This window comes from Maylandia zebra, linkage group LG16 (genome assembly GCF_041146795.1).
Source record: "Maylandia zebra isolate NMK-2024a linkage group LG16, Mzebra_GT3a, whole genome shotgun sequence".
NCBI lineage: Eukaryota > Metazoa > Chordata > Actinopteri > Cichliformes > Cichlidae > Maylandia > Maylandia zebra.
In genome coordinates this window covers 28,746,509-29,034,866 of record NC_135182.1, presented here as the reverse complement: position 1 = coordinate 29,034,866, position 288,358 = coordinate 28,746,509, and the positions used below count along the sequence as shown (strand labels likewise).

General features: G+C 41.3%; 1 protein-coding gene and 2 long non-coding RNA genes across 4 annotated transcripts; 2 read left to right on the top strand and 1 right to left on the bottom strand.

Annotated features, from left to right (window-relative positions):
- The first annotated feature begins 22,907 nt into the window (after positions 1–22,907).
- LOC143412934 (uncharacterized) lies at positions 22,908–23,859 on the top strand. The gene is made up of 2 exons (XR_013093445.1): positions 22,908–23,045; positions 23,120–23,859. It is a non-coding gene; the product is annotated as an uncharacterized LOC143412934 (long non-coding RNA).
- Positions 23,860–91,204: 67,345 nt separating this feature from the next.
- Positions 91,205–98,933, bottom strand: LOC112431144 (uncharacterized). 2 transcript variants are annotated; one of them, XM_076875211.1, is made up of 12 exons: positions 98,092–98,933; positions 97,562–97,650; positions 97,087–97,205; positions 96,568–96,984; positions 96,373–96,484; positions 96,061–96,179; positions 93,942–94,091; positions 93,024–93,241; positions 92,782–92,935; positions 92,591–92,700; positions 91,460–91,684; positions 91,205–91,218 (listed from the first exon to the last, which is right to left on the bottom strand). In XM_076875211.1, exons 8-12 carry the CDS (start codon positions 93,219–93,221, stop codon positions 91,216–91,218), a joined length of 690 nt encoding a protein of 229 aa, XP_076731326.1. In that variant the 5' UTR covers positions 93,222–93,241; positions 93,942–94,091; positions 96,061–96,179; positions 96,373–96,484; positions 96,568–96,984; positions 97,087–97,205; positions 97,562–97,650; positions 98,092–98,933; the 3' UTR covers positions 91,205–91,215. The 2 variants fall into 2 exon arrangements, with proteins under 2 accessions (XP_076731326.1, XP_076731325.1); XM_076875210.1 differs by lacking the exon at positions 91,205–91,218 and having other exon boundaries at positions 91,225–91,684.
- Positions 98,934–161,165: 62,232 nt separating this feature from the next.
- On the top strand, positions 161,166–256,147 carry LOC143413077 (uncharacterized). The gene is made up of 3 exons (XR_013093644.1): positions 161,166–161,477; positions 162,701–162,851; positions 255,993–256,147. It is a non-coding gene; the product is annotated as an uncharacterized LOC143413077 (long non-coding RNA).
- The last annotated feature ends 32,211 nt before the right edge of the window (positions 256,148–288,358 follow it).

Below are 288,358 nucleotides of genomic sequence, written 5' to 3'. Positions count from 1 at the left end.
ATTTTAACAAGATTAACGCTGACAGCACTAATAAAAATACAACATTTTATTGCACAGCTATGCTGATGACACACAACTCTATATCACAGTAAAATCAGCACATCCACATACAAAATCAACAATACAAGCACTTTTGTCTGTGCTTAAGTGCTTTCTGTCTAACCTTCATACACATTCATACTCTAGTGGATGAGCAACTTGGGGTTAGTATCTTGCCCAATGATATTTAGCATGCAGACTGAAACAGATGAATAGAGTAGAGGACCTTTAATGTTTAACTGAGCATATGGACCATATGACTGTTCAGTCTAAAGTCTAGATTGTGGGCAGCTGGAGAACTGCCTGAGTAGTCATTCCTGTTATACTTCTTTGACATCCACTTGAAGTCTGTGCCTTAGCACATACGCAATTGGTGTATTGTAATAATAATTCTGGTCATCAAAAACAGGCAGACACTCGGACACTATCTGTCTGATGATGAAATTTATGTCACTGCTACCTTAAAAGACACCTTAAAGGACTCCCTATTGACATAGCTGAGCTCTGTGGACTGCAGAGATTTGTAGCATCCATGAGGCACCAGTATTCCAAAAGAAAATGAACTTTTATTTTGCAAAGCAAGCCCAAAATAAAAAAATCCAAATGAGAGAAGAAGCAGTGTCTAATACCATGACACAGGAATAACACCGGACTGCATGTAAGAACCACACACTAGAACCAGAAATACCAACAACAAAAAAGGAGTAGACTACACACAGACTCAGGATAACTGGAACAACAAACAGGTGAAACCAATGAAGCCAATCAGTCAAACAGGAAGTCTAAAGAAAATAAACTATCAGAATAAAAGAGGAGGGCAACCAAAGGAGACAAACCCAAACAACAACACTGATAAGGACGAGAACATGAAGCACAAACTGATGAAAAGGATAAACACACAAACAGGGAAGAGAGCGCTATTTCCATTACTCATACCATTACACCATATGAGCCAAAACAAAAGCTGCAGATTACTAAACACAAACTAAAGACTCCATTCCACAAGAACTAAAACTCATGCTATGACACGATAAGTTTTCAGAATCCAGAACAAGAGTCAAAGACCAAAACCAGGAAGCATGATACCAGGTCCTTCTGACTGACTTCAGGGCGAAGAAATGCCATCTCCGTGGGAACAAAGTTCATCAAAGCTGCTCTTTCATCTTCTTCTTTTTTGCCTCTGACTCCATCCTTAGAGTCTCATCTTCTAAAAAAAACTCCTCGTCTCTGTACTCCAGAGTCTGAAGAAGACGTGCAGCCATCAAACTTGTTCCCATGATGGTCCAAGCAGCAGTGGTGCACTGCATTTGGCTGCCAGATTTTCAAATGGAAGAGAATCTCAGTGATTGGGTCTAATTTTAGATGGTGTGAGTGTCAGTGACAAAAATAAGAGATATTTCTTTGAAACAGACGAATGATACATAAGTTTACAATATAGGTGCTGCTTACAGAGGTATGAACTAAAATTAATTAAGCAAGGTAAAAATACTGAAAACAAAACTGTTTTTCCTTTATAATATAAAAGTATAAAAAACAATGATGAATATCATGAAGTCCCAGCTCTCAGCTCAGTAGACATTTTTAGCATCTTTCAGCACCTTGTTTTAGTTTTCAGGCTCATTTTGTGCCAAAGCAGCTCCAAAAAACCACAACACACCACCAACCCTGCACCGAACAGCTGACTCTCAGCTGGTGATCATATGTAAACAAGATATTATCAGGAACTGGTGAGGATTTCCATATGTTTTCTCTTAACCAGGAAGTCTTACTAAGATCAAATATTTTTTACAAGGGAAACCCGGCTGAGGTAGCAACCAAAACAACTCAATACAGATGTACATGCAACATATATAACACAAAAGTCAACAGACACAATATACAAACTCCCACAACAATAAACACATGCATTTCTCCTTCACCACGGTCCTTATGATGCTTCTGAATTCAGAAATAGAGATAAGCATGTTTAACTTTTTCTGTAAATTATTTCATGTTTAAGGTTCCTAGTAAGAAAAGGCTGTTTTCCGCGAATCTGTGAGAACACAGGGACATGAAAAAAGAGACTGCATGTTGAGATTCAGCGCCAAGCAAAACAAAAGTGGTGTTTTATTTATTTTAAAGCTGGTGGTTAAAGAGCAGAAAATCAAACTAAAGGTGAACAAACTCCAAAGCTGCACAAATCAACAACACACGGGCAGCAGGAATACAAAAAAGTCCAGAGAGTAAAACAACGTAAACATAGACAAGCTGACCAAGAGGAAAACAGGAAGTAAAACCCAAAATGAGACACTGAAAAAACTTCCAAAGTAAAACTCAAAAGCACAGTGATAAAGATAGAGGCAGAGAGAAGGGAAGACAAGCAAAGAAATGAGACAAGAATGCAGTGATTGAAATGGGACCTGAAGCTGATTAAAAACCTAAGATAAAAGATTAAAGAGAAGCTCAAACACAACAAGAACCAATGCAAAATTAGCCGAGTGATAATACAGCCAAAACAGGAATCACCTTAAAAATTCACCCTCCAAAATAAGAGCAAAAGCAGAGCAGTGAACGCAGATCAAGACTCGGTAATAACGACACACATGACTGGAAAAACACGCCTCTCCGAGGCAGAGAAAGGTCGATGTTACAACTTTATAGCTAAAAATATATTCATGCTGTTTCCTGTGAGTGGTCAGTGAAGAGACTTTGTGTTTGCAGACATGGATGGCGTGCACATACAGGGCATAATCACAAGCAATCATAGCAGGAAACATAGCTTCCTGAAGCCGTTTCTTGGAGTTTCTGTGCAGTTTAAGCAAACCGATTGATGTGTGTGCATTAATACTACCGTGTGGAAAATTACTACAAAAATGTCCTCAGATGGACTCTTTAATGCAGGTAAAGACGTGAAGGTGCAAACAGCACTTTTCCCCACCCTCAGGTTAAAGCTAATAACCTCCGGGAGACACTCCCACCTGTGCTAACTTTAGCAGAATGTCAGAGACCCCTAAAGAAGACCCAAAGAGACAAAGAGAAACAAACAAGCTGAGGAGAGGCTGACAAGAGTGATAATTACAGCAAAAAAAAAAAATGAGGTGGGGGGGGCAGACAGGGTTGGAATCAGATGGATTGAAACAGGGTTACGAGAGGGTGGAGATAGACGGAGACAGGGTGGAGGGGTGAGGGTGGGGGAGAGTGGGGCACGGAGGGATGGATGGGAAGATGAAAGATTAAGTAGCATGGAAGAATTTTAAGTGTAGCTTAAGCGTGTGTACAGAAGTGGGGATTTATGGGTAGCGCACGCTCACGGCAAAATAGCTCCAGAATTATTAAACGACTTCAATTAAAGTAATATAAGGGCAGAGAGGGAGCGCGGGAGGGTGAGGGCGAGGGGGGACTCCTCATAGACCCCCATCAAGTTAGATTTATGAATACCCTCCTTTCTTCTTCTCTTCCTCCTGCAGTGCGTTCGTCACGCTCACCCTCCTCCTCCTCCTCCTCCTCCTGCCTGCAGTTTACATCCTCACTCTATTTTTTTTGTTTTTCTTCCTCTCTCAGATTTTATTTTAATTCAGTGTGACGGGAACTAATTTTCCTGTGTTATATTGTTGCTTTACAGGAGTGAAATATGGATGCACTTAAACAGCGTCTTCACGGAGGCTGATAAGTGTCATGGGAGGAGAAAGTGTGCGCGCATAGTTCATTAGTTACTGCTTTTTCACTTAATCGTTTCTGCATTCAAATTACCAGAGAGCGTGATGTCGGGACGGCTTTCATATTTCAACACAACACTTTCACTCAACAGAAAATAAAGAAAAGTTATATCAATCTTTACTGCTTCAGCTGCTTGTTTGCAGGGGTGGAGTGTTTTTAATGCAGTTATATGGACACTAATACGTGTGGAGTCAGTGTCTGTGTGTGGGTGATGCACCAATACACTTATGTCCAACCACTTTTTTCTGTGGTTTGGTTTCCTTTCAAACAAATTAATGAGTTCAGAGTTTTGTTTTTGTTTTGCATTCAGTTTAGCTTCACAGACTTTCCAGGGTTGATTTTCTTGTTTCAGTTTAGTTGTTTTACCCCCTCAGAGGTAAAAAAGCTGATGACCAGGCAGCGACATGGACACCTAAGCTTGTAAATGAGGTCAAGGTCAACTCGAGAATGGGCCTGTGTAGGATTTTCATTTTTTATTGTGTGAAAATGTTTAGTTTTAGATTAGTTTTTATTAGTTTAAGTGTTAGTTTTAGTCATTTTTAAAGATTATTGTAGAGAGGGTGCATGTCAGAGACCAGATTTGGGCTGTTACAATAAAAACACAAAACCTTTTGACAGCAACTGACTCGCAGTCTTGTAGACAGAGTCTCAATAGGCATTAAAAAAAACCCTAAAACTGAGGATCTTTCCTCTATTTTTATTTTATTTCACGAAAGTTCAGAAAATAACTTCTATTGGTTTTAATTGTTCCAAAAATCTAGCCTTTAATTTATTTTACTAAAATGTTTTTTCACATCTGGTTTTAGTTTTCAGTTTAGTTTTGGTAACTAAAATAACCTCGGACAGCTTATTGGTCAAATGCGTCTGTGGCGGGAGCAACAAAAGTAAACACAGGAGGAAGGTGTTGTGTTCCAGCCTGGTGGACACTTGCTGACCATCTGTGCAGATCAGTGGTGAATGTAAAGCACACCTGGCTACAGGAGGGTGTTTAGGTCAGACTTGCAGCTCACACATGGCAGTTGGATCAGGTCATGTTCACACTATTAACAAGGGTTTTGAATATTGGAATATGATTGGTGGTCTTGTCACCACTGAAGACCAACACTATGGAGAAAAGGTGTGTCCAGTCCAATTGTATTGCTTCAGTAATTCAAATCCACTTAAATAAATAAATAAAACTAAAAACCTGGCACTCTTTGCTGACTCCACTTTGGCAGTTCCTGTCCTCAACATTGTTCTCTAATCGCCCGACTGCCAAAATCCACCGTCGGTTATTACACCGCACTCAGAGCAACGAGTTCAGCAAGCAGCGACAAGCGATGTGGCGAGTGATGTGCAGACTTTGTGCCCTGGGTTATGTCTCTCAGGCTGGATACACCCCTTCTTAAAGATGTTCAAAATTCCCTCTAGGCATCTTCATACAATTCAAAAGCACTCTGATCTTTTCTGATCTTTTTGACACAAATGATCTCTCAGATTCATTATCTGGTGAGTAATTCTTTAGGAAAACAAAACTGCAGCTCCTTCCTGAGAGAGAAAAAAAACTCGGCTGTATGAAGAAGCACTTACGTTTTAGCCAAATGGAAGATTTATCAGTGATAGTGACAGGTTTGTACAATGCGGGAGTTAAAAAAAATACCTGCAGAATAAGGGCACGACTGCTTCATTTTAGGCTAATTAGTCAACATAATTTGCTTTGACTGCTTGCTCTGTAATAAAACATTAAATGCTGCTTTTCTGGGACACTTTTGGAGCCAGCGGCTCATGATTGGAGGTCATTAAAAGACATTCATCCCAATTTGTGTGCAGGATTTATTCACTCCGGAGCACAAATTTGGTCATTTGTTAATTGGTCAGGAGTACAAAGTGAGTCTAATTAAGTAACTAGATTTTGCAAAGATGAAAGAAGCCTGAAATCTCTGAATCTTATAAAAAACACTAACCCCAACACTTTCAATAAAACTGGCTGGATTCCTTGCAACAAGTCAAGGGTGAAGAGTCTGGTTCGAACACTGCTCCCCGCAGACCGCCCTTCCCTTGTTCTTCTTTTTTCCAGCCAGACATCTGTATCCTTAACGCTGTAAAAGTGTCATGAAAGGCGATATGATCATGAATACTCCCAGCGGGACTCTAAAGAGCCGCGTTTTTAGACCATGGGATTTGTACCGTGTCACCGGCTCTCCGAGTGCCTGACACAGGCCATCCTGGTCGAGTCCGTGTAATTGCAAGTTAGATCTGGATAAAGCTTTCATTTATGCACTTTCCCCCCAAGCCTCAACAACCACTGAGCAGTTTTCTTTTTATGTATGCATATGTAATTTGTTTGCCTTTGCCAGGGTTATACCAACAGGCGACACTGCTGTGTTTATGGGCCGGTTTAAGGGCCGTCATTTGGAGGTTATGGGCAAAGGTTACGAGCGCGGGCCTCCAGCCAGCTGGGCCGAGCGTGTTTGACTGTAATCGCTGTGGACTCCTCGTAAATCCAAATGCATTTGGGAAGAATTGAGGCAGGCCCGGAGTGGACAGGAGGTAGTGACAGACAGCAGGCCAGAAATATGTAGCTGAAGGCAAAAAATAGATTGATTTTGCTCTTAGTTGGCATATTTTTTGCATGTTCGCTGGAATGTTGACAGCTATGAAAAATATGGACATTGCAGTTTCTGTGTGTTCAGCTTAATGTATTTGCATGATTAATTAATTGTTCTAATCCCCGATTCGGGCCTGTCTATATGTGAGCACGTCGCGCTCTCACTTTGTACCAACTGGCATGTGATGGACTCAGATCCTCCCAGACTTCCTGTCAGACTGTTACTAGCCAATCGAGGCATCTGCCAATTGCTTGTCCAATCCGACCGACAGTAGCGCGGGCCAGCATAGGAACAATGCTGGCCAGCGGATCAAAGTCCCCTTGGGGAAATGCCACCGAGGCTAATTGGTATCGTCAGAGTCGAGGTCCCAGCTGGGATCAAACGGGGCAGACGGCAGAGGCCCGATAACCGAGATAAAGCAGCTGAGTGTGGGGCAGGCGTGTGAAACACAATGATATGGCATTTAGAGATTCAATTTCTCTATATTGGCATGAATAACAGCCGTGAAAAAGTGGTATGGGCTAATCTATTGCTGATAATTTCCGATTTATATCTGCCGGGATATTACTGTCACGGCTGATTACCGCTGAATGAAGTGACTGACAAGAACACGCAGAGCAAAGGATTCGTTCGACTGGTGCACAGGCTTGAGGTTCAACCCCAACCCCAAGATCTATGATCTCATTTTGTGGAATTTATTATGTACTCATTTCTTTTCTTTTTTTATTGAACATTTAAGTGGATTTTTGTTTTTCACTCCTGATATCCGGATGACCCGTTTAACTGTGAAGCTAAAGAGTTCCTGTTGATGGTTCCTGATGGGCAGAGACAAACGGCATTATATGACAAGAAGAAGACGCTAAACATGGATCAAACTTCATCCAAGAGAAAGTCCACACTGAAATCAGCACAGAGTGATTCTTCCCCGAAATGCTCAGGGCTCACGCACTATGAATCTGGCCGTGTTACAAGACATTCAGAAAAGCTCGAGGTAAAAAGCACTGAAGACCATTTAGAAGATAAGAGTCAGGACCCAGAAACAGGTTTAAGGCTTCACTTTTCTGACCCTAAAGATAAATCCATCTTTTCTACTGTCTACACCCAGAACATGCAGGTCTTTTTTTCTGTGCCACTGAAATGGATGAACTCCTGTAACTTCAATGTCTAAAATAAAAGAAAAGCTAAAAAAATCAACCCTAAATTTCCCTAAAAAGTAACACCAAAATCACATGACCAGATGGGAAAAAGTAAATTAAAGAAATGGATTTCACACATTCAGGTCATCTTTGAACGTCGCTTTCTTATAACATTTTTTCACACATGTGACATCGCTGCTGCACAAACACAGAGCGACAGGCCGACGTTGAAGTCCTCCATGGTTCTCACCACACACAGTCTGCTGGATTTCTCGAGGCCTCTGGATTACCACACAAACTGACGGCACTTTTAAGATTTCCTAGTCCTCCTGAGGACACTTATGTGAAAACTACATTGTGATTATTTGGTTTCAAATAAACTGTGGTGGTGTCCCAGAATGTAACCCCGGATCTAACTGTAAATGTGAGTGTGAGCCGAGTCCGTCTGCCCAGCCTCGCTCACACTGAAGCTGCATGTTTGACTTTGTCAGCCTGCAGTTTTGTGCTGTGATTAATGTTTGTTTTCTGGCTCCTAAAAAAAAAAATCACAGTACTTCTTTTGTCTTTTGACTAAACCCTTATTTGTGCTTCTTTATGTGATGTTATAAATTATAATTCAGCCGCTGTCAGTTCAGGTTGACTTAAGATTTAAAGGTCACATGTGCAAGTTACAAATAGATTTATTAGATCCTACTAGCCCAGGGTTTTAATGCTCAGCATGTTTTATGAATGGAACATAAGCACCACAGACTGAAATATGAATGAATGTTCTGCAGGTTAAAGGCACTGATCGTGTAAGTCAGTTAACATGTTTGCACTCCCGGATCCAAACAGATTTTTGGTTAAAATCCTGAAATAAAGTTTTGAGCTTTCGACATGTTTAATCCGTCAGTGCATTTATTCTTATCTTCTTATTTAACCAGGAAGTTCCTTAAGATTAAAACCTCTTTTTCATGGGAGGTTTGGCCAAGAAGGTGCACCCTTTGTGAAATTACAAAAATGAAGTCAAAAAGTGAGACAACACAAATGAATGTAAATAACCTTCTGTTAGCAAGCTTCACGTGGGCTTGCTAACAGAAGGTTGGGGCCTAGAGACCAGTCAGCGATCCCCGGCTGAAGGTCACCGTGTGAAACTGGTAGTTGAGAAGCTGCTGCACTAAAAACGTCCAACTTGGCATCTTTTGTGCAAACTGCAGGTGACTGGTGCAATCTGATAGCAACCAAAACAATCATGAGGAGATACCCTACAGCTCTTTATCACCAATTTTACTTTGCATCGGCCAGCAGCCACTCACCAACCAGTTGGAAAACACACATTTTTCCTGGAAGTTGCTGAACAGTCTCTAGGTCTGTGTGAATGACATATCACTCGTTCCTGTTCCTGTCACCTGTTTCTTTCTGACTGTTTGCTTCAAGAATATGAGAACGTGTGAGTGTGTTTTGCTGATGCCACACCCCACGCTGCTTTCTTTCTTTGCCTTTGGCCCACATACTAATTCCCCAGGATTCCTCTTCTGCCGACTGTACACACAAAGGTCTTTCCATAAATCCATCATTTGGAGAGGAGACTTTTCTTTTGTGCCACGTCTCCCCTGAGGATGTGACATCACTAGATCCCTTTGTTTCCCTGACCTGTGGCGTAAAGAGCCAAGTGAGAATTTATACGTTTACATAAAAAAGCTCATTTTTTTAAGCTGGCCTCACCCTCCCACTGTCACGGGGCAATATATAATCATCACCTCCACATTTGAACTTCTACTTCAGAGGGAAGAACCGGCGCCAGCGAGGCCTGCTTTGTTTTATTAGTGTGTCAAAACTTGTATTGATTGAGAGTATGATTGAAAGCGCTGCACATAGCCTGAGAAAGTAAAAGACATATCTAAGCAGAATGAGTGTGTGAGTTTAAACCCATGTGTGCGTGCGGGTGTGTGTAGAAGTTAAAGTGCATGAGGAAGTTCTTTCCGATGCAAATAAGGAGCTCATGAACGACCGCAGAGCTCAAAAATGTGTACATCAGCGGGGAAAAAAAAGAAGCTAAAAATGCAGCAAAACAAACCCAAGTGAAAAATGGCCCAGCGAGTGTAAGCCATACTTCTTTATTTATAGCCCACAGAGTGACATTTTCACAACGCCGCCACCAACCATGAAATTTTCCCTCTATATTTTGCCAAGAGACGCTCGCAGCTGTGGGGACCGGAGGGAGGCAGGAGCAGAGGGGAGAGGCTGATGGATTACTGAAAGTACAGGACAACAGAGATCTTTGTGTTTTTTAAAAAAAAAGAGGGGCTTCTCTGGATGATTGTCGGTGGTAAGGAGGACACGTAAAGATGTAGACAAAGGACACGCTACAGGTACAAGGAGACTGCGTAGAGAAGATGCCTCGGGCTGGAATAATTGAACATACTGGCGTCCGGTGCACAAAGCAGGAAGGAAAACCAGCAGATTGTGTCAGAACTTTCAGTCAGAGTTATCTAGGAATAAAACAGTAATAGTACAGCAGAGAGCAGAGTGTGATGACTCTGCTTTGATCCAAATATTGATAGTATCGATGTTGGTATTGGTTGTATATCGATACCAGCGTGACAGGATAAATACTTTCTGTTCTCTAAGTTCAGTATGAAACCCACTGAATAAATTAAATAAATAATTTCCTTTTGGGAAACAAAAACAACAAACATGCACTACAAAAAATGTCTGAACCGTTCTGTGTTGACTGTCACGTCTATTTTAATTTACAGTAAGTAAAAATCACAGCCATTTAATGTCATTAAGATGTGTTCAGAATTTGCAAACTGATGATGATTCATTTCATAAATCATGACACACTGCTCTCCCTGCAGAAGCTGCCTTAATAGATTAAAAGCATTACCATTCCCTCATATGGTTTGTTTAGGTTTGGTTGTGGGTTTACTTTTCTTTCTTTGAAAGATTTAGTCTGTATGTTTCTCTTCAGTTTTATTTAATTAAATCCTTTTTGCTTGTGGTAAACACCATTATCTGTGTGGTCTACTAGGTCGGTCTTAACTTTGAGCCGGTTCGTGAGAAGAGGATGCACGAGTCTACATTAAGACGCACGATGAAAATAAACACATTTGAAAATGCAGAAAATTAAAAGTGTAAATTATATGTTACAACAATATTTCTCTGCCTTTGAAGCTTCTGTGTTTATTAAAAGAGAAACATGAAATGTAAATGTAACCAGTTTTGCTCTGTTATTGTTTCATCTTACTATCTTTTACTTTTTAAAAAAAATAATTACTTTTTTATTATCTGTGTAATTTTTTTTTTAATTTCTGTTTTTAGGCTGAATAAATAAAAGTTGGGAGAAAAAGTTAAAGCATGCATGTATGTAAAACAGCAAAATCTTTTCTCTAAACAAACGCACATTCGTCAGATGGGAATTTTCCATTTATGAGACTGCAGCAGTGCTAGTTTAGCTCAGCGGTCATTTGTGGTTTTACCCAAAGCTCCAGAAACAGTTTCATCTCAGACCATCATCATAAAACAGACTTCATTAATGGCCTGAAGGACACTTCCTGTTGTAAGCATTTCAGATTTTTAACTATTCATACTCGTAGAGAGCTCTTTGGTGACTAGAAAAGCCTGATTTATGTTCAACACATTATTACAGCAAATAATTTAACATCACAGGGAACTCTTTCACAACTGGATACAAGTGCCAAAGTTGGCAACAAACTCTTTAATCATTACGCCTGATAAAGACCATTTGTCATTTGTAAATAAATTCAAATGACTAATCACAGTTTCTAGATGTGAGCTGACTCTCGCAAGAGTCACTCATACATGCTCTTTAGAAAATATGTTTCTGAAAATCATACATGTTTGATCACGCAGAAATGGGCTTCAAACGGCTGAAATTCCTCAGAAGTGTCTTCATATAAACTGTTTTTCCCCAAACTGATTTGACAGCAGGGGCGGCGGCTGCTTTTGTTAAGCCACACCTCTTCTGTGAAGCTGACCAACTGTCTGTTTCTGTAAGTGACAAAATTAATAATGTAGATAAAATAAAGTATTATTATTATTTTTTACCGATTTTATGTGTGAAATAATTTGGAAATAACTTTATTTTGTTCATTATTATATTATAGGTTTAACTGTATTTAACTCATTCATATTTATACTTAATCTTAATGTGAAAAAAATGTAAATGTACTTTCTTATAGTCAAACACATCAAAATGAAGAGTAAAACCTGCGAAACTGATCCACTCGTTGAAAGTCTGAGGTAGTAATTTTGAAAATTGTCCACTTGAAAATTCAAGAGACTGCTGTGATTTTTCAAAGAATGTCTCCAGAGGGATAAACACACAAAAGTTTCTATAAGACCAGGTGTGTCAAACATAAGGCCCGGGGGCCAGAATTGGCCCAACAAAGTCTTCTCTGGCAGTTGTAAAGGAGGGCAGAAATTCTCAGCATTTAATTATATATATTTTTTAATTACTGGCTAATGTTTTAACAGTAAATCTGTAGTTAATAAAAGTAATAAAGTCTGGACCTGAGCTTCCAGCACTTTTTTCTGTAATTTGAGATATTTATATGTTACAAAGGAGGATTTCAGTGACCCAGCATAACCTCAAAGTAGGCTGCAGGTAAGGAAAAAAGTAAAAATAACTCTAGTTGAAGACAAAGAAGACGCAGACCAGACCGATGGAGCAGATGCATTCATTCAGAAATCCCGGCCTCTTGTTCTTTTTTCATTGTAATCTCAGCTTTAAGCCAAACTTGGAGCAGAAGACGTTGCTCCACAGAGAGCCACCACCTCCTGAAAAAGATTTTCCCTCACTGACCTCATGACAGACAACAATAATTAGAGCCAATTAAACGCTGTGAGTGGCATTTTAATCGCACCCCACACATTTGTTACACTCCTCCAGCCGCTTGAGGTGGAAAATATTGCTCTTGTCTCCCATCCCCACTGCAACTAATGCAGTTTTAATTTAAGTTTTTCTTTCCACAGAAGCTCTCTCTGCTTTGTCCTTGGAAGGTAACAAGTCCAGACGTGTTCTGTAGGTATCGCATGAAGCTGCCAACAGCGTAACAAATAACTCTGTGGTGATTGTGACTCAATGTGCAGTTATTTCTGGTATCCACTTAACTGCAACGGCAAACAAGTAGCAAACCACAAACTATGTAGCTCACTTATGAAAGTCTGCGTTTAGATTGCACGACACACCCAGAGCTGCTTTTAATGTAACAGGGGAGGGGAGGGGGTCTAGTGCCATCGCACCGTCTATAGAAAGTTAATTTAGTGGAAGGTTGCATGTGAAATGAGTCAGGAATGTGTTTCTATAAGCTCATAGCTGCTTCGACACGCTGATCGCATCCCCGAATGAACACAGGATGGGCTTATCTCAGCCCGTCTAAGGTGTCAGGGAACAGATGTCATTCACTGTGCTTACAGTAAATCTCAGTGATTCACTTCACATGTGTCACAGCAGACAGCACTGCGGGGGGACGGCTGAATAACCCTGACACAAAGCACATTTTTAACCTGTTTGGTCTTTATATTAAAGCTTCGGCCTGCAGTCCCCTCCTGATCCGTCGAGCTGTTACTTATACGAGGGCCAGATGTTGGTGTTTGGCACCAAAAGTTTAAAAGGCATCTTAAAGAAGTGTTTCTTTAGAATGCAAGGCCTATATTAAAACACGATGATTTTGTATTGCTCTATAATAACATTAGCCTGTCATGGTGCCAATGTGATGTAGTTGGGCGTTGTACTGAAAAAAGAAAGACTCCGTTGCACACCTCTCATGATACCCTCATTACTCAATACTGTTTGTTTACATTTTTTTCAAGGTGAACTTTGAACTTGGGTACTAGCGATGAAGTTCAAGGTTAAATGGTTAGCCAACCTAACTACTTATGTCCTCTAGTGCCTAGTATATTGTTGTTAAGCTTAAAGATGATAACATTGTGGGTAATATGAATTTTTTTTTTAACATTTGTGACCTTGACCTCATTTCCCCCTAAATTAAATAAGCTCAAGCTCTTATTTGTATCTCCGATCACACATATATCTTGAAAACTGTTATTCTCCCTCCCTTCAGAGGGAGTAGTTCATGTCTTCTTAGCCTCACCTGCATAGACCCTCCCACCTGCTTAAGTGAGGAAAGGGGTAAGCAAAACATAAAGTTTAGCCTGGTTTTTGCCAACATGCAGCTGAACCATGTGCACATACTGTGCATCCTTATAACAAACTGAATGCCTGCAGAAAACCCCTCTCCTATTCCTTCACAGCTGAAGACGCACCAATGCAAACCTGTTTTCACTGTCCCTGATTAGCAGCCGATTAGCTTCTAAACCAAGAGGAGCATCACTGTGGGAATGTTTTTCTGGGTTCAAACCGTAGAGCAGATGCTAAAAATACAAAGACAAGGCTGTTGGCCAAGTTTCTAAAAGCAGTGGTCTTAACTACTTTTTCCATTGATTCCAAACTGACAGGAAGCACTCGATATGAGCCCTGAATTCTGGCTGCACATTCTCAAAATGCCAGTACAGCTTTGCTTGAGAGCAGCTTGTGTTTAGCTGCAAATGAAGCACGAAGGGTTACATCCACTGAAAAGAAAACGTCTGCTCATTTGTTTTGATTTGCTCACATATTTTTATAACTTTTTTTCAAGAAAATTACATAAATACCATAAATAAGGATATTTTTCATAAAACAATAGTTACACCCAGGTCCTACCGAACAACTCTTCAGCTAGCAGACAGCTAATTTGAGCTCTTTATGGCTCAGGTATGACAAATATATTGTGGGGCAGGTGAGGCTGAAAAGCCCCGAGCTGGACTTGACGATGAGGATTATGTTTGCTGGATGTGTTCGAGGTGTCACAATGCACTAGATGTCTGGCCCCTCTGAGGTTGAGATGACTCCCAGTTAAGGCCAAACTGCAGATGTGGGTCAAACACTTCAAATAGTTCTGCTTCCAGAGCATATACAGCAAAATGTTACCCTCATCCACAAAGATGCTCACTGTCTGCTGTCATGCTCTCTGGATGCCTCGAGTAACCAACTTTAGGTGTCCTTCTAAGAAACAAATTAATTTTGCAAATTCCTTTAGTCCTCTGTCCCCTGTAGTGGACATCAGGTCATATCAGATCACTGAATGACATTATATAGTTATTGATTTTGGCATGATGTCCACGAAAGCATTGTTGCTTTCTGTTTAGACTTCAAAACAAAGTTTTTGATTAACTATAAATAAATAAATAAATAAATTTAAGACCAATTGACAGAGTCGGGGTTGACCTCATGTTTGTATGGTGTGCTGCAGTGTTGTGCTTGCATTCTTTAAGTGTTATTTAGACTTCATCTAACAATGCCAGGCCTCGCACAGTTTATTCCTGCTTCAACAGAAAGGTCAGTGAATAACGAGATGGAAGTTTCTGCAGGATCTGTACAAACTCAAACACCAAGGTGCCCTTCAGCATAACTGCTCAAGCGTCGCTGTGCTGAGAGGAGAGGTAAAAAAAGAAACGGTTATTGGCCGTGGAAGTCCTGTTAGTTTGAGTAATGTCATATTAATAATGTATCTGCACAGTCTCTGTAGCAGAGCTGGTACTCATAAAATGCTTTGCTCTTTAAGAACTGATCAAGGATCAGTTACATAACCACACAGGACGAACTTCACGGTGAGATGAATTGTCTCAGAGGAGCAGGAAATAATAGCTCGGGTTATATTAAGTAATTCAACCTTTATTTGTGCGGGGAAGTGTTTGCGGAGCGAGCGTGCTCTTTTGGAACGAGGCAGTGCTTCACATTCACACCTGGGAGCTACCAGGTACAGATACAGGAGTCTGGGCTTTGACCGAGGTAGGTGCTTTTTGAAGGTTGTTACTTCTACTGTAACAAATGTTCTGGAACATCCTCCTGGTGGTTTTACCACCACTTAAAATCACAATGTCTTTGTGAGATATGAATACATTCTGGCTACAAGTAGTTTGGTAGCTTCAGGTGCTAATCTACATAACCTCTTTGTTTGTTCTCACTTCTCTTTTATATTTTTATACTTCAATGATGGTCAAGGGCTGTTATAAAAGATTTCAAATAAGCAAATGTATAAATATTTGCTGCTTTACACGGTATGCACTTGGACCACTTATAGCTGGTATTTGAATAGAACAAATGGGAAAAGTTCTCTTTACCACCAGCTTGATATATCTAGTTGGATTATAAGCCAAAGGCATGATAAGTTTTCAGTTTATTTGAGAATCCACAAACATTAAAGCTTTCTCGAGACTAGCAGGCTTTATCCTGTAGGTCCATATGACTAGCCAAATTAATGGTTGAATCATTTTGGGTTATTGTGTTCTTAACAGTCAAATCCATGTCTTAGTTTTTTATTATGCTGTTAGTTCCTGAAAACATATAACCCACAGTTATATTAGAAGTCTCTTAGCCTTGCAATGATAAACTCAAGGGTATCTTTAAGATGGCACTAGTCGTTCTCAGTAACAAAACATGGATGTAGCTTCAGGGTCTGAAAAGCCTGTGGTTTCAAGAAGACTTAGAGTGCTAAAGCAGGGGGAAAACAATACTCTACCCTGAGCTCTGTAAACTAAAGTTTATGGGCTAAGTCACTCATTAATCAGGCTTTAAAAGAGGATTTCACAAATCAGTGGTTGATGCAACAGTGGCTACATCAATCTTTCAAACTGCCTATGGCCTAAGACCTCCCTATATCTTGTTAGTGTATATTGCTGGAGGGGTCAGTCAACTTGACAACAGTGACAGCCTTTCAGGTGTTATACAACTGTCTCCAAGAAAGGGCCAGAATTCGACTTCTGTATTTGCCAACTAAACTTGACGGATTGTATAACTGGAAGGTGCGTCCCTATAGGTGAGAAGGCACACAACAAGCTACTGCCAGACTAAATCAACTCGCACACGATTGATCTTCCTGTAGAAGGTCTTTTCGTCAAGTCATTATGGTTCACAAACGAACCGATGGTCCTAACTAACTAACTATGGCCTATGTGAAATCCTTTTGTTGAAGGTTCTGACCAGTTTTCACTAAATTCAAGGATGAACATCTTCTTAGCATTGAAACGGCACACAACTATCCACTAACAAAGATCTGTTGGATTAAGAAAGGAGCTGTCATGAACCAGAGCATTATTTTCAATATCTTAGGCGCTTCTGAAAAGTTGGCAGAGGAAGCTTTGGTAAGATGTTAGCTCTCTGGTGGAGGAATTTCCTTTGACTCAGGCTTTCTGTAAAGTGGTGAAAATCATCTTGAGATACTGAGTACGTAAAAGATTAGGGATGAAAGTATAGAAATCATTTGTTGGGTCAAGAGAAGCAAGGTTTTTACATGGTTAAATAAGTAAGGATAAAAAATGAAACAACATAAATCCATAAATGCTTGTCAAATGAAAGTTTACATTAACTAAAAATGGATAAAAAAAGATAAAGATCAATGAATACTCCTCCCTCCACCCAAAAAAAAATCAACAAAAAAAAATCAACAGTCCAAATAAAAAAAAAATGAAGCCATCAGCTTATAAAACCATAAGACAAGAAACAATCTTTATAGTGTAGCAGCAGGAATATGCTTTACCCAGCGGTGGACCAGGAAGCCGTGTAAGGGGTACAACTACTGATTCTAAATGTTTGTGGGCACATCGGCCTCTTCTCTGATCTCCACGACACCAGCATCCTGCACAGGTGAGAGACAGCCAGTAGTAACTCAAGTTACAGTCGATCCCCGCCTATTCAAACTCCAAATTACTGTGGGAAATTTGTGGATTTTTTTGTAGAGCATATCTAAAATATTTGCTAAATATTTTCATTAGGATGATAGATTAAGGTATATTTGGTGTTTGAATAGGCCGTTGTGGTTCCTGACCCCGTGAATACTGGGGGTCGACTTTACTCATACTCCCAAAGATTAAAGAAAACCACAACCAGGGCTCCTGTGTCTTTCTGACCTTTGTTCCAACCTTATGCCTCCCACCAGGCCTCCTATTGGTCTTTGCCTGTTAGAAGGCTGTTGTTAATTGGCTGGAACAAGCATCCTTCCAGGAAAGTGTGATGTACATAAACAGAAGGCATAAAACAAAATACTTCCACCAGATGACAAGCTAATCACATGACTGTACTGTGGTGCCAGGGTAATGGCACATGGCTAATTAGCCTGAGCTATGACTCATCTGATATTCATAGTGCTCTTTGAAAGCCTGGCCTATAAACTCATGCTTACATCCACCTTCTGTGTTTTTATAAAGTATTTCTCCTCAGCATCCATCTGTAGGCTTGTGGTTTCTGTTCTGAGTTTTCACTGTGGGGAGTGATGAGATCAGAGCCTGAAAACCAGGCATTCTCTACACATTTCTACCTTCACATAATCTATTCCACATGAGCTGAGAGCCTGAACCACCTATCCACAGTGAGATAAGATGGATTATGGCTTTCCTGCTGTATTAAAGGACACACAACCGTACAATTAAAACTGAACACAGGCTCATACACGCACACCCGCTGAGCTCCTAATGGTAGTAGGCTGGAGCTGCATCGTGCACGATCAGGCATCTGATTTCTGATAAGAAGTTTCAAAGAGGAAGACGAGAGCTGAGAAAGGCTGTCTACGCGCAGGAAATCAAAGGCAGGTAATCTGACTTGCAGAGGAACAGCTGAGGTGAAACGAGCTACAGTGACGTTCTCTGATCTTATAAAGTGACGAATATCTGGCCACCCACAGAGTCCACGGATTTAACGTGACAGTCCGATTGCAAAAAGGATATCCCTCCTGGTGAAATGCACCACTTAAGGATTCCATACCAGGTCTTTCCTATGTGGATTTTAATAACACACATTTGTGCTCATTTGAAGATCATAACACACACTTTGCACAAGCCACCTAAGACTGTTTCAGTAGCAAAGTCTGTTACCAAAGCCAGCTGACCTAATAGAGATGGACTGGTATTTATGTTGCACTCTTCTAATCTCACTGACCACTCAAACAATTTAAGACCATAACCTACATTTAACCTTTCATACAGTGTTTATTTTCTGCACACTTATAGGACTTTATATGCCACACAAACATGGCTAATTTAGACTCACTAGCAGTGTGGGGGTCATTACTCAATATATTTACTCATTACTTTTGTACATTACTTAATTACTCCTCAGAGAAAGTAATTTGTTACACCACTCGGTATATTTCTTTCTCATTAATCAGTAAAAGGAACTGAAACACACGGTCACATAATTACAAGGTAACAATATAAACTTCTTGGCTATAGCTCCACACAACACAAATCCCTATCCTGATGAGCACACGCATACAATCTTTCTTACTGTTTGAACACAAAGCCGAGAACACAAAGCAAAGATGAAAACCAGCCCAAAGAGATATCAAAGCGATCGCCACGGCGATTCTACTTCAGACACATGATCAGAAAGCCTGACTGCTCATCACTTGGCTAGCTTTGTGTTAGCATGCTAGCTGTGCAGAAGCTTGCAAAGAGCTGAAGTTCTGTTAGCCACATAATGTAGTCGTTTCTGTGCTGAACACAGTGGAACCAGCAAACGCACAGAGGCCTCAGCTGGCTAGTGGATTCAAACCAGGAACCAGCTAATTTGAGTCCCTGAGCTTGACCTCTGGACTGTGTTTGTGCTAAATTTACATGTTGCTTAGTGCTGTTCAGCAGGAATCTGTTTGCATGTTGTTTGCATGGATGCAGCTTGCTAATTAAGCTAGCTAGCATTAGCTGGTAACTCAGCACTCTGTCTGCAGCCAAAAGATTAAGGCTAAAGCTTGAAAAAGCAGATTCCAAACACTAACCTATTCGTAGGTCTTTTGAACCACATCAACTAAAAATGTAGGACTAAAAAAAAGAGTTTTTTTTCTCAAAGTTAGCGTACAACTACCTCATCTATTAAATTACCTCTGTGCACTATTGCTTAGCTTAAGTTATTAACAGGAAACCTGCGTCATCATGCTACTAATTTCCATGATTTTTAGATCCAAAACTACAGATTTTTCTTCATTGGTCTTGTAGCGTCTGAAAAACTTTACCTTAAATTAAAGCTTTTCCCAGATTTGGAACTTATAACTTGTATAATATATTTTTTTATGGATGGAGAATCTTGCTGGACTGGCTCAGCTCCCAAACTTCACTTTGCTATGCATGAGAGCATCCTGAGTACTCTGTAGGGGCTCTACTTCAATCTGCGATAATTGGTTATATTTGTCCACTTGGTGGCAGGAGAAACACGGCAGGACAGCTTCAGACTTATGTTTTTATTTACACATCTAGCAGTTATGGACTAAATTAGCATTCATTTGGAGTCGTGTCTCTTTCTCTCTTTCAGGCTGTTTGGTGGATCTAAGTTCAATATTCACTCTCTTTTATCTCTGCTTTTAGTTTCCACCTACTCCTAAGGGAAATATCTGACTCTAGCTGCTCCAATATTTTCACCAGCTAATCGCTAACTATCTCTGTCTGCTGTGTAGTGCTGGGTAGGTAATGTGCAGTGGTGTTTTAGACTTTCAGAGATCTGTAATGGCACAAAACTAAGTAGTGCAGGTGTGTTTAAACTGCAGATCTGAATGTTTGACAGGTAAACAATGAGCTGAAAACCACCATAAACATGGCTAATAGCTATATGTATATATAGCTGTTGTGATCTTTTGAAAGTCTCTTTTTACAAATATATTTACATCTTCTTTGAGATTGGACTCAGCTACAGCTTTATTAATTAGACAAACACTATCATTGTGAGAAAGCCTCCGCATGTTGCTTTAGTCCTTGATCATGGGTATGGCTGATGTTTTTTTGGATCAGTCTCCAAAGAACAACCACAACCAAAAACTGAGCATATAGCATGCAGTTACATGAACTTTGTTCATGTACAGCAGGGTGATTATTCACCACAATGAATAACTTCTTCATTTGTTTGCCCAACACAGGCTGGCTACAAAAGTAACCGCCTAGCCTTGTTTTTGGCCCCCTCTTACTGTAAGACAATGTCTAACTGCCAGGTTAGATGAATAACCATGTTTAGATTGGCTGGTGGCTAAAGTTTAAGTCTCTCTGATAACTAAGTGCGAGCAAAGCAAAGAAACAGAATGACAGTTTAGTCCAGCAACATGACGCCATGAAACCTGAAACACATACATGCACAAGTAGCCTTTAGCTTACATTATACTCGGCTGTCGACATGGACACAGACAGCTGTAGTCTGAAAAGCTTGAAAATAAGAGGCGACTTCTTCTTTAAGTTTGTGAAGATTTTTCATTTCTTATCCAAGAGACTTCTTTAGTTCTAAAAACAAAAGGTAGGAAGACCTTGTTTTAGAACTGAAGCCTCTTGGATGAAAGAGGAAACCATTGAAACCATGAAGGGTGAATAAAATTCAGTAACTTGATTGAAGCAACTACCAGTTGGATCAAAGGATAGTGCTGACTATTGATGGAGGGGTAACTGCAACTACAGAGCAAAATAAAATTGGATTTTAGTTACAGCATCATAAGAAAATTACACTTTTTAAAGGAAGCTTCTGCAAAAGGTCTTCTGAACATCTAGAGAACAAAAACTACACCTACGTGGTTTACACCTGAGTAACCTTCATCCATACCTCTGTCATCTGCTCTCGACGTAACAGGATCAGTGCCTGCTTACAGGACACTTTGGTATCAGATCGTCTCTGCAGAGGTGAGCGTTACATGTTTTCTTTCTCTAACCGAGATGTTTCCCAGCTCCCCTCAGGATTTAAAACCCCCTAACCCTCTGGTCATAACTCATTTTCCCCGAGGCTGAAGTTACCCTTTGCAAACTAAAGCTAAAGCCATTCCCCTTCAGTCTATCATCTTCTTTAAGTTTGTCCCAAACATTTAGCTGAAGTCATCGTCTGCAGGCTGCCTTGGCAGTCTGCCCGGCACTCTCCTTTTATATTTTACAGTGGAGACACGTATACACACCCCAGTGGCAATGTGAATAATGAGAACATGTACTTGGGATGAGAAGAACAAATGGAGAACCAGCAGAGATAGAAAACAGGATAAAATAAAGATGACCTCCTGATGGTTTAAAGCTATCCTCTTAGAAATAAAAAATTCAGTTTCTGTCCCTGCATGTGCAGTCTACACAGATGAACCTGCTAATACTAATTACTGGACCTCATGTAGCTTTTTGAGGGCCAAGCAGTAAAAGGTTCATATTTGCAAAGTTTCTTCTAGATTTTATGCTGTAATATCTGGAGACACATCTGTGTTTGGTGAATTATAAAACGAAAGTAGGTGAAACATAATTTCTGCTCTTAGATATTAAGTTGGTAAAGTTTCTGTCTTGCTTGTCCTTCCAATTTTCTTTTTTTTATACCACCATCAGGTTAGGGGTAAAATGTGGGTATGGTTAGTGTTGAATGCTTCTTATAGATTTTTCGAAAAAGCTTTTCAGGGCAAAGCTTTAATGCCAAATAAATGTTGCCATTCATCCTGGTAATTGACTTCTTCCACTTCGCCTCTACGGGGGTCTGAAGCCAATCCCAGCCATCATAGGGTGAGAGGTGGGCAGCCCCGGGACAGGTCTCCAGTCTGAACTCAATCAGAAAACATATATTACACTTAATTTGAAATGAACATCCTCTATGTCCTGTTTATTTGCCTGTGGCTAATAGAATGTGGCTAAAACAAAGTTTTGACCTACAAAATAACCAACAAAAAACAAAATAGAAAGTCCAGTTTAGAAATAACAGTTGTGAGCTTTCCAGAAATTAAATTCAGTTTTAATCATATAGCATCAAATCACAACAACAGTTGCCTCAAGGTGCTTTATATTTTAAGGTAAAGACCCTACAACAATGCAGAGAGAACCCCAGCAGTCGACCTCGAATGAGCAAGCACTCGGTGAAAGTGGGAAGAAAAAACATGGTTTTTTTTTTAAACAGAGAGCCAATAAATAGAAGTCAGTATGGGAGGAATATGCTCTCTCTTTGTGTTTCCTGTCAGTACTAAAGGCCTTCTCAGGGAATTTGTAGAGGTAATTATAGTAAAAATAATAGTTGTCTGTCTCTCTCTGTTATTCCTGCGTCAGATTGATGACCTGTCCAGAGTGTACCCCGCCTCTTGCCCTATGGTACCTAGGATAGGCTACAGCCCCCTGGCATACCTGATAAAGATACGCAGATGGATGGATAATAATAGTGCAGACTCCAGTAACTGTATTTGCCTCAAAGGCTAAAAGTCACCATCCCTGTAACTAGGATGTTGGCGACCTGGTGCATGTTAGGAATTTAGAAATTCACCTTTTGTACCTTTACGTTAGTATACAAAACTACTACAACAGATTCAAGACTGGTCTCTATGTGGCAGGATGAATGTTATCCCTCGGTCCAACCCACTTTCAGCCTGGCCCATTAGGGGGCGCTGGTATAAATAGTGGCCATTTCAGTATCTCTGCATCGCTTGCCTGTGATCTCCTTTTTGGTCACCTGACTTCCTCGGTGTGGTAGAGATCGTTTGTGGGTTACTCCTCTAAAGTCTCCATCGCGGCTGGTCGTAGTTATAGAAGCCTCCTCTGAGCTATTCTGCTTACATTCTATGACACGGCTTACTTGGTACGTAATCAACTTTTGTTACGCTCTCTGCCTTCTATTGTTCTTTTATAGTAATTATTTATTATGTTTCGCAGGAAGTGTGGGCCTTAGTTTTGCGCCAAGCTACGTGAACTGAAGTGCTGCTGTTTTGCCTTGCTGTGCTTTTATCGTCTGTTCCCGTTGTGAGATTTCTTTCCCTGCTGCTGTCAGCTTTTACAGTGGACGTCGGCGTGGACAACGGCCATATGCATGCCGGTTATCGGAGTCAGCTGGCGTGCATATTGATTGACTATTAACTTGTCGTTGTGTGACGGCAAGCTGGAGCAGTACGGCGATTCCGTTTGCTCCAGATTTTAGAGTTTTACCCAGATTGTATGTTGTTTTATTGCTTTTGATTTGTAGTTTGGATTTTTGTTACACCACTGGTGGGAGGCCCTTTTTCTAGCTGTAGATCACCAGTGTGGTCCTGCAGTTGGGTTATCCCCCGGTGCTACACATTAGTTTGTTGTAATATATTAAAATTTTCTTTGTTTCTTTTATTCAGATGCGGAGTGCCGACGTGGAGGAGACTAGGGTGCCTTGGTGGTGGGATCCCTTGAGTGTACACACCTGCCTTGTTTAGTTTATTAGTGTGAGTGTGTGTGATAGTGTGCTGCACTTGTGTTTTGGGTGTGTTTTCTTTCTTTAGTTTGTGTGTGGCATCCCTGCCCCTCCACTGGTAAGCCTCAGCTCTGAATACCTTTTTAAGCATATTTGTACTTGAATATTTATGATTGTGCTTTTATATGGTGTTTTAAATAATTATTAATAAATTGTGAATTTGTTGATCATTGAACCTCGTCTCTGGACTGAGTATAGCGAACCTAAGTGCCTTTCTGGTGATTTAGTGTTACTTTCAGTATTCTCTGGGTGAAATTCCCAGGGTGGCGTTGTCTTTTTAAAACTGCAAAGAGTATTTACTTTATATCCCATCCTCGTCTCGCCACATCTATAAGGTAAAAACCACAAAGGTACTAATAAATACCCCCTGTGAAGGGTACAGCGGCAGTACCTCAGATGGTATCACCCTGCTGACAAACCGCTGACGTCTGACAGCGTAGATACTGTGTGCTCTCACAGACGACGGAGGGTTTATATTTAGATGTTCGGTTGAACCACTTCATCCACTCTCTGAGCCATTCATCTGAGGCTCTGATGGCCCGCTGACCATGAGGGGAAATTACAATCACTGTTAGAATTGGTGTAATGAGTGTTTGTGTAGGTGGGCGGGTATTGTATCTGCTTCCATTTGTGTTCTTTTCACCATCACTAGCTGAGTAAGCACAAGGTCCTTCCAGAACCTTCAACAGAGGGATTCCTCGGGCTGAATGACAGGACCGCACTGCCTCATTAACATCGAACGCAGAGATAAGAACCGATTACAAACAACATGAAAAAGGCTGCTTCAAGAGTAATTAATCAGACCGCACTAGCCCACTCTCAAACGCAGAGTAATCCTAACAGAAAGACAAACCCTGTCCAAACTCATTTCAAACAAGCCTTTTATGTGTACTCTTAATTGGTCAGCACTATTGGTAATATAAGCCACCCTTTGGCCACATGCTTTGTTATTGTGCCAGCATGGACGCAGGGCTCGCAGTGACCATAATCAGCAGGCCGCTCTTTGAGGCTCCACATAATAGAGGACCTTCTCTCACTGAGCTGCAATCAGCGGTTCGGTATATGTTTATTTTTTGCAAAGACGGGACAGAACATAATACTTTGTCCCGTTTGGCGTCTCTGCTTCGAGGCCTGATTGGGAGACCCCCCCCTCGAAGGAACTGAGCTATGAAATTGATATCCTTTGTTTAATTGGCTGGGTCGCTCGAGGTTTACAGAATGCCCCCCAGGACTCATCCTCAAACACCGGAATTCACTGATTCCTCAGTTTTTCCTGGAGCACCACAGCCGCCGCATGCTTTGTGCTGAGTAAACAGTAGCGGTTCCACCGTGGCCACAGGAGCGAGGCAATCCGCCATTTTTTGTCCTCTAGGTTTGTGCTATTATGAGGAAGCGGGGTGACAAACAGCACAGCTCAGCAGCTCTACTAACACCAAAGGATTTACCAGTGAGGGTTTTCTTTGTCCTACAACATGCCTCGGTATAATTCTTTTGGTTGATTTTGTGTGTTTTGAATTATCGTGCAGCCCTTGTGGACATTGCCATCTGCCCAACCCCGGCCCTTTTAAACAAACCCTTGGCTGTTGTTGGCTGCAGGGGTGGAAGCTTGCAATATTCTGCCCAGTTGTTGTGTTTACACGGGGGCGGCATGGGAATTGTGTCTCTCTTTTGTGTACTTAAGGCAATGCCACCCAAACCCAGCGAAAATCATAATATCCATGGTCAGAGAAGGGCAAATACACAGAGGGAAATCTGTTTGGAGTGATCGGGGTAAAGATAACAATGAAGGAGAAAACATGATCGGGCTGACTGCTGCATTCATAAACAGTCTGATAATGATTTAAATGGTTTGTTTGATACATGTGGAGCGTGCTGTAAAAATAAAATGGAGGGAAATGTTAGGAATAGATGAAATTGTCCATGACTGTCACTCAACATGCTGCTGGAGCTGCGACGTCTTTCTTTTCTCCTCTAATCCATTACATTAACAGGCTTTTTCCATCCTTGTTTCCTTTGTGTACCTTTAATCTTCACTCCAACACCTCCACTCTCCCAACTTGTGTTTTTGCACACACACTATCCCAGCGTTCTCCCTCTCTGATAGCAAAAGTGTTTTCGCAGTTCATGTTTTCTCGCCTTTGCCCACTCTTACTCCTTTTTTTATGCATCCACCTCCATCTAGCTTCTCTTTCATTATACACTTTTCATAAGGTTTTATTTCCCTCCAGCTGAGAATAGGCTCATTTGCATATTTGTGATCTTTAAATACAGGTTTTTGTTGTGTTGATTGATGTGGCTTCTGTCTAAATGTGAATACTTCCCTAGAGTCAAAGCTCAGACAGTGCATACATTTCTGTGATGATAGCAGGTCCAATGGCAATCGGATATAAGCTTTAAACTTTATGTCTAGCTTTAAGACATCATCTATATCTGCATAACTCATCTGGATAAAAGCAGTTGCTCTTTAATGTGGGGTGTAAATGGGATCAGGGTGTTATAGGATCAAGCAGAACGTTCAATGTTCCTTCAGACTCAAGCCTAGCAGACTCAAAATCTAGTGTTTTTGTCATGTATCTCCTGTTCCAGTCATCGATGTTCAACGTGGCCAGAGTTTCAAATAATGAGATCACTGTATGAAAAGTAATCCCTGTGAGCTCAAAGCTCAGGCACTCAGTTTTAGGGAGTTTATTTTTTTTTCTACTCTTGGATCTGTATGATGTCATGCAGAGTGGATAAGCCTACAAGCGGCCAATCAGAAGACAGCTGGCCTGAGGCGAGGTGAGTTTGTTTCAGACAGGATAATCTGAAAGTGTCAAGTTTGGGTGTGTTGGTAATTTTGCCATCCCAAATACAGGACGCGAGAATCAGTGAGGGTGAACATAGAGCGAGACTTTAATGTCAAAAAACAAAAAATTACAGTCCAGAAAGCCCGAGAATAAACCAAAGCAAGGATGAATCTTTAAACATAGAAGTCCAGTACCAAGAGACACCACACCTTTAGGCAGGACTCAACAAAGGAAAAGGAGAGACTGAGACAGTATATACAAAAAAATACTGAGGGAAGAAGAATATGGGGAGCATGGCCTCAGACATGTAACCGAATGACACATGGAAGTAAAACTCAACACAAGACACAGAACAACACTTACCCAAATAAAACACAAGGAAACATGGAGGACAAAAAGACTAACGCAGAGACGAGACTGAAGGACTAGAAAGGGGACAAAAAAAGGAACTAATGAACCTAAATTCATCTAAAACTAAACTGAAAACAAATAACACAAAAAACAAAACAATAAGGAACTAATACCAGGCATCAGAAGATAATAAAACGCATGTGTCCAAAGAAATACAAAGCAACTTTTCAACATAAATCACCTCTCAAAACCCAGAAGAAAAATAAATTAATAGCAAGCTCAAACCGAAGGGTCCCAGACCAAGGGACCATGCCAGAAGGCCTGAGGTTTCAGATAAAGAAGGATTATTTTGAACTTTGAGTAATACAAAGCTACTTCACTGGATTCCAAGAATGAATGAGCAAGATCTGTTCACTTTAAATGAAAGGCAACAAAATGAAGAAAACCATTACAACTTTAAATTCGTAGGAAAAAATGTCCTTTAACACCTACAATCAACCTGAAGTGCCGAATGCTAAAACATCTAATGCCATGAGCCCTAATAAATAAATAAAGGATGTAATAACTGAGTATAAACTAAGCCTAAGGTGAAACAGTGTTTTGGCATTTATTATTTCAAACTGCATAAACGCAGGCACACTTACTAAATGTGCAGCGAATCATTGCTGCTTTTTAAAAGTTAACATTTAAAAGTGTGATCTATTAAAAAAATTATCTATATTCAGCCTGACATGCCTCGTCTCTTTCTGAAGTCCCCCTTTTCTAACCTTCTGCCCTTTTTCTCTCCGTATTACCCTTCTCTTCAGACCATTTTTAGCCACACTGACAGCGTAGCTCGAGGCAGTGTCGGCCCTCCACTTTGGCCCACACTGAAATATCTCAGCGACTAATAAACTGCCATCGAGTTTCATTCAGACTTCCACTGTTCCCAGAACACGAATTCTGCTGGCAGTTTTGTGATCTCCTGACTTTTCATTTAGCACCAACCAAAATTCAAACCACACTTATAGCCTTAAACCTTTGCACACATTTCCACTTCTACTCGACAGAATAACACCAGATGTAACAAACTGACTTTAGGGATGTCTTTATTTTATCTACTGCAGCAGCTTGAGGGTGAAACTTGTACTTTCAGGTCAAATGTCTCGACAGCTCAAGATAGACTGTGGGATGGAGTGAGAAGTTGTCAGCTAATACTAGTGAGCTTATTTAGTAAACTACATCAATAGTACTTATTAGGAAATATCTGGTTGGGGTGGATGGGAGAAAGACAGGACAAAGACACGCTGTGGAAGAGCGCGAGAGATTAATAACCTGATCCAGTCACCTGATACAGCCCTTACTAGATACATATATGTTTATCAAAAAGGTGAAAGCTTAATCTTAAAAGTACAGAGGGTGGTCTACCTCCAGAATCCAAACTGGATGCTGGGGGCCTGAAAGCTGATGGCTTACAAGTGAGACCTCACTCAGGCCATTAACCAGTTCACCACGACGCTCGGGATGGCAACTTGTCTGTAAGTCTATAAGAAGGCAGGTGCTTTGACAAAACGTTAGGCTCTCCTATTCAAGGAATTCAAGTTCTTACTTTTGATTCATTCCATCAGATTAAAATTAAATTCCTAATATGATGTATAAAGTCAAAACATTCAGTGAATTCAAACGACAGCCGGGGACGTGACATGATCAGGATGGAGTTGGATGTGAGTGACTGAATCAACTACCAATGAGAATGGATATTGTTGACTGACATATGACAGGATGCTTAATAGAATAGAGGGTTACCTAGGCAACCAGAGCATCGAATATCTTCTAACGACCAATCTAAGCTTCAAAGCAACATGTGAACAGACTTTAGGTGCTAAAGTCTGCACATTCAAACCGTGCATGTTAGCATTAGGCTGGTGAATATGCTGTGATGGTGGCTTTAGGATTCATCTAAAGTAATTACTGTGCTTCAGTATGTGCTCGCAGAGTCGCTCTCATGGCCGCGGCCTTGTTCTCTTTCTGCCCGCTTGCTTTTCTGAAGCTGGAACTTCACACAGATCATCTTTCATTTCTGTCCGGCACTCTTTCACATCTCAAACTTCTGTCCCTTTTTCATCCCTTTCAGCCTCCTCTCCTATGCAGTTTCTAGTGAAAGATTCCCTCCTGGACACACTCTCTGTACAGTTGGAGATACCGAGGCCCGTCCTCTGCAGAATACTAATGTCCATTGATCTGCTGCAGACATAACATTTCAATCACAGGGATAGCATCCTCCAAGCCTCCAAATTTATGACGATCAATGTGCAATAACCATAAAAGCTATCGAGCTGAGGGTTGGGCGGGGGGCGGGATTAACAATCATGTACATTTAAATCAAAGGTTACCACTCAGCAGCGCCATCCGTTCACAGAGCCGTCTGGCCGAACTCACCGCGCTTAGTTCAGAGAGTCTTAGAGGAAACATATTGTGTTCATCAGTGGGAGACAAAGGCAGCAAAACTTATTTCTCGCCGTCTCTGAGAGGAGAGCGGGAGTTAATTAAAGCGTGAGACACCTCTCTGAATATCTTTAGCACTGTTTCCAAGCAGGCTTTCCAACACCCAAGAGTAAAAGAAGGGATGGAGAGACCGAAACATAGAGAGAAATGAGTTGGGGGGCGGCAAACGCAGCACTATTTCAGCACACAGATCTGACTAGACAGGCTGAAGCTGCAAATTGCTTTTAGCACTCAATTTCTCACCTTAATTAAAAGAGGAGAGAGCTCCAGTTACAGGCTACCTCACTTTAAGCATCTGCTTTTCATGACAAAAGTGGGACAATGGTGGGTGTTTTTTTTCCTCCCTTGCTTTCTTCCTGCCTGCAGTCTTCTGCTGATAAACCCCTGAGTGGTGTTGAGTCGGGTCAAACTGTGATGCTTAACCTGCGGTGTCAGAGGCTCGAATGCCAATTAATTGTGCTTTTACCGGCTCGTCCTGTGAATAACACCATGCTGCACTTCTCTCTCCCCTTTCTTTGTTTATTCAGACATACAGCGGTCCTAAAGCTGCAGCAGCCATTTGTGGCCCGGTTAATTAAACTGGCAAATCATCCATGCGTTTTTTTCCTTTGATGTACGACTGAGTCCTTTTGTCCACACTGATTGCAGCTGGATAATGATGGCTTATAATGAATACAGCGGGAGGTACTCCTACAGTAGCGATTAAATAAATATATCATGTCACTCCACGGCTTTTATCTACTGCTCGATGTGACTTTAACGATGTTACACAAATGACTGTGCGCATATTTCAGGCTGTCGCTGAATCTGTCATTTGTTATCTTACAAGGTTTAAAAGTAATGCATTCACAGCAGAGGTAGAAGACGGCGTGACACAGTCTCACAAATTTTGATGAGGCCTCAAAAATGTACTAAAGCAGCAGAAGTTGAGCAGGTAGTCAGTGCAAACTCACATTCCTGGTATATTTGATAAGTTCAAACCGATTTCTGCTATCTGCTTGGTTACTATTAGACCCCAGACCATTTAATAGTTCAAAAGTCCAGCCTGTTTCCATTCCTAAGGAGTCAAATACTGTTGCATACACTGCTCAAAAATAGTTAAAAGAATAGTTTTTAATCAGAGTATAGCAGCAAGTCAGTTGAACTTCTGGTATATTGATCTTGTCAGTTAAGTAGCAGAGGAGGTCGATAACTCGTTTCAGCTCTTTTAGTGTTAATTAAACTAACAACAGGTACCCAGGAATGGTTTTACAGGTGGAGGGCACTGACATTTTTTCCCTCCTCATCTTGTCTGACTGTTTTTTTCCCCTAGTTTTGCATTTGGCTAGGGTCAGTGTCGCTGCTGATAGCATGAGGTGATACCTGGACCCCACAGAGGTTGCAAAGGTATTCCCCACTCCTCCAGGATGGGACATCAATACGTGCCATTGCCAGAAAAAGGATGATCACTGCCAGAGCCCTACAGAATGACCTCCAGCAGGCTATGGTTGTGAATGTGTCTGACCAAACTATCAAACTGAGTTCATGAGGGTGGCCTGAGGGCCTGATGTCCTCTAGTGGGGCCTGTGCTCATTCCCCGGCAGCATTTCCCATATATACCAGAATTGGCAGGTCCACTGGCACTCTCTGCTTTTTACACATGACAGCAGATTCACCCTGAATATGCTGTGGCACATGTAAAGTGGTCTGGATAAGCAGGAAGAAGCATATCCATGGAGGGCCACACAGACCTCTACAGACCTCTGGCTAGGCATCGGCACCCTGACTACCATTATGTATCAGGATGAAGTCCTTGGACCCACTGTCAGATTGTACACTGTTGCAGTCGGTCCTAAGTTCATCTAGGTGCACGACAATGCCTGCCTCATGTAGAGAGAGTATGCAAGCAGTTCCTGGAGGATAGAGGAATTGATACCCTTGACTGGACCCCACTCTCAACCTCTCTGCTCTCGTCACTGCTCCTCATTTCAGACTTAAAGTGTCCTTCCATATCATCTCCTCAAACACTGGAAAGTCTTTCAGTGATGAGAAGTAACACCAACATTTTCTGTTAAATTCAGCTACAGTTAGATTGCAGATGTGGGGCTTAAAGCCTCAGTTTCAGATGGACATGCAGTTGCTTATTTTATGCTTTTTTCAAGTCCACCTGAAGAGGATACACTGCAGCGGAGTGTCTCTCAGATGAGACAACAAATTGCTCAGTGCTCAGACCCTAAAACACTCACAGATGTGGAAACTATAAAGAGATGTAAAGAATTCCTTGGCATCACATTTACGCACAGTGGGTCAGCACATTTTGTTCCACATGCACAGTTCATGCAGTGACTGGGCGTAGCATAACTTTAGTTAATGAAGCCATCCAAAGTACACTATGAATATTTCATTGACTATATGAGTTACAGGCCCTTGAAGTACAAAGGGGTGGGTCCAGATTCCACCACATCTTTTCCAGCATTTTTGAGCCTTCATAACTTCATAAATCCAGAAGAATTTCACAAATTTTTAATGCTGAAAAACATATTTAAGCTGTGCAACTTCTACTCCAAGTGTTATAGTCGATATTCAACGTAGAGCATAATTATCATATTTTGAAAACTCATATAACTGTGTGGAATAGGTGGTATATGAAAAATCTCCTTTTTACCCAAGTTTTGGACTCATCCCTCTGAAATTTAAGGGCCTACAAAGGAAAATATTTAGAGCAGGAAGGTAAAATTTAGCATTTATTGCACCGCAAAGTCTGATGTTTCCTGTATAGCGGTGAGCTGTGCACCTCTGCACTCGTTGGGATCTCTGCTTTCAGGCGTCGCTTCCAGTTAAAAGCCCCAGAGGAAATGTCAGAATCACCATTATTGATAGAATCATTAAGACAATCTCATAATTCCCACACAGATCAGGAGGTAATTTGACCGTACCCATAATCAGCTCTCTTAATCAATTCGTGTCTGTGCCTGACAGCCGAGTATGATGGTAGAAAGGGAAGTTTCCTTGTTGGCAGTTGAGAAACGACATGGATGAATGTCAAAGAAAAGCCGTCAATTATCCTAAGCGGGTTTACATAAGTGATTGGTCCGATGATGGGGCGGGAGCAGGGGCAGAGGGAAGCGTTGGTCTGGAGGTCCGCTTGATTTTTGATTCGTTTTGATGGGCCCAGTTGACTTTTTCCTCTTTGTGGTGATGGTTAAGGAGGGCGCAACAAATTACTCCTTGTTGGCCGAGGCCAACATGGAAATCTGATGAGGGGAAATTACACATCACATCTGCCCTCGTTTGGGGCAAAACGTGCCTAAAACGGTAATTGTCCGGCTTAACGGCCACCCCAAAAAAAGCTGAATAAGTGCCTTTGTGAAGAAGTTAGCGTACATACTGTACGGTCTCCAGCCAGCTGTCCTGCGGCCATCACTGATCAGCCCCACTGGATTATGGGAAGAAGGGAAGCATTCCAGTCGTGCTCTCGGCTAATTAGGCTGTTTGTTCTTGCCCCATTTTCAGGATCCAAGTAAATTGGGCGATCAAACTGTTTAAACCCCTGACCTTGGGCTGATTATTTCTGGGCAGGGGGGAGACATGGGTTTAGAGGCTGACATTTGAAGGCTGTGGTTCAGCAGAAGGAGGTGAAGGAGAAAGAGGAGGCCAGAAGGCAGTTGAGCTTTTGGCAGAAAGTCACTGACATCTCAGTTTTATAGTGAGGGTCCGTGTCTTCAGGCTCACTCCAGAGCTTAAACTTAACCAAAAAAAAAAGGCTTGCTGAGCCTTACCTCTTAAGATTTGCAGCTTGATCTTGTTCCACCTCTAGAAACATGTGAAACACTGAGGTGCTCCTTTGACAGCTGCACACTGCATGCTGTACATGCTGTAAAGTGTAAAGTGCTGGCTCCAAGAGCCACCGACCTTTAGCTCGATTACCATTTGAAAAGAAGGTTACACAGCTGCTTGGCACCGGTGGATATGCATCCTATTCTGCAGGCAAACTGTGTTTGACCTCATGGACGACACTCTGGGTCTTGAGACATAGCTCAGCATCAATAATTTACAATCAAATACTGCATACATTTCATGTGTTTCCCTTCATAGATGTGCCACAGATCTTAAAACCACACCAAGCACTGACAGTACTCGATAGGAAGACGTGACGGCCAGAACGTCCCCATAAAAATGTGCCTGTGGGTTACCTTTAAAAATCTTTATAAATGTTTATTGTCAGTTGCTGTCAACTTGTTTTTTTTTATTACACCCAGAAAGCCTAAAGCAGTGAGTTGGTAACCTTTACAACAAAAGAGCTTTATAAAGAAGCTGAAGGTAGTATAATAGAGTAATAATAGATAATTACTCTTACCACATGTGAGAACTGTGATGTGGGCTCTTCAGTACATTGAAACATCATTGCGATAATCCCATGTTTTTGTTGCATTTATAATAAAAATTGTCCTACTAATATTTATTCACTGGCAACAAAAGAGCACAATTATGAAGTGGAAGAAAAAAAGTATCTTTTAGGATCTGTTGTTCATTTCCATATTCATGAGGAAAAGACAAAGACCAAGTGAAGGAAGACACACAGAGGGTTGATGTAATGAGAAGGTGAGACGAGGACAGATGATTCGCTTTAAATGAGCAGCGAAAACAAGGAGGAGAAAGAAGACATTCGTGTAATTTTCTGTGAAAGCCATTGCAAATGAGCCATGTATGGATCCAGAGCCACAGGTTTGCGACTCATGGGGTGAACCACTAATATCAATGATTTGAACTCTAGCTAGCTAGTTAGCAATCTTGCTAGCTATCTAGCTAGTCAACTATCTATCTATCTAATTATTGTAGGCTGAATCCTGAATCAGTAAAATAGTTTTACTTGTTCACAGAAAATAAACGCCTTTCTTGGATTATTCCTTCAGTTGTTAGAGCATCCACAATTTTGCTTAGAGGCATGAAATGAGCGGCCACACATACTCTGTAGCAGCAGCCTCATTATTGCTTGACCTTCAGCCACCACAGCCAGCTGCTTGTTCTTCAGACAAGTTTCAAACCTAATGTCATTTGGAGTTATTGTTTGGAAATGGGAAAGTCCTAAACCGCCCAATCAGCACACATTAGCATAATGCTAGCATTTTGTAAACAGAATCCGGCTTCCTGTAAGAAAAACGAAAGAACAAATGTTTTTCATTTCAGATATATTGTTTATGTTATATTTGTGAATACTAGAATAAAACGTGATTTAATTTTGACCAAAATGTTAGTTGAGGACTATGTCAGTAGTGCCCTCCGGTGAACTGAAGCCTGTTTCTGTACAGTGGGATTAAAAGGAAGTGGAATGCCTCGTCTTGATTATACAATGCAGAAACCACTTTTTTTTTCATAGTGGGTGCATTTGAGTTATTGACTGTTTCTTTTCCAGCTGTCAGTCTTTATTTTCCTCACTTGCCCTCATTTGACATCTTCATGTTAATTCTGCAGAAAAGTCAAAATGCAGGAACGGAGATGAAAACAAGGCAAAGCCACAACAAGAGAATCACAAATGAAGCCAGCAGGAGGACAGATAGATGACTGAATAGGCAGAGACACATGCAGCTGAAAGCAGGGCTTCAAAAGAATGTGGTGAAAATTGTGATGTAGAGGAAAAAGAGGCTGGCGGACAGATCAAACAGGCAGAATAAGCCCACAGAGAAGGGAAAGGAAGTAAAACAGAGATAAGCTGAAGGAGAACACACAGTGAGAGATAAAGAGATGTGAAAATAAACTGGTCCTGTAGGTCATTGGAGAGATATCACAGTGAAAAGGAAGGTTGTGGAGAAGATAGAAGTCGGGAAACAGGCAAATAAAAGGAAAAAGAAAGACTTTGTGTAACAGAGGTAGTTCCGAAAGATGTGCAAGTACTTTCTGAGAGATTAAAAAAGCAAAACACTTTATTTAGACTGAACAGATTTAAAATAGTACGAGTAGTACTAGAGCTGCTCTATGTGAGTCACAGTTCAAAATAATCTTTATTTAACTCATACTGGGCCACAGCAGCCGGTCAATCAGAAACAAGCCGCTTTAGTTCCTCCTCCTTTCTGCTGATTAAAGAAAACTTTGTTCAAGAGTGGCTGTTTTTAAATGTGACTAAGAGAAAAGAATGCACTGGAAATAAAATTTTAAAGGGAAAACAACCAAAGACAAGACGGATGATGGGACTGAATACATACAGAGACACTGATTACATTTTAAGACTCAGGTGGGAACAGGTGGAACAATAACAACAGGTGAAAACAATGAAGGCAGGGATGACACATCATGAAGGCTGGAAGTAAAAACTGAAAAGACACATGAAAAAAAAACAGCTATCAAAGTAAAACAGGACAAAAGAGACGAACGGTACCTCAAACAGAGAGGAACACAGAAAAGACAGAAAGGGAAATACCATCAAAATCAAAACAAGAAATAAACTAAAAATGTTTGTTTAATACAACAGTGTTTGTCATACTTACATGGTTCAGATTATCAAAGAACTTTGGTTGTAATTTAGTCACAGGTTTTTGAGCATGAATGGTTTTGTTGAGCTTGAGCTTCAGGAGATGAACTGATGGCCCGAGATTCTCCTTTAGGATTGTTCAGTAGAGAACTGAATTCATTGAATTGTTAACTACGACAAACCATTCAGGTCGTGAAGCAGCAAAGCAGCTGGTAAGATATTCTTTTTATGAAATGCTGTTTTAGTTTTTCATCAGATATAATGGGTCTCTTCCAAAATGTTCAACTTTTGTCTCATCAGTGCAGAGAAGTCATCAAGATCAGCGGCCCCCAGCTGTACTGGGTCGCGAGAGTTGAGGCTTGGGTGTGAAATTTATGATTTTCAGGGTTTTTATCGTTTTTTATTGTTATTTTTCATCATTTTTATCGTTAACTCAGTTTCCCTGGGTCTTTTCCGGTGTGTTATGAACACGTTTTCTTTTTTTTTTAGCACGAGTACTGGTTTTATTTATCCAATTATATTTCACACAGGTCCAGCTAGGTTTGGATAGCTTTTTCCCATTGATATTCATTAAATAAACTGGACCTGGAAGCCATCATTTCAAAACTACATTGTGTATTTACTCATTATTTACTACTTGACCAATATTATTTGTTTGATGGCTGGAAACATTTGACATATATATGTCAAATACTTTAGGGCAAATACTTTCTGACAACACTGTATATGGCAGGAAGTAAGACAAAGCAGAGTAGAGTCAATTCATGATATGAAACTAAATTTCCATAAACTCAGAGGGCATCATGGGAAAATTCCTCTGATTCTTCAACCAACTCAGGACTTTGTTGTGTAAAGCAGTCTGAAAGCACGCTCCAGTGAGAAGTTACTTATCCTTATTAATTGGTTTCATTTTGGCCTCGTGGCTCTCGTCTTACACAGTCTGATTCCTTTTCTAATTTCCTCCAGTTTTCCTCTCTCTTTGTGTCAAACTCTTATTCTTCCCTGTAATGCAAGCATGTGAAACCTGTGTGGGTCTGCTGGGAGCTAATAGATTCTGCCAGGTCTTTAGCCAAAAGCCTCACTCTGGTTTTGTCACTCTGCCCAGCCTGCAGCAGGGCTGGAGGGGTTGGACGGGCACACAGGGTCCTCGGAGAGGATGGAGGTCTGGCTGGAGTGCACGAGGCAGAAAGAAGAGGGAAGGTGAGGGCGGAGGTGTAGGGTGGGGGGATTGGAACTGGAACATGAGTTGGGTCGAGCAGCATGGAGCGAAGCCAGAGCGGCAACCTGCATCAGAGGTCACCCCGCCTCCACCCTCTGCCACGGCCAACCACAACCCCAAATCATCCACCGGAGGGACCGGAGTGACCCTGCGTGGCATCAGAGGGTTCGGCTGGCAGGGAAAACGGTGGCATGCAGGCAGCTGAAATCCTGTTTTCGGTTTTATTTCCTCCAGACTTTGGAGTCTGTGTTTATCAAGCAGCTCAGAGTCACTCAAAGGAATCACTCTGAAAGTTAACCTAAGGCTAGAAACACTTGAGCAGAATTTGAGGCTTTTATGAAGTTTCCAACCGTGGCAAACAACTCGTGGCAGAGAAAGTGTTTGAACACATTCAAAACCACAGATGGCACGTTTTTTTAGCAGCTCGGTCGGTGCCACATTTTTCTGTCCAAACTCAAATACCTCCACAACTTGTTTTAAACATCACCCCTGCGGACTCTGCAGACCCTACGGTCGATGTGTATTTGTAAAATAAACATTATTTCCATCTGCAGTCATTTAGGCTTGGTGGCATGGCTCTGTTCTGGGACCTACTCATAAATATACTGTTTGTTTGTTTTTAAAGAAAAATAAACTAAATATTTCTGGCATGCCCAACTTCAAAAAACTTCAGAAAAGTTCATAGCCAACAGAAAAAGGCTCCAGTTGAACTTAAAAGTAAAAATAAAAGTTAAGATTATAGCATCATCAGTTTCTTGTTTGAGAACGGCTGCTGTCTTGACAGATTGCACCTTTCATGTATATGTCAAGTGTAAATATGCTGAGTGTGCAAAAAAGAACAGCTTTGAATATCACGGCTTAAACAGAAAACGTGTTTAAGGTGGAAAATGTTACTCAGCTGTGACCCTGCGGCTTTCCAATCAGCCCGATCCAATCACCTCATTGTATAATGGCCATGATAGAGCTGCACGGTGAATTACTGCGCTGCAGCACTCAACATTGTTTCCACTGCCTCATGTTGGGAAATATAGCATAATTATATGTAAATAGTATATCCTGTGCATATCTCTTATTACTCTCCATCATTTACATTTTTAAAATGAGCGCTTTGCATGATTGCAGCTTGTTTTCCCAGAACTACACTCAAAGTGAATTAGTCTGAATTACCTCAAAAGCTGTAGGGGTGCTTAAATTATTGCTGTTTAGCCGTCTCTTTTGCCAACAATGGTATCATTTAAAAGGCTTACTGCCATTACTGCATCTCTCGCCTGTCGATTATATATACAGAACAACACTCAGTCGCTTCAGGAAGTATCCAGACCCCTTCAGACAGCACACTTAAAGGATTTATTATAAATTTTTCCCCAACAGGAACCGATGATGTTTTGGGTTGGAGTTTTTTATGTATGTCATTTGAATGGAAAAGCTTTTAACAGAAAAACTGTAACGCCAAAATGAATGTAGGGTAACATCTTGCAGCGTCCAAACATTTGTCTGTTTTGCCTGGGGCTCAAACAAACCCCAGTCCTACCCCTAATCCTAGATGGGCTGGTGGTGACCAGGTGGATGTTAAGGGATTAAAAACTCAAAAACCGAAATCTCAGCTCTTCACAAGTTTTCCGACAGTTTTCTGTGGCTACAGACTGTGGTCAGGTGCGTCTTGTTTGCTTTTATTCTCTTCGAGATGCGCAAAGAGCTTGTTTGAATCCCACCTGTAGCAAATTAAATGGGATAGATGGAAAGAGGAACCCATCTGTGCAGCTGAGGTCCTCCAATTCACCGTGCATTAAGTCCAAAGATCCCTTGGTGTATCCCTCGGTGATAAAACCGCTGTGATCCAGACAGGTCAGGGCAAGAGTATAAAACAAGCAGTAAAACATCTCCGAAGCTCCAAGTTCTGAGTAGCAGATATAACGTCTTAGCATCACCCATACTGCTGGACTTAGGCTGCATTTTGCCAAAAAAGCAAACTTTGACAAACTAGAAGATGTTACTTTTCAAGAAATCTTTCTTACATACATTCTCTTACGTCCAAAATCTCATATAGAGCAGTTCATGGGAACCCAACTCTGATTCCTGCATTGCTCACCAGCAACCAGGTGGACCTGGGAAGGTTGCTTTGTGTCTCCCTGGGATTTGGGAAAGTTGGATCTTTTTCACAGTGTGTTTCCCCTAAATAGGCTAAACAGTGATGTATATTTGCAAAACTTTATCAATGGAAAAAGAGATGGCTGTTCCATTTTCTGCATCAAAAAGGGGGCCTAAGGGTTTGCCTTTCACAGACTGCAGCTATTCCCCAACTCTCCGAAAATGGCACTCATAGCTATTAATCAGTGGTCATGTTTTGCATATTAATAATCATGAAATTGACCTCAAAGCCGATTGTTAGTCAGTGGTGCTTGTGTTGGTCTTGATGCAAATGCACTGTTTCTAAGGTTTGGGAAACCTGCATACAGAGACCGGATGAGTGACGAAATGTTCTCCCAGTGAAAACACAACGTCAGAACAGAAAAAGAATCAACTTCCTGTGAACAGAGTTTAAGAAGCTGTATAATTTGTTCTCTGCAGGTTTCACGGTGTCATTCCAACTACAATCCAGTGGCTGCTCCAGCTCTCACAAGTGTTTATAATCTCACCTCAGGAAAAATGCCCCTACCATTTTCTATCAGAGCACCATAACTGGTGGCGCCTAACAAGTCGGGACACCTCAAGAGTTTTTGTGCATGTCAGAAAAGATAAGAGTAGCTTTTTATTCTTGACTTAAAAGCAGACCTGAAGTGCTTCACTGAGAAAATTGGACTGGGTAAGGCTGATATCTGACTCTGATATACTTGTTTCCCAAGTCTGTTGTTTGTCTGTTAGAAATTAAAATATGACAAAATCTTTTCAGGTGATAATTCCTGTGTTTTTTTTAAGCTGTCCGTCACTCTCTGCTGTGCCCTTTAACCTTCACCTGCCCTCCATCTAGACCAAACAGGCCAACACAGCATTTAAAAGGCTGCATCGCCCCGGGTTGCTAGTACTTAATGTGATAAAAACCATCCACCTCAGAATCCCTGCGACCTCTGACCTGTCAAATAAGGTCAGAAGTGGCGTGTCGGTTTGCGTCTCTGTGAACTTTCCGTGCGGCTGCACTTCCTTATAACAAACAATCCTGACTTCACATTCTCTCCGAGCCGATAGCATCTCCGGGCTTTCATGTTGCTCTCGATGCTGAGACGTGCTGCAGATAGCAGAGTGTCTGACAGTAAGTGTGCTCCTCATCTGTCAGCAGACCGTGATGTGCTCTGATGTACCTGATAGCGCCTTTATTTAGGAAGGCGCTGATTGTTAAACACCACAGGCGTGCCACACTCAAAGATAACAGAATTTAAGGACCGGTCTTACTGCTTCTGTATGCATCGAACACGAGAACATGGACATCGGCCGGCTGCTCTTATGGTTTCAGTTGATTCAACACATTTCTTAACAGACAATCGAAATTCCACAAGTTCACCCCGCCGACAGATACGCTTATTGTTTACTTAATCTTTGTTTCTATGTTTGGGTTTCTAAACTTAGCTTTCATCTGAACTGATACTTTATCTTTAATGTCAGACAACCACTGCATACAGTCTGATCAGATCAGATCCATTCATAGTTTTCTTTCTTTTGTTCGCAGTAGTCTATGCATACTGTTTTTGCAGTTTGTACACACACAAAAAAAACTTCAACATATTAACTGGGAATTCTTTTGGTATTTATTTTTGATGCAAACTGAACTGCACAAATCCACACTGACATACTTTTTCTTTGTTAAACGTTTCTAACGTTTCCTCTGTTTCCTCTGTAGATTGGAGAAGACACTCCAATCATAAAACATTTCGGGAAAAGGTCGGAGTGACATGCCAGGAGACGATTTCAGGAAAAATTTCTCGAATGCTAAAACTATTTCGACGTGGTTTCTATCCAGAAGGATGCAATAATAAAAATGAATCTTTTGTTTAAGGTCAAACGCTAACAGCACCTGTTTGGAAAAAATAAGTTATACAATAAATGTTCCACGCTGTAATGGAAGTGTTTCATGTATTTTGCATCAGATTTCCAGTTGAGTAACATCATGCTCTCACCCACAGAGCTCAAATTAGATCATTTTGACCTTTTGCATTTTTTACTGAATACGTTTCAGGACTTTTGTTTCCACATCTGTGGAGATTTCAAACAGCAGCCTGGGGTTTGGGGGTTAAAAGACAAACAAAATCTGTTTTTAAAGGTTTGGTGACACTTATTGAGCTTTAACTCAGTTAGGTTAGAGACCTGAAAATCATGGAGCGCTCAGCTTGTTGAGTCTCTGAAAGAGTAAAAATATTTTCTGATATGAATTTTATTTTATTTTTTGTTTGTTTGCTATATTAGCATTTATTTTTCTCTGAAGAAGAATGGAACAGTTTGCCCACTGAGATCAGCATTATCTTTGAAATCTCTGCTTAAAACATCCTTTCATTAATGTTTGATTTTAATGTTTGTGACTATGTTTATAATCCTTCTCCTTATTATTCCTTTTGTTCTCTTTTATTTAGGATTTTTAAATAACATATTTTTCACTTCTGTGAATCCCTTTGTAATTTTGTTAAAAAACGTTGTGTATACCTAAAGTTTATTTCTTTGTAAAGAATGTGAGTCACCTTGTTTGCGTGTATTTATTTATTTTTTTTGTCGGTATTTAAGATATATAGACTGGGACAAACGCCATGGTGTTGCATGAAATTTGACCTTACTTTAAAGCGAGGGTGGACTAGAGGTTCCACAATTTACATATAAGTAACAGTTAATGTCTAAACATGAAATATGGCAACCAGCATGCATCTATGGGCTGTGAGACACCAACATGGTGTAAGTAGACTCGTTCGTTTGCATTAGGATCCAGTGTGCAGACAAAGACTACGTCTGTAAATCTGATCAGCCTTCGTGATGCTCTTTATCTTCTATTGATGTCACCATAACAGCATCAGTGGGAGGGAGAAGCAATCAGCTCTTATTGTCTACTTAATTAAGCTTCATTTGACGGAGATGATGGTTTGTAATCAGCGCCTCAACCTGCGACAACGTGGCCTCTCCAGAGCTGCAGTTACAAACTAAACTCCAAGCTCTGGAGAGGAGACATCCAGTGCTCCTCAGTTAAAAAAAAAAAAAATCTGATATTGATCAATTATTGCAATACATTTTAGAAATAAATATCCCGCTTTTATCAAACCTTAATTATTCAGAGTGTAGCTGGTCACCTGGCAGATGTTAATATGTTCAAAAGCATATTCCGGTCATAGACCCCTGATATCCCTGTTCAGCCCTCTTTCTAAGTTATCTTCAAAATTTCAAGTGCTTTCTTTTCATTTATAATGTTAGTGGCCACCTGGAAGTTCTTCAGCTCTATTTTTTGAGATTTTTGCTCAGAGGAGGAAGGGATATGTTGTTCAATATCACTATTATTGGTAAGTCTGAAATTTTGCTGTACGGTATCTATACAATTAAAATAGAGTGATACATCTGAAAGTGCATTACAAACAAGTTAAAATACAAAGAAATACAGACGAGATAAAAGTAGGGTGCATCCATCCATCCATGCTTTGACCTTACCATACTAACTCTAAGCACCTGTAGCACATAATCACACCAATCAGCCACATGTGAAATCCAATAAGAAGTCATTCAGGTAAGATTAATCATTACAGTAAAAATCTTTGTGGGTTCTGACTGTCAGGTGAGTGATACACATCCACCTAAACACTGTTTGTGACAGAACGCCAGTACTCCCCAATGGCGGCAGCCTTTTGCAGGAGAGCAACACATCGCACCAGATGACAAAAACTGCTAAGAAACAGCCCAAGGCTTTCAGCCTGAGAAATCCCCATGAAGCCTTCCAACCAAGCATCCACAGGACAGGTCACAGCTGCAAAGACCCACACAGGACTGCTGTGTTATGGCTGACTGTCGTGATAGCTCACAAGAAACAGTGCTCATCAGAATAACTAACTTTAGATACTTTAAGTTTGCTGAACGTACTTTTCCATCAGCAGGACTTTGAACTCAGCTCTTTGTTGTGTCGTGTTGTGGAAACAATCCGAATACACTTCTTCCGGCGCTGTAGAAAGCTTATTCTTTGACTTTTCTTTTCCTCTTCTGGCTGTTGGCTGCTTTGTTCTCACTGCCTCAGCACAACGGCGAGTCAGCGTGCAAAAGCCATCTCTGGGTGAGGTATGTTAGCCAACTGGTTTAACAAAGTCTCTGTTGCTTGTTCTGTCTTCTGGGAAATGACAGCAAAGGTCCACACAAGCCAGTCAGGGGTTCATTTTCGATGCTCTGTGGTCTGCACATCTGCGTCTGCTCCTCCACAGAATGGCCTACTTGACTGTGCATGGCGCCATATGGGAGCCATGTTTGAAGCTACTAGCATAAAACCACACAATTAATTCTGAATTACGCCAGACGATCTGCTGCAGGACGGCCCTAATGATAATGATGTGGATGGGTTTCTGGGTGCACAGGCTTTTGGACACGGGGGATAGTTCTCAGTCCACCATGCACAGACAATCATGCATACAGTCCAGCAGCCATTCAGCCTGTGCATTCAGGAAGCGTCTGCATGACTGCCCTAAATTTGCCTGACGCGGGATTGAAATTGAATCTAATGTAGTGCACCCTGGAGACAGCGAGCAGCACACATGTAAATTATTTAAAAAAGGAGCTTTGGACTGCATAATTTAACCCAAATAAAGGAGGAAGATGAGAACAGAATAGTAACTGAAGACAAGTGTCTGTTGACTTGTAGTGTAGCTCGTTTATCACGATCACAGTGTGAAGAGAGTGTGCTGGGAGTGAGTGTGTGTGTGTGTGTGTGTGTGTGTGAATATTTAACTGACTGAAGCTGCAGGAAATGTAGCAGCTCCTTAGAGAACAGGGAGGTGTTATGTTCATTTATATTTTGAAGGTTATTTTTGACAACATGCTGCTATAGAAACACTAGGATATATTTCAGAAGTGTTTGATCTAGATTCTTTACATATATTAAAAGGACTTAGAATTTGAGGCTTTCCCTGATCAGCTTTCGAGTTATTGTAATTGACTGTAAAAAGTCAGCACAACGAAAATACCCATATGGAAAAGATATATATAAATCTTATAAAGTTTGTATCTGTCTTGTGTGAAACTTGTATGAAAAGCATATAAGTGTGAAAACAGATATAAGATCCCTTGAAAAATTATATAATGAAACTTGTATGTTTTGGATACTTACTAAAACAATGTATGAAAGTAATGCGAAAGTGGCCACTTTCATGAGTAATCACATATAAGTTTTTACTATTTCTTTTCCGTATGGGTAAACTCCACCTAAATTTGGTTTATATCTGACCCAGATAGACTGCAGGTCATAACTTCTTACCTGAAGTTCAGTTCACCTGACGCTCGGACTGGTGGCCGCTTCGGGTCTCTCCTCGTCCTGCCTCCGATCTCCCTCATCCACCTGCTGTCCTCCACCACTTGTTAATTTTACTGAATCTGTGGAAGCTCCGCAATGCCACCACCAAACTGAGTTATTTTTACACACCGGCCAGCATCTGGCCAATCCACCACCTTTCATTGTTTATACTGTTACAAAACAACAACAAAAAATCATCGGGCCACCGAGCAAATGCCCGGTATGCCCAATGGCCAGTCCAGCTATGGCCGTGCCATCAGTTAACCCTTTGTGTGCCAACTGTGGCATGCGTGCCTAGGGTTGCCGACCCCTGATTTAGTGAGTTGTTCACTTAGTGAAATAAACAGCGGTGGCAGTACAAGTGTTACAGTTTTACTAATGTTTATGTTCACAGCTGCCATTAAGCTGGGCTTGGTGGGGCTGCGTCAAGTCCTACCTGAGGGTACATTCCAGTTCCAACTTCAAATGGAGAGTACTATAATTTGTGTACAGTGTCAGATAATATTGATTTTATTCATTTGTTGGCACAAAGGAAAGCAGCCAACTGGTGGGAGTTAGCTAGTTACTTAGCTACAAAGCCTATACCCATAAATGGTGAAAAATATGGCTGCCATAGGTTGGAAAAATTAAGGCAGTGTATTCTATCTGATGGACACCAGAAAGCGATAGCTGTGGTTGCAAAAAAGTTGAAGGTACCCTCTATGCAACCTCTGCAAACAACCTCTTCTCAACCAGTCTGGGAATAAACATTTTTCCCTCGAGTTTGCTTTCACATCCAATATGGCGGACAACTCTCAAACAATGTGCACATGACAATATGTGAAAAACCTAAACAGAGTAACCGTGTTAAACACTTTCCTGCTGCTTTTGGCCATATTGAATTAAAAAAAAAGCCTATCTAGTAAAAACTGAGCATACTATGTTTCAAAATGGTCTACAGGCTATGGTCATTTGCCAGTGATTTATGATGTACAAGTCATTAGCCAATGAGCTAGTGGTTTCATAGCCAAAACTTTGTCACATCCGGTCTTTTGAAACCATGGTGGTGATGGTGAAAACACTAAATGCAAAGCTTCAAATTGGGATTTAATGGTGACGTAAACCAGTGGTTGACATCATCATCATCATCTACATCCATCCTTTATACAGTATATGTTTCGGTCACTGATAACTTTATCACATCCAAGATACCTCAGTTGTCATCATACTAATACTCAGGTACTATACCAATACTATGCTGTTCTCTCAGTCTTTGTGCAATATGCAATATGCATGACACACAGTGCATGCAACAGAGAAACATAGTGCAGGGTAGTCTTGTACTTCTTTCATCATGGCTTTGCCTGATTTGCAGCTCACACACTCAGTCTATACACGATGACTGAGTTCACTTAGTGGCCAATGGTGTCAGTAACACTAGTAGTAAGGCAGCACTCCTTTAAATGCAGTGTTTATGCTGCCTGCACATAAACATCAGCTGACATTAACATTAAGATTAAAAGCCCTTGACAAACACTGGCATCGCAGCTAACACATAGATGCCTCCTAGTTCCTCCATCTCTCTTCGTGCTACATGTCTGTGCAGCAGCACTTTGCAGTTTGATGGATCTGACAGGAATACACAGGAGCAGCGTTGTGCAAGGTGGCAGCTACTGTAGCAAGCTTTAATTCCTCGTCTTATTTCCCATGCACAAATCAGATGGGCTCCAGTGCACTCACAGCTCCTCTTCATCTGAAGCCTGTGACTTTGGTTATTGCAGCCTCCCCTTAGAACTCGGCCCGAGCGGACCTTCAATTATTTATTAAGCTTTTTTACTTTTTTGAAAATCTGAACACAGTGGCACGGGAGGTGCAAAGGACGCTGCCTCTGCTCTCCCGTGGACATTCCCTGCCCTATTAATGGAGCTCTGCTTCAGAACAACAGCAAATGACATTGAGAGGAAATAACTTTGAAGCATTAAAGGAGGTATGTTTCCATTTTGAGCGAGATTAAATTAATCTACTGTTATTGAGTGCCTTAATACATTCAGTGAGTCCCTCAACGCAACCTAATTATATCAATTGTGGGGCAAGAAAAAGAAAAGAAGATGAATGTTAATCTGCCAAACGTAGGTCTGATGTCCTCTCATTTATTTCATCTGGATGGGATGAGGTTACCCGATAAGAAGGTCACAGTGGTGTGTTATCTTTATTAAAAGGTGGTTCAAAGGACGCTTGTAATGATGATCCATTCAATTCAGTGGATTACAGCCTCTTTGATGGGTTAAATGTCTGACATATGTGCAGGCCCCTTACATGTGTTCCCACCAGCTGTGCTGCTATCACTTGCCTTGGTAGTTCACTGCTATGACCCTCTGCGTGTTTTCCTGTGGGGCACATGGAGCCGAGCTTCCTAGGACACTCATCATAAACCCCTATAGAAGGTCTGATGTTCTGTATGGGAACCCGAGGCGTGGCCACTTCCAGCTCGCTGCAGTCAAACTGAATGATATCTCTGTTTTTGAGTTTAGCATGAACATCTGGCAGACACCGTGAAATTACATCTTTCAGAACCCGCCGGGGTTGAGTTATGTCCGCCAGCCAGCAGCGGGGTCAGAGTTGAGGCCAGGTAACAGCTGGCCACAGCGAAGGCTTCGAGGATGGATCAAGGTTGCGAGTGGAGATGATACATATGCAGTGACAGCAACAGTTTAAATAACTTTACTGAAAGTAGTGAGTGCAAAAAGACAGTCCTGTTAGGGATATAAACAGTGCTTTTTGACCTCTTAAATTACCTGTGATCAGCCTAAAGTAGGGTTATGGCTGGGTTTTAATTTTGAAATGAAGTCTCATTACAGTTTCAAGGTTTTCTACTCGGGCAAACAGGCTGAAATTTTCTTAATAAGAGTGTACTTTAACTGAACCCAAACACTAACTCTAACTATAGACAGGTTCAGAGTTATTATAGTTTGCTTGTTTGAGTTTAGCTCTTATTTTTAGAAAACCCAAGTTTTCAGTGTTAATTTTATTGGGGGATGTTTGTCAGGAGCAAGATTTAAGGTTCATATTCAGGACATGTACTGCAACAGAAACAAACACACATCCCAGTTGAGGCCTTTTTTACTAAAGCTTCCTGACACTTGCTGGGTTCACAAATTTGACCATAAAGACTAAAGTTAATAATGATCCCTGTATATATATATATATATGTTTAAATTTTGCTGTAGGTGGATTTGCAAGCACAGCATATCATTTATTGTAGTTTCTTTGTCCAAAAGGATTTGTATTTTTATTTCAGTTAAAGCTAAAATGTCTTTTAAACATATCCATCCACCAAATTCAATTCAACAGTCGCTCCGAGGTGCTTGAAAATGCCTTTGCAGCAATGTTGGATCGTACTTGCCAAAAGCGCCATTGCAAACCACAACCACTTTGATGGCCACTTCCATTTCCACCTTCATCAAGGTCTACAATGATATTAGGCAGACATTCTCAGTTCCACTGTAAGTCATCTAATAATATTAGGTGAGCCAAACAGTCAGCTAACCACATCCATATCTAAAGCCTCTCTCCGCGGAAAGAGGAGATGCTAGTGTCTCAAGTACTAAGGCTGCCTAGCTAAGATTAGCCACCTCTTACAAAGACAACCTTCTGAGCTGTCCATCAACAGTGTCTTCCTTCGAGTGCAAAGACATTCACTTTAAAACGAAAGATACAGTTTATATACTGTCAGCAGTAAAGGTCAATTTCATGATATTTTTATCCCTCACATCCTTCTGGGGAAACTCATTTCCACTGCTCTATATTTTAACACCTAGGTTTAGTTGAGTTAACTTTAATAAGATTAGATTCATAAGGTTAGATGAGTCACCAAGGATGCAGCAGTTGTTAGCTGAAAAAAATTAAATAAAAACAACATAAAAAAGCTAGTTTGTGTGAACTCTAGCGATAAGCTGGTATTAAGGACGGTTTGAGGTTGCAGTGCATTTACATTCTCATATATTCACTCATGAATTCACCAAGACAAATCATTACAGTGAGAACACGGCAGCACCTGTGCCTGTGGTATCCAGGTCATGGGGTCAGGTCTGAAACTGTCTGAAACTGGATACAGTGTCTCATTTAGCGTTTCGCTCACGTGTCATTGAAGAAAAATGTTTATTGTGGACGTGTTCGTATGAATTCAGAGATACACTAAATTTTTTGTGATTTAGGTCTGCGTTTTTAACTCAGTATTTAAATTTCAGTCCTTCATGTCCTGTTGCTTTTCCAACAGGGCTAAATTAACCACAGTTTCTCCACTTTCTCATGAACACTATAGTAAGACCTCATGGGAAAACTATCAGTGATGCATGAATTAAACTGCATTAAAACAGTTTGCATAATAAATACTTTTTATATGAATTAAAGTGGACACATTCTACTCATTTCTGCAGCTCTGCATGATTCACACTTCAGAATAATCCGAGGAGCTTGGAAATTAAAGCAAATCGACTTTTTTAATAAGAACTTACCGAAGTCCAGTCACTTCTTTTCCAAGCTCCCTACACTACCATGACCTGGATGTTTACAGGCATTCAGAAAAACACTTCTAATTCATCGTCTAATTCTTCTAATTAATTTTTTTCTCAAGGAACCGAGGTAATATGGGCCAAGGTGGTAGATTTTCCAGAAGTCAGAAGTATAACTGCTAAGTCCAGTGTTCATGAAACTATTTGAGACATGATATAAAGCAGCTGAAGAAGCCTCCACATGTGTAATTTAAATAACTTTGATTTAACTATGCGTCTGAATGCAGGCAACTGAATGCAGATTCAGTTTTATACAATGTCTTTGCACTCCAAGAAGAAAAATGTTAACGTGAATCCATATTACCACGTCTGCATTCATTCCCAGCGCTCCATGCGTCAGATGATGGGCAGATAGAGTGTGAATTTGATGGGCACCAGTGCAAAACACGAGAGTTTAGGAAAACAAGGCTAAGCAGAACTATTGAGGGGCCGGAAATAGTGGGAGAGTGATGTCACCCCGGTGCCACGGCATTTACCCGACACAATTAAGAGCTCTTCCAGTCACTGTTGCACTTTCTAACATAATCCATCTGTGTCACCATCCAGGTCCCAATGCACGACCTAATCTAGGCTAAATGCAACTCTAATCCAATTAATCTGTCATTGCACAGGCCCGCTGATGATATTTTTACTTTCTGCTGACACGTCCCATTTCCCTCTTGGCAAAATAATGAGGAGGGATAACTTAATTTGGATAACGGAGAGCAATAATGAAAGACAGTTAACACAGCAAAGAGGGAGCAAGACCAAGGGATGGAAAGAGCAAAGGAGGAAAGTCATCATCGTTATAATGGGCTGCATTCACTGGATCCAAACTTCTGTTTACTCGCCGTCTTCTAAATGATGAGCGTGGTCGGCTCACACGTCCAACACGGCCATGCATCACTGTACAGATGTGTCTCATGCTGTTAATTTCATTTACACCTCAGCTGCCATAAGGACAGGTAATTGGGAAAGTGTTTTAACATCAACTCCTGACAGTCTACAGTGTGGCTCATAATGGGAAAGTGTTGATAAACTGCTGATGATTGCCACTGATTATCTTTGTTCATTCTGTGATGTACAAACATTAGATGTATCATCAGCCCAGATGGGGAGTCTCATAACCACTGAGGCAATGAAACATCATGTGGTCTGATTGAACACTCTTCTTTCTCTGTTTCTGAATTGATTTATTACAAGATGATACCTTGAACCTGCTCACTGCCCATTACAGAGCGGATAGACAGAATCTGATCGCATATGAATGGATGTTAAACCAGCCGCAGCGTAGCACCGATGGGCAGAGAAAACTCATGCTCTGGGAGCTAAAGCTTGATATTTTGCAGGTAGATTCTAACAGCAACCAGTGGACTCCTGAACAGTAGTGTTAGGATCATATCTACCTCTTTATGTATTATTTTGACCTTTTTAACAACGATTGGCGATTGTCCCGGCCTCGTCGAGATTTATCGTGCGATCTCTGATGTCATCTTTGACCTGTTTTAGCCATGTTTTCTTCGGTGCTGTTCGCTTGGCGGGTCGTTTACACCAGAGGAGTTGGTGTGGTAGTCGGCTCATGTCCATTCGACACACATGGCCAAACCATAGCAATCGGTGTTTTTGAATGTGCTCCCCGATTGGTGGTTGGTTGTCGCATCTCCATCAGATGTCCTCATTTTGAAGGCGGTCTCGTAGAGATACTCGTAATATCTGCCGAAGGCAATGCATCTGGAAAACTTCGAGTTTGTTGAGGTCCGCTTTGAGCACCGTCCACGTTTCGGATCCATAGAGTAGAATCGGCGGGATCAGCGTCCGGAAAAGGCAGATTTTGGTCGAGATGGAAATATTGGTTCGCCTCCACAAGCACCACTTTAGAAAAGCGAATGCTGCGGTTGTTTGACTATTCGACTGTGGATCTCCGCCGTGGAAGCGACTTTCTTCTGCTCTATCAGTGAGCCCAGGTATTTGAACTGCTGAACTTGCTCTAACTGGATGCCGTCAAGTTTGACATTGGCAGGCAATCCATCTGTTGTCAACACCTAATTCAGAGCTGTCCATTGGTTTCGTGCCTATTTTCCCCGGTCTAACGGTTCTGGTCACTTCGGCAGGGCAACCACCTTCCTCCTTTTGCAGTCGTGCTTAGGACCGTCCTTGGCTGAGTTAACACAACACAAAACAGAAAAACACTTTACATGCTTAGATCTGTGGAATATTTTTAGACTTTTGAAGGAAAGTGTTTACCTTTATGTGTAAAAAACAGAGCCCTGTCATTTATTTGTGTGACAGCAGTGCAGTCTTATAGCAGACATATAGCAGACATATAGTGTACCAGTCCAACTAGCAGGCATGTTTGAGTCTAATCTAAGCTACTTTGGCGTTAATGATCATTTTTCTCTTAGGACACCTGACATCTGGGCCATATCAGGTGGACCGGCGGCAGCTAGGCTTGTGCTGAATCAACACAGATACATATGCCAAATGTTTATTGCTATATGAGATTGGAGGGCTTCACCAAGAACAAATGATTTCTAGGTAAAAATTTATATTCAGTGCAATACAATGTTGTTGGCCAAGGCCTGGCACTGACTAGTAAAAAGTCCACATACAACCTTGAACAATAGTTCAGTCATATTGCAGTGTTTGCCTCATGTGATAACTTTGGATTTATCTGAGACCAGCTTTCCCATCTATGTAAACTCTTGTGCTCTTGTACTGTTGGTTGGCATTTAAAGCTCAAGGTTTCCCTAAGAACTGAATGCCAGCTTTCTTTCCAACTCTTTGCATAAGATCACGATATTTCCTGGCACTAAACTCCGGCTCTGGATGTAAATCAGAGGGTACGAAAATCTTCCTGTATGGAAAAAACTCCAATAACACTGAGCACGCTGAAAACTCTCAGTCACCTGTTGTAATGTAATTTTCTTCACCAATTTGAGATGGAGCTCGCAGTGCACATTCTTGGGATTTTAAAAATAGTTGTGTGAAATTGGGATTGCAGAGAGTGAATGTAATAAGGAAGCGGGAACATATCGCCCAAATGTCTGAGGAACAGCTCTTTATCACACCTGTTTATCAGCACACTGTGCAAGAACAGTGGAAGTGAACCAACACACAGTCTCCTCGCAGCTGCTTTGTGTTTAAACTGAAATGTCAGTGCTTCAGATAATCAGGTGCTGCGCTTTGAAAAGTCAAATGGCAGAGTGGAGCTGGCAAAGATGGGTATAATCTACCTGCATCTGCACGTTTTTTGAAAATTCATACAGAAATGAGGGCTTTTATTGAACAATTGGTGACTTTTTGAATAAGTAGTGATCATTTTAAATGCCTGTATTTCAGTGATGATGGTATTTACTGGAATCCACCAGCATTAGCAGCCGCATAGTTATGGTGCATATCCTGCTCCCCACAGTCAGAAAAATGAACATTATAAGGAGATGGATAATTAACTCCCTGGTTGCCACAATCATTTTTCAGAGTTTGTTAAATGGCCTGAAGATGAAAAAGATAAATTCTTCTCCTGCTGTAAATTCAAACCATTTTAATGGGCTAGAAAAGTGGAACTTGTAGCTGCAATAATGTAAACAGACACGTGTTAAAATGCAATAAATACTCAAAAAGATGAGCACCTTTTGCTTCCTTAGGCACAAAAAACTCTGGACATGATTTCTAGCCCTGTAATGGATAATTTGGTGAGGAAGCCTCATAAAAAGTTTAGCTGTTTTTTCTTATGTCCATGCAGCTTGGCTGAAGGACCACAAAGACCGGTGGAGGGAGAGGGTTGGCGCGACAGATGAGGATGATGGGGATAGGAAGTAGAAAAGACAAAAAGAAAAACTTCATCTTTCAGCTGCTCCCTGAAAGATTGTTCAACTTCACCCCGTCTTTAACTTCCTCAGGCCCCATCAGTGTCCTGGACCCCAATCAATCCTCTGTGTGTGTGTATAGTCCCATCTCCCTGCTGTTTAATCCATGGATGTTTTCATGTATCAGCCTCCTGACTATGTTGACTTTGCATTTTCTGCCTTTTGCTCCCTTCTTTGGATTTTTGTATATTTTGACGGACAATCATTAGTTTAGATTGCAACCTGTTTCTGCCTCCTTTCTTTTTACACTTCATGATTTTGAGCCCAGTGCTACAAGAGGTTAAAATTTTTCCCGGAGTAGCTGTTCTGAAAAAACAAGTATTTATAATCCTGCTTAAATTAATATTAGTTACATTCAAACATTAGCGTTAGCATATAAATAAAAAAAGTACCTAAAGTAAAAGTACTTACCGTAATTGTCGGGCTATAAGCCGCTACTTTTTGCACAAGCTTTGAACCCTGCGGCTTTTAGTCAGGTGCGGCTTTTCTATGGATTGTCCTTGATTTTTGTCATATCGTAAGACGATTTGTTTTGTTTGTTCCGCTGTTGTACGGCACTACGTTGCCTGGCGGAAGGGCATGTGATCAGACACACAGCATCGGGGTTCAAGAGTGGTATGTTGGTCACGTGTCCATCCGCCAGGCAACGTAGCGCTGTACAAGTAGCGCGAAAAACAAACTTCAAAGTAGCGCTATGCGTTCAGCGAGAGGCGTGGATGACGAGCGGCGATAAACTTGCGAAAATTCAGGTGCGCTTTGTAGTCCGGGAAATACGGTAGTTCTCTTTGATGCTGCAGATAGAGATGGGTGTTATAACCTTAATAAGACAGATGCAGTGATTGGCAGAAAAACAACTGTGTTCCTTTTAGTTTCTTTCCTTTGCTTTTGATGAGTTGTTTACGTTTCTTGTAATTCCAGTTTAGCGATGATCGGTCGGGATGTTTTTTGATCGAAGATGGTGAACTGGGAGAAAAGTACACGTTACCATGTCCACTTCTGGTTCAAATGTCCAGTATCGCTTCCTTCATGACCCAGTCCATTTTTGCCCCAATGGTTTTAACGGTGCTGTGAAGGGAACTGTTTGACTGTTCTCAGTGTTATCTGTTGGTGAATTCAAGGCGCAAGGCGTCTTGTTTGGGGTGTTTCTTCTGAGTTTTCATAGTTTGATTGATTTTGATTTTATTGATTAGCATTCAAATTCAAATCTCAGTGAAAACAGTGAAAAACAAAACAGTTGTGTCTATTGAGTAGGTACTGTTGGGGAAATGATTGACTATAGGAGGTATTTTAAGTTCTCCAGTATGGAAAGTGAATGTTCTGGTGGATACCATGAAAAAGCTAGTATTTAGATGTCGAGCCTCAGTGATGTACCATTACTATTGTGGAGTATAAAGTAGATTTCGTTTTTGTAAAAAGATAAGATAACCTTTATGGGTCCAAATGCTCCTTCAGTTGATGGAGGATTGTGGGGATTAATGAGGATGAAGAATGATGTTAAAGTTGTTCTTAGTAACAGTTCTTGTTGAGGGTTCCAGATAGGCAGAGATAAACGTCACCATATAAAAGAAAAACAGATCAAAGTTGAGCCAAGAGAACGTCGGAGATGATCCACCCGCACCACAAAGTCAACGATCGTCCCAAGCAGAAGGAGAGCAGGGATTCTGGACCTACAGGCTTCCTATGTGCCTGCAGAGCTGCATTTAATATGTATTTTCATAAGAGTGTAAACAAGCCGTCCTTTGAGCTCACATCTTGTTGTGCTGGAGTGCAAACTATTAATAAAACATGCAGCAGCCGGCATCTGCATTCGCACAATATAATCAGATTATCGTGTTCACCTCAGGCTGTGTTAGAATTTGAAACCTCACCTGCTTCCTCGCTCCAGCTCCTTTAAAATGTTTGGCCTCATGTTTCATCATCTCTTCATTTTTAAGCATGCAGCTCATCCAATTAACAGATTTTTTTTAAGTGAGCTGAAATGAATATTCCTCAGCCCAGAGGTCTGAAGATGATAGTTTTCCCGAGGAGTTTTGATTTAACATTCATTCTCAATTATGACTTAATTGCTTTTAATTGTTCATCAGCTATGGCCACTCTAATCCTGAGATGTTTACTCATCAAACATTTTGTAATGCCAGTTGTTAATAAAACAAACGACGGAAGAGAATCAATTCGGCCTCCTTGACGGCACATTAAGTTTTAAAAGTTAAAGCCAACAAATGCAATAAAATATGAGTGTGCAAACAGTTTGAGATGCATTTATTTTTTGCTGGTGAAATGAGACAAACTTGAGCATCAAACATAATTTCCCATATTCTGTTTGTGCATTCTCCATCGATTTTTACGGTGCAAATATCCTCTTTGTGTAAAGAAACAGGCACAAGGTGACGGTTCAATACAGGATGAGAATGCACTGAGTCTCTGGCATTCTGTGTTTCTTTCAGATAAATATTCTCAGCTTTTCTAATTTAAAATGATCCCTGCTGGGAGAACACAAATGATTTACTCATCTGTCTTCTTTTATGTTTGCCTGGTTCCAGACTGTGCGTAAAAAACTGAAGACCTGTCAGGCCTGCTTATAAATGAGCCTGTTATTTGAAGAAATAACTCGCTTAAGTGTGTCGTGTGAGGCAAATGAATGACAAAAAGTGAGCTTTTGTAATGGTCTGCAAAAAAATGAAGCCCAGAAAGATAAAGAGGAGGAAGAGAAACACAAAGAGGGCACAGGCGGAAAGAATCACAATCACAATGGGAGGAAACAAAAACAGGAAGTAAAAGTAAAACAAAAATATGATGGGTAACATGACAACTGAGACAGAAATGCAGGCGGCATGGCATGAAGATGAGATAAAGAATGAGTAAGAAAGGAGAGGCTGATAACTGAGGATGTATGTAAAGGAAAGCACGACTACAGAGGATACATTGATATGAATTTATAATTCATATTTTGGGAGTAAAACAGACCACTTTGTCCCCCCTTGCGAATCTACACCTACGCTTGACTGTGTAGGAAAGAAATAACAAACCAAACCAGCCCAAGGAACTAACAGCTTTTTCTTTTATAGTTTTTGATCTCCCTTTAAGGTTTTACAACAGGGTTTTCCAAAAGATCCGAAACAGTCCCTCGTCAACGCTCGAGATTGTACTGTGGTTGTGTTATGTGAATATTTTCCTTCACTGACAGAAACTGAAAAATCAGAAAGCTGTCCGTCATTTTGACAGATTAGAACACAGATAGTGGGATTAACACTAAATAATTCACTCGCAGCGACCGTGAAGAACAGAGCTGTCAACAGCTGTGGGCGGTCTCTATCAACACGAGATTAAACACAAGAATAAACTCGTCTGTGACCTCTGCACGGTCAGAGGTGCAGAGGCAGTTCATATGTTATGGCTTCCTCGCAGGTGAAGTGAGCACCTCAAAAATGAGAAAGTCCCACGCTTGGTAACTTTACTGACTGTAAATGTAACTTCAGTGTCCCGCAGAGCGAGGGGACCAACCTTCAGAAGAATATATAAACAGACGTAAACAGGTTGGAAAAGAAGTAAAAGGGAATAAAGTAATCAGCTCTACAGCAGCGGCAACACCACCCGATGCATCTGATCATGTTCAAAAATCAAGTAAATTAAGTCTGCTTAGCTCGTGTTTCTCCATTTAGGCACAAAGACTCGGGTGTACCTGCAGAAAAAAACAATTTTGTGATATGAAAAGTGTTTGTTTTCTCTCTGTGACCTCATAAACACTGACTCTTCTGTGCGTGTGTGCTAGTTTCTGTGATTGAGCTGTTTTTGAAAGTGTAACACTGTTAAATGTCCTAAATTTATCTGTTTGTACCATTAATTTTTTTCAAATTCTGGGCAAACACCAGTGAGGAACCAGCAAATGGTGAAATTTACTCCGAGTTGTGTTTCAATCAATTCCTGGAAAAGCAGCATTTATACTGTGACCGCAGCAAGTCACAGGCTAGCTCAGTGTAAGAAGAAGTGGGTTATGAATGCAAATCAGCACCATTAGATTTACTCAATACACTGAATGAAGTCTGATGCCGGCGGTCGTGTGAGGCCGTCCAACCCTTTGCTTGAAGATTGATACACTGCAGCACTCACATAATGGAAACAATAAATCGAGCTGGCCTGTTTAGTTTTGTCAAACCGCCTGTTGCCCTGTCTAATTACTGAGATCACACATGGACCCCACGCTCACGTCTGGGGGCCAGCCTGAAATTTAAGCACACTCAGAAAATCTTGTGTAAATATTTTATAAATAAAGATTATTATCATCCTTCAGCCTAACTCTGAGGGAGGATGTGTCGTCTTTTAAGGATTTATAAGGAAGCTGGGAGTGATCTTTGACACTAACTCTTAATAAACTCATAAATTCTGTTATTCACTTTGGCTAGTTGCAAAGGTGAAGCTGCTTCTCCAAATCTGAGGCCAGGAAAAGGTGGCCAGGATGGGAATGAGCTGCTGCCTCACGTGGAGGAGTTCAAGTATCTCTGAGTCTTGTTTCAAGGATTCTCATTTATATCCTATCCTTATGCGCATTTGATAGCACAAAACTTATCTGTGGCTGAGAGAGCACCACCAGAGTTCAACAGTCTCCAGGAAGAAGCTGTTCCTCCGTCTGGTGGTTCTGCTCTTGATGCTGTGCAGACTCCTGCTCGAGGGGGAGAAACAGTGTACATCCTGGCTGAGTAGGGCCCGGCTCCTGCATCTGCTGGTGTAGATGTCCCATGGTGGTGGTGGAGAAGGTGCTCTCTACATTCCTCTGTGCAGCTTTCACCACCATCAGCAGAGCCTTCTTCTCTTCCAGAGAGCAGCTGCCATGACACACAGAGATGCAGGAGCACAGGATGCTCTCCACCACACTTCTCTAGTATAACCCCAACCCTGAGAAAAAACAGAGGTGGTGGTGTGCCTTCTTAACCAGGAAGGAAGTTGTGTGGCTCCAGGTAAGCTCCTCAGAGAGATGAGTCAATTTGCCTGGATAAATAAAGGATAATGAATGAGACGGAATTAACAAGAACGCCTCCTGGACCCTCCTACATGAGGTTTTTCTGGCATGCCCAACTGGGAAGAAGACCTGGGGTGAACCCAGGAAACACTAGAAAGACTTTGCTGACATGGCTGGGGAGATGAAGTCTCTTTGCTCCAGAACCCAAACCCAATAAGTGGGAGAATGGGTGGATGCTTCAAAAAGCTGAAAAATCTATATGAAGAGGTGGATTTATAAACCTCTGATCAGTTGATATAAAGAGGTAAACCTCACCATCAGACGATAAATCTCTAACAGTTTTTATTTGAAAGCCACCAAAACACCGAACGCTGCTCAGAAATAGCTTTCAAATCTGTGCAATAACTTTTATCCATGCGCAATATATTCTGGAATCTGGAATGCTGACCTGATGGATGCCTGGACAAAGTCTTGCAGCCATAAACATCACAATATTTAGCCACTGACTGCCAGTAACAAGAATGCAAGTATCAGCCAATAAATCTACGTATCCTTAAAAATCCTGTTAGGACGGGCTGTGGCTGTACTGGACAACAAAATGCTCCTCTTGCATCCCCATGAGCGCGTGCGTGACAGAAAAAAGTTCTGCATGAATGCGTGTGAATGGGTGCACGCGGCTCGTATGCGAGCACACTGAGTGCTCAGTAAGCACCATTTAGGGGCCATTTTAAAGCATATTACAGTTAAGTGGTTGGAACCTAGCATTGGGCATTTGGATACAAACTCTGGGAACTTTATTGGAAGGAACAAATAACCTGCATGTCTGTAATGGCCTAATAAGCCCACTAAAAGTTGCCATATAACTCTCTGTAATCATCACTGAAGATTCTCTGTAGGTTCTCTTCACCACGGGCCGAAACGCCTTTCCACACTGAACATCAGGAATATAAAAAACAAAACAAACGGAGCCGCCTTAAGTGTATGCACATGCAACGATTACCAGATAACAGGATGTACGCGCCCACACCGCCACCTTCCCCCAAAAACAAACTAACTAAAAACACAGATTTACTCCTCCACCCAGAAAATTGCTCCAGCATGCTCAGAGACCACCTCTTTCAGCAACACTTATTTCATTATGCATTGTTGTCTTAAAAATAGCAATATCACTTTCAGCTGCCTGAGACTGAGATGTGCCTGTTAGCTGAAACCACTTCTTTATATTTATTGCCTCAGCCTACCCGCCCTCAAAAAGTGCTAATGATTTTCAGACCTTTCTCCCTAATTCATCCAACAGCTGAACTAGCAGCTGTATGCCCACAGAGACAGCCCATCAAAATCTCTGAGCTGCATTCTTCTTCTCTCTTTTCACTTCTTTCACTCTATTTTTCCTCTTTGTTTTTATGCGTGCTGGCTCGAGTCGACATTCCTTTGTCTCTCTTTACGGCCTTCGCTTCATCTAACTTCTTTTATTTTTGGTCTTTTGAGCAGAAATGAAGCAGCTGTGTCTGTTATCTATACGTGGACTCAAAAGTGCCCAAGCGGCGTAGATGGTGCACATCCAAACCACAAAGGCCGACTGCAGTTCCTCTAATGTCCACTGGAGGATGGCTTATTAGTTATTTATTTATTTTTTTAAGAAAAACGTGCTTTCAGTTCTACAGTCACATTTGGGAAAAGAATGGTTGGCATGCCCAGATCATCGAGTATTTGATGGGCCCTAGGCAGCTTGTTTTTAGGATCAGACTTTCTTTTCTTTTTTTAAAATAATTAGACATATCATACAGGAGCGTGTCCATACATGAGCACAGAATATTTCAAAATGGAGAGGGTGTACCTTACTGAAAAAAAACACACCTATCTGTCTGATTTCCTGGTGATCTCCTCCTCTTTTTCCTCTTTTCAGCATCTCCTGGCAGTACCAGGGTCCTGTGTTGAAACAATAGTGAAGTAGAGCCCAGCGAGCTTTTACAAGGAAAAGCACTTTTTGTATAGAAAAGGAATAAATATTATTATTATTTTTGTCAAAAACAGAACAGTTTCCTGGATACTCGCTTCTTTGGTTTGACGTGTAGCAGGTCTCCTATCCACCGTGATTGTGAGCTGCTAGCTTGCGTTCCCATTTTTATCTTTCCCCCCCGTCGTGCTGTTTTCATTCAGTTTGGAAGTACCGTATCCACTACTTGTTGCCTCCCACCAGGTGACCTGTGCAATCACATTGCAATAGAAAGTGGTGATGTTGATGTTGAGGATGTCGCTCTTGTGAAAAATAAAGTGTGAATTTTGTAAGGAGGCTGCCATCGTGTTTTACTCCAGCCTGACTGAGTCATTAACTTTTTAAGCAGATGGTAAAATCTGGTACAAAAATGGAGGCTTGATCACAACATCAAAGTGGAGAGCAGCACTCGACAGGTGAAGACTGAACTAATGTAACGAGTGAGTGTCAAAACAAGAAACTTCCAGCTAGACTACAACAGATTGTCCTTCTACTACAACAGGATGTGCTGAAAAACATCAAACAGCTCTGTGGTTGGATTGTTTTTCATTCTCACCTCAAAGACGTTAGCAGTTTTGCAGCAAAGGGTGTTGTTCTACCAAAAATATTACCATATAATTATCCTACAAAGAAAAGAAAAAATATTATGAAGTGAGAATAAACACACATTATCTGCATTATCCTTTTTTTTTCCAAAAATCAGGCTGCTATCATGTGAGAAACGCAGAGTTTCCCAGGAAAAGAGTGAAACATATTCCTGGGAGGTAGTCATTTTAAAACCACAGGAAGCCCTTCAGCCACGGGTGCACGTGCGAGCGGCCGCAGGTCCATTCCCAGAGAGTTTTCAGATCGTTTGGACGTGGTCTGAAGTGGATGTCTGGAATGTAAATCTCACCCCTGGCTGATTTCTGGATGAGGGGCAGCATGTGTCTGAATGTGCAGCTGAGGACAATTTCCTCACAATCACTCTGAGTGGATTTTTCTTGCTCGTTAATTAATCCGAACTGTGAGAATACACACTCCTTCGCTTTGCAGGTGGACACTTACAAACCCACACAGCCACACAGTACACAGTGGAGAAAATCAAACCCACTCTGAAGTGTGTGCATGCAATCAGCCTCTCCACCCTAACCGCTGCTGTGGCTCCTCCACCTCTCTCTCTCGCTCTTTCTGGGAGAAAATAATTTGGCCGGTCGCTCTGGACCAAGAATCTCTGTAAAGTGGTAGTGGGCAGCAGATTCTCAGGAGGTAAAGATTTTGGGTGGTGGAAGAGCAATTACTCCACGGGGATCTCTGGAAGCAATTATTCCACCATCCAAATGCCCCTGAAACAATTCACCGACCGCCATCAAACACACACAAACTGCTCTGCCAAGCTATTGTACTGAGTCACCACATCATTGCTTGCAGAATTGTATTAACCCCATTTACCGTGCATACGCCCACACAAAGAAACTGAGCTAGAAAATAAACAGTTGGCCGGCTCAGATAATAACTGGTGAGACAGTTATGTAGAAAATGTAGTGTATGAAAATACTTGGAGAGTGAAGCAGGGATGGTACGAGGTAACGCCGTCTACCTCCTGTATACACACCCCGAGGATCCGTTTGATTACACTTTGAAACATATGGACCTCTGGGAAGGTTTTCATAGATGTCGCTTTGGAGATTAAATGTTCTTGATATCTACCCATCGAGGGACCTTCACCTAGCATAGTAGAATAGATTGAATTGGTCCTTCTCAGTGTTTTGATGTTATTTTGTTGAGAGTAGCATGAACCTCTGGATGATCACTGGCGATTGGAAGTCAGTTAAACAGGTCACCTATTTTTGAACAGACTGACAGCAGTCACCTTCAGGCAGACTGGCAAAGGTTTGCAAATAATCACAGTCTCAAACTCATTTGGGATGTGTCTCTTTTCAGGAGGAGAATCAACTCAACTGGTTGCCAAATGGCTGTATTCTGGTTATATTCTGGTTGCTGAGTGCCTTTGAGTAATGGCGTTGCTACTTTTGGAGGAATTTCTGTTCAAATCTAGAAGTTTCTGCCTGGAGTCTGAATCCAAGTCATTAATTTTAATTTATGTGCATGTAGACGGCAACAGATTAGCAATTTTTGCTGATTAATCACAGGTAATTACCATTAATCGCAAACAGAATGCATATAACCATGGCAACCTCACCCAAACTGACTGACTCAGTGTGTGGCGCTCTCCAACCGCTGAACATACAAGGTTGTTTCTTCTGGTGTTGTCGATGGCACAAAATTTGTGGAAATAGCGACACACTCATCCTCTCGTGACACAATGAAAGCTAAACTTTCTCAAAACACAATTTAATGTTATTTTTTATCATAATAGAACGATCAGAATAAAACGATTGGAAATGTGTCGCAGATTTTTGGTACGACACAAAGAAAACCAAAGAATTACAGAAACGTTGCCTCTCATAAACCCATAACTAATCAGCAAGTTAGAGAAAACTAAACACACTACTGAGATGGTTTAGACATGATAAAAAGTTTAAGCCAGGACAATTGGACCATACATTCAAAAGGTGGGAGTTAAAAGGGATTTGTACTCTAATGAAAAATGGAACACTAATGAGTTTCCAACAACTAAAAAATAAATACAAATTGGAAAATAGTGATTTTTTTTTAGATATCTGCAAGTAAGGCATTATTACATAAAGCAAATAAAATCTGACTGGTTCGAAAAACCATTGGGTGTTATCGGAATAATAAAAAATTGCTATGAACATAAACAATTCAAAGCAATTTCTACTTTCATTAGAAGAGGAGAGACAGGACACAACTTTTTACCTCAAAAAGAAATGGGAAGCTGAACTGGCCATAACTATAACAGAGAAGGAATGGGTCAGTATGTGTGAAATACAACACAGCACAACAAATTCGCCGTTGTGGAGGGAATTTTGCTGGAAAAATTTGACACGTTTTTTCATTACACCCAAGATTAAAAGTAAACAGATCTCAAGTCCACAGGAATGTTGGAGACTGTGTGGAGAAACAGAAGCAGACCATTCACATGTATTCTGGAAGTGCATAAAAATTTAAAAGTATTGGGAAGACCTTAAAATGACCATGGATAATATTCTGGGATATGCACTCCCAAACACCTGCCAAGTGATGTATCTTGGAAACATAAAGGAACAGATACAAAAGGAGGATTTATATTTAGTAAAAATTATTCTAGCCGCAACTAAAAAAGCAATTACAAAGAAGTGGTTACATCCAGACCCTCCCACTCAACGAGATTGGATTAGTATTGTAGAGGGTATCTCAGAGATGGAAAAAATAACATTCAGTATCAGACTGATAGGATGTAAATATGATGGACAATGGAGGAAGTGGAAAGCATTCCGAAGTGGCACCAAGAAAACAACACAACAAGAAATGTGCATGGAATAGATGGAAAAGAAATGTAAACTCCAGCGTGTTTGTATGTTTGTTGGTTTGTAATTTTCTTTACTGTGTTTTTTTGTTGGTCAAATATGGCACAAGTGTAAAGCATTGTACCCAAAATAAACAGTTACAAATCTGGCAAAAAAAACCCCAAAAACTAAACACAGGTGTGAAAACGAAAATATAACGTGGGATTTCTTTTGTGTAGATGTAATGTGTAAATCATTTTAGCAGGTGAGATTCATTTGCTTACTATTCATTGAGGAACACCCGTGGAGCGCCCACTACTGTGCACCCTGCTGATCTGCAGCCAATTCATGCACAACAGGACCAACAGACCGGCTCTGACATGACTGCTAAAGCTCTGTTTTCAAACTACTGCCAGTATGATTGCCTACAGGTGAGGCATCACAACACTGTTACTACAAACCAACATACTCTAATGCTAATAAAGTAAATCAGTGGAATGAAAGGACTATTACTATTACTAGAGTTACTGCCTCAATTTATTTTATTTTTCGGAGCTTTTGAACTACTAAATTAGTTTTTTTCTTTTGCTCATCTTCAGCCTACTCTTTCTCACTCTGTTGGATAAAAAGAATCACCAGCTCACTGATGAACTAATCTAGGTTTAAGGTTAATATCTAATCTTTTTTTACAAAAAAAAAACTTTCACTTTTTGGTAAATCCAAAATGAAAAAATCTGTAACACCAAAACGAATGACTGAGTCTTTATTTGAGAGGTCACAACCTCTAGTTTCTGAGAATTTGCCTGTTTGGCATGAAGCTCAAACAGGAGCTCAATGTTTAACCCTGACCCTGAATTTCATCCTCAACTGTAGGATCTTAGTGCTTAATCGTCACATTAAGGTCCCATTTAACACCTGTGCCTGACCCTGTATTTTACCATATTTTTTACTGTAACGTTGAGAAAAGGTCAACGCTCGCCTGATGGAGGCTCAAGAAATAAAACTCTTCTTGGAGCTTCTATCTTTTCACAACCCTGAATCCAGCCATCAATGGATGCGAGACAGCTGAAAATTCCCGTCCCCACATGTGTCGCCGGTGATCTGGTGGATGTGAAGAAGTTAAACCAGAGCTGAACCTCCATTTACCCTTTTTGGGGTAACTAAGCCTTCTTGGCTGTGTTGTATAATGTTAATTATTTTTAATTTATGTAATAACTATGGTGAAGTATTTAAGTTATCCCACTCTGTTATTATTTGTCCGTCAGCATATCTTTCTCCCCTCGTCTGCTCTCTTTCTACAAATAAATGGACCCACCTGTAATAAAGATAATTACGCCTTTGTATTTTCTTAGGAACGCATTCCGAGACATTTCGCAGCACTGGCGTGTCCAGCGCTCGGCCCCCTTAAAAAATATACATCGGCTGCACTGAAACCGAATCCGTCCGTCTGAAAGCACTTAACCCTCAAAGGCTCGCTTCACTGTTTGATTCTCAGCCTATACGTCCACGCCGCGTGTGGTGGGAGCGCCGCATGTGTTTGTGTGCAGAAATCAGAATCCAACAGGCGCTTCTGTGTGAGTCATCCCTGCGTTTTTAAACTCTCCAATTATCCTGACAGGCTGCATGTCATGTCATCGTGACCACCCCCCCCCGAAGAAGAAGCTGATGCTGCACAGGATGCAACCCCCCAACGTTTCACAGAGTGGAGCAATTCCACCCCTCGGATGGGACACATGGGAGCGGTTTGGGCTGGGGACGGTGTCAAGGCGGGTGCACGGCGCTGCTGGATGATCTGGGATGCACCTCCCCGTACTCCCCCCCTCCTCTCAGCTCCCGCTCTCTGCTAAGTCTGAGCCAGGAGACGGCTGGTGGGGTTTTTAAAGTGGGGAAGAGAGACGTTAGATCAGATTAAGTCACTGAACGAGCCTAATGAGCTGTTACGCAGGTCTGACACACACCATTACCCGCCATTTACACCTCACAGGCGCAGAAAAGTCCAGATTGTTTGTATTTGTGTGTGTGTGTGTGTGTGTGTGTGTGTGTGTGTGTGTGTGTGTGTGTGTGTTCATGTGTAAGTGAGAAACAGAGGTGGCAACAGAGACAAAAAGATGCAGGAATAAGGCGTGTGTAAGTGCTCTTGAACTGGATGGGTGGGCGCGCTGAGGCAAAAAGCAGACTTTATTGGATAATTAAGAGGAAGCAAGTTGCTCTCATCACTCCACCGCTGCTGCTCCCTCCCTCGTTGGCCTCGGATACCGACAGAGCCGACTCAAACAAATGAAACACCATTCTGCTACAGTTTACGTCCAGCCGGCCTGTTCGCTTCCTGACCCTCTTCCTCTTTGGACCGTAAACATTGTCCCACTCAGTATCACCGTTGATCAGAGCTGTCCACAGCAGACCTCGGGCTTCACCCCCCGTGGCTTGCATTTCGCTTTGCAGTTTTAGCGCTCCTGCTCACCACGGATGGATGAAGTGCACTGCGTGGCTGAGTTAAGCGTGCAGCTGTGCGGCCACAGAGGATCCCATGTGAACAATAAATCTAAAGACAAACCACAGAACAGAATTTACCTCCCAGGCTATGAACAACAAATCCTGTATTTTAGGAAAGAGGGCATAACGTGAAAGGTAGGAATAGGAAAAAGTGAAAGAGAGCAGCAGAGACAGTGTCTGTGTTCCCTTGCAGGGGTGGCAGCTGGATTGTGTTAGGGCGTCAGAGTGCGTTATCTCGGGGACACAACACAAAGCAGGCTCAACAAGCATTCTCCCTGCTAACCACCGCCTTTACGTTAAAGACAAGCTTTGGCGTCTTAGCCATGAACCGTGGGCCCTCGGAGACCAAACACAGGCTGACAGAGCAGCTACAGACAAACCAGAGTTTGTCGTGTCCCGCTGACTCTTACTGGCCCGCTGGAACAGGCACGCCTGGGATTTGTCAGTTCATAAGGCCGCCGTATGGAGATGAAATCAATACTGTTGAATAAGCGAGGCACTCGAGCTAAAAGGCTTCTTAAATACATGTAAAGGGACAGAATAAAAGACTTACTGATGAGCTGAGGAAATGAATGGAGTTAGGACAATAAGCAATGTGGATCACAGGCTTTAAATCGTGATAAAAAGGACAGATTGCAGAAAGCCATCAGCAGCACAACTGGACCGTTATGTTTGGAGTGTGTTTCCCAGTTGATCTGGAAACTATACTATATATACAAATCCCAGGATTTAAAACAGTCACAGGCACACTATGCACTTGGAAAAACTTTCAAATGGGACAAAGTTGAACCCGGAATGACTTATTCATGCTCAACTCTATACACTTTCAAGGGTTTCTCGCCTTTCTGCTTTTACGCCATGATTTTCATAATTCATTCACTATAACTTTCCTTCGCACAAAAGTTCAGATTGCACCTGTGAGTCGAGAAGTTTCTGATGACCTGCATGTGGCAGGGAAACTCAAATGGACTAAAGTTCCCGAGGCTGTGTCAAAAGAAGAAAAATTAAAGCGAATCGCTGGAACCGGGACCCCATTAGCATTTTCATTATGCATTCACATTGTGATCAAACGCTACGTAACGATGGCGCTTCACTCCTTCCACCTGAGCTTTTCTTCTGTGACACTTAATGACAGATTTCCTCCCTGGTTTGATGGTCATTTACCTCCCTGGCAGAAACGGCTCGGACAATAGAGAGCAGCACAATGACGGCTGATTAAACGCTCCGGCTGATTATTCCTGCAGCACGGTGATTGTGCAGCTGAATGGAATCGTGCCACTTCGCACAATCACGGGTGAATATTTCGATTACAGGTTGCAGAGCCCAGCGTATTGTCCCGATCAGAGGTTACACAATGAACAGAGTGCTGTCGAAGGTGCAAGGTGGATAAATGCAGCTTTTTATATACAATAGGTAGTGTTCTTATTTTTGGGGGGGTTGACTTTATCAGGACTGGAAAGTCCTCGCAGGTGAGTTTGGATTATGCTTGCAAAATAAATGCTGTCATGTAAAGGTCCATATGTCAGTTTATAAAAATGTTAATGTTCTGCCAACAACTTCCATTTAAATATTTTAACAAGATCATTTTGGATACATTTTTTTCCCATTAAACTGGAACCATGAATGCAAATGTCCAGACTATTTTTGTGACTATTTGATGAACTGCAGCGAGATGATGTTGCGGGACAGTCATTTGAATTTCTCAAAACAGCAGATGAACATGAAGCTCCTGTTGTGTTTAAACCGACAGCAAATCCCCTCCGAATTTACACAAAACAAAGAGATCATATAATAATAATAATAATAATAATAATAATAATAATAATAATAATAATAATAATAATAATAATGGATTGCATTTATATAGCGCTTTTTGGGACCCCTCAAAGTGCTTTACAATACCACTATTCATTCACTCTCACATTCATACACTGGTGAAGGCAAGCTACAGTTGTAGCCACAGGTGCCCTGGAGCTGACAGAGGCAAGGCTGCCATATCATGCCATCGGCCCCTCTGGCCATCACCAGTAGGCGGTAGGTGAAGTGTCTTGCCCAAGGACACAACAACCGAGACTATCCAAGCTGGGGCTCGAACCGGCAACCTTCCGATTACAATACGAACACCAAACTCTTGAGCCACGATCGCCCATATCTTCAGAAGTTTTCTGATGACTCTGCGGTGGTTGGATGCATCAGCAGGGATGATGAGACAGAGTACCGGGCTGTGGTCGACTCCTTTGTCACGTGGTGTGAGCAGAATCATCTGCAGCTCAACGTGGCAAAGACCAAGGAACTGATCGTGGACTTCAGGAAGACCAGGAAACACTTGACCCCTGTTTCAATCCAGGGGGTCAGTGTTGACATTGTGGAGGACTATAAATACCTTGGAGTACACATTGACAATAAACTGGACTGGGCTAAAAACACCACAGCACTTTACAGGAAGGGCCAGAGTCGTCTCTATTTTTTGAGGCGACTGAGGTCCTTCAACATCTGCCAGAAAATGCTGAGGATTTTCTATGAGTCTGTGGTGGCCAGTGCGATCCTCTATGCTGTTGCATGCTGGGGGAGCAGGCTGAGGGTCGCAGATGCCAACAGACTTAATAAACTGATCCGTAAGGCCAGCAATGTTGTGGGGATGGAGCTGGACTCCCTCAAGGTGGTGTCGGAGAGGCGGATGCTGTCCAAGATAAAGACAATGTTGGATAACACCTCCCACCCACTCCATGACATGTTGGTCAGTCACAGGAGCTCGTTCAGTGAGAGACTGAGATTACCGAAAAGCACCACTGAACGACACAGGAAATCATTCCTGCCTGTGGCCATCTCCCTGTACAACGCATCCACTTAACACACTGTTTGCTGCTACAACTACACATGTTTCTTTTCCAAATATTTATTTATAAGTGACTTATGTATGTATGTATGTATATATATGTATATATTGTACTATTCTTAGTTAGCGTATTGTCTGTCTTGTCTTAATGTTGGTTTAAAATGGAGCACTGTAACAAAAAATAATTTCCCCCAGGGATCAATAAAGTATTCTGATTCTGATTCTGATTCTGATTCTGATTCTGATCTGCTGAGGTACATAAAATATTAGATAATTACACCGAGTGACTTGGTTACACTTTCTTTTTCTTTCAACCACATCTGTTCGGAGTTAGTAGGAGGAGGAAAAGGCTGCCTTTATCTTTGCAGAGGGAAAGACTCACTGTAGAGAGACGAGTATTACTTGCATGCAAAAGAAAGACAGAAGCACAAATGATCTATTTGTTCTTTTATCCAACAGTGACACACACTGAGGATCCTGCATGGTTCCCAGGCAGTACTGTAGTTGATGAAGATGTGTGGAGGACGATGATAGATGGATGGTTGCTCCGGAGACAGCTGTCCACTTCACTGCCTATTAATGAAGGGAAACTTGGATAAAAACGAGGGGGGCGGGATAGTATTTCTAAGTTTCTGAGGAAAATGCCCAACTCAGTTTCCATCCATCCATTTTTTCCACTTATCCATTTCAGAGTTGCAGAGTGAGAACACGCAAACACCACAGGACCTTCGAAGGACGTTCCAGCCCATAATGTTCTCGCTGTTAGGTGACAGAGCTAACCCCTGTGTCACCGTGCTGTCCCCACCTCAGTGTCTGAACAACAATGCACTGGAGAATCAGTTTCCCAAAAAGTACAATTTAAATAAATAAAAATAGAAATATACTTGTGCCATTGCTGTATATAAGAAATTGAGGTACATTATCGCTTTAATGTAGCAGGAAATGTTTGGACAGAGACAGCAGGTGGAGCTTCTCTGGAAGTCTGAACGGAGACTCCTTCACGGTGACAAACTGTGACTCTTAAAAGTTGTTTTGACTGCACCAACACAATCGCCACCTGACATACATTTCACTCTCTGAGGTTTAAGGCATCATAGGTGCTAAAGTCTAACACTATAATTTGGGAACAAATGAATAGTTGTGTATAGTTTTATACAATTACTTTGTTCTGTCTTTGTTCACTGGTTCTAAAGATTTGGGATTTAGGGTTAGGGTTGGGGTCATTACTGACAATGACAAACCTCAGAGGGTTACTGTCATGGTCCCTGTGCCTCACCAGCTGATTCTGTATTAGGCAACATGTGCTCTCTCTCTCTCTCTCTCTCCCCCCTGCCGGGGCAATGCTCATTATGGGCTCCCGCCCCTGGCCCACGCACCTGCTGCCTATCGGGATGATCACAAGGCCGATTTAAGACAGCAGCACTGTGTCACTCGTCGCTGGATTGTTGAGTTATCAGCGTCAGTCGCTCAGTAGATTGTAAATAAGGATCTGTGAGTTCGTTCCGTCTGTTCGCCTCTAACTATAATCTCTGTGTACAGATCTATCCCGGACCTTTCCCTGCCTGCCTGTCATCCCGTGGACGAGTGAGTGGATGGTGTTTCCCCAGTGTGGGGAGTGAAGAGAGAGAGCCTTTGGAGGACGTCAGATTCCCGTCTTTTCCCTCACATACCCCGGAACCCTGGACCCCCTCCCCTCCCTCCAGCACTTTGTAAATAGCATCACCTGGTGTCGTTGTGTAAATAAAATCTGTAAATCCTGTAAGGAGTCCCGGTCTGCGCCTGGGTCTGTTAACTGAAACCTGACAGTTACAATGGGATGCAAGCTCATCATTTTCAGTGTACATTCTCCTTGAGAAACATCTCGGTGTTACAACAGAAGTCTGTGTTAGCAGTTCTGAAGAATTCATGGTGCACGGTCCTGTAAGTGCACTGTCTTTAGGCTGGGACGGTGTTTGGTCTGAGTCACAGCTGCGAGCTTGCTCTCCTCACCAGTGATGATGGTTGACATGAAGTTTTTATCCATTTTAAAAAATGCAAATCCAAAGATTCAACTTGTTTTAACTTTCAGGTGTCCATTTTGGTTCAAATGAGCCAATCACTTCACGATCAGCAGGCCAAAACAACGAGTCACGCTAATGACACACAACGACTCTCCGTGTTTTCATTTCCTCCAATAGAAGCTGACAGCTGATCAAATTATCTTAAAAAATAAATTAAAGAGTTTGAAGTCATTAATTAATTCCAGCACTTCTGCTTTTTCCATCTTTATCGCTGTTTAGAAGCTGTCAGTAAAACACTTTCTGCAGCTCCTTCGCATCAAAAGCCTCCCAGGATTGGGATGGGTACCGGTATCCGGTGCCATGATGGTTCTGACATAAACGGTAGTAACCAGACCGAAAAGCAGCGCACATTTTGGTGCTTTATTTCGGTGCTTTATTTCGGTGCTTTTTTTTCCTGAGATGTGATACGTATCACATCTCAGCTAGATTCTAGCCAATCATTTTACGTTTCCGAGGATAGTAGGCGGGCCCAGGTACGTACGTTCTTTTAGAGCAGAGCTACAGATTAAAAATGCCCAAGGCGAAGCGGTCAAAAGTCTGCATATTTTGCTGTGAAGTACAGCCAAACTCAGCAGCCTGCAACAAGTGCTTTAAGCTGATACTGTGCAAAGGAGGTACCACCTCGAATCTGATGAAACACCTGGTGACGCATAGTGTTTTTTTAAAAGCCGGGAAATGCACCGTATTTGATAGCTTGCTGCGAGACCTCACACCGAGCACATCTACTGCGGGTGTGCTGCCTGTTATCGGACTCGGAGTTAGCAACATCTCCCAAAAACCCGAAGAGGAGAGTCCTGGCCCCTAGCCCTGCCAGTGTTGCAGAAATGATGATGGATGATGACGGCAGCAGCAGCCGTTCTTCTCTGCGTGAGTAGCTTAATGTTGTTCGTGTGTGATTTACGTTGAGTAGGCTAACCACGTTATTACATTAATGCATGTAAGGTGAACTAGCAAACACCGTCGTAGTTACTTGGGGCTGTCTTCTTGTTTGATGGCAGATACTCCCTTCACCCTGGCCAAAAAGGCTAAAATGACCAAAGAAAAAGTGGAAAACAGTTAAACATGAGAGGTTTTTGGACAAAGTTTGTGTTTTTTCCATTGTTTAAGCACTGCTTCCATCCAAGAGTGATACCATATATGCCCTATAGCTGCAGAAAAGGCTAACATTGATATATTTTTACAAAAAAACAGCTGAACATGAGAGGTATTTGGACCAATTTTGTGTTCTCCATTCTTTAAGCACTGGTTCGAGCACCGTTTAAGCACCGGCACCATTTCAAAACTACCCGTTTGGTACTGGTGTCGGATAAAACCTAAACGATACCCATCCCTACCCAGGAAATGAAGGAATTAAAAGCATTTGAGAGTGTGAGAGACTGCACTGCCTCGGTGGTAAATAATAAAGCTGGATTTCTGTTAGAGCGGCGGTAAGCTCAAAGATGCTCTTTTATATACACTCTTAGAGCAGGAGAATTTACCTGTGTTGCTCTGTGCTGCCTGGGATTATTATAAAAACTGTTTCTGTTATGACTGCACTTTTTCAGTATGTGTCACATGTCTGGTGTGGTTTAAGTAATCATGCCGTATATGACGGGTCGTTTTTAACCTAATGATGTGATTATTCCCTGATCTGTTTGCCTCCTTCGCAGTCATGAGTTAATGGGAGGAAATTTCTTGCTGATTCTGCATGAAGTGTTTCCCATAAACGATCAGGGTGTATACATACAGGAAGTTTTGTGGAGGCCTGCGGTCAGAAGGACACTCTCATGATTCACTTCACCGAGAGACAGATGATCTATCTGCGCTGACACTGACAGGGTTTGTGGTTAAATGGGAACAAAATCCCCATCTCATGAGGAGAAATGACGATAAGGAAGCTAAAAAAGAAACTTTTTTAAGCAACACTCTCTGCCACAGCTGTTTGTCTGTCTGACAAACTTAAATCACGAGTAACCAACACCTCAATCTGATCTTAAGTGGGCCCGACCACAGAAGGTTTTTCTCATGATCATTTGTGTATATATTATAAAAAAAACACCTCTGAATCAGTCCTGTTATTGGAGTGGAAGTTTGTCAAGATTTTAATCGTAATTGTGACGATGAACATCCTGAGACGTATTCAGAGAAAACAATGTAAAGTCAGCACCTCTGCCAGTCCAGGTACAAACAAATGCTGCTGTAGTCAATTTTAAAAAAGACTCTTTCTGGCTTTTAATAATTGAACTTTGAAGAAAACAATTTTACATTTATTTATTTTCAATAGAATACTACAAGACAGAGCTGCAAACATCATCATTGTTACAATCATTATTAATATTATTACAGTTATTATGACAGTAAAAATCACTGCCACATTTCATGATGTTGTATTATAAATATTTGTAACCGTTAGTTGTTCCAGTGCATTGCTCTAATGCTTATGAAAAAAAGTGCTGTCAGTAATGTCATGTCTGTGTGGTTCAAATTTCTGTTTGTCTCTAAAAGTCACTTACAGTCCTTCATCATGTTATGTCAGCTGTATTTGAGTTAAATATATCTGACTGGAAAATGACTGCATTCATTTCATTAAGTGCTTTTAAATCTAAACTAAGAATCCTTGAGGCCAAGTCCATAACATGCAACTGTTTCAATTAGATTCATTGTCATTTAAACTACTTTTTTTTTTTTTTTTGAATATGTAACTCATTACTGTACTAAATTCATTAATTACATTAAAGTTACTTACTACTGCATGACAAAAGGTCTTCAGTTATCTGCGTGCCAGGTGGATAGAAAAACATGTTTTTTTCTTTTGCACTAAAATCAGCTGATTTCAGTTTATTTTTGTTCGTGTATTTAACAAACTCCCAAATCAAAGACTTTCCTCACTTTGCATCTGTTTGCTGTGAGGTGCAAGTCCTCATCAAAGATAAGTACTCCCACCCACCAACACTAAACATTTACTTCTATGGTGTCAAAATACATATAGATTTTTGCGTTCTGAAAATGTTCTTCGGCTGTGGCAATGCTTTAAAGTTCACTTATTATTTTGTAAAACAGCCATTAGCTGTCAGAGTTACTGCTGATTATCCACGAGGACTTACACTTCAGAGTGTAGAAATAGATTTATGTGCTATCATGTAGCATTCCTTACTTTTCTTTCATAAGGATAAGTGGAGCCCGAGATGCAGCTCTATCTGTGAATCAAACCGACGGCTCTTCACTAGCGAGATGTTTTCATTGGCTATGTTAAACTGTTGTGCAGGAAGCCGGTTTTGGCTCGCGCGAGCGCTGGTGCTGGCTCTGAGCTCGTCACCCAGTCATTTTCAGCCCAGCTTCCAATCAGCCCCATCATCTGCCCATCTGTCACTGTTGATGTTCCTCCATATTGTGGCCTGTACGCAGCAGATTTTAATCTCATACTTCTGAATAGGCACGCTCAGTGCTGCTGATGCTCGGATCTCACGTCCCATCGAAAATGGCCGACTGGTGATGAATTACCAACCAATTAGCCCCGAGACACCAGATGGAGGCCGCTGACTCAACTTCTGCCTCACATTAAACTTGTAAAAACTTTGGGCTGTTTAAAGGGATAACCGCTGTGACTGGCGCAGAGAGTAAGAAAGGAAATGTTTCAATGACTTTCTGATTAAAGAGCTAGCTAAGGAGTGAGTGCCAGTTCTTCTGCTTCAAGACAAGACTGCCTGTGGTATGACGATGTGCGGATGATGCTGAATTGTCTGACCAAATTCTTAAACAAAGGCAGGTAATCCATGCTAAATGGCCAAGGAAGCACAGAATGACCCCCGAATTGCGAATTCCAAGCTCCAGTTGAAGCTCAGCCTTCCATACGAAGAAGTTGATAAATAATTATATTATAAATTCATTAACGAACAGTGGAAGTTGTCCACTAGACCGATTCTGGCAGACGCAGGTGGGCAACCACACGTTCTATTGTATGAGCAAACTGTGCCTTTTTTAAATACATTTCCTATTTTTGTGATGAATTTCTTGTCTTGCAATATTTTTACTGGGTATTTTTACGCCCTAATGCCGTCTTTTGATTAGCCGCCGCTGTCCACCAGGTCAGCACCAAACTGCTCAGTGTTCGACTGCCTTTTAGCCACATGCTAACAAAAACTATTTCAGAAATTAAAGGTGGTTCCTTTAAATGCATTTGGCCTCTTGTCACAAAATGATGCTCCATGTGCGTCCAAAACTGCAAAAATCATCCAACATAAGAAACGCTCCTTTGATTATTGTACTTGGCTGAACAACATGCGCAAAAGTCCAAAGAAAAGTATGTGAGACTGAAAGAAGCGCAGGAAGAATGAGTTCAGTTTCTTCCTCTTGTACTGCAGTCAAACATTAATCTGTTGTTAGGTATGATGGTTGGTTCTTGGGTAGTTTGAGACTAAAATACCTCAAAATATCCTGCAGGGATTTCTGTCAAAGTCATTCTGCGTTGTGCACTGACACACATGGCAGAAAATGAATCCTATTTAGTTTTCCTAGATCAGATCAAAACTTGTCCGATGCTTTTATGTGCAAAATACCTGCAAATTTCAGCCTCTGTGTGTAAACCCTGGAGATCACCGGCGTATCCAGGCTGCTGTCTGCTACGAAAACAACACAAGCTCACGTTATTCAAGCTTTCAATGGAGAGGCCACCCAGTACTGCTGTGATTAAAAAGGGCATAGGAGGCTTCTCTTACATCAACTTTGCTTCAGCTGAAATTGAACATTTTTAACAGGTTTGATAACGCTGGTGCTGACCCTTATTATATTTCCTCTGTTTTTCTCTAAGTCACAGCTTGGATCCGGCTGAACTCTCACTCAGGCATGGTGATTTATCTGACTATAAACAACAGTCTCATAAAAGTAAAGCCTAATGCTGCTCGGTTTGGCCTCGCGGCTGTTCTTGACTTGAATTATGTGTTGCTTTTTCAGGTGAAAATGGGAAATATAATGATGTGCTAAGGGGGTTTAGCATTATATTAAAGAGCTGTATTGATGCAGTGTCCCGGTGCTGTTGATCAAAATACAAACTACAAGTAGCAACAAGTGGGTATTTTAAACGAAATGACAAAAATGTGGTCAAAGAGAGTCCTTAGAGTCATTCTTCTTCATCTGTCCAAGCGGCAGAGACTATATCCCCACAATTCAAGAGATAAATGAAATTAACGTCAGTTTATGACCTTCATAAGTCAAACGAGAGGCAAGAAACAGAATTTCTCACTTGGATTTGCTTTGATGACTCAACACGTCTCGGCTGATTTTGATGGATTTGGATAAATTGAAGTGCTTTTGCTGTTACTGATGATTGAGTCTCTTGGTGCTTTTTGCAGACGTCGTCCCCTGCTGAGCTAGCTTTTAGACTTGAACGCACTCACACAAACTCACACGCACCTTGATATTCCACAGCGCTCAGAATACTGCTTCCAATCTAATTTCTGCAGATGTAGTGACCCATGAAATGATGCCAAGTCGCTCTCTTCTCCTCAGCGGTATGTAAAAGCTGCAGATTGCCTCATTCAGCCTCCAATATTAACCCTTCGGCCACCTCTTAATACCTGCCACAATACCCATGGCTGAGCTGAAAACAGGCCTTTTCCACAGACGGTGCAAGCGTATGAAGGCCGGTGTTTGAAGTTTGTGAAAGAAATTTGGTGCCAGGTGTGTGTGTGTGTGTGTGTGTGTGAGAGAGAGAAAAACAGGTGGCCCACTGGGGTGTGTGCGTGCATGTGTGCATGCACAGGTTTAGTTCAAAGATAAGTGCTGCATTGAGACAGAGATAATCCTCTGTAGAGGGTTCGCTGGAACTCTCGCTCCACCAACTAAGGGAAAAGTTTGTTAATGTTGTCACCTCCAGAGAAAGGAAAAACAAAATTTTCTTTAGTGAAACTGGAGACTATCTCACCTGTGACTGGAGTAAGCACAGTCTGTGCGATAAAGGGATTAGAGGATACTTGAAGAGATGAGAGTTGTATAAATCCAGATCTCAACAATCAACAAAGTTTATTTTTTATTCACAGCTGTTCTAGGCGGGGTTTTCTAAGGTAAAGTTAATACTGAAAACAACCTGCATCCTTAACCAATAATGTGTAACTTCACATAAATAATACCATGAAGGCATATAACAGAAGGTAATACAGCATATAGAGACACAAAGGTACATCGCAAATAGTCATACAATTTTTCTAGTAACTTGGCAACTGCCTAAGCTGCATCTGAGAGCAATTTAGTTATAAACATGGTATCTATTAAAAGGATATCTGTATGTGAATATGTAGTGGGACAGATTTTCAGGGGTTAACCACATCTATTTGGTCTCACTAAATACATGGTTTGAACAAAGTCTGGTACCAATGAAGCTTATAGGAGCCCAATGTCTGCTGATGGTTCTGAGTATTTTGGGTCTATGAAGGGCCACAAAGAAAGTGCACCTGCTCATAGTTCACAGTGTCTCTCTTTATCTGCAGCATCTCGGTCAGTAGAAATTGTAAATATCCAGTGCTTACAGTTGCTCTTAAACTTTCACGATGTAGGTGGGATGCACGTACTAAAGAGTCGACTTGGAGATCTAATGAGGAATTACGCTTGTTGCCTACAGTTTGACAACAGTAACCAGTGTAAAAGTTTAGATAACAACACCAAAAGCACATAAAAATTTGTTGTTGTCTTAAAGAGGGTAAGTCATGATACTTGCTGATGAATTTGTACTGCTAACTCAAGTGTTATCAAAGGAGTGCACCATCAAAACAAAGTAGTGAAATCATCTGCACAGAAAACTGAGCCATTGTAACTACTGAGCCCTCAATAGCGAGTTCAGCTTCAATATGTGCACTAATGGGCACAGACTGATGAAGACTGCTGTGGAAACCACAAGCGGTGAACCACATGCCGTGTAGCTGCCTCTCAGGAAGCTGGAACTCCTCAGCTTCACCAGAGATATCTTAAGAAAAATTACTCTAGAAAAGTTGTTCCTGTTCTTCATCATCAGATCAGCCTTCTTATCTTCTGAATGTGAGGTGTTACATGGTACTTTGTTAGTGCAAACTATCCTTTTTGACTTTAACTTCTTCAGTAAAGATCCCTGTAAAGATCTACAGACCTGTTCCTGCTGCCTCTGATCCCTTGCTTTCTGGTTCGTTGGTTTTACATTTTAGATTTGTTTTTAAATCTACATTATTTTTTGTGGAATCAATAATGAGAGGATACCCTTGCAGTGCACACTCCCAACCAGTAGGTCCTCATCTGAGAACGTTTAAACAATCTGGCAAAATTAATAAATGTGAAAGTGAGGCTCAAAGGAAGGCTTGAAACATTCACTGGGAAACTTTAGTTTTCTGGCATTCAAATAGATGTTGCTTTGACATGTAACTATTCCTGAAGACTAAACACACCCCACAATGGTACTTCATAATGGAAGCTGTCTCTCCCACATCGATGATGCATCCTGTTACACTGCAAACTGCTCAGGAATACCACAAAAAAACAACAAAGAGATTGAATTGTTGACCCAGCCTCAAACTATGTGGAACACACTGGAACAAGCCCGGTCCAAGAAGGGCCTACTCTGCCAGCCATCTCAACACACCCCCAGAGATCCTGTGTCCACAGTATCAGGTAGGTGGTTTAAACCATAGCAATCAACCAACACATTAAGATATTAAAACAGCAACATAACACAAATTAAGTATTGCATGCATGCTAAAATTGGGTCTTCATGACCATTGGGCATGCTTCTCTTTCCAGCATACAGGATGTTGGCAGATTAATGAGGAGAAAATTGCGACACAGAAATGCCAAACCTGTGCTTGAGCTTCGAGTTTTGTATACTTTGAAGGCAAATCATTCTTTGTGCTTATAACTGGACCACCGTGCCACCAAAGCATGTGGGAATGATAAACTTAGAGTGTTCCAATGAAAGAGAAACCAGCGGTTCTGTGTATATAATAGACATACTCTTGCAATTTTCCATTTAAAATGCATCTTTAAGTGTCTAGCTCTCTGATCACAACCAAGTCAAATCAAATGTATTAAAAGAAAACAAAGAGAGGTACATTTGTAAAACAGCTACATGTGCTTTATATGTGAACTAAACCTTTGAACCAAACCCAATTTTTGCCTTGATGGCTGTGCAGCATTTAGAGAATTGTTAGAGCTCTAATCAACAGAAAATTGCTCAGTGAATTAATGTGAAATGAGGTTGAATTCAAGTCTTTGTAACTGCCTGACCTTTCACTTTTCAATCAAATTTAGACATAAAGGGGATTTCTTTTTAACAGCTACAACCAGATTTCCCTCAGAAAACATCATCCATGGATGATTGGTGTTTGGGGAGAGTTTAGCTTGCAATAATTATGCAGCAGTGATCACTTTCCAGACTTATAAAATCCTGAGTCAGAGTACTATAAACCGTTACGCTTGAGAAACCTTCAAATTCACCAGCCTGTTACTCAGACTGGACTCCCAGGTTTCATTTCATTTCTCAGTTTGCCTGAAGCATCATACCCCCCACTTACACAACCCCCCACACTGTTTAATGCACAGCGGATTTCAGTCAGAGGTAGAAAATCTTGATTTCCTATACCTTGCCGAAAGCAATAGATCAGGGTTCACTGTGATCCTTCCTGTGTGCCGTCAGTTCTGTGCCTCTGCTGTGTCTCGGATCTTTTGAGCAGCGCTGCATGCCTTTAAAGAGCAAAGTGTTGTGACTTCTATCTGTCCAATCTGCCTTTCAAAAGGACCAAAATCAGCTTCATCATGTCAGAATTATGGATGAAGCTGCTGATACTCAAGACGGTTGGTATCTAACTGGTGGGGATGTTAAACAAGGTTTTGAATTTTTGATTTTTTAGAAACAAAAGCACAGATGGCACATATGTTTGTAGCAACAAAGGACTCCTTCAAGTGAACAGGAAGTGGATGGAGGCTTGTTCTGTTTAGTGGAAAGCTTTGATGTCTGAGGAGATAAGAGCTTCAAACGGGGAACATGTCGTGAACATTGCTGAAAAACAATAAGAAACATAAACCCAAATCAGCACGCTTCATCTGCTGCCTGTACTGTATGTGTTCCTGAAGTGTTTTCATGGCCTCCAGCTTTCATTTTAACTGCGTTTCTTTTTCACTGAAGTCCCTGCACATGAGGTTCGCCCCACAAAAAAGCTGGACAACCAGAGCTTAAATGATAAATCAGCAGCACCCTCGTTCTAATGTGATGATTGCTTTGGGGAATTATTTCTTGGCTCGCCCCCTTTGAGGAAGGTCATTACTTCACAGTCAGCCTGCAAAACAGGCAATAAAGTGATGGGATAATAGTCAAGAAAATTGTTAATTAATAGGAGTTAAACATTAATGGCAGCATGAACAAATGCTTCTAGTGAAGAGAGGTACTAATGGAAGAGGGAACATGGTAGAGGAAGGAGAAGCAGAGGGAGAACGAAGCCCCTCCCCCCAAAAAACCAAAAACTAAATGCAGCAAACAAAAGCAGATGGAGGCAGAAGACAGAATGATGGAGAAGTGGGGAGAACAGATGCTGATCAATGCCTGAGCTCCTGCAGCTTCTGGAGTCTTGGCTTACTGCTTCCTGCCTCGAGTCGCAACACCGCCAGAGCAGCGCTTTCCCTCAAAACACCATCACAGCGACAGCAACAACATGTGGCCGTCCAGACGCTGTTTCTGAGATGTACCGCAGATTCACTGTAATCTAAGGATGGATGTGTGACGTTTATCAAAAACAGTAAAGTCTACTCTGTCCAGTCCGGCAGACGAAGGAAACTTTTTCCTCCACCATGAGCAGCAATCGGGCCAACAAGTTACTGAGATAGACCCTAAACAACACCACGCCCAAATTTCTAAAAAGCAACAATATCTGTGGCACAGTCTTCTAATTTATAACTAAATAAGTGAATATTCAAAACATACAACAAACCATTGCGTAATAAATGAATGCAAAATGAATAAAAGATCCAAAATAGAATAAAAAAAAGACAAATATGTGGAAAAATATAAATGCTAATCCACCAAAATGTCACTATAAGTATTACCTCAGTAATTCATAATCACTGGTCTTGAAAGCTGCCTGTTTCAGAGATTAAATGTGCTTCCTCTTATGGGTTTTTAAGTTGAATCCAAATATCACAATTAAAATAGTTTATTAGCTTCCAACATATTACATCTTTACCTTTCACACCACCGTACTTTGTTTAGATTAAAATTTATCATAAATTATAAACTTATGTCTTCTGATCTGTTTATGGTTGCTTCACATTTTGAAATTCAGAAAAAGGGCTACACAGAGATGGATTAATATGAAACATTATGTTAGAAACCATAACAATGTTATTCCACCTTAATTTCCCCCCAAAACTGAACTTAATCTGTTTAGATCCCAGCCTGTCAGACCAGGTCAACATCAGAACTCTGTGACATGAGGATATGCTAGCTTCTGTCCCTGGAAATATCCACAGCCAAACATATTTCATTATTATTTCAATGATGCTACCCACCAATAGAGGAAAAGGAAAGGTTATGTGCATTTCAGAGACTTACACTGCAGCGAACAGTAAAGGAAAATTAAAAATATCCCTTGGATATTTTAATATTCTTAAAAAAAACAACAACTTGCCAACTTTAAAATCTCAGCATTACAAAAGGTCAAATCCAAGGTAAAAGAAGTGGTCAAAAGGTCAAATACAAGTCACATGAGTCCTATTTTAACAAAGTTCACTGAATAATTTGAGAAGAATGGGCATAGGAAAACTATACACCCACTTCATTAGGGACACTGGTTCAACTGCTCAAAATGCAAGTATCCACCCAGCCAATTGCATGGCAGCAGGTCAATTTAGACATGATCAAGATGACCTGCTGAAATTCAAACTGAGCCTCACAACAAGGGAGAAAGTAAGGTAACCACTCATTACAACCAAGGTATGCAGAAGAGCATCTCTTAATACACTGCACATCAACCGTTGCACATTGTGACGTGGGTGTGGTCTCTGGCCCGCTGCAGAGGAGGGGTGGCACAGTGAGCTCCCAGGGCGGCGCGGAGGCGGAGTGAACAAGTGATTGATTGTGACTCTTTATGTGGCAATGACAGTCGAGGAGGGTGGTGAGCGGATGTGACAGCGGAGCGGGAGTGTTTGTGCTGAAACCACAGTGAACATTGTTAATGAAATAAAAGTGCTGTCACCACACCCGTGGACTTGTGTATGTACTACAGCACTAGAAGACCACACCTGGTGTCACTCCTGTGAGCTGGGAACAAGAAATTAAAGCTACACATCATACGGGCTCACAAAAACTGGATAATAGAAGATCTGGAAAAGTTGTTGTTCTTGTTTTAGTCTCAATTTCTGCTGCAACACTTGGATGTAATTGTGCGGCAGACATTTTTTTGCTACAATTTGGGACTGTTTGGACACAACTGAGCACTGTTTAAATGCCACAGCCCATCTGAGTATTGTTGCTGACTATGCCTTCCCCTTTATCTTCGTCTACTGATCCTCAAAAGGCCTCCACACTCATTAGATCTTAATCCAACAGAGCACCTTTGGGATGTGGTGGAATGGGAGAGTCTCATCATGGACGTGTAGCTGACAAACCTGGAACAACTGTGTGATGGTATCATGAGAGATGTTTCCAGCACCTTGCTCACTGAGCCATGAAGAACTAAAGCAGCTCTGAAGTAAAAACCTAATGAAGTAGTTAAGAAGTAACTATTTATAGATAGATTACCGTAGTTGATTTTTATTTTAAATGCCTTTTTAAAGATTATATGATGTATACTGAGAATGAATTGGTCATAATTGACAGACAAAATGAATGAATTTCGATAAATGTTTAAAGCACTTACTCATTACTCAACCATATATCAGCTCTGATGACATGTTTTCCTTCATTTTCTTATTAATTACTCTCTATTTGCACTAAACGTCATCATTGTTTGACTCCAATCCAACCAACAGGCCCAGATATATATTTACAAACATGACACATCACTGATCTGATAATAAAGACAAATGTCAGTTTTCCTGCATGCTTCAGCCAATTTTTTTTTTTTTTAAAAAGGGCACATTTTATTCGAGCTCCGAGGCAGCAGCCAAACACACTCCAGTAAGTGCTGAATACATCACTGCGAGCCTCTTTGTGCACATGTCTCCTGATTAGAGAATCCAGCCTGGGGTTGAAAATCCTTTTTGTAGAAACCAGACTGTTTAATTGGTCACAGCGTGATTTTTTTGGGGTGGGTAGGGAGGGATGAGGAAACTGTGAAAATTCATGCTACGAACAGTAAGTAGGTGTTAATTAAGCATAGGCTGCCATGCTTTAATTAAATTGTTGTTATATCGGGGGAAAAATCAGTTGACAGCAACCCTGCGATGGGCTGCAGACGGGTCCAGCATGATTCCTCCTCATGTGTGCTGGGATGGCATCCAGCACCCCCACATGACCCTGAAGATGAGGTAGCAGGCAGAAAGAAATCCAACCCACTAAAGAAAAAAAATCCTTGTATCTTTAAAGCTTTATTTTCTGTTTGATCGCCTCTTCTCCACTTCTGGAAGTTTTTTTTCCCTTCTTCTTCATAGTAACATGTAATTTCCAGCGCCCACAGAGAGAAATGAAGCCCTGAGTGGAAAAAAAAAAATCAGATATAGGTGGGAAAAAAATTGGAGTTATTTGATTTTCACGTCTCACACGGTGAAGAAAATGTGCGGGCTTTCTGACGTGGCATTTTCACTTGAAAGGTCACTTTGTACACTCGACTTTTTAACTGCTGCAGCGCAGTTCGCTCCTCTCCTCTTCCACTTCCATATTTCCGCTCTGCTCTTTCATTTGACCCGGCAGAGGGATAGAAACATCACAATTACAGCTGTACGACTTCCTGACAGATAAAGGGTTATTAAGGGCAAATTGTTTTAGCTGTGTAACAATCTTCGTCTCGCAACTTCAAAGGAGGAAATACAATTACAGGCTTTAGGAGGATTGGATGCAGCTGCACATCTCAGATCTGATCCGTGCTTTGCTTTACATGGTCATTAGACTGCGGGGATGTAAACAAATGCAAATACGATTTCCTGATATGAGCGGTTAATACGCGCTGAACACAAAGAAACGACAAGTATGCGCGCACCCAGCGTACATAACTACAATCGCTGATACTCAGTCTGTGAAGGCTGAGGCAGCCATGAGCTTCTTTTCTTTCTGCAGGTGGGTGGATACAGACACATGTGCTCCAAGGCTACTTTAATAATGGGCACACCTGTTGAATCTAAAGCACTGCAGTAAATACAGGGCATGAACTTGACATTTAATAGATGATGCTAATCATTTATGAGCTGTTCATTTAATCATGTGTTAACTGGTGAGGTTTAGTTTACAAGATGGATATCATCCCCTGGTTTCAGGACTAGAAAAGTGGAAAGTCATCAGCTAATGACAGCTAGTTTGGCTAGCAAGCTGCATCCACAGCTTACACAGCCTCAGAAATACTACTTTCACTCACCAAAAGTGGAGTACATATGTTCTGGATGATCTCTGTTACATAGCAGGGCAAAAAACTACTTCATAAAAAGGCTCCAACAGCATAAACACAGTCCGGATGTCCAGTTCAGGGATATCGATTATCCCTGGTGAATTCTAGCATGCAGCTAGCAGCTAGCAGCTACCATACAGTTTTTATGAAGGTGGAAAATATCCCAAAAGACCAAAACAGGTTTTTTTGTATCAGACTGTAAATGTATTTATATATTCTAACTTGGGAACTGACTCACTTTAGGAGCCTGTCTCAAGTAGACATTGGAGGAACTGTAGCTATTGTGATTTTTCATCTTTGTAGGCATGACAGGATAACCCACTCAAGTACTCAGAATACAACAGTGTAGTATTGAAATTCGAGCTTTTGACACATTTGATTGCTTTTTCAGTATATTACCAATGAAACGTTTCCTTGTGACAACAGAATAAATAAACGAGGAGATTCCTGATGTATTTGCAATGTTTCTGTCTTGCACCAACTTCTTGGCACGCAGCTGCATGCTAATGGAAGCTATCCAATCCTCACCTGTCAGTCAGATCAGTCAGCGCAATTGCAGAGAGGAAGGTCTTTAAAGTGTAGAAGTCTTTACATCAGGCTGTCAGCTGCTAAAGAGCTTTCCTTCACATTCCTTCTGGACTCAGTGAAGGAGGCATGCATTCACTTGTTTTATTGAATGGTATTAATTTGAATTGAGCTGATAAGCCCAGCTGACTAACCATTAGCAGACCAAATATCTTTGTAATATGAAACTATCGTCAACTGAAGGACTGATAACATTTAATAACTTGTCATGTAGTTTTTAGACAGTAGTTATAGTATTTAGTCCTATTGCCATCTGAATGTAGACTGCAGCATTTAGAATATGAAATAGGCTGCTGAACATTGACACAAGGCTGCTTTTTAACTGGATTTGAGTTTTTAATTTAATATTCAGGCATTCAGAAAGTTTCAGCAGTGCAGGTTAAAGCCGGAGTGATGATCAGTATTAGAGCCTGGTGCCTGGCTCAGTGCCACAGTGGCAAGAACTTACTGAGCTGAAGTTTGTGACCATCCTCAGACTATTTTTTTTTTCAAATGACTTTAAATTATCTGTAATTTTATCTAGACTTTCATGCAGTAAGGCCTTGGAAACTTGAAACCAGTAATTTCTAATCAGTAACTAATTTACATTCATACAGAATTAAAAATGTCAGTAAGAGGAAAATGCATTTTCGACTTTTGGCCTCGTGTTTGTCTGGGTTGGATTGCGGTGGGCGCAGGATCAGGGTATGTCCTTTCCACAGTAATGTTTTCCAGTTCCTCTGGCCAGGTGAGATATACAGTTATAGATATCTTGGTCTATACCAGGGTCTCCTCCGAGTTGAGCATGCCTAGAAAATGTCCATGGAAGCATTTTGTTAAAATACCCGATTCACATTAACCGGCTAACTTCAGTTTCTAGTTTCTAGCTTCTCTTAACACCCACCAGGTCACCAAAATCCCATCTAGGGTTAGGAATAAGGTGTGGGTTTGATAATCATCCACTCCCTTTTATAGAATTTGTGTCTATTTGGGAGAGTCAAGACTTCATCAGAAAAGCAAAACAAAAACCTAACCCGGGATGGGTCGCTGGTGGCCTGATGGAGGTGAAGAGGTTAGAGTCATTTGGCCGATATTTCTATCAGCTTCCTGTGAAATGAGGCTTGTGTTGTCATCAGAATGAAAGGTGTGAGAAAAACACACAGGCAAACAGCTTCCTCTTCACTTCATTTGACTCTCTAAAGCTTTATTGACACGCATGGGTTGTGCCGCGGGTCGACATTGGTGGGGTGAGTGACTGGCTGCCAGCGCAGAGATGAGGATTTTGGCCTTGGCAAGCCAGGGCATGCTGCCTCCAAGTGTCTCCAGGGTTCATTAGCCCCCTCCTCTCCCCTCTCAATTAAGAGTCCTTCCCCTCGTTAGGGCCATCTGCACTGGAGATAATTAAAAAGAGGCACGCTTTAATGCAAGAGTGCCCTCTTGAATCGCTCCATTGATCTTATGTCCTGGATATTTCCACAGGCAAAAATTCTCCCTCCACACAGATTCCCAACTGTATGCATAATGTGTAATGGCTTGATGTTGATTAGGAAGCTATTGGCATTTTTAATGGCCGCTGCTGGAGGGGATCGCTCGGACCAGCTCGGGCCCAGTCACACAGAGTAACGATCAGCAGCCCCGAGAGGCTCCGACTCGGGCTAAAAGTGTGTATTTGTGAGCAGTGCATTAGTCTCACAGGAAATGGGCTTCTCCTGCGTGGGAGTCCTGATGTGTATCGGCAGAACCGAACCTGACCTCTTTGTGTCCACAGGATTTGGCCATGACTGCTGGAGAACCCGTGTTCACTGTTGCTCTCCATTGATCTGCAGTCAGACTGTGATGCTCTCAATCGATGTCTTACTCTTAGCCACATCAAACTGCCATGAGGTTGTGGAGGAAGGGCGGTCAATACCACACAAAGCTCCTCAACAAAGTTTGTTTACACCGGAGGACTTTTTCCCCTTAATCACTGGTCCTTTACAAGGTGTGCTGCCGTCATTAAGTGAATTAACAGTGGGAGGCTGAGGAGGAGCGAGTAAGGACATGGTGGGGTAAACATTAGCGCTTGCCTGTACGGATATGACGGGCTTCTTATGAGGCGGCATTAGAGCTGATGGCAGGAGACGCAGATGGCGGTGGACATTAGGGGAAGGAGGGATGGTGTGTGCGGCTCGTGCTTTTTTCTCCCGTGATGAGGTGAGGACAGGGCAGATGGGATACAGGTGATGGAAATGGGCCGAATCCATGGTCCTAAGCACCACACGGTGCAGGTGGAGGAAAGAAAAATAAAGGCTGAGGTCAACACATTGGGCGTCTCTGTGGAGAAGGCAGGAGTGACAGGTGTATTATGGCCTGCTTCAGCAGCGAGGATTCGCCGTATGGTAGGCACTTATGTGGCAGAGATTATCCACGAGTCAGCGTGATTCTCCTGTGGTGTTATGCACACTTGAGACTGGTGGGAGGAGGAGGAGGAGGGGTTACTTCTGTGCCTTCGTAGCAGCTGCTGAAAAAGTTTCTCCTCCCCAAAGTTGCTGAAGGAGAAAAAAAAGGAGTCACAACAAGCTGAAAGTACCCACATGTAGCTGTGAGGGACAAAACTTTATTAATGATGCCCGGCGTCTGTGGGCTGAATAATATCAGTCTCTTAAGAACAGCTGACTTAATCTTTGACTTTCATTAACTGTGTGAAGGCTAATGATTTTCTCTCACCGTTGACATTGTGATACTGTCTTTGGAAAAGAAAGAGACATCATTAAGTTCTGTCGTAATGCTCCTTGTTCACACACACATCCAGTAGCACTCCAAAGGGGACCTTATTATGGATCATGAGGGCCTGCTCGACCCCGCATAACCAGCCATTCATTTTTCCTGCCAGGACCCAGGTGACAGGATAAAGGTGTGCAGAGGGGCGCCAGAGACCTTGGGCTGTGCAGACTAATTACCCTCAGTGGTAATTATGAGAGTGAAGCTCAGGTCTAACCTTGGAGAGGAGATTTAGTGGCATGCAGGAGGGTCCATTGCATGTAGCCCTGAACAATAAGCACGAGCGGGATGCTGCTGGTAAAAGACACTGTGAACATGTTTGTGAATACATCTGCACATCAGATTAAGACGTTAGATTAAGCAGAAAGCACACATAGGGGAAAAGTGCATGGAGATAAATCATGAAAATGACACATGTGGGACTTTGGCTACATTTGCATTGTAGCAGAAACTGTCCTAATTAGGATATTTAACCAAATGTGAAGCAAAACTCAGTACTCAGAAACATCTCTGTGGTTCAGGCCAGCCCACGAGGACACAAAAGTGGCGCCTTAGGCTTTCGAGTACATTAGTGAAATTTGTATTTTAATGTTTAAATGAGCAGTTAGAAAAAGCTTAAATATTTTCTCTCCATTGATGTGTGACTAACTTGGTCTGATACATCCAAAAGTCATTGCACCAAGTCATTGTCCCAGCATACAAATCGGGCTTTTGGAGCAGTCTTCTTTACACAAACGCTCATAAAAGAAGCAGGGAAAACTCAACATCTCTATTTATTGGAGATTATGTATCGGAATTTCAGGAGCAGGACCACGCCTCCAAACACACTCCTTCCGGTTGTCATCCATATAGGTTTCCCCAGTTCTGCAAGCTGTTCATTCTCGTTTACGTGTCTCACCCTGTTTAGTACACGGGGATCTGCCAGGCCCAGGAGCTGCCGCCAGTCCCCTTTGAGGCCTTCACCAAACTGCAGCTCAATTCTGGTCTAAACATTCACCTTTACCTACTAAAACGCTGTTAAACCTAAAATGAGGATGTGGGCCCAGGATGTGGAAAAACGGACCCGATGCACAATTAAGACCACTACACATCCAGACTGCTGAAACATAAATAAATGCAAAACTATTCATAAGGTTGTTTATGCTGAAGAGGTTCCTGGTTTGAATCCCAGAACTTTCTTTGTGGAGTTTGGACTGTGGAATGAAGCTGGAGTACCCAAAGAGAAGCCATGCAGACACAAAGACGTGCCTGTTAATTGGTGGGTCTAAATTGGGCGTAGGTGTGAACAGAAGGTAGATAAAGTGTTTTAGGTTACAGAATAAAGTGCTGGGTGAATATGTGTGATAAAGTAAATGGGACTAAAGCTCTTTGAGTGGTCAGTAAGACCAGGCAAGTGCTCCGTAAATGTCAGAACACGGCATTAGGGATCTGCTGCACAAGACTATTAAAGACGGGCTTTATGATGTATAATACAGGAAACTAAACTAATTGATAGACTCCCAGGATACTCATGTATAAGCAATGGGTATATCCTTCCTTATCTGTTCTAAAGTCCGCTTCATTTACTTACTGACATTTTTTTTGAGTGCCAAAATTCTGCACATTTATCTATTATATTTTACACTTTGTCGTGCTCACATGTTCTGCAGGCTAGAACAGGTTTCCAGTTCAGAAGCGTGTGAACCATTTTAGAACCTTCTCATCCCATCCACAGAGACCTTCTTTCAGGACTGTTTCATCTGGTCTGGGATGGCAACTTTCATCAGATGATTATCAGTTTCCACAAAACCAAACACAAAGCATCGTCCTTTGGATTAAACCTTAAACAAACCTGATAGTCATGATGCTTTTGGTTGCAAGGGAACGTTTTTATGCCCAAAGGCCTCCACAGGTGGTTTTCACGCTCTCTTGTCTCTGGTTGTACTTTAACAAGACTAAAGCTAAAAGTGATTAAAGTGCAGCTGTGCTGAGCTGGTTCTGGTGGCCATGTTTAACAAAAATGTGCAAGTTGTTTGTTGTAATGGAGCAAATTAACAATTTCTGGAAAAACAGAAGACTGAAATGAATGATTTGACCTTTCTGTTCAGAAAATACAGGAAGCAACCTTTTTAAGCTGATTTTCGAAACATTTTGCAAAATTAAGACGGCATTTTGCGGTGAATGAACTCATTTATCATGATTATCTAAAAATACCAGGCAGCTTTGATCTGTTATAAAATCTAAATACAGAACTTTTGGCTGGTCCAAAAATAACAGAAAGGGATTTATTAATTAAGTGTTTGCTGCTGTGACCCAGCATGTTCATCTGTTTCCTCTTAGGTCTTATCTGTAAATCTCAAACAAACAGGATCAGGATACAGCAGAGCAACATATCAGAAGAACACACTCAGTGGCCAAATTAGGGATCATTTATCAGTAGATAAAATAAAGATGGCATACAAGCACTGTAGAGACATTCACATCTGCAGGAGGCTATTCTGCATGGTGAAAATGGTGTGTTAATTATGACGTACACTGAGGTATGAATTCTTTTACACTGAATGAATATCCTGTATTATGCAGGCTCTTTCTGCTTAATATTCTCTGAGCACCGGGTTTGCTATAAGAGGTCACAGGTGGAGACAAGCTGTGACATCTGGCAGATGAGGAAAACAGAAAGTGGATCGCTCTTTTTGAAGCTTTATGGCTTCAGTTCAGCAGCGTGACAACACAGGAAGGAGGCTCGATATTATAAACGATTTACTGCAGAGATGCTTGCGTCAGCAGAGAGAACGGGCTCATCATCTGACGGATAAGATGATATTTTGCGTTGTTTTACACAAACGGAGTAGTAGTAAGTGAGACACTTACTACTTACCCAGGAGTACCTTTGTTACCTGTTGACTTCCTGTCCAGGTGTCTCCTGCCTTAAGTGAAGCTCTCATCGCTTGTTCCCTAACATAAACGAAAAACCACTGAATCTTCAATTATCTTCAATCTTCATCCATGTGTAGCAAAAAAGTCCTGGATGCAGGGGTTAAAGTTTGTTTCTCTCTGATCTCTGATATTTATGGAAATAGCCAATCAAATTTAAGAAGATATGAGCAGATGCTTCACACTGCAAAAATGGCTAGTCTATATTTAGGAAAAAAATACTACATTTGATACAAAAAGCACTGAAAACAAGTGAAATTATCTGTCCATGCAGCAAGTTTATTTTACTTAATAAGAAATCTTGAAATAAGATTTTTTAATCCAGAAATAAAAGAACACATTTGAGAATTGAAGAGGGTTAAAATAAGCTTTAAAAAGCTCAATTTAAGATAAAATTACTTGATATCAAGTCCCAAAAGTAAGTTAAATATGCTAAATTACAGTCTTTTTTTATGTTTTGAGTTCTTACTTGCAGCAAATGAATGCACTGCAACGAGAAAAATAGTTCTAATACTATGAAAAACTACTCAATATTAGTGAAGTATGATTAATTTGTTTCTTGATTCAGGTTGGCTTATCTTAAAATAGAGCCGAATCAATATTAAATCCAGGCAAAAAAACCTTAAAACAGACCTTTTTCCTAGAATACTCCTTGGCTTCTACTGAAATCACAACCAGGACAAGAGTGATATATGTCAACATTTATTTCTCTCATGAGAACAAAATCCTTTTTTAAACAATATAGGGCTGCTGCACAATCCCTAAAAGTCTAAATCAACCCTTTAAAAGGCCTAAACAGAGAAAAGAAATTACATTTTTGGCCTTAAACTTTTGTGACAGTCACATAGTCTCACAATGTTGTAAATAATGGCATTACTGACTTAAAACTTTAAATGCCTCAGGTAAAGTGTCACTAAGAAAAAAAATAACAACTTTCATTTGTAAAGCATTATAAGTAAAGCCGTTTCTCAGGACATTGCTAGGCAAATTAGGAACAAAGTTGTACAAACGTACTACAAAACTAAACAAACTGCAAATGACCTGATAAAATCCTGCTTGGTATTCACCTATTTTTCAAAGAACGACTTCCACTCAGCTATTGCTTTCTTATATGCACTAGTGGCATCTTGATCATGGATGGCATCAGTGATTACCTCAGTTTGTATGACAGAGAGGACCGTTGCAACACATTTTGGGTATGTTAAGTGCAAGGTGTAGTAATATGCCATCAACACCAACATTCCTTCCCAGAAATCCTCCAAGGGGAGAGTGGTCACTGGTATGTTTCCTACAGCAACAATGCTGGTTGTTCCATCAAAAAGCAGCACTGGGGAGGAGAGAGGCCGCTTCTCCAGGTATAGCATTGCATCTTCACCCGGCTAGAAAAGCACAAAAAAAGGACAAATTCTTCAAGATTTTAAATGAAAGGGTTGCTGTGCATCCAAACAGCTTAAGACACAAAAAGCAATATCAAGAGTTTAGAATGCTCCAACTGATTTACTGTTGGAATAGAAGAAATAAATATAAAATATCTGACTTACATAAATATGAAATTTTGGAAATGTACACAGCAAAATCTCCAGTGTTAAATTAACACTGGAGAGTGTCTATATGGGTCCACACCTCTGAGTGTTGAATACAACACTGTTGAGTGTTAAATTAACACTTTTGACAGTGTTATATGTTTAAAAGTAACCTAGTCAGTTTTGAAGATTAACAATGGCTAACACTGAGCAGTGCTGGTTTTCTAACACTAGAATATTTCTAACATTTTGAGTTATTTTCCAGTGTTAGAAAATCAGCACTGCTCAGTGTTAGCCATTGTTAATCTTCAAAACTGACTAGGTTACTTTTAAACATATAACACTGTCAAAAGTGTTAATTTAACACTGGAGATTTTGCTGTGTATTAATTCTGAGCATGAATTTTCTCTAGTTTGCAGCATTTTTATCATGTCTATTTGTGCTTTTTTTCTCATTTGTTTTTTTTAAAACTATTTCTTTTAACTTTGTTACATATTCTAGTTTTTGAAGGCCTTTTTAAATATATCATTTTACTGCTTCTACTTGTATCCTAACTGCAATGTGCTTTTGCTCTGTGCTGCCTCTCTGGAGTAGGTTTTGAATAACAATTAAGAAATCCTGAATAAGGAGTAATTTAATCCCTGCTGAATTGAACTTCAACCCACTCTTATTAAGCAGGAAAAGCAAAATAATAATATTAATAATAACAATACAAGTAAATGGAGTACAAGTTACAGTGGCTGGTATTGCAGCTGTTCACACCTTGAGGATATGAAGGAGAGCCTCACTGGCACCTCCCAGCCGCTTTGGTGGTGTAGTTTTTGAAGGAAAAAGAGATGGAAGTGCATTGAAGAGAGTGACAGTAAAATCCACTGTGAACGGAGAAAAGTATCTCAACAAAGCAATCCGAACATATCTGATATATGGATTTAATGTATGCAAAGGCCACTTACCTCCACGTACATCCAAGGGGAGAGGAGGTTTCAGGACCTTCTTCCAAATGCCATAGAACTGCACCTTCGAACAAAACTCTGCCCATCGACCCTTCATTTGATCTATGTATTTGCAGTTGGAGCCACCAATGATGCGACGCAGTTCATCCATCACCTATGACAAAGTTGTGCTCAGTTAGTCAAGAACTAACTAAACCTATCCAGAGAAAGCAAGGAATTTAACTGACGGTAGTTGAACTTACATTTCCTATGTCTTTGAAGCACGGGTATGCTTCAAATATTTTTCTAGGCCTGTCTTCTTCCCTTGTAACATCTGCGTCAACAAAAGCTCGTCTGGCCTCAAACTCCAGGTCCAAAATTTCAGCGACGTCACTTTGGTTGGGTTTTGCATTGGGTTTCCTGTACATGTTGCTCAAAGTTTTGTAATGTCTTGCCTGCATCTTCAGGCTGTCATGGTCTGCTAGGGAAAGCAAAGAGCAATTGTAAGACATGGTGTAACTAGACTTCACAAAATTCAGATTTTTATAATCAGTCATTTCTAGTAAGGTTGCATGGTTGTTTTTAAGTATAATATTTATGAGAATTAATGTTTAGGTTAAATTTGTTTGAGTAATGAACTGACCCTATATGTCCTGATCATTTCCCTTTGTGTCCTTTTCTTATAATGATCATGGATTTATGTTAATTGTTAGATTGAACAGAATCAAATATTAAAACGAAAGTTTAAGATGCCCGTGAATAAAACTGTGGTGAAAATAAGGTAAAGGTTGTTTACTGTGTATATCGTTCACATCAGTGTGAACAGTGATTATGAGCTGATGGATAAAAATATTTTAGGTAATTTGATCTATGACAGAAACACTGTGATAAGGCATGATAGATGTGACCAGCATGAGGATTTACATGTGTAAATAATCAGCACTGAGTAACACCCATTACAACACAAAGTATTAAAATACTTACTATGGCTAACTGGCAAACTGGAATGACGGATCTATCATTTGTTGATTTTACACACCAACTCGAGTTAATGCCAAACCACTATGATTTATGGAATAAACACTTAGAACGGGGTTCATTGCTTCAACCATATTTTGGAAAGAGCTGTAAGAGGAACCACAGTCAGACTGAGAGGTAGATAAGGGTGATGGTGGACTTACTAACAACATCATCTGGAGGTGCAGTTGAAGGACCTATATCAGGCCTGGGTGCAGAGCATGAGGCTGACTTGGATAATAGTGGTAAAGCCAGCGTAGTATTGTTTGACGTAGTTGGTACAGTGGAGGGTAGCGGCAATTGGGATTCTTTCTCTGAGGAAAAAACAGAAGATGAGCAGAATGTAATAACAGGGAATAGCTAGAAAGTTAAGGAAAATACTCAACACTGTATAAATCTTGTGATGCACTCTGAACAGAAAACTGAGGGCAGGTGGTATCCCGTATAGTCAAGGATTGTTTTAATGCAATTGGACCTTGTTTATTGTCCATATTGAACTTTTCCTTGCTTTCTGGCTATGTACCTTCAGCTCTTAAACATGCTATAATTCAACCTGTTCTAAAAAAAAGGAACCTTGATCATAGTGATTTTGCCAACTATAGACCGATTTCTAAGCTTCCCTTCCTGGCTAAAATTCTTGAGAAGGTGGTTCTGCTTCAATTGCAGACCTTCCTGGATGAGAATAATATAAATGATAAATTTCAATCGGCCTTCAAACAACCTCACAGCACTGAATCAGCGCTGCTTCGTGTTTTCAATGATCTTTTACTAATGGCTGACAATGGACGCCCCTCTGTCCTAGTGCTATTGGATCTTTCATCGGCATTTGACATGGTTGACCACAACATCCTATTGGCGAGACTAGAGCACACTGTAGGCATTAAGGGCGCTGCCTTGGATTGGTTTAAATCTTACCTCTCCAATCGGCTCTCTTCGGTACATTTGGCCACATCCTCTTCTTCGGCTGTACCTGTTTGCTGTGGTGTCCCCCAGGGATCTGTGTTAGGCCCTACCCTTTTCTCATTGTACATGCTTCCCTTAAGTGCTATCTTTGAGAAATACCACATTGCTTTTCACTATTATGCGGATGATATCCAGATCTATTTTGAGTTAAACGATGATCTTGCTCTGTCTTTGAATAGCTTTCGAGAATGCATGTGTGAGGTCAAGAAATGGCTTTTGGCAAATACTCTTATCCTCAATGATAAGAAAACTGAAATTATGATTTTTGGTAGTAATGCCCTTCGTGCCAAACTTCGGGATGCCTTTGGTTTTCTCACTAGTTCTTTCTCTGACACTGTTAGGAATCTGGGTGTCTTATTTGACAGCTCATTTAAACTTGATAAACAAGTGTCTGCTGTTGTCAGATCCAGTTTTTACCAGCTTCGCCTTATTTCTAAGACCAGGCACTATATCCCGTATAAAGACCTAGAAAAGCTCATCCACGCCTTTATAACGTCAAGGCTTGATTACTGCAATTCACTTTATTGTGGTCTCCACTCTTCCCTTTTACATAGATTACAGACAGTTCAGAATGCTGCAGCACGCATTCTAACTAAAACCAAGAAGTTTGCCCACATTACTCCTGTCCTCGCTGATCTGCACTGGCTGCCTGTCAAATATCGTATTCAATTTAAAATTTTGTTGTTTACTTTTAAAATTACCAATAACACTGCACCAAGCTATCTTAAGGAACTTTTAAACCCATATGCTCCTGCTAGGGCTTTAAGGTCATTCTCACAGTTACTGTTGGTTCAGCCCAGATCTTGACTGAAATCTAGAGGTGATCGATCGTTTGCTCTAGTTGCACCGGAGCTGTGGAACAATCTCCCGATTGGCATTCGGGCGTCTGATTCTATTCATTCTTTTAAATCACGGCTAAAAACATATCTTTTTAAACTTGCCTTTTCTACCAGTTAAATGCTGGCTTGCTTGCAGTGACCTATTGACCTATTGTATTGTATTGTATTAAATTCTCTGCTATCTTTCCATTATTGGTGTCTTTTATCATGGTGGTACAGTCTTACCTCGCTATAACCTATGTGCTGCAGTTTACTCTTATTGGTGGCTTTTATCTGTGAACATAATCCGTTACTTTTATGTATTTGATGTTAATGTTTGAACTGTTTTATTTTTTATTGTTTTATGTAAAGCACTTTGGTATGCCCAAGGCTTTTAAATGTGCTCTATAAATAAAGATTGTTGTTGTTGTTGTTGTTGTTGTGGTCTCTTTGAAGTTTTAGATGTCCAAAAGTCATTAGTACAGCAGACCAAAGTACACACCTGCATTTGAGTTATCCTCGCTGAGGTCATCATTGCTCTCAAGAACTTTGGTATAGTCACTTGAACCACTTGCTTCACCACTTAGGTCACCTTCAGTCCCATTGTCTGTGTCATCTGAGCTGAAAAAAAAAGTCAAAGTCAAAGTCAACTTTATTTGTCGATTCTGCCACATGTACAGGACATACAGAGAATAGAAATTGCGTTACTCTCAATCCCTAGATAAATAGCAAATGAACATTTAAATATATTTAAATATAAAAGTGATTAAAAATGCAAGTAAAATAATTAAAAAGTAAAAATTTAAATAAATACAATTTTACAAAAGAGTCTTCCTGGGCCTGCCTCGTTGTGGCATGGAGCCCTGCCTCTTCCTTGGAGACTTCATATTTTGGAGTCGTTTGTACAGTTTGGTGTAGATGGTCAGCTGTGGTAAAATAATATATATTTGTACATCCTTTTATTATCTCACTCAATTTTAGATATTGTAGTGGGTAAAGAATGACTTACGTATGGCATGTGTGTGTCAGCATCACGTAACATGGGGTAATAGTCGACAATCTTCTGTGACATTGCTCTCATTTCGAGTTTGGAGGGGTATGTTACTTCTTTCCCCATGGGACTAGCACGGAGGATTGCAACCATGCTGGTGACTGTGTTCCTTACAAGTCTGCAACAGAGCTCCTTCGACATCCTACAGTCCTTTTCCTTTCCACTGTGGAGCAATGCACAGTACTGACTGCGCACCATGTCCAACTCTGAATCTGTATACACCACATACTCTGGTGGGTCTGGCATTTTCATTTTTTTGTCAGCAGTGTAGGAAATGGGAGTGGAAGTTTGAGGCTGACATTGTGACACATCAAAGCCTAAGGGGTTACTCTCGCTTCGATGGAAAGTGTTGGCATCTTGGTCAGTACTCTTAAACTATAACAGTTGTGGGATATAAACAAAAATACACAATTAGGCAAATTAATGCTAGACAATATGGACAGTAATCATCTTCTTAGTGGTATAATGTGTATTTACCTTTTGGCTGATAAAATCCCAAATCTTCTTTCTATGGAAGAAATTTTCATGGCCCGGAAAAAGATCCTTTAGGTCATCCCGGGTAAAGCTTCTAAAAGTTTCCTCATCAATATTCGCAGCTGTAAAAGAGAAAAACAACTTCAAAAGTGATATTTATTTCTCTTTTCCTGGGCGTGGCTTATTACATATTGAGGTCATTTTTTGTCAATAAATGTATTTTAGCAATAAGTAATATTAACAGGATAAAATGTCAAACTTAAAACAGTTTATCAAATATTTAGGAATGCAATAAAACTATTTTTGGGTGTCTTCAAGAATGATGTTCCAAGTCTATTTAGGCAAAGACAGCTCAAGGCTATAATGTGGATAAAGTTCAGAGTAGAGTGCAATCCTAGCTCCAAGTTTCAGAAATGATGCTAACAGATGTTAAGGCTGCTTAGCTAACGTACCAAAATAACTGAAAAATAAGACTTACCCTGCAACACAGACAGTATGGCATCGTCAAACTTGTCCATGCCGTGACAGCAGTTCTCTAGTTCGTTCCAAAGCCTCCACTCACAGTACCTGGAAATATCCTACAGCTTAAATAAGATCATTTAGCTAAAGTTAACACATTAGCTAGACTGCTAACTAGTAGCAGCCCTCACAAAACACGACTTTATCTTAATAACATCGTTGTACCATAGTATTTTTCAAATCAACTTAATGTTACCAATCTTAAATTACTGTTCACTTTGTTTAGATAAATAATTTTGATCTTCCTAACGGTCCTGATGGTTAACAAAGCAGGGGAAAAGAGTTTGTCCCGCGTGAAAGTAACGTCACGACAGGAACTGAGAATGCGCATGCAGAAAATTATTTATATTTAATTTTTTTTAAGTAAAAAAAAAGAAAATGAAAATATAAATTCAGTCTTAAACACTTATTGCCTAAAAATAAATATAACTGATGTAATTTAAACCTGAAAAATTGGATAATTAAGGATACATATATTTTTAAAATTGCCTTTCCCATGGTCCCACACTCTCATCTGTGGCCTTCAGTGGAGAGCGGTAAAGTAAAGCTGCATTGCTACAGCGCGAAAACAGTTCACCATGGCGCTCTGGAGATGTATGATCTGTTTTATCTTTGTTTCTTTAACTCTGAAGGTGCTCCTTAGCCACATAAATGCAGCTCATGGTCGAAGGCAGGATTTTTGGGTTTACTGTGGAATAGATGGCTGTGAAAAAGAGTTTTTAACTCATTCTTTCGCCACATTAAACGGACGCACCCTCTGTATTTGACGAATGGAAGCCCACCAAGAGGATGGAGGATCCCCCCAACATCCCACTCTTTAGGATCGGAAAATTTTGGTGTTTCAGTCTTTGCCAACTGTAGTACTGCAACAACAACCAGCACCGTGGAAATATCAACTGGTGGATCTTTGGCTGAAGTCCAGGAGCCTCAGGTTGTTGACAGCCCGATCACGGTAAGTGTTAAACTAAATAAAATGTAGTGTGGCTTCTGATGACAAATTTAGCTATGTCTAACTCCTCGTATTTGGTCCTATATTACTTTTAATCCTTTTCTCCATTTTTAGTCAAGAGAAATTTAACGAGATCTCGCGATATTATACCGCTAGATATTGTTCTTCAAACTGTTACAAGCGATTTCCACTATGGTTGGATTTTAAATCACAATTTCATCCTGCAGGATGAAATAAAAAATAAATAAACAGAATAGCAGTTCAGTGTAGATAGTACAGGCTATGCTGCAGCCGGAGAAGGCACACACTCTGCGGCTGGCATGTCTCCTGGTGAAGTTTGCATCAAAGACACTCTCAGCGCGCTTAAATCATTCAATGTGGCAGCAATTTGGGTATCTCGTAAGAATTAGAAATGGTGAATACGGTTTCAGGTAAGACACAGAGTATTTGGAAGCACTGTAAAAAAAAATCTGTTGGCCAGAAATACTGCCAAAACATGGATAAGAATGATTTTCTTGAAAATTAAATAAATTAATAAATGCATACAATAAAATATATATCCATATACTAATACTACCATAAATTCTAAGTGCAAATCTAAATTACGTGATTTAAAAATACATAAATAATTTAATAAATACAACAAACATGTAAAGAAACTAATATCTAAGTGCGAACAAAAATTCATTATTTAAAAAGATAAAATCTCATTCTCATGAATCCAATCCCTAGCCTCATCAAAAAAAATGGACAACCCCTTTTTTATTGTTTCTTTGTCTTTGATTTCTTTTCCACTTCTTTTTTCTTTATTCCAAAGAATGAATATTATATTATCTTATATTATATTGAATATTCACAACTGTAACACTAGTCACTGTCATGCACTTTGTTTTTTAATGGACCAATCATTAGGTGTAACTGATTATACCTGTTATGTAAGAATTTCTATAATTGGCCAGGAGTTTGGAGTAACTTTGTTTTTCTGCTCTAAAGGAAGAAGCTGTTGCTACAACATCCTTTACCAGACATGATATTACCAGATCTGCTGCAGCTTTTGCTATCAGTGTTCAAGAACAGTGCCACTTATCACAGGTATGTTATAGTCTTAATGGATCAATACATTACATAAGGCAATCAATGTCTTACTTGTTCATAATGGAATTCAGAATTTTTTTTATATATATATATATAAATGCAGAATAAGTTACTTTTGTTTCAAATGTTTTCACAGAGAACGGTCAAACATATCATCTCAGGAGTGCAACAGTATCAGGCTGTTCTTTTGGATACGCTCAAGGAAAGAATGAAGACAGTGTTTGAAGATAATGCCGAGGGAACCACTCAGCTTCAAGATGAGGCTTTGGCTACATTTGATAAATTCATGGATCCTTTCTCCACCATTGCATATGGACAGAGTAGAGCCATAGGGGAAATGTTCTGTCCAGTCAACGCAGAGGAAGTAGTAGTATCCCAGAAGATATGTTGGGTAAAGCAAGGTCTTTCAAGGGTCATGTCCTTAAGGAACAAAAGTTTTTACTATGTACCATTAATTGAAAGTCTAAAGCAGTTAATGACTAATGAGAGAATCTTTACCATGTTGAACACTGCACCACAAAGAAGCAGAGAGGGATTCTTCTATGATTTTAGAGACGGGTCCCTCTTTACATCTCACCCCTTGTTTTCTCAGAGGCCAAATGCATTGCAATTAATACTGTACACAGATGAAATTGAAATATGTAACCCCTTAGGGTCCCATGCTTCTGCAAACAAATTGGTCAATGTTGATCCAAAATTTAGGTCAAAGTTAGCTGCAATACTTCTTGCTATTGCTAAAGCAAATGACATTTCTCAGTGGGGTACTGATGTTGTACTGAAAAGAATACTTCAAGATCTATCACTGCTTTACAATGGTGTAAGGATTAAAATGTCAAATGGTGAAATGGAATTGTTTGGTGCTGTTATAGCCATTTGCGGAGACACACTAGCCCAGCATGAGATTGCTGGCTTTAAAGAAGGGATTGGTTTTGCTTATAGCAAATGTAGACACTGTGAATGCAACTTTGATGATATGCAAAGTGTTTTTGAGGAGAAGAAGTTTGTTCAAAGAACTCTGGAGAAACATATCAGGCAGTGTTTTGAAATAGATAAAGCAAGCACAGATTTATTGAAAGCGTCCCTCAAAACTACTTATGGAATTAATAGAAGAAGCAGACTAGTTGATGTTCCTGCATTTGACCTGATCAAACAAACTCCACAGGACATAATGCATGTTATTTTTGAAGGTGTTGCATCAATGGAAGTTAAATTTGTATTAAAACACCTAATTCTCTCAGGACAATTGGAATTAGACAAGTTTAATTCAGACATTCAAAATTTTCCTTACTCACCTCTTGAAATACGGGATAAACCATGTCCTATTAGCTTTGGCACTTTAGCGGCTAACGACAACAAATTGAAACAGTCTTGTGGACAGATGCTAATTCTTTTAAAAATATTACTTTTTCTTTTGTATGGTGTGGAGAGTGAGTATGTTGTATTTATTAGAAAGTTAATTATGATAGTTCAAATAGTTCTTGCTCCCATTATTTCTTTACAAACTGTATTGCAACTGAGAAGTATGATTGAAGAACACCTGTATCAGTTCAAGCAACTTTTTCCCGAAGCCAATATAATACCTAAGCAACATTATATGTTGCATCTTCCCAGTCAAATCTTATCGCTTGGACCTTTAATAAGGAGTATGTGCATGCGCTTTGAGGCTAAGCACTCCTATTTTAAACAGTGGGCTTCTAAGTTAAATTTTAAAAATGTTTGTAAATCCCTTGCAAACCACAATCAATTTCTTGAGTGTTGTCAAAATGAAATAGGCACTGAACATCCTATTTTTGCGAAAGAAAAGGAATCCGGGCCAGTATCAGCTGTTAAAAATAATGAATATGTTAGGGAAAAAATGAAAGAATTTTTTGGAATAGATGTCATGCAGTCTGTTGTCTCAGTGAAATGGTATGTTCTAAATGGCAATAAATACATTGCTGGGAAGTCCATGATTATTGCAGATGTGGATGGCACTTTCCCTGTGTTTGGACTGATAAAGGATATCTTTTTGATTGACTCATCTTTTATTGCTTTTGAGTACCAACGCTATGAAACTTTGAATTTAAATGAAGACTTATTGGCATATGAAGTAACTGTGCCCATTGTTGCTCAAGCTACAGAATTAGCCCATGAGCTAATTGATTATACTTCATACTTTTCTATTAGTTTTAGGGACAGTGTGTTTGTGCCAATCAAATACAGTCTTTCTGATATTATTTCCCATAGAAATCACCCTTAAGATTAGGGTTGCACCAAGTATTGGCTTAGTGTAGTTTGTGATGATATCAGTTGACAGTCATTAAATGTTCCCTAAACCAATGTCAATGTTGTACCACATAATGCTGGCATGCTGTGACAAACAGCTGTCTTTGAAATGTGATTTGTATCATAAATTGTGGTTAATTTTTTTCCCTTATATGTACAACTTTGAAGTCAGACATGATTTTGAATAAATCATATTTTCAACAGGTGCCTTGGGTGAATTTCCTAAATCAAGCAAATTGAGTTTGTCACTCTATCTTGAAACAAGTGATATTTTGAGAGAAATCTGGTGAGAGACCTAATGTAGGCTATTTTAAGAGTTATTCTTCCCATTTCTGGATTTCTGTACTAATATAGACACAATTATGTGGTTATTCTCAATTTAAGTTTATTATCTAAAATCCAGACTTAGAAACAAGTAAATCTTTTTTAAAACAAGGCAAATAATCTGGCCTGTCTAAAAATAGGATTTTAAATCGTGGCAAGCACCAGATAATTTGCAGTGCACAAGTTATGATTTAAGACCACTCGGCACTAGTAAGTAGGTAAAACTTTATTTATATAGCACCTTTCTAGATAAAAGATCACAAAGTGCTTCACACAAGGATAACAAAGTATAAAACAAAACAGACAACAGTTAACACTACACACACTAGTTTTATATACACTATAAAACTAGAACTAAAAAGCAGAATTCAGTGAGTGAATCTGATCAGCATTATCACTTTAAATAGAAGTGGATTGGTGCCCTTTATCTAACAATACATGAAACTGCTTATTACAACATTTTCACCCAAATTTTGAATAACACAAATTAGTGTTATTAGTGTTCTTCAATTTGTTTTGCAAGGTGTTTCACTTGGTGAGCAGTCCTTCTCTTCTATCTGACTATCTTTCTCCATCTCTCAGTCTTGCATTCATATTTTTTCTTACGAGCTGAACATTTAGCGCATTCTGTTTGCAGATATTTGTTTGAAAGGTTGCATTTAAAATTACCCGCTACTCTGTTTATCCTCGTCCCATCTGTAGCTAGCTAGTTTGAGGTACTGCAACGACAACTTTACTTTTGCACCACGAACACGTCAAAAGGAAGAGAAAGAAAAAGGATTTGTTCAATGTATAAGCGAGCTGTTGGGTGTCATTATTCTATATTTATTCTATAAATACCTCCATGCCATCATTGGAAGCAATACTAGGATGTAGGACACAGAAAATGAACACATTCAACAGTGACTGTCGGATCAGAAGTTGCTGGATCTGGATGATTCTGACCCACTTTAACATCAGAATAGAACCATTCATTTCATTGTGTACACTAAGCTTAAGATCAACACCTTTTCATGGCGAGTAATCCAAACCACACAGTAACATATTAATGACTCATCATCTCTTGGGTGAAGTTTGATCCATTTTCAAGTTTGTCTTTTCTCTTCAGGGAGTCTCATTATGATCATTTATTGAACCCTAGCTTTGACTAAAGGAGTGTTTACTGTAACAATTAACAAGCAGATAGCTCATTATGAACTTCCAGTAACTTTAGCTGCGTGCTAACTCATCTCCTGCTTTGCCAGCTATCACTGCTAATCTTATTTACTGTGTCTGCATGACTGGCAGGACTTCAAGTGCACCAAAAAAAAAAAAAAAAGATAAATTGACGAAAGAAAAAAAAATCACTTTTCAGATAAAAGCCATGTTTGGCTTTATAAACAGTGTATGATTATTGTATGGTGAGCATTTGTCCCATTCCTTTTAGTATCTGAAATCTCTGTCATTCGTGCCCTGAGAGTTGTTGACTTGTTGCTTTCAGTTTTTTGACATTTTGCACAGCTGTCAAGCATGTTGTAATAATGACAGGATGATGCCGATGGTCACGGTAAGCACAATGCTTACATTTTATTCTGGGATTTGGCTTTGGTTATCACAGAAACAGCTAATAAAGAGCTAATAAAGAGCATCATTCAACAATGTTGTGACATAACCAACTTTGCACATCTTTAAAAGGATGATTTTCCTGCATCCACTCATTCTCTCTGACTCAAGGGATAAACGGCAGATAATTATTCTAAACACAACTTCCTTTGTTTGCAGAAACTCTTAAGAGCTGCTCAGTGGTTGACCGAGGTCAGTTTAGCAATACTGATACCAGCAGCTGATCCAAACAGGGTTGCACCATAAAGAGTCCAGTCATCACGCTCTAGCATGTGATGACTGGACAGATGCACTGTAGAGTTTCACCATCTGCCCCATGACTATGACTTCGATAAATATTCACACACACAAGCAAGCAAGCAACCCACATATGGTATAGAAACACATGCAACGTAGGAGCAGATGCAATGAGTCAGAACAAAGATATGATAAAACTGCTGCTACTGCTGAACAAATCAATAGTTGAAACTTTCACTCTTATGAACTCTGTCTCACGCATGCATGCACACACACACGCGCACACACACACACACACTACCACCCTATTGCTGTCAGCCTTTGCCTCTCATAGCCGCGTTAGAGCCAGATGGGGTAAAGATTTGCCTCATTTACATTCACATCACATGGCTGAAGTCTACAGTTGGCGTTCGGCGTGTGCGCCCTCGCAGCCTCTCGCCTGCGCTGAAAGGTACCCCGGCATCCTGACTTTAAAGTGCTGAATAATGACGGAGAGGATCAGCAACCTCTCAGCCTTGACAACTCTGCTCACAGGATTTCACAGCTTTCTTTCATTTCTCCATGCATAATGCGGAGAAATGAAATGACTTCGTATTCAAACTTCTCCCTAATTACTTATTATTTTATCATTCTGCCATCCAGCTGAACTAATCAGCCGGGTAGACGCTGAACCAAAAACAGCGAACCTCTTTTGCATCTCACTTCCCGGATAGCGATGAGTGTTTGGCCTACACCTTTCACTGATGGTGCCAACTCAGAGTGAGTCCGGCTGCCATATCTCCAACACAGGTCACATCGTGTCCACATAACTCTCGGCAGTTTTGTAATTAATGAATAAGGAATGTGAATGTCTGTTTCATACAGAATAATGCATTGTTTTCAGTTGATGCTCACTCTGCACATCCTGTTTCTGTTGTAATAGTTAGTTCTTACTCCTTTGTGTTTTTTCCATGTTGGTTTCTTTTTGCAGTGTCTTCTATGTTCCCACTGTCTGTGCAATTGGGGGAACTTTCTGTGTTCCTCTTTTGGTTAATTCCTCATGCACCGTCCTGTCTTTTGAATTCCCTTCCCCTTTATCGCCGTGACTGAGTTCACCTGACCCTTTTTCTGCATTTTCATCAACAGCCCTCATCTTAAACGTTTGGAGAGTTAGCGTAGTTTTGCGGGTTGACACCCAATGACGTGCTACTTGTTGTCATACGGCATTAAGAAGACACCAAAAATGGACCAAACTTGATCCATCCACAACATGAGGTTATTGATTAATCTGGTGTTGTGTGGTTTGGATTACACACTATGACTAAGCCCTGATGCTGATCTTGAGCTTAAGGAGTTAGCTTTTTGTGTCTTCTTTGCAGCTGCACCCCCTCTGTATCGTATTTCATTCCGAGTAATGCTTTAGTCTTGTCTCTGCATATTTTCTGAGCATGGTGGCAGGAAATTTTTCATCAGCGTTGCCACACCCGGAGTGATGAAACCCCACGTGGTGCGTGGGCGGACCGCAATCATCCAGTGATGCTTTCCGAAGAATACTCCCCCCCTGCTCTCCCACTCAGGGCATTTCGAGGTCACACAAACTTACAGAAACTCACATGCTGATGTCAACATGCAGAAGTCACGGTCATTCAGCTGTTCTGGTTTTACTGAAGTTACACAACACACAAACACTCTTCTACACACTGCAGTAGTCTCTCAGGTCAAAGCAATTCATACACACACCTTTTTTCTGGGGTCAGGGTTACACACACACACACACACACACACACACACAGTAGAGCTGCTTTCCCCATAGAGAAAGCAGTTCTACCAATAAGGCCTCAGGTCTGCAGAAACAGCAAAACCCCCGTAGAGACCAAAGCCAATTTATTTCAGTCAGGCTGCTGGTGACAGAAACGGAAGCTTTAACAGAGGTCAAGCTGACCAACCAGCCCGCGGGGAAATACCAGCCAGACTGTATACTGCATTTATATAGTGGAGAACTGAGGCCACAGCTCAGGTAGTTTTACAGTACGTCGTAATAGAGAGAATTAGGCCAGTATACAGCAGCTCACCCTCCCACGCAGCTTCTCAAATGGTCAGGTCCTCTTCACGGTGTATAAACGCTCAGAAAAAAGGGCGTCCCATTTACAGAGTTTGAGCTGTGAATTAAACGGTCTTTCTCTTAACCAACGAGCTTAATGTTCATGAGATTTAAAAAAAAAAAAAAAAAAAGGATTACTCTTACAAACACCAAGCAGGATGGAGAAATGTTCTCAGAAGGAGTCGTGCAAGGAGATATTCATTAACAGGCCAAATGTTTAAAGCGAACACACTAAAACATTAATTTCACAATAAAAGCGCTCCAAGCTGTTTTGTTGGCATTCGCCCACATTCTTTCACTTTGCAGATATAATGTGATAAAAGGGAACTGCATATAAATAGCACGCTGCTGCAGAATATGATCGTGGGATCCTTATATAAGACATATGGATCCTGCTCAGATCTTTACAGCAGGTAAACACACTAAAATAAAGAAATAAACACAAAATGTGTCAATTAGAACATTAAACTTAAACCACTCCTCCATAATTATCCACACCAGAAATAGGTCATGGTTCTTTTTGGAGATAGCATAATTAAAACAGACCTACTCTACTCTGTTATTTCCTGTCATACAAATCCTCTTAACAGCAGTGGATGTTCATATTAAACATGGACGGGTTTCTAATAACGAGGTCAATGGATGTACTGTGATCTACTTTTGGATCTTTATGATGTAATAAAATGACAGACGGGATCATCTCACAGGAGCTAAAGTGGCTTGTTTCAGACAGAGAGATGTATAAGTTAACGAAGGATGATTTTGAACTATGACTCATGCAAAGCTAGTCTATATGGAATGGAGAATAGCTTGTTTTGCAGGGCAGCCAGACAGACAACATCATGCTGTAAGGTGTGTTAGTCATACGGCATTTTACGATAAAAGGATGAATAAAAAGATTTAAATAAGCTTCAAATAAAATTATAACAGATTTTTCTTTTAGAGAGCTACAAAGTTCAGGAGGTGTGGCGGTGGAAAGTCACAAGGACTGGATTTATGTCCTGTGTGGTCCTCTCCTGTTATATTTTTATATTATTTTTGGACCTAGTTGTGTGCGCTTGGTTAGGTTCCGGCACCAGATCTACTTGGTGGGGTTTAGAAAATAAATCATGGTTTGCGTTAGAGTGGAGCCTGCAACAGCGTTAACCGCACGGTATTGCAAAACTGAGCTTTCAAAAGAGCGCGCCTGCCAAAAAAACATCTGGTTAACTAAAACCAATACGTCTCATTACTTCGGTGCCTTAATGTAGATGAGTACAGACAGAAGATCCAAACTGCTATTCTGTTAAAAAAAAAATGCAATCTCACTCAAACTTTTACTCATAAACACCACCCAAACACAATAAAATCAGTGGATGAGCTGGAAACTGGTTTCATTTGATGGATTCTCTGTACAGATGTGCTTTTGTGTCCATGCCTAGTCCGCTTCACTGTCATTTATTCTGTATTTAAGCTCTTGTTAGCAAAGTTATTTTGACTCTGTGGTATTCAGATGGAAACCAGTTTATCCCCAGCGTCCTGTTTCATACCAAGTTTTTAACGAAGGCTGCCTAAACATGAGGAAATAGTGCAACTGTTAGGGACTATTTTCAGCTGTTGTTCTAAATTGAGCATTACAGCAGCAGCAGTACAGTGTACTGGGATGAATCAAAATGTGTGTGTGTTCATGGTAATGAAGGCTCATGTCACTGTGTGCAACAGTGTGCCTCACTGATGTGCTTTTAATGGGTTTTGGACCACAATGGAGCTCAGAGGAATAAGATATCAGGCTCTGGTTACACACATACACAATAGCTGTTAGTAGGATCACTTTCTTTGTTGGTTTGGGTCTGGTTTTTTTTTTTTTTTTCCCCTTGGAGGGCGTTTGTTGTCAAAAAGAAACATGCAGCAAATTCCTGTCACACAATGGGGAACATATATCTCCCTCCAAATGGTATCATTGTTTCCAAAATAAATCACAATGCCGCCTCACTAAAATGAGCTATTTAAATTTGATCCAATCAGTCATTTTAATTTTTCCCACAGATGTCAGGAATTCATGGCATGTCATACATTTTCTGCAATAACCTGGTTCAGCCAAACAAACCCAGATAAGGAGGAAGAAAAATGGAAAAACTCTTCATGGACCAGATGCACGCATGACATCAGCCTGCTTTTATTACAACATGCTGATGTCTGACCTTTGACCTAATACCATGACGCATTGTATACTAAAATGCTGTATTTTATTATCTTATCTTATCCATATGACTGGAGCAGAACTGGCTCAAATCTTTGGCCTCTATAAGCTATAAAAACTTGAGATTTTAAGATATATTCATGCAGTGTGTAATTTTGCAAAATTATGGTGTCGCTGTTACATCATAGGGCGTTGTATTAAAAACATAAAAAGTGTGCTGGACAGCTCTCTCCATGCTCTTTTATATGATATATCACCCAATATGGTTTCTTTGACCTTGGATGCTAATAATGAAGGTCAAGGTCAAATGCTAAGCTAAACTAACTACTGATGTCCCTCGAGGTCCAGCATTTTGTTGTGGTTTTTACTGATTTTCACCCACACCCACAAATTTGAACACGATATCTTGAAAACTGTGGATGCTAGACTGCTAACAAACAAACAAACAAACAAACAAACCCATTACATGCTGTCTCTCTTCAGAAAGAGCATTACAACAATGATGATAAAATATATTTATTATATTTATTATTAAAGCACTTTGAGCGGTTAGTAATGTTACATTTGCCATTATGTGCTAAAAGAGCAAAGATGAGCTGTAAGTGGAAACTGCCTGGCCCTGTTCTCTGCTGTTTATCTCAGTTTGACATGAACCCTCGATGAGTGCGCATTACTGCTTTAGTTTTTAAAGTGGGAAGAGTCAGCAGGCTCCTGTCTGAGGATCTCAGGCTGTGGACTGTTTTAAAAAGCAGAGCTGCTTTATATTCTGGGGCCATGAAGAGTAAAAAGTAATCACAAAAACTTAAAATCAATTCTAAAACAAATGGGGAGCCGATGTGGGGACATTAAAATTTGAGTAATGTGCTCATGTTCTTCTGTTCTTGTTAAAAGCTTTTCTGCCACATTTTAATTTGTTATTTTCTGATTGGTAGTTGTTAATGGAGCTCTGTGTGACCACACAAAACCAACGGTATTAATGACGCTCACAACCAGTATGTGAACTGCAGCGATGCTCACATTTGCATAGGAGCTCTATGGTGCCCATATTTGATCCTTCAACTCTTCGAGAGCAGCTTTGCATGACTCAGGCTTAAAACAATCCTTCTTTATATGATGCTGGGACCTGGAGCATCCCATCAGTTGATCATATATCTGCTTTAGCTCCTCCTCCTCCTTTAAGACAGCTATCTTCTGATTGCTCTTCTTGAACACAAGGTTTGAACAACAGTGTGGTGGAGCTGTGCTCTGAGCGTACAGTATTAGGTACGTCCCTCTCTGCGACATCATACGGGTTCAAGAGTAGGAAAAACTGTGATAAACAGTGTTTAGAGAGGTGTGAAGCCTCAGCTCTGGGCTTATTATTTGAAACTTTGTCCATGTTTATTGTTTAATATGAACATCACCACTGGAACAGGGGACAGGTCCAACAGTCAGTCTGATTCACCTGATTTTGTTTTGCTCTGGATGTAAAAGCATGCGAGTCCAAACTTGGTGCATTCTGAGGGTTTTATGTTTGAACGGGAAATGGGTAGGCGTATCTTTATCCCCCCTATACTACAGGAAAGATGATGAATCATTTTTATAATCCCTTCAGAAATGCAGCCATAAACATTTTTTTTTATTGTAACCACGTCAAACAAATCTAGTGTCTGTCATCACTTTTAAGACACTCCTGTCACTTTTTCCTTCTCCAGCTCACCTTTTTCCCATCGCATTCTTTTTTTTTTAATGCCTCCACTCCCTACGTCTTCATCCTCCATGGATTCCAGCTGGTTGACAGTGCAGAACAGGAGGTCACAGGGAGGAATGAACACACAGTTGTTCCACTCACCTTGCTCTCGCTCTCACTCCTCCCTTCCTTTTTAATCCACTTTTTCTCCCTAATCCTCCTCCGCTCATCCTCTGTGGTCTGTTCAGTGGCCACTCATTTGGGTAAACTTGGAGTCTGCAGTCTTTATTGCTATGATTTGTGGGTGCTCACTCCCTTTTACTCCCTTTTCCTCTACAGTATATCTGCTCTCTGCTGTGGAAACATCCCATCGACTCCTGAAAGATGATTTTGGCCTCTAGAGGAACTCCAGGGATGTTTTTTAAATTTTCTTATTGTAGATATTTCTGAGCTGTCTCGGTGTATTCCTCATTGTGTTTTAAAACAGCTGTGCCTCTTCACATATTTCCCAGCATCCACCTGTGTCAGGACACCCTCTGCTCTTTCTTTCTCTCTGGGTGAGTAAAAGCTCTCAGCACGTCCCTCTTTCTCCAGCAGCCGCCTGCAAAGTGATCAAAAGCTCAGTGGGTTGTAGCTCTCTCAGATAGCATCCATATACACCTTGCCAACACACACATCGAGCAGCAGTCGTAACTCTCTGCAGCCCCATCATCACCCTGCTTCCTCACACCTGCACTAGTCAATCAAACTGCAGCCCAAGGCTGACTGGTATCCTCCATCAAAGCCTGACCTCTGACCCCCTCCTCCGCTCACTCTCTCCTAACCCTGACCCGGGATCCGGCACCTTGAACTGCTTTCACAAGCGCCATAAAGCACAGACTTGCTGACACTGTGGCGTCCCCTGTCACTGCTCTCCCTGCGGCACTGAGGAGACTCCTCAGGAGGCTAAGTGCTTTTCCTTTCTCTGAGCAGAGGCAGCTATCACTGTCAGGCCCTCTGGGGACGCACAGGACTGTTCCAGAGATGACTAACCCACAGGGCTGAGACTCCTCCTGGGAGCGCTTTCAACATGCTGTGATTCATATTGGAGTTTTGAGAAATATTTCTACATGGAGCCATAGGATGAGTCTTTTGAGAGGCAGGATTACTGTTTGTAACAGTGGAATAATGCATTACTTTGAGCTCATCTTATACAAAAAAGAGAGAGGCAGAGAGAAAAGTCCAAAGTTTACTTGTAGTTTTTGAATAAATGATTAAAAGTAATATTTCTCCAGTCGCTGGTCGTTGGTTTATGAAGATGTCCACTGCTATGAGACCCTGGTGAAAACAGTGATAAAGTTCATCCACATGTCAGATTAGTACCTACAAAAATGAAGCAACTTCATCTTTTGTTGTTGTTGTTGTTGTTAGAGGTTTATGGGCAGGAAGATGGGATGAGTAGTTTCCATGTCTGCTTGGGTCCAGGTGGCATGAATTTCACCATCAGATGGTGATCGTGCGCCTGAGTGGACATCTGCCTGTCCACCATGCAGACTTGTCTGCAGAGACAGTACACTACTGTGTGTGTGCACCCTTCATTAAAGAGTGTAACTCCCACTATAGCAGCTTGCCATTTGCTCAGAATCATTAGAAGTTTCTTCTGATTGGAATTTTATTGTGATAGGAAAAGGAAATTGGAGCATATTTTTGGTTGTGGATGTTACTATTGGGCAATGAGAGTGATGCTGCAGGTTTTGTAACTGTTTTACTTTTAAATGTATTTAAATGTATTTTAATTGTGTGCTTTAACAATGCAGCAGATCAGCACAACTGTGCTAACCTCAGTCCATCTCTGCGTACAGGATTTGTGATGAGAGCGACAACAGGGGAGCTTAGTTCCTGCTTTCCATCTTCTTTCAGTGAGAGCGCATAACTCACAGTTAGTGTTGTCCAAATCTAGACCATCTTCATCCATCTTTAGGGAACATAAATGGACAGATATCAGCTGAACTAATAAAAGAGTGTTACATTATAACATTTTGCCTCGGTCTGTATTCCTTGTTATTTGTTCATTATTTTTATGTAGGCTCTCTTTTCTATTAAAAATAAATAAAACGAGTGATGCACAGAGCTGGTGGAAGGTCAGATTAACATCTCAGTGGTCTCACTTGAAGTAAAATGTCACAGGAATCAACTGATTTCCTAAAATGTGCTTTTTGACATTGGTTTCATCATCTCCTAGTTACTGTACATATCAGTAAGATCACAGTTGGACTTTTTTCATTGTTAAGTTATTTCCTGTTTAGTTTAGAAGTCATCCACTGTTCTCCAGCGTTTTCCTCTCACCTAAGGTCAATCAGCCAATCACTTACTTATTCTATAACCTTACTAACCGTAATGCTCTACATCTCCTAGCTGCCTTGCTATCATTTTTGTTTCTGTCACAATGGACGGAACGGACTTAGGTGTAGATTTTGAGAGAAGAGTTCACAAGTTTATTCACAAAAATCACCAAAGTCCAAAATATATAGAAAGTGTTGGGCGGGGGAACCACGAAGGTGGAAAAGGGGAAACCATGAACACCTCACTCTTCCTCTGCTCACTCACGTCCTTGCTTCTTACACTACACTCTCTATACAGAGAAGAGTTTTAGCACGAGCTAGAGATTCATAGAAAGCACAAACTATGATTTGCCAGGGCTGCACCAACTCAGGTTGTTCAACTCTGAGCCACAGCCTTAAGTAGTGGCCGAGGAAACAGGAACAATCAGCAACAGGTGTTAACATTTAGAGCAGGTGGTGGGCCAAAGGTGGGAGCCCAATAATGAGCTCCGCCCAGGCAGGAAGGAGACAGCGAGGAAGAGAAACACAAGATCAAAACAATGACCTGTAGTCCAGAGTGAGCCAGCCCAAGAGACACGGGGACCATGATAGTTTCTATCTTTTCTTAATTTTTGTTAGGAAAATGGATTTGTTAATCATGTTTTAGCCCACTTCCTGCCTGAATCATGTATGAAGTTAACCGGGGGTTCTACAGATTTAATTTTGGGCCTCTGTCTGCCTCTGGTCTCTTATGTAGAAATTCCGAAATCACATTGAAACACATTTAACCTCAAATCAAACTCATGAAAGTGCGAATAGCTGAACGTTTCTTTGAAATGTTTCTTTGCACTCACAAAGCCCTGCCCACTATCACTCAATCCACTTAAAAGTGATTGATGTATCTCGTGTGTATCTCGTGTCATGCTGCCCTTCCTGTTTACTCTATTTGAAAAAGAAATCACAGTTTATAAACTAAAGAAGTTGAGTTTTCTGTTTAAACGCATATAGAAGCTGTTTTGTGCTCTGTTTTCATCTAGGCAGATAACTGATTCTTCAGATATGTGGGAACATAGAGGATAGATGAAAACAGGTCCATATATTCTGCTCCCAGCCAGCTTCAATCAGCAGCCTTCTCAGATGATAAGCGGCGTACGTTTATGTGCATCAGAAGAGGAGGCGATGTAGGCCGTGCAGTCGTGGATGCCTGTAAACTCTGTGTGAAAAAGGATGCATCGCAGAGATAAATGGGATGACAGGACACTGCGCCCTTCTGTGGGGAGGGGGGACGTGGCCTCTGCTGCCTTTGATCAAGCTTGAAAATAATTCAGTTTATTTATCGTGCTTTGATTTACACTGGCCTCTGGAGGGGTCACATTTTATCTGTTTGCATTTCACAGCAGGCAGCGGCTTGTTGTGCACTGTACTGGTAGTGTAATGCGTCTCTTTGAATATGTGATGCCAGAAGATGACTGCAGGAGTGCAACTGTTTACACAGCCTGTATTCAGATGACTGCACATGTGGAACTGCATATAGACCAGGAGCCCTCAGCAGAACTTCTCTGCGCTGGTGGGCATCATTAGTATGAGGTATCGAAAGCCTTCTGGAAGTTTTTTTGTCTGGAAATTCATTTGGTCTACCGTGTTGCCCTCATTATGAATAATCCATATTTCCACCGCAGTTATTATTTCCTCCAAATCCCAGATCGAGATTTACCTGCCCGCAGATAACAGGCCCAAACAAGCTGCAGGTTTCACTAGCAGGTGTTTAAATCAACAGCAAAAGCCAAAAATGTTTATGAGGCGACTCTCACAGAAAGTCTCTCTGCTTAAAGGTTTATAGATTTAATTAGGATGTAAATACCACAAAATGAATCAAGAGTTTCTCCTCTCAGATAGAAAAATGAGGGTGTTAGCCGGGACCCAACAGCTCAAACGTGTCCTGGGGCATCTCAACTCTTTTATTCTTACTATGGTGCTATGGTGTGGTATGCATTTATGTCTGAACATGACAACAACCAGCAATCAGACAGCAGCCTTGAACCCATTGGCTAAACTGCTGACTTTTGCCTCCAGGGGAAATGCAGTTTTGCATGGTGGTGCAGACAGTGGAAATCCAAGCCAAGACCCTGCACTAATCGTTGTTTATGAATGCAGACATAATTTAAAAGCTACGCTAAATAATCATCAGACAATAGACAATGGTTTCAAACTGCATTTTGGAAAATGCACAATGTCTTCTGCTCTTTATGTGAAATGTTTACTTAAATTAACGAAATGTGACTAATCAACAGACGCTTGCAACAAGCAGACTACAAATGGAAATAAGATAGCTTATGCATACAGAAGAGGTTTATTAGATGTTGAATGGAATGGCTTTCGTAAATGGACTGGTTGTTAAATGGTGCTTTTCCACCCCACATCCCATATGGAAAAGAAATAGAAAAAACTTACATCAAATTTGGCTTGCTTCATATAGTGAATCATATAAGGTTCATATGATTTACTCATTAAAGGTGCCAATTTCTCATTAATCTCATATACTGTTTTAGGAAGTATCCAAAACATACAAGTTTCATTTATATAATTTTTGAAGGGATCTTATATCTGTTTTCACTCTTGTATGCTTTTCATACAGGTTTCACACAAGACAGATACAAACTTTATAAGATTTATATATATCTTTTCCATATGGGATGAGCACTCAATGCATTTTACACACACAAACAGGTTTATCTATCTAAGACTACCACATATTTAGAGCAATTTGAGGTTCAGCATCTTGCCTGTGGATACTGGAGCAGCCAAGGATTGACCCACCAAACTTCCACTTAGGAGATGACCTGTCCTACCTCCTGAGCCACTGTGAAAAAATCTGAACATTACCTCAAAAAGAGTTGTTGACATTGACATGGGCTCCAAACCAGTGACGCTGGTAAAGTTAAACTATCTCAGACAAATCTGACCATAAACTGGTGACAGGAAAATGACGATTGCAATGTGATGGTCCACAGTGGCTCCAACTCACAACTCGGATCTGCAACAAACATGGCAGACACCTTCTGAGGTCTTACACAGTCTGTGTTATGGCAGGTTGGGGTAGTTTTTGTGCTACATGAAGGACAAACTGCATTTTCATTGCATTCATTGCAAATCACTGCAGTTCTGTGTGACTGGAATCCAACCCTTACTTATATAGTTACAAGTTTTGGTTATAAATTGTAAGTGCAAACCACCAAAATAAGTTAGTGTGTCTCTCAGAGGCAATCTAAACACTGAGGTATTTTTAGACGAGCTTAAAGAAAAACATTAGCTTAGTTTAGTCAGGGACCAAGCCATAAAAACATTTTTCCCATAGGAATTGAGACGCATGATCCCAGATTTAGCCATGTGCTAATTTGCATCTGCACCCTGTGGGCTTGTAGGTATAACATTAAATTAAAAATTACAACTACATATCCAAAGTACTAGATACAAGCAGGGTGATAAAATCAAGTATATTTACAGAACCTGTGCCAGCACCTAAGTTGGATGCCTCCCAGAAAACACTCCCAGGAAAAACTTTAAATAATTCATCAGCCCATTACACAGGAGTCTCGATGTTTTCACGATTTCCATCCCCATCAAATTCTAAGATTCTCCTCATGACCTGCAAGACCTTCAGGTTTGGACAGAGTGAGGAGATCAGCCTTTTTGCCGCCGCTTGCCTCGGCCTCCTTTTAGTTTCCTAAAGCTTCTTTAAGCTGCATGAATCCGTTGGATGGTTAGCATTTATCTAGTGTTTTTCATCCTGCTGAATCACTGTAAAACCTCCTCTCTCGTCTTCTCGATACCTCACATACGCAGTGTGAGTTGCATGTCATTGGGAGCCATGTAAAGTTGTTAGAGGTCGTTCCGGCTGGTCGGCAGGTTGCGGGTTGGTATTTGCTGGGCGGTCACGGTGGCAAAGTAATCTGGAATCTCAGTGTGTGGGAGCAAGTGATTTATGGGCTCCGTGTTTGTCTGTGGAATTACCGTTTGATTGCTTCATTCCTTCCAGGGCCCTTGAATCCATGCTAATGAGTAAAGTGCTTATCTATCAGAGCATTAGGGGGTAAATCCAATTGAGCTTGTTAAAAAAAAGCCAAGGGGATGCACAGAAGTACAGTTTCAGCAAGTCTGCTCGACTCCTCAAAGATTGCGGTACATAATTTATCTGGATATATTAGGTTACTTCTTTATTTAACCACGCTGATATATTTGACCATTTGTATTGACTTGACCTGCTGATAGAGTTAGGTAATGCTGTTGGAACAAGCTGTTTTCATTACTCTGCATGCAGAATTTGTTAGATCAACAGAGAAAGAGAGGGAAAAGAAGTAGGGAGAAAGTGAAAGAGCAGCATGGAGGACATGCATCGTTACTCCCTCAAAGAAGGGAAGCTGCCTCGATGTTTGCAAGGAGCATTACCCTTCAATTACTTTTAATCTGGTCAGCAGGACTTCAGCCTCTCACCACAGAGACAGGGTCAATATCAAGGCCAGCTGCCCAAATGAGTCTGGGACTGACCGATTGTCGGGTTCGATGCCTGGCCGTCCTGCTCTGCTTCACACCTGTCTGATAAAACAAAAGCAATAAATACATACCAGTTCTGTTTGTTTTATTTTGGACTTTAAACTCAATAGACTTTCAAACTTTCATGCGGGGTGTTTCTAATGCCTTTTTTTTCCATATTGCTTTCAAAGTTTTAAGACTGTAACAGACTAAATTACATATCCTTCTAAAATCAAAGCACAACAGAACCACATCACAGCATCACAGACTAAGGTATTAATCTTTTTTAATAAGGGATAACTAGCTCTAATCACTTGCACTAAATGGAGGATCGTCTTCAGAAGAGCCATGCCAAGAATAACTACTACTACTGAGCAGACTGCTAGTGTTCCTCGAGCAAATATCTTTTTAACCCTGGATGGTTTCCAGGAATCAAGAAGCACAATAACAAAAACAAAGAAATGCACACAGGAATGAAACTATGATGAAAATTTAACAGAGGAGTATCAAGACTTTGTTTAACTGCTCTTGTTTCACTGACATGCTCTCAGTTCTTTAGGTGTTACAGCCAAGCTGTCAGTCAGCATTAGCCACTGTTTGCCTGACAGGTACTGCTGCAGGAGCGTGGCCAAACGCTCATATTCACCCCTAACAGGCTGCTGTAAGTCTACATCAGATCTTCAGCATCCTTTCCAATTACCATTAATCTCTCACATCACATTTGGATACACTGCACACCTCTTAGTTGGGCTTGTGGGTGACTAGGCTAACGCAAAGTATTTGGTACTTTTTCAGGAGTTGCTGACAAAATTAAATGGAACTTGTTTCATATCTTAACAGAGACCCTTTGATTTTATCAACTTTTGCAAACATAGGTCCACACCAGTCCAATATTTCTTTAAAGTATAAAAAGCAACTTCTTTAAAACTAGAGAAGCGCGGTCAAACGTCTGTTACTTCAGATCCACTGTAATGGTAATTTTTAACCTCCTAAGACCGAAACTCTTTCATGGTATGCACTTTTAATTTATCTTTGCTATTTGGGTTGATTGGGATCCGATGAATGTAAAAAACAAAGAATTATGTGATTTTTTTTTTTACCTGATTTTTGTTTCTGAGAACAATGAGATCCACATTTAAGCTTTAAATTTCGATAGAACAGTGGCAGGATAATGTCCTCGTAAGTGGAAGTCAGGCCATTGTAGAGCTAAATGTAGTATTTTGATCTAGACGACCCAAAATGTGTGGACACCAGGTCCTACGAGGTTAATGTAGTGAAAAGATAAAATAGTTTCAAAGTACAAGACATACATGGACTATCGATGTGTTACACCAGTGGTCCCCAACCCCGGGGCCTCGGACCGGTACCGGTCCGTGAGTCGTTTGGTACCGGGCTGCGAGAGTTGAGGCTCAGGTGTGAAATGTATGGTTTTCAGGGTTTTTATCGGTTTTCAGTGTTATTTTGTCATCGTTTTTATCGTTAACTCGGTTTTCCTGGGTCTTTTCATGTGTGTTATGAATAAATCTTCTTTTTTCGGTACCAGTACTAGTTTTATTTTGTTGTGTTTATCCGTGACTCCTTAAAGGCCGGTCCGTGAAAATAATGTCGGGCATAAACCGGTCCGTGGCGCAAAAAAGGGCACCGGGCCATGGACTGGAACCAGGCCGCGAGAGTTGAGGCTCGGGTGTGAAATTCATGGTTTTCAGGGTTTTTATCGTTAACTCGGTTTCTCTGGGTCTTTTTCCATGTTGTAGTTGTGTGTCTTATTTTGAAAGAACTATTTACGCATTACATTGTGACCAGGGAGCATTAAGGGGCAGAGAGGAGGATGTTACTCTTAATGTTGTTGGCGCATTTCCGGAGGACGCTGCTAGTAAAGTTACACAATTTCACAGTTAATTCACATTTATTATTATATTTACAAAACACCACAGTTTTTGTCTTGGTCGTATCATTTTATTTTGTTGCATTTATCCGCGACACCTTAAAGGCCTGTCAGTGAAAATATTGTCTGACATTAAACCAGTCTGTGGCGCAAAAAAGGTTGGGGACCGCTGTGTTACAGGAAGCTGATGGCTTGCATAGTTTCAGGTTTTTTGTTACATTTAAACACAGAGTTTGGTCCCTTTTGAAAAGTGTATAAGCTCATATGGATGATCTTGAATGATCTCTAAAGCTTTCAGCACATTGCTCACATCATTTTGAAGAAGAGTCTTTTGCAGACTTTGGTAGAAACTGTTTTCTTGAGGGCCACAGGTTCTTTCCTTTAACTTTAAAGCCTCACACAGCAAGCTAAAGAAAATTTAGAGTGATTTCTGTTAGATGCAGTACTAAGTGGTGCTAAATTTTGTTTGCATGGTCTAAATAAATGTAGAAAAGATTTGGTTACTTTTGGGAAGAGCTTTGAAATCAAGTTTCTTCCCTGTTATATGATTCCCTGATAAACATATCCCGAGGTAAATACTCCACCCTGTCACATCCAGCGAACTCCAAAGCAAGAACATACAGCTTTTCCAGTCGGACTTGGAGAAACCCTATTGTTTGTATGGGAATACTGCCATTTTAAATGTGGTTGGAGAATATTTGTGATTGTTGGGAGTGGGCTGTTTGTTTGGGTATGTTTTTATTTGGATGTGTAACTGAATTTTTTGAATGCTGGACAAAATGTTTTCTTAGTTTCATGTTCAGGTTACTTTGTGTTTTATTAGTTTGCCCTTTTGCCTGTGTTTTCGTAAATAAATGCCAGAAAAAATTGCTGATACCTGAGGTTTGGTTTCAATTCAGAAGCAAATGCTTAATAATTTCTTTTATTTCAGGGAACTTTGACACGCTGAGTGCCTCTGGACATTTTAATTTGAGTGAAAATTTGAACTTTAGCTCTGACACTCGGTTCTAGCTTTTATTTAAAAAGTCCCCAAAGGGAGATAAACTCTGGTTTCCTACATGGACTAACTCACCACCTCGACTACTGCTGTTCCTCGGCTTGGACCTAGTGTCCACATATGTGGACATCGCATTCTGGGTTATTTAGTCCAAAATACTCAATTTTGCTCTACAAGGGCCTGATATCCACTTACGAGGAGATTATACTGCCACTGTTCTCTCAAAATTTTAAATGAATATCCTCATATGTGGCTCTCATTTTTCTTAAAAACAAAAATAAGGTAAAAAAAAAAAAAAAGAAAATCTGGTAATTCTTTGTTTTTACATTCATCAGGCCCCAATCAGCCCAAAGACACTCCCCAACAAGGCCGTTTAAAGAGACGCTGCTAATGTTGAAAGTGTTGTGTGATTTCAGGGCTTCTACTTCTTTCTGCCAACACTTCTTACCCTGTTGCTGCAACCGTTATTGACATTAGAAGACTGTTCATGCCTGTACTGCTCTGTTTTGTCATGATGAGGGTTTGGAAAAGAAATCAGTGTATTTATAGGAAGCTATTCCAGGTAACCAGTGGCAACTGTTATAACTAAGAGAGGCAAGGATGCAGAAGTGACACCTGGGTCATACACCCAGCAGCCTCATTATAAGGCACGCGAGGACAACGAAGGTGAGGTCTGAACCTTGGAATTTGAGTGTGGAATTTGCGTGACAGCCAGAGAAAGATAAGAAAGGAAACGATTAACCTGACCTGTGAGGCTGGAGCATTTATCAGCGAGGCTATTCGCCCTGATTAAATCTCAACATTTGATCACTGTGGAAGGGAAATGGAGCACGATTCCAGCCAAGCTGTTGGGAACACACATGTGCTCAGGTGGACGGAGTGAACTTACTATCATGTTTTTCCGTCTAAATTTTTAATTTCCTGATTAAGTCCTATCTCTTGGGTGATATTTTCAACTAAACTGGTAACCCATTCTGCAATTTGGGAGCTCTGCAAAGAGCTGGATCTCCGTATGGCTGCATTAACTCAGATTCTGACACAGACAGCTGGGGCAGATGTTTCCGTCCACAGCTGAGCAGCTCAGATAAATCACACGCTGACACTACGCCGAGCTGTTTTATGTGTGTGTGTGTGTGTGTGTGTGTGTGTGTGTGTGTGTGTGTGAGAGAGAGAGGGAGAGCGATAGATCCACCACAATCCTGGAGTGTGAAGAAATGAATCCTTTTAGTATTTATTACAGTGTTCGGGATTGTGCTGAGGTGACACCACAGAAATGTTCAGACTGGCACAGAAAATCTCTCAGCTCATATTACATATCGTACTTTTGCCTGCTGTTCGTGTTAAATTAACACCATATGTTTTCATAAAGGATGATATGGGATTTTGCTTCTACTGATGGATTCCCAAATGTCGGCACATTTCTAACCACCTTCTTAAAACTTTCCTGATCAATATTTCGGTCAGGACCACTAAAGTCAAAGAAGATTATTTTTTATCTGGGGTCATTTATATTTGTAGTGAGACTCTATTCCAGGAAACATTTGAAGTGCATGCAAGAAAAGCCCAAGGACCAGGAGGGGATGAACATTTTTTCTAACATATTATTAACTTAATCCCATTTAATTTACTAGATATCTCATAAGGAACATACAGACTCATCAGCACGCCTGCTTATTCATGCAACTACCCAGAAAGCCAGTATTCACCTCTAAAATGTGTCACAGTGTGATCTCAGTGACACTGACTGTGGCTTTGTAGGTGGGACGCAGCTGGTTTGAATAAATCTGAAACTGCTGATCTCCTGGATTTTCACCAGCGCTGCGTTTACTCAGAATGGTGCGAAAAACAAAAAGTATTCAGCAAGCAGCCGTTCTGCAGATGGAAACTTGTTGATGATATAAGTGAGAGTAGGATGGCGCACCTCTTTGCAGCTCAAAATGCACAAAGCAACCTGTGATGCTTTCCCAACCAACAGAGAACCAGTTAGCTCACACACCAGTTCTTTTCAGGAACCATAGGACCAGTCACCCTGGAGCAAACCAACAGAATATGAATGAAAAACAGGTCTTTAGAGAACTATGCATTCTCCAAGTGAAATTACGCACACAGTGCAAGTTCAGTTTCAGCAGATAATACAAGCATCAGATTCACAGAGTGTTAAGTCCACAGAAGTCTGAGAAACGAATGGCAAGTCTGTTGACTCCTGGTGTGAATGCTTCTCATTGAATTCAGATTTATTCCAAAAACTGAATGTAAACCTCAGGTTTTTTGAGATGACAAATACATTGGCAGCACTTAAAGTGCAGATAAATAAAGCCTGATCACATATGACTGGTTAACTATGGTTAAAATCCACGAGTCTTCTAGTATTAAAACCCTTGTACCATGCAGATATTTATTCATAGATACCTCCCTTTGAGTCATCCTGACCCCCTGGATCCAGCTCTTGCTGCTAACAATACCTTAGTATCCAAATCAACCTGTTTAGGTTGAAATGCCCAGAAATTTGTCAGCAAACTGGAGCCAAACCATTTCTCTGACATCATCTGACCCCTCTTTAAATCTGTGCTGAGAAAAGCGCCTCAGAATTCATTCACTTGACAAACCTTGAAGTGAAGGCTCTCCAAATCAGAAGTCCACTCCTGTCCCCGAAGAACAGAAACCTAAAGACCTGAAAGAGTGGGTAACTTCAAGAATAGATCTATAATAAATCTCAATTTCTGCTGAGGCTGCAGATGGCAGGCTCAAAAACTGGCATCAAGAGCATAAATCCACAGACCCCACCTGCTTTGTGGTGTGGGGGATAGTTTTGGCACAGTTTGAGACCTTTAATGCCAACAATCAAGGTTTTAAGGCCGTAGTCGTTCCAAGTGTTGCTGCAGACCATGTTTGTCCCTTTATGTCTACCCTGTTTTAACGGGTAAGCAAACAATGAGAGGTTTCAAACTGGTTTCATTGGTTTGGGATGTGGTAGAAGAGAGGTTTTGTAGAATGCATGTGCAGAAATGATGTGATGACTTTTTCAGCATGGAGCAAAATCAGACAACAAGATGTAGCCCTACACCAAAACAGCTCACTGGAAGAACTCACACAGATGAATGAGTGTGTGTGTGTTTGTGTGCAGAACCTTTTCTTGATTTTTCCACAGGAATCTGTCTGCTCCGTTATGCTTTCCATTTTATTCAAGCTTTCATTACCATTAGCATGAACGTTTTTAGCATCAAACCCACTGTAACCTGGCACTTCAAGCCTCTTGTGAAATTCTCAGCAGATTTACGCTTCAGCTCGTGTTTTCATTGTCTCTGTGACTGACTGAAAAGTTTCCCTTTTTTGCCTGGAAACCTCTTTAGATTCAGCAGGCGTAGCAGGCAGACAGGAGGGGATATCCAACAGGTGGAAGTGAGATGGAACGGGAAACAGAGTGCCCGCAGAGACAGCCTGAGGCTCACCGACATTCCTCAGCACCAAAGGCCCACATCGGGAGGTTTTGCAGAGGAGCTGGAAGGAAGGGATCAACTTTGAAATTATTCAGTTAGACTGTCTGCTTCTCAAAGTTGCTGTAAGGGTTACTGTGATTTTTCTTCACTATTCCAGGAATTTAAAGGAGTGTCATTCATACGGACTAATGCAGTGTGACCCAGAAATTCTGGCGAGCGCTCTCACGATGTTCTGCTTTGAAAGTTTGGAAACACTGCTGAGAAGCATTTCGTCAGCTCTGTTCTGAGCCGAGACAATGGATTTAACTGTATAGAAACCAGCGCAATTGCTTCTGACAGCTGATGCAAAACACGAGCGATCATGTTTGAAATTTTGTTCTGCTTTAATACCTACTTTTAATCCCGTGTGACGCCGCTGTGCGGAGAATTCTTGCCCAAGTGCTGTTTCTCCTCCCCTGAGCTTTAACTTTCAAATTCCATTCAGGCAAAAAGCATTTTCCCGACAATTCAAATCCTCTCATAATGCCGACTCCCCGGTGTATCACCCCTAATGTAGCCATTGCCCAGACAATGCCTTTGCCTATTTATCACCAGTAATGACGAACCAAAAAAGCAAAATGGTGGTACAAAATGAACATTAGAAAAAATAAAAATGAAACGATGTGATTGATGTTGTATCCTCGGAAAGCTGGCACGCTGGGGAGCAAAATAAATGAACGTCAAAGATTCCCTTCTGGGCAAGAAGCACAGAGGGAAGAAATCTAAAGCACTTTAATGTCTCTGTCTTCATTTTTCACCAACATCTACTGTAGATACACACACACACACAAGCACGCGCGCGCACACACACACACACACACACACACACACACACACACACACACACGGAGAGTCCTCCGCCTCTCTGTAAAGACTTTTATGTCTGCGCTCGTCATTTGATTTGCAATTCATTCCTCTCCTTTACAATCTGCTGTAGTCTTCGCCCTCCTCCTCCTTCTCCTCCTCCTCCTCCCCCAGACTTCCCTGACATGAGCTTGCACATAGAAGCAGCTCCAGTAATGCTGTTGGCAGACATCTGGAAATGTTTTGGCCCCGTGCTGGAGGTCACTGTCTCCACCAATAGAGCCCATACCTCAACCTTCGCAATGTGACAAGTCTTCATATATCTCCGACCGCGTGCACTGTATGGAAACCCCCTCTCACCTCCACCCCCCCAAACACGTTCTTTCCTTTCTGCTTATTTCCTCCCGCCCTCGTCCTCTCACTGTGTAAAACTGTATTTTTTGTCCATCTGTCTGTGCCTCCGCCTGGATCTTCAAGCCACGTGAGGAAGAGCAGTCGACAAAAACGCACTTCAGTCCAGTCAGGACCGAGATAAAAGGGGGTTTGACTGGGGGGTCTCATCATTCCCGTCATCCCTCTCTGAAGGATGAGGACAGTTGCACCACTCTGTTGTTGCCGTGCAACAAACGAACCAGCTCTGATGTGGCGAGCCGATATGTTTTTATTGTGCGCTTGGTGCAGCTTTACAAAAAAAACCACACAGCACAATGACTCATCTCTCAGAACATTTCTGCTTTAATATACAGCACATAAATCAGCTGCTGTAATCCCAGAAAGCACAGAGAGATAATGCAAAGCTGCACCGACCGCTGTAAAAAAATGGTGCAGGGCACGTTTGTGGAGAGCTAACCCAGGTTGTTTTTTTATAGCCACAATTTACTGTTGACCCTGACAAGTCAGTGTTTTAAAAAGAGGACAGATGTAAGGATTCGCTCACTGAATGTGCGCTGATTGTGGGTTCGTCTAAACAACATCTGAGGCTGACTTAAACCATTTGTCACAGGAAACAAAAGACAATAAATAAATCACATGAACTAGAGAACATGTCCAGATGTCTTTGTGTTTTATAGTCTTCGACCATCAGAGGGACGATGTGTCTGTAGAAGTCTGAACTTTTTGGGTTGTGCTAATTTCATTTAAGTACTTTTCACAAACAGTCTCAAAGCACAAAAAGAGTTAAATAAATAAGAAAATCAAGTCCCATAACAGTCATTCAAAGTTTTAGATTACATGTTGGATATGTCCGACCTGACGTGGCGCTGTCATTTTGTCTTTATTGTCATTGCAGATGTGCAACGAAATTAAATGCAATCCACAGTGCAAAGGTCTGAGACAAAAGGCTTAAAAATATGCCCATAATAAAATGCATATAAAAAGTCTATTAAGATATATATATATATATATATATATATATATATATATATATATATATATAATAGTCTAAAGCTCCAGAAGTAAGAGACACTTCTACAGGCGCACTTTGCTGTTGATTGCACAGTTCCAGTAGTGTTTAGTGTTCTAGCTTCTTGAAAATGAGCTAATTTATAATCCATTTGTTCTGTAAAGCCAAAACTAAATATGTTCACTTTTGTGTCACCTTTGGTTTGGAAGCCCAGCAGCACATTCTTTGTGTCTTTGTTTCTTTTTCTCACATTATTAAGAGATTATTTTTTTTAAACTGGCGAGAAAGAGAAACACACAAGCAACAGTTCAAATCTTTGGAATTGGGAAAATGTTCATTAGTGGGACTCAAAGTGTTTTGTTCTGCAGGGTTTATGAAATGGAATAAAAACTCTAAAATAAAATATCAAAAAAGGAAAAAAAACCATTACTTTTGTAACAGAATTATTGTGGATACATAATGAACTCAGTGTATATGATTTTATTTAATGTTAAGTTAAATAATACACATGTTCATCAAACTGAATCTCTTTAGCCTGATTTAGCTGATGAGCAGACATGCTCGTGTCTGACTTCAGAAACCGACAAAAACACAGCGGGACATCATGATGGCTACATCCATCTTACATAATGCAGATGCAAACTTTCATATTTGAACTCTTAAAAAGGACAAAAATGGCTCCAGATTCAAATTCACTGAGCCATCATCATTTATCTGCCGTGTATAGTTGATATGATGCAATTTGTTTTAAATTGCTTTTCACTTTCACTTCCAAGTAGCCCTCAGGTGACCCTGAATCCTCTTGTAGTTTTGCTGTAATAGTGCAATGGACCACGAGGTTTCCCATGATGCACACAGTATTTTTTTTCTTTTCTCACTATGTCTTTATACACCACTCAGTCGTTAGTTATCATTAATGTCTGGCTGTCTTCTACAGTTGACCTTACGCAGCCGGTCGCAGCTGATGGGTTTCTTCCTGTTAAAAGGAAGTTTTTCCTTCCTACTGTCACCAAGTCCTTGCTCACAGGGGGTCGTCTGATTGCTGGAGTTTCCTTCCAATGTAGGATCTTTACCTTACAATGTAGAGCACCATGAGGCGACTGTTGTTTTATTTTATATAATTTTATATAACTGAATTGAACAGACAGCTTTATGTCTCTGTATCAAACGCTGCTGTTGCTAAAGCTCAAGGCACGGACACCTCGCGAGTACCTCTGTGACAGAACAGCTGTATTTGACACCCTGGATGATTATGTGTTAGCTGAACAAATTTAACTGCCAAAAAGACATTTTCAGAGCATCGAGGACTAAGATATGAGGGAATTATTTGACAGTCATAAAGGTATTAAATGAGAAAATATTAAGAGGAGACCTGCACAAAGGAGAGAAGACGGACACGTGACTCGAACAAACGTCTGGACTGATCTGAAATTTCTTTCATGCCTGAGAGAAAATTAGCCTGCGAAGCTCGGGGTCTTTCCATCTTTATGGCTGCATGTGCGCTGTTAAGATTCACTCTGTCCTTTGTGATAAATTTAAAATGCTGACTTATCTTTCCTGTCTTCCTCCATCGTGGCCTCCTCCATCACCCGCCACCATGTCCAAATTCCCCTCCCTTTTTTCTCCCCCTTCCTTCCACTGAAAGCATTGCGATGTCATATTTTTAAGAGGCTGTTTGCTTTAAGCTATTTATCTGCACACTCTTGAAGGAGCGAGGCAGGGTGGCATCAGAGATTAGCGGGCAGAGGCAGTCGAATTTACTTGGCTGGATCAGCATGTGGGAAGCGGGACTGTTGGCGGCACCGCCGTTTGTCAAAAAACATTGACCTTGTGCGGGAGAAAGCGTGCGTTCTTTGTGTCGTGTATTAGATATTAGCCTTCAGTACTGTTGTCAGCTTAACCTGAGTGTGTCTGATATGCAGTGGTGTAGGCGTGTTATTTTTCACTTTCAGGGAATGACAAAATATGTATGTTCCACGTAGAGAGCGCCGGGAGAGGATGTGAGAGAGCTGCAAACCATTTCCCTCAGCTGCTGCTGTAGCAGACATATTTTTCAGGATGTAGCAGCATGTGGGCCCGAGCTCTGTTTGTCCAGGATGACACCCTTCACATCCATTCATCAACGTCCCGTCAGACCTTCACTGACCTTGGGTCTCTGCCTGTGTGGTGTGAGGAGAAAAATGAGGGAGAGACGGGTTCGGAAGAAGTGATGGAATGTGGTCGGCTCCACGTTCTTGGGTGCTATTTTAATTTCTGTCTCAGCGGGGCAGCAGGCCCTGCTAACTGCAGACACAAAAATAAATAACATCCAGTTTCAGGATTCAGGCCAGAGAACCGGACCGATCAGAGGTGACGAGAAGAGGAGCACCTCCTAAGTGATGCTTCTTTATCTCCTCAACAAGCCAACAACGTGGGGATATTCATCTCCCTGAAAGAGGCGTGAGCTGCGAACCGGTCGGTGTGATAGTGTGAGTCAGACATAACCAGGCATTTGTTATTCTAACATCTTAATGATTTCACCTTTTAAGCCGCACAAGACTGCAGCCCCTGCAGGTGCCCGGGTGACAGATGGCGAGCCCGGGCGGGGGTCCCTCCTTCTGCAAGTTATAGATGGACACCTTGTCTCAGACTCTCTCTCTCTCTCTCTCTCTCTCTCACACACACACACACAAGGAGAAAAAAGCAATTAGGGCCAGCGCAGAGAAAAAAAGGCTGATGATGATAGAGTTTTACGTTCCACGCCTTTCATCTTGAACACTCTCCTGCACAAAGGGACAAGCTGTGGTTTTTCCAAGGGCAAACATGAGGAAGATAAATTAGACTGACTTGTGCGTATCACCAGAAATCAGTTCGCTTAAAGGATTTGGGGCATTTGATTCAACATGCATGTAGTGTAGGTCACAGAAACACATGGTTTTCATTTATGGACGTACTGCAGGTCGAGTGCTCACAAGAGGAACACAAGAGGAAGATAAAGCCATTATTCCATGAGAAAAACAGCTGCTCGTGAGATAATGGACAGAAAGAAATGTATTTGACACATGATCATGTAGCGCCGCTGGAAAACACGTCAACAGAGAGATCATATGATACTGGAAACACCTGACACTCAGCTGACTCCCCGCTGAGGATGTTGATGCGTTTTCTTCCTTTGAGAGAAGAATTCAGAGTCTGTTTTGTTGTCACTTTCAGTCACCTTGGGGCAGCTCTTGTTGTGAATTGCCATTAAATGCATAATAATGACATGACCTGAATGCTAGCGTTTGACTAGTAAGTCAGAAGGAGCGTTTGTTTTCTAAAAGACAAGCTGTAAAATATCAATTTAAGCTCATTCATTTTTTTTCTTTCAAATGAATTAAACTCCCACGAGCACGACCTTCCTCTGATTTTTACCAAGAACTGAGAGCATATATTAAAAACCTAACTTATTTAAGATAATTGCAATAATACGGGTAATGTTCAGCAGCTATCACAGGCAGGCTAAGCTAGGCCTCCAGATTTCCTTCCATCCATCCATCATCTGCATCCAGCTCGAAGCAGAGACCTCCCCGTCCAGTCACCTACAGACCTTCCAGGGGAAAACCAACACATTTCCAAGCCAGCTGAAAGAAGCAGTCTCTGCAGCATGTCCTGGGTCTCTGCCAGGGTTTCCTCCTGAGGGGTGTGCTACGAAGGAAGTTCAACACAGCCAGAATTTCTTTGCATTAGCTGGCGTAACAAAACCTAAAACCCCAGCTGGAGATAACAGGTATCACGTTTTTTGTTAAGCCAGGGTTTTTTTTTAATAAAATAAGCAGTTTCATGTGTCATATCCCTGCAAGTGCTGGTGATATAGGTGATATAAGACAAGAAATAAATGCTGCAGAAAATTATTGATCCTGGGATTTATCACACAGAACCATAAAATAAACATTTGAATTCAAACGAATGACTTTAATGCTTTTGGTTATTCGTAAGTTGACAGCTGCACATTAGAGATCTGAAACTGTAAACTGGATCTGCTTAAATATTTGAGCTTACTGGCCCACAGCCTAATAATGGAGATGTGGAAACTGCTTCAATTTGTCAGCAGATCAAAGGGGAATTCCTAAAGAAAGATTTGCTTTCACTGACACAGAAATCTCTGACTTCAAGCTACTTAAGCCATTTATTTCGCTTCCTAGCACACCCCTCAGGTAGACACCTCACCTATGAGGGTCCAGTAGGCCTCTTCGACATCTCAGCTGGTGTATTTTGATGCAAGGTGGATTCCCCTGAAGCCCCCGACAGTTGACAGGTGAGCTAACTTAGCTAACTCGGTTCAAATCACAACATCAAGCAATTTTTTATCAAAAATCAAGTCTTTTCAATTATTTTGGACACCTAATTGCTTTGTTTGCTCGTCTTTGCATAGACTTTGTACCTGGCATAAACAAGTGCGAGGATGGAGGCACAAACTGGTGCCGACATTCATGTTGGTTAGATCTGCTTTTCTAGCTTAACAAGCACACAAACATGGAAATATACTAAAATATCATGGCAGCATTGTTTGTGTCCTTGCACCAAAAAGTCTCTAACAATATAGCTTGCTGCTTGAGCTCACCAGAAGAAAGAAGTGGTATATTTCTCAGAAAAATAGGGCAAGAAAAATAAAATAGTTGAACCAGAAATGGAAATTATTGCTAGCTTGGTTTGTCCAAGTAAATTAGACATAATCATTACCAAGAGGTTTGACGTATTTCAATGACAAAAATATATCTTTAAGTGGCTATCCTTGAAGTTTTCATCAATGTTCTGTCCTATCCCAGTCTCTCTTCTTCCTAATGCTTCTCTCATCTCTCTTTGTGTTTCTATGCTGAGCTGAGAGCGGCTCAGATAATGACAGATGCATTAGTCTCTGAGACTGAGCCTGATTGATTATGAGTCCCAGCCCACAAACAAATTAAAAGACTTCTATCGGGTAAATCTTGATCACGGATTCTCTTTGAATCTTTGAAGTTTAGCAACAAAGCATCCAACCTGTTTATGTAGAAGATGTATGTATTAATTGCAGAAATAAATCCACATTTCCTTCAACAAATCAAAAAAAGTCACCTCTGCAGGAAAAGTTCCATGTGATTGTGAATAGGAGGGAAATGAAACGCTTTGATGAAGTTTTCAGGCTCCTGGGGGTGTAAATCATGCTGGTGCTGACCTGTATATTAGCTCTTTATGTCGTGTTTACGACCGTAGACAAATCAGTAAGCCTGCAGGATATTTATTCCAGGTCCCTGACAGCCTTTCTTAGGCTCAGTGGTGCTTAAGCTCACTGCGTGATGGTTAACCCTCCTCGCCCAACCCCGACTCACCCCCAAAACACACACACACACACACACACACACACACACACACACACACACACACACATATATATGCTGTCCCTGGGTCCAGTTATTTATGGTATAAGCGTACAGCCACCTTCCGTCCAATTAAAGCTGAGTGCTGGCTTTGTGCAGCGCCCCGTTCATCATGTCCCTCACCGGGGCTGTTAGAGTTCCATCTGACCTGCTCTCTGGGGGTTAGGAGCGTCTGGGTTTAAAGGAAATGCCACCAAATTTCATCCTACAACTAAGCTATCCCCATGTTGTTCCCCACGGTTCAGTTTGTACAGACTAATGTTAAAGGGAAAACCAGCTTGGTTTATTACAGGCCTTTCTTTGAGCTCCAGCAGCTCGTGTCCAAAACTCACAGAGGCATGGGCTGATATTTGGGTGGTTGTAGCTCAGTCCAAAGTATTCTTGGGCAGGATAACATCCCCAAGTTGCTCTTTGATGCGTTCATTGGACGGTGAAAGTGTTTAAATGCTGGATAGAAAGCACTTGGTAGAAAAAGCATAGACAAAACTGCTTTTGTGAATGGGTCATGTAGGTGTGCTCAAGTTGATATATGTAGCTATATAAGAACCACGCCACTTACCATATTAACAGTAACATAAATGAAGCCTCAAAAAAATACCATAGTGATTTAACCTTGGCCTTCATTTTACTTCAAAGTGGTGTCCTTGTAGAGCCAGACACCTTTTCTATCACTGCTTGGATTATCACATTAAACTTCCAGGAAGTACAATGAGCACTACGTGAGACATCCTGGATCTCCTTCACTGTTTCAAAACCGATTCTTCAAAGTAAAACTGATTTTGAGAAATAGCACAAACGCGTGACGACTCAAATCTGTGGACCAGGGTTGGTGGAGAGAGAAAAAAATTACTGGCAAACACCAACAGGAGGTTTGGGAATGTGCTAGATAACAATCTCCACCAACGTAAGATCATCAAAATGTGGTGAAGAATGCTGTTCAGGCTAATCAATGCCTAGACCAACACTTTATTAAGGAACTAGTACGCTATTCTTTTATCTGTCTGCATGCACACTATGAAGCCAACTATCATTGATCCTACTAGTTACTTCTGCAGAACAGTAACTGGCAAAAATCAGAAAAGTGATTTTCGATAACTGATCCACTGGTTGTGTCTTCACATCGATGTCCTCTCACTGTTGACCAAAGAGTAAAACAAACATTTTAACTTCCTGTTAAAAAGGATTTCTTCCAATGAAACCATCCCCCTGTGCTGCTCATAGCGTCTGTTCATCTTTACATTACCGTGTAAATCCCCTTGAGGAAGAGCAAACTGGTCAGCACTTCAACTTCTGGACGACTGAGCTTGAATAGAAACCTCTAATTTTCATGAAGGCATTCAGAAGACATTTTAAACTCAGGCTTGCATCATTTAGTTTCCAGATTAAATTAATTTAGCACGAGGAAAAAAATAGGAGAGTACTTTTAGCCTCTTAGTGTCCATCAGTTAATTGGTGACCAATCTTAGATTAGGGGTAGGGTTTCGTTAATGTTCACCCCACCTTTTAAAGAGTTGGGAACAGGCAAATGAAAAAGCTTTTAACAGAAAACTGTAATGTCAAAATATATCAGGCTTAATTCTTTAGAAACTAATATTTTCTGGTTTCTGAAAATGTGGGTATTTAGTATGTGAGTAAAACAAAACCCAACGTTAACCTTAACCTCAACCCTAGATTAGATGGGGTCTCCAGTGGAAGTTTTTACTTTGTAATACTCTTTTAGCAAAATAACTGGTTTATAATCTTGTTTTCATACATATTACATTTCATAACCTCCCGCTGAGTAAAGATGCCAAAAAGACAATAACAACTTGACAGCTGACTGAAAGCTAAATTAAAAATTTCCTCTTGTTGTAAACTTTAGGTGGTGAAAAGTTACACGTGAAAGTGAACAACCAAGCCGAGTTGGTGAGGAATTATATTTTTGTTTGGATCGTCTGTCAAAAACATCCATTCAAGGTCGCAGGAGCCTGTGAAATCTGAAGCGTCTTCCCTCAAACCTGCTTTGTTTTCTCTACAGTGCGCCCGTACACGTCAAATTTCACCGTCCTCCGTGTGTCTCTCTCACTGTCTGGAGAACAATCCCCCTCTTGTTGCAAGCAGACGGGAATTTTTAGAGGTGAACGCAGCCAGTCAAGCCTCAGATCATTAAAATCAGCATGCTGTCTGGTTTCTGCTTCAGCCACTAGAAATCCACATAAACAATGCAAAGCCTCCTTCGCCCTCACGGCCTGTAATGTCGAGTGTAACTGTCTAAACTGACAAAATTTATACCCGATAATAAACATGCAGCGCAGGGAAACTGTAAGAAATAAAAAAAAATCCCTGCATGATGATGATGATGGTGATGATGCATGCTGGAGCCTGTCCGAGGCTGGAAGGGTCAGACGATGGTGGTGAAAACTTCAAGTTTTTAATGACAATTAATGGACACAGATGGCTCGTCCAATAGGCTTCCTCTCAGCAGTGAGGTGAGAGGTCGTTTCCGTTTGTGGAGTGAGCAGGGACAGTTCCCTTACCGCCTGCACATACATCACGGTGAGCTGCGGAGGCCCCGGAGGGCATGACCCACACTGGGCGGATGCCTCAGAGCACCGAGCATGTCAGCACCGTAACCTTCACTCTGGAGGATTTAAATGGAGCTGCTTTCTCCCTCCCCTTTGACTCAAAGGTGACCTCCACCCCTCTTTTGCCTGCTATTTTACTTCATTTCAAGTTTTTGTTTCTCATGCTGTCTCTGTCTGTATTTTCTTCCTCGTTTTTTTTTCTTTGCATGTACAAGCGAAGTTTAAAATAGATCCGACTCGGTGGAGCCGCATTCCCTGTTTGCTTTCTCACAAATATGGCCGCACAGTTTTGTAAATCAGGAAATAGGATAATTATCCAGAATATTAGCATTCCCCCGTGTCGCATAAATAGAGCTTTCCCGTTAATCCCCCAAACTGAAACATGCATTTACACAGACCATAAGGAAAACAGACGAGTTCACGCCATTCGCTGTTTGTCAAACAATCCTACGGTAATCTCCCCCCGAGTCCCGCAAAAGGCACCAAACATTTCTCTTCCTCCAGGGGCCACTTTAAACTTTTGTGGTCTCGGGTGTCATAGTCAGAGAAGTGATGACTGCGCGAGGGAGATGATCCCAAGCCCTTCTGCAGAGAGGCCGCGCACGACCACAAGAACTGAAAATCAAACAATAGCCCACTTCTCTGACTCCGAGTAAATACAGGAGGACAGGGGTCGAAGATCTGCTGCTGTTCCGAAGGCAAATATGTCCCCTTTGAGTAAAATGATGACCTACATGTAATAAAATCACACAAAACAAGCAAACAGATTTTAGACCTTTCGTTCCCAGCTGAAATGTAATCACAGTTCACTTTATTTATTGCTTTAATTTTCTAACATTTGCTCCATGTGAAACACAGATTAATGTACTTTTCAAAGCACTAAATCCAGTGTAGCAGCAGAGCCACACCAAATCATGACTATAAAGTAGTTTTATTAACCACTAATTAGTTTCTATTCTTTCTACTTTTCTGTAACCTTGCCCCTGGGGGCCTCAAGCCAGTGTAGCCCTCCCATCACTCTCTAGCCTGGGTAAATTGAGAGGGCTGCATCACAAAGGGCATCCGGGTGAAATCATTGCCAAATCAAACCGGCTGGAGACAGATGATCCACCTCTGCTGGATTATTTCATTAGTGTTCAGCTTGCATCCACGAGCTCTTTGCATCAGTAGGGCTTTCTGTGCATCTGCGTGGGCGCTCCAGCTTCCTCCCACAGTCCAGTGACATGCATGTTAGGGTGATGAGGGATTCAAAGTTTGCAGTAGGTGTGAACGTGACTGGTGACCTGTCCAGGGCCTGCCCCGCCTCTCTGAACTGGAAGAGCAGAAGAGAATATGTGGATGGGTGGCTTTTAATCTGAAGCATCTTTAGGAAGCACTGACACTGACATTAACTGACATTAGATCGACAAGCCGGTAAATCCAAAGCAATTCATTGTTGTAGAGCAGCCGAGTGAGTGAGTGCACCATGACAATGATGTGTGGCTAATTAAAGGTTAGATTTGGTGACGTTAACACAGCTCAGTAAACCTCTTAACATTCATCAGGTTACCAGCGACCTTTTAAAGTTTACATCAACTCCATTATCTGGAATTTCCATCTATTTGTCACACCCACATTGAAATCTGATCCAAAATTAATGAAAGAGTGATAATTTGGTCTTCTGGGCCGACATTCACAAAGCTTCCTGATATTAAAGGTAGCTCCTAATGACCAAAATGACCTGAGTGTAAGAAAATTGTCAGAATTAAGATGTTTTTAATGAATTTCCCCTTAGTGTTGAATAAAAATCAATATAAAAGGCATCCACAAAGTAGAGTCCTTAAAAGAGTTCCTAACTTTAAAAACTGAAGAGGACATTTATAGAAGCTTAAGATCTTATTTTGATACACAGTGAAGTTGAAGTTGTGATCAGTGATGACCCTAACTCTGACCCCTATTGTGTTTCTTTTAAATCCATGTCTTCCAAGTTTCTGTGTGGAGCTTGCAGGTTTTGCCTCCTCCTGGCACAATGAACTGGATAAGTGGAAGAAGGTGGAGGGATGGGTGGATGGATGTTCTCAAACGTTTTGGCAATAAGGGGATTAAAAAGCAGTCCAATTGGCAGGAAACAATTCATTCCAAAAACATACTTTTTTGCTTGTTTTCTGTTCTCACGTTCAGGGCTGAGGATGACTTCAACCTCACAGAGTTAAGAAGAGGAGGAAATGTTGGAAAAGGTGCAGCCAGTGATGGGATGACTGTAGAAAATAAGTCAGTCGAATTGTACGCATGCACAGGTCATCTGTGAATCTGGTTTTATAAACCAAGAACACCAAACCACAGCATACTGCAGGACTCTGTTCTCTCCCATCCAATGCAATAACACAATAACTGCACAACAATGATGATCACGACACACAGACTGCTGAAAACTGGAAGAATGTATCAGTGAGCCAATTACAACACATTCACAAACTCACATTGTGATGCAGTTTGTTGCAAAAAAATGTCCAAACTCAGATATTTAACTTAAGGCAGTGGGAATGAGACGTTACTCGTGCAGTCTGCATCGTTTGACTATCAGCGTTTCCCTGAGGATTTTCACGTGTACACACTGTGTGCGCCTGGCTTTCATTTGTTTCCTTATTTGCCTGTCTAGACAAGACCACAATCAGTGTGTAACTCTGTGTGTGTGTCTGTGTGTTGAGTCAGGACAGGCTATCTGATGCCTCTCTGGGACACACACATTAGCCATCAATCATATCTGGGAAATGAAATGTCTCACTTTGCCTCTGTGGTTTAATTCGACATAGAAAGCAAACACAAACATACACACACACGCGCGCACACACAGGTGACCTCAGTTTCATCATGTTATGATACCATCTCCTCTCTCATCCAGCATCCCACAATTAGTCCCTCCATTTCCTCTCCTCCTCGTTTCCTCCGTCACTCCCTTTTTCATTCCCTTCACTCACTCATCACGTCGTCTTCCTCATTCCTTCTCATCTTTCTCCCACACCTGCTTCCGCCTCCACTTTTTCCTCTCTTCTTTTCCTTCACCTCCTCTCTCCTCTGCTCTCCCTCTCCTTCTTTTTTCTCCTCTCTTCCTTTTCTTTCCATTTTTTACTCTCTCTCGCCTCCTCTTTTCAGTGAAGTGAAATCAGCTGTCAAAGCTGTAGAAGAGTGACGAGTCAAGGTGGACTGGACCCTTTCCACTATTTAGCTGTCATTCAGACTCACAGTGTGTGTGTGTGTGTGTGTGTGTGTGTGTGTGTGTGTGTGTGTGTGTGTGTGTGTGTGTGTCGGAGGGGTGATGGGTAATAGCACTGACACAGCAGTCTGAGTATGAGAGCAGAAGCTGATGATTAGATTGCCTCGACTCAATCAAACGGCGGATGTTGTCCTCAGCAGTTGAGGAAATGATTCGGCCCCTTGTGTATCTCCGAAAGAAACTCCTTGGAACGAGAATATAAAAGGGAGCCAATAATTAATTGAGGAAGTACAGATAGAGGGGAGGTGGTGGAGGTGGTAGGAGGGAGATGGGGGGGGATTACAACCAAATGTCACTGACAATTAATTTTCCATTGCACAAAGGCAGAAAATGAAGAGAGGCATAATCTGTTCAAGTCAATCAGATCCTAAATCCCTGTGACAAGCACAATCTATGATTAAGTGGCTGCTTCGTCGCCGAGGTGCCTTAATTAATCTATTTTACCTTGTCATCACTTTTGCTTCCTGTAAGTCGCTAGCAGGGTACCTTTAATAGAATAACGAGCCGCTGTTTAAGAGACGCAGGCCTTTCCATCACCATAAACGTCAGTCACTTGGAGAGGAGGGAAGTCGCCTTGGTGCAATCTGTCTGCAGGAGCTGGAGAAACATACAGTAACTCATCTTTCACTTAACGCCACATCGCTTTTTCTCTCTGCTTCACGGTGACTTTTATAAAAGACGTATCTTTAGTCTTTTCCTTAAAACTATTACTCACCGCTAAGTTATGCGGTGCTCTTTATACGCAAGGTGTTTGCCAAAGATAAGTCATCGCATGCCCATCGCTCCCCCAGAAAGTCCCCAGACAGCCCTGATAAATGCTCCATTGTGACTGCGTGTCATCGCGCTCATGCTTTACATGCAAAGTACAGTGAAGGTCCTTTGTTACCTCTTAACATCCACCAGGTCACTGCCAACCCATCTAGGATAGGTGTAAAGGCAGGAAGACTGCTTCTTTTGAAATGTAACACATTCTAGTTTCTGAATATTTCTATTTAGTGTGAGCCTAAACCAAAACCAATCCCTAGTCCCAACCCTGGATAAGTTGCCAGCTGCCCTATCGAGGTGGAGTTAAAGATTATTTTACACTTTCTAAGAACTAGAAAACAGGACGCGATTCACCGACGCTTCCTTAACTCAACCCATCTGGAGGCATTTAGACAGTAAAGCAGTCGTGGAAACCTTTTCCAGTCCGAGTTCAGCTTTATTTACTCTGCTTATCTGCCCTCTGGAATCAACACAGCCAGGCTCAGAGCAGCACTGTTTATTCAAAGCCAGCAAAGAATAATAGAGCTCCGACCATCAAATCCAGAAGCCTGAAGTCATTTGTGTGTGCACTGGGTGTTTCTAATGGCTTTGCAATCCAAAACCACTTGCTGGACCTTTGTTCAAACTCTCACCTACTAAATGCAAACTAATTGCTTCTTCTCCCCCAGTGGAGCTCCCTCATTCCTCTCCATCCATTCTTCGGTGATTTTTCTGATTTGTTTTTCTTCTTAGGTGTTATTTGCTGTGAGGAGCTAGCTATGTTTCTGACTGACCTCAGCTGATATTGTCCAGTACCCAGTCTTGAAACCAGTTCTTCTCTGTTGTCTACATAAACTGGGTTTACTGCCTTGATTACTTGTTGGGTAGAAAGACAGGTGTAGATTAAAGAATGTGTCTGCCCGTCCAGTGCGGATGAGGTATTTTCTATTTGTCGCCGTGGGAGGGACTGCTCCTCTTCTTTGTGGGTCCTTGTGAATGCCCCTGCCTTGCTGCTGATTAAATTAAGGTAAGCTAACAGATTTTCCCAGGTGCTCTTGCAGGTGCAAGAAGAACACAGATGTGGTTTGCTTGGCATTTCTTCAGTTTAAGCTTGACACCTTACATTTAATCAATCAAATATGCTCAAATGTTGTTGACGCACTCCGTTTTTGTAATTGTTTCATCAGTTTATGTTGTTCTAATATTTGTCCTGATCCCCACTGTCGTATTTGCTGTGGGGCTGATGATGTCTGAGTGTCAGCCAGTGTTGATACGCCATCGGGTGGCCTATGTGTTCTGGTCAGCTGTGTGTGTCGTCAGGTCAAATAATAGCTGACCTTTTAATAGAGGAATCTTGACACACTCAAACAAACAGCGATTCTTCTGAACTCGAGCACATCTCTCATACTCTGACATACTTTTCTGACAGCAGTTGTATTTTTTTTCGTGAGATCTTGGTCGGTGGGTCTGTTCCAATGTTGTGGTTCAAACTGATAAGGCCGTCAGAGGAAGTCCCGTCCCAGCGTCAGAGGGCCAGAGAGGAAACAGGAGGTCAGCCCGCGGGGTCAGATAAACTACGGTACTCTGCAGATAACTCCGGCCTCCAAAACTGGCAAATACTCCCTGCGCTCATCAGGTCCAATCAAAACAGGGAGTCAGCGCTCAGCAGAGAGGCGGAGAAACGCGAGGAGAAGGAGGCAAGAAAACTGGAATGGGAGGAGAACGGAAGAGCGGCAAATCGCCATTATCTCAGTTTCATGGGCAAAAATAAATAACAAAGACAAGAAGATCACTAACCTCAAAGTGAGGTTATCAATTTTTTCCAGCCCGACTCGAGTCTTGTGTAGAATTTAAGACCTGGAGGTGAGCCCGTTGGCACTCATCACTCCTGTTTGTAAGGAGTCAGTTACCTGTGACTCACTGCCTCGCTGCGCACAGTTTGCAGGGTGATGCAGTACGATATGCTAAGCAGGAGATGCATCAGTCAATAAAACACAGAAAGAAGGAAGACAAGTAAATAGAACATTTTTCAGGTGTTTTTGCAGCTCTGAGAATGACTGTCTCTGTCCTCTTTGAAGGCCGTGCGTTAAATTGCCCTAACAGACTCAAAAGCTGAACCACACCAGCCAAAGTTAGACTGGAGGTGTTTAGCTTTATCCACTGTTTTGATTTTCTAACTGCACCTCAGTGGCCTGGAGTTAGAGGACAAGTAGTCTGCACTTCAGCTCATGCCTCAGATAACAGCTTTGTTCAGTAGATTAAGGGTTGAACTTTCAGTCTCTTCAGCCACAAGTTAAAAAATATCCTGCTGTTGCTCAACAATAAAAAGAATCCACTAGAGGTCTTCTTGTGAAGCAGCTGTAAGAAAAGCTAAATTCTTTTAGCAGCTTCTCCTTAAAATAAAAGCATAAACAGAAGAACAGTGTTTCTCCCAAACACTGCTGACTGTGGATCAGACTCCTGGGACTGCAGACTATAAAACACATCATCCACAAGATGCAAAGTTACATTTTGAAGCCTTGGTTTTCAATTCAATTCAATTCAGTTTTATTTCGTTAGTGTCATATCACAGTAACAGTTGCATTATGGTGCTTTACATTGGAAGGTCCCCATGAATCCAAACTGGGAGCTGTTTCCACAGAAGAGGGGCCTGGAAGCTGAAAGCATTTCACTTTAAAAAACCCCAGGAAACACAAGTAAACCAGTAGTTTAAAAGTAAAGTGCTGTATTAAGCTTATACAGTACTATGATGTTTTTCAGATAAGATGGGGCTTGATTATTCAAGATCTTGTATGTGAGGAGGATTTTAAATTAAGTTCTTGAGCCAATGAAGAGAAGCCAATGTGGGAGAAATATGCTCTCTCTTTCTAGTCACTGCCAGTACTCTTGCTGCAGATTTGAGCTCCTATTATGGCTTTTTTGACCAGGTGTGATCACATTTAGCTTTTCTAGTAGGAAACTACATCAATAGACTGTATTGGAGCATCACACAGACATCCAACAGACACATATACCTGCTATTTAGTACTCAGTAACAAATAAAATGCTTGAATTTCAATGAGAAAAACTGGAGCATAGACTTCTTGGATGGTCTGTTAGTACAATTATCCACACAGCGCCCATATTATTGGTCAGATAATTGCATTAAAATGCTTCAAAAGGCTCCAACAGCATAAACGCGGTCTACAGATCCAGTTCAGCGACTCCAGTTAGCTGATGTAAAGCCGGGCAGACTGTGTCACTAAAAAATTGGAAATGAATATTAAGGCCTCCAGTGGACATTAGAGGAACTGCAGGGTTTGGGAGTCTGTATAGTGGAGTGTGTTCAAACTTTATTCCAGAAAATAGGGTGTGGGGGAAGGAACATCCTCAAAGACAACTTAATTCTGGTTTAATTAAAGTTCTTTTTTCAGGCTGTGAGCTAAATGAGATTCAGCATAAGCTCAAAATTTGAACATATGGTTTAATTAAAACAGAGTTTAGTGCTCAAAATTACATTAAATTTAATCTGCCGAAAGAGAAAAAGAGAAGAGATGTGTGTTAGATTCACAAAGGGACATACTGTTGGTGATGATGCTCAGGATTAGCTTTGCCAGTTATGCAAATTAAATGCAAAAGAAGCTAAAATGGGTTTTGCTCTGTTTTTTTTGTGTTAACGTCCACTAGAAAGAGGATGTAAACTCAAACTCTAACAGCCTAATCTCTCACTGACAGTGAGCCTTTGTCATATTCTCAGAATAGGGAGTCATCATGCAAATAAGAATACCCTGGTTCCCACCCTGCGTGGACTCATCCACGTTACCTCGACCTCGGCTTGGACGTGTACTGACGCGACGCTGCGCGCTTCAGCCACCGTGCGCGGCACCTGATGCTGCTCCGAGCCAGATCCCCACTGAAATAATTGGCTCATTCATGGACCCGATCACTCTCTGTGGGCCTAATCATACAGTCAGAAATACATTTGTAATAAAACATGCATCAGCAGTAATCTAGTGCCTCTGAGGCTCATTTCTAACCGAGTTTATCAGGTGATTATTGATGCGTGTTTAAATCTCATTACTGGCTGCCAGAAAACAACCAATTAAACGTACCCTTTTTCAAAGTCACACATGTACACTTGATATGACTCTAAATTTCACTATAATAATTATAACCAGCAGCATCCAAACCTATCTGAAAACCAAACCGGCACATGAACGCTCTGGTGTTTGTCTGGTGGGTAAGGTGTGAGTGCACACACGTGTGATCGTATGTAGGTGCCACTGTGTCCGTACAGTACAGTGTAGATGAAGGACAGGGTGACACTGCCAGCTGACTCTGCTCATTCCCAGCATGATTTGGAGCAGCTGTGGTCATGGCGCTGCAGCACAGGCAATCTCTCTCTCTCCTCCTCTTTCTCCCGCCCAAAAGATCACGGTTTAATCCCTTCAAAAATCTTTTTTTCTCAAGGTTCAGGTATTATCAGAGTTGTGCTGAACCTTGATAGTGTTGTTTGCATTAAAACTCTGGATTTAAGACCAGAGCTGAACATATTTCACTAGCAATCCAGACTTTACTTTCCATTTTTGATGAGAACATTATATGGGATTTATCGCCACTGCATTAATGAATCATCTCAGGTCTATGGTAACATTCTGGCAGTCAGACAGGATCTGCACATTTCAACACACTCTGCTCTGCTTTAGCCCTTTAAACCAACAAGTCTACTAACCCTGCCTTGTAGTTTTCAACCAGTTTTTCTTTGAAAAGTGATTGATTGGTAGTCAATGGTTTCACGATTGCATTCCACCTCATGGACTCCCTTTTTTCTCTCCACATGAACAGTTTACCTGACAGCAGCCAAAGCGTGCTCAAAGGTTATTGGAAGAACTGAGACTTCAAATGGAAAGCAGAAAACGTCGAAGAACACAAATCTTCACATCCTCGCATCTTCATATTCATGTGCAGATGTCTGTTTATTGAGATTGTCTCTATATAAATAAATTGGAACAGAATTAAAAACACTTTAACTTTCATTGCATGCAAATGAAATTTCTCACAAAGAGTAACTTGAGAAAAAAACACTGCAAACACAATATGTGCAATAATTACACACCTCTCTTTAATTGTGACACAATGAGAGAGCATGGAAAAAGACAACAATGAAGATCGAGTAAATTATAACATCGGAAAATGTCTCTTTTGCTCGTTGGTGGCAGTGCTACTTTTTATTTTGCTGCTATTATTTCAGTCAGCTGGAACTCTTTGTTTGTGAAAACTCTTCATGTGTCCTTACAAAAGATCATCTATATTTCATTTACCAATGTGTGACCATAACTGGACCACAAAAAGGGCTGTAATTTTCACTGTTCCACAGCCGTTCACAGAGCAGAGGACACTGCAGTTTGGGTTTAGACTCAGAGTTTTCAGCTGTTTGTCTCTGGTTTTCTACAGATATTGCTGTCATGAATTTGTTGACGCTTAGCTAGTCATAATTTGAGCTACTATGTGTTAGAAGGTGAGATACATGCTATGTTTATGTCCCATCAAAGGTATGATGGTTAAGGTTGGATCCATTTCCAGCCTGCAATGATAAGGGGATGAGGGTGCTGGTGTTTTCAGCTTAATAGCACTTTCATCTGGATTGAAATAAACCATGCTCTAAATGTTTTGGCTTGCTGTACAATATGAGAGCATGTGCCAGAATCATTTGAAAATATAACCATAAAAACATATAAACACTACATATTCAGCCACTGTGAAATCACCCACTGGTCAGTGGTAGTGTTTTCTACCCATTTATTGTTATGGTGATCGAAGACGGCAGTTGGCTGCATCTATATGGGTGCATCACACAGACACAGATACCTGCAACCTAGTATTCAGTAACATCATAATAAAATCGAAGAATTTTACAAAAACTGGAGCTCAGAATTACATTACAAATATTCCAACAGAACAGGCGCAGTTCTGATGTGCAGTTAGCCAAGGTGAAGCCCAGCACAGCTTCCTGTGTCACCAACCACCTGTCAGTCAAAGAGGCCGCACCTCTAATAATGCGAACTTTAGGCCTTAATACGATTTTAAAAAGTGAGTTATCAGATGATTAACCCACTGCACAGAGGTTATGAAAAAAATAATTATCTATAGAGCCCAAAGCAGTTTGCTTTATTAGGCTGTGTAAAAAAAAAAGTTATTTCTGCTGTAAAGTTGGACATTTTTAACATGAGGGTCTATGGGGACGGACTCACTGATGGAGTCTCTCGTGGACGTTGAAGGAACTGCAGCTTTTCAGACTTCCACACTGTCTGTCCTTTTCAGTCCCATCAGGTGCTGCTCAATTTATTCCAGGAAGCCATAAGTGAGAGCCATAAATGAGAGGCATAACGTGCTTCAGACTCATTTTCTTAGCCGTGGAGGTTACTACTGAGAATAAAATTAAGAACAGCACAATATGGACAGGCTGCTGATTGGAGGGGCAATTTGTGTCAGAGGTAAGATGACGATGCAGGGCATCTTCGTCACCGTTGTGCATGTTAACAGTGTAAAATCACATTCTATGCAAACAGCTTCTATCAGAATGAGAAATAAGAGCAGCTGCAGCCTCCTCTGAGCTCAGGATTTATTCGACTTTTTCATTTTCTGCTTTATTCTGCACACATTCACTCTGATTTTTCTACATTGCCCCTGTTCTTCAGGTTTCATATGAAAGATGAATACAGATATGTTTTCACCCACCTCTTTCTGAATGCATCAAACCCAACTCAGGGAGGATCTGTTTATTATTTGCCGGCTAGAATGGAGGGAAATTGCCACATGCAACAAACACTTCCAGGCAGGCCTCCATCAGAATACTGAAACATTCTGGAAAAGCTTGTTAATTGATTCTGGTCACAGACCGACAGCTCTCCTCATTTAACCGACCATTATCCGTTTCCCATTTGATCACCAGACAGGCGGCAGTCACTCGTGCCGGTTACGGGGGATGCAAAGCCCTGTGGTGACCTTTGCTATACGTGGCCGTGACTTAGCTTCTGTCTGCTAATGAATGCAAATAATGTCATGTGTCAGCCTATTAGCAAAAAGCCATCGACAGCCTCGGCCCTGTGCACACACACTCACTCTCGTCACTGTTTGTTCACGTCCTGTATACCTAATGAAGAAGAGCTCCATTACACCTCCGACATGTTTGGCTCCATCTCTCTCTCTCCCTCTCTCTCACTAACCCTCGGTCTCTCATTATACTGCAGATTGCTGTCTTTTAGTCGAGGTAAACACTTAAACTACGGATCTGCCAGTGACACCCAGACTTGTTTTCTTCATGGTACTATCATGCTGAAGGATCATAGACCAAAAAATAACCACAAAGGGATGCAAATCGCCTGCAAAGAGGAATAACATGATTACAAAGAACAACAAAGATACACAAATTGGCACATAAATGATGAATGGCCACAAAGAGGCCAAAAAAGAAAACCACACAGAGATAAAAAAAAAAAGGCCTCTTATAGAAAGATTTGACAGAAATAAATGTCCAAAATGACCAAAAATGACAACAAAAAGAACCATGTTAGAGTGAAAAACTGCTACTTAATGTAAAATCTTAGAAGCTATTGGCACTTAAAAAACATTATGCAAACTGGTTGCCTTAGAAAAATTAACTACAGTTAACTTAAGGCTGGCTAAGTTAAGCTATCTTGTTTATTGTGAGTGTACAGTACATAGAATAACTTGATTGATCTGAGCCAGCAATACTAAATGAATTAGTTTATCTGATGTCAGCTGAAGTAATTCATTTAGTATTGCTTCATGATTCATTTAGGATTGACAGATATCGACATGCATGTACCCCACAAGGAGACAAAACCCATGAATAAAAAGATGCAAAACAATGACACAAAAAATACACTAAAAGGAAACAGTGTTAATGTTCACAAAGGACAAAAATGTAATAAAAAGACAAAGTATCTGTCAAAAAAACAACAAAAAAACCCATTATAAGTTGATGCAATATATACTGTAAAAAATCCATACAAAAGCAAACACAATATATTATCTGTTTTATTTATTTATTTTTATTTTATTTATTTTATAATATATATATATATATATATATATATATATATATATATATATATTTTTTTTTTTTTATTATTATAAAAAATTCCTTACTTTTAAAAATCTGCCGTGTGCCTTATTTTTACAGATTTTTTTCATTTGTTTTTATTGTGTATCAACAGATAGAAAAAAAGGTGAGACCAAAAGAAATAAAATCAGGACAGAGATGCAGAATAATAACAATTACAAGGAAAATGTCCGTAGAAAAATCCCCACCACAAGACACAAAAATGGACACGAAAGGAAAAAAAAATGGAAAAACAGAAACAAAGATACAAAAATGTCTGCGGGCATAAAAACAAGCCAAAACTATTTTAGATGCAGGAAAACTTGTTAAACAGCAGCCTCTGCTTATTCCTGAAGTAACATATTTGACTCTCACCTCTGGGGTGTCCTTTTGTGTCAGTCTGACTCATCGTGTTAGCATGAATGCTGCTAAATGACCTCTTCACATAATTTTTCACCATATAGTTTTAATGTTGTAAAAAATACATATTTTAACCCAAACTGTGTTCTTTCCCCAAACCTAACCCATCTGACAAGTGAGTAAAAACAAAGAGAACCATAAATGTCTAAACAGGATTTGTACTGTGGTTCCACTGACAGTAGACTCTAATCCCACCTCTAATCCGGACTTTGTAACTTTTATATCTCTCAGTGTTGGATATTGCTGTGACCGGGTGGATAAAGGGATGATATAACAGACGAGTAACGAGAAGACACCCGTGTCAGATGACACCAGCGTCATCTGAGAAAACTGTATCATTTCTGATACACTGGGATACAAATGTGTTGGCAATGCAAAGAGAAAAAGCACAAAAAAAAATCCACAGAGAAGCAAACTGAAAAAATAAAATAAAAATGAGAGAGCAGTGAAATCAGTGACAATAAAATGATAAAAATTATCCACAAAGAGACAAATGATGAGTACAAAAGATAAAAAGATAAAGGCAAAATTAAACTGCACTTATTATTTTTATATTCTTGACATATTTAAATCCATTATTTTACTTTACTGTACAACAAGAACCAGGTCCAGAGGTGTGAGGATACCATATATATCTTTTGCATATTAAATACATACGTTCATCTCCAAATCCAGTAAAGCCCCGTCCCCATTGAACGAAAGGTTTCTAATATCACCCTAACGTTGTTTTTCATCACCTCTAAATCAAACTATGTCATTTATATCTGAAGTCCTGAAGTAGCTATCAGCCTCATGAGCATCCAATAAGAGGCAGAGGTAGTAAAAAATGCTTTGCTCCCTCTTCTCATCCCTCATTTTCTCCTCACCTTGTTGTGTCTGAGACTTTGGGGAAGGAGGTGGTGACATACTGAAGCTGTCGTTCCCTAAGAGGAGCCCTGGCTTTGAATATTTCCCCCTTTCTCCATTAATAAAAGATAAAAAATGCAAGAGATACTTGGAATGTAATGGACACCTGCACCCGAGAGTACCGTGATATCTCTATCTATCTCACAGCCTCCCTTCAAATAGCTGTAAATGTGTCACATGTGGCTGCACATAGGCCCACACCTCAGGCCTCTCCCCGCATGTGTGGTGGAAATATGCTAAACAAAACCCATTGTCCTTCCAAGGAATGTACCTCAGAGTCTTCAGATGGTGAAATATGTGCAGACTAGCAGCGAAAGCCTCGCGTGTTGATGGTCAAGGACGCTGGTGGTGTGTAATGACATGATCTAAAGTTACCACCTGCAAATCAGGTTTAAACAACAGCCACGGTGAGTTCAAGGTAGTAATGTGGAGCTTTGAGCAAAGGTCATGGGTTCATGCAGCACAAACTGACTGCGGATGAAAATCTGTTTTTAAAAGTGTGTGCTAATGAGGAAATGAGCCTCTGGGTAAATATTAATTTGTTGCTGGTCAGCTGTTAATGAACATTAGGCTGTAGGGAATTCTGCTTTCTGCCAAATGACATTGGTAGCAAATAAAAATTGTAGAGGGCCACCTCAGAACAGCAATTATAGTCTAATTCAGCCTGAAATGTCCCAGCTGTTGTGTGTCCAATCCCACTTTGTCACTTAAACCCTCGTCTGTAATGCCTTCGTCTTTTAAGGCCTCAGGGAAAGTCGAGTGTGTCGCCTCCCTCCCTATCCCTTCGTCTCCTCATTTTTCCATCCACTCTGTGAAACTCCGGAGCTTTATAGAGCTGTTTTACCGTCCTGCTCCCTCTCTCCTTTACTGACTCGGTAAATGCTCACAGTACTATAACAATCAGCGCTCATGCTCATGAGTTTTTTTATTTCATGATCTGAGAATGTCACCTTCACCAAGGTCAGCTATTTCTCTCACCCACAACTTTAAAACCACCAGCCTAATATTATGTAAAACCCCATTGTGTTGCCAGAACAGCTCCCATCGGAGCGTGGACACAGGATCTCTGTGATGTCCTCTGTTTGTGGGTCCTTTGGGTCCTGTGATTTTGCAGGATAGACCCTCCATTGATCAGTATTGTATCAGCAAACCTCACCAATGCTCAGTCCTATTGGGATATGGATTGTTTTGGTTACACCTTGCCTCCTTGTCTTTGAGATGTCCAGATTAATGTCAGGACAAATTTTCCACTGGGCCCAGATCACCGTATTTGAATCCTCAGTGTTTTTGGGGAGGCTGAAATGACTCTAACCTTTTTTTTTAATTTTATAAACAAGCATCTCTTTTTAGTGTATGTGCTTTGATTGTCAAGATAGAAAAAAATATGATGTATCCATCCGTCCATGCATCCATCATGTCACAGTAGCAGAATGCATGCAGGGAGTTCCTGATGTCCTGATATGTAACAAAAATGTAAAATTCTTCCATAGGCATCTTGAAACACTCCCCAACTGCCTTAGATACTTGGCAGTTGCGGATAGCTGGAAAATCTGCAGAGAAAGGTATTGAGGAGGCCTCTTGATTATATTCTACATCAACTCAACTCTGAGCTTGCTTCTGATGTCTGGACTCATAACCGCATCTCCAAGGCCACCCCCACCAGAGGAAAGTTATGTTGGTTGCTTGAAGTCAGCACCTCGTTCTTTCCATGACTTCCCAAATCTTATGACCAAAGGTGAGGGACTGGAACACAGAACGAATGGTAGATTGAACTCTTTTGCTTGTGGCTCGGCTTTCTCTTCACTAAACCTCTCTTGCTGCATTAGTGCTGCATCTGCATCGATCTGCCTGTCCATTTCTTGCTCCGTCTTTAGAATCCCTCCCGTCATTTGGGACATCAACTCTCTCTGTAATCCAGATGGAAAAACCATTTTCACCATCCATTACTTTCCTGCAATAAGAAAATGTGCCCTTTGGAAATATACCAGAATTATCCTTTAAGCATCAAACAACAGAATGAAGCTTTAATAACATCAACCCCATGAGAGTGACCCATTCACTGGGTGGTTAGTTTGCACACTGCTCAGGTTGTTTGCTGCATACCTTGACTATAATTTTCTTATTTTACTTTTCTTATTCTACTGTATTATAGCAAAAATGCCCCATATAACAATCTTTAAAAAACAAAACAAAGAACACCATGTAATACAGGCAGCTCATGACTACTGATGTATGAACTATGAGCTGGCTTTTTACCTTTCAACAAAAGCTGGGTTGTAAATCCTTTATTGCTTGAGTTATTTATAGAAAATCGAACACACTCCAGAAGGCAGAAGCAAAGGTCCCCAAGCTTTGGGCTGGAGTGGCTGTGAGCTTATTTCATTTCTAAATGTGAAAAACTGACCATTTCAAGGGCTGCTTTAAGTCCTCCAAGGTGAAACTCCAGCACTCTTTGTAGTTTGGAGAAAATAATTATTGTTCAAACGGACTCTTTCAACCTGCAGCCATTGTGTGGGGTTATCTGAGAACACTTTCAAACAACATTTTAAAAAAAGGACTGAAAAGTGCTGTTTGGTGATTGTGATGAAGATCTCAGGCCTAAAAGTGGTGAAAATTCAAGCAGTTCTAGCCTTCTTGCCTGAACAGCTGCAAGCTGCTTAGCAACCCACCTCCACCACTGTTTCTGACTAAATTATTGTCATATACTTTTACTTTATTTACGCATTGTTTACTTTGGTGGTCTTGCTGGTCTTCTGCATAATCATATCAGATATGAAAGCCCCACATTCAGGCCGTCTCCAGGTCTCTTTAGTCAGTAACCTAATTGAAAACAGAAGGCATTTAGCCTCAGTGGGAGATCATAAACTGTGCAATAAGTACAAGTGTGCTCAGTTCTTCACTTTAACCTACAGGAGACCGTCTGTGGTTCATCAGTCAGACCCATATAAGGTAAAAGTAGACTACTTGAATTCACAAGTGGAAAACCATTTTTATCCTTTGAATCACTCAGTGGGTGGAGCTGTGGAACAACAACCACAACACTGGATCATCAGACCAGCAGCCTCTTAATGGAACATGCACGTAAAAAAATAAAAGTAAAGTAAAATCCTGGATTTTTTTTTACAGTCTCATGAGAAAAGAAGATAATACATTAGTAATTAAAGAAGTAGTTACTAATGAGAAAAATGTTACTTTGTTTTAGAGGCTCACAAATTTCATTCAGTCTGTTTAGTGTACAGAGTTCATGCAGGGAAGGATAACTGACCAGGCTTCTCAAGAGGTCTGAGTGGTGAGAGTGCCAGTGGGCAAAAAGGACATTTCTTTAAAAGTCCACAAAGAGATGCAAGAGAGTTACAGGGAAGCTACGGGGAAGAAGAAAACCTCAACTAAGGCACAAAATAGCAACCTGTACAGAGTACACCTCAGGGATAGGCTGCCACCCCCTGTGGCCCTCAGTGGACGAGTCGTTAAGACATGGATGGAAATACAAAGGTGAAACAGTAAAGAGAGAAACAACCACACAATAAAAAATAAATGTAAATAAATTGCCCATAAAAAGTCAGAATGAATAAAAAATGGCAACAAGACAATCACAAAAAACAACACAAGTTTGTGCGTGTTCTTCCTGAGAGACCATCGTCTCTGTCTACACTTTAGTGCGCATCAGTTCTTCCCATCTCCACACCCATATTTTTATTTTTAGTCTCTGCTAGGGCTTTGCATGATTTACAGATCACAATAGTCCTTCTGTATCTTACACTGTCTGAAACAAGCAGTTTGGGCTCCTCCACCTTGTGAATGGTTGCCCATCATAAACAGAAGGTTTGAAAAAGTGAGTGTTTAGAGCAGTGAGAAGCCCGAGCTGTTGGCTCAGAGGGATTACTATACATACACTGAACTCATTACATCAAGCTTCAGCTTTGTTATTATGTTAATATGAATATCCACGGCTGGAAATAGATATGTGAGGCAGAAAATAAGGAAAGGAGATTCTGTATGAAACAAATACACTCATGTACAGATGTTTGCACACTTCCATATGGCATGTAGACTCGTCACGGCACCACCACCAAAAACAACAGAGCGATAAATCCACCCCTACACAAACTTCCCACTGTACAGCAGCCCTGCATTATTCACACCGCTGGCAGATGCCCTTGTCCTGGATCGACCTCTGGTTCCAGTCCCACAGGCTGCAGTGGAGAACATGAAAATCTGCTTACACTGTAGCTGCAGAATGCAAACTACAGCAGACACACTGTAGACAAGGAGGATCTATCTCTGACACACACGAACGAGCACAGGAAACACACAAACACACACTCAAGCTTGCACCAAAATCTGAACAAATACACAATTTCAAACGAGTAAACACAGGCACACACACACATATACTGTAAATATATGCAGGCACAGACACGAACAACAACTTCAGGTGCTCAGGTCAACAGCAGAACTGATAAAATGACAGGCCGGTGGAAAGGTAAATGTAATTTTCATAATCCCTGCTATCAGCCAACAATGCCGTTATAATGTGCACTTTCTCTCCCATGTGCTGTTAGCTTTCCCACCACCCACCTCCATCAGCGCCACGGGGCAAAGGTACACAAACAGGCAGGTCTGAATTGGCGCTGACAGTCAAAACAAATGAGGGGGATAAATGCAGCAGCTGTTCTCGCTGCTCGATTTCGCTAAATACCCCTTTTCATAAAGGCAGCAAAAGAAAAATAATAAAGCGACACAATTAGTGAAGCACTCACTAAAAACTCTCTGTCTCTCACAGGGCTAATTATAAATGATCTGTAAAGAGACGCAGGGAGAAAAAACACAGAGAGCGAACCTGCAAAGCGAGGTCAGGCGAGGTCGCTCCATCTGCAAGTACAAGTAGTTGTTGTCAGGGAAGAGGCAGCCTCCCGGAGAGTGACCAGCCGCGGCTGAACGGCCAATGAAAATGAAAAGGAAAATATAACAGGTAATTTGGATTTAGGTAATCACTCTAACTGTCAATGGCTAATTTTGTGCTAACCCTTGAAGCCCTTTTTACTCGCTACATTAACAAAAGGTATTGTGAAGCAAGCGGCTTCTAATGTGTCTAACAATGCATTTAATGATGTGATTAAGTGGCTGAATTAGTCGGGGAAAGCTTTTTCTGCAACGTGTCAACACAAGGCCAGGCCGCACAAGTAGGAAAGATCGACACAAAGAGGAACAAACAATGAGTCATGCAGACGCTCATAAAATCCGCTTAAATCCTGATGGATGGCCACATTTCTCAGCACATTTCTGCAGGTTAATGGAAATATCAGGAGTACAAAGGACAGTGAGAATTCCGGTAAAGTCCGTGGAGCTTTCAGTCAGTTGGTCAAACATTTTCGCCTAGACTAAATGATTTGGTGGCTGGCAGAAATTTTCTTTACATGAATATGTTAATTTAGTTTAAACAGCAACACAAAAAAACAAAACACAAAAAAGAAAACCACTGGAGCAGAAAGAAAATGAATAACAATTTGCCAACATTCAACCAACACCGCTCAAAAAAGTCCACTCCAAAAATAGGATTTCTAATCCTTTTCTTCACCTTTCCAATCTTCCTTCCATGAATTTGCCTTATAAGGTGAACTCTCTGAAGTACATGATATAAACAGAACATAAATTCTGATATTGCAGAAAAGGTCAATCTCACATCTTGATCTCAGCGCAACCTGATAGGTGTAACTGTAATCGGTCCGATTTGTATCGTCTGCATAGAAAATCACCTCCACATTTGCTGTTAGTAGTTAGCAATAATTTAAGAGTTAGGTGAACTTTGGTTAGGTTAATTGAAGGCATGTGCTGATATGTTATGCACCTCAGATTTAAGAGGGCTTAGATATAAGTTAATCATTTGTGTTTCTGTGGTTGGGATGACTAAGATCCAGCTGAATGCTGGTCACATTTCCTGATTCTTTGCGCAGGTCAGGGTCTACTGAACATCCTCAGCCTGAACGCAGAGTGTGGACTGACAGGGATGCTGAACTCCCTGCTCTGTACAAGGTAGTGGGATCTAGGAGGGCATCCGCCAGACCCTGTGGGAGTTGTCGGTTTACTCAAAGGGGCAGTCAACCTGTCGCACAATTGGCCTTGTCCTTTTTGCATGTAGGACACTGGACTGTTTCACTATAATCCATTTTTTATCTAAGTACTGTAGCATTGACTATTCCACCTGATTTTAGTGCTTCTGTAATAAATGTTTTTGTTTTAAAAATGTCCCTTGTTAGCCCTCGGTTACCAGACTCTACTGCGACAGAGCATACTGTAAAAATTTCATTTAAAGATTCATTGGCCCCCTGATGAATTACCATTTATACCGACTTTTTTTCACCCAGCACCATTATCAGGCCAGACTATTTACTATTTGTCCAATATATTAGTTTATGATTCAAACCTGTAAAATCAAAAACAGGTTAGCGTCTATCCTCTGTGCGACAAAATGTGGAGTATGAATTTAACATATTTGGGGGCTTATCCGCGATCCAAAATTACAGGGAGTGCAGAATTATTAGGCAAATGAGTGTTTTGTCCACATCATCCTCTTCATGCATGTTGTCTTACTCCAAGCTGTATAGGCTCGAAAGCCTACTACCAATTAAGCATATTAGGTGATGTGCATCTCTGTAATGAGAAGGGGTGTGGTCAAATGACATCAACACCCTATATCAGGTGTGCATAATTATTGGGCAACGTCCTTTCCTTTGGCAAAATGGGTCAAAAGAAGGACTTGACAGGCTCAGAAAAGTCAAAAATAGTGAGATATCTTGCAGAGGGATGCAGCAGTCTCAAAATTGCAAAGCTTCTGAAGCATGATCATCGAACAATCAAGCGTTTAATTCAAAATAGTCAACAGGGTCGCAAGAAGCGTGTGGAAAAACCAAAGCACCAAATAGCTGCCCATGAACTGAGAAAAGTCAAGCGTGCAGCTGCCAAGATGCCACTTGCCACCAGTTTGGCCATATTTCAGAGCTGCAACATCACTGGAGTGCCCAAAAGCACAAGGTGTGCAATACTCAGAGACATGGCCAAGGTAAGAAAGGCTGAAAGACGACCACCACTGAACAAGACACACAAGCTGAAACGTCAAGACTGGGCCAAGAAATATCTCAAGACTGGTTTTTCTAAGGTTTTATGGACTGATGAAATGAGAGTGAGTCTTGATGGGCCAGATGGATGGGCCAGTGGCTGGATTGGTAAAGGGCAGAGAGCTCCAGTCCCACTCAGACGCCAGCAAGGTGGAGGTGGAGTACTGGTTTGGGCTGGTATCATCAAAGATGAGCTTGTGGGGCCTTTTCGGGTTGAGGATGGAGTCAAGCTCAACTCCCAGTCCTACTGCCAGTTTCTTGAAGACACCTTCTTCAAGCAGTGGTACAGGAAGAAGTCTGCATCCTTCAAGAAAAACATGATTTTCATGCAGGACAATGCTCCATCACACACAAGTAAACGTCTCTGAACAGTGTCTGGGAGGCTGTGGTTGCTGCTGCACGCAATGTTGATGGTGAACAGATCAAAACACTGACAGAATCCATGGATGGCAGGCTTTTAAGTGTCCTTGCAAAGAAAGGTGGCTATATTGGTCGCTGATTTGTTTTTGTTTTAAATGTCAGAAATGTATATTTGTGAATGTGGAGATGTTATATTGGTTTCACTGGTAAAAATCAATAATTGAAATGGGTATATATTTGTTTTTTGTTAAGTTGCCTAATAATTATGCACAGTAATAGTCACCTGCACACACAGATATCCCCCTAAAATAGCTCAAACTAAAAACAAACTAAAAACTACTTCCAAAAACATTCAGCTTTGATATTAATGAGTTTTTTGGGTTCATTGAGAACATGGTTGTTGTTCAATAATAAAATTATTCCTCAAAAATACAACTTGCCTAATAATTCTGCACTCCCTGTATAGTCCCTAAATCCATTGCTCTGTGAACCCAATATATGAGATAACACAATGTTGCTGCAGTTCATAAATTTTTAATATTTTCTTTCAAAGATTTAACTCAAAAAGGACAGATTGGCAAAAGAGCAAAAACAATGAAAAAAGAAAGAAAGATCACGAAACAACCACAGAGCAGGCTGTTAGACTCAGGCTTCTCCCCTAAACTAAAATAAGTAAATTATGAAAACAGGGGGAAAAAGGAAAACATGGAGTGATGGTACTCTGATAATTAATAAGGCTCCAAAAAATAACAGGAAAAATACCAATGCTAATAGAGCAGTGGAAAAGAGAGCTCATGCTCCACCTTCTCTGGGTTTATATACATGCAGGTGAGCTTCTGCAGGCAATCAACACTGTGGGATGAACCACAGAGGAGAGAGCAGGTTAATAACGATGATGGAAACAAGCAATAATCGTATGGTAGATGTGCCAACAGAATGAGGATATGCCAGTGGCTACAAATAAAAAAAAATTTTCTCTTCTTGCGTGTATCATATTGCCTTTTAATGCGTTACTAAGCATGACTTATGCTCGCTGGCATGTCGGGGGGTGTTCTGAGTTATATGCAAAGTGTTGTATATGTGTTTAATAAAACATGCTGCATTACATTACAGGCTGTCTGCAAACTCTGGATGCAAGACAACAAATGAAAAGTTGGTAAAACGCACTTGAAACGTGGCTGTGTGTTGGAGTTGTCTCTGTGCAGTTTAAAGGAGTAATAGAGCTGAATGAGGCAAAGCTTGGCTGTAGCCCTTAAACTATGCTGATGTGGGTACTATATCATTACAGTATATGATTACAGCAAAGGCTTAGGGAGGTGTTTTGGCGAACCCGGCTGCCAATGTGACTTACTGCTGGTGAAAGATTTTCTGCATGAATGATGTTTCTAAATCCTTCCCATTTGGAGGTGGCATCACTTAGATGGAATATTTGTTTCTGGAGCATATGAGAGGTGCCGTGTTAAATTTGCTCTTTGCCAGATTCGCCTAAGCTGCTGCTGACTGGTCGATCCGAGCTGGAACATATCGTGTACACAGGGCTCAGAGCAGGAAGCGGCCCTGCGTCAAGACTCCGATGAAGGCTCGGAGCTGGAAGTGTCTGTTTGAAAAACAAGCCCAACCCTGTTTGACCCTCCAACTCCCTGACCGACAACTTCTTACCTCATATCTGACACCTCAGTCGGCCCACCCTCCTCCAGACATACAAGAGAGTGCTCACATAGCGGATAACACCCTCACAAGGGTCATCCAAACTTTTTTTTAAGTCAGCCCTCAGATAGCGAGCTGTATTAAAATGACTTCCCCTTGTTTATTATCTTTAAGCTTCAACAGAAAGGATGAAAAAGATATCTGGCACAGACGAGGATGTGCTGCTCTGGAAACCCTCTCTGCTTCTGTTCTGGGCCAACCTCTGTGGTGCAGGCTGCATGGCAGAGGTAGCTCGTGCCCAGCTGGAATAATAAGAGCCTGGATGACACTTCCTCCATAAACAGCACTGGGGACAGGTCAGGATGGCTGGGGGGATGGGAGAGTGCAGTGAGCATCATCTGGAGGAATGCCTGTGACATGGAGCGCCACTCACAGACAAAAGGTGGAAGGAGGATAAAGGACAGAAGAGCTGTTGGCACCACTTGAAACGCTGTCCTCTCAAAATATGTCCTTTAAAAGGACAAAAGAGATAGAAACCCCCACCTCCATGTACCGAAGACCCACAGAGGGCCAAATCTGTATGTGTACAAGGGTCAGGTCAGTGTAATTATAGCACATATGAGCAGATATTTTAATTACGGTGAGAAACTGTCAGCTTGTGAGTTTGTGCTACTTGTAAGTGTCATCATGCACTTCTCATATATGTTGCTTAAGCTACAATATCATGAGACTGGTCAGCAAATGAGCAAACAACAACAACTAGCAGCTTACAATTGTCTTATTTTAAACTTTGTGAAAAAATATGTTCCAGTAACTCGTTCTCCTCTTCTGGTTATGAACCTGACTACATGGACTTATCCTGCTTTTGATTATGTAAGATACAAAGACCACACCCTGATGCATCAGTACACCAATTTTAAAATAATTAATGAAGCCATCCAAAGTTTTACCTTCATGAAAGGGAATTATTTATTTCCAGCACTTTTGATCCCTCTTACATTTAAAAATACAAAAATAAAAACACATTTAAGCTCTGTTAAAACAAAACAAAGCGAAAATTTTGACAAAACGACTATTAGTATCATGGGATCCATCAATAAACAAGCATTAGTACCCTGGATGTCTGATCTGATAATTTGCTGGAAAAAAGTGCAAATCCAATGTATCATCACGCAGAATCAGTGGTTGCACAAAATAAGTTGGAGTAAATGAAAGATCTGCTTTTTACCTACATGTTGATACCTGATTCTATATAATATCCTTATATCAATGTGAAACCTCCAAACAGCAGAGAAATTCATTATTGCTCAGCCTGTACCTTCATAAATACATATACAGCCATATCCTTGCTTCTTGACAGTAAGCAAAAAATGTTTCTCATTAAAGGTAATGATGGATTTATGAATCTAAAACCGGCCGCAGGATTTCTGGCACCGTGCCGGAGAACTTAGACCTTCCTAACCACTCGCAGCACAAATCTTCCTGGTGCAAAATGTGACATGAATGTAATGAAAAGTCCAAAAATCCTTCTCTACTTATCTGCACAGCCATTCAGTGGGCTGGACTGGGTCCTTTGACAGGATGTATGTTTGACACGTCTGCTCTAAATACAGTCACAAGTCCTTTTCTTCCCCTTTTCAAAGCCGACTAAGGACCGTGGCGGAGCTAGGAGGAGACTTTTGTTTTAGTTTCTTTAATAAAGTGATTACAATCAGTTTGAGGCTTGTTCTTATGTCTACTTCTATATTAAAAAGGAAAAGAAAACCCAAACGAATAAAATGCTAAATAAATGGCGATGCAAACATGGGGTAAAACAGCTAGCACACATGCTAATAGCTTTCAGGAACAGCATGCGACAGCAGACGAGACCACCCACACCTTCCTTTAGCATACAAACTAAATTAAAACACTTCCCAGGGGCCGCCGCACTCTCATAAAACCCAAACCACAAATTTCCCAACTGTCTCCAGCTTTATCACCTACTGTAGGCACCGACATCCCCCCAGCTTGGTGGTTTTCATTAACTCGATATCCTGTCAGGCCCCCTTTTTGACCTCCTGGGAAACCCCCCCCCCCGTCTCCTGTGCCATGATACTGTGTGATGTAAGCAGGGTTGAGCTCACCTGTGGCTCACTGTAATGAGATATGTGATGAATTTCTATGGCACAGTCCCAATCATGGAAGGGAGGGGGGTCCTCTCTCTTTTTTTTTTCTAGTTTTTCAGACCAAAAGAAACCCGTAACTTTTATCTGTTTTTTAAGTGGAAACTTTTTTATGTCAAATTCATTTTTGAGCTAATTCCACACTCTGTTGATAAGAAATAGAATTACACCATTTAGTACACATGACTTGAGCCTGTAATGTTTTATCACCAATCCGGGAAGCAAAAGAATCCTAATTGTGTTTTTCATTTGGACAAATTTGTCTGTGGCCCCTGCAAGAGTAATTATCTCCCACACGCGCAGGCTTAATATCACTTTGTAAAAAGTGCCTTATTAAAGAGCTCTGTGATGAAGTCGCACCATTAAATCTGTTGGCAAGAGGGGAGCGAAGCACACCGCGCCGACATTTCAGGACACCTCCACGTCCTCGGCTTCGGCTTGCAGTAAATTACTCGTTTGCGAGTTCATTAGCACGGCCTAAAACAGAGGAGGATTAAATGAACGTGTTGATGTGGAGCTACAGCACAAATGGTCCTGATTGTAAATTCGCAGAATAGACCGATAATATTGTGGTTGTGTAAGCTTTGTTACACCTATTATACTGAGATCACATAAGAAGTATGTCACCGCTGAGAAAGAAGATAAAAGTCAGTTAACCTCCCTTTGAAGTCGGTAATCCCTCCCAGATATGCTGGAAGGTACAGGATTATTACTGATATGAGAAGTGAAGTAGAGCTGGGGAATTTATCTCACTCATTCAGGGTTTGTTGACAGCTACGCTCTGTACATGTTTTCCTGCTGAATAATCCAAAAACAACCCCGTACCCACTGTGTTTATGATACCAGCCCATAGCTACGATGGATGCCACAGAAATTGAGATGGTTAAAGGTGACACTTAAGACGAATGACTCAGTAATGCCCTCACATCACTCACTGCTCGTAAGCAAGAATTATTGCTGCTTTTCCTCTCGGCTGTTTTAGCATCAGCTGCTTCGGTTGCATGGGCCACACAGAGTCTCAGTTAGCAACAAGCTAATGGAAAAAAGTTAAGTCTCAGCAGCTGCAGAGCCAGATGTTTTTCCCAGGGGTTGGAGGAGACCAAAACACAGCTCTATGATTTCTGTATATTTTTCCAAAAGTAAACAGTTTTTCCAACATGTTATCTAACAGCAACAAAATCAAAAGAGCTAAAGCAGGTTTGTTCTACTTTTGCTTTTATTCTGCCATGCATGCTGTTGTAAATGTAGCCCTTCATATTCAACAGGACCAAAATAATACGTTTAAAATGTGTTTTACGTCTTACTCGTTGCTTACTGAGATAAATCAAGAAGCACAATCTAAGGCTGAAAATTGCAGTTTCTGTGGAAACTCCAAAGCCTGCAGTGTCACTAATGTCCACTAGAGGCTCAAGCAATGAGTTAGTCCTCATAGACTGCAATGTTAAAATGTCCAACTTCAAAGTAGAACTAAACATGTTTACAGCCTGCTGCAAAAACAATTCTGATGTCTGTTGCTAGTTAACCTCCTTTGTAATAACTGTAGAGATCAATCTTTTATAGTACTTAACCATATGCACACTGGCTTAAAGTTGGGGGTGTGACCTCGTTGACTGACAAGTGTATCCGATTATTAAGTGATGACGTGACGAATCCTACTTCCGGGCCTAAAGTAGTCTGCGTTTAATATGGCTTTTGTGTTGTTAACATGTTTAATGCTTTGTATTTTCTTCTATTTAATCTCAAAAAGCTCCTAAAAAAAGTCAGTGATCCCTGTTGACCTCCCTCGGCTTTTATTACCGCTAATCATTTATTTAAGCTCAGTTTTTAAAACCTTAGGATGTAACTACAGCCCAGCCCATGCAGCAGTATATGAATGACTAACCTCGTATTGTGGATGGATTATCTCAGTTGTTCTCCTGGCTGAAGTTTGGTCCTTTTACAGTATCCTGCCATGCGATTACATTTGTTCCTGACCACCGAGAACACTCACGTTAACGTTTATCAAGTCGAAAAAAAGTTAGCTTGTTTATATTATGCTAACATAGCTGTGTCGCTAGCGGTCACGTAGCACATCGTTATATACCAGCTAGCCCAACTTCAGTAACACTACAAACGTCACTGCTGTTTAGTTTTCTGTCTTCATTTATGTTGGAAGTGATAGCAAAGCTGTACGTTTTAATTTGTTTCCAAACCGCCGCAGTCAGGACATGCTATATTGTATTTAGATGGAAGCTAGCGAGCTAACTTCCTGCTAACTTCTAACTCCGTTAAATGTCATAAATTCCGTTTTCATGAATGCCTGGATGTTAAACTCAGTTGTTACACCTGGTAGAGCAGAACGCTGATAATTTTATTAAAGATGAAAACTTTAGACAGTGTTTTAACTCTCAGTAATGCCACAGTGATCATTTGGTATATGGGCCTGCAGCAGAGTTTAGGCCCAGACACGGCTAGTGATGTCAGACTGAATGATCGGATAGCGACATAGGCAGCTGTAGCTGCTAGCTGTCTGCTAGGCTTCACTTCATCTAATTGGAGTCCCTGAACTGGACATCTGGACCATGTTTGTGCTATTGGAGCATTTTGGAGCATTTATAATGCAATTATTCGACTAATAATATGGCTGCTGTGCAGTTAATTGTAATAATAAATGATTCAAGAACTCTAAGCTCCAATTTATTCGATTGAAATGTGACCATTTTATTTGTCATGAGCAGTGTTGGTCAAGTTACTTGAAAAAAGTAATCAGTAATTAATTACTGATTACTCCCCCCAAAAAGTAATCCCGTTACTTTACTGATTACTTATTTTCAAAAGTAATTAATTACTTAGTTACTTAGTTACTTTTTAAAAACACGATTTACAACCTGAAGAGGTGATAAAGTGATAGATCTTTCAGCCCAATTCTACTTTTTCTACATAATCCATCATACAAAATGTAATCAAATGGAAAAGTCTCTTTTTTTAACTTGTTTTATCAGTTTTAATCTTTTAACTTTATGCATCAAGCAAAACATTTAATTATATGCAACATTCTCTGACTTGCATAAATTAGTTTAACATTTAAACCTATTTTCTACACATTCCAGCACATAAAATAAAATATTTTTTGTGTTTTCACTCACTCTTTCAAACAGATGCAAGTAAAACACAGCAGAAAATAAATAAAGTCAAAGACTCAGCGGTCCTTTTGCTCTATTTTCACCTGTAAAGCAGGAGCAGGGTAGGCGGAGGGTTACCCTGGTGTAGGTGTGCTGCGGTCAGTTGAAGAATCTGCGCGAGTGTCTCTGTGAGTTTCCCATCACGTTGTAGCTACTCGGTGCTTGCTCGGAAGTTTAGGGGTTTTTTTCGCTGTAAAAAGAAGTTTTCTTCCCACGCACGATGGACGCTAATGTTTTTGTCACTTTTTATGGAATCAAACTCAAAGTAAGGTCAGTACTTCCACACTTTAAACGCTGCACGCTCATACTCTCTCCTGTACTCGATATATTATCCATTGTTGATCTGCACACAGCTGCTGTCACCAACGTCGCACTTGCTTACGTCACTGTCATGAGACATTCTCGCAAAAAAAATCACGGTTTTAGTAACGCAGTAACGCAGCGTTTCTACGGGAAAGTAACGGTAATCTAATTACCGATTTTGCAATAGTAATCCCTTACTTTACTCGTTACTTGAAAAAAGTAATCAGATTACAGTAACGCGTTACAAGTAACGCGTTACTGCCCATCTCTGGTCATGAGCGCTAATTAACAGGTACCGTTGCTTGTGTATTGCTCTAGTTTCCTAGCAAAGCTAATTGTGATCACATCTGGCTCCAAAAACCAACATGGGAGCTCTATTCAAGGCTTAAAAATTTAGCTTTACAACCATCTGGATGACGTGTTTTATAGTTTACAGTCCCAGGAATCTGATCCACAGTCAGCGGTGTTTAGGGGAAGAATCAATAAAAGTCCATAGGTTCTTGTGTCAATGCTTTTATATTAAGCAGCACTGCTAATAGAACTTTTGTTACAGCTGCTTTACAATAAAGACCTCTGGTGGACTTTTCTAATGGCTGTGCTGTAGCAGGAGTGAAATTCTAGGATTTTATTTGGATGTTACTGAGCACTAATTATCTGTCTCTGTGTGAAGCTCTCATTGCCATTAAGTATGCAGCTTGCTAGTATTAACAGATTCTACCCTTTCATCTATATACCGTCACTTCTGGCTTGTTAAAATCAGAGAAGTGAAGCTGTAAAGGTAAAGTTTGGCCTCACATTTTAACGGTGTCCTCATAGCAGCTACATGTCAACAGTCTCTGTTGCATGTTGATGATCTTACCACATTGGGCTTTGTGAGCATCTGCAGCTGAAAAACATCCATTTGTGTCCAGTTTAGTGTTTGGTTTTGGCTCCCAGAAGCCGGCAGGTGCCCAGCGTGACCTCAGACACCTGGTTTACCTACTGGTGCCTGATGCCTCTTCACCTGCGACATTTAACCCCACTGGAGGATTGTCAGACATCAGCTGTAGCTTCTTTGTAGACACTTCCACAGCCAGTCTGACTGAGGGACTCGCAGTGCTGTGTAGCATCCGTGCAGATGTTTGTCATAAATATTCATAAAGCTGCCTAATGACAATCATTACTCCAGTTCAGTCTGTTTGCCTTGGCAGCGTCACAGTGAAGCCCGTTGCCAGAGCGGCTCTTGAACTCTGCACTCCAGTGGCTGGCATGATTGATTGGGACTGTCATCACAGGAATCCTCCCGTCGTGCTCGCTCACACAGCCGGCCAGACAAACATATGACATGCAGCACAAACAGAGGTAAGACAACGTCATGAATAGTCATTCTATTCACCGATGTGAACCGCCATTAATCTCCGAATCCCTGTGAGCGCACTTCCTCTGAGGTGTTCCAACATGCTTGTGTAGACGGGGAAATGTTGGTGTTTGCATCCTGTTGAAAGGACCTCTTTCACGGTTGGCAGGGGCCCACTTTTCTTCCCATAATCCTGTGTGAAAAGTTTAAAGCAAACATGACTTACCTGAGGTCAGGATGGGAGGGAAAGGTGAGTGGGAGAACATAGAAAAGAAGGTGGATTTTTTTTTGAAAGTGCCTAAAGAGAAAGCAGGATGTTGACGGAGTGCTTTAAGGCAGTCTGAGAGTGGATAAGGGTGAGTGGAGCCCGAGGTCCTCCCCTGCCCCGGCTAACTGTAAGTGCTTTAATGGCAGCCAATAAAAGTGTGAGGGGTGACTGGCTGCAGACCTGCCTTCTCCACTTCTTTCTGCCGCTTCTCCGTCCTCTCATTTTCTCCGGCCCGCGGCTGCCGCCCGCGCCCCTCGCTCTGCAACAGCCCCATCTGCGAGCGCAGCCTCCATAAATCTAAAGGGATTAAAAAAGCCCAGCTGTGGGTCGCCTCCAAATTAAACTCAGGCAGAAGCCACTTAATAATCCACAGGAGTGAGATGTGGGAGAAAGGAGGTAAAAACGGGGGGAAAGCATTGATTTTGGCAGGCGCACACACGGAGTAAATATAAATAAACACAAGCTCATAAATAAACAGACGTATGAATCTTTCACATGAAAAGTACAGGCTGACATCCACTGATGAATATCAGCTTTTTATATTAAATCTCTATTTGCTTTCCGATCACTTTACAGAGATGTGTAATTTTCCTGTAAGCCTTCTCCGAGACTCTTTGGCTTTTTCTTAAAAGTAAAATGTGTAGAGCTGTATTTTGTCCTCTGACAGCACAGATGTGGCAAACTCAGACACATCTCAGAGTGTGTGTTTATATCTAGGCGGTTTCCGTGGCTCGGGCCGTCCTGAATCCCCTCTCCGGGGACACAACAATCAACAGAGAGCGTCTCTGTGTGTTTGCCTTTGAAGACAGTTGCATGCTTCTGTTTTCATTCTTGAAAATATATAAATGAGATGCTTTATCTGGCCATGATCTACATGCTACTACTGTTAACTTTCACTTCTCTAAAACTTTCCCACTTTCCCCGGGCTGAAGGTAGTGGGAGGTGAGAGTGCACGAGGAGGAGTAGCCGCCGTTTTTCCTCATTCACCTCTCCCCGGCTCCTTTGGGAACCTCTGTTGGCACACACACTGGTGTTTGTTTGAGCTGCTCCACAATACTCCCACTCAGCAGGAGAGAACTTCTAAGGGGTGTTGGATTGCACCTTGTGGGTTTCTGTGGCGTTGTGAGGCGAGCAGAGAGAGCAGAGCAGGGCTGCAGCCTGGGGATGGCGTACAGATTAATCAGCTCCTGAGGGCAGACTGGGCCCAGTGTTGCGCATGAAAGCACTGGAAAAAAAATGGACACTGGATCTCTGGTTCCTTGTTAAGATCCGATAACTTAATCTGTCTGTGCGAGGATAAAGGTAATCCAGAGAGGAGGGAAGCCCGGATGTGGTTTGTGGAAGATGAATTTAAGCTTGGCATCTTTGAACAATGTGTTTAGAGGTTTGTGACGTGTTGAATGAGTCAAAGTTCACCGGAGGAGTCGTTTCTGAAAAAGTGGTAGGTTAATGAATCAATAGTAATGTACAAGCGAAAGGCCCTGGACAAAGCAACATTATGCAATCCATCCATCCAGTTAAATTTCAGTTCATTTCTATAGCACCAAATCATAACAGCAGGCTCCTCAAGGCGCTTTATACCATAAGGTAAAGATCCTACAATAATACAAAGCCGCATTACGCAATCCATCCAGTCATCCATCCTATCAGGTACCCTAGACCAGCGATCCCCAACCTTTTTTGCGCCACGGACTGGTTTAATGTCAGACAATATTTTCACAGACTGGCTTTTAAAGTCTTGCTGATAAATACAACAAAATAAAATGATACGACCAAGGCAAAAACTGTGGTGTTTTGTAAATATAATAATAAACGCGATTTCACGAACGCGTGTAATTGTGTAACTTTATTAGCAGCGTCCTCCTGAAATGCGCCAACAACATTGAGAATAACATCCTCCTCTCTGCCTCCATGCTCTCTGGTCGCTAAGGTAATGCGTAAATATTTATTTCAAAATAAGACACACAACTACAACACAGGAAAAGACCCAGGGAAACAGAGTTAACGATAAAAACCCCAAAAACCACACCCAAGCCTCAACTCTTGCGGCCCAAACCACTCACGGATGGGTACAGGTCTGTGGCCCGGGGGTCGGGGACCACTGTCCTAAATTACAATGTTAGAGAAAGAAACTCAACAATCAAACAAACAAGCAGCGGTGCTGGGGAGGAAGAACTACTAGGACCAGGCTCAGGCAGTGACAGCTTCCCTGAACCTCGAGGATGAGAATGAAAGAGAAAAGAGATGCTGAGTTGTTCAGACATTAGGCTAAAACTCGAGTCCGTGAAGAGAGACACCAAACTGACATTAAAGCTCTGAGGTCAAAGTTCTCATACGTGAACAGGTCAAAATATGTTTTTTATTTTAGAAATTTGTTCTCACAAGTTCTGGAAGTCAAGCAAGGAACTAAAAAAAAAGTCACTTTCTTCCTCTTGTTATTTTCTTTTCAAATTGGGTGTGTAGTTAGGGTTCCTTGTCATCATCAGTGAGGACCTAGAGCCCAGTGGGCTGAATTATAGAGAATTTGACAGAAGAAATAAAGCTACGGTGTTTGTTGGAAGTCTGAGAAATCCCCAGTGTGTTAAAGCAAACATGGCAAAATAAAAGAATCGTAAATCTACTGTTAGTAGAACTTTGTAACCTCTTGGTTGAATGTAGAGCATTTGGCAGGCTTTGAGCTTTCTGTACTAGTTGTGCATTAATATCAGATCCTGGCAGGGAGCTCCTGTCCAAATATATAATTATTGGCTCAGAAAACCCAACATGTCTTAGACATTGGCCTTCAGTTTAACTCTATTAAAGGCTGACATCAGGGTGGCTACACCCACCTTACACATGCAGCCAATCTGAGTGCATGATCAGTCACACCTGAATTGAATGTGAACATCACTGGAGCTGCACGGGAAGCCCCAGGGTGAGCGTTTCTAGCTGCTTGGCTCCTGAAACATGTTGTTGATGTGCAGCTCTTGGAATTGGCTGCAAATGTAGCGTGATGGCAACTTGAAAGCTGGACTTTGGCCTTCTTTGTTAACAGATGTTTTTGCTCATTTTATGTTGTTAAAAATCAGGTTTGATGGTTTGATTAAATCTTTTGATTATTTGATTTTTGGCCCTAGTAACCCAAACATTTATTGACTTATCTTAATCATTATTGGATTGTAAATAAACCAAACACAAACCACGCTGCTGAGTTTTGTTTTGTTTTTTCACCATTTGTTTTGCATGCGGATCCAAGTTCAGCCAAAAGGTTTTGCTGTTATTTCTGGTGTAGTTGTAACATTATTGATATTATTACAGCACAATGTTCTGCAGCTGTTAGGATTTATATAGATGTTAGTTTGATTGTTCAAAGTCCATGATAACAAAGCTCCAAACCACCGGATTTCAATCTGTGTGAGTACTTGCAGGATGCGGTGGAAGCCCTGCCCCAAAAATCCACTCGATCCACAGGGTACATTACCAGATACCACAGGACACGACATTAGGCATGTGCAGCCATCATTTTTCTTCCCTTTTCCAACCTGAGATCTTCCTGCAGTGACATGTTAATAAAAAACAACAAAAACAAGCAATTGTTTAAAACAGCAGATGCAAGAGACGCTGATAGACACTGAAAGTGAAACACAACTAGTAGTGTCACCAGTTCACATCAAGTACCACATGAGCTTTTACTTCTTTCAAACTTTCTGGCATTTATTAAATTGTCATATGTGACAAATCCAAAAGAGGGGAAAAACAAACACTGAAGATTTATTTGTAAGCACTGTTTGACCTGGAGCTGTCTGCGAGCTGCGAGGATTTGAACATAATTGTTTCAGTGTGTTCAAGCTGCATCTGTTTATTGGAAATAAACAACAACGCGATGGAGGGAAAGGTCCCGAAATCCAATATTCTAATTGCTTGACATTATTCCATCTGTTCAACGTTTCCTCTGGTTCCTTCATCAAGTGTCACAAGTTTACACCTCCCAACTTCTTTAAGAGCGACACGATAATTACATGAGGGATTTTCTCCTTGTTTTCCCCGTATTAAATGCTCTGATTCACTCTCACAGACTTCAGGATAAACACATGTATATCACAGACTGATCAGACATATCCTGTGTGAAAATAACCCTAACCTATCAAGACATAGACTCCTCTAAACCCCTGAAGGTGTGCTGTGGTATCTGGCACCAAGATGTTAAAACAGATCCTGTAAATTGTGAGGTGGGGCCAACATGGTTCAGACTTGTTTGTCCAGCACATCCCTAGATTGAGAGCTAGAGAGTTCAGAGGTGAAGTCAAGGCCTTAAACTTGTTGCTGGTTCCCCTTAAACCATTCCCGAACCATTTTTGCTTTGTGGCAGGGAGCACTATCCTACTGAATGAGGCCACAGCCGTCAGCATACATATGTCTGTGAAGGTTCTCAGTCATCCAGGTCATCGTAGTCAAAGGAGCTTGCAAAGAAAAGCGTCTGGACTTCTTTAAGTTGCTTGTCAGCATACATAGTTTCCATGACAAGCTGTGTATGGTCTGCAGCATTGCAGAGCATTGCACAAAGCATCACATTGCATCTGCTAGCTTGCTTCCTTCCCATAGTGCATCCTGATGCCAGCTTTTCTCCAGGTAACTGACACACACGCTCCTGTATATGTCAGAAAATGTGATTCATCAGAGCAGGGCACTTTCTTTCATTGCTCCGTGGTCCAATTCTGACACTCATGCGCCCATTGTTGGAGCTTTTTTACTCAAGGACACTTTCATATGCAGGTTGGTAAACAAACATTCAAGCATCCAATCAGTAGATGAGCTCCTCTACCACACAGTCACAGTTTCTCTGAGCAGTGAGGAGAGCCAGCAGTCAATTCAGGAAACCTGGCTGCAGCAAGAGTTTTACCTCCACAATGTATTTACCTGATAGGAATTATTTATATGAATGTCTGAATAAAGTCCAAAGAATCTTCGGAATCATTTCAGACTTCTGGAGTTTGCATGGTACGAATGGCTAATAGGGTTTATCAAAAGAGCAATCATAAAAGAGGCTGTTATGCTTTTGATTTATCCTGAATATTAAGTGATCTGCTGCACAGGGAGCATTATTTTGTTTCTCTGCAGTTGCAGAGCCGTTGCAGGGTTTCTGGTGCCACTTCGCGACCTTACCAGGAAGTGCATTCCTCGTCAAAAGATCCGTCACTTCACGGTAATAGAAGTTGGTAAGTGCTCTGGCTGGCCTTGCTAACGAGGCCTCGGCTGCCAGCTCTGTACGGTATTTTCATTTGATAGCGGTGGCAGAGTTGGGCCCCTCAAAGGCAGCGTTCACACTTTTGAGCCATTAGCCGCGAGTGGTGCATCAGACTTCCCTTTAAAGGCCCTTTGCATCTGTTTTCGGTTTAAACGCCATAAATGTGAAGTGAATATATGCCAAGGTCACGACAGACAGATGGTTGCCGTAATGATTTTCAGAGCCCGGACCGAGCAGCGGAGCAGGAAGCGCACAGGGGCCTGCTCAGGCTCTCGCCACAGTGCCCTTACTGTAGCTAACACAGGCCTTTTCTTCCTGCAAGCCTGAAATGCTCATTTCAACCTTCAAAGGACAAATTGTCATTTTTCCTCCCGTTCTGCCAGGGAGGGGCGGAGGGTAAATTATGCCTAAATTGCAGCATATTCCGCCAATATTATTTACATGGCTGTCACTTTGACTTGCTGTGGGGCCACTCACAGCCCTTTTTATTTCCATTTCTGCTGACAGCTCGGGGCTCATCCCTGAACTGTCATCATTTGCTGCTCTGCTTCTCTGTGCCGTCTCTGTAGCTGAGACATGCTGCAGCATGCTCGCCGGCTTACACACACAGACACACATGCACACACACACAGACACACACACGCCTACTGTACGCTTTCCCTCAACTGCTGGTGTTCTATCACTTTTTCACAGTCACCCCCCTCCATCACTCGTTCACTCCCACCCTCCCTCTTTGCCGTTGTGTTCGTGTGAGTGGGAGTTGACCTGCAGGGAAATGAGCAGGCTGAGACTCACATGGAGCTCACGCACATATGAAAGCCACGGCAGTAAGGACAAAGACACAATGGTCCAACCGTAAAATAAATAAAACCAACAATGACTCCGTCACTTTTCATCCTATCAAATCAGCGTTTACACTAGAAACATTCTTAGACCCACACGTGGCAATTTTCTGTTGCTCGGGATTATTGTGGTACTATATAAATGCTAATTGCTAATTTTGAGGCGGCACAGATAGGACGGCAGAGCTGCATTGGTGTGCAGAGAATGGTATTTCCTTCTTCCAGCCTATAGAGAAAGTAAAGTATTTGTGTATAATATCAAGCATCCAACTCTGGAGCAGGGAGTCAGACTTCTGTGTCTGACTTTACAGCAGAAATAAACATGTTTAGAGCCTGATACTCATCCATATGCTGGGGTTAGGGGTGGAGCCAATTTGACTGACAGGCAGCTTTAGTTGCTAGCTGGGAGTTTGGTGTTTGTGCTGTTGGTGCAACTGTAAAATGAAAAATTCAGGTGTTTTATGAGTGTTTTAATTAGCTCTAATCTGCCCATATGTGTGCCTTTGTGTTGTAACACTATGGATGCTGCTTGCTAACCAAATCAACTAGGTAGCTCATAACTCCAGATTTAAGCCCTAAAGAATTATACAAAAACAAAAACAAAAAACCCCCACTGAGGTTCAGTTGGAGGTTTCTTCCTGTTAAAAGGGAGTTCTACCTCCCCTCCTTCACCAAGTGCTGCTTGGCTAGGGCTATGTCCACACGTACCCGGGTATTTTTGAAAACGCAGATTTTTCTATGTGTTTGCACCTTTCGTCCACACGTAAACGGCGTTTTCGGTCACTGAAAACGGAGATTTTTAAAAACTCCGGCCATGGTGGATATTTTTGAAAACTCAGTTTTTGCATTCACGTGTGGATGAGAAAAACGGAGAAAACGCAGCGTCGAAGTTGTGCGCATTTTTTGACGTCACACTGTGCGTCACGTTGTTTCGGTGAAGTAAATTACTACAATACTATTACTGTTAATTGTAGTCTCTGCAGTGTTTAAATGCTTACATATACACACACAGTTACTGTCCCTACATACATACGACTCGGTTCTGCTTCTATCCCCCAGCTTTGTTTACTTTTTCCCACCGAGGCTTCTAGACTTCTGATTGGCCAACATTTCTGCACGGTTAGGAATATATCGCCACCTGTTGTTTTGGCATGTTCCTAGCAGCATTTTCCTTCATTTCTGCCTTAACGTGTGGACGGGATTATTTTTTAAAGAGAAAACGGAAAATCTCTGTTTTCAAAAATACCCGTGTACGTGTGGACGTAGCCTAGGATTGTCCGTGTTGTAGGGTCTTTACTTTAAAAGACATAAGGCTTCTTGAGATTGTTGTTGTGAAAAATTAAAATTTATGCGCAAAAAAATAAAATAAAAAAGTCTCTGGTGCATAGCTCTAACAGGGGTTACCTTAGATCCACGCTGAAATCCTTACATCTAAATTTGACTTCTTAGCTTGGGGTTTTTCTGTGAAGTTCATAAATTATCCTAGAAACTTTTCCCTCACATGCTCCCTTACTAAATGTAGCAGTGATATTATTTCATTGTTGATTTTATTGGTTTCTCCTTGAACTGTGTGTTCCTCCTCAGCTCCCACGAGACACTTGGAGTCACATGATCAGCTTATTTTTGCTTTCCATTCAGAGATGGAGGGAAAAAAGTGGTAAAAATAAAATAATAACACCAGAGATGGGGGAGGAAATGGAGAAGTGACAGGTGAAGGAAAAAGACAAGCACTTGGCACCGAGGCACGCAGCAGGACCGCCGGGGTCTGATTCGATGTCTCAAACATCCACTTATATGGCTGCAGTTAGAGGCATAGCTTCAAAAAGTCAGCTTGCATAAATTTCTTTGGTTAGTTTTACTCAGCAGAAATTTGAGAATATTGAAATCAATCAGAAGCCTTTGTGCTTGTGCATAGTTTAAATCTTAATATTGCCCAGTATAGCGCCAACACATCAATGTTATTTTATTTTTTTCACTGTCTGGATTCAAGCATTTATCCGAGCCATAGACTGTATATTAAAGATGGGCAAGTCTCCATGAGATTACTTCCTCTTAGTGTTGACCTTTTGATTGCCACATGTTGTTTTTTTGAGCTAGAAATGACCATACTTAGAAGAGAGGGTGGAGTTAACAGCAAAAACTAGTCTTTATTATTTTATTATTTTTTCTATTATGTTAGATTAGTGATGCTCAACCGCCATACTGGAAAAGGAAGCGTCAAAGATCGGACTGTGGATCAGCGCTGCCAAAAGCAAAGTCATGCGTATTGGTTATGCCAGAGCGAATACTCCGGTACTCGTTGGCCACCACCCGCTTGATGAAGTCGATCAGTTCATGAATCTGGGCAGTGTGATAACACCGGACGGTGGCACAGACAAGGACAATGCCTGTCGGCTCGGAAAGGCAGCATGTGCCATGCGCAACTTGAATCCTGTTTGGAGGTCGACCACCATCTCGATATCATCCAAAGTCCGTTTGTTCAATACGATAGTCGTACCAATGGCTATCTATGCGAGCGAAACACGGAAGTCCATGGCAACAATCACCCGACGACTGAATGTTTTCCAACAGCGCGGCCTCCGACGTATTCTCAAGATTTCGTATTGAGATCATGTTACCAACGAGGAGGTCCTTCAGTGCACTGCCCCACGACCGCTAGCGGACATGGTATTGGAGCGACGATTTTGTTTTGCCGGGCACGTTCTTTGCCAACATCCGTAATGACTACCGAAGATAGCCATGTCGTGGAGACCTGCCCGGAGGTCACGGAGCCGTGGACGACCAAAATGACGACGGTCATTCATTGAGGACCTGAAAGCGGTCGATATTTCATGGGATGAGCCTGAAGATGAGGCTGCAAACCCAGCTCGTTGGCGATCCCTTGCCGCCCAATGCGCCATCTGGCGCAGAAGGAACTAAGTCTAAGTAAGTGATGCTCAAAGAGCTTCACTTGCTGATAAGATTGTAAATTATTTGTTGTGACTTATTAAGTACACTTAAAATGAATTAAAAAACACTAATAAACTAAAAAGTATAAAAAGACAAGATATACATAAGCAAATAGTCAATAAAAGTTAATCAATACAATTTTATGGCTGGGCAGCCAAATAACCAGCAGGATGGACTCAAACGCAGACACAACATGGACGAAAGAGGTTTTAATGGAATAACAAAATTTACAAATCACTCTGAACAATCAGGTGATGGGTATGAACCCAATAGTCATGAATGCGAGCAACATGTCTGAACGTGAGCTATGAACTAGAAACTATGAAACATGAACTAGTTTATGAAGCAGTTTAAGTGGTCCAGAGGGGGTGTTTTCTGTGAATCCTTCGAGGAGTGGCAGGAAGGCAGGTGAATGTAAATCCAACAGCGCTTGGCAGTAAATGATTATCTAGCAGACCAGCAACAGGAAGTTGTGAGTATTGCTGAGAGTATAATGGTGGACTAGACTTGAGGGTTTGCAGGTCAGGAGAAGATCTGGCAAGGACTCATTGAGAGCGCTGGTCTTATATGCAGGTAAGTCCAAATGGCAAACAGGTGCAGACCGTGAATGGCATGATGTGGCTCCACCCAGGGTTGGAAACTCCAGCTCTATTGAAAAATACAGCCACTCACCAAGACCATGACATACAATGCTGAATAAAAATCCAGAAGAATAAAATGGAAATGATTATTAATATAATTTAACTAATTAACTAATTCATTCAAAATTTGTAAACCATCAATGAACATTATGTGCATGATTCCTGTAAAGTTAAAACACATTTTGCTAACCCAAAATCTCTGCTGTGCATCAATAACCATTATTTACATAGTTATTATAAAGTTATGTTTTAAATGAATAAGCAGGCAGGTGTACTGACGCCCTGATTATTTCATGTCCTTTTTTCACCTTTGCAACAGAGACCAAAACAAAAACAAAATCCTTAATTTAACTCAAACGGTTAAACAGACGTTTCCAAAAGCAACACAAGTTACTTTTGGTGGTTGATACTCACCATATGCCTGTGACATCACAGAAGGGTTAGTTAGTCTGTTTTTTATTGGTTTCACTCCTGATGCTACCACGGGTCATATCAGAGAGGAGAATTAAACCTCCTACCATATACGGACATTTAGGTTGGAAGACTTCCTGACTTAAAGTGTGGCTCTTATTCATGACTCCATGTTGACCCAAGGATGACCCACAGCCCATTAGTGAGTTATGGTTGAATAGTTTCTATTAAAGCATAAGAGCCAAAGCTAGCATAGTAATGCTGCTCTGACACTGTAAGAGAGCTGCTCTCAAACCAACAGGGAAATTAGGAAAAGTGCTCAACTAATCCAGGACCGCAGTCCAGTTTTTTTTCTCTGTGAGCTTCGCCTCCCACAATTCACCTCAGCCAGAGCGGGGCCAGATTGTTGAGAGGAGCCTCGATGGTCCCGCTTAAACCCATAACCTAGTTGAAGGATAAAAGTTAATGACCTTAGCATCTCATTTTCTGGGGGACCTGTCTTTGGCTTGTCTCCTTTTGAAGATCACCCTGCTGCTCAATAGCACAGAACAGACGAGGAGAGCCACTCTGCCGTGGAATGTATAATGACATCTCGTGTTATAGCCCAGAATGGTTATAGGCCATAAAACTGCGAGAGCCCATCGTGGAGATCCATGGTCAAAAAGGAGATGAGCGTGTGGTCAAGAGTAGGATGAGCATCTATTTGGCTGTCTGTCTTTCCCTTTTCCTCTCCATTTTATATGCATGAAACCAGCATCCCGCTTCCATAAAATAAATCTGCAGAGCAGATGGAGAAAATTCCCTCTAATAATAATCATCCAAAATCTTATTTCCTTTTGTCAGAAACATATTTGCAGTCCAAATATGCCTCAGTTTGATATCTAAGCCTCTCATGTCGGCTTCAGCTCTGTTCATGAATCGCTTATGTCTACAACACAGCATGAATCCTAATGTACATCGTGTATATCACACTGAAGTTGGATCAAAATCTGTTAATACGTGTGAAACGCCTTCAACTAATTTGGACTGAATATTGTGTCTGAAGAAAATAATCAATATAACTGGCAAACAAAAACATTTTCCCACAAAATCCCTTCTGCTCGTCTCCAAAGAAAGCACTAAGAGGTTGCTACTCAAAAGAATTGTTTTAAACACATTATTTGTTACTTTTCTTTAAAGTAATGCAGTATGTTGCTTAATTACTCGCCAGAGAAAGTAATTTTTTACATTTGCACTTTGGATTAGTTTTGCATTACTACAGAAAATGACCTGCAATGATTTTCATGTATGATCTCTTTTGGGTTTTTACCATAAGAGGACAAAACCAACAGCACAATGCAAAGATAAAACCAGGACAAAGAGACGTTAAAGTGATCCCCACAGAGCTTCTACTTTAGAAGCATGAACAGGTAGAAACAGAGGCTGGGACAGCATACACTCAGTTTAAACATCACTCTGGGTTCTTATAGCTCTGGGCTAGCATGGTTTCACTGCACCATTTCCCCCTCCAAAGGGTGGAGGATGTTTTCTGTAGAGAAAACATGTTTTAGTTCGAGAGCGCGGGCTCGAGAACTAAAACAAAAGTGAGCAGCTGCTCGGTGGACAGTTCGCAAAATGTGCGCAACGATAAAGACTGTCGAGCAGAGAGTCCAGCTCATTCATGCACACTTGCACAAACATCTTGTACTTTCCATTGCAAGTTCTCTCAGTCCTGCTACAGATCACAACCACATTCACTTCCTCTTACAAAGCTCTTCACAATAAAACAGGATACTTGCTAAAATGAACCATATATAATGCAAATGTTTTTTTAAGACTTGTCAAACACATTGTACTTCTTTTAAAAGGAATTCAATTTTTTTTCTAAATATGCTGACGCTGACAAAAAGACTGGGGGCAGAGAATTTCACTGGGAGTGACCAGGATGGACAATATTACAAAGGAGCAGATCACACGGACAGGTCAGATAGTCTCAGTTTGGAGAAAAGTTATAGAGGCAAGACTGAGATGGTTTGGATATGTTTGGAGGACAGAAAGTAGATGTAATGCATAAAGGATGCTGAATTTGAAGCTTCCAGGATTAGAAAAAGTGGAAGACCACAGCAAAGATTCATGGATGTATTGAAGGATGCTAGATGGAAGCAGCTGATCTGCTGTGGTGACCCCTAAAGAGAGCAGCCAAAAGGGCAAGAACTCTTTGAGATCTAAGTCATCACTGGTGAAAATCCAAATCCTTAAAAACGTTTACAAAAACAAATGACTTCAACAGAACACCATTAAAGATTTACCTCAGACCCTTTTTTTTTTTTTTTAAACCTCAGAGGGTTAAACTGTTCAACCCTCCTGTGTGACATTCCTGTCCCAGCAATCATTGTTGTATTTTAGCCACATGCTAAACAGGGAACTATTCAGAAACCAAAGATGTTACCTTTCAAATGAAGACTTATCCATCTTGACAACTTTTTTATTAAAAGCTTTTCAATTTGCCAAAAAAAATAAATAAATCATAAAACAGAGTGGACGTTAACCTGACTCTAACCTTAGCATCCACAAGATCACTGGCAACCCATCTAAGAGGTTAACTCTCACTGCTCTCTCAGCTAATGCGGCCCGGCCATAGTGTATTATCTCAAAGCATCGAGGGTTATAAATCAAGCGCTCCAAGGAGGCTGAAATTAAATCAGCGTTTCCTCCCATCAGCACGAAAACTGAAACCCAACACCGGGATGCTGGGAAACACATGCATACACAATGTCTGCTGTGAGCTCACACATCCAGAGTTGTTAGCTGTAGCTACCTTAACCCTGACTGTGGAGCTGGGTGCAAGCCAACGCTTTTAGTCATAGACCCAAATTTTCACCTCGCTCCCTCTTTTTTTTTCTGTTCTGAGATATAGCCTTGGCCAAGCTCCCAAACTTAAATGGCTGATTTGCTGTGGGTTAACTGGAGAATGGGAGGGTGAAGTCATATATATTCTGTGTGGGGAGGGTTAGCTGAGTGGTAGATCAATTTGGGAGAATAAAGAAAGAGCCAGATGGCTGTTGGATCTCAGTCCATGCAGATGGGGTGAAACAGCAGTAGATGAAGAGCTAGGTATTTACTCCCTATAAAGTCTGGATATGAATTGTGTATGACTTTCTTTTAGCTTGATGTGATAAAAACACTAGAAAATTATTTCTCGCCACAATGAAAGCAAAACGTGCTTTCATGCTGGAGCTGGAAATCAATACGCATTTCTCAGCATGGCTGAGATCTTGACATGCTGTGACAGTAACAAGGCAAATGAAGAGTGTGTTATCTGTTAGATAGAAACTTGATGCATGATGTAAGAACCACTGTCCGGGCCCATTACACTAATCACACATCAGTGCTCGTTGGGAAAGGTGAAATCTCTGAGCTTCACTTCTGTTCAATTAAACTGGAGCAGCTCGTAAACCAAAGCAATGAAACGGCGGATCGATATCAGTCTGGACCGCGACCGTCTCCGAGCCCGGGCTCGCGGGCTGTTGGGCCTTTAAATCATCACGTGCACATGCATCTGTTTGGGAAAGACGGGAGGAAAATAGTGCAGCCACAGCCCTGTGTTAGCCCTGTGGCACGATCCAGAGTAGCCGGGTTTCACCCATAACCCTTTTCAGACACCGAGAGAGCGGGGCTGATAAAGAGCTACAGCTCTGGGGATGAAGGACAGGCCGACCGTCGGCTACACACACGCAGAGTCATATCCACATCAACATTAACCCCCAGCACCATTACCGCTGTGAAGTGCCATTAAGAGCCAGACGCAAGGCCACGGGGAGCAGATATTACAAAACCGTCTCCTCCTCTCAGTCTGCAGCTCGTCTCATGATTCTCCGGCTGACAGGAGAGGAACAACTCGAATGATGGAGAAGGGCGCCGACGGTGGGGCACGTTTATGGGGTTGGCTTTTAGTGACGGGTTATTTATAGGACACTTTAATCGCCTCATAATTAAGATTTTGTAGCTTAAATGAATCACTTTGAAATGATTGGTTTCACTCAGATCCCAGAGGTCAGTGACACCAACCCTGACCGTCACTGTGGAAGTAGGCATTTACCATTTACCATACAAGAAACTGGTCTCTATCCACTAAAACCGTGCATATCTCCTCATCTTCCCCTAACCTTCATCTAAACTCATCTGTCTTGTCATTTAGATTTTTGGTAATGGTGGGATGGCGGTAAAAGATCCCTTAAAGTAACATTTAAAAGCCTCATTTTCCAGTTTGCTTTTCCAAGAGAACTAGAATTTTGAGTGCCTAAACTTAGCTGACATGTAAGAGTCTTATTCTCTTTTTGTCTCCAGGCTGTTCGACTTTTGACCTACTCCTTAAAAGAGGACTTTAATGTCCAGTATTGCTAAAGTCTGCTTTCCTCTCAGATTCTGCTAGCATTGTAGAAATAAACACAAATGGACACTTTGTTCTTTGGTGTGCTGGCCTTGATCTTCAGTGTTTGAGGCTTTGGTTTGAGAATAAGTAGATCTGTGTTTGATTTTCTTTCCCTAAACAAAGGTCTGAACCTTTTCCATGGCTCAAATGTGCATAGAAGCAGCCCTGTTATCCGCTGCACTGGAGAGGATATACAAGTATACCCATGTTTGCTATCTCTCATCAACATGCTGGCTCCTTAACAAATACAGTTTGTAGAGGTGAGCTTAACTGCATCTAGGTGATACCTCTGAATGTTGAAAACAACCTCAGGCTTCTTCCCTACCAGACAGGTGACACTTTTAGAGACATGATATTGAAGTTCCATACCCAGTAAAATTGATATATATATATATATATATATATATATATATATATATATATATATATATACACACACATATGTATATATATATGTGTGTGTGTATATATATATATATATATATATATATATATATATATATATATGTATATATATGTATATGTGTGTGTGTATATATATATATATATATATATATATATATATATATATATATATGTGTATATATATATATATATATATATATATATATATATATATATATATATATATATATATATATATATGTGTATATATATATATATACACGTTCTCATTCTCCTGCAGACCCTAAAAGTTAAGCTCATGTTTTCTACGTGTAGCTTTACCTGTAGGATTCCCACAGCTCTGTAAGTTAATCTTTAAAACCTTTTTCCTGCCTCATGTCCTCCAATGTCAGTGTCTTAAACAATGATTGTGGACACAACACACACTTTTTGTCTTTGGATTATCTTTTTATTTTTGGATTATTTGAAATTTCATGGATGGATTAAAAAATATCCTCCATGCCTTTGAAGCCCTGAGCCTCAGTAAACAAAAAACATCCTCCAGAAAAGTTATAGAGCTGCTACTTTATACTGTCTTGTAGTATCTATCAAGCTCTATCTCCACGACAGAGTAAAACTTGCCTGGGCCGGCCTAAAATACCTATAAGATAAAACTGAAAGATGTGTTTGTTTATTCCAAACAACAGCTCTCCTGGGAAATTATTCTGTTGGCAAGATGTGGTATAAGTAATCACAGATCAAGGGTTGCACTGAGTACATAAATATTAAATCAGCTGTTTATTTCTTCCATGGGAACCAGGTGGCTGTGGTGTAGATTAATAAACAGGATCTTCATGCCATTATTCAGTACCAGCAGGCTGCACATGTATAGTGTTATAGTGTGCTTAGGTTTCAGGCAGATTTGGTGTACAAACATCTCCCCCGAGTAAACATCAGTTCCAGTATTCTCTACAGAGAGCTCAGATCAAAGGAAGTAAGTACTAAGAGCAGTGCTCAAACTGACAGATGTTTTTCTTGATTCCTGATAAGACACAGAGCAGCTCTTTGCACCTAATCATACCCCGAGTTGGCTTAAAGACACAAAAACACTCTATACAAGCAAGTAAATAATTATACTGCATTCAGTGTTAGTGACGTAGGTTTATTTTATGCGATTGTAGTACCTACACATCTGTTATCAGAGCCACTGATGACCATAGACAAGAACTGTTTGACTTGCTGCTGTTTGCTCATCTGAACTGGTTCAATTTCTACTGAAAGGATGGTCAAATTATTTATGTAGTACAATTTAGCACAAGCGATACACCTCAAGCAAATCTATTTATCGAAATGTAATCAATTTGATGATGTGCTGGGATAATTAATACTGTGAACCAGCTATTTTCAAATGTACCTTTGAAACAGTAACTGCTTATCACACCTGTGATCACCACTGAAGCTTCTGATCGCACTATGTCCCTTGTATTGTCCTCAATTCATTTTGATCTTCTGATGATTTGCTTGTTGAGTTTGATTGTCCAGTAAAAGTTTCACGTTTGGCACATGTTTGCTGCTAGTACAAGTCAATTCTTTGCATATCAGATGAGTTTAAAAATGAGTTCTCTTAGTTCTGCTGCTGAATTTAATACATATATAGTTAAATCTATATTTATTTAACGTCATAATTAAAATGGCATTTTTAAACAACACTAGAAACCTACAGGGCCCACCAGGGTGCCCTGGCACATGCTTTGGCAATTAATGTTGTACGCAAAATTGGATCTAAACTGAAATAAAGTTTCAATATTTAATGTTGTTAATGAGGAAGATGATGAGTCTTGGAGTCTATATGAAGGCTGCTGGCTGACTCAAAGTAACAGCGGTACACAAATTTGTAGCATGCAGACATTTACGTATCAGGTATCACAGGTATCCCATATACATTTGCAAGGAGAGAAGAAATATGTTGCATATTCTAATGTTTATCCATGTCAGTCTGGAGTTTGCTCGATCCGTAATAAATTGAAATGCAGTCTGGTATTAAAAAGTTGTTAAACAAGAGAAAGAATTGTAATCAAAATTCAAAGTTTTGATCAGCAAATTTAGTTTAAGCAAAGAATCAAAAGCAACTTTGTTACATTTTAGTTTTAGAATATGAGACCAAAGGAGTTATGCCGTATGTGAATGCCTCACAACAATTCACTGGTGAGGAAATTTTATAATAGTCAAGTTTTTTAAATCAACTAAACATCATTTGAAAGAAGTGACAGAGGAGTCAGCAACATGTTTCAGTGATAAGTAAATGGGAGTGTGGCGGGGCTTTGTCTGTGGGGGAGGTTGGCACACCCGAACGGAATCAGTGCATCACTCCTCACCTGCACATAAATGAACTAGGGCCCTGTATTGTGTTGTTGTTGGTGTGTCGGGCTGTGAGCAGCCGACTGTGTATTACAGCAACCGTATGTAAATAAAGATGTCACAGAATGATGAATCGTGGTCATGCTGTGCCTCCTACCTGTCACATGACTGAACGAGACACTAGAGATTTTTTTTTTCAATTTGTTTCTTAAATAAAGTTTGTTCAGGTGCTCCACAAGGCTTCAGTTTGGGGACCACTCTCTTTTTCATCTGTACATTTTCCTCTCGACTGCATCACAAGTATACACGGTATAGCTTATGATTTATATGCTGATGACAAACAACTAAACATGTGTTCTCCAATGATTTTAATCCTGTACACAAGCATACACTGTAGACTATCAATGGGTGAATATCACATGTCTGCAAAATATGGAAATGGCAGAGTCATTACCATCAATTCATCATGAAGTCATGACTGCTAAGCTATAATAACAATGAACTCAATAAAATGTTTATTTAAAGGATTAATGACCCGAATCAAACCATTTTTAAACAACAGCTGACACTCTTTTTATCAGTTTCTATTAGGACCAAAATCTTTTTATTATGCTGGTAATGTGGCTTTTAAATATCATTAGAGATGTCATTTCTATACCATGGATGAAACCATCATCAGTACTCATATGTATGCCTCAGTGCTGATCAGTTTTTTGTACTCATCACCATCAGGCAGCATATTTTTACTGCAGAGCACAACACTTCATTTACATCTGAGGAATGTTAACCTTTGAGACATAAATATGCAATGTGTAAATGTTGATGATAAATTTTAAAAAAATGACAGTTTTATTATCAAAACACAGAGTCAGCATCCCCTCAGCTAATTGTATATGTCACTCAAAACAGATGTCCGTTCTCTCTGTTGAGGATATTAGTCCAAAAAAACCCAACGGAAACCAGCAAACATTGAAATTTGGCAGATTTCATGCAAAACAGAACTTCAAACCATAATGCTGAGAGAAAAACACAGAAACTTGTTTGGATTCTGCAACAAGCCTTTCAAAGCTGGAGGCTTGTCCATTGACACGTCGCCAATACATTTTTTTCTCTCACCACAGTAAACTTAGACCAGATTCTTTAGAGACAGCAACTGAAGAAAAACTGCGATTCAAACATAAGTGCCTCTCTCAGGTAAATAGGACTGAACTATAGGTTTGACCTTTGGGACTCCTCATGCACACAGAACGTTTATACCTTTCAGTATAACTACACTGAACTGATCCAGGAGATATGAGGTGTGTGTTGCTTGTATGCCAGTCATTGTTAATGCTGTTATGCTGCCTTCTTGTTAATGTATGTACTTGTATTTGTCTGATCGGTGCCCCAAAGTCAAAGAGAATTTCTGACAGGATAATAAATAAATGGTGCAGACTGTCAGGATAGATGAATGAGGCTTGTTTGTTTATGCAAACCCTGAGTAGCCGAGCCTGTTAATCAGACACTCTGATTGGCTATGACAGCATCGACTGAAGATAATAGGAGTGTCTGATTTACTAACATTTCTCTACGCATCTCCTAAAGATAGTGAATAAGAGCTGATCAGTAATGTGCTAATGAAAAAGCAGATCCAAATCTGTTTCCATATTTATAAGTATGTAGTTGACATAGACAATCGGGGACTTGCTTGTTTAATAGAAAAAAACTACACGTCCAGCCCAATTCACTGTGGAATGAGCATGTGCAACAGGGATTGTATACAAGTTTCAGAAGGTTAACTTGGACTATCAATCAATCAATCAATCAATCTTTATTTATAAAGCACTTTTCATACAGAGAAAATGTAGCACAAAGTGCTTTACATAGTTAAAAGCAGCCCACCCCACCCTCCAACTCACTCCCCACACTCTCAATACACATATATCCCCCCACCCACACACACATACACACACGCGCACACTTAAAGAGTAAAAATTGGGCTGGGCTCGCATGAGCCAAGTGAGGAAACACTATAACAGGGAGCCGTCTGCACCGGGAGCCGGTCACAGACCGCAGCCTCCAGGCTGGGCACACAGCAGGAGGGAGGCAAAGGAGCCCCCCAGCCAGTCTGAGAGGACCCCAGAGACCCAGCAGCCACGGTCAATAACAGCCCCGGTGCAGAGAGCGCCCTCCGAGGAAACACTGGAGATATGACGCAATACAATATATATAGGGTAAAATGATAAAATAAATAAGAACAGGATACAATATAAATATAAATAGAATAAGAAGATTAAAAAACGAATAAGAATAAAATCAAACAAATATTAGGTAAATCCTAAATTAATAATAGAATAACAGGATAGAATAAATAAGCATAAAAAATAAATAAACGCTAAGTAAAAGCTAAATTAAAAAGGTGGGTCTTGAGCCTGTTCTTAAAAACATGTACGTTCTCTGCGGCCCTGAGCTCCTCCGGCAGGCTGTTCCACAGACGAGGACCATACCACTGAAACGCTGCCTCTCCGTGAGTATGTGTCCTGACTTTAGGGACAATCAAAAGGCCAGTACCAGAGGACCTCAGGGTCCGCGAGGGTTCGTATGGTAAAAGCAGATCTGAGAGATAAGAAGGCCCAAGACCATTAAGACATTTAAAAACCAATAAAAGAACTTTAAAATCGATCCTGAAACACACGGGGAGCCAGTGCAGCGATTCTAAAACCGGTGTAATGTGGGCCCGCCCTCTGGTCTTCGTCAGCACACGAGCTGCCGAGTTTTGCAAGAGTTGTAAAGTTGAAATATTCTTCTTAGGAAGACCAGAGAGCAGGGCATTACAGTAATCAATGCGACTGGTAATAAAAGCATGCATCAGCATCTCCGTGTTGGCCCGAGAGAGAATAGGGCGGACTCTGGCTATATTTTTAAAATGAAAAAATCCAATTTTAGTTACATGTTTAATATGTGGGATAAAACCAAGCTCAGTCAAAAATAACACCCAGGTTTTTCACTTGTAGCGAAGGACATAGTGAAAATGCCTCTAATTTAGGCAAGAGTTTCTCTCTCTGAGCCTCAGGACCGACAATTAAAACTTCAGTTTTGTCCTGGTTAAGTTGTAAAAAGTTTTCTGCCATCCAAGATCTTATATCCAAGATACAGTTAAAAAGGGCATCCATTTGTCTGGTGTCATCAGGAGACACGGAGATGTACAGCTGCGTGTCATCAGCGTAACTGTGGAAGTTCACTCCATGCCTCCTGATGACACCGCCGAGAGGGAGCATATACAAATTAAAAAGTACAGGGCCTAGAACCGACCCTTGAGGCACACCACATGTCATTTTATGGATCTTAGAGGAGCATGTATCCATACTCACCATAAAAGTTCTGTCAGAGAGATAGGAAGTGAACCAGCTGTGTACAGCACCAGAGAGGCCCACCATGTGTTTCAGTCTGTTTAAAAGACTAGATGGTCACTCACATGACCACCAGAAGTCACCCATGTAAACATCAGCCTAATGAGCTTGTCATGGAAAAGTGAACTGTGTGTGATAACCACACGGGTTTCCACTGCAGCTCAGGGTTTACAATGAAGAAATGGTGCATTATCATATTTGGGAGGACAAACTCACAGTGTGAAACAGATTGACTTTGACAACTGAAACTTATTTGTTATTATGCTGCACCTAGAGGTTGGAAACACAGACAAACCGCAGTTGTCCATGGTGTGTTATGACTGCTTAGAATTCCTTTCATGGACTGTGCGAATGCGCAGCACTTCAGCAATGATTATATGTTTTGTTTTTTGTTTTAAGGTACACACAAGCGCAGAGCTGTGTTCTGCCACTGGCAAATTGTGGCTTGATCTTTGTTTTACAAACAAATTTGTCTGTGTGAGGCCACACACACACACACACAAAAGGAAGATTGCCATGTGTGCAACAGCAAAACAAGACATTAGCCGGTTTGTGATGAGAAACAAGTTTGTGCTTTTGTGCAGTTATTTGAGAACCGAGTTAAAACAGTTTCTGTGATCCAGACTTGTCAAAATATGCAGACAAGTAATTACATTCCACTCCAGCATTTATACAAATATACACTTTATGTCTATCACAAAAAAGAACAAATGAAGACCAGAAAATTATTCAAAACAAGACGTGAAACAACAATCACCGTCACTGAGGAGGCTCATTCCAGAGAGAGTCGCTCCCCCACCCGACCCCCTCAGCCAACCAGCTGATATTTAAAAATCTAAAATAACGTTTATAGTTAATAAAGCCACGCAAAATTTTACCTCGATGTGAAGAATATTTTGTGAATTACAGGCCCTCACAGTACACAAGGGTGAAATTTTGCTCACATTTAATCCATCACGACCTAAAAAAGTACAGGCGATATCCACGTGAAATTTTCAGGCTGAAAACACATTTGAGCTCCGTAAAAAACTGCAATCAAATCAATTTTACACCCACCAGTCACGATTTAAGGACAAAATCTGTGTTTTCCCTCTGTACAATTTTGTCTGTAACCAAGCATTTAATGCCTGTGACGCAGAGGAACAGAAACAAGCATTGGTCAAAAGCACTGAACTATTTTCTGATAATTCACTGAAGAAAACCTAAAAACTGAACTTTTATGAGTCATATCACCATGTGGGATAGGTAGCTGGTCAAAACAAATTACAGGAAAGCACTCAGTTTTACCTAAATTTTAATATCAGGCTCATTGTCTAGTGAGGATGCATGTTTCTGTTCTTCTGCATCACAGCCATTAAACTGGTGCAGTGTTGCTTTTGAACATATGACATATTATAATCTTACTGAACAAAAAAAGAGTGTGTCTTTAGATTGAAACACGCAGTGGGTGTAAAACTGATTTGGTTGCAATTTTAAAACTGCGCTGAAATGTGTTTTTCAGCTCCTGCACTGCTTAAAAATACTTTCAATTCACCCGTTTGTACTTTCAGGGTCTAAAACTCTAAAAATACTCTAAAATTTTGCATTGCTTCACTAAATACATTCAAGGGGTTGGGTGTACCCCACCTGTCACAGGGCGAGAGGCGGGGGGAGGGTCTGAAAACGATGAAGTTGGGAGTCCGCTGCTCTCGCCGGCTGGAGCGAGTATTGAACCCCCCGGCTTGCTATCGAGCGGGTGAGTAACAGACGTCTCCGAAAACGTCGGCACACTTTTGCAAATATGCGATGTCTTGATAAACCAAGTAGATATTTGTAATTCACACAGCTACTTTCTCGCCTTAAAATATGTTAAAAGTTTATTTTGTGGCTTAGAAAGATTAATAAGACTAATTTTAAAACTCAGTAGCAGCCGCCATTGTTGGCAGCTGAAATTTGGCTGGGCCGCGCTATGAATTCTGGGATATGGTGGGCCACGAAGGACACACCCGACCCATCCTTCAAATTTGGGGAAATGAAGGACACATTTGTCGGCCGCATTTGAAGGAGTCGACGAATTTGGACAGCCTTCGGCGTCTGGCTGTGACGTAATCGGCCTTCAAATGCGGCCTCCAGAGGATGCAGCCGACGTTTTGGGACACAGCTATAGAATGTTCTTCAGCCTTTTAAAGATGCAGGTGGGTCCAGTTAGTCACTGATTGGTCTGGCATCCCTCAGCTGGTTCAATAGACTTTCCCTGGAGGTAACCACAGGTTCCCAGCTACAGTCAGTTGTCTGTGTGGGTTGCCACACTTGAATCTGCTTGAAAGAAAGCTGGCTCACTTCTTCCAAGGCCAGGGTTTCGTGACACACCAATCACATGGCTGTCACAGAGAGATAGATATGCTCGCATTCACACCGACAGCCAATTTAGAACCAATATTTAGCCTACCATACATGTTCTTGAACTGTGGAAGAAAGCTTGAGTACTTGTAGAGAGGCTGCATAGGCACAGCCTGGACTTGAACCCAGGACTTTCTTTCTGTGAGGTGACAGGGCTAACCACTGCGATAAAAGCACTGTGCCAAAAACATCAGCTGATCTTCAGATGGTTGATAAAACTGTCTCCGCCTGCTCGACTACTTTTTTACTTGGTCTCAAAATGCATTTATCAGCCAGCACAAAGATTTGTCAGCAGACTCTAGTCTAGCCTTCCATCATACGAGTAACCACACAAACAAATATTCTTGGTGTTTTTCTGAGCGCACCTCTCCAGGGAGACAGTGAACACGCTGCCACATTCCTTCATGCTTTCCTCTCTCTCATTAAACAAATGATTGCTTTATTCAAATTGGAGCGCTTAAGCTGCTTTTACTGCTCCGTACTCCGTTTGCGTCAATAAACCTGCATTGTAATTCACGCGTGTGTGTTTTTACACGTGTCTCACAGCGTCTTAGCTCAAAGATTTGCTCTTATTGACGGCACAGAGGAGTTGGGTCTCCTTTCATTGTGAGCATGCCGTCAACATCAAACAAAGCAGTAATTATGCAATAAACTATTAAAGGCTGCGCGTCTTCAGACTGGTGTTATCGGGTGTGGGCTGGTTTTGCCTAAAGCTTTGTTTGGTTTGTTGTCTTTGATTGGGGTGCTGCTCTCCTCAAACCAGTCAGGAGGAATGCTGGGCTGAGTGTGTGGCATAAGAACGAGACTGCTGGGAGCCCTGAGCTGGCACGGCGCACTTGTAATTGGCATGTAAACATATTTGATTTGGTTTTCAAGCCTAGAACTGCAAACAGTAATATGCATGCACAGGTTCGTGCAAATAGAGACACATACAGCTCATCAGGACTTGGACATGAAGCTTTCATTTGGGGGTGTTTACATTCACACCGTGTTAACATTTTTTTATCCAATAATTTCCATAATAAGGGCCTGCAAAATTAACCTAAACTAACAGATGGTCACAAATGAACCCTTAGAGCAGGGGTGTCAAACTTTTTGCTAAAAAACTGAATATGGAACAAGCAAAGCTTAATTCTAAACAATATATATATTAGCTGTATAATACCAGTAGGCCAGCTCTAATAGTAATTTGGTATGGCTTCGCGGGCCAAATGTAATTAGGCTACGGGCCAAATTTGGCCCGCGGGCCAGAGTTTGACACCTATGCCTTAGAGGGTCAGTATCCTCCATCCCTAAATCTAGTCTATCTATTGTTCTCCCACATTTTGGCAATCAGGGATAAAAAAATATAACTGAACTGGTTTCTTTTCATCACCAATGATGGCTTAAAGCTGACAGGTTTTGAAGGAAAAACCTACCATAAATCATGCTAAGCTCTCATTCATTCATTTAACGGTTGTCTAAAGGCAACTGGTCTTCATTTCTTCTTCAGTTTTTGAAGATGAGCGGAAAGTCCCGTGTATTTGACTCCTGAACCACACCATTCTGTGAGTCATTAAGTGTGGAAGGTGGTGAAATCATGTGGGAGAGGATCTCAGGATGGTTGATAGTGGGTGTCATAGATAACCACCTCTGTTCAGCATTAGTTGTTTCAGTTGGATATCGATGGGCATCTTTGCTGTTGACACCAGCTAAATTTGTCAGTCATCTGTTACTCTTTTATGTTATTGTAAAGGTCTACTGGTAGTGATGTACTAGTACAAACTTTTGGCAATCTTCAAAAACACAGGGCGATAGATTATCCATGATTCCAGCAATGCCGCTGTTTGAGCAAGGTCTTCACTAGCAAACATACTGTATGTGACTGCTTTCTTTTTCTGTCACAAATCTCTCAGATTCTTTTGAAATGAAGCAACAACCAACAGTTGTTTCTCTAGGTTCAGGTACAACGAGAGCTCGCCTTAGTATGTGGAAGACTTAAAGGTAACTTAGACTTGATAAATGTCTATTTGAACCCAGATCATGAACTTTTTATACAACTAATCAATTCGCTTTAGTGGTTAAAGTCAACCAGAGTGAAAGTGGAGCTTAAAGATGGTTGGGCTGACCTGGAGTATCCCGATCTAGAGTTGTGTTTGTGCCACTGCCCAGCGCCTTTAAACACTCCTGTGTAGTTTAAGGAACACTTCATTTAAAACGTCAGATATGACTGGTTAGTTGGAGGACATGCTGTGCTTTTGCCAACAGTCTCACAGCAGGTCTGGAAATACTCATATCAATTGATTGATGTCCATGTCCATGAGCTGAGAATTTTCAAGTTTAAGGGGCATAAGTCATTTTGCTTTTCCAGCAGAGGCTGCAGTTTGAGTCCCACATGGAAACGATCACTGCCAGATCACATCAGTGCACAAACAACTTGTTGTTTTTTGGAGCTATTTCACAATTTCCCAGGTAACCAGGCTGATAACCTCTAAACATCCAGCAGACGATCAGTGGCCTGTTTATTGTTTAAATCTACCTGTTTATTTGGAACCTTCACTTATATGGAATCTATCTTATAACATGGGCACCGTAAGGTCTAGATGTTTGTGACCTCGATTTCTGTGGTTATACCTGTTTAGCATTTGGTTAAGTTGAGCCCTAAGTTGAGTGCCGACCTGGTGGTTATTAAGAAGCAAAATTTTAAGTAAGAACCAGAGAGTCTTCACGTGCAGTCTTCACAATAGACTGCATCCGCCCTGATTCCTGATGAAGTCAGGTGACCCTGAACCATTTCTTACTTATGCTGCTATAGGCTCAGCCTGCTGGGAGACTTCCCATGATGCAATGAGCGCTCCTTCAACTATGTTTATGTAAATGAAATTAAGTCAGATGGTTTGGTCTATTCTTTCACCATGAAACGCGTCATAAGTTCTCAAAATTGGCTCGAACTCTAAAACTCGGGCTGGTTCTCACAGATACACAGACCATATTCCACAAAGCCAGATGTGATAATATCAGCTTTCACCGGACACCTGAGTGAGAAGAACAATACCGGCATGATTCAGAATCAATGTTTCCCTTCAGGTCTTTACTGCTCCATATGGAAGTGTGCTGTCATTCTTCACACTTGGCAGGAAAGCCAGCAGCTCCCTTTTCTGCCCGGACCATGTGGATTTCTCCCTTTGTTCCATTTGAAACTGCACTCTTTCACATCCAAAGTCCCGCCGCTTTTTACAGCACACTTCCTACCATTCTCAAGCCAGCCGTGAGAGCGTGTTTACTCAGCAGCACGGGCAGCGAGGAAGAAGAGGGTTGATTTTTTGACCTGTCAATCATGAGAAAAAATGCACTGATTAGCTTGTGACTGTAGATTTGCTTACCACAGGAAATGTCAGAAGGAGTATGCGCGCATTAAATACCTGTATGGTAGAGCGGAGGCTTCTGCTGTTGCTGCTAATAAATGAAATGAAGCCTGAGTGTGGGAGACGAGAGGCGACACAGGAAATAAGAGGAAGGCTGGCACAATAGAACGGGGTCGCTGTGCTGATTGTCATTTCTGGCCACCGCACCACACCTCCACATTCACAATAGACTGCATCCGCCCTGCGAAGCAACCACGCCACATACGACAGGAAACGGACTCGGGATAAAAAAAATATTGGCTGCCCGAATGCAGACAGAAACACTTAGAATGAAAAGCAAACTTAACAAGTACCTCACAGAAGTAGCGGCAACCGCGACGGCTCCATCCAAATTTCCCATTTATATTCAGCAGCAGCCGGACGGCGGTGAGAAAATGTATGAGTGGAGGAGCAGAAGTAATGTAGCGCGAGCAGTCCACTCCGCTGCATGAGCACATTTCATTTCCCATGCATAAGATATCACAGAGCAGTGTTTGGATAACGCAGGCCTTCCTCTCCTCACTCTATTGCCTGTAGTCATCCACAGAATCAAAAAGGATCACTGGATTCCGATTTAATCCCAAGCTGCACTGTATGTGTGTGTGTGTGTGTGTGTGTGTGTGTGTGTGTGTGTGTGTGTGTGTGTGTGTGTGTGTGTGTGTGTGTGTGTGTGTGTGTGTGTGTGTATATATATGCACATATGTATGTGCACACCTGAGCGAATAAAACCTGTCAGAAGAACTTTTCTCGCCATTCTGCTGCCACAAATAAAATATGAAACAGAGATAGATGCAGACCGGGATGTTTTTCTTCCAGGTGTTGGGCTGAAGATGTTTGTCTTTGAGCTCGTACAGGTGTAAAACCTCTGACTGTGGGTAACCAGGCAACTGCGTGTTGGCCTTTATTCAAGCTTATAATCGTACTTGTATGATGAAAGTGAGATGTTTCAGCTGCTCTCTTAAAGTCTGATCAGTGTTTAAGTGTAAATGCATTCAGAATAAACGAGTAACAGCTTGCCTGTGCAGGTTTATTGCTGCCTTGTCTCACTATCTGTTAAAGCCAAGCAGCAGTGAAGCACCAACAACTGCAGTTCCTCTAATGTCCACTAAAAGCTACCTTTGAAAGTGAGTTGGTCCCCATAGGCTCTCATGTTAAAATGTCCAACTTCATGTATGGATAGCTTCTACCTCCATAAGAACTCTACAGGGACTGAATTTTCTGTTGCTCACCTGTTTGGACTCTAGTCCTACACATTACTGGCAGTAACAATAAACTGACCGAATAGTAAACACATAATAAAACCTGAGGGAATGAGACTCAGTTTCTATCCACAGGTCACATTCCCCAAAATATTCTCTCTAATCAGATTATTCCACTGATGGTGGCTCAGCAGGCAGCGTCCCTGCTCTGTCTCTTTAACAACTTCACATTAAACAAATTGTAGAGTTGTCCACTGAGGTCCGTTGGACCGTCTGCGACCCCTGCGGGGTCAGAGTTCATTCGGTGGGATTTCCTCTGGGCGATGTGACTGCCTGCATGGTCGGAAAGTCCTGCAGTCCTTGTGTTTCCCATGGCTGAAAGGATGCTGCTAAAGTGAGTGTGGCAGCAGAGGAAGAGTTCAACCTTAAGAGTATGAATAGTTTTTCTCTCCAGGGGAGGGACGTAACCTCCCTTGATGCAGGCAAGCGGCGAGATTCACTTCATTAGTTCCTGTGAACCTGCAGTGCTTTGCATGTTATTTTACAGAAGTCTATACACTGACTTGTTCTCCGGGAATGCCATACACAGTGTGCTGGTCCAGGATCAGGAAGTCACGAGCAAATAATTTTGCATTAAAAAAAAGAAATAAATGGAAATAAATGATCACTTTGTGTTATTGTTTTGGAGTTCTGGAGTAGAAGCTGTAAATCTTCATGTGGCACATTTCACATCACAGGATCTTCACGGCTCTCATTACAGCGTGTCGGCAGGTTACACTTCCACCACATCGTCACAAACAGGAAGTCCTGTGGATTTAATTCCGCTTTCATTCTGATTTAGTGTATGTTTCTGTGCAACATGTTTACTTCTAATGGCCTTTAACTCCCTGTTATTTTGCCACTCAAACAGAGATTTATGAGCACCACTTTTATTGCACTTTCCGGCTAATTAAAGGTTATTTTATTCTCAATTATTTCCTTGTCAGTTTGTGCAGCGCAAGTGTTCTACTGCAATATTAGAACAAAATAAACACAATGTTTTTTTAATGAGCGCTTTTCACACTGAGATGTTAACGCTCTCGTTAAAAGAGACTGCAGTCAGGGCTAAGCTGTTAGCACGCTCAAGTTAAAACCTCAGGCACAAGTTCACACTCCAAGAAACATTTCAGAGTGCTCCTGCTTTTGCTTTAACACCCAAACAGATGCTCTGCCAGGTGATAATTAAACACTTTTAAATGGATGATTATTCAGGGAAGGATTAATTCACTCTGCTTCCATAAGTTTGCTTACACAGTTAGAGCAGCTCAGAGCTTTTATTTTAAAAGTGCTGGAGCCTGATCCCAAAATTCTGAGTGATTTTAATGAATCACCTTTTTCATCAGCTTAAGTGTTAGATTGTTTTTGGTTGGTTGGTTATCATCATCAGCGATTAACTTATTGGAATTTTTTGGCTTCCATGAAATGAAATGCATCCCTTTTAAAGTCGCGCCGACTGAAACGAGTCAAAAAGTCAAAGTTGCATTTTTTAATTCTGAAAAAAAGAAAAAAAAGAAATATATTTCACAGCCTGAGACAGAAAAAGCAGACCAAATATATTCACGTCACAATTCATTACCAGGAACCTTGAAAATCTTAAAACTCATTCTTGAACTTCAGCTTTCACAGCTAAGTCATAACAGGTGACACAAAGTATACAAAGTCGAATGTTTAATGAGCTGAACCAAACCAACACGGACAGCTGAGGCTGTTTTATCAGTTCCTGTGGGGATTAATGTGTGACTCCAGCTAACACGGCTCTTAGATGCCAGTACACCTGTCATTTCTACACCAAACATCGATCAATACTCATATATCTGTACAGCAGTTCGTGTCATGTTAGCCTTCTGAGATCCAGATCTGTCTTTTGCTTTATGTAGCTGTCTTTTTTTTTTTTTACATTATCACAAAACTTCATATATTCAGCACAACTTTTGCTAATTGTAAGGGACTCCTTTAATCAGGGACTTGGGGAAAAAATGGCTCGTCTTTCTACAACTACACTCAAAAGTGTCAAACATAAGGCCCCAGGGGTCAAAATTGGCCCATCAAAGACTCTAATCCGGTCTACTGTACAGCGTTGGGAAATGTGATGGAAGGCATAGATTTTGCACTTTTAGTGCACTTTTGCATCCTTTTCTACTGATAAAGATCTTCCACATGGCCATCCACATCAGAGTAACAGATAAACAGTTAAATGACAGAAAAATTTTTAACATTTTTTTTGAATAAACTTAAACATTCTGTTTTATGAATACGGAGAAATGACATGCCAGAATTGTAAATGTAATTTTAGACCTTTATTTTCATAATTTAACCCCAAAGAGTCGTGGTGACAGATTTCTTTAATTTACTATAGCACCATTTCTCTGTTATGTAGAAAAACTGAGATGTATTGTTGAAGCTGCGCTTCTTTTCCTAATCCTAAAAATCTCAGGGATTAAGTGTGTAGTTAAACTTCTTTACACTGATAGAAAAGGCAGCCCACTTTGATCTTGAGTGGGCCAAACAAGTGAAACTGTGTGTGGCCTACAAAGTAAACTGAGTTTGACATTCTTGCTGTAAACATATATACATTTAGATATTTGAAAAAGTTAAGGAGAATTTTTCTAACAAGCAGCCTCGGCTTTGCGATGACTCCCAGCATCATAGTCAAGCTGACTCTTACAATGCTTCACCACTAACAGAACCAGACCTCATATGGTGCACTTCCTCTATAAATCAGCTATTAAACATGTTTACACAGCGCACACAAAGCTGATTGTGGACCCACAACTCATCCCACCCCAGGGGTCCCCAAGTGAATAATCCGGCCTTGGAACGAACAAGCGAACCAGGAAGAAAATTGATCAATAACTCGTCTCAGTGACTCAATACTTATTGTTTGCACATAAAGATTCCCGGACCTTATTTCCTTATTTACAGTCAACTTTAATTACTGAGGGGAACTCCACAGCAGTTTGAGCTCGTCTAACGTACAGTTTGAAGGATTTTCACATAAAGTTATCAGTAATTTACCACCCTGATTAAAATCAAAGGTCATTCAGGTAAGGTTAAGGCGATGATGCAGACTGTGCACGTTATATATGGAGCATTCTTTTTCTGGTTTTAGCTTTTGGTTGCAGGGGCTGTGCCTTTGTGTTTGCAGAGCTAGGACATTTCTCCTTTGTGCAGAAGTGCTGACACAGAACTCCAGAAAGGCTTGTTTCTATTTAGGGAATAACTCTCTGATTAGTAGGTCAGCTAAACAGCCCGGGGGCCAGCCAGCAGCGACTGCGGGCCGGGCCCCGGTCTGGGGACCTGGCTCGGAAATGACTTAGAGGACGCTGTTGTTGGCTTTTGTGACGAAATCCTTGGGCTGACTCGTGTGTCACAGTAAGTTAACACTGAGATGTAACAGTCAGGCCCAAACCTGTCCAGTAAACCGCCCCTGCATGTCATTTGCATGACATTACCGCAGACCTTGACCATAAGGATGAGGAATAGAGCCAACAGAGACATGCAAAACAAATGTTTAGGTGCCAAGTACAACAAGGGAAAGTTAGTGTTTGGGGACTTTCTGCTTTTTCAGGGTCTGGACTCTTTAGTTTGATGGGGATTAGAAAACAAAGGGCAGCATTTTGGCTCTGTGACACCCTTACAAGTTTATAGTCGTCATCAAGAAAGAATAGCATGATTTGAAAGCTCTGTGACGTTCCATATTCTCATTTTCCCATGAAATGTGACCATATGTGAGCCTAAATGGGCAAGAGTCCATTTGCTTTTATATTACCCTGCTCGACTCAAGGTTCTGAGCGCAGCTGCCTTCGACCTGCCAGGAAATTGCGCCTGAAATTGGCCCTGTGGTCTGAGTGGCTTATAAGCCACCTCGAAGGTATGAAAGTAAATGAAAGAGGCAAAGAAACAGCTTTTCCACTTCTCTATATCCACCACAGGCGTGTTTCTGTAAGAATGTCTTGTCTGCCTCCAGCGATGGGTTCCCAGAGAAGGTCAACAAGTCACGAAGGATCCAAAATGGAAGCCAGTGTCCATTTTCTTTGGCCACAAGTGCATGTATGAATAAATCCCAGATCCCTTCTCTTTTCTTCCCCTTCTGTAACACAGCCTCTTGTTTTCAGTCGCTCTCTTATTGCTGTAAATGGCTTTGGCTTTTGGTATGTCTGCTCTCTGGAAGTGAATGGAAGAGTTTGAATTTCACTGATCTAGGCACAAAAATGAATAGAATTATGCGCTGGCTTTCATTATAAAATGAAATAGATCTTTTTTTTGTATTTGCTGTCTCTGGGGGTTTTTAAGACAGTGAATGAGCAGGAGATATGTCTTGCTTAGTGGACCTAAGCCTTGGTGTTAGAGAGGCAGTGACTGCAGGCTGAAAACCCGGTCGTGTATCAGTGCCAAATGCTGGAGGAAACGTACCTTCAGTGGTTAGTCGTTGGAGAAGAGCCAGTCCTGTCGGCCATGCTGCTGCTCCATCATTACACTTTCAGGCCTGGGGCACGTTAAGGCTGTAGACTTTTTTTGTCTTATCAATCCATACCTCAACACTCCAGCGTACTCGATAAGGCCAGATTTAACATGCAGTTCAGGTCTCTAGCTCATAAAATTGAATTAATACGTAACCTTTTGCAGCTAAACCGGCCTTTGTGCCAAAATCTCATTTTCGGAGAACGCAGAGCTCGAGGGCTTAATACACCGAAAGCAGAAGGTTCAAATTTAGATTCAAATCAAAGAATGTATTTGCTTTTACTTAGGGTCTTAATTTTCATCTCCATCAGCCCACGGGTACTGCATAAATTACTCTTGCACACTTTTGGAAGGATTACTGAACAGACCTGAACTCTGACCCCACCCAGAGCCTGCATTTGGTCGACTTCCTAACAAGAAATATTAATCGTTAATAAAAATAACTACAAAGAAAATAAAAAAATAGGTCAGAGTTTAGATAATGCTGGATGTAAACACTTTGGCTGGTTAAAAGTAAAATCATAATCTCATCAACTGCCGTTAGTTAAGAAGCTACTCCTGACTGTAAAGAGGTGTACACAAAGGAAGAGAGCAGCAGGGATGTGGCGACCAGAGACTGTGGAAGATCAATTTCCAGAGAAAGGCAGAACGAACACTGAATATTTATGTGTTCGATGCCATTTGTTTGTCTACCGGGAATAAAATTTGTTGGAGAGGTGGGACACAAGCAAATGAAGAACTTATTTGATTTTGGTGCAGATCCATCCATCTTCTTAAATGCTGGAGCCTACCCCAGCTGTCACTGGGTAAAAGGCAGGCCACACCCTATGGTCAATTTAGAATCAGCAGTGAACCTAACGTGAGTGTTTGTGGATTGTGCGAGGAAGTCGGAGTACCTGGAGGAAAAAGCACAGGGAGAAGACGAAAAAACTCCACATAGGAGAGACAGAAGTGTCTGGTAGATTCAAACCAGCAACCCTCTTGCTGTGAGGTGGCAATACTAATACTGCGTCACCCATTTTGGTGTAGATCTGGAAGACAGATATCTGACTTTAGCCATTGCTTTGCTGTTTGTGGTCTGTCTGTGCTCATCTTTTCTCAAACCAGTTTTCTCCCTGTCACAAGCCCTCACTTAGAGGGCATTGTTGAGGTTCTCCCTTTGATACTGCAGGGTCTTTACCTAGCAGTATCAAAGTGCTTTGAGACAACTATTGTTGTGAAGTGGAACATTAAAAAAAAGAATCGTATTGTTCAGTGCTGGGCAGCTGGTCCGCTTATCTAAGCACTCCTTTCCTTCTGAACTAGAAACAGCTGCTGAAACGAGGTCGATGAGAACCATGAGAGTGAACTACAACAGTTTGCGGGAATTGAAGAGCTGGGTGTGGGTCTCTCCTTTATCGTCTCTATTTGACTTGATGTGTGTATGACCTCCAAAGGTTGGCTTTTACTCCAAAGTTCAGCTTCCTGAAGGAAATGGGAAGTGCTGGTGAATTTGAAGCTTGGTTATTAAATGTGAACAATAGGCCCTCAAGTCAAACCTGATTAATGTTGGATCATCACAGCATGAGTTTAGACTGAAACCCTGCGGGTCTATGAGTGAGCAATGTCAACATGTTGCTGGGCGAAACCTTTCACTCCCAGCTCGCTGGTTTCATAGCCAGATGAAATATGGAGCTTAATGTAAAACACTTTCAGGTGTAAAGTGTTTGACTCTTTCCATTGTTGAGAAGGCCGAGTGTTTAAGCTCCAGCAGGGGGGGAGGTTGGGATATGACAGAGCTGTCATAGGCAGCCCGACCTGCTGCAGTCTTAAGGCTAAGAAATGCCCGAGCTGCAGTCATGCCCTTGAGAGGTGCTCTTAAAACAGTGGTCGTCAAATATGCAGCAGTATAATTGGAATATTAGATAAACTTAAAGAAATGTGAGTTATGACAACCGCCTTCAAGGAGAAGCAATAAAAACCTCCCCTCTCAGTTGGAGGGTGAGGCATAAAGGGAGGCTGAGGAGAGGAGGGGAGGTGTGATATATACTCTGCCCTCCCCAACACTGATTTTCCATAGCGATTGGAGGCCCTCCGCAAATGATGAGGGAGGCAGCTGTGAGGGCGCAGAGGCTCTGCAGGTTCACGGCAAAGTCAACACTGTCCAATCCCTCTAAAGCCTCACACCGCTCACCGCAGAGCAGCGGGCCAAAATAAAGCCAAGCCCGTCCGCGTACGTGAGCACGAGTACGTGTTATTGTGTATTAGAGCTGTGTTTTCCCACTGCCTGTGTGCTGAAGAGTGTGTGTGTGCACTCACTTTTCAATGGGCTGATATTTGAGCGTACCTGTGGCATGCTCTTTTCGCCAGGATGAATCTTAATCTCGATATCTGTAAGCAGCTCTTTCCTGTGAGGATTTGCATGTGGATTTTCTCCCTGCGTGGAGGGGTAAGTGCATGATTGACCGCAGCGTGAATTTGCATACAGCGGTGTATTTGTGATATCGCTCCATCTTGACCCTGTTTAGACTGGCGCAGAGCCCTGTTTAAAGGATGACTGTGGCAATTTTCTTTATCCTACTGCAAACAAATGCTGTGAATTGACCAAAACCAAAACCAACAATGTGTTTGCCCATTTTCCAGTCTAGTTTCTAAGGAAGACATTTAAGAGCATTTCACTAATCTCAATTAGTTAGTCTCAACTGAATAAAAAAAGCGGCCAATTACTTTCTTATAATATCTGTGCACTGTACTGGAAACTGTTTTGTTTAGCAGCTTGTTTTTGTTCCCATGGTGTCAAATACTGAAACACAAATAATCAAAGCCGTTGGCATTTCAAAAATCATGCACAACCTTTGTGTGGGTGTGTGTGTCACACCACTGACGACAAACACACACACACACACACACACACACACACACACACACACACATATATATATATAGATGCTTTGTGTCACATTTAAAAGTTTCCTTTTACACAATCTTCTCTGAACCTAATCAAATAGTTTTTGGTGACTGAAGCTAACGAGTGAGAGAAACAGAAATAAAAAAGGATGTGAAAACAAAGTGCAGAATCACTATCACTATCACTAGCAGCTAGCTAGGTTAGCTTGGGATAAAGACACCGGAAACAGGTTGTTCATCTCCATCTTCCCAAAGTCTTCTTACTTAGATTTAGCAAAGTGACATAAAGGTCAGTGAATAGTCATAGGGGACAGTTATACAGTGTGTTTGTGGTTTTCTACTTCTGTTTGGAGACTAATAAAATGATTTCTTTAAACATTTATATTGCTTGTGTGTATCAACTACATATTTGTGTATATTTTTCTCAACCTGCTGGCTTAGATGGAGAAAACTTTTAAAAAGACAAAATCCCACATTTCTATACCATAAAGGATTAAAACTGAGGGTTAGGGTTGGGGTTATTGTCAATGATGAGACCTCGGGACGTTAACAGCATTGGCCATCTATTTAACCAGTGCGTTAATTACATAAATGATATTTAGACACAGACAGCTGTGGACTTAAAAGCCACATTCAAAAAGTGAGTGTAAAACAAAATGCTATATCCTCAACTAAATGTTAGATATATTCATTTTTGCGTTTTTAATTTGTATTTTGGCAATTCTTCTTCATATAATCATTTTGGGAAAAATCATTTGTTACTACTCAGGCTGCCAATCAAAGAAAAGCACAAGGTACTTTATGAATTTCATATCATGTGGAATTTCAATCAGATGCTGTAAAACTATGTTAAAGAATATTTGCAAACACCATGTAATCCCAGGGGCCGGGTCTGGAAAAGACCAGCTGAGCTTCGAGTCGTTCTTCAGTGACCCTGCGCACATTTTAGCAGCTTTGGATTTTAGCATCAGCTTCAAATGGATATATTGACACCCCCTGCCCCCACCCCCCATCCTCCACTTCCCCTCGGGCTCAGTGTGGAGAACTCTCTGGACATGCTCCATATAAACAGACAAGACACTGGGTTTGATTGGAGACGAGCAGCCTTACTCTAATCAGCCCTCCATTCTCTCTGGGGTTTCTGTTTCCAAGGCAGCGGCGTGCTATTCACAATGTTTCACTCTGCTACAGAAATAGACCAGATAATATTGTCAGCGAGCAACAGAAGAACTAAATTTCTACTTTGAAAGACGCTAAATGACACGCACAGAAGCATTCTCAATTATTTCTTCTATCGTGTGGTGTCGAGGTTAATAGTTGAGACGATTTGTTATTCGGTACACGGCGGCCAGTAGATGAATCCTAATGTTTTGGACTTATTGTACTCTTGGATTTACTGAAAACTGGTGGTTTTTCCCTGCCATGTTTGGTCTCATTGAGCATGCGCACTCAGTTGTCATTCGAGCCAGTTGAAAGCATGTGCCTCCAAAACTTTTCCACGCCAAGCTGGATGACTTCCTGATGGGTCCCTCCACAAATTCTAATATTACAAACAGACCATTTTGAGGGGGATTTGCTTCTCACATGCTGCAATGATTGCATAAGAGGAAACATGCATTTTTTGGCTTGTGACTATGCTACTTAAATTGACTAAAATGAGTATGTAAAAGCCCTCCGTGATCCCTGGGGACTTAGCTGAACTGAGCAGCTTGACATTGAAGCCTTTGTGAAGCTACATTAAGGTATTAAAGTTGCTCCTCTTCAAAAATATCAATTTTGCTAGAAAGAAATTGATTGAAAACATTTTTCCATGACTCAGTTTGCTGTCTATAAGTAAATAATGCAGTTCTAATTAGACTCTAAATACCCTCTGTAATCTGGTCCCCTTAAGGCAGGTGTATCAAATATAAGGCTAGGGGGCCAGAATCTACCTAGCAAAAACTTGAATTTGGCCACTTTGTACAGCTGCAAACGAGAGCATAAATTTTGGACTTTTAACTGTATTATATTAATTTTCACAGCTTTTTTTTTTTTTTTACTGATAAAGACCTCCCCCCATCGTCATTAATTAAGACAGAAATTAAAAATTTAATGACTGAAAAGTGCCTGTTTTTTTCCCCCACTGCCTACTATAGAAATGCATGATTTTTAAAAACAGATCCACAGAAAAAAAAAGAAAAAAAAAAGGAAATTTTCTATGATAATGAAAATTTTCTGTTTTAAAAATATAGAGCAATGAGCTAACAGAACTCTTTGTCAGCACAACTGTTTGGGCTTAAACGGTGTAATTTTTACACATTAATTTCTTACATCGAGTATAGAAGCATTTCTTTATCAAGTAGAAAACCTGAGACATATTGTTGAAATTGCACCTCTTTCTCCTATAATTTCAGAGATTACATGTGCAGTAAAACCTTAGACTGACAGAAAGGGGAGTTCCTGTCAGTCTCATTTTCCATCTTTGCATGTATCCAAGATGGAAAATGAGTTTAACATCCCTGCATTAAAGAATAGCCACTTTTTCCCATAAATGCATGTTTTTTTTTTATTAATAGTATAATAGCCAGTTTTAATGCATTTTCTAGTGTTCACATTTAATGTGTATGACGCAGCTTGACTCACAGAAAAAAATATATGACGAGCATACTTGCTACTGTCATCAGTAAATGCTGTGACATGAAATGCTATTTCTGACGAGTGGGGAAAATGTACTTAATGGAAAAACTAAATAGCTGACTCCCTTCAGTGTATTTTTGTAAACAGAAGAATCAACACCCAGCTGTTACACAAAATGATCATTATTTTAAATATGTCGACATAACCCTCCCTTCATGTCTTTTAGCAGTCGGAATGAGGTCATCTTCAGGGTGATGACTTGCTTTGGTTTTAATCACTTGCCTTTCATATAAATTCTTGTACATCCTTATTATTTCAGTAGTTCAGTTAAGACATTTTCCATTTAGGTGAATGCAGTATCCAGGATGTACTCCACCTTTTGCCCTATGATGGGATAAGCAGAATCTTTGGTCCTACATGTATGTCCATCCTCGGACAAGCTGGATTCATCGATCCCATCCACCTCTAGTGCATTCCTCCAACACCCTGACTGGATGTCACATCTGCCAGATGCTGACTGGTTAACAAGTGGGCTGGTTAAAAGCAGAGAGCATCAGTGGGGTTCATGAATGGAAAAAAGGGTGGCTGTAGCTCAGGAGGTAGAGCAGGTCACCTACTGATCGGAAGGTTGGTGGTTCAATCCCTGGCTCCTCCAGTCTGCATGTCAAGTATCCTTGGGCAAGATACTAACCCCAACTTGCTCTCCGATGCATCCATCGGAGAATAAATGAGTGTGAATGTACTTAGAAAGCACTACGTATAGATAAAGTGCTTGCGAGAATGGGTGTGCTTGGGTGAATGAGACATGTTGTATAGAGCACTTTGAGTACTCCGGGAGAGTAGAAAAGCGCTATAAGAATCAGTCCATTTACCAAAAATCACGAGAAAACACTTCAAAGACCAACAAATACATTAAGAGAACCACAGACATTGGCTGCAGTGGACACTTCACTGTTTTTAAAACTTGGTTTCACTTCAGCTCTTTGTATTAGAAGTTCATGCTTCTCTTCGGTTGGCTGAGGGACCAAAAACAGAACAACACAACTACAAGTGGCCCACAGGTTGGATCACATACTTTCTACACTGCCTCCATCTGACAACAGAGCTCTCTGCAGGCACCTGAGCCATCCCTAGAGTGAAGCAGACAATGAACATCTGACCTCTGCTGGACCTTAAATCCTGTTATAGGCTCCAGCACCTCCACTGACTGGATGAGCAGAAGAAAATGGATGAACGCATGGGTGGGTGGACTCACTGCTGGAGCATCTGGTGGACATTAGGAGAACTGCAGTTTTTAGCATTATGTGTTGGAATCATTTTCCAGCCCCAGAGGTTGCCATTTGTGTAAACCATAAACATTTTTGTATGATAGTGGTTACAGTACAAACCGGATTGTGATGTGATTCTTTGTTATGTAAATTTTCTGTAAAGGAACCAGCTGATGAGGCTCATGCATTAGTTCTGGATGCCTGTCTATGAACATATTCCAGAAATAGACAACTAGTGGAACATACCTCTTGCTTAGCCCATGGCTCCTGGGAACTGGACTCCGTCCAATATCCATTTACTTCTGCTTCAGAGAAATCATTATATTTGAATCAATACTCGCCATGACATAATGTCACTTAGCCAAAAGCTAATTTGATGTCACAGCCGCATTGTATTCTCTGACTGTAACTGGAAAAAGAATCCAACATTGTGTGCCAGGCCATGTTGCTTCAATCATGGCCACAACAACAACAACAACTCTAACCACATCAACAGGGACGTCTCTCGTCTCCCATTCAGTGCGAACTCTTAATGTACTTTGTGGAAAATGTTGGGGTCACTCGGCAGGGAGGCTGAGACAGAAAACCCTGGGAACCCGGCCTGAGATGAAGCACGCAGATAAGCCTGAAACCCAAGTCAAGGTTTCTCTCACTGGTCGTCCTCTCAGGAACAGCAGCTTAATGTTTCACATAGCTCACATAACCAGATACAAAACAGTAATAAATATGCTTTAAGATGCGATAACATGTACGTATGAAGGGCCCGTATAAGATCAGAAACATACACAACTCTAATTCTTTATTTGTGAAACAGCTGATAAATCCTTATTAAATTGGCTCTACATCAAAACACTGACCACCTGTTTCACATTGACTCCCCAAGTAAGAGAGATACAATATCCTCATAAGAAAATACAATATTCGATGCTCCTCTTCAGTCCGTGGCCTGATAAGAAAGTTACACATCGGTCCAAGTGAACCAAACGAACAGCATTTTTGCACCCTCAGCTTCATCAACCATCCTCCCAATGCAAACTCACAAAAGCACTAACTATTCTTAATATGATCTGATTGATCTCACACAATGACACTCCACATCTTCATTTCCTGTTCCTGTGAACAGAGTGCCGGCCGATTCACCGCTTTCCTGTCACTTATTTAATAAACTGTTTAAAAAATTTTTCTACATGTAAAAAAGCAAAAGCATAAATATAAGATCAAAAATAAAGCAGCATAGAATAAAAATAAAGTTGAGGGAGATATAAGTAAATATAAAAACACAAGTTGTTTTTATATTTAAAACAACTAAAATAAAACCAGAAAAACGACAAACTACACAAATCAATAACAAATATTAAAAGATGTTGACATTTTTGCATGTAAAAGTGTAATTTAAGAAGAGATTTGAAGGAAGTCTTAAAGTCATCTTAAGATTTAACCTTACATTTTTTAAAAGATGGATCATCCTGAGCATCTAAAGCTGAAGACTTCCTGCCATTACATCCAAATTTCTGTTACATCATATAAACTCTAACGCGGTGAGGAAGCCAGTGGAGAGAATCCAGGTGATGGTGCGTTAAAAGAAACCTCTCTGCTGTGACTTTTGGTTTAATAAACTATAAACTACAGCTTTAGGAAAATAAAAGCATGAATGACTTTTGGTCCAGAGTTTGGAGTTTAGCAGGAAAAACCACCTGCTTCTGTTCTGGCTTTGTGAACACTGTCCCTTTAACATTATTTGGCGTAATGACCTGTTTGTTTCATGAACAATAGCTGCCACTAATTCTGCTCAGTTCACCTGCTAACTTTAGCCTGTACTCATGACTCACTGTACACATGTCTCTTTACTTTACTTTCTTAAATAATAAAAGTACCTCATAAAAAGGTAATTATTTATAAAATAGCCTGAGTGAGGCCTGCTCAGCTTAAGTTGTGTTTCTCTGTTCTCACATTCTGACATAATGCCTCCAATAAGCAATCCTAGACGGTGAGGTGAGTAGAACTCCTTTTTTGACAAAGTGCAGCAGACCTTCCTATTTGACTTTATTCGGCATGGAAGGCCCGAGTATACTGCAGTTATGTAGATCTACGTGTTTATCTCTAAACTCATCTTGTTTTATTTTTTAATCTTCACGAGTTCAAAGTGCTGAGGTTGAACCAAACTGGGGACCCTAAGCACAGCAGTGGCTCCTGACCTTGGTGGAGAAAAGTCTTAAAACATCTTTAAAAACGACCTTCAGTAAATCTGTCATGTTTATGAATGAAATGTGATGTCTCGATCATTGGAGGCCAGTTTTAATGCACCTTCTCTTTGTCAAGACGGCCGGCGATGTTGGGTTTCTTTTCTACTCGGTCTTGTGATGTAGGGCTCAAGCACCACAGTGTGGCATCTCAAAGCTTCAGGGATGTGTTTATGGTTGCAGTCGTCAAGGCTTTTGGACGCAGGCATGTGGAGACCCACATGTGAAAGATTTACAAGCTTCCAACAAAGGATTCGTATTTGTAGCTTTCGCGTGCCAGGCTCGTATTCTCCTTCCTGAAGGAGAAAGTGACCGTTTGTGCAGCACTTTCACTAACTTGTACGTGTGCCATGTAACCGCTGTTTGCCGGCGTGTGTGAAGCACTGATTGGAAGGGAGTGCCGTTCAAGTGTTCTTGGTTAGAAGGAATATATGGTTTCGCTATCAGCTGAAAACACTCAACACGATTTCTAATTGGGGCTCTATTTCTGCCCTATGACTCTTTTCAGCACGCCGTAATAAGATTGCATGCGTACCCACCTCTACAAGCATAAAAAAAAACCCGAAAAAAAAAAACTCCTGCATTGGTCCTCATCTCTCTGCCCTCAATCGTTTACGCTCCACTGCCAAGTCAGAGGTCTAATTATGCATTTGAGCATGAGAGTTTAATTTACGCTTTTCATTTGGAGTGATTGGCACTCGCATAAGTTATGCTGAATGCTATTTAACTACAGTGGAGGCAGGCACGATGCTCCATCACCGCGCCACTCCACTCGCCCTGGTTATTCATGTTGCAGCTAAATGTATATTCATGTCCCTGCAAAGCCGAGTGTGTCGGAGTAAAAGGCCTCATGTTGAATTTAGAAGGTGTGTGTGTGTGTGTGTGTGTGTGTGTGTGTGTGTGTGTGTGTGTGTGTGTGTGTGTGTGTGTGTGTGAGAGAGTGAGTGAGGAGGAGGATGTCTTGCAACAAATCGCTCTCTGTGCTGCTTGGAATCCAACATCACATGTTAATGCCTTTACTGGGGTGTGCCTGGTATCTCCAAATGTTTTATCTGAGCTTAGGGAAGAGGAGATAGAATTCCCAGCATTCCTTGCTGCATGGGCAAGAACTTAAAGTCTTAACTCAACACTGAACAGGTCACTTGCAACCATCTGGGGTTAGAGTGCTACATGGGCAAGCTTTTCAGAAAGTAGTACGAGTTACCTTCAAAAACAAAAGAAAGGTTCTTTATTTTTTCCCTTTCAGTGAAAATATCTATTTAAAAAAGTGATTCAAGATGGTCACCAGTGACCGAGTGGATGTTCAAGGTTATCCTTGTCAAATTATTTACCTCCAGACAGTTTTAGTGCAACTGCCCAGTTTCAGTGACTAAACCTAACCTGTACATTAAATTTAACACTCTGCCCTAATGCAACCCCAAGAATCACAGCCATTTAAGTTTAAATTAGCCTGTTAACATTATTAAAGTGTAAATAGTCAAAATTCTTCAATGCACAGCTCCTCAGTGGGCTTTTTTATTCATTGAGCCAATATCAGGTTTTTGTTGCAATTATTACAAACAGAAGGGAACAATTATGAAGTGGAGGAGGAAATATATGTTAGCATACTCAGGCCTAATAAAAAGCTCTGCAGGTGTCTTTAAGTAAGTGTTTCTATGGACCGCATGAAACAATTTTATTCTTGCTGTGTTTATGCCAGACCTTCCCAAAGTGTGGGGCCCGAGAGCCATCGCAGGGGGTGTGCGGTATGAAAAGGGGGAAAAAAACAAAATGCTTGGACACTGCTAGCACAGTGCCCACACAAACGCAAAGCAGGAGATGAAGCATCGCTGAATATGTTTCCAAACCAACTTCATTCTAAGCCTAGAGACTAGAAAATATGGTGAATTTGCTTCACCTGCACAAGTGCCAAGGTAGGTCTCCCCTGCATAGTTGGTTTTCTTTCGTCGGGAGCACACGCTGGGCTGTTCAAATCACGGACAAACAGTATCCCACATTCTTGATTTTTAGTTCACAAACACTTCTCATAATGACTAACTACTCCTGACATTTTGGAGATTTTAGCTCTTTATACAGTTACAGTGGGATACAAATAATATCAGGCTGATCCTGCCACGATTTGTTCCCCCTGTCCAAATCACGGACAAACAGTATCCCACAGCTGTTTATGTTTTTAAGCCCATTTTGCACAGAGAGGCATTTTTTGAAAAATGTATTGATAGCAATGTTGAATATTATTACACAGGAAAAAAACAACTACATGTAAAATAATTACACCGTGACACCTCTGCCTTTCTAAATGGAGGGACAGTAACTGCGTGTGTATGTAAGCGTGTAAAACCTGAAGATAGTCAGATTAACAGTATTTTGTCTCTATCTGCCATTCTGCAATTCATCTCATGTAAACAATAACGTGGCGCACAGCGTGACGTGAAAAAAGGCACATACCTTTGACGTTGCGTGACGAACTCTGTCCTCGTCCACAAATAAACGCAAAAAAGGAGCTTTAAAAAAAATCTCAGTTTTCGGTGATTCGAAACGCCGTTTACGTGTGGACGAAACAGCTGCGTTTTCAAAAATACCCGTGTAGGTGCAGACGCAGCGTAAAAGAGTTTCATTACTACCTGTAATAAATTGCAGATTACTTTTACTTCCATAACTGTTTACTAAATGTTTGAGGTGTGAAATAAGCCGCAATGGAGCAAAATACAGGTGTGTGTGGTTGGAGGATGTGTTTGTGCGCATGTGCGCGTATGTGCGTGCTGGGGGGGGGGGGATTTTTCTTGTAAAACAAAGGGGGGCCCAGCAAAAGTTTGGGTACCACTGGTTTATGCAAATAAATCAAATTAATTTGTAAAAAATGTTTGGAATCATGTATGATTTTCGTTCCACTTCTCACGTGTACACCACTTTGTATTGGTCTTTCATGTGGAATTCCAAAAAAAATTGATTCATGTTTGTGGCTGTAATGTGACAAAATGTGGAAAAGTTCAAGGGGGCCGAATACTTTTGCAAGCCACTGTAGTTTGAGCTGCATACCAATGACTCTGCAGTGCTGGCAGAGAAGGCCAACAAAACAAACCATGCATGGTCAAATTCTCTATTTATTTATATTTGTTATTATTCATATTCACATTATTTGGATTTGAATTCATAACCGGGGGGACTCCATTAATAAAGTTGGATTTTTATACAAAGATGTCTTAAAACGATGATGATTAAAAATGAAAACGGTAAATAACCATCGTTTTTACAGTCACATGACCCCTGTCTCAACCGCTGGTCTTCTGTCCCTAAACTGCCTTTTGTTTGAGGCCATGAAGTACGGTTTCATACAATCATCTAGGATTTAAGACTCTTCTACCTCATTTGGATCTTCAGTTAAGACTTACCATTTTCTTCCATTTCTCTTGTGTGCATCAAATATTCTCGAGACACAGCTGTGACAAATACTGGCATGGTAATTGTTGCTGACTCGCTGATCTACACTGCTTTAAATAAGCAAGGTTTTTCCACTTTACTAAACCTAGATGGGTCTCCAGTGATCTGATATGTGTTAAAATGTTAAAATCCTTTAAAACAAAGACAAACCTTCATTATTTAAAATGCATAAAGACTCAAATGTATCGGCACACTCTCTCAAGCGCACATATTGTTCGATCACACCTGCGCGTCTTCCCCCACCGCACCGCCTCCTTCCTCTTTGAAAACTGCAACACTGAACAATTTCCTCCTCAGCAGATCCCCATGTGGTCGAGCACATGAGGCCCATAGCTGGCCGCTTATTATCCACCCCATTGTGTTTTTCATTTCCACACACACAAATAATTCTCTAATTAACAAACACTTTGTAAAGGGAGGAGGTAGGCAGATGTTGGGGAAACGATTACGAAAAACCACTGCACAAAGGGGTTTGGAGAAGCACCGCCAACCCATCATAATCCCGCCCGTCTGTCCGTTACCATCATAGTTAACCATGTCTAACGTTTTTATAGCTCTCTGCCTCGATTAAACTCATTCTGAGAGCTAATAATGGCGCCATTTGAAAGCCGTGATTGCCACATGGGGCAGAGGAGTCAGTGAAGTGTCAATCAAGCTTTGCACAGCAGGAGTTCGGGGGAAATGTGAGGGAGCGGAGAGAAGCGCAGCAGAAATAAAGACGTGCTTTTTGTTCTTGTATTTTTCCACCGACGTTTCTGCTGATGATGCACAGTTCTTTTTTTAGTGCTGGCCCACTTCACATTCAGGTAGCTGCATCCTCACCTGCCCCATGCACCTGGTCCTCCTGCTGCTGCTGTTGCTGCCCTCTGCACGGAGACAGCTTTATGTTGTTTTTATGTCTCTTACAGCGAGATATAGCACGATCAGTCGGTGGGGAAAGATATAACCCCCTGGGGTCTCAGCCACTCGTATAATTACTGCTGCCTCAGATCTGGTGCTATATAAAAACTGAACAAATGTATTTCTGTGAGTTATATGCAGCAGCTGATTTTTTATTTTTTTGAGTAAGTGTAACTCCGGCCTCTGTGGAGGGAAGTCAGTGAGTGCAGTGAGTGTTATTGTTTTCTAGCATGTTATCCTGGCTTTATCATACTTGGGATGTGGTGATTACATGGATTTAAAAGTGATTTAGGATCTTATTTGTCTCCAGAACTGTGTTTAACATGCTTCTAATCACATACAGAGTCCCAAATAATCACTCCCTGTCATATCTTATAGATCTCATAGCATCATATTATCTTAACAGAGCTCTACACTTTCAGACTGCAGGCTTGTTGTGGTTCCTAGAGTTTCCAAACGTAGAATAGGAGGCAGCGCCTTTTGGTTATCAGGTCTCTCTTCCCATGGATCTAGCTCCCAGTTTGGGTTCAGGGTACAGATACATTTTCTACTTTTAAGATTAACTTCAAACTTTACATTTTCATAAAGCTTATAATTAGGTGATCATGAACACTTACACCCCCCCGTCTATGAGATATAAGCAGTGTTGGGCAAGTTACTTTGAAAAGGTAATTAATTATAGTTACTAGTTACTTCTTCAAAAAAGTAACTGAGTTAGTAACTGAGTAACAAGATTCTAATGGCAATTAATTACTTGAAAAATAACTATTGCGTTACTTAAAAAAAAAAGGTTTAATCCTCTGGGGGCCATTTTTAACTACTTTTGATTGTCTCTCTACATTTCACCTTTAAAAACTATTTACTTTGCCTTGTTTGGTATCATTCTTTTCAGCAAAACCTCACTTGCCTGAATTTATAGTTATCTTTTCATTTTTAAATACTGTATTAACGTTGCTCTGATTTTTGAGGGTTTCTCTCTACAGCAGATTTGTAAAATCCATGAGACTATCTCATGTGTTATTATTTTGCAAATGTTTTTACTGCTGTTCACACCGACCACGTAATTTTACTGGACAAATCCGCAGAATGCTTTTTTTCATACGAAGCTTGATTTTTCAAACTTTTTGGATATGAATAAACAGATCTGAAAAATTTGACCACTGCATTTGACAGTAAGTGTGCCAGCAAAATAATACTATTTTACCTTAGACACAGCTAGATGCTGCTCCGGGTCAGTGGGATCAAACTGCCCCATTGACATCTTGAAACATGTATGAAAGTGGACGTGGTACATCCTGGACCAAACCATGAAATTCTCTCCTTGCTGTATTCTCACAAGAATCAGATAAACCCACAATTTCAGGATCAGCTCAGTTTGTACATTACACGACAAGTTCAGATCTAGAAAATTCTGAACATGCTCTTTCCCTTTCAATATGAAGCAAATTCAAAGTACAACTACAGGTCACCAGAGAGCTTACTGACTGAGAAGGGTGTCTATGATTTCTCTGAGCACAGAGGAATCATAGAAGTATTCGTCTACAGCAGTGGTGTCCAAACCCAGGCCTCAAGGGCCGGTGTCCTGCAAGTTTTATATGTGTCCTTGATCCACAGCTGATTCAAATGGCTAAATGACCTCCTCAACATGTCTTGAAGTTCTCCAGAGGCCTGGTAATGAAATAATCATTTGATTCAGGCATGTTGACCCAGGGTGATATCTGAAAATTGCAGGACACCAGCCCTCGAGGCCTGGAGTTGGCCAAGCCTGGTCTACAGTAACATCCTATAGCATAGTTTGAGACCTTACCCCAACCCTCCAGGCCTTTTTAAAAAAAAAATAAATAAATATTGGGGGAGAAATGCATGTATAAACATCAGGGAGGATGTGTCCCCTACATGCCTCCTGAAATCTACACCTGCACAACCTGGGGTGAAAATGTGCTGAGCAGAATTAGCTGTTAGCATATCGTCTAAGTTCTTTGCAAAAACCTCTTCACAGTTGGATAAATTGTTACGTGGTTTGCTTTAGTCTTCCTTGGCACAGCTCTACAGCTCCCTGTCTTTGAGTAAGAAGTCCTTAACTTGTTAGACTGAAGGAAAAAAAAAAAACAAGTGAGCAGAATACATGAAACTGAGCAAAGCCGATTGTGCTCGGCTTCAAATCTGTTTGATTGTGGCGAGTTCCTGTGTGATAGAAACACAGTGTGCTTTGGATAAAAAGCTGCATGTTTTGTTTAGCTGTGTTATCTCTAATTTTCTCCTCTGGGTGATCCTTCACATGGAAATAAATAACACACTGTGCTAAAAATGTCTCTTTACCCTCCCAGGAGTGCAGGTTTATTTGTATTTATTCCTCAGTTGAGCCGCGCGCGCTCGTCCACAAACCTCTCTGCAGGTAGATTGCCTGGTGAATTATTAAATAAAGCAGATTGCCCTATCACAATAGAAGAATGTGAGCGGCGATGGTGTGCCATAAAGAAAACGGAGCTGAGAGATTAGGAAAAGTAAAACCATGTGATGGGGTGGAGATGTCTCTGCAGAGACGGAGAGCAGATATGGGCCCCGCTTCTTTATTCATTTTGGGAGTGAAAGATAGATGAGAGTCTGAATTATTTCTAATCTTCTTTGAGGCCATGCAGCGGAGGACAGGAGAGGGGAGGATGTTTATTTACGATCTTCACCGTGGCGGTGGAAACCTGGCATTCCTGCTGTGGGCTGAGATGCAGAGCAGAGATATTGCCTGGATCAAAGTGTTGAGGAGAAGTGGAATCTCATTTTGAAGCCACTCTTTTCTCGCCGCGCTGCTGCAGCTGCGTCCGCTCTGCGTGAGTCCACCGTGGACCTGCAGAGTCACAGAAAAGGCCTTTGTCGGGCCTCTGCTGTTTTTAGTTTTTCTATTTTCATTTTTATTTCGTGTTATTTTTAACTGACCTGTGATCTCCTTTTTCCTCCACTTTGGACTGTTTTAATCGTGAAAGGACAGGAGACAAATTTAAATCTTACAGTAGGATGTTCTAGGTGTTATTTTCTGGAATATTCCTCCTGTTCCAGTCGTGGATGTTTATGTTAAACATGGTCAAAGCTTCAGAAAATGCAGTGATGAGCAGGCCCAGCAGCATGAACATCACTTCCTCCCACTGTGAAGAAGCTGCAATGAAGCTTAAGCGTAACTTTAATAAGAAAAATCTGCTGGTAGACTCTTCACATCACTTCCTCTTCCTCAAACTCAGTTTTGAGATCTTAAATCTGGTCTAATATTATTCTAACCTTCCTTATCTTCACCACCACCACCACCACCACTGTCAGGGCTGTGAGGGTCATTTTCTTCTTCCTACACACTGCTGAAAGTCTGCTCAGCTCTGCAGCTTCATCAGTGTCCAATTGTCAAATAGTTTATTACCTGAATTATGTGCAGCCATAAATGGTGTTAATTTCTTTCAAATGATTGCTCCTTATTGAAATGTTCTGACATGTCTGAGGGGGAACGTTAAGAGGCAGCTATCTGAAGCTAATTGTGTTTAAAGGTGTGCAGGCACAGAGTGTGCACACATAAACACAATTCTTGTTGGCTGATCTTCCTCTGTATGACTTCATGCTCATTCTGAATATTAAAAAAACAAGTTGATGAATAACCTTTCTGATGCACTGGAGGAGATCCAGTTGCCAACGCAAAGGCACAAATATAAGGGAATATAAGAAGCAGCTAATGTGCTGAAAGCAGGGAAGATATGTACCAGAAGATGACCCCGAGTGGGAGATTTTGGAAAATGCTCCACGTCACAGCACGAAATGTGAGCACAGAAGCCCCACCCACCTGATGATCAAACATCTGTTTGCAAGCATCAGCCAATCAGAAACAAAGTTAAGCCTTTTTTTAGACAGATGGGTTGCACCAAGGCCCACAGCATAAGATAAAGAAGGATTAAGTCCACTTGCACCCTTTTCATGGAGCAGAACTACAGTGAACAGGGCTCCTTGATGTGGCTCCTCTGGGGATCCCTTGCAGTGGGGGTGATGTTTAATCAAGCCCGTGGCTTGGACTCCCAGCAGGCCTCTGACCTCCACCATCTGTGGAGGCTTGAGTTCACAGAATTCAAGTGGTCTATTCTAAGCTACCTGTCCTTGAGCTCTGCAGCTTTTACAACCGTGTGGGTTCAGCTGACATTGCTAATCCACACAGAATATACCCTCATAAAATGGACCCACTCAGCACACACATGCAGCTGGGAGAGAAGTTCGACTAAAAGTGCAAAAGAAAGAAGAGACAAAAAAGCAGCAGCAGTGATGAAGGGAAGGCGTCCAATCTGCCACAAAACAATCTACTGCCCTCAATTATACAAAACTCTCCGTCTGGCTCCCTCAGCAGCAAAAACAAACCAAAGCCAGAGACACAACTGTTTTTCTAACAGCTCGCGTCCTTTAGCACTGCTTTAACTTTTCTCAGAGCTGCAGATAGCCGTCCAGCCCGGCTGCTACTCTGCTCCTCATCAGCAGGCCTTGACCACAGAGACGGTCTTATCAGCGTCGCGTGTGCCGCCGATCTTAAGCCTCCGCTGATGGATTTGGCTGAGAGCTCGATGGCTGGGTTTTAAGCAGATTCATATCGGAGTGATTGAATGAGCTGGGGCTTTGGTTGGCTCGTGTTAGCGCTGCTGGTGCTGTTATTGCTTACGCGAGGGGAGACAGTGACACTACAGGCGTGGTGATGGATAGAGAGGCTGAGATTTCCCAGAAGGAGGGAGAAAGATAGAGCGTGGGGTGTAAATATATATATATATATATATATATATATATATATATATATATATATATATATTTATAGATATTTGTGAGAAGTGTGCTGGAGTGTATGTATGTGACATTTACTGCATGTGAAAAGGATTTCACTCATTAGAGCCTCAAGTGAACACTTCTGCTACTCCAAGCAGAGCTGCTTCTCAAGTGGAAAAACTCCCCATAATTATGTGTGAAGGGAAAACAGACGTACAAATCAAGACAATTATCATTTAGCTTAGCAAAGGACAGTGTGCTGTTGTTTGAATGAGTGCTGAGAAGACGAGTGGCTCTGTCATATCAGGCATCTGTGCATTTTCTAAATCTCATATTAACAACATAAATCATCAAGAAGAAGCTCGGAGTAGAGCTGCTCCTCCTTCACATTAAAAGAAGCCAACTGAGGGTGACCAGGATCCTGCAGGTGAGATGCTTTTACTCTCCTTTATGTGTGCCACACTGAGCTGTTTGTCCATCATACTGGTTTAAATGTGAAAATAGATCAAGATTTTATTCACAAGCTGTACAAATGGATCACTGTATCAGCAATGCACCATGTATAAAATATACTGACAGTGGGGTTATCTGTGGTGAGGATCAGCGGGTGTTTATGAGAACTTTGAACTATGTTGCAGGCCTCTAATGTATATTGATTCAGTAGTTTTACACTGGACCTTTTACGCGTTGTAGCTGAATGGTCAGTGGATGTCCTCGGCTTGTACAGAAGGCCCGACCATCTGATGCAGCTAGGTCACCTGTAAGCTAGAAAGAGAGGGACGCAGAGGAGCCTGTTAAGTCTGACTCCAGGATTAGGTTGAGGAGGCTCAGACATATCCCAGAGCTGGACCACAGGGATCGAAGGAATGCTGTTTGTCCAAGTCGCACACGGGATTGGATATCCACTAAACCCACTGCACACAGCAGTGGACCAGAGAGAGGGAGAAAGAGGAGACAGAAGGTTGGAGGCAGTTCAAATCAAACATTTAGAGTGGGTGAGACAATAATCTCAAAATTATTGAGTGAATTATCAAGTAATACTGATAAATTATCACTTCTGTGACGCCATCGCTTGCCATTGCGCTGATCAACATTTCGACTTTCATTTATTTTGTCATTATTCTTTTACTGACTGATGTTCTGCTAATTTATGTCAACTCTTATTAGATGGGCAAGTATTGTTTTTTTGCTCCTAATTTGTCTGTTAGATTTTCTAATTAATAATGGCAAATATAATTAACAAGTAAAACATTTGTATTGATTGAGATTGATCCCTATGAGAAACTACACAGCTATACTGTAAAACAATGTTAGCTGCTAGCTTGTCTCTGCAATTGGGCATATAGCAGCAAACAGGTATTTTTGTCAGTTCAAAATCAAAACAGAGCTGAAAGTGGAGCAGATATTTATCTGTCTACAGGTGGCTTACTGCTGTCTTTATTTTGTTTTATTGCCCTTAAGACAAAAAAAGCTCTTGGAAGTCAAGTTAAGAAAATAAGTAAACAAGTTGTCAGTTTAGCTTGTTGTTCAGGTTAGCTAACTAAACCGTTAACAACTGTGATGAAATAACAATTGACACTGATGATGGGGCATTTAGCAACTAAATGATGTAATCATTTCTTTTAGGAGCTCAAAATGAAAGCAGAAAGAAGTGAAAACTAAAAGAGACGTGAATATATCAACCGAAAGGCCTTTTGAGGCCCATTGAATAGATGAGTTAGCAAATTATCAGAATAACTAGCTCATTTAGCCAAATCAAATTTAACCAGATTTAGCCCTCCCTGATTTGTCTTTCTTGACCTCTTGACCCAACCTAACTGATATTACTATCATCTTTGACTCAAGTCTTTTTCCTTATTTTCCTTCAGCCGACAGGAATGTGTGAAGTCAGCGGCTTTCACGGAATGTGGATGAGTCGGAGTAAAATGCATAGCAGCAGGTTATTGAGTGTTTGCTCTCAGCGCGTGTGGCTCCTGTGCCGGGAGCTTTTTTCATTAGCCAGTCTATCAGCGTGGCGTATAAGAGCTGTGACCCCTCGCGACCTGGCCCCTGACTTCAGATAAGCACTGCAAACACAGTGCGAAGTGGCTGAGGCAGCTGTGGTCACACGCCACGGAGCACACTAAGCCCAGCGTCCTGCCACACTGACAGACGCCGCCGCACTCCTGCAGGGCTTTGAGTGTTTGTAAGTGTCTCTCTGTGTGTGTGGGAACACTTAGTAAATGCATGTCTGAGGGAGCCAGGATGTGTTTCTAAGTGTGTGTGTGCTTCCAAGCGCGTGTCACTTCCTGCTGCTGCTGTTGCGATGTGTTTTCCCTTACCTCTATCCTCCACGCTCCCCAAACATACCATCAGAGCATTGACAGATACATCACTCTCCGTGCTTTATAGCCAGCGAGGAAACGAGGTAAACAAAGCCTGAAAAAGAAGAAGCCATGTTTCTCTTTTATGGTCTACAATTTTTCACAAGCTTTAGGAAAGGCCTCATCTGAGTTATTGGTGGTGGTGGTGGTGGTGGTAGGGGGGGGCATGTTGCAATGGCTGGCAAGGCAGGAATTCTATTCGTAACATTTTTTAAACAAACTTTTGCCATGTATCTTGTTCCGTTCTCCAACCTCTGGGTGGATTTTTCATCCTCAGCTCGGTCCCTCTCCCTGTGCTCACTTCTCAAGGCCTCTGGCATGTCTGGCACCAACGGTCGATGACAATCTGGCCTTTGTGTTTATTTTTCTGTCCTCTGCAGATAATGGCTGTGGCACCAAGGCTATAGTGAATCTATGAGAAGAGGAGCGTTGATGCACAGGGAGGGTTTGGGGGGGGGGCATCTTTACAGACAGTTTGCAACCCTTTTACTGCAGGAACAGCAGTGCAGGGCAAAATATTTGGAGCCGAGCAGAATACAAAAAGAGCTTAAATTGATTTCAACTTAAATTCTCTGAAGCTGTATACACAGTTTTGCAGCTTGGACTCAGTGGACTCACAGAGGTCACTAATAGTATTTCCACACTATCTGCACTGCTTTAGGAACTGTCATTTCACTGTGTTAGGCCCATACACCCTTTTATAGATAAGAAAATGAAATAAGAAGCACTTTGGAGCCAGAAGTGACCATATTTGGCCGAAAGGGTGACTCAGCTTACATCTGCTTAATGTTACCCAGATTCATTAGCAAGCCTCATTCCAAGACAAATGTCTGCTAATTAGATACAGGAAATACTAAAAACTCTAGCATAACTATTTCGATGGTCCATACCGCAGACATTTGTTTCCATTAAAAATGCAGCAGAAAGGCTCCACCAACACAAATTATCAAGAGGTCTTGTTCAGTAGCAGCTACAGCTGGTTCTGTTGGGCCACCCTGAACTTTAGCCTGTATGTAAAGGATAAGTTGGGGTTTTTTTTGCCTTGTAGCAAGCTGTAAACTAGTTTATCTGCTGTAAACTCAGCTGTTTTTGACAAATTCATCATAGGAATAATTTCTACTAGCTAAAAATATTGCAGTGCCCCAAAGAAATATATCAGTATGTAAATGAATGTTTTTACAGGAAGTAGCCAAATGGTGTGGCGAGGATAATATATGTTTTAATACCAGGCATTTTACTCTACATATTCTGAGTTTCTGCACAAAATCTTTGAAATGTTCCACACCTCTGCAGATGTTTGTTCAGATTTAGTTTAAAACAGTGACAGATGAACAAACACCCAGACTGAGAGGACATCTGCTGAAATTGTTGTTTATCAAAGCATTAAAAAGTCAGCTGTTAATCTAGATTTTGGTCTTAAAATGATTGCAGTGCATTGTGATACTGTCATGGGCTGGTTGTGTGGCAGGCAGAGAGAGGACCCAAAATGCAGGACTTAACTAAAGACATGCTGAGCCTGGCAAATGGCTGATGTACAATGTAACGAGCAGAGCTGAACTGAAGTAAACTAACTGAAACTACAAACCCTGACTAACAGACAGGAGCACACACAACATGAGGGAGAGACGTACGAGGAACAGAGGAAGACTAAACTAATACACAGGATAACGAGAGTTTGAGGAACAGGTGGAAAACACAGCTGGAACAAATCCGACTAACGAAACAGGGGAAGCAAAACTAAATGCAAAGCATGTGAGACTGTCGAAATAAAACAGGAAGTGACAAGCACACAGAGACTCGGACAAAGACACGTGAACTTGACACTAGGACATGGGCTGTATCCCAATTCAGGGTCTGCAGCCTTAAAGCACGCAGCCTCAACGATCCTCAAGGGCCGCGTACTCAAAGACCGCTAAGGCCGGAAGTGCGAGGCTTGTGAAATGGGATGGTCTAGCCTCCGTTGCGCTGCCCAGGTTGCCTAGCAACCATTATACTAACCACTGGAAATGTGTCATACAACTTTGTTTGACAGAAATGAAGGAGAAAATCTTTTGTTCATTTGTTTGTTTCCTTCTACATGAGTTTTGATCAATCTCTGTAAGATTAAGCTCAGCTATTGAACGGCGTATATTTTAAAGTAAAGGCTTTAAAACCAAGTTAGTACAAACGTCACTAATGTCACATAACTTTGCCGACATGTGGCCAACAGTAATGTTTTAATGTTCCTCATTATTAAACATTTGCACATAAATAAGTGACATAATATTCAGTACTTACTCAAAGTGTACTCTTCGGCCGCCCCTCGTCCGCCGTTTTTTTTCGGCAAAATTATCCACACCCATCGCCGCGCTATGCATTCTGGGATATGTTGGGCCACGAAGTCTACACTGCCACAGCCTTAAAATTCAGGGAAATGAAGGACGCATTTCAGGGCCGCATTTCGAGCAGCCTTTGAATTGGGACAGCCTTCGGCGCGCCGCTGTGACGTAATCGGCCTTGAAATGCGTACTTTAAGGCTGCAGACCCTGAATTGGGATACAGCCATGGAAATGCGTGACAAACTGGGGAGAAAAAACAGGCTGGACAGGAAAAGGGGAGCAGACATGAAAGCAAGCAATAACCAAACTAGAACATAAGAAACACCCACGTGACAGGGCCAGGAGATAGAGAGAGGCGCCAAAGACTGTTTACACACTGAGGACAGTGAGGAGGACACACCGAAAAAAGATGAAGAGACATGACCTGAAAGGAAGTTAAATTTAATAAGAACTAAGAATTAGAAATGTAAGTGAACTCAGAGGCTCTCTTTAACTGAAGATCAGAATCTGAATATTCTGCAAAAATGAACAACAAGACTAAACAAACTCAAAAACCTGGGTCAAAGGTCCAGGACTATGACAAATACAAAATTCACCCAAATATACTTCCTGTTTTTAAAAGATGTTTTCTTTTGTAATTTGCTGAATGCAGGCTGAAGCAGCTCAAAGCGCGTGTTAGATGTTTGACAAGCCGATAATAAGGCAGAGAAAAACAAATACTAACCAATAATAAGTAATTTGACAAAATGAAAAGTTAACAAAAAGTTAACATCAAAAACATAAAGTACATTAAAAATGTCTAATAAGAAACATATGACTATATCAAAATAGCTATAAATAAATAAAAAGATAATAAAAGATAAAATACAATAAAATTTAAATACAGGCAATTTAAATAAAATAAAGAAATCCTGGATTGAAAGCTTAAAACTCTTAAAAGCAATAAAGAAAAGCACAAAACGACATGTTTGATACAACAGGGAAAGTAAATTAATAAAAAATCTACTTAGATTGTAATCTTTTGATTTATGTCTGAGAGACATACAGTGCACACAGGAGTGTGTTTGTACCACACAGATACTGTGAAAGTGTAAATCCAGTTGTTTGGCTGGGAATACCGGCAGTTTTCCTTAGAGATGGATTCCTTAAGGAACATCAGGTTGGTGGTCATTTTCATAAATACGTGTAGAGGTGTCAAAAATCAGTCTATTTGCTTATGTTTATTTATGGGTCACAGAGGATCAAACACCTCAGATGTACTGTGTGTAGTACTGATAGGTCGAATATCTGCTCCTCATATTTGGTGACACTGCTTTATATGAAAAGGCAGAAAACTTGAATTTCCCTACAAGCAGGTGAAGATCATCAGATCATACCTCTAATTCCTTTTCATTTTAAGCACATAGACCACAGATCCCAGTCTGTACATGTTCTCTGCAAATCTTAAAAAAAACACTAGTCCAGCAGTTTATCTTTGTATTCTTTGGGTAAGCTCGGCTTTGTGAGGAAATGTGTGCTCAAGAATAACGGAGGTCAGCAAACTTGGATGTGCAGTGACTCTGCAAGTGAAACGGTACTCCCTCTTCTGGTTTGAAACAACGGAGGGATTACCTCGTCTCGAAACGTCAGGAGAGCAGGAAGGTGTCTGTGAGGGCTCCGGGAAGTGCAGAACACAAGGTCATGAAGAAGAAACTGGCAGATGGAAACAACAGACATAAACACATCTATCTATGGAATACATACTGTAACAAGAAAACAATCATTATTCACACAGTTTTATTTCCCATGAATCTAATATTTGCAAAAAGGGCTGACTGATGTTACACACAGACATGTGAATATCACCAGTTACAGTTTTTCAGTACAGCATTTCACCAGCTTTCATATGATTTGGTAGTATAATAGTTTGTTTGAATACTACAAAAAAGCTTGTCATGCAAAACCTGGCTGGTAAATGAAAAGCATCCAGTCCAAGGACATTTTTTCTCTTTCTCCACAAACACTTAAAACTGAAATATTTTCACATTAATAATCTTAGTTCCTCTACATGCTCCATGTTTATAAGAATAATTTCTACTCTGTAGTTGGCAGTATGGAGACCATACATTTCTATATACCTTTCCCCTTGAAATAATTAATTTTAAATAATGACTAAAATTGAGTTTCTGTAGAATAAAGGAGCAAAAGAAAATGCAGTTTTGACTCAGTGCAATAATGAAATATTAAATGATCTAATAAAAACAATATTGAAGATGCTCTTTTTTCACTGTTGAGCTTGTTTTGCTAACACTTCCCATCCACACTGCATGTACTTACAGGTATCCTGATCCTGGTAACATGATCAAAACCTAAACCAGTATCAGGAGTCCAGAAAAAAGTCTTAATGTAGCGCTTTCTATACCCACCATCCACCCCAACCTCCTCTAGGAGACATCAAAAGAAGAAAACCTCTTAGTAAAACAAAATCCTATCATCAATTGTGTCGCACAGCCACAGCTGAGTTGACTTTTCTTTCTGCCATCAATTTGAACGGTTTCCCTTATTCAGGGTGGCTGAATAAGGGAAGAGGAGCGCTGATGCACAGGGAGGGTTTGGGGGGGGGGGGGGCATCTTTATGTAGGTTTTCTTTTTTTACACACAACCAGTTAAAATTACTTGAAATAATGCCTACCCATATGGAAAAGACATAGTAAAAACATATATGATTTACTCATGAAAGTGGCCACTTTCATGAGTAAATCATATATAAATCATATAAGGCTTACATGATTTACTCATGAAAGTGGCCACTTTCTCATTACTTTCATATATTTTTTTAGTAAGTATACAAAACATACAAGTTTCATTATATAATTTTTCAAGGGATCTTATATGTGCTTTCACTCTTGTATGCTTTTCATACAAGTTTCATACAAGACAGATAAAAACTTTATATCTTTTCCATATGGGTAGGAACACACATAGTTTTATAACTGTTTGCTAATTCCAGCATTTACGTTGCACGTATTCTAACCCGGCTTCTCGGTTGAATAAAAGGTCACTTTTGTTCTCTTTTATAACCTGCAAACACACAGGAGACGCTTTTGGGTCCTCACGCTTTAAAATACCTCTTTTGTGTCAGGAATGTTCAGCGCAGTTCTTAGTTGCTGTTTGTCAAGTTGACCTCAATTTACGTTAAATGGCCCTTAGCTGTCAGATTATTCTACTCTTGCTTCTACTGCCAGTTTAACTTCAGATGTAAATGGACTACTTTAGGTTGATTTCTTTGATATGCATCGTGTGGCCACACACGCCATTCCTAACGGTTTATGTAAATCAGTGATTCTCAGCAACAGGCAAATGTACCCGAGGGATATTTCTACAGGAGCACAAAGACATATTGGATTATTAGATTAAATTCAAGAACTGAGTGGAAACTGACAAAAAAGGCTTAAAAGTATGATCAGAAGTTGAGCCTGAGCAATGAGTCATTCACAGATGAATGACCACTAATATATTTTCTTTTAGACCCCCTCAATCAGTGTAGTGGAGTAGTGGACCAGGAAACAGGGTTAGGGTCTCTTAGGGGATCTGATAGCGTTAAAGTTATCAGCATTCTCTGAACAGAAATTAACTACTTTTTCTTCAAATTTGAGTAAATTTAAGAAAATAAAATGGCTGCATTTTAAAGCATCTTATAATTGATTAACAAAAGTCTTACATTTGTTAGAAATAAATTATCATTATGTGATTGCACTCCTATAAACTAAAAGCCAGATTGTTTCAGAAGTGGATTGTTGATTGAGCTTCAGCAAATGAATAATTTTTAATTAGTTAATCCATTCCAGCTGCTTATCCAGGCTCAGTTTACACTAATTAAATTAATTATAACATTCATAATGATTGTTTTATACAGACAGGAAAAAAGCTATGATGCAATAATAAATAACTCTGGGCCAAATCATCCCATCATAGTTTCATACTTTGACCTCTATAATTGTAAACTTTCTTACCTAACTTACAATTTCACAAACAGCCTTCAGTTGCCTGTAAAAACTCTCTCGGTCTTCAGTTTTCTTTCCTTTCAGATGGGTTTAAATTAAACTTTTGGTTGTTCTTGTGCAAGATGACGGTGCATCCAGTGAGATTGGAGGAATAACCAGACAAGATGCGTCCCCACATCTGAATTCATCCTGCTGCCGCCATCACCTGTTTCTAAAGATGAGTGAGATATTGCCTGATGCAGTCCTATTGTAACATGACCTCCATGTTTGACTGAGCAGCTAAAACAGTTCAGATTAAGCTAATTTCAGGTTTTCCTTTTTCTTGCTTTTGTCTTTCACTTTGGTTAAGATTCATTTTCCAGCTCACGTTGGTTCACATTGAAATGCATTGGGTCGGTTTCATTTTTCAGCTTACAGAGTTTATATTGTGAAGGGCTGGATTTGAATCCAAATCAGAAACCTAAACCTAAAAGAGTCATTTTCAGTGCCCTATCCTATAGACTGATTGCAAGACTACAACTAGATACTTTTTGATTTTGATTTTCCAAATTTATAGAAGAAAAACGCTTGAACACTGAACTGAAGGAGCATTTGCCTCATTTTTAAGAGGTTTTAGGGTTCAGGATGGGAATCATATGCCATGAAGTTGGGTTTTTTTTAGGGTTTTCAGTTACAGTGAAAATTAGCACCCCACAAGAAATCAAAACAAATCATAAAATTATTCCAGCTTACAAAAAACACCATTAATAAACTATATGAAAATCCTCTAATACCAAACTATCAAATAAATAGTGTAAGCATGAAATAAAGAACAATAAGGGAAATTTAAACAGCAAAACTCTTTCAGTCATTATTGGGATCTTATGAGTGAAGGTTTTAAACATAGGTGTAATGACGGGTTTTTGCAATTTTGCTGTCCGAGACTCCTTGCTGATGAAGTGATTAAAGTTTTTTCCTGCCATCAGCTGCATCTGTCATGATTTAATCTGAAATTACAATTTCCAAAGAATCAAAAACATTGAGTTTCACTCTCCCAGCACAATGTTTTGAAAGGGCCTTATGTGAATTTGTGAAAGTACAGTACATAACCACACAGATTCATACATGTATACCAAATGTCATATTCTCGAACTGATTTCACACATTTTTACCAATAAACAACAACAAAACCTGGTGCTAAAAAGCTGGCACCTTAAAAAAATGCAGGCTGATTCTCAAAAGGCGACGAGGCAAAACTGGCTCCACGTGGTGAGAAAAATCATCTTCTTCTCTCATCAATGATTCCTCCAGAGACTACTGGCTGATTCAGAAAGAACCAGCCCCCCTTTCATAATTGTTCAGGACCAAGGTATTAATCATTAATTCTTGAGGTTCAGCTTCTGTGATAAAGCAGTAAGTGTTCTGGTGGATTTGGAGATGAAAATACTCGAGGTACACACACTTCATCCACAGGAGTAATAAAAGAATAAAATATCAATCATACTTTTGGGAGAATAAACCCTCAAGCCTGCAAAACTTTTCAGACAGAGAAGCCGGTGTGAATTATTAAACCTGCATTGTGACAGACTGAATAAAGTAAAATGTGAAGAGACAACATGCATTTAAATTCAAGTGGAAGACAAAGACAGCCCAGGCTGTTACTGTCACTTCTCACTGGCGCACAGATGTGGTCGTAATTGTACCGTTTTATACAAGAGCCGCCTCGAAATGAAGAAACAGTTACAGTGCTTTGTTTTTTGGGGGGGTTACTCACGTGTATTATGATTTTTATATTCTCTTCTTCTTCTTCTTCTTCTTCTTCTTCTTCTTCGAGAATATGGTAATTGGCTGCACTTAAGCAATTACACAAACAAAAAGCTAAGGAGCGTAGCGTATGTGCAGGCTTTTAGCTGGGTCATATTTTCCAACAGAGGCAGGGGAGGGGAAGAAAACAAGAAAAAGGAAAAGCAAGCTGTGAGATGGAATTTCTCGTCATCCATCTCAGGGGCTGCCATTTCAACCGCCTCTCTGCCTTTCTTTGTGTCTTTCTCTGTCACTTTTCAGCAGCTATTGTTCTCGGTGGGGTGATTTTTCTCTTTCCTCTTCAGACACGATAAAGGAGTGCACAGTCATATCCCCTGCACAGCTTCAGCAAAACAAAGAGTTACAGTGAGAAAGGAGAACCAATTTCCATTGTCTCCACCCCAGAACACACACACACGCACACACAGATAAATGCATATATACAGCTGCAAGAAAAAATGCAGTAAATATTCAAAATGTGCTCTGATCTTCATTTAAGTCACAATTTCATACAAACAGAGTGACTAAAGTAAAAACACAGAATCAGTGATATGACTCATGTCTTCAGTGAACACACTGAGTAACCGTTAAGGTAGAAAAAGTCTTGAATGTAGTAACTCTAGTTTAAACAGAACTTCTTGACCATCTGCTTAAACAAGTAGTCTCATTAGACTATTGTTTAGATGATTTCTGATCATAGATTCTGGATCAGATCAAGACCTGAGGAGTTTCCTGGCCATGGATCCATAATGTTAATTCGATAATCTCTGAACCACTTATCTGTAACTTGGTTGAAAGACCTTGGTCTTTAGTGTCGTCAGTCTTTAAAAAGCAGGTGGACCAGCAGAAGCCCAAAAGCTGGAGGTCTGATAAGGCAGGAATGGACCTCCATTAGTCATTTAGCCTAGAAGCTGATCTCTAGCATGCCTTGGAGAACTTTCAATTCAATTCAATTCAATTTTACTTATATAGCGCCAAATCACAACAGCAGTCGCCTCAAGGTGCTTTATATTGTACAGTAGATACAGAGAAAAACCCAACAATCATATGACCCCCTATGAGCAAGCACTTTGGCAACAGTGGAAAGGAAAAACTCCCTTTTAACAGGAAGAAATCTCCGGCAGAACCAGGCTCAGGGAGGGGCGGCCATCTGCTGCGACCGGTTGGGGTGAGAGAAGGAAGACAGGATGAAAGACATGCTGTGGAAGAGAGAAAGAGATTAATAACAGATATGAATCAATGCAGAGAGGTCTATTAAAAATGAAAAAATGGCGCCGGTGAGGTCGGCTGCCGTGCTGGATGCTCTGCCCCAACTTCTCCACTTTTTGCAGTTTTTCGTCACTTTTTGCTATATCTGCCATAATCTTGCATGGGCATCATGCAAAACACACAAATCCGCTACAGTAGAGAAACTTTGGTTTCTATTGGTCTACAATACATGAACATTTCACCATGTTTAACTCCGGACCCAACCTGGCCAAAGGAGATCCTGAGAGAGAACAAAGGACACGACCCTAAGCGACGGCCTCGAGGTAAAAGAGCTGGCATCAGGAACAGGCTACGGGCTCGCGCACACCGCGCACCCATGCCCAGTATCCTGCTAGCCAATGTTCAATCCATTGAGAACAAGCTTGATGACCTCAGAGCCAGAATCAAGTTCCAGAGAGACATTCGGGACTGCAACCTCCTCTGCTTCACCGAGACTTGGCTGAACCCAGCGATACCAGACCACGCCGTGCAGCCGACGGGGTTCTTTTTGGTTTACCGCATGGACAGGACAATGGAATCGGGGAAGAAAAGAGGTGGTGGAGTGTGTTTGATGGTGAACAACAGATGGTGCGACAGCACAAACATCTCCCCACTCACACGCTCTTGCTCGCCCAATCTGGAGCTTTTGATCGTTAAATGTCGCCCTTTCTATCTCCCTCGGGAATTCACTGCGGTCATTGCCTGCACTGTATACATTCCGCCTCACGCGGACTCGGACACTGCCTTATGTGAGCTACATGAGGCTCTCACACATCAACAAACACTTCACCAAGATGCCGCACTCATTGTTATGGGGGATTTTAACAGAGTGAATCTCAAACGGACATTTCACAACCTTCACCAGCACATCAACTGCCCCACCCGGGGCACTAGGACATTAGACCACTGCTACACCCCGTTCAAGAACTGTTACAAGGCTCAGCCCCTGCCGGCATTTGGAAAATCGGACCATGCCGCCATCTTCCTCATGCCTGCTTACAAACAAAGGCTAAAGCAGCAACCACCAATCAGGAGGGAGGTCGCTCGCTGGACGGACCAATCAGTGGCCGCGCTGCAGGACGCACTGGATGACGCAGACTGGGACATGTTTCGGCGCAGCTCTGATGACATCAACATGTTTACGGAAGCGGTTGTGGGATTTATCGGGAAACTAGCGGACGACACAGCAGAAAGAACTATCATCCGAACGTTTCCCAACCAGAAGCCGTGGGTGGATAAAAACATCCGCGACGCTCTGAGATCACGCACCGCTGCCTACAATGAAGGGCTCGTCTCCGGTAATATGGACCTATACAAGGCTGCGTCCTACAACGTGCGCAGCACGGTCAGAAAGGTAAAGCGGAGCTACGGGGAAAAACTATAGAGTCACAGCTACAACAGTGCGACTCTAGGAGCCTGTGGAAAGGACTGCGGACTATAACGGACTATAAACGACCAGCTTCTTCAATGATGAATGCCGATGCTTTACTGGCTGATGAGCTGAACACGTTTTATGCTCGCTTCGACGCCGCAGTAATTAAAACAACAAATGGCTGCGCGTGCTCGGAGTGCACCAGTGAAGAAAATGCATTCGTCATCACAGAGCATGCCGTGAGGAACACCTTCAGGAGGGTGAACACCAGGAAGGCAGCAGGACCAGATGCAATCCCTGGCCGGGTCCTTAGAGCCTGCGCTGACCAGCTAGCACCGGTGTTCACGGAGATCTTCAACCTCTCCCTGGCCCAAGCTGTGGTTCCCACGTGCTTCAAACAGTCCATTATTGTTCCTGTTCCAAAGAAACAACAGCCCGCTTGCCACAATGACTACCGTCCAGTAGCACTGACTTCGATGAAGTGTTTTGAAAGACTGATGAGAGATCACATCACCTCTTCACTTCCTGCCACCATCGACTCACTTCAGTTTGCTTACCGGACTAATTGTTCCACAGACGATGCCATATCTCACCTGCTCCACACATCCCTGAGTCACCTGGACACTGGCAGAGGGAATTATGTTAGGATGCTGTTCGTGGACTACAGTTCAGCATTCAACACAATAATTCCCTCTAAGCTTTTCACCAAGTTGACGGATCTAGGACTCAGCTCATCACTGTGTCAGTGGATCCTCAACTTCCTCACAGACAGACCCCAATCAGTGAGGGTGGGAAAACAAGTCTCCCCTTCCATCTCACTCCGCACTGGAGTGCCTCAGGGCTGTGTTTTAAGCCCCCCTGCTGTACTCACTGTACACTTATGACTGTGTAGCCACATCAGACACCACCTCCAGTTTCCGATACCTGGGTGTCCACATCACTCAGGACCTGTCATGGTCCTGCCACATCAACTCCCTGGTTAAGAAAGCCCGTCAGCGTCTCTTCTTCCTCAGAAGACTTAGAGACTTCCATCTGCCACTGAAGGTGCTCAAGAACTTCTACTCCTGCACCATCGAGAGCGTACTGATGGCAAACATCTGCACCTGGTTTGGGAACAGCAATAAGCAGGACAGACGAGATCTGCAAAGAGCGGTGCGCTCAGCCGAATGCATCATTCAATCAGAGCTCCCTGACCTGCTGTCCATCTACACCAAGCGGTGCAAGACCAAAGCTAGGAAGATTATGATGGACCTCTCCCATCCCAACAATGGACTCTTCTCACTGTTGAGGTCTGGGAAGCGCTTCCGCTCCCTTAAGGCCAAAACAGAGAGAATGAGGAGGAGCTTCTTCCCCCAGGCTATTCGGGCCCTGAACCAGGTGTAGGACTGGACTCTCACACACATCACCACACGCACCACCACACATTTCCTATAATCCTATAATTCCTATAATTTATAATCTTTATAATCTTTATAATCTCTTCTGCTATTTGCACATTCTTTACTGTAAATTCCTAAGTTAATTTGTAAATTTTGTAGTAAACTGTAAATTGTAAATATTGTAAAACTTTTCTTCTGTCATTTAATGGTCGGGCATTGTACAGCTACAAGCATTTCACCCCCATGTCATACTGTGTATGGTTGTGTGTGTGTGACAAATAAAATTTGAATTTGAAATTTGAATTTGAAACATAACTGCACGAGTAAGAAGCGTCAACACAGTAAAAACTGACGTTTGCATGAATTGTGTTTATTGGCCAATAGAACTCCTCAAAAGTTATGAAATGCCTATGATTGTCCTTCATAGAAACGTGTACAAAGCATAAACATAAAAACTGTGGCTTCAAAGTGTCTCATACTTCAAAGCCTTGTGGTCATGACTATGGCAGTTAATTTGGAGCAAATTCAGAGTAAAGGTTCAATAAACATAAAGATTATTCTAGCATACGTGTTCAGGTGTGGTTCACAATAGGTGTGGTCTTCACTTCCTACTGCCCAAAATATATGTAGCGCTGCTTTCCTTATGAAGCAGCCACTATTTTCAATGGGAATTTGATCGCATGAGAACATATCGACCAAAACCATTGATCAGTTGACCCTGAGACTACATACCTAATTGATTCTAAGTCTGAGCTTCATCACTGTCATAATTAGACAAACACAAGTTGACTAAACTAATAACAGATAAGCAATTTCATGTCTTCATTCGGCAGGCTGAGTAATCACTCAGTCAGGCTGGAAAACACCAGTGGACTCTTGTATTTAGTAAATTGTGGTTTTCATACAGCAACAATAACCTCCATCAAATATTTCCTTGAATAACTCAAACTGTTTTGTTAAAGGACTAATGTTCTACTTTCATTGTGTTTCATATTTATGGAACTTGCACTGCAATGGGCTGTTGACCTGTGTGTCCAGGGTGTGGTTGGAATGCATCTGGGATGTTGTGACTGTAAAGCCTTCTTTAGGTCATGTCACTGGACTTTGACTTGGACATCCAAAAACTTTAACTTTACGCTTATTCGTCCACAAAGTGGAAATCTATCCAGTATTTTTTGGGGACTTTCACCTTCCCAGAGAGTGAAAACAAAGCAAAACAACAAAGGTCCTGATGCAGTATCTGATCTCTGGTCTAATAAGTCTTAACAAAAGATACCCTCCAATGCAAACCTGTTAACTTTTTTTTTCTTCAAGTAGTTGATGCATCAAGGGCCAACGATTGCATAATGGTGACTATAACACCACCTGGATCCTACAATTACTCAAAGTCAGAGTGAATCAGACAAGAAGTGTACAACTGACTGGCCAGTTTGATCAGTTTAGTCTGTGATAATCTGTTGTCTATAGTTAAATGAAGCTAAAGTTTACAGTTTATAAGGAATTATCGAGTTCTGTACCCTCATGGTCAACTAATCAATTGTCTTAGTTGAAATGCTCTCGTTAGTCTGATTATGGTACGTTTTTCTGGCCTTTTGTATTTGACACTGTTGCCCCAGTGAACCATGGTGCACAATAAAACTAACGTGGCCAGTGAAAGCCATGTGTTGGAGTTGTTTTGTGGTTTGTGGACATAATTGTATGGTTGTGATGGTTTTTTTTCAGTAATATATCAGCTGAGAAGTGCAGATGTTCCCGTTATGCAGATGAAAATGTTGCAACGTCATGAAAAAATGAGACTTTCTTTGGAATAAAAGTGTGTATTTTAATTTGTTCAACTCGTGTACCAGTGCTGACCTACACCCAGTATAAACAATGACAGGGCTACGGTGGCATCACCTTATGTGAGACACAACCAGTGTGGTGACCATAATGGGCCCATTACTGTGTTAAGGAGAAAAGCACCACATCACTGGTCATTCTCAACTTTGTGTCCTGTCTTCCTCCTCTCATGCCAACTGGTTTCAACAGTTTGCCCCTCACTGAGTCTGGCTATACTCGGGGTTTATTTTCGTTAAAAGGAAGTTTTTCCTTCTTACTCTCACCAAGTTCTTGCTCATAGTAGGAGTTGTACAATTTTTTGAATTTTCTTCGTTCTGCTGTTTGACTGCAGCCCAAGAATCATGGTACAAATCTTCGATATTTGATTTATTTTATCAAATTGTCAAACTCTTACCTTGCTTTCAGTGCTCTTCTAGGCACATAAAAACACCTCAAATTCATTCCTTCTTGACATCAGGGATTCAAGTCTCAACCACACGAACCATGCTGCTGCAGAATAATTCATCCCCTGTGAATTCATGACATGTTGTGGCTGTAAATGCAAGACCTCCATGGAGGTTACACAACCTATCTTTGCACAATCAAGATACAGAAGGAACTATTTCCTTTTTCATTCAGCCAACGAAAATGGGGGAATGAAGAGACCATTCAGAAATTTGCCTGTAAATGACCAGAGATGGGTAATTTAAAAATTCCCCCCAGACAGTGATTGGACAGATACGACACGTCTATTTATGAGACGTCTGTGATAATTCTGGGCTCCTTATTCTCACCGGATCTGGGCATATTTGAAAATGATATCCTGTCCTAAGGTGGGCAATGTAATGATGGCTAATGGAGGCAGCAGCCGAGCCTGTTTATCGGCTGTCATTTCCTGCTATGGCTCTCTGTCTGCATCTTTTTTATTATTATTTCATGTTCCCCGGATTACATGAGAGATGAGAAGAAATGGCCCAGTATTAGTCCTCCTGTCCGTTCTGTCGCTCTCCTTCAGGCTCTCTGCCACTCTTAATTACTCATCTTAGCCACTCACTTTCTCTTTTTTCCATCAATGGAGATATGGTAAAGTTGGCATAATGACATTGCTTCAATTCTGGGTCTTCATTCATAAGTCACAGTGCACCAACCAAACCTGGATAAGAAGCAGAAAATGGAAGGCAACAAATAGCCGATCAATTCAGTTTAATTTCTGTAATTTATCGAACTTAAAATTGTTCTTGTTGAATTATTTAAAGAAAGAATAACAATATTTAACATGAACACATAGGAATAAATGCAAACAGCAGAAGTAAAGTTTGCTGTTTTAAAATGTAATCCTCTATTCAGATTTTACTCATGGTCACTATGAGTCTCAATATTACCTTTGTTTTGGTTAATTTGCTTTAAATTCCCTCCAGTATACATTGCATTGATGCCACAAAGTACTAGGATGAGTTTTTGTTATGTGTTAACCAATTTTAGATTTATTGCATGAATGGACGATTAAAGATGAGAAGTTTTCCCACCTTTCACTTTAACAAGAGTCATGCTTTCAATTTTTTCTTTAAATGATTTTAATTTAATCTACAGTTGAGGTGCTTCATGCATCTGACAGCGATCCCTCCTACGTGAGGTGTTCCAGACATTTCCTATCGAGAGGATGTCCCAAGGTAGATGCAGGACATGCCGGAGAGATTCTATCTTTTGGCTGGTCTGGGAACGCCTCGGTTTCCTCTGGATAAGCTAAAAGAGGTGGCTGGGGAGCAGGGGCGGAGCGTGGGGGTGGCTTACTGGGCTTAAGCCCGGGTTGTTTTGTCAGAAGCCCGGGGTCTTTTGGAGTGTAATTTTTTCATAGTTAGATGCCTGGCTGACAACTGTATAAAACAAAAAGTACACACAATATTCGAAGCACATAGTGCACACTGTGGGAATTTAGGACTGTGCGTGAATCCCCCCTGATATTGGTATGATCCGAGCTCAGGCACTAAGCGACTGAGCGAGGGGGCGGGGCAGCTGCTGCCTGTGAGTGCGCTGTTGGAGAAACGGAGCCAGCCATACTAAGGAGAGCTTAAGTTTGACCAGGTACCAAAGCAAATCATTCACACCGTACAAATAATGTAAATATGACGGTGCATCACGAAAGATTGATATCAAACTGATCACTTGACCAATATTACCTTACTTGCTCTTCAAGTGAATCAACAAATGGCGAAATGAAAAGCCGAACAAATGCTATTTTTTTTAGAATCTTAGCTTACGTGTGTTTATTTCATATTTTCAGTTCTTACCCTCCCCGACTAAATCGGTTTCAGTTATGTACTGAAATATAAGAATGGACATTAGAGGGTTCTTTCAAAGAAAAAACTCAGGTAAATGTTATTTTATATATTATGCTTTGTATGTTGTTCAGTATATTTCTATGCAAAACAAGAGGGATTTCAGTACACAGCAGGATATTCACATTTGTAACCAGATATTTACATACACTTTAGGGAGAAAACATAAAACATTTTTACTCTACGACATCAATTTAGAGTAAACTTTTGTTTTAGATAAATATTGAAAATATGGGAAAATCAAGAGACATCAACCAAAACACCAGGAAAAGAATCGTGGAGCTCCATAAGTGTGGCTCAATTTTGAATACAATTTGGTGCCATTTGCAATTAAGAAATACAGATAGTTTCTCTCTTTACTCTTAGAGTTAACAAATATGTTTTTTATATTTATCAATCTAAAAAAATAAACATTTAGTCTGATTTGATGTTACAATTAAAAAAGTGTTTGTGTTTTGATCTGAAGAGTTTGTAAATATCTGGTTTCAACTGTATATTTGATGATTGTCAGCACAGAGAGGGAGAGAGAGGAACAGAGAGGGAGATGGAGAATGAGGACAGAACAGAGGGTCTGGTTGAATTGGGGTTTAGTCCTCATGTCTTGATACAGCCCCGGTTTTGTTCTGCCTTGCCGCTTAATTAAAAAACTAGTTTAAGGTGTCCTGCACATGTGATATATATTTTTCCCTATATGAAGTTACTCTTTTTTGAACAAAACTCAAAACAGAGTCTATTAATCTTTCAGTCATTTCTACTACCCCCCCCCCCCCCCCCAAAAAAAAAGAAAAAAAAATCCCACATGCATACTACCCTTTAGGGCTAAGCCCCGGGTGTTTCAAATGTCTGGCTCCGCCTCTGCTGGGGAGAATGAGATCTAACAAACTAAACAGCCATCACAGATATCAATCAGTGTTTCAAATAGAAAATGCAAAATGCTGTCTATTTTGTGTTTAAGTCATTTTCATTCTTTAGTTCTTGTTGTGTCATTTGATTGCTGGTTCCTGAGTTTTGCCGCCAGTTGGGATTACTTTTTGTTCTAGTGTTTGTTTTGATTTGATGGTTTTAAATGAAGTTCCTTTTTGAGTTTATTATTTCTTCTTGTGCTTATAGTCCTCTCGGGCTTGCTTTTGTCATCATGTTTAATGTGAGTCTTATCTCTACTGTTAATTCTCTTCTGTTTATTTCCTGTTTTACTTTGAAGGTTAGATTTCTTTCATGTCTGGTTGTACAAACTTCCGAGTTTGTGGTTGTTCTCTCTTGATCATCTCGGCCTGCTGTTGATTCTGTTGATTCCTGTTTTACCAACTAGAATTTGCTATTTATGGACTCAGCTATCTGCTATTAAAGCTCACTTTTTTGGGGAAAATTCCCCCTCTTGTTTGCTGCATTTGGGTCCTTATCTCTGCACCACATATCGTGTGAGAATTATACAAATTTATAATAATGGAGACAGAAACAAATGAAAGATATTACACCTTGTGTCAGTATAATAAAGAAGGATCAATAAAGAATATCTGAACATGAGAATGGATCAAATTTTTAATTGGAAAAATCATCCCTTTATGGTGTTTGTTGACTGCAACAAATGGTACCAATTCATAATGTTAAAAGTATATGTTAGCTGAAGATTCACTTTGAATTCAGTCAGCAGTGTTGGGTAAGTTACTTTAAAATAGTAACTTAGTTACATTACTAGTTACTTCTCTCAAAAGTAACTCAGTTACTTCAAGTAACTAGTTACTAGGGAAAGTAACTTTGGTTTTACTCAGAATTCTCTTGTTAATGTGTTGCTTCCATAACTTTGCCAGTCTTCTAGCTTGCTTAGTTGCCACAAGTGCACTGTGCCACCTACCAATAGAAAGGAAAAGATAATGTGCATATTTCCACGACAGAAATCCCACGCCTGGACCGTCATTGACTGCTGCCATGACTCTAGCCTATGTCACAGCGTCATGTGCGCCTTTTACATCCAACACAAAAACTGCAGTCGTGGTGCTTTCGATTGTACTCAGAACTCGGAAATTCTGCCTTCTGAATAGGAAGATGTAGGCAACACCAGACTGCAGATGAGCTGCATACAGGGCTGGACTGGGACAGAAAATTGGCCCGGGCGTTTTGACTAGAGACCGGCCGCCATTATAGGAAAAATCATAAAGCCTTTGAATGAAAATAAACACTGTTGTGACAGTGATGTTCACTGTATTGATGGTATATATGCATCAATCTATCAATCGTTTGTTGTAAGATTCAGATAATTATTTTTTAAAAGCTAGACATTTTAAATGAGAATAAGAAAGAAAAGTATTTCTTTGTGCCCCCCTTTCCCTGTTAATGCCCTACCTGGCCCCCCTGGCAACACTTTGCTAGATCCGCACCTGCACAGTTACCAGCTGTCAGCTACCTAAAAAAGGATCCTGGTGTTATTTGTCTCTCAGAAACAGTTCATAACTTCCCTTCAACTCATTCATGTCACCTAAAAGGTAAACCTGTTTCTCCATCACCTGTTCAGCTCTGATGATTCAGTAAGGACATCTCCTGGTTTCATCTTCATGTTTCCCTCTCACCAGATAACCAAACCATATCATGACCAGCAGCTTTTTTGAACTGTGGCTCCAGCAAACATCAGCTGATACTAGAAATTAATATTAAATAAATTCTAACAACAGCTGATCAAGCTTAAACGTGCTGCTGTTGTTTAGCGCGACATCCGCTGGTTTCCTCTTACAAACAAACAAGAGAGCCGATCAGCTGATCGTTGATCAGTTTTCATGACTGAAGTAGAAACAGGAGAGGGAGGGGGGAGAATGAAAGAAGAAGAGGCAGCTGTGCAGCGTAAAGACACAGAATAACTCCAGCTTTGTGCCTTTTTCATTGTAGCTGAATTACGGGACAAACTGTTCCTTTTCACCTCAATAAGAAACGCGTAATATTTTCTCTGAATACCAGGACGGTTGGCAACTCTAATAACTTATGAACAAAATAAAGTTTAACATCGTTAACATCATAGCATCCACCCAGCTGTATAGAAACTCCGTCATGCTAGCTAGCACGCAGTACGGAAAAAGTCAGAATAACGAAAATAAACTCCACCTAAACTTGGTTCATATCTGACCCAGAGAGACTGCAGGTCATAACTTCTTACCTGAAGTTCAGTTCACACTCGGACCGGTGGCCGCCTCGGGTCTCTCCTCTTGCCACCCCTTTCTCTCATCCACCTGCTGCCCTCCACCACTTGCTAATGTTACTGAATCTGTGGAAGCTCCGCGATAGCCACCACACGAAGTAATGAGTAACGACCCTATCTAAGTCCCAGTAACGACTAACGCGTTCCTGATTTTGGCATAATAACTAGTTACCGTGATCGTTACCACAATAAAAACGTAGTTACTGTAACGCGTTACTTAATAACGCGTTAGTCCCAACACTGTCAGTCAGTAGGTTTGATCCTGAAGAGACCGTGAATATTTGTTGAAAATGTAACATGATCTCATGCAGTAGTTGTGATATTTCAGTTGCAAGCTGACTAATAATGCCACTTTATGAGCTCCACTAAGGGTAATAATTGTGCTTTGATGCTGCTTCCTCTCTCATTTGCTTCACTTTAATCATTCACTGCAGACACGCACACTCGGAGGCCTCATAGCATCTGAAAGCTGTCACTGCACCCCACGCAGAGGCAGATCAATGGTGTTTAGAGGAAGCAATAATTTAAGCGACTTTTATACGATTACAAAGGCACTTTGTGCTGAAACAATCCTCCAGGATGAGTTTATTTATGTAGAGAGTTAGGACAGTTACCTGATACTGTGTGTGTGTGTGTGTTCTTTGAATGACCGTTTACTTTTGAGCTTGCACCCAGAAAAAGCTGCAGTGCCTTTTTTGTTTGAGCTGCAAAGTGAAGCCTTTTGTTAGCAAACATGGCTTTAGCTAAATCTCCTGTGGGAGTGGGGGGAAGAATTATGCAAACAAGGTCTGCATAAAACAGCCATTAATAGATTGCTTTACTATTCGGGGACTTAGAGCTCCTACACATATGCAAGCTGACCTCTGAACTCCATTATCACCTAATAATGCTACTTGTCAGGCCACAGGTTGCTGGAGATTTTGCTTTTCTAACTCAGTGCAAATATTACTGACATGGACACACAAAGTGATTTCAGCTTCATCTGCTTCATTTGGTGTTTTCCCTTCGTTGCCATGCTCGTTGCTATCATGCCGGCCGCATGGCACTTTTTCAGTGCTAAGCATCAACACTTTTCTCCAAGAGCTTCCACATGGCTGAGGAGAGACCAGGAGGGCTGGGGTGATAATGACGGTAGACGGAAAAAAAAATACTGTTCCTATGTGATCAATAGGTTTCAGACAGATTAACAAGCAGCAGCCGTGTTTAAATGGCTACCTGGGTGGGCTTTGTGTGATGTGGGCTGGCTGCATGAGGGAATGGGTGTCAGGGGATGGGAAATCAGTGGGAGCCAAGTGCACGTCAATAGGATATTAGTCCTCTGGAAATTCTTTTGCACACCACCTGATGAGGCTCTGCTTGGTCAATAGTAAGTCAGATGGAGACGCTCTATTAAGGAAAAATGTGCAGATAATAATGTAAAGGAATAGAATAAGTCGATATACATTTACCTCATTTCCAACACTGCAGTGACAGCGCTGGACTGAGTGTACTCCAGTCAGGCTAAGTTGGCGGGGACAGTTATCAGCTGACGTCAAGATGTTTTGGGGGGTATTTATGTTACATATTTTACCCAGGCTGTAGACTCCTTTACTATGTCTCAAGTTGCATACTTCCACACTTGCATTTGCTAATCTGTGTGTTTTACATAAAATGCTGTATCAGAACTTGGAGGATGTAGTCCACCATGGTTACGTTTTTCACAGTCACCAGGCAAACATCTCTTCGTACTAGTAGGATGAATATTGTCAATCAAGTAGCAGTTCTTTGGTTATAAGGTAGCATACAGCCACTGATTTTTATGTAATGTGCTGATTTCTCGTGTTTATGCATATTAAATTGGAGGCGAGAGGCTCAACAAGAGGTATGTTTACAAATTCTGGCCAGTAGTAGTATAGTGACGACCAAATGTTCCATTGCCACCTGTCAAAATGTACGCATTGAGCAAAGAAGGATATATTGTACATCCATATATTGGATACCTAACAAAGTTATCCAGAATCCAAATCTTTGAGAATCTGATGTGGGCTCTGGGTGTCTTTCAAGCTTTAAAAAAAGATACCTAAAACAGGATTTGAAGGGTTACATCTTCTAGCTTCATAACCTGTGGTTATCATGTAACCTAAACCTATTCCTAAGTGGTTGCCCAGCCACCTTGTGGATGTTAAGAGGTTAAACTTGAGAACCACAAAAAAGAGCAGTTCACTGGAATGCAATGGCAACTATTTCCAAACATTAAACTAGCTTTCAGCTCAGTTAAATCACCTCCTAAAATTACAAAAGTCTATCCCTAATCTTGAGACTTCCTCCACAGCAGCTTGGTCCCCTGCTTAGCATCCATGTTGATCCAAAGCCCCCGGGACTAATCTGCATGGTCATAGGTTAAGGGGTCAGCCACTGGGCCCTGATCCAGAGAAACCTCCCAGCTAAGATTGCTTCACATCCCCCCCTAACTGCTGCATTTCACAACACTTAGCTGCACAATGTAAGGGCCTCTGTGCTCCCACCCCCCCCTTGCCAAACCGCCTGGTATCTGGGTTAAATGGAAATCTGCGACCCTAGAGGGGGCCTGAGGACTTTCTGGGGTGATAGCTCTGCTCTGTAACCCGGGAACAGAGAGACTCTCTGGGCTGGGAGGCTGACCCAAAGCCCTGGGGCTCAGGACCTGCATGAACCTGCTTTAATTATATTAGCTGCAGTATTTAGACCCCATGGCCTTGGCTTTCAAAAGCACTTTAAGTCAGGACAGTTTTCATCACCACCTGATTTGCAAAGCACTCCCACCGAGTGTTTTAGTTTGGCGCGCTAAGCTCCGTCATCATAACTATTTGTCGGACAAGGTCACGTCACATTAACCAGTGATGCACGCAGGCCTTTCCCCTATTTTTCATCCTTCTGTCACAGTTTCTTTTGTAGTGAGCCCTTCCTGAGTGACGGGCCCGGCCGGCACATATCTCAGCCAGACAGGCTGGGTGGTCAGGATCGCACACATGTGAGACTAAGAGACACAGTTTGAATTAAAACACACACTTCCTGATATATTATCTGATGAAGCGGCGCTTGTCTTTGTTTCTCACTGATGGAGCGTTTTTGTGTTTCTGGGTCTCAGGCATTGCAGGTCAGGGAGCAGGTTGTTGGCTATAGACCCATTTGGTCACAGTGGGGGAAAAAAAAAAAGCTAAATGAATAATTAACAGTCACATGAAAGCATGAACGTGCAGTGCCTACCCATGTAATGCTTCTCCGCATAGTACATTAGCATATCCCAAAGGAGCCGGGAGATGAAATTAGCGTTGTGTTCCACCTAATTGCTCAGCTCTGGCAAATTAACATGCCCTTATTCAACCTTGTGTTTGTGAAATGCAATTCATGCTGTTTGTTTCATGTTTAAATCAGCGTATTTACACATGAAAAGATTAACCATCTCTATTAATTTCACTAAATTCTGCATCCTCTGTTAGCTGCCTGCACACAGCACAGCCGTAATTTTTATTGACAGACGCAAATCAGCAGAAACACATTGAGCTGCAGAGACGCCGTACAACAGGCTCAAAGCACAACCGGCGACTTGTCTGCCTGCAGGAAAGTGGAAGCTTCTCTAATCAATGCTAGCATTTTTGCTAATGTTAATTGCTCGAGTAATTTACAAAGATATACTGTGTGCTGATAGCTGCTCTCGTACAGCAATTGAACTCACATTTCTTTCTTTTGGAGAACTCCTTTGCACAGCACAGTCGGATTAATAAATACTGTGCTTTTAGCTGAAGGCACTTCATTGTATTTATGGCTCCAGTGGCATTAAAACATTAAAACTAGATGTTAGTGGAAATGTTCTTTTAGACAGCTGACTCTGAATCAAGAAGCACTTTGGATCTCAGAGCAAACTAAAGTGAATAGAAGAGAGTGGCTCTTTTCCATCTTTGTGTCGAGTGAAGTTTTCTCGTTTTTCCCTGATGTATAAACTGGCAGTGGAGTCATGGAGTGGAAGGAAGTAGGTGTCAGTCATCTGTAATTTCACCATTGTTTTTAAATTTCCAGCTCCTAACACGTAACACACAATTCGTGCTTCTATTCTCATGTTATGCTAGATTGTTTTTGACTACCCTTCAAAGGGCGATGTGGCTTTTTCTGGATGGCTCATCATTATCTAATGATGTCCTCTGACGCTAATCTTTTTTTAATGTGTGCCTTTATTATTTATTATTTGTTCTAGACTGTTTTATAGTTATGGACAGACCTCTGTCATGGTGTTTGGCTGTTTTGAGAGTCCCCATAGACGAGATGTTAAAATGTCAAGCTCGGGCACTGATACAGATCACCTCATTAAGCAGTCCACATATTTGCCATAAAAGGGTTGAGGCTGGAGTCCACTCCAGAACATCTCCTGTGTGTTCTCCTCACACACACCTCTGACTTTACTGTCCAATAAAGGCTAAAAATGCCCAGAAAATACATAAAAATGTCAAACTTTATAGCAAATGCTACTGGTAGGTACAAAAATACTCTGGTTTCAATAGAGGTATCTTACATGACGTCATGTGCACATAGCTTGAGAGTTGTCCACCATACTGGATAATATAGTCACTGGTCGCCAGGGGAAAATCTATATTCCCCAACTGGTTAGTAAGTGGTTCCTGGACGTTGCTGGAGGTCACAAAGAAGGTGCTACACCAAACACATTATAGTGATTGCTTTGGTTGCTGGAAAGTTGTGTCTCAGCGCTCACCCAACCAATTTCAATGGTCTCCGTTTCCATGTGTGTCACGACTTTAACAATTTCGCTGCCGCTCAGACATTTGCTGGTGAGTGTTTGAATAGTACAGGCTTCTAGAGGGGCTTCTTCCCTTGACCATACATCATCATATGTCCTAACTGACAAAAAAGTTAACTTTTTTAAATAATTCACCTCATGTTCAACATTTCTATTATTAGGGGTGTGGCTCATTGACTGACAGGTCAGTGGCGATACAGGTGGCTGCAGTGGCAAGCTGTCTGCCAGGATTTATCTCAGCTAATTGGAGTCCTTGAACTGGACCTCTGGACTCATATTACTGACAATATGTATAAAATTCCCCACTCGGCCTGCAGACGATTTTTATCCTTCAAGCTCGGGTCCTGTACCACAGGCCTGGGAGCTTGAGGGTCCTGTATTCTAAGGAGCTTGGAAAGAAAAGCGTCTGGACTCCTTTAGGGTGCTTGAAGACGTTTCACCTCTCATCCGAGAAGCTTCTTCAGTTCTAAGGTCATTTGACCCTATAACTGAAGAAGCTTTGGATCAGAGAAGCTTCAAGCAACTTAAAGAGGTCCAGAACCTTTTCTTTCCAAGCTCCTCAGACTACGATGACCTGGATAACTGAGAACCTTCACAGACATGAGGGTCCTGTATCTTTGGTGTTCCTAGGACTGCACTCGTCTGGACAGAGAACTCGGATGTAATTCCTTGGATCTGCTGGAACCAGTCACCCAGTTCAGGGATCACTCCACCGATTGCTCCCATTACCATGGTGACCCTGTTGCCTTTACCCTCCACATCTTCTCGAGTTCCTCTCTCAGGCCCTGGCATTTCTGGAGCTTCTTGTGTTCCTTCTTCCTGATTTGCTATAGCTTGGTATAGCTACATCTATAACTACACCCTTCTCGTTCCGCTTGTCCACCACTGCTATGTTTGGTTGATCTGGTTGGTATGTCTGGTTGAGTCCTCACCAGTTTATCCATCAGTATGTGGAAGTCCCTGTAGGATCTTAGCATGGTTATTTTATATATACACTAAAGGATGTGTAATTTGAACCTGTGCCTACTGGAGTAACGGAGGCATCATGGTTATTATCTTTGGTTGTTCCTATGTTCAAGCCACTTGTTGACCTTAACATTCTTGTTACCCCATGATTAGCTGTTTTTCCCCAGGTGAAAGCCTGCAATTGTTATACAGTCTGTATAGTGTTGAGTGTATGTTTATTTGCATGAATTTTGCAGTTTGAAAGTGTGAAGTGAAATCAGTCACGAACACTGCATCTTTGATTTCATGAGTGAAATCGTAGAATATTTTTGTGGATTGATTAGTCACCATTTTAAAGCTAGCATGGCCGCATGTGTCGTGCTCGTGTGTCTCTAGGTTGGTGTCTGTGTCACTTTGCTCTGCAGTAACACAACACATCCTCACACTCCTCAGTAAATAGGCTCCAGCTGTCACTCCAAATGCTGGCTGTTTGAACAGAGCTGCTCACTTTGCCATCATCTCTCCTCTTCACTTATTGCTGCTACTTGTGCTGTCCCCAGCAGAGAGCGGCGGATTCACTCACATGCTCAATGAAATGCTGTCACCGCTGCATTCTCACTCATTTCCTGTGCAGAGGAACAGAAAACGTCTTCAGGACTTGTTTCCCTACAATGATGTTTGCGTTTTTCTTTTCTGATGCACACACGCACTTACAGGTTAACACAGGATTGAAGGGAGGTAACAAGATAAAACTGGCTGGAGGCAAATAAACCAGTGCAGGTTAAACGGAGCCGTGGAGGAGCACACATCAAAGCAGAACACCTCTGGCCAAAGTAAACCCAAACATGGATCACATTCACACATGACCCACAGCCCAAACATCTCACTCACTCCTACACATCAGAATCTAATACAGGCCATGTCAGGTCTCATTTGTGTGATTCAGTTTGTCTTTCCTGATATGCTCAGCCCTCTGTGCAGTGAGTCATGGTGAGATGAGACTGAAAGGCTGGAGACTGGCAGCCAGCAAGACCAGAGTGATCCTGTGAGTGTGCGAGACAGAATTAGTGAGAACATGGAGATTTGCGAGGATGAAGTTTGCTTCTTCTTTGCAGGATAAATGTTCTTCCAGAAGCGATCAGAGAGCTCGTGATTTATTCACCACGTCCTCCGGCCCGTCTGACCCTCCTCAAACACAAATTCAGAAATGGAAACACACACTTGACCATGGCGGATTTACTCTGCGCATCACTGCCCTCTCAGTTTGTTTGTCCTCATGACACAGGATGCGGCAGTCTGGGTAAAATCAATGAAGGCCAGCACGAGCCAGACAAACTATAATTCAGAGCTGATTTACGGAAGCTGTAATGTCCAAAGGGATTCATTAGAAAACACACAGACCCGTAAACAGCATGAGGTACAATTAGTGAACGTAAGAACTCTAAAACAAACTTCTGATTCTAGACGAATACATATAAGGGTATAAAACTCCTTGTTAGAGCAAGATGAATATCCGAGTTGGCACCACACAGATTTTAAATCTATAATCACACTTAATGCAATAACAGGAGCCCATAAGTCATGAAAGGCTGAAATAAAAATGTGTTTGTTAAGGAAAGAAGCATCCACTAACATTTTTAAAGTTTAGAAAAAAATAACAGTTTCTGTGGGCTTTGTAGGGGACCTGCGATCTGTGCAGGGTGAACGCCACTTATAGCCCAATATCAACTGGGACAAGCTTATTATAAATTATTTATTAATTTCAGATGTTAATTTCAGATCTCTAATACCATCTCTCTGCTCCAGGTCCAGTTTCCATAGCAGCGCTCTAACTAGAAATACCCAAACCTCCCTCTCCTCTCTCCCCGAACCCCTCCTCCTGTCCTCCTCCGTTCCTGCTTGGATTATATTCAGATTATTTTTCATCTCTCTGAGGTTATTATTTTCCCAGTGTCTCTGTCTTTGGATCTCTTTGTTTTGACTTTGTGTTGGTGCCTTTAGGGCCTTTCACATATGAAGCAGCACGCCCTGCGCTGTGCTCTGAAACACATTATTTTTGCTTAAATGCATTTGTGGAAAGAGAGAGAGCAGGTGCATCGAGTGCACGTGAAGACCATGAACAGCAGAAAAAGGGTTATAGGACATGCAAAAGTGTAGCAGCCAAATTTTGTGCTGTCTGTCCAACCCTTATGTGAACTCGTCTTTTGTCTTCCCGGTTTAAAGACCTCATAGTACCATGTCACCCCCAGCAGAGCACTTTGCTCTCAGTCTGTTGGCTTACTTGAGGTTAAAAGGACAGTATGTGACAGCCTCCAGTTTTCAGACCCATCTTCTGTAAAATCAGCTCCAGTCCATCTGGGGGCTGATACACTTTTTTTTTTTTTAGTTTTTTTTTAAGTAATTCATCTAATTCCTCATCCCCAACCAGTCATGGCAGATGACTGTCACTCCCAGAGGTTGGTTCTGCTGATGGTTTCCTTCTTTTAAAAGGGAGTTTTTCCTTCCCATTCTTGCTAAGTGCTTGCTCATAGGGGGTCATCCGATTGTAACGGAAAGATGTCCTTGGTTTGTAGAACATGCCTCCTTGTTTCGGAGCTTGATGCTTTTTGTGACTTTCTAGTTTGTTTTTTTTTGTTTTTTTTTTAGACTTTCAGTGTTTCAGACTTTTGTGACATTCAGACAGATGTCCTGTATTTGGGTTGCCACTCCTGGCTCGTCTTTCTGTGGTGACACAGAGGTATTCCAAATCCAGCTGAGGATATAACCTCTCCAGTTTAGTTGGTAATTCTTAAAGGTGACCTATCTGATCATTTCCATCTTCATATTTTTGACTCTGGGACTCTGTTATAGTTTTGCATGTTTAGTTCTAGACTAAAAAATGACAGTGATGTTTTCATGTTAAATGGAAGTTAACAGCTGTTATTAACCCTATGAAATGGTTATATAACATAACGAGTTGGTTTTTTAATAACTGTGGAACCTAACTCATGTCTGGTATAGAAACTCTCCATTATGACCTCTCTTTGTGTTGGCTTCCCCGTTAGTTTTACCACACACCGCAGCGGGTTTTCAGCCTGCTGTAACCTGGCAACCCAAAAGATGTTTCACTTCAAGGAGAATAAAAAGACATTCAGGTGGTTTATTGCAGCCTGACAGTCAGTATCAGTCACATGAAAACAAAGATATGAAGCCGGTTATGATTCTTTTTGTATCTATCTGGATGGTTAACAGACTGTCAGGCTGCTGGATTAGCGTTCTCTGATTAAATGGAGCACAGAGATAGAGTAGTGGAGAAATGCTACATGTAGACTCTTGGTTGATCGATGTGGAGAATTATGTTACAGTGATCCACTTAGAAAGTGAGAAATATAGGTCTAGGAAAATGAGGCCTATGGTTAAATAAGTCATAGATTTCTATCATATATATCCTGTTTCTGTGGCAGTGGTCCATATTAAACATGGCCATCTGTATGATGTTGGTGATTTCTGAAACAGTCATCTGAGGGAAATAGGTCCCACCCACAGGCAGCCAGATGTTATTACACCCCTGAAGGTGTGCTGTGGTATCTGGCACCAAGATCTTAGAAACACATCCTTTAACTCTGTTTCAGGTGGCCCTTTAACTGTAAGTTACGAGCTGGGGCCTCCATGAATTGGGCCTGTTAGTCCACTACATCACCACAAATTTTCAATTGGACTAAAATCTTAGGAATTTGGTCAAGACCTCAAACTCGTTGTTTCATTCCTGAACTATTTTTGCTTTGTGTTAGGGCACGTTATCCTGCTGAATGAAACTCCAGCCATCAAGGATTATCGATTCCATTAAAGGGTGTAGAACAATGCTTAGGTAGATGATAGGTGTCAAAGTACATCCACATGGATGGCATGACAAGGTTTTCCAGCAGACCATTGCCTAAACCATCACACTGCCTCTGCTGACTTGCTTTCTTACCATAGAAATATCCTGGTGCCAGGTATTCCCCACAAACACCCAACCATCCATCTGATGTAAAAGAACACATGATTAATCAGACCAGGCCAGGCCACCTTGTTCCACTGCTCCATGCTCCAGCTCTGATACTTGTGTACCCATGTTGGACCTTTTGGCAGTAGGAAGGGGTCAGCATGGGCACCCTGACTGGTCTGCAGCTATGCGGACCCACACGCTGCAAACTGTGATGCACCGTGTCTTCTGACATCTTTCCATCAGAAACAGCATGAGCATTTTTGGCAATTTGAGTTACAGTAGCTTACCTGTTGGATTGGACCACACGGGCAATCCATCATGGTCATGGCTACATGTGATCCTGTCACTAGTTCACCACTGTTCCTTCCTTGGACCAATTTTGATAGATTATGACCACTGCAGACCGAGAACACCTCGCAAGAGCTGCAGTTTTGGATTGTCCCTTTTCAAACTCGCTCAAAATCCTTACACTTGCCTTTTTTTCCTGGTTCAAACACGTCAACTTTGAGGACAAAATGTTCACTTGCTCTCCAGTATATCTCACTCAATAACAGGTGCCACAGTGAAGAGCTAATCATTGTTATTAACTTCACCTGTCAGTGGTCTTGATGTTATGCCTGATCAGTGTATATAGCTCTAATCAGGGGGATTGGAAACACCTGAACCTAATCAAGGTAACAAGACAGGAAATAAAATAAAAGACAGAGCACAAGGAACAGATGACAAACAAAATAAAACAGAAAGAAACCGAACAGGGAAACATCTAATACAAAGACAAGGACTTGACAACAAGGACGCACTAAGGAGACTAGACTTGTACCAGAATAAGCTTAAACACAAAAAGAAGAAAACTCAGACTGCCTTAAAAATCATAAAAAGCATAACAAAATCTCACCCTGCAATTCTACATTTCAAGAACAACTAAGAAAAGCAAACTAAAAAAATTCTTAATAACCAGCAAACCCAAAATAAGCACACATAAACCCACAGACCAAAACAATAACATAAAGAAGGGTTATTTTGATCTGTGAATAATGCAAAGCTACCCTAGTAAAGTCCACAAATAAAAATGTGAGTTTTAGGGAGGGGGGGTTAAATAAATTGGCATTAACCAGCCTTTTTTTTTATACGAAGTCCCTCCAGGAACTTGTGGAACTGACTGCTAAGTGTTTCCTCAGCAGGGCTGCTGTGCTGATAGTGAGGCTGCATTAAAGGTGGCTGAAAGGGAAGAAAAAGCAGAAAAGGAGCAGCAGCGTGCATCACTGTGTGCATTTCTATTTCCATTAGAAGTCTGAAGGTTGTATCTTTGTATTACTTATGTATCACAATTTTTAACTGTGTATCATTCTTCATCTTTTTCTTCATCTACTCGTTACAGTAATATTCATGTTTAATCTTTAACATTGCATTCATACTCTATCCTTTATTTAATTCTTATGTAATTTAATATCTAAGCTAAAGATATACTGCAAGGCTTGGCTGTGCATCATGCAGGAGGATCTGTGGCCACCCTGCAGCCAACATCTTTATTTTAATCCCAGTGAATAGAGCGTGAAGGACTTCTTCTTGGTCCCTGTTCTATTCTCTCATTTTCCCTTTTTAGTCGGTCTCTCTCTTTCTTCTCTTCCATCTCTCCCCCCTGTATGTTTCCCCTCTCTGCCCATCTCTCACAGTCTCTCCCTCCTTCATACATTCTTTCTCTTTTATTCTCCCTCTCCTTCACATAGCTTACTGTGCAGCAGTTTAAGGGTCTGCAGAGCTGCCTCCTACAGCCAGCTTAGGTGAATCAGTTACCATGGCAATCAAACCCAAATAAGCAACAATGGCATGTTAATTATGGTTATTACTGTATGAAGACTGTTCCAAGAAAATGAGCGATGCTACTTTTCTTTGGAGGGATTAGAGAAAGAAAATGTCAGAGGTGAGGCAGTTTGGACGACATAATTCAGAACAGAGCAGATGCAGAAAAAGCCCCCCTCCCCGACTCATTTTGGTGCAAGATGGAGGGTCCACAAAGACGTCTGCTGCCCTTGGCTCTGAGGGGGTAACAGGAAAAATTGGCCACAATTGGTCACGATTCAACTAAATGCCCCAGAACTGTGATCTCACATAAGCGAATATACCTTTTGTATAGACGAACCAAAATGGGAAAAATACCCAATAAAATAATAGCGCAAATGAAGGCTAAATCATGACCATGTGTTTTATGACAGGACTGAAAGTGACTTTTGTTGGATGTTACAGTCACGGAATTACATGTAATGTGGAAAGTGTTGGCCACAGTCATGAACCATGAAGGAGTAGTCGCTTCTTCTGTGGACACCAATTCAAGTTTCAAATAGGCTGCTTATCATATGCATGACATTCGTGGAACCGCCGACTTTTCATTTCATTGCCGGTGCTCACAGGTTGGTGAAGAACATGCACCTTGCTCCAGATAAGAGTCTTTTGGGCATATGTGAGCTACCTATGGCTGAATAAGTGAGCCAGATTTGGCTTATCTGACGTCTCCAATATATAAGGACCTGTGACTGAAAAAAACAAAACACTTTGATACACACACACACAGAGCAGGAGTTCTTGTTCAAAGTTCTTGAGATCTTATGAAGGCTAAAACAGATCCTGAAAGAGTCTGAATAGGGGACTAAAATTCATCAGATGTTGTAAGAATTTACCTTAGCTCACATTGGTTTGTGTTGGTTAGATCTGTCAGTAGTATGTTTGCTAACACGTTAATTATGCAACGCTGGTAATTTGGCTTGTTTTTGTCACTTATTTGTGAATGGAGCTTTAGCTAGCCCTAACGAGTCAATATTAAGTCCAGCGTGTACCAAAAATAACAGATGGAGTACAGATCCCTGTTCTTTTTGTTATTTTGTCTTCGGTACTCGTGCTGTTCAACAGGTTCATAGCACAGTCAGAAAATATCTATTCTTTCCACACAGTGATATTTTCCTCTGCTTTCTAGGTTCTAATGGACCTTACGGGTCTGCTAATGTACTGGAGATGCTTCCTGTGCGTGTTTTAGAAAGCCGACTCAGTGGGGCTGGCATACGTCAGCGCACATCCTCAATTCACATTTGGGCTCTTAAGTCTTTTCAAAGGGCTTTCATAACATCCATGTTTACAAAAGTGGAGGGCCTACAATGACGATGAACGAGAGAGAAACGGGAGGATGAGCGGAAAAACAGGAGGCGGATCAACAAGATGAAGCTTTGCCATTTCCAAACCGTCTGTTCCTTTCGCATCCAGCCATTAGCAGCGTTAGCATCTCCTTGTCAGCTTTCTGGCTAATTAGATCCAATGGGGTGAGTGTGCGTGCATGTGTGAGAGAGAGAGAGAGAGAGAGGCAAATCGATAGATGTGTGTTTGAATGTGTGTTAACGCTGTTGCCATGGGAACAGTGTTCCTGTATTACCCCACTAACAGAACACCAGCAACTTGCCACTTTTCATACGCCTACATTTGAATGTGCGACTCAGTGCAGCTTCTGGTGCTAGCTTTTGGTCAGGCTGGATTTACTTAACAAGAGCTGCAACTCTCCAGGTGCAGAGTTATTAAAACTACAGAGCAGATGTGTGGAGAGGACACATGTTGAGCGGTTTCATAATCAGAGGATACAGCAGTGCAACTTCATCTGTTTGAGGTGGGGAAAAAAAAGTTTGCTGTGAACAACTAGCTCCCAAACGGTGTGGCGTGAGGTGAGACCGGATGGGCCAGGGGATTACGTTGTTATTGCTGTGCATTAGAGCACAAAATGCAAAAGAATGACTGCAGCTCAAACATCCAACGACATGAATGCTTTAAAAGCATCAACATCAGTGCTTCTCTGACAGCATGGTGGGAGTTTCTAAAATTGACAGCGTCTTCATTAATCCCATGCAAACGTACACCTATCTGGAACAACCCTGACATATTACAAAACAATAATATGATAAACTTTTCAGATTGGAGTGGTAAAGGAATCAAATATTTAGAACATATACTAGAAGGAACAGAATTTATTTCATTTGACAGACTAGTTACACAATATGGGATCAACAAGAAAAGATTTTTAGAATATCAACAAATTAAATCCATAGTAAAAAAGAAATTTAAACCGGGTCAAGTTGAACTACAAACACCACCAAGTGTGGTTCAATTTCTTACTCTTAAAACCCCCAAATTACTATCCAAAATATACAGAATGCTTTCTAAAACAGATGAATCAATATCACTTCCTATTGCAAAATGGGAAGCGGATTTATCAGTTAACTTAGATCTAAACTTCTGGTCTCAGATTTGCTTAAAAACCTTTCATCTAATTAGAAATCCCAGTCTTCAATTAATTCAATACAAAATATTACATAGAGTGCACTATACAGGTCATCGGATGTTCAAGATGGGCTTTACGTCTACCAACAACTGCTCACACTGCCAAACCAATTCACCGGACAATTATATCCACGCTCTTTGGTTCTGTTCACCAGTTCAGAAGTTTTGGCGCGAGATATGTGAAGACTTATTGAAGTGTCTGAAATGTAACATTCCAACTTCCCCCTTAGTGTGTTTGTTGGGCAGCTTAGATAATGTCACTTCAGAAAAGAATATCGCCCATATGGTTTTCACTGCCCTATGCATAGCCAAGAAAACAGTCCTCATGAACTGGAAAAATAAAAATAATCTTAATTCTAACCAATATAGAAATTATCTATTAGATTACATTAGTCTTGATACAGCCTCTGCCACCACATCAGATCAATCGCTCTGGGCTCCTTTGATCAGCTCCATCACCTAGTGGGGGTGGGGGGTCATAGTTTGGTCCCGCCTTCACTGTTGTGATTGGTGTGGGGGTAGGGACAGGCTTAGGGCGTCGGGGGGTTCCCCGGAGGCATTTTCCTTGGGGGGCTCAACCCGGGGTAGCGGTCATGTCCGGTTAGGGGCTCTGTTGGCTCTCAGGTGACTGTTTCCTCGCGGCTGCGTGCAGCGGGACTAGGGGAGGGTCTGTGCTGACGGACGTGGGTTACTGACCTGGTAGCCTGGCTGCCCCTGGGTGGGTCCGGGATGGGCGTGAGGTTCTGGGGGCGCTCCGTCTCTGGGCTGGGGCCCGGGCCGGGCCTCGGGGGCTTGGGTCCTGGGCTTGGGTCCTGGTTGGTGTGTTGCCGGGGTTGTGGGCGGGTGGGTGCATGGGGGCCCAGCCCTGGAGCAGGGTGCCGCTGGTGCATCGAGCCACCTGGGGGGCTCTTCAACTGGTGGGGAAGATTGTCACATCTTGCAGGAGCTTTCCTCTCCTCAGGGGCTCTCTCTACAGGAGGGGGAGATACAGGAGAGGTGGAGGAAGATCTCAGCCTGGGTGTTTATTGTCTTATGTAGTCTGGAAGAAGAGTGGATGGTGGGGTGGGTGCAGTTTTTTCTGTGGTGGGGTTGGGTGGACTGTCCTGGGCTCTGTGGGGCCGGGAGGCGCTGCTGCGCTGGGCCCCGGTCTGGATGGGCCTGGGCCCCCTTTCCCTGGTGGGTCGCGGAGTATGGGGGTGCCTACTGGGGTCAGCGGGGGAGCTGGCCCCAGGGAGGGGTCACTTGCCCCTCCCTTCCTTCCCTCCCCATCTCCAGCTGCCCCCCTCTTCCCGCTCCACCACAACCACCCACACATGCAGGACCTTGGAGTAGGGGTATGTCACCAGGGTGCAGAGGAGGGTGCAGAGGAGGCCACCCCCCGCCCCCCCCGTCCCCTTCTGGCTGCCCCTGCCTCAATTTTATCCCACAACTTAGACATTCACATTACTCACACTCTCATTACACATACATATAGGATCTTGGGGGTGGGCACGATACACGGAATCCAAAGTACCATCAGGGTGTACACCCCACCCCTGGCGTCATTGCCCACCTCTCAAAGTTAAATACACGTAGACATTGAGGGCCAGCAGAAGGGACCATGCGCTTACCTGCTGCTCTCTGGCAGGTAGCTCCATGCCCTCCTGGGTTTTAAATGCACCTTAGAACACACATGCATCAACACTACAATGAGCGGGTGGAGGGAGGTTTGGAGTCTTCTCTCACCCCCATTCTCTGCGACCTGCTGGAGCGGGGGGGCTAGGAGGAGGAGTTGGCCGTCCGACTGTGGTCTGGAGTGTGGAGCCTCCCTGCTGCTGCGGAGTCGGGGCGGTCTGCCTCCCCCCACCGCAGGGAAAAAGGGTAACACCACCTGGGTCTGGGTGCAGTTCCCCCCCCTCCAGGGGCAAGGGTACCTAGACCCGGGGCTTAGAGTACGCTTGGGGAGTGTGATCGTGTGTACAGCGTCTCTTTATGTCTGTCTCCACGTTGGTTGAGTGTGGAGTAAGTGTATATGAGAGCATGAGGGTGGGAATGGATGTTTGTATCTGTGTGTGCCTGTATGTCTGTGTCTATATGTCAGGTTGGGTGTCAGGCGCCACCTCTCTGGGGACATCTTAGGCCCTCCAAGGTATGGAGGCCTATCTCCCCCTACCACCACTTCCCCTGCCAGTGGCGGACTCCCTCAGACGTCGGTGCGTTGGTGGTTCTTTGTGTCCGGGGATGGGCGTCCAGGTACACACCGGCTCACTCCTTGGCGGCCGCTTATCGGGGCCTGGAGCCTGGGGGCTTGCTCGGGCCACTTCGGAGGTGGGGTGCCCCCGGCCTCTCGGCCTGGGGCTCGGTCACTCAGGCACGGCTGGCTGCCGGCGGAGCTCACGGACGCGTCACTGCAACTCCCCCTGGCTTCTGCTCCGCGGCTGCTGAGTGAGCCCTCATCTGGGACTCTCCTCAGCTCTTTCTGGGACAGTGGCGCGGCTGCCCCTCTGTTGGTCTTCCATGGTCTCTTGTGTTCTGGGGGCCTCTGGATGTCTGGAGTTTTGATCTCCTCCATACCTGCTTCATGCCCTGGAAGACGGGGCTGTGGCCCCCCCACACCCTCTAGCAGATCATTACATGAAGGAACCTTTTAAAAAACAAAAAACAAGCGCGTCCATGCTCACAGGTGTACACACGGTTGATCACACCCACAAACTACACCCTTTTTGGCTCCTACCTCAAAGCACACTGTGTTCTGTTGATCTTATGTGCTGCACAATAATGTTTAATATTTAGTATTTACTGTCATATTCCCATTTATCATTGTGATGTTGTTTATTCTATTACTCTTGTTCTCTTCTGCTTGTTTTCTTTTTTAGCAGGTGACCCAGGTGATTGATATATGCTTTTTTTTTCTTTTTTTCTTCTTTTTTTTCTTTTTCTGCTCATTCTGTTGGTTTTTGGTTTTTGCCCTTCTCCCCCGTCCCTCTTCTCAGCTGTTTCTCTTTCCCTCTTTCTTTCTCCCCTTCTTTCCCCCAGTCAAGTCTGTCGCATGTTCAGTAAGTGAAAATAAAATAAACAATAAAAGGTGAATCAAATGGACCATTATGGCAAGGCTGGGATGGTCAATTTGGTAAAGTAAATCCGTTGGGCATCTTTCTTTGCCTTTAGACAACAATTCTGATGGCAAAAGAGCCAAACGGGACAGGCAAAAAAAAAGAAAAAAAAAAAGAAAAAAAAAAAAGAATGACTGCTTAAAGCCAATGTCCTATGTTTATAGATAGTGTCTACCCTTCAAAAGTGAACAAGAGTTATAAAGTGAAGAAACAACAAACTTGACTTAATTCAATTTATTATGAATCTAATCATGATATCAATTTAGGGATTAATGTCTCCTTGATTGGACAGGTACAAATGACCATGGATGATCCCTCATCATCCAGACAGAAGTGTCTTCTCTCTCTGTGACAGGAAGCTGAAAGTGAGCAGATGATGGATTCTGCAGGACTTTGATTTAGTAAATGTTTGTCTGTCAACACAACCAAAGTAATGTTATCACACTTAGCAGAGGAGTGTGGACTCCAGCCTCCAAGAAAGATGGCCTAACCCTGTTGATGTTAGTCTAACATAGCAAACTAATCTAACATAGTGTGTCTGCAGCGGGTACAAAGTTTGGAACATTTCAGCAATATTTAAAACACAATTTGATTACCAAAGAATGAAATAGAGAGAAAACGCTCCACACATTCCAGTCATCCGCTCTTGCTCCACACTTCAGACAATAGAGTTTACTCCAAACACGCGCACGGACGGCAGTCCAGAAAAACAGGGGCAGGTCCAAGAAAATCTATTTACAAAGGAGAGGTAAGAATTACCATCACAAAGAAGACAAGAGATCAAAACTAGCTGGGATTTTACTAACAGTAACAGTCCAGCAAGGAGTGATACTGAGCAGCCATCTAAGTAGCAGCCAGACAACTGCCAGGTAACGAGGCTCAGGTGTGTGATTGCAGACAGGTGCGTGGGCCAAGGGCAGGGAGCCCGAGATGAGCTCCACCCAGGAGGGACAGAGAGGGAGGGAGAGAGAGAGCAGGCGCAAAATCAAAACAAAAACACATGTAGCCACACTGAGCCAGCCGGGTAGACACAGGGACCCTGACAAAATGTGTTCATCCTTGTCAATAACTGATTAGTTTTAGTGTTTTCTGTCTTTTAGACTAGTTGACTAGTCCCATTTGAACCAGTAAATTATGTCCAGGAACATTTCTACGAGCGTCTGTACTGCTAGCACTGGTCCCAAGCAAAAAAGAGTTTGACAAAAACGTATCTGTACCAATACAGATGTAAATTTCACACCATATTTCTCCTTTTCTAAAACGACTGTCAAAGAAATCAAAGTGTATTGCTAACATGGTGCTAGCTGTAGGAGACTGGAAACCTGTCTTCTAAAGCGCACTGATTTGGTACAGGAGGCTAGGAGACCGTTTATGCTGATGGAAATTAGATGTATGTTTGTAAAGAAAAGACTTTGTGTCATGATAGATGTCTTTATCTGACAAAGCAACCAAAAGAAGAACTGACCACATGTCAGGAGGCTCAGAGGCTCTTCTGCACAGATTTCATTGCTCTGTAGTCACTGAGCAGATTTGAGATGCAGATGCCGGGTCACAGAGCGAGGCGGAGGAAGCAGTGGGGTCACAGCCTAGAGCTGCTGTGTGGTTTTTGTTCTTTCCTTTTGGTGGGATATGTTGGGAGGGAGGGGCGGCGCTGTGGAGGTTTAAGCTTCTGTCAGTCACCGTCACTCCTTGCCATTTAGATTCCAATTACACCTGTCAGCTGAGTCTGAGCCTCATCTGTCTCTTTCTCCGTGCCTTTAAACCCTCGCACACTCGACTTCCTCTGTGTTCAACAAGACTATGCGCTCATTCTTTTCCTTTCTTTATTCGTCTGTAACCTCCCTCTATGTCAGTCAGTATTAGCGTCTCCTCGATTCCTCTACCTCGCTCGCGCTCCAGACTCGCTGCGGCTTTAATCCTCCTCCTAACACGGTTAGGATGCACAAGTCCTCACCGTGTCAGGAGGAGGAGGGCGAAGGGAAACAGCAAAGTGGCAGTGATGGTGTGTTGCATGGCGGCCACAGTGCTGAAACATGTGGTCATTTAACCCGACTGACACGCTGTCAGACAACTCGGTGAAAGGATGCTTGGATATCAGTCTGAGGAATGGATTAGAATCCTGATACTCATTTTGAAGTCTATCAGGATGGCCCTAAGCAGAGGGGAACAGGCTCTAATTTACTTTAATTCCATCAAGGCTGGATTACCAACTGGGCAAAGCTGCCAGCTGTGACATTTGTTAGAATTTGATTAACAGAATAAGACTGGAAATTGCACCACTGAAACACAGCATGAAAGGAATGATAATAAAAAAAATTAGGGTCCAGAATTATTTTCTCAAGGCCCTGTCGCACTTTTATGATTAGATAATCATGTGACATTAACAACTGAAGATCTTTACTTATATTATATTTCTTATTTTTTATATGAAGTTTTTACAGAAAATATCTGTAGCTGTTTCACCCCCTTTGAATCATAACACTCTAATTTTTTCAATCTATATAAAGACTTATAAACACAAGTGGCTGAAGCTGCTAGCTCCCCGTTTGACTTCCACCCCTCAGCTAATTGGAGTCAGTGAACTGGACCCCTCTGATCTGATGTTGGATGTTTTTGGAGCATCTTTATTACAGATACCTGACACAAAGCAAACCCCACAGTGCAGGAGTCATCTTGGACCCAGCTTGGATGTTTACTTTAACTCTAAACTGGAAGGGAGCCACAGCTTTCATTTTAAAGCATGGAAATGTTTCACAATTCTTCTGAAATGTTTGTGAAATCGCGCTGCACTCATGCATCTTTTAGCATGTCAGTTTTCTCCCACTGATTTCTATTCAGGTGTCTTTGAGTGGAGGTGGCTTGTTCTGTGCATCTGTGTGATGCACCCACAGCTCATAGCTTAATTTCTCATTTAAATATCACTTTTAGTAGAAAATCAGTGTCTGTTAAGCACAAAAAAACAGTCTCTGGCTTTTTACTTCTGTACCGTTTTGCTCTGGGGGAGAAAAATCAATAGAAAATACAAAATTCCAGTTTAGCTATATGAATCATGCTCAAAATGTCTAAATTATAGTACAAATGTAACACATTTTCACAGTTTGCCCCATAGTGGTCAATATCTTCTTTTTAAAACAGAATATGAGCAGCTGTAATGCTGAATGTAATTTTGTGCAATATCTTTTTTCCTGCTGTCATCCTGCTACCATTTTCCTGCTGTTTGTGTTAAGCAGAGAAAAAAGAGAAGTAAGTACGCTGAAATCTGAATAACTCACCATCTGTGATTATTATGCTGAATTCTAAAATCTGCCGTTAACGACTCGCTAACAAAATAAAAGCCAAGGCCTTTGAAAATCAATTTGCTGCACACCAGTCCAAGGCGCAATGGTTTAAGTCATATTAAAAGAAAAGTTTTTGATTGCCTCTGGGCAGGCAGGAAAATCAATGTGGGGTCTGATTTATGAATATGACAGCAAGGATAGATGGATGGATGGAGAGATGGATGGAGGGATGGATGGAGGGGAGGACAAATAAATAGAGGCTGGGGTAGCAGGGTGGAGGAACAGATAGATGGATGGAGAGAAGCTGCAGGAGGAAGTTGCCCTGGAGGAGAAAAAGCATTAATCAGAACCGGTGACAGTTTGAGTGACTACATCCTGCCCCTCCAACCCTCAACCCCACCCTTTCATCCTCCTTAGAAGAAATCTGGGGGCATTAAGTTGACATTATGAGATTTCTAGGGAATAATGAGGTGCGCGTGAATATCATTTTAGCCTTTTTTGTCTTATTCTTCCCGTTTAACTCCCCATTCTGTTTCTCAGCTCATCTGCCCTCCGAGGTCGTGGATGAAACACGGATGACATATGAACACCCAGCGTCTTCCATAGCCATATGGACCAGCGCCACTTTGGAAGATGCTGTTGAAAATACAACAGCGAGGTCATCATTGGGTGCGACTCCACACACACACACATACATATGCAAAAACAGCGCTGTGAGTGTAGATGAAAGAAAGGGCAGGTCGAATCCTGATGGTGCGAACGCCGTTGGTCTCCATCTGTGGCTCATAATGTCTAACACGTTGGAGGCCTCGCCACCGCAGCTTCTGCCACGCCATAAATCACACACATCTGGTCCACTGATCCCCCGCTGCTGGACGCTGGTGGCGGGGAAACGCACACACAAACACACACAGAGCCCATATGTATACACTCTGAAGTTCATGCAGTCATTCACAAACTCATTCATCAAAGCTTACTCTGACTTGTTTCTGTCTGTGTGGCTCCCAAAATACACAATGTAAATGACATCCACATTTTTGGAGCCATAAAGTAATATTTCATTTTTTTCACCAACTTTGACTCTAATCTGTTCTTCTCAGAGCAGCTCACTTGATAATGCACATCATCAATTTTAAGAAAGTATCAAATCTTTCTGAACAGTTTCAGAAACCAGACGATGCTACTTTTCTAATGTTAGATTTCATTTTCATGATTCCAAATAAAGAGGTCAAAGTGGACCTGACCCTAAACAGCACCCTGCCGTTCTCCAGAGGTCATCATACCCTACTCTGCACTTCAGGAAAGCAGCAGCTACCACTGCTAACAAATGATTCAACATCAAACTACAAAAAAATGCCTGAATCCCAAATATCTGTTGACATTATCTTAAAAACAACAACAAATGAGATTCAGAACATGTTTTCTTTTGCATGTATTATTTTACATAGCTTAACAGTATCATTATCACACCGTACAGCATTTCCTAAACTAGTGAGGCTCCTGACTGATTCTGTGGACTAACAGCCACTTGTCTGTATGTCAGACTCTCCTTTCTGTGTTTTTTAAACTCTTACTACCCAAAAGAAACAAAAGAAGCAAAAGCAGTGGAAATACATTAAATAAGGAGTTCTGAGTAATAGGGAAAGTGTAACATGCCCCCAAAACACTCCTTCATTTCAAGTTCATCATCGTTCTTCTCCAACAGCTATAAATGGCACTACAGTGAAAATCAGGGACAGCAGCTCCTTTTATTTCAACACAAATGGATCTTGATTTTCTTGATTTGTTGCCTCCAATTTTGCCTATATTTGGATGGAAACTCTGTTTGCGTCTGTGAACGTGTGACTTTCCTCTTATTTAAAGTCACACTCTTTTATTATGTGTGAGTCACGTTACATTCCCATCAACAATGGCCCTCTAACACAATCTGTGTAGGATCCAGGATGCTAGCTCACGCACACATACGTCATATTCTGCAGCTAAACTGGCACATTTTCTTGGCTGTGAAATGGATGATTTCTTTATTCCCTTTCTTTGTGACTCATGCCATGTGAGCAAAAAGCGCAAACTAAGTGAAAGTGATGAATTGTGGGTAAAGCCTGCTCACACAGCAGGGGCGCAGAGAGGCTAAAAATGCTTTAACAAGATTCACTCCTTTCACTTGCTGCTTACTTGACCTCAATCCTGTTTTAGGGGTGTGTGTTGCATCAAACTGATGCTGCTGCTGCAGAATCTCAATGGGAGCTTTATCCGCTCTTTTAAAATGCTTTACATCCACAGGTGATCTACAGACAACTGTCCACCAATAAAGTTGGAAAGCACTTCTATTTATGTTAGACGAGCCATTACTGGAGCAATTTGGTCATTAGAAACAACCCTCCTTGCTCCACCTCACCTGCTCTGCTCTGTAATGACACATAGTCGTTATTTCCCTCTAAATTAGCTCCTCCGATCAATAGCACATCTTAATATCAGCTTCCTGGTCGCTCTGTCGTGCCACTCATACTTTATGTCCAAAACATAGTTTACAGTTAATACAGTTTTAATTGGAACGTCAATAAAAGACAAAAACAGCCCGTCTGTGTTGTTGTTTGTGGACGGCTTAATCGATCTGCCAGCACAGACAACAGACTCTGTCATAACCCACGTCCCCTCCCTCCCCGCTACCCGCGATGAGCACAATAATCGCCGCCATGTGACAGCTAAGTGGGGCGTTCCTGCCCCCTGACAGCCGCCCACCTGCCTTGTTTGATGATATTGTTTTTAAAAAGTGAAAATAGTTGGAGGTTAGAGCTGATTGGTGGATGTAGTGCTGGAGGGCTTGTGCAGGGAGGAGGGGGGTGTATGGTGTGGAGGTCCTCTTTTCCCAAAAAGTCACATTCCATCGGGAATAAAGGATGGCATTGTGGAAGCTTATCCACTTCAGTAACAGGACGGCTGCTCTGTGGTGGGTTTGTGTGTGGGAGTGTTATCTTCTGTGTGTTCTGTGTGTGTCTGTGGGTGTGTGTTACTGTGTTCCTTATGTGTTACTTATTTACAACTATTTCATCTCAGTGAATAAAGTGCTCTTATGTGGAACTGAAACTTCATTTCTCTTTAATGTTTCTCAGTCTGAGAGTATAACTAATGGCATAATAGATTTACTTCCCTATAAAGTCCTATAGTGAAATCTAAATCAAGTGGTCAGATTAGATGTCAGCATTTCTTTTAAATATTTCAACACTCTGCTTTATATTGCAACAAAAAAGTTTGTTAATTCAGCAACAACCCAGAAGAAAGCAAATTTTATGTAGTGAAGCCCATTTCTACCAGACTGGAATATGGAACACCAATGAGCCTGCGGTTTCACACGAAGACCCGCCCCTTCTCATCACATCCGCAAACTAGATGGCGATGGCGGAAATGCTCATCTTGAGGTATCAAAGCAGGACTTGGGAAACCAGTGGGCGACGTCACAGTAGTTACTTCCATCTCTTTGTTACCGTCTATGTGTTTTTAAAGTTTTTAAGAATTAATAATTTAAAGTTTTCTAAAATTTGAAAGTGGTGTAAACGGTTGATGTGACTGTGACTTAGTTGTGTTATCATCACAACATACCAGACCTGCAGACAACTGAATTTTGTTTTCTTCTCAATTCAAATGCATAATCCTAGCTACAGTAGCTGAGTGACTCCAGACCCTGTTTTTTCATGTTTGGGTAGCTGTCTGTCCTCTGTTTGCCTCAGCTTTCAACATCCATATCTATTTCCTCTGGAGAAGGATGTAAAACTGGGTGAAAGGAGTCCGATACAAATCAAAGACTCAGAGAAGTTCACTTCTGATGTTTGTATAAACCAGAGTACTTGAGGATATCCTAACTATCTTTGGATAAGTGCTATTTCTGCCACAGTTAGCCTCTGTTAGCTGGTGTTACCTTACGTTAATGAAACTTCCTTTGAGGTGGATGTAACTTTAATGGACTGTTATGATTAATAAGATTTTTAGGACAAACGACTCTAGCGTTAGCTGGCTTAATATTAGCTTAAAAATAGCTGAAAATAGTTGTTGTTATGGTCACATGTTTAATTAATTTGCTGACAACATAGAATTGTAACAACATCAGGGATAAAAATACACTTTTATACACTTTTTCCTTTTTTCAAAGGACTAAATTTACTATTTATTAGAACATCAAATATGTATTAGCAAAAAAATTGTCCCAAATGAATGCACATGTCTTAATACCTGATTAGCATTCAACACTGATGACCATGCAAAACACCACAGACAAAAAGTTTAATCACAAGGTATTTTAAACAATTTTTATTATTGGCAGTTTGGATATATTTAGACTATAACAACTCAAAGTCTGCAAAGACAGTGTGAAGTGCTTTAATTTCTGCATTTAGTGACAGCTGAGGCTGCAGACATGTTTTTCAGGCTGGCCATCCATTTTATACCTATGAATGCTTTTGAAGGCCTTCAGGGCATTTTTCAATTTTATCTTGGACTCAAGGATGAATTTTCTCTAATCTAGTGGTCAAAGAATGTTATAGAATTTATAAGATAATTTGAACAAAATTTCAGAAGAACTCCTTAAAGGGTAAAATGATTAAACTTTGTGTCCAAGGTTGGATTTAATATTGGCCATAACTCAGAAACAGAAGCAGAGATATTTACTATAACTTGAAATGGTTGGTGGAATCATCTATAAGGTCTAAATTCTTCTTCTGCTAAACAAAAAAGTAACAGATCAGCAAGTTTTGTTTGCCATTAGATCCCCTGATTGAAGCATGCGAGCACCCAGGGGACTCGTGCAGACGCACAGAAAACTGGGTAAGTCCCAGAACAATTTTTGGTTATGTGCCAGTTAAAATACAACAGTATGGTGCCTATTAAGAGCTATTACATTATATATAAACAGACAGTGGCTCAGTCAATATAGCTATAGTGGCCACTCATAACCACTCATTGGCTCTTTCTGCCTTCGGCATAGTTAAAGTGGGAGTGTAGTGTTACACTGTTTCATATAACTGATGATATCAATGCTTTAAGTACCTGATGATATACAAGTGTGTCATGGAGGCATCATAAAGGCTGCACTCTTTATTTTGGCAGTGACAGAAGTGAGAGAGGACCCTGGATATAAATATCTGGGGTGTTAAATCAGTGAAAATTTGATCACATGATCCTAAACAACAAATGCCATCTGCTTCTGGAAAACTGATGGAAAATGTGATCCGGCTCACAGACGAATATCCAGGCTCAGAAACTTAGCACTAACATTGTTTAGAAAGGCTCCTTCCGCTCACCTGACCCTTACTCACTGCTTAGCAAAGTGTTGTTGTGACGCATCGAGCCATCTTCACGTTTTGAAACCAGACATGTCAAGGCGATGGCTCTGACTGTGAAACATACTTGTATATGCTAACAATCACACAGTAATGTTCTCTTTTACATTAACGAGTCCATAATTTTCAAATTAAACATTTGAGTGTATTTGCTAAGATTTCAAACTTGTAATTGAGACCATGAAGTCATCTGGAAAGTGTTTACTGGAGTCATAAATCACGTGAGCTGAAGGGTCCATTTGTCATCAACTTCTATACAGTTGGAAGTCTTTTTGCACCCAGAGAGTCGCCCCCGCTGGACATTAGAAAGACATGAACTCTCTTTCATATACAGGATTTTTGTTTGAATGTATTGTGAATAGCCACACAACTATTGTGGCTTTCAGAAACAATTCTGTGAATCACATGGGCTTCATCAGCAGATGGAGTCAGCTCGATTGTCATTGAACAGATGCTAAAGATGCTAAAATTTCCCATCATTCATACCATTTTCATGACTTCTCATCTGTTTTGGCTGAGTGAATTTCCTCTACTGGTAAAGACAAAATGATACAGCTTTAGAAAAAAAGTCAGCAATCCAATCATATCACTGAAAGAACAAAAAAAATATGGCCATTAGCTTCACAGCTGTGGGCACAAAAGACATATGAACATTTTTCTTCTGTTGCATCTGGGCATCCTTGTCACTCAGCTCCTGTTTTTTTAAACCACTAAAAGCAGCAAAGAGAGGACGTCTGCCAGACTGCAGTGTGGTTTAAACTCACCTGCTGCTTCCTTTCTACAAGACATTTTCAAATTAATTGCATGTCAAACCAGCTCTAGAATTGAAGCCAGCCTTTTAAAGAAATGCACTGATTCCATTGCTAAAAGTGTTTGCAATGCTGTCACCCAGAGAAACAGCAGAAAAACAAGGCAGGAAATGTTCAGTGGTTCACCCTGAGAGGCCGTACTGGTTCCTATAATGAGCCTTGTTAAATGGAATCAGCGTTTAATGATTGGTTCAGTTTTATGTCAGAAGGAAGATGCAGATTTTTGTCTACTCGTGTCAGCTTTTCACTTTCACTAAAATTCACGATGTTGTCTTCGAGTCAGATTATTACAAAACTCACATTTTCTAAGACCGTATCCTTGAATTTAGGAGAAAGCAGTCTGGACATTCACTGACGATATAAACTAATAGATCTATTAAAACTGGACTGTTTGGCTTGAGTTTTCAAGGCTGGATAAACCTCATCACACCACAGTACTACAAGAATATGGCTTTGAAATGGTTTAACACCTGCATTCTGCAGAGCAGGTCTGCAGAGCAGAGATCATCCATCCCCAGAATAAAGGTTGGTTATTACTGCTCCTGATTACACTGAGAGCAGGAATGTCATCAACTCAGCTCTCCTCTTTTTCCACAACAGACCAATATCAATACGCCTGAGTCTGTATTTATTCATTTTACCTACATTAGCCTTATTGTGTAATTTTTTTTATTGGTTGTTGACTTTGAGACTTGGCTAATTGGACAAATGAAATGTGAATCGTTTTAAAAACACTGTACTGTACCTGTAAAGAATCAGGTTTTTATTTAGTTTTAATCATAAGCAGAGTTCTCTCTCTCTCTCTCACTCACACACACACACACACACACACACACACACACACACACACACACACACTCTAAAAGCCCTCTGCTGCCTCTCTTTCATCCTTTCTTCTCTCACACTCCTCCTTTTCTTTGCCTTTACATCGACTCCTCTCATTCGGCACTCCCCTCACTCTAATCTCCCATATTCTCGTCGCTACGTCCTTTTTCCATCTCTCCCTTCCTTTCTACCTTTTTTCGCTCTTCCCCCAAGTGCCTCTCCGTTTCCTTTCATTCGTCTTGCTTCTCTTTCACCCTAATGCCTCCTTCTCAGCCTCCCCCTTTCTCCCCTCTCTTTGCTAACCCCCCGCCACCTCTCCCTTTCACATCTCTTTTTCTCTCCTTATCAGAGTTGAGGATGAATGGTGAAAGCTGAGGAGGCGAGGCTGAGACTCAAACCCGATGCCTCGTGTGTGGGAACCTCATTGTGGCCGGCGACTCAGAAAGAGAGAGAGAGAGCGAGAGAGAGAGAGACCTAAGGTATCGCACTTCTCCCCCGTATGGTCGATAGAGCAGACCCTCTCATCTTTCCCCGCCTTGAATGGCATCACTGTGCCAGCCAGCCTGGGGAGCTGGGGAGGGGGACTGTGGGGGAGTGATGCATGACCTGACAGAAACTGAGATGAGGGGAATATTTTCTTGTCTCAAATATTTCCAGGGACACAGTTTTGTTGTTTACATGACTTACCACAAAGTTTCTTTACTAGTTTAACCAGATTTACGCAGTCTTGACTCAAGTGTAGTCAAGACTGCGATTATGCTTCATTTAGCTTTTGCACCAAGGTTAAGAAGCATTTCTCCATCATGGTACAAAAAATAAAAGTTCATAACTTTAATATCAAGATCAAACCTATACTTGGTGAAATCTGTGAAAATCATTTGGTTCTGGTTAGTGTTTTACTCCCTGCTGTGCACGTATCTCTTTATCTTTTAGTAGGTGTAAACACGCCGTATAATGTCATGGGGTAACACATCCATACTGCTTTGTATTACCAGGATGTAAAAATGAAAATCCAGATTCCGCAATTTCCTCTAAAACAGTCTTCAGTCAGTCTGTAGTTATTTCTAAGCCTTTAGTTTTATTAGAACTAAAGGCTGAAATTACTTTCAGCTTTCTGCAGTGGGAGGTTGACGTGTTGAATCTGAAGACCCAGTACGCTGCTTTTCTGTCCAGTGTTGCATCTTTAGTTTTCTACTTCACTGGCTTCCACTGCTACAACACACCGAAACAAATAACACAGCCAGCGCTGTGAAACTAATACATCTTGTGCTGTGGACCAACCATGCTATTTTGCTGTGAACCTGCATCCAGAACATTTAGACCTTTTACAGCTCCTCCACCTAAAAAGTTCTCTTTAATTCACCTGCTTTCAGCCAAACTGCATTTGAGGTTTTGTTTCAAATCCACCGCATCTCAGAGCAACTCTCGAAAATTACAATGGAGCCCATTAGATCCTTTTATCTCTGCCTTTGACTTTGGACAAAGAGTTCAACCATTTAGAACAAGTGCTATACGCAGGCCCTGCAGAAAGCAATCAAGTGAGACTGTTTTCCATCTTCTAAACTTGGCACAGTCTTGAGAACATAAAGGAGCTTTGGGTCATTAGGGTACCAGGCCTGACAGATTAGTATAAAAGCTGAAGCACACTGCTTTAGCTTGTACAGTGCTCTTTGCAATCATTTGCTGGCACGACCAAATGAGCTGAATAAACTTTAAAGAAAGAGGCTACAACAAGCAAACCCAATCTCAGTCAGCAGCCTGCAGCACACAGTTTGTTATTTCAGATCGCCTCGAATCTGACCTGCTTTATTGTGTGCGGAGACAGACAGGCAGACGGCTCAGCGACGGGGGGTATTTTCCAACTACACTCACCTGTCTGCTCATATTAAGTTATGCAGCCTGTGAGTTTAGTTTGCAGAGTCTGCTTCACATGGTCAAGCTGTGAAATGTCTTTCCCCCGCCTCAGAACAAAACCTCTCCTCCCTCTTAGCATCAATTATTCAAGCAGGAGTCAATTAGGATTGAATAATTTATCTTCCAAGTGTCAATATTTGGTAAACAATCCCTTGCAGCTTTTTACAATCCCCTAAAGTGTCCAACTCGGCTGCTGTGATCAGGGACTCTGGGTTTTTGTGCTGGCTGTATAATCTGCACAGCTCTAGTGTTTGGCCCTGTCGGCAGCGAGCGGCTGTCGTGCTAAGTCACAAGAAAGATGATTTGGGCCCGTAGAAAGAAGATTTGGATTATGTGACTGTCTTCCTTTCTTTCCACCAGTGAAACTAAAGAGACCTCTTTTTCATGAAGATTTACTCACGCTTGTTGAGAAATATATTCCAGCATGCATTATTCAGCAAAACCGTTCAGGCTCCTTCGCCCATCGGTTTTGTGAGAATTAGATGAGACCAGTTTTAGAATACTATGAAATATACTAGACACATATATTATGGACACACTTGATGTCAAGGAGACCAGAGATAAGCTTCCTTGTTACAGCAGGTATAACCATCCTCGCTTTTCTAATAAGTCCAGACTAATGGTGCCAAACACATGATGGTCGAGCATCAAGTGCGTGGGAAGAAAACTTCTTTTTACAGCGAAAAAAACCCCTAAACTTCCGAGCAAGCACCGAGTACGCTGCCATGGAATGGGAAATTCACAGAGAAATTCTTCCACTGACTGCTGCTGCACACCTGCACCAGGGCAAACATCCGCCTGCCCCACTCCTGCTATACAGCTGAAAATAGAGCAACAGCACCGCTGAGTCTTTGATTTTATTTATTTTCTGCTGTGTTTCACTTGCATTTATTTGAAAGAGTGAGTGTAAACACACAAAAAAATATTTTATGTGCTGGAATGTGCAGAAAATAGGTTTAAATGTTAAACAAATTTCTTCCAGTCAGAGAATGTTGCATATAATTTAATGTTTGCTTGATGCATAAAGTTAAAAGATTAAAAATAATAAAACAAATTTTAAAAAGAGACTTTTTCATTTGATTACATTTTATATGATGGATTAAGCAGAAAAAGTAGAACTGGGCTGAAAGATCTATCGCTTTATCACCTATTCAGGCTGTAAATCATCTTTTTAAAAAGTAACTAACTAACTAAGTAACTAATAACTTATAATAAGTAATCAGTAAAGTAACGGGATTACTTTTTGGGTGAAGTAATCAGTAATCAGTTACTGATTACTTTTAGTTACTCAGTAACTAATCACTAATTAGTTACTGATTACTTTTTTCAAGTAACTTGACCAGCACTGCTAGAGACTCATTTAGCATTTTGGGGTTGGTCAATGTCCACCCAGTTTTAAAATGTTGTCCTTTTGTTTCTTCAAAATAAAAAAATGTTTTAACAGCAAAACCTTACTGTCCATGCATCTATCAGGCCCCAGGGGGCTACACCCTATCCCCGTTGTCATAGGGTGAGATTGGGGGGCTTCACCCTAGACATGGATAACATAAATAATCATAATCAATCATCTAGTTTTTGAAAATTAGCCTAGATAGATTACAGGACTTTTAAAATGTGGCCGTCCAGTTTTACCACTTGCCTTTTAACATTTACTGAGCTCAGTATCTTTCGGTTTGATTATAAAGAGGGGTGCACATTAATATAACACTCATATATATATATATATGAGGTCATTCTAATTCTGCATAATTAGAATGACCTGGAGGATGTTGAGAGGTTAAAATATCTTGGGGATCAGAGTCTGTGTTAGAAATCCTCTGTTGAAGCTGCAGCACAGCAGCACTCAGAGGTAAACGTCCATTATGGAGAACAGTCCAGGAACAGCAGAGTCAGAACTGACATACTTCATAAATTATGTGGATACACCGATTTGTGCCTGAAGTGAAGAGGTTTAAGATCCATGTTTCTCCTGAATATTTCATTTGTAAATGCAAAAAGTTACACTTTTTTAGGATCAATCCTCCAAAACATAAAACTTGCGGTGATAAAATTAAACAGGTCAAACCACTGTTTAAATCTCTGAGCACTAACTCACCAGAAGATCCAGAATATTCTCGACTTATTGCAGGAAGTTTTGGTTTCACTGGGAGAATACGGACCAGCTTCTTTGTATGATTTGCTAATTACAGATGCTATTTGGATGAGCCTTCGGGCCGTGCTTCGGTCCACATCTTTATGATGTTGTATTAAATATACAGTGCTTCATGAAAAGAATGCCCCTATAGTCATTTACCAGTCTCTAATATACTTTATTGAAGAAAGTGAGGCAGAGAAAAGTTTTCGGGCTGACATGGGGCTCATCCATCAGCAATCCATGCCTGAATTGCTGACTTTAGCTTTTGTTCGGCTCCTCTGAAGACATTCAGGATGTGTGCTCAACCACAATTTTTCTCTTCATACGTTGTACTATAAACATGACAGAGTACTTGTGGTGAGCCATTCCTCCTTCAAATTAAGTGCTTGTTGAAAGAATCATGTGCATAGTTTTTACTTTTTTTGCCTCTGTGCAGCTCAAAGTTATACTTCTGCATGGTAAAAAACACCAGGTAATACCCTCAATGCTCTATGACAGCTGATGTTCTTCATTAAAGTGTGAAGGTCAGTTTTTCTTTTCTCTACAGGTAAATGGAAGCTGACATCACATTAAACTTCTTACAGCCTTCTCACTTCCCAGTGTTTCATATTTCTGCATAATTAGAATGAAAAAACTCACACTACAAATATCATTTTCTTGTCTAGTTTAATATTCACGAAGAGTTTTCTCTGTCCTGGAGAAAACCTGACGAGAAAAAGCAAGAGCAGCCCATGCTGATCAGCAAGCTTTGCCCCCTTCATGAATATTTACAGCAGAGTGAAGACAGAGTACATGCGGAAAAAACATGGACAACAAGCTGGCATTCAGAACAAGTTTCTGCAGCATTTGGGATGCACTCTGAGCAGTGGTGTCCTGCTAAAATAAGATATGGAAACTGTGACCTGCACAGGTCTTGAATTATCTCAAATCCCAAACTCCAAAATTGTTTTGTTGTCAGCTGGTGTATCCGTCTCTTCATGTTCTTCATACGGGCAACTGCGGCTCAGGAGGTAAAGTGGGTGATGTGCTGATAGGAGGGTCAACGGTTTGATCCGTGGCTCTTTCAGTTGAAGTGCCCTTGAACAAACTATTGAACCCCAAATATAGAAAGTGCTTTGAGTGCTCACTTAGAGTATGAAAGGCCTATTTAAGTCCATTTACCATGTTTGGATGCAGGTGTTTTGATATGTGACATGTGCCAGAGGCTAAAATGATGAAAGATAAAAGGACAAAGATAACAACCCACTGAGCAAAGTGAAGAGAAATCATGAAAATGGCAGCAAATGTCAACTCATACCAATTTAGCTTATGTAGATATCACAATGTCACCAGGAGACCGAGGCCCTGTACAGGCTCTTGGTAAATGCATTGAGGAAATCAATGACTGGTTGTGCCACAATTTTCTCCAGCTAAACAAAAACAAAACTGAGGTAATAGTCTTTGGCGCCAAAGAAAAACGATTACAGGTCACCAGAGAACTTCAATCTATACATCTAAAAACCACAAACAGGCGAGAAATTTGGGTGTAGTGATGGATGCAGACCTAAACTTAGAAAAACACATTAAGACAATAACAAAGTCAGCTTACTATCACCTCAAGAATATATCAAGGATAAAAGATCTGATGTCTCAACAGGACCTGGAAAAACTAGTCCATGCATTCATCTTTAGTAGGCTTGATTACTGTAACAGCATCTTTACAGGTCTACCTAAAAAATCAGTCAGACAACTACAGCTCATTCAGAACTCTGCTGCTCGAGTCCTCACTAAGACCAAAAAAGTGGACCACATCAGTCCAGCTCTGAGGTCCTTACACTGGCTGCCTGTCCGTCAGAGGATAGACTTTAAAGTTCTGATGCTGGCCTATAAAGCTCTGAATGGTTTAGGACCAAAATACATCAATGACCTCCTGACCCAGTATGAACCATCCAGATCCCTCAGGTCATCTGGATCCGGTCTTTTATCAGTTCCCAGAGTCAGAACCAGACACGGAGAAGCTGCATTCAGCTTTTATGCTCCTTATATCTGGAACAAACTCCCAGAAAGCCTCAGATCAGCTGGAACACTCAGTTTATTTAAATCCAGGTTGAAGACTCACCTGTTCTCAGCTGCATTTGAATAAAGCACCAAATCCACACTTTAAGCTTAAATTTCAAAACTTACATTTAACTACTGATTTTATCTACTGTTCTGATTTAATCTGTTTTGATTTTATATACTGTTGTTTGTTTGTTTGTTTGTTAATTAGTTAGTTAGTTTATTTGCTTGTTTTAATCAATTTTAAATCATGCTTTTTATTTGTTCTTGTTTCTAATGTCTCTGTAAAGCACTTTGAATCACCTTGTTGTTGAATTGTGCTATACAAATAAACTTGCCTTGCCTTGCCTTGCCTAGACAGCGACTGCGGGTTGTTGTGGATGCGTGCTGCATGCTTATGAATTTCCTGATGAAAATACGATGAACTGTTTGTGTTTCGCCAACTATCTACCTATCAGCTTTAGTACACTGCTTTCCCAGCCAACACATCACACAGCGATTCCAACGATGAATCCAACTATTTTCACTGTTGCCATCTTGGTGTTTTAACAGTTGATGTGATGAGCGAGAAACTCAGGACAGTGCATGCTACATGATTTAGCCTGGATAATCTTTCTGAGAATGACCATAACTTAAAAAAATTCTTAAAGTTTTAATTGTACTACCTGAAAGTAGCAACTGAGCCCAAAAGGTTAACAGAAATCTTTTTCCTGAGGTCACAGATCAGGGATCTGAGGGCCGTTTTCTCCAGCAGAGTAGTCGCCCCCTGCCGCTGTGTTAGCTTGACTTTTCCCACCAGGAAGTTACCTCTGCCTTTTATACTGTATTTACACTATGTTTGTGCTCTTAGGATTGCTTCATAGTCCTGCATTAAGACTAAATTGTAGCCTTACACACACATTACTAAGACGGTAATTACACTGATGTCACCAGCTGAGGCTCGTCCACTTGGCAGTAACGGATGACAAAACAGGAAAGAAACAGTCTGTTCATGTTCTAGTTGACTTCATGATGTCTTTTCTTACCTTATTCAGAGCAGCTGCCAATCACAGCTGACAGAATCCACCAGCTTTGCAGCATCAAATATCTAATCATTGACAAAAAGTGCAGAAGAAAGAAGTTACTGTCAGAGAAACACAACACAAAATGAACTCAACCCTGTTTGGTGGAAAAACTTATTTCAGGTGCATTTACATTTTTACATTGAATTATTGAACCTTTTCTAGTTTGAAATGTATCAAATGTGCTAACACAAACACAATCTCTCTTTAAAAAGTAAAAACAAGCAATTAATAGCTTATATCTCTTGAGATTAACTATAAACTGAAGCTCTTTTTTTGTCTAGCTCAAATTCGTTGAAAGGTCACACAGGGTCGGACTTACAGGAAAGCATGTATAGTTGCTTAAACAGTAGTTTAAATACCACTAAGAAGGATATAATAGTAAACCTGGAAGTTTTTTCCTTATTTCCATGTATCACTAAAGCAAACTTGATTAGAAAACCAAATTACCAAAAAATGATGCCTGTGCCCATCTTCAAACTGGTTCCCAGCCCAGAGTTTCACACCAGCTCCAGCAATGAAGTCTGGAGGTGGCCAAGTTCAGCGCTGACAGTGTATAAGCAGTTGTTTCTGCATTAGGAAAATTACATTGTGCTTTTCCAGTGAGTCAGTGGTTGATAAGAGCAGCTATTAGCAGAATAAATGGATTTATCCCTAGCTGTGTGGAGAAGTCACTTTGGTTGACATCTCTGCATGTGACACGTGGATTACTGCTCCCTTAACGCCTTCTCTTCCCTCTCTCTGTCTTTTCTTTGCCTCTCTGCTAATATGTCTGTTTCTATTTCTTGGCCCTCTTTCTGGTCTTATAAGCATTAATGCTGTTTGGTATTTCCTTCATCATTCAGCGGTCTGCTGAGGCAGCGCTCCTCTTCCTCCTCCTCTTGCTCTGGCTCTCCCTCTTCTATTTATGTGTATAATGAAAGCTTCTACACACCCACATACAGTATGAGGCTTTAAGATTATATGTCTGAGGCTGCGAGAACAACAGAATCATCATATTAATGGTAGTGGCGGAGGATCCTCATCATTGTTGCAGTAATGTTTATTATTTGCTCTGTCGATCAAACTTGCCAATTATTTTCAGGACTGACTGATGTAGGAGGGGGAGGAATGAGATGCAACAGATGCCTGAGGGCAGAGATGCAGAAAACAAAACAGAGACAAATCAGGTTGAACGTATAATGAAGGCTCACTGTATGCAGATGAACAAGGAGATTTCATTAGGACTAAATAGAAGCATAGATTTCACGGAGAGTCATACTGATGTTTCATTTTCGCAACGAGACATTTTTTCGTACAGCAAATTGTCTTTATTGTTGGAAGACTTGAAGTTTGTGGTGTAAAAAAATAAATCTTTCTCCGACAGTGACTGAACTGAACAGCTTCTCTGTGGTGCTTCTGACTGTTCAAAGTCAAACAGTTTTGATGCAACAGTTCTGCAATAAATGACACCTCCATAAAGGTTCAGCAGGCAAGTATGTGGTAGCGTCTGCTCAGCGGTAGCACTGTTAGCTCACAGCAAGCAGATCCTGGGCTCAGATCTCAAAAGGACATAGCTCTGTTAAGTTCTAAGCCCACTTTAATGTGACATAGCAAACACTGCCAGTGATGGGACGGGACAAACATGCGAAACTGAGCCTTACTTCTCGGCTAGGCGCCTTTCACGTGATATTAGGCCGCAGTCACGGTTGGGTAAACAGAGGTTGGAGACTGTGGAGATTACTGTGACTGTTTGCAATGAACTTGTGATCACGAAATGGTTGCTTCAAAGGGGACCAGGTCTGCAATCACTTGCAGTCATTTCTCGTCTTCAAAGCAAATTTTCGTGCTTTTATTTTTATTTTAGTAAAGACTCAAAACTGGCAGTAGACAGCTGGGGTTTGGAAGAGAATTGAACCGATTGAACAAGCCTTCAGGATCTCCACGTATTAACATGCTGGATTATTTGCAGCTATAGGTTATTAATGCTATCCATCATGTGTAGTTCCACATGATTATTAACAGACAATAATCATTTTCTAAATGAGATCACTACAAAAAGTGCAGCCTTACCTAATGTCCACCCTACTGTTACACATTTTATATTGAGATTTAAAAATGTCGTTGGTATTGGTATGGTGAGTAGCCTTCAGTGATATTAATAAATCACGCAGCAATAGTACATTCATGTAGTCGTAAAAAGCATGATAATATATTAAATTATCCAAAGTATTCAGAATACCGTATTTTTCAGAACATAAGGTGCACCGGATTATAAGGTGCATTACGCGAAATACTATTCCCGTGTTTTTGCAGTATATTAATGACTAACCTCGTATTGTGGACAGATTTTCTCAGTTGTTCTTCCAACTGAAGTTTGGTCCGTTTACAGCATCCTGCCATGTGATTGCATTTGTCCCTAACCATCGGGAACCCTCATGTTAACTTTTATAGAGTGGAAAAAAGTTAGCATTCATCCTCCAGCTTCACTGTGTTTATGTTATGCTAACATAGCTGTGTCGCTAGTGATCACGTAGCACATGATTATATTACCAGCTAGCCCAACTTCAGTAACCCTACAAATAGGGCTGTGCGATATGACCAAAATCTCATATCCCGATATAAGACATCTATCGTCCAAATAACAAAATAAATCAAAAAAATTTAACATTTTCTGTAAATTCTGTGAATCTCGGCCAGCTTGACTTGCGTGAAGTGTTTCCAGCTGGGCGTCATGTACCTGGAGTCGAGTGTTTTAACCGATGCATGAAAGGATACATTTTTAGAGATAAATTGTAACGGCCGCCGTTTTCTTTGTGAGTATTTATTACACAGCGTGCTGCGGGGAAAAGCCTGTTCTAACGTTTGAGTCTAAGGTTTATTCTTTAGCATATGACGGCTCTTTTTTGCTTCTCATCCGTAAATACTCTGCATACTCTTTCATGTGATTCAGTTTATTTTGAAAAGTCTCAGCAGGATCTTGAGCTTTATTGTGAAAGGTTTATGTGGAAAATCAAAAAAACAAGCGGTGGTTTACCATCGTTGTTGCTAACGACAACGTATAAAACCAGGCGCTTGTCCGTCTGTAGTGTGGTTATATTACATATAACAGAAGAGAACTTTAAGAAATTAATACAGCCACTACAGTGACCATCAAAACGATGAAAAAATATTGCCGTAAACAGTTTATTTTGCGACACCACGAAACAAACGATAGCGTAAAATGAAACGATAGAGGTTTTTATATCGTCATCCGATATATATCATTATATCAAACAGCCCTACCTACAAAAGTCACTGCTGTTTAGTTTTCTGTCTTCATTTATGTTGGAAGTGATAGCAGAGCTGTACGTTTGAACTTTTTCAGAAATCTCTCAGTCAGATTGGTAAATGGCCTGTATTTGTATAGCGCTTTACTTAGTCCCCAAGGACCCCAAAGCACTTTGGTGCAACACTGATCATTTTATTAAAGATTAGAGAATTTTTTTTTCTCTCTTCCCCCCCTTCTCACCGTCTCTTCTCCCCTTTGGTTTTCTTTCTCTCCCTCTCTTTCTTTCATTCTTTCTCCCTGTCCATCCCCCAGTCATGTCTGTCCCGTTTGTAGCAACTGAAAATAAAATAAATTCATACTTATAATAAAGGTCAATCAAATGGACCAATATGGCAAGGCCATGATGATCCACTTGGTAAAATAAATCCGCTTGGCATCTTTCTTGGCCTTAAGACAACAATTCTGATGGCTAAAGATCCAAACGGGACACAAAAAAAAAAAAAAAAAGATTAGAGAATTTAGACAGTTTTTAACTTTCGGTGACGCGGCAGTGTTTGTTTGACTTTGGGACCTGAAGCGGACAGTTTTCGACCCAAATTACTCTGCGAAGCTCCTGACTACAGTATCCGTAATGCTCTGACAATCCAACAAGCGGTGCGGCTTCGTAGCTTACCAAAGTCGTACTAAAACATTTGACAGATTTTTGAGCGCCGTGTACCACATACAATTGGTTCGATGTCAGTAAGCACAACCAGACGCACCAGATTATAAGGCGCACTTTCGATTTTTGAGAAAATTAAATGATTTTAAGAGCGACTTATAGTGCGGAAAATACAGTACATTACTGTCTTTGAGTAACTTAACAAAATACGTTACAATTACATTTTGGACCATGTATTCTGTAATCTTTAGTGGAATACATTTTAAATCTAATCTTCCCAACACTGTTTATCATACACAAAGGGAAATCTTTTAACAGAGCCACCGGAAAGCCCAAAAGCATGAATGAGGCTTGATTTGAAAAGCAGTCTGTGAGATTCTGCCAGCGTGGCGAAAACATCAGCATTTGATGAACCTGAAATTCTGCAGTTCATCTTGAACTGGCCAGGTCTGATTAATGGTGGGTGTGCGTGTGAGAGATGAAATGCTGTACACACACACAAATGAGCCAAATGCAATTTGAAAACTTTTCTTAATTATTAATTTCAAATGTTTAATCAGTTTACCTTTATGATATTTGATTAGCCTTTGTCCTGTGGATAACTGAAAGAGGGCAATGCCAAATTTCCACCTCAGACAGCATCATTGTCAAGCTTAATAATTTCAAATTTTTAAAGGTACTTTCTTTAATCGTAGCTGCTGTGAAAACTAATCTGTTGACATCCACTCAGTTTAACCCAGAGATTTGAGCATTTAATATTTATAACTATAAAGATAAAAAACTGAAATAGCAACCAATTTTTCAAAAGAGAAGAACATTTTGACAGTTCTAAGAAAAGACAGTTTGTCTTACTTTAGCTAAAAACTATCTGCATCCTAAATCTGAGACTGTAGCAACTAAACTAACTTCATCAAAAGGTTTGTACCATATTAAGCCCTTTAGTGAGCATAGTAGAACTGTATCCATTATTTTAGAGGGTAGTACACAAAATGACCCCTTGTTGAAGCTGGGATCTGTTATGCTGAATGTTTGCATTTCAAAATGATTTCCTCATGATCCAGAATAGTACTACTACTACTACTACTAATAATAATAATAATAATAAAAATCTAGATAAAAGGCCTGAACATAATGTGATATGGTTCAGAGCTCCTGAAAAAGGCTCACTAATTTCGTTAAACAGCTGTGAACCTTTCTTTTTCAAGGTCTTTTCAACTGTTGCTGGTGCCCAGCTCACTATTATTTGGCTATTTTGTCTTTGGTTTTTGTCTTTTTAAGAATTTTTTTATGGTGACAGAAATGTACAGCTAAGAAATGTGTTCATTCACAAGTTCTCAGATTTGAAAATGACAAATTTGCCTACTTAATGAATCACAGAAATGCACACTGTGCAGGCGAACTCTTTAAACAGTCCCCTCTTTCTCTGACAGCAGCCTGCAAACACTGTGCAGCTGAGGCTCAATAGCACTGTGTAAGCATGGTCTGCATGTGTGTATTTACCTATGTTCACATGTGGATGTGAACATGGGTGTCCCAACCCCAAAACTAAATAAACAGCCCCACACGTTGCCTCGCTGTCTGTCGCCGTGAATAGCTTCTCTGTGATGTTTCTTGCTGTGGGGTCGAAGCTTCACCACCGCTGCACCCCGAATCACCGCACAAGTTCACAGCGGGTGTTGAACTACAGCTGAGAGAACAAACTGGTCACATGAGCAGAAATGTATCACTCCAAAATGTGTTGTTACAATTGTCATTTTACCACTAAAGTCACCATTCCCTAGTACAGAGCAGGATCACAGACGTGCAATGTGGGCAAAATTGTCTCAGAGGTTGGATATCCCCTCATCTCCAGTGCTTTACGAGCTATACAAACATTCATTATACTAAGTGAGGTCACCCTGTACAGTTTGACCCTACTTGAAGCTAAGACACTCAGGTGTGGCAGCAGCCTGACAGCTGTTTTATTACCTCAGAGGTCTGCAGAGTTTGACGGTGCAGCAGAAGAGGAGCGGCATTAAAAATCTGACTTCATTCTCCCTGCTGGAAGGTTTCTCCAACTACTAGAATGATTTATTTGGATCCCGCTTAAATATTACTAATGTAAACTTCAACATTTTAAATTATACTACACATAAATATGCAGTGTATTTTTGCTAACTGTGAAAGCGCACGCTCCTCAGAGCTCATTTTATTCAATACTTTTTTTCCCAAACAGAGCACAATGAAGTGAAGTGATGGAGGATTTATTCGTGTAAATGCAGCACGCACGCTGTGAATGTCTTATCAAACATTGAGGCGACAGCAGGGGCGGGACGGTGCGCTTTTCCAAACATAAACAGCGCTTGTCACATATCTGCAGTGTGAAAACTTTAACTGAATATAAGTTAATATTCATTTCTGTCACACAAAAGTTTGAAAAACAATCCCAAAATAGACTCTCAAGTCGTGCTAAAGCCACACTAAAGACAGCGAGTAAGAGTAGGAAGAGCCTAGAGAGAAGATGCTATCTAACAGTTGGAGTAGGAAACCTCTGGGGAGTAAAAGACGTCTATCACGAGTCCCCAGACTGTAAAACTGTGTGTTACTGAATTGGAGTCGTTAGTAAAAGACCTAAGAAAAAAAGTTCTTTTTACACTTTTTGTCCTTTTCACCCTGTGCTCTAACACATTCAATTAAATGTGAGAAGTCTCAGCTTTAATTTAAGTCACTTTATATAAACATAGAAAGAACTGTGTGGGAGAGACAACCTTCAACAGCTTTCAGATTTCAAGGAAGTATTTGGACACTTGGCTGTACAATCTTTCTTGGGTGTTGTTTTCATCTCTTAATGGTAAATTATCAATTTACAACAACTTGGAGTTGCTTGAAGCATGTAAGTGAATGTCACATGTATAGAAGAAGACGCTACATTCAGCTGCTTTATTTTCCAAGGGGTTGTCACAGCAAATGGGTCCATGTTTGATCTGGGACAGATTTTATGCTGGAGGCACTTCCTAACACAACCCTCATATTTACCTGAGATTGGGACCAGCAGACTAACTTATGGCCCCCAGATGCTTAAGCAAGGGATCTTTAACATATATGGTTCAAGTGTAAACCCCAAAACCATACCTATGGCTCACAATAACAATACATAAAGAGATTTAAAATAAGACGGTATTAATTGGTCTACCAACAAAAGTGATGTCGATGAATAAACAGGCTGCTACTTATGTAACACTGTCTTTGTTCTTACTGTGGACCCAGTGGGATTTTATACCATAAGACCCATCCCCTCATTCATATGATGCTTTATCCTGTACACATTTGAGAATATTGAAGTGCACACACGCACACACAGGTGTATTCATTGGGAGCAGCTTCTATACGTTTCCCACTGAGGTGTCAACATGTGGATTAGAAAATCTGATGCTGGGAATCTGACTGATGACCTCCTGATTAGTTGGGGAAAACAAGCCAAACAAAATGCAAAACACAAGGACACCTCTCAAATAATCCTGCAGCTTAACACGTTAACATAGGCAGACACAAAAGACAGTTTAGGTTGATCCAACAGTGAATTGATGAGGAGAGAAAATACAGAAAATGAAATGGAAAACAGGAAATGAAAGGCCACACCGACTGTGCGTTGATAGATCTGCATCGACCGTCTTCTGTCTTATTGTTGTTGTTTTGCTTGGCAAACCTTGTTTGAATCCAAAGCAAAAAAAAGACTTGAAAGGGTGTAGTTCTCAGAGCTGTGGAGTGGGCAGTTACCCTCAGGGAGTCCCCAGAAATCTTTCCTGTAAAAGCGCTTAATGAAGGGAAGAGGGAAGTATGGAGAATAAAAAGGAACAGCTTGTGAGCCAAAACATGACCTCATGTGTCAAACATGGCTGCTGTTGTTATGGAGGACTTGCTATTATTAATTTCACTGCTGGCAGAAGCTACCGAAGGAATACAGAGGCAATCCAAAGACCAGATTGAAGGCTGATACAGCCCACCAAGGGCAGCAGCAGATAAACTTCCTGAAGACAAATTAGCTGGGACACCCCTGGACTGAGGACCAGACTTTATGGACATGTGAATGACTTTGTTAGCATTGGTATCCAAGTGACAGGTAATAGGCTGAGGTACGCACAAAAACTCTGGATGGTTCACTAGTCCATTACAGACCTACACCTGAACCTACAGCTGGTCAGAAAAGCATCATCAAGTGCACAACCTTCTAGTTTTGAGGCACTAATGGTAATCCTGTTTCATGTTTGGCTGCTTTATTTGACCTAACATGAGGCAAAAGGGGTTAATATGTGATGGAGAGGCCAACAGTGTAAAAGTAACACATAATGGGGGTTGAGGTCAGGTGCCAATGGCTCCTTGGGCCCTAGATAAGCAGAAGCCAATGGAGTTATGATCTGACAAGAGACTGCTAATTCTGGCAGATGCAACTTTAGTTTCACAAAATATAAATAATATGGTTTCGTTAATCTTTCCAATCATTTTTTATCCTAGAAGACTTGTAACTTTGATGAGATGGCCAACATTTTGATATTTTGTGTAGGGACTATAAGTAAATCAAAGAACCCGGAGAGTGTTTCTCTTTACAACTCTAAAGGAGACTGGAGACAGAAGAGTAAGTAAGTAAGTAATTAAAATTTATTTATATAGCACATTTCACAGATAAAAATCACAAAGTGCTTTACAATAAGATCAGACATACAAGTTAAAATTAATTAAAAGCCTGTTTGTATAAAAATGTCTTCAGCTGCTTTTTAAAGGAATCAGTAGAGTCTAGACAGTGTAAAGACAACAGCAGAGAGTTCCACAGCCTAGGTGCCAGTGCCTGAAAAGCCCAATCCCCACGTGTTTTAAACCTAGTACGTGGGACCACCAGTAGCCTCTGACCTGAAGACCTAAGTGCTCGGGATGAAGCATGAGGTTTCAACAGGTCAGAGATATACTGGGGAGCTTCACCGTGCAGAGCTCTAAAAGTTACAACTAAAATTTTTAAAATGAACCCTAAAATTTACAGGCAACCAATGAAGAGAAGCCAAAACTGGAGTAATGTGTGACCTCTTGTTTGTACAGAGTTGTCTGCAGCTGTTTTCTACAGTAATCCTGAGCCCTGTGAGGACTGTCCATTCTTCTTACAGGTAGGTCTGGCTTACCTGCATTATGCCATTCACCTGTGGAGTGGTTGTTTCCTGATGGACGCTTTCAGCTTGGAGATCAGAGGAACTGTGGTTTGAAAACACTGACCCTGAGTTTAATGAATAGCCTGATTAGTTTAATGATTTTATTAAGAGGTTGGATGAGAGTCCCATTCAAACACTCCCTGCTTCCAGCACCATCTCTACTGTAATCTCTGCTGTAATCCAGCAACTGAAAAGTTCCCTCTCTATACAGTCATTTATATCTTTCTTCCTCCCTCGCATTCACCCTCACCCCAACAAAACACACGCATATACACACGTATACATATAGACACACACAGATACCCTAACATACGCTCACTCCTGGGGCCAATTAGTCAAGTTGAAACGTCTTCATTTTTCATTTGAGTGTTCAATGATCAGTATAATTGGAATTAATAAGCCAATTTCATTTGGCAGAGATGGGAGTTTTTGGCACTTGTTTTGAGCACCCTCACAGTTGGTTACGGGGGAGGAAACCACAAAACAAGGGTCTCATTAACTGGGTCAATTACAGTCGAAACACATCACCTTATTAATCACTGCCTGGCATAATAAACAGGCTTTGGTATGCTTATCAAGCTGCTGTTTATCCTGTATAATATTCAGTGCATCCCAAACCATATGTTTGCTGTACATCTCAATAACAGGAGAGCCTAGCTTTTCATATTAATGTCCTTAATGGCTATTCAGTTCTCATTGAATATATTAAACAATGAATTTAAATGACAGTCATCCTTAACTGAAATGAAGGGAGTCACTACAGTGCTCTGCAATGCCTCTTTTCTTAAACTGATCATCAACTTTATTTCCAACTTGTTAGCTACAACAACAAAGAAAAAGTTCTAGTAATCCCCCTCACAACATCTCTGCAACATAGCAGCAGGCTAATGAAATCAGAGACGGTTTTGTAGATATGACCGTGCACATAGCAAATAAGAATTGGTAAATGGCCTGTATTTATATAGCGCTTTACTAGTCCCTAAGGACCCCAAAGCGCTTTACATATCCAGTCATCCACCCATTCACACACTGGTGATGGCAAGCTACATTGTAGCCACAGCCACCCTGGGGCGCACTGACAGAGGTGAGGCTGCCGGACACTGGCGCCACCGGGCACTCTGACCACCACCAGTAGGCAACGGGTGAAGTGTCTTGCCCAAGGACACAACGACTGAGACTGTCCAAGCCGGGGCTCGAACCGGCAACCTTCCGATTACAAGGCGAACTCCCAACTCTTGAGCCACGATCGCCCCATTGATCAGTTTGCTTCAGAAGTTTGTGGAAACCATAGACTAGTAACATGTTGTCACAGTCTGGCAGAGGCAGACTGTATGGAATGACGAAGAGGACCCAAAATGCAGACACGAATGAATGTGGAACAAAATTTGAATGTTTACAGAAAGCGAGCCGTTTATTAAGACTGGTAAAATATTACAATATAAAAGGCAGAGGTGAAGCTAAACAATAACCTAAACTGGGGAAACTAAATATAGACATAAAAAAACCAAAACATGAAACCTGACGTGGATACAGCAATATCTGAAACATGGCACAAAGAACAACAGACGACCTGACCATCAATGAACAGAAACACACAGATTAAATACACACAAGGGTGATAGGGGAAGTGGAAACACATGGGGAACAGCTGACACTAATCTGACATAAAGAGACAAAGGAAGCAAAGCCGACTACACTGTCATAGGACACAGATCTTCAAAATAAAACAGGAAACATGACACGCAGACATGGCAATACGAACTTGACAACATAAGACACACAGCATGAAACACATAAAGGGTGAGGGAAACTTAAATACAGGGGTAGAAAAACACAAAGGGAATCTAATAAACAAATGAACTTAGCTAACCTAAAGAACTTAAACATAAACATCAACACCCGAATAGACTAAAACTTAAAACAGTTCTATAGACCCTCCTGCTGGGTCTATAGCAGGAGTTAAATTATGGAACAGTCTAACAGAAGAAATTTTAAAAAGTAACAACATAAACCAGTTTAAAATGAAATACAAAAAACACATTTTTAACAAATATAAGAATGAAGAAAACAGAGTTAACCCAGGGTGTTAATGTTGTTTGTAATAGCGTTTTAGTTTGTTTATCTCATAATTAGTGAATCTGCAAACGTTACCACTCAGTCCTTATTTAAATGAAAGCAACTATACTGTGGTGGGACTTGTTTATTTGTTTGTTTTTTGTTTTGTCTTTGCTTTACTTTTGCTTCTTATGTTGTTTGTTTAATTTAAGGCTAAAAGAAAAATAAATCAATGAGAGGTAAAAGTTGAGGGGGTAGGGACTAATAAGTGTATGCTTCTGCCTACTCCCTTTCAAACAAAAGAATGGAATGATATTTTGTAATGATTGTGAAGGCACGTGTTTGAAATAAAAATGAACTGAACTGAACAGGTCCAGGAACTTGAAGGATATTGGCTTTGAACTACCAATTTTGGAGCCTCAGTGTTTTGGTTGAGAGGGTGAAGAGCTAATTTATTGGCGAATGCTAGCCAGCATGTTAGCATGTTAACTAGCATGTTAACCATGCCAGCTGAAATACACAGACACAGATACATGCTCATTAGTGATTAGTAACAAATGAAATCTCAGATGTTCCACTAAAACTCGAGGTCAGACTTCTTGGATGGTCTGTTAGTACAATTAACCGCACAGCAGACACATTATTAGTCAGATATTTTGAATAACATGAATAACATAACAAACATGGTCCAGAGGTCCAGTTCGGGACCCGAATTAGCTAAGATGAAGTCTAGCAGACAGCTAGCAGCAACAGCCACCTGTGTCATCATCCACCTATCAGTCAAAGGGGCAAGGCCCCTAATTATAGTATCCTGGTGAATAAGATGTTTCGTTTCCAGAGCTTTTTTTGTGCACTTCATAGTTTAGTTTTCATTCTTTAAAAGTGCTTAGTTTTTATTAGTTTCAGTATTAGTTTGCTCAGGGGCCTCATGGTGCTGCACAGTGCTCATTAGATCACCATGGTTCTGGGTTCTGCCATGGTTCTGGCATGACTTCATGGTGAATGGTAGGTGTGAATGGATAACTGTGAAAGGTTCTCTGGCCTTTATTTGTGTTAGCCCAGCCACAGACTGGCAGCCTGTACAGGATGTATCCTACCACCCACCCTACCACACCCGGGACAGGCTGCAGCCCTCCAAGGTCTCTCAACTTAATTCAATTCAATTCAATTTTATTTATATAGCGCCAAATCACAACAAAAGTCGCCTCAAGGTGCTTTGTATTGTACAGTAGATACAGAGAGAAGCCCAACAATCATATGACCCCCTATGACTGATTCTACTTTTAAATACTCTAGGAACAACAAGTAGGCCTGCAGAGCGAGAGCGAAGTGCTCTAATAGGGTGATATGGTACTACAAGGTCATTAAGATAAGATGGGGCCTGATTATTTAAGACCTTGTATGTGAGGAGCAGGATTTTGAATTCAATTCTGGATTTTACAGGAAGCCAGTGAAGGGAAGCCAAAACAGGAGAAATATGCTCTCTCTTTCTAGTCCCTGTCAGTACTCTTGCTGCAGCATTTTGGATTAGCTGAAGGCTTTTCAGTGAGTCTTTTGGACATCGTGATAATAACGAATTAAAGTAGTCCAGCCTGGAAGTAATAAATGCATGAACTAGTTTTTCAGCGTCACTCTGAGACAGGATATTTCTCATTTTAGAGATGTTGCGCAAATGGAAGAACGCAGTCTTACATATTTGTTTAATATATGCGTTGAAGGACATATCCTGGTCAAAAATGACTCCAAGGTTCCTCACAGCGTTACTGGAGGCCAAGGTAATGCCATCCAGAGTAAGAATCTGGTTAGATACCATATTTCTAAGCTTTTCAGGGCCGAGTACAATAACCTCAGTTTTATCTGAATTAAGAAGCAGAAAGTTAGCGGCCATCCAGGTCTTTACGTCTTTAGGACAGTCCTGCAGTTTAACTAATTGTTGTGTGTTATCTGGTTTCATGGATTGATAGAGCTGGGTGTCATCTCTATAGCAGTGTAAATGTATGCTATGTCTTCTAATGTCTTCTAATGATACTGCCTAAGGGAAGCATGTATAATGTAAACAGAATAGGTCCTAGCACCGAACCCTGTGGAACTCCACAATTAACCTCAGTGTGTGACGAGGACTCTCCATTTACATGTACAAATTGGAGTCTGTTAGATAGATATGATACAAACCACTACAGTGCAGTACCTGTAATACCTACAAGCATGTTCTAATCGCTCTAATAGGATATTATGGTCAACAGTATCGAACGCTGCACTAAGGTCTAGCAGCACAAGCACAGAGATGAGTCCACTGTCAGAGGCCATAAGAAGATCATTAATGAGGGGCCGAGAAAATGGATGTATGTTAATCAGCTTCTTCTAACAATCCTGGAGCAACTTGTTGACAATCTGTGAATTTTACAGCATGATGGAGCTCCATGTTATAATGGATCCAAGTGGCTTGGAGATAATCAAATTCTGTGGTAAGGAAAGTCCACAGATCTTAATCTGATGGAGAATTTATGGTCAGGAGAAGGCCACAAACTGTAATAAACTTGGAGCTCCAATAAAGCAGGAATGGATCTCTATCAATCAAGATTTGGATCAGAAGCTGATCTCCAGCATGACACAGAGAAGTCAGGCGTTACAAAGAAGACAGGTCAGCACTGTAAACACTGACTGACTCTATGCATAAATGTGATTTATTTGCAGATGGCAGCCTAAAGCTTCTGAAGTGTTCGTGATTGTTCTTCATGAGAAGTTCGTAAAAAAAAAAATTCAAATTTCTGGCCATGGCTGTATATCAGCATGCAAATCACCTCATTTTAAATATGGTTATGCTTAAATTAACAATCTATTATCTTATTACCATTAGTTAATTAGTGAATGGCACAGGGTTTCAGCTGGCTGACAGAAATGGCCTTCTTAAAGAACCAGCAAGACTAATACCAGCCCTTAAAATGCTTAGTGTCCTCAATAATAGAGCAAGAGGATGTTAAAAAGATGCTGTGTGTGAAACGGCGTTTGAGCTCTCACCATGCGAAATTCCTCCGTGTCATGAAACGCAGCTTGTTTGTCTTGCGGAGGTGAGCTCTCATGAGATGTGAAGCTTTGAATATGAAGGGATGTTTCAGTGAGAAGGTGTTTGTCGTTTCTACTCTGGAAGATGGCTTCGCTCTCCCTTTCATCTCCTACCTTCCTGCACTCCTGAGGCTGAAGAATGTCTCCTCACACACACACACACACACACACACACACACACACACACACACACACACACACTCTGAAAACATCGTCTCCCTCTTTGACTCCTTTATGCACACATACAAAGGCCAGCACTCACAAACACAAACCGTTCCCAGCTCACTGTAATATGAACAGACATCTTCTCACTGCTTCTCATTTGGATGTCACAGCGCTGCTGGCCTCCTTTGCGATATTAAAAACTCCATTCCTATCATTGTCAAGCTACAAACAGATGGTAGCGAATCTGCTTGGCTCTCACCGAGGTCATGTGAAAGCTGCTTTTTTTTTTTCTCCCCCACCCTCTCCCGGTTTATTTTGGAGAATATAACTTCATGCTCCCCTCTCTCTGCACAGAAACCATGTCTCATCTACGGGATGACACGTCTTTGTAAGGGTGCAAAATTTTTTGCTGCTTCACACCATGTTTCTTCGCTTTCTCAGGGGTGGTGTTTTTGTGTGAATTTGCACTCTGAAACACATTATAAATAACCCTGTTTGCAGCGAGTGGATGACTTGCCCATCTGTTGCAGTGATCTCATAGAAGTCTGCGGCTCTCTCCTGAAAGCTGGAGCTCAAGTAAACTCATGAAAATGTAAAGGCGCTCGCTGCAGCGCGGCGCTTTTGCCATATGCTCCAATGTTAGTGTCGATGAAGCTGACTTGGGAGTCAAGTAGGGCTGAGCAATTAATCTGCTTATATTTTTAATTAAAAAAATAAGATAACAGGGATAAAATAATTGTTTTTTTGCATTTATTTCCAAATCAAAGCTCTCACTTGTTCTTTCTTAAATAAAGCTGTCTGGAGGTGATCCTGTCGAAGCTGCAGCTGCCTTTGTCTACAGATTGCCAAGGCTCTCTAACGCTCTTGCCCATCCAAGAAGTGCCCCCTCAGCTGAAGACTACTTGTATAAAACTAAAATGAAGTCATACCTTTTGGTAATGAGAATAAAAATATGTCATTTGGAAGGTGATGGCCTTCCAGATGATGAGCAAGATCTGTGAGGAATCTGGAGCAGATGGGTCTGTGCAAATCAGACCATGTAAAGTATTTTTTAAGTATCTTTAGCATTTAGTTTAAGTACGTTTTAAACTAAAAGTTATTTCACTCTAGCTCAGTCAAAAACTGCAAACGAATTCACAGTAAGTGACTCCAACTGTCCCAGTCTGTGGTGAGTTTATCTTCTTATGCGCTGCGACAAAATGTCCCTCCTGCTGAGTACACTATGCTACGACATAGGACCCCTTTGTGTTGTTGGTTATGTTTTTCTGTGTCGTTTATTTTGTGTGTTTACAGTTGATTGCTTATCCTTGAATTTGTTGTGTGACCTGTACAGGTGGCCCAGTTTAAAGGTTTCTTATGTGTATATCACTGCCTCTTACAGTGTAGGTTTTAATGTAGCTTTAACAGTTTTTGTACTGTGCATCCAAGGTCATAACCTCTGTTTGATGGGCAAGTATAAACATTAACAGGATGAATGTATGCCTCTTGGTCATAGTTTTTTCTTTGATAAAACAAAGTATAGGGATCTAATGCCCTCACCCACACTCCACCTGACAAAGTTGGTTGCCTGTCCTCATGTTCTCCTCACCCCGCCTGTGGCTGACATCGCTGGAATATCCTGTCCACTTCCACTGGATTTCATTTTAATTATATTTTAAGATTAGAAGAAATGTCTTGTTAAAATTTTATTTTCCAGCTCAACACTTTTATTCTTCTCATTTCTTGTTTTGCTCCTTCTTAAACACTTTCTTCTCAGCTGGGGTTGGATAAAGGCCCAGTGTGGGCTGTCACCTTGCGATCGGACCGGTTGGTTGGCATAAACACTCCGTCATGTCTTTGATCAAAGCTAACGTGCTACATGAATGTCCTAGTAATAGCCAGGATATGCTGACCAGCCCTGCCTTAAATGCTGTTACCCCTTTACGTAGTGCCAAAATAGCTCCAACCCACTGAGGTTTAAACTCTGAGACCTCAGAAGGTTACCCCATGGGATCTGGCTTCAAAACATTAGCAGCAGATCCTTTAAGTTCTGCAAGTTAAGAGTTGGAACCATTGTGGATCACACTTGTTCCAGCACATCCTCCCAACACCAGTGGCGCCAGAAGACTGTCACAAGCGAAGAGGTGCCAAAACGCAAGCAAGGCCAGCCACCCTGCACTTACTACTCAGTTGCTCTACCGCCCAATACACGACCGCCAAGATATGATTTCATGTCAGTTGCTAATTTGAGGTAATCTCAGATAAACATGGAATAAAGTAAACTGCTATTTCAAAGGCTAACAGCGTCTATCAGTGCAATCTTTTGATATTTATAGATGTGTATGGCAAATGTTAGTGGGCTCTTAGCCCTCATGCCTGAGGCTCAGTTCCTTTTTCCTGGGGTACTTATGTTTCCTGGGAGGAGTCATCATCTTCAAGAAGAAATCACAGCAAAACACAGTGATTATATAAAATAGTATGATGATACTGACACTTACAGGACAGGTAAGGTTGAGCAACGATCCACCCAGATCACCTCCCCAAAAGGTTTTCATCAAACCGAGCATGCTCAGTGTGAAAGGAAACTAATATCTAAGGTGGATTTGGATATCATACTTGGGTTTACAAAAGGGTATGCATGAGTGCATGTCCATCTTGGCTAAGACTGCACAAAAGCCAAATCTGCTAAAGGCCAGTGCTGCCAGGAACATGCTGTATGTGAGACGAATCCGCAGCTCTGGAGCCGCGAGGAGGACAAGATCATGTCGAGCCCTCTGTTACCAGCAGCAGAGACGCCGCGACGGCCGGAGAGCGTGGGCGGCTGAGTCGCCATCGGCCGGAGGAAAGTCACACTTCTCCCACTCACGCTCCGAACAGCCTCCACTTCTTCCCGTCTCTCCTTCCCTCGCCTCCTCTTCGACCCGTCCTCACCGGTGCATTCGACTGTGTCCAAACTCGTCATTTCACTTTTTCAATGTTCCCTCCTGACACGGGGTCAGCTCAGACGGTGCCGCCGTCTCCAGCCGGCGTTAATGAGCCCTTTCTTCTCGTCTGCAAGCAGACAGATGGCAGCAACATAATGACAATGAACCACTTCTGTATTAAGAAAAGCACATTTTTCTCTGCAGCAGAGAAGATTGCAGAGCAGCAAAGCACTTAAGCAAGTGAAGCACTTACCGTGTGATATTTCGAACAAGGCTTTAAATAGACCAAATATCCAGCAGGTGTTAAAAAAGTGAACAGTGAGAGACTTTCAAAAGGGTCTGGATGTATGTAATACTTGTGTGCCTCCTGAACTGTATGGATTTAGTTCCAGACTGCACAATGAATCCCTTCTTTCCTGCAGACCTTTGTCCCGGGGAAGGACTCGATATCAGTCAAACACCAAGAGTGCTGGATTTCAAACACTTCAGGTTCTCCTTCAGACTGTGATTTCTGTCGGTGCCCGATAACTCCATCAGGCACGCCGTGGTGGCAGAACGTGAATGCATTTGCTTCAGCGAGCTCCACCTGTGCGATTCAGTGCAGAAACTCGCCGCGGGTGTTGATGACAGTCGATGGTGGAAAACCGCCTCTCGGTTAAAACAAGACTTTGTTTTATTTATTTATTTTCTTTCTGACAGGCCATGATAAATAAACAAACTTTAACTCAGCATGATATCGCTGGCTCTCTCTTTCCCCGATCCTCTTTCGGGTGTCTGTATTTTTTTGTGATGAATGAAGTAAGACAGAGCATGACAGAAATACAGTCAAAGCAGATGGCTTTGTGTCTCAATCCTTTGCCCAATATTTCATCCCACCAGTGAGTTCCTCAGGCGCTGCGAGGGCTGTGAATATGAGATGTCATTATTTCCAACTATTTCAGAGCTACATCATCTTCGGCTTCATTTCCTCACCAGACAGTGCCAAACATTTATTACCAGCCATCAGTCAGTAATTTATAACAGCTCCAGTGATATAATTAAGCGAGACTAAATCTGTCACTTTATTAAAACAACTTAAAAAATACTAAATCAACTCACTGTTATTTTGCAAGCTGAGGCTTGCAGTCTTGGTGAATGTGATGGATAAGATTTATTCACGTTCTCCTTATTTTCTGTCATATATCTTCTGGTGGATGTTCACAGTAAACATGGTTCAAATAATGAAGTCCGTGTATGTACAAGTAATCCCTCAGAGACAAACTCTCAAACTGCTCTGAACACTCAGTTTCACACAGTTTTTTTTTTTTAACGTTTAGATCTGGATATCCTTATATGGTCACCACAGAAACTTTTCCCATCTGTTGATTAAATTTTTTTTTACTAGGAGCAGCCAATCAGAAGAAAGTTGTTTTGAAGGAGGAGGAGCTAAAAGAGCTTGTTTCAGACAGAGTGAACTGCTCCACAACAACAGCAGTTTCTGTCATTTAACAGTTTGACTTATTTGTTAATAAACTGAAGTCAGTAT

Bases quoted from the DNA above. Each gene is read 5' to 3' on its own strand.
- LOC112431144 (XM_076875210.1), bottom strand. From the start codon at position 93,221: ATGCAGGCAAGACATTACAAAACTTTGAGCAACATGTACAGGAAACCC. The intron at 92,936-93,023 runs GTAAGTTCAACT...ACTTTGTCATAG, and splicing joins GCTTCAAAGACATAGGAAAT to GTGATGGATGAACTGCGTCG. The intron at 91,685-92,590 runs GTGTGAACAGCT...GTGCTTTTCTAG, and splicing joins CTCTCCTTCATATCCTCAAG to CCGGGTGAAGATGCAATGCT.